Source organism: Natrix helvetica, assembly GCF_964273705.1.
Source record: "Natrix helvetica genome assembly, chromosome: 2".
Lineage (NCBI taxonomy): Eukaryota > Metazoa > Chordata > Lepidosauria > Squamata > Natricidae > Natrix > Natrix helvetica.
In genome coordinates, this window is record NC_138552.1 from 270,360,527 (window position 1) to 270,627,210 (window position 266,684).

At 40.8% G+C, this 266,684-nt stretch overlaps 2 protein-coding genes across 11 annotated transcripts; both read left to right on the forward strand.

Annotated features, from left to right (window-relative positions):
• The first annotated feature begins 12,483 nt into the window (after positions 1 to 12,483).
• Positions 12,484 to 94,065, forward strand: ASXL2 (ASXL transcriptional regulator 2). Of its 2 annotated transcripts, XM_081942361.1 has the most exons (12): positions 12,484 to 12,764; positions 54,075 to 54,157; positions 59,477 to 59,585; positions 60,873 to 61,026; positions 74,831 to 74,946; positions 77,422 to 77,536; positions 78,492 to 78,632; positions 79,959 to 80,122; positions 81,365 to 81,461; positions 81,739 to 81,844; positions 82,749 to 83,400; positions 84,142 to 94,065. In XM_081942361.1, exons 1-12 carry the CDS (start codon positions 12,708 to 12,710, stop codon positions 86,470 to 86,472), a joined length of 4,125 nt encoding a protein of 1,374 aa, XP_081798487.1. In that variant the 5' UTR covers positions 12,484 to 12,707; the 3' UTR covers positions 86,473 to 94,065. The 2 variants fall into 2 exon arrangements, with proteins under 2 accessions (XP_081798487.1, XP_081798488.1); XM_081942362.1 differs by lacking the exons at positions 12,484 to 12,764; positions 54,075 to 54,157; positions 59,477 to 59,585; positions 60,873 to 61,026 and adding an exon at positions 70,859 to 71,051.
• A 6,806-nt stretch (positions 94,066 to 100,871) lies between these two features.
• DTNB (dystrobrevin beta) lies at positions 100,872 to 231,632 on the forward strand. Of its 9 annotated transcripts, none has more exons than XM_081942365.1 (21): positions 100,886 to 101,037; positions 121,373 to 121,440; positions 122,019 to 122,099; positions 128,289 to 128,502; positions 131,957 to 132,042; positions 132,717 to 132,871; positions 133,336 to 133,441; positions 135,084 to 135,250; positions 141,287 to 141,411; positions 168,890 to 168,967; positions 182,809 to 182,898; positions 186,458 to 186,545; positions 190,989 to 191,074; positions 193,333 to 193,446; positions 193,566 to 193,662; positions 195,759 to 195,779; positions 218,284 to 218,443; positions 219,515 to 219,604; positions 228,942 to 229,004; positions 229,743 to 229,779; positions 231,486 to 231,632. In XM_081942365.1, the coding sequence occupies exons 2-20, from the start codon at positions 121,374 to 121,376 to the stop codon at positions 229,745 to 229,747; spliced, it is 1,893 nt and encodes a 630-aa protein (XP_081798491.1). In that variant the 5' UTR covers positions 100,886 to 101,037; position 121,373; the 3' UTR covers positions 229,748 to 229,779; positions 231,486 to 231,632. The 9 variants fall into 9 exon arrangements, 7 of the variants coding, with proteins under 7 accessions (XP_081798495.1, XP_081798493.1, XP_081798494.1 ...); XM_081942364.1 differs by having other exon boundaries at positions 100,888 to 101,116; positions 186,455 to 186,545; XM_081942363.1 differs by having other exon boundaries at positions 100,888 to 101,037; positions 186,455 to 186,545.
• The last annotated feature ends 35,052 nt before the right edge of the window (positions 231,633 to 266,684 follow it).

A 266,684-nucleotide genomic window follows, 5' to 3' on the forward strand; every position in this document is an offset into this window, starting at 1 on the left:
CCAAACTGCTTGGTTCAATAGCTCACTTTATAGTGCAGGAAAGTTTGGTGTGGTTAAGGCACTGTGCTAGAAATCTGGAGATATAAAACAAACTCAGAAAATTGATTCATTCAGTGACCAGGTGCAACAGTTATTAGCTTCCCCTCAACTTAGATTCTATATATCAAATCAAAGAGAAATATCATGTACCAGAAACATATTTAAAGGTCTTTCTGTATTGCAAATATGGTGCTGTGCAGATTAAAAAGTATAATTGGTGAAAATATATTTACTCCCCATAGAATTTATGAATTAGGTCAACTGAGAAAAAAAATAGCTATTGAATGAACTAGTTCAAAATGGAATTAAATAGAATTCCTCGTTTTTCATATCTTAAGCCCAAATGAAAGTTCTCACTTAACCTACAGGGTTGGTTTGTTTTGATACTTTTGTGGGATTCTGCTTTCATGCTCCTGTTACTTACCAGGCAGTCATTTGGAAATAGATAATAAGTTAGAATGTACCTAAAGCTAAAACAAAAACAAAAACAAATACATAATAAAAATGCATAAAAATAAAATTTGCAAAATAAAAAATTGAGAGTGACATATTGGCTGCATTCACAAAACATACTTAATCTTCTCAGTGAATTATGCCATTTTCCTGGCTTTGTGAAATACAGTTGCAAGTACAGCAATATTCTCCTCCTACCCTCTAAAATCTATCCTCACACAGGATCAGAACTATGACAAAGTCATGCCATCAACTCTAACATGGTTGATGGTATAAAAAGTCGCTTGTGCTACATTTAGTAGCACAAACAGGAACATTGTATTCCTTTCATAATTCCTTAGGAGATTGTCCACCAGGCAACTCATGCCACTTTTGTGCCACGACTTTGCCTGAAGCCAGAGTGAGAGGAGATGCAGAAAATCAGTTTCATCCAAGAACTGTTATCTCCTGTAATATGTAGGTCACCTTGGCTAGTAAAGGAAAATTTGACATACTAAAGCTATTTAGTATCAACTAAGAGAACTGAATATAAAGGAAGGACAATGGTAGAAGGACAAATAAGTGCTCTGGCCACATCTTCAAGGTGCATAAAACAAATGTATGCAATAACACAAAATGATGCAAGGCATTATTCTCAACTCACATCCAACCTCTGTAAGGTTACTCTCCACCCTTCTTTTCTTGCTCCACATTAAAGTAGCATTTTCTTGCTGTGCTAAGCAGTCTGTCTGCCATGCTTCATTCCATTGTCGGCAATGTTTCTGCTCCAATTAGCTCATGTGCTCTGTAGTGGGAATGCCCTTCCCCTCTAGTCCTTGCTCTGCATGGGCGGTTCATTCTGATAGTCTTATCTGTGGAGAAAAGCAGAAAGTTTGGGTTTTTTTCACACGTTCCCCTAGCTGCTAGGGCCTAGCATGTTTAATCTCCAATGTTTCCTCAGTAAATCAAGATTATTCATGCACTTGATGGACACCCAAAGACTGCTTAAGAGTCTTCTGGTCAAGAGCCAGATTATTCCAGTCCTCTATTAAGATTTCAGTAATAATGTCATTCAGGAACGTCCCTCCTAGCATATCCTGGGATTCCATCAGATCCAGAATACACCATGGATTGACCCTGAATCTTGCCTTGTGCCTCTGCAAGGAGGGTTGAAGCAAACCATCTCACCCTTCACGCTGGTGATCTATCATAACAAAAGGGCCACTTTTGGCTCCCAAAGCATGGATTATCATTATGGATGCAAAAAGATTGGTGGTTTACCTTAATGAGTGGCAGATATAATTTGAACTGGGCTAGGATAATTCTGAAATGGCAGCCATTTTGATCTAATCTAATCACAGGAAACTCTTGAGTTCAAAGTTGTGCCTTAAGGCAGGATTTTTTTTAAAAAAACCTGTAACTTCCACTCGCCACCTGAATTTTTCAAATAAATTGGCTTAAAATGTTGAAGTCTCTTATACCAAGAGCTTCAGAAATGTCAACATTACTACCAGGACCATATCCAGTAGCAAAACCCTTCCGCACTAGGAACATATGACCATCTGTCTTCTGTGGAGTTGGGATCAAAAAAATATTTTTCGGTTTTCTGACATCAAGTTAGTGCCTTAGAGAATAAATGGATGCTTGATGTTACCAATTTCACACCACAAATAGTGCTACTTATGATAGAGTTATGAGAGAAACAATTCTGTCTTAATTTTGTTAGGCATATTTTGATGTAAGGAAGATTTGAAGATTCTGATACAATACTTCTTATGGTATTAAAGTACTTTTCACACTCTTGGATTGTTTCCTGACCTTGCCTAAAAAAGAGACTGAGAATTGTTTTTATAACCAAACTCTTTCTATATATATCTATATATCATCACCATCATTTTAGTCATTGTCTATGCACTGAAAGGTCTCCTTCATGGATGTTTTTAGCAAGTGGGATCCATTTTATGATTGCCTTGGTCCACCCAGTTCTTCTTGCTATCTGAACAACCCATTTCCATTTCAATTCTTTTATTTCTTGATGATATCTTATGCTTTTTTCCCCCTAATCCATGTGCAGGTTTTTCTATCTTGTCTTGTAATGCCGAGCATGCATCTTTCCATAGCTGCGCCACTTGTAGCTTTTGTGTCAATTGTGAGGTTAGTGTCCATGTTTCACCTGCATGTTAGAGCAGAACACTGATCAAAAACTTTTCACGCATAGGGGGAGGTTGTTCTTGAAAATTACCATACTTTTCAGTCTATAGGATGCACCTCCCCCCCACAAATGCATGGAAATCTCTGTGTGTCTTATAGAGTGAATACTGCGGCAGGGGTGGGGAAGGGGGTTGGTGCCTGTCACCACTGCCACTGTTGTTCACTGCCAGCGGGGTATGCTGGCGCCTTCACCACCGAACAGCTGATTGGCGATTGGATCGACCTCCCAGAATACTGCTGATCAGCTGTTCTAGGCAATGGGGATTGCCGCTGCCGATCACTGTTGCATGGCGATGGGTGTGATAGGCAGTGGCAGTGATCAGCAGCAGCAATCCCCACTGCCTAGAACAGCTGATCAGCGGTATTCCAGGAGGCTGATCCAACTGCCAATCAGCTGCTCGGCAGCAAAGCTCCAGCAGTCCCCAGTGGCAGTGAATGGTGGCGGCGGTGACAGGCAGCGGGGCACCAACACCCCTCCCCCCTGCTGCAATATTTGATCTATAAGATGCTGAATGGCAACACAGAGATAGGCAGTGGCGGCGATAGGTGGCAGGGATCCCCGCTGCCTAAAACAGGTCATTGATGGTATTCTAGGAGGCTGATCCAATCGACAATCAGCTGCTCGGTAGCGAAGGCTCCAGCATTCCCGGCGGAGGCAGCAACACGGAGGAGGCAGCAGTGGCAGCGTTTTTGGTTGACCAGACCACTGATCAGCGGGGTTACAGGAGTCCGGGATCCAGCTGTCACTCAGCTGACCAGTGATGGGTGCAACACAGCAGAGTCTTGATGAGCCATGTGTTGGGGCTACAATAACCTGCTGAAGCTGAGCAGGCTCTTTGCTTCAAGGACGCTAGCCAGATGAATACCAGATGGATGCTGGAGACAGGCAGAATTTTTTTTCTTGTTTTCCTCCTCTAAAGCTAATGTGCGTCTTATGGTCCGGAGCATCTTATAGACTGAAAAATACGGTATGCTTAGCTTGCCAAATGTCTGCCAACCACGTTTAACACACCTTTCAATTTTTAAAATATTTAATTGTATACCGCCTGGAGTCCTTCTGAGGGACATGGGCGGTTCTTAACTATGATAAATAAAAATACACACGAACAAAGCATCAACTCAAACCAGTGATATACCTAATAGTCCTGCTTCCTATTTTCCCCACAACTTTTTTTGGAAAACTTTTTATTGTTTTAATTAAACAAAAACACAAAAAAAGAATCATCCTTCATTACATCTTGTAGAAAGTGTGTCGATTGGTTACAAATAAATTTCGTGTGTTTCTTCCACAATCATTACTTATACTTCATTCATATTGAATTGTACATTTTAAATCAACAATCTTTATGTATTTTACTATCAATGTACCACAATTCTCATTTAACTATAATTATTTAAACGTGCTTTTATCTGAAATCATTTGTATTTAAAGACACAACCACCTACTGGCATTCATTAGTAATTTCAATAAACCTCAGAGCTTGTATCCAATTTGCTTTTTACCAATACCAACACATGTGTATATCATTAAACATTATCCATTAACATTTCCTTGTTATTGTTGTAGTTAGTTAAAATTATTTACTGTTTATATCACATCTCCTTTCGTCAGACCCAAAAGAAATTACACATTTATAACAAGATCTAAACAAAAATTTGTTAATAAAATTTATAGATCTTTTTCCCAAGTCCCAATTTACAATTTATATCCAAGTTGTTTTTACTAGTTAAGATTTTCATTTCATTGTTGTTAACATAGTTAATTATTTGTTAACAAAAAAATATTTAATAACAATCTAAACCAATTTACAAAGTACTAAACTTCCCACTTATTAATCACCAAATTGGCTAAAAATTATTTATTATTTATATCACATCTCTCATCAGACCCAAAAGAAATTACACATTTATAACAAGATCTAAACAAAAATTTGTTCATAAAATTTATAAGTCTTTTTCCCAGGTCCCAATTTGCAATTTATATCCAAGTTGCTTTTACTAGTTAGGATTATCATTTCATTATTATTATTATTGTAGTTAATTATTGTTAACAAATAAACATTTTATAACAATCTGAAACAATCTATAAAATACTAAAATTTCTACCTATTAATCACCAAAAATTAACTAAATTTTTATCAACTTTCATTATCAACCTGTATCTTTCCAGTAACAAAACAGTCTTATCTCTTTTGCCAGTTGTGTCAATTCTCTTTTTAACACCTTTGTAAAGTTTTTATAAACTTCTCTCCGCACTTTGTGCTTAAAAGATTTCTCAGATAATCTCGTTGCCCTTGAACTAGTATTGAAATTAGCTTATCTTTGATTATCAGACATGTTTCTGAAAAGATTTCTCTTCTTAACTCCATCATCATCAGCCTTTTTTTCTCTCCTATATCTTGAAAAAAGGGATAGAGCTCCAGATTGTCAAATTCACTTTTCCATATTCCCTTCTTTCCACTTTCACCCATATTTGCTCCATTAATAAGTTCATCTGTTGTCTTATCTTTATCTTCTATATCTTCATTCTCTTTTTTAATTTTTGGGGCTCCAACCCCCTCATCTTTTGCTGTGAGAAACAATAGACTATCCAACTTCTTCTCAAATCTCCCAAATCCTTCCAATATATTTTGAATTCCAGCCAAGATATTTTGAAAACTTAAGGATTCCTCATCTGCATATTGATCCATGTTTCCAGGAAAAAAAGAGGAAAAGAAAAAGAAAAAAGAAGTCTAAAATCCACTGCCACTCTAGCCTTCCAAGCCTCTTTTGTGTATATAAATATTTTAAATTGACTTAAGCACAAGTTCTTTTATACTCTTCAAAAAAGAAGGGTTCTGTCTTTTTCTTTTCTTTTCCTTCCCTTGCCAAGTTATTTCACAAAAGGCACCTGCAACAATTCGTGCCCTTGGGTCTTTATCAGTTTCTGTAAGCAAGTTGCAAACCCTTCAGTTACAAAGTCAGTGAGATCAAAGAAGAGAGAATAAAAGATACATTGTTTCTAAAAAACCCAGACTCTGGCTTCTGAGTGGCAGATTTGACTTTCTCATACTTGTCTCAATCTTATGGAAAACAAAGGTCTTTAAATGTCTTTAATGGAATTTAATAACAAGTAGTAGGAAGAATTGTTAAAATAAAAAAAGAGTTTTAGTTCAAGCCGAAAATAAGGTAGCAAAGAATAGGAGGAAAAAAAGTCAATCCGTTCAGTTAAGAGGAGAAACAGGAAACGTTATGGTCACTTCAATCCACAAAAACATCGTTACAAAGAAAAAAACTTTCCAAGGCAGTCCAATAAAAATAAATCTCGCCGCTTTATTCTTTTACTTAAGGGACTAATTTATCTTTTAAAAAAAGTTTCTTTGGGCAATCTTTCTCAAAGAAAAAAACCTCACCAGATGGACTCACTTTTACTTCATTCTTTCCGGAGCCATCTCCGACTTCGTCTGCCTGGGGCTGTCTGTTTGCTGCCGGCTTGGAGTGCTTCCCTTGGGTCAATCAGGGACTTTGCAGTGTCCCTGAGACCAGCAAGGCTTTGTCTCCCTGTTCACCATCTCTACGGGACGGTTTAGGTCCGAATGGACCGTCCAGCAGGAAAAGTATCAACGGCGGTCTCGGACTGTTGAGACCGCATGTTGTTTCGTCGCGATGTGGCTCCTCCTTCAACCTATTTTCCCCACAACTCTTGTGAGATGGATTGGACTGACAATGACGGGGCCAAAGTCACCCAACTGGCTTTTATGAGCCAGCAGTGTGCTGCAGCTGCCAAAACAGCCAATACAGTTCTAGGCTGTATTAACAGAAGGATAGAATCAAGATCATGTCCCCTGCATGAGCAGGGGGTTGGACTAGATGACCTTCAATGTCCCTTTGAACTCTGTTACTATTTATGTGAAGTGTTAATACCAGTGGTCGGATTCAATTTTTTTTACTACTGGTTCTATGCGTGTGGCTTGGTGGGTTTGGCATGGGTTGGTGGGCATTGCAGGGGAAGATTACCACAAAATCCTCATTCTCTCTCCACCCTACTAATCTGCTTTCCAGCTCCGTTCCCCTGTTCAGGGCAACAAAAGATCAGGTGGGAGGCAGCGGGGGTGGGACCAGCCTATTTGCTGTTTCTCTGAACTACTCAAAATTTCCACTACTCGTTCTCCAGAACCTATTCAGAACTGAATACCACCTCTGGTTAATACCACTTTATAATACCCTGGGTAAGACCACACTTGGAATACAGCATTGAAGATGTTGAGCCTCTAGAACAAGGGTCAAACTGGCGGCCTGCGGGCCGGATGCATCATGCACAGGCCACACCCACCTCAGCTCCGTGAATGTGGAAAAACTCACAAAATGTCACATGACGGCAAAGTGATGCAGCTAGTTTGACCCACATGCTCTAGAACAGGCATGTCCAAAGTGCGGCCCGGGGGCCAAATGTGCCCCTTTTTCAAATTGCAAGCGGGCCCGCAGCCTCTTCTCCCCACCGGAGTTATTTGTTTAGTCTTTCATAAAATACCGTATTTTTCAAAGTATAAAGATGCATCTTTTTCTCCTCAAAAAAGAGGCTAAAAATCTGGGTGCATCTTATACACTGAATACAGCATTTTTTGCCTCCCAAAACTCTGCACCCTTCACCAAAATGGCTGTGCATAGCCTTTAGGAGGTTTTCAGAGTGATCCTGGGGGCTGTGGAGGGCATAAATGAGCAAAAAATGGGCCATTTTTTGCTCAACTTTGCCCCCCCTAGCCCCCAGGAGCACTCTAGAAGCCTCTTAAAGGCTATTCATGCCCTTTAAAAAAAAGGCCCATTTTCGTGAAAAATGGGCCATTTTTGGGAGAGTGCAAAAACTTTTTTTTTAATTTGCCTCTTCAAAATCTTGGTGCGTCTTATACTCTGAAAAATACGGTACTTAATTTGCATTTAATGTTAAGGGTTCAAAGAATGGGTTCAAAGGGTTCAAAGAAGTCGCTGGGTATGAAATATGGGGCCCAGGGAGGCAGTGGGGTCTGCTGATTGTATACTTGGCTCCTCGCTATACGTCAGCGGCCCTGCCCGAGCTCCTCGAGCTGGTCTCGGAGACGGCGGTTGAGATACCCAAACTTCTGGTTATGGGGGATTTCAACCTGCCGTCGACGGGAGCAGCGTCCGAGGTGGCTCGGGAGTTCATGGCTTCCATGACAGCCATGGGCCTGACCCAACTAATTCAGGGCCCCACACACGAAGGCGGCCACACACTGGACCTTGTCTTTGTATCTGAGCAGTGGACGAGTGATCTGGGAATAGGGGATTTAGAGACTACGCCCCTGTCATGGTCAGATCACTCATGTCTCCGGCTGGACTTCCCTGGCGCTACCCTCCACCGCGAGGAGGCGGAGCCAGTTTGTTCAAGCTGGTACCGCCCCAAGCACTTCATGGAACCGGATAGGTTCCAGACGGAGCTTGGGCCTTTACCTGTAGCCCTGAACCGCGCTCGGTCGGAGGACCTAGTCGACGCCTGGAATAGGGCGACGGCGGGGGCCTTGGATCGGGTTGCGCCTCTGCGACCTCTCCTACGGCAGCGACCCACCCGGGCTCCCTGGTACACCGAGGAGCTAAGGGTGATGAAGCGCCATAGGAGACGTCTAGAGAGCAGGTGAAGGTCCTCACGCTCCGAGTCTGACCGAACACAGGTAAGAGCCTATTTACGGACCTACCTTGTGGCATTGAGAGCGGCAAAACGTAGACATTGTGCCGCTCTCATTGCGTCTGCGGATAACCGCCCTGCCACCCTGTTTAGGGTGACCCGCTCTCTCCTGTCGCAGGAGACGCGGGGGACACCCTTGCAGGGAAGAGCAGAGGAGTTTGGGGAATATCTGCAGGACAAAGTCGCTCAGATCCGGAGCGGATGCCCCCCCCAGTGGACCGGACGAGCCGTCTTCAGTGAGTCTTGTGAGCCCACTCTGGGAGGAGTTTGACTCTGTTGCCCCCGAGGATTTAGACGGGTTGCGTGGACGGCTACGACCCACCACATGTTCAATGGACCCGTGCCCCTCCTGGTTGGTACTGGCATCCTGGGAGGTGACGCGAGGCTGGCTTCTGGGCCTGGTGAACGCCTCACTGAGCGAGGGTTTCTTACCGACTGCCTTGAAAGAGGCGGTGGTGAGGCCCCTGCTCAAGAGGCCTTCACTTGACCCAACGGAGCTAGCTAATTATCGTCCAGTCTCCAACCTCCCCTTTTTAGCGAAGGTTGTTGAGAATGTGGTGGCGCAGCAATTTCCACGTCGCCTCGACGAATCCGTGTATCTAGACCCACGCCAGTCCGGCTTCCGACCCGGGCACAGCACCGAGACAGCCTTGGTCGCGTTGGTTGATGATCTCTGGAGGGCCAAAGATAGAGGTTGCTCCTCTATCCTGGTCCTATTAGACCTCTCAGCGGCTTTTGATACCATCGACCATGGTATCCTACTACGCCGGCTGGAGGGGATGGGAGTCGGAGGTACCGTTTTACGGTGGTTCGGCTCCTACCTCTCCGGCCGAATGCAATGTGTGTTGACTGGGGGGCAGAGGTCGACCCCGAGGCCACTGTCAGGGGAAAAAATGCCTGATATCTGAGATCAATGGATCGGGCTGATTCCCTTCCGCATATCTTTTGAGATATTAAGAAAAATAAAAGTCTTTAAGAAGTATTCTAATTAATAAACAAACTTTAATAATAAAATAAAACAGAAAATAACCTAATTGTTACATTTTGATAATGAAAGCTCCGTCTGCCAGCTCTGCTTGGCAGCCGGACAAAGAAGAAAGGAATTTTGGAATGTGTAACGCATGCGCAATAAATCACTTTCAGATAAGAACTTTTATGACCTGCGCAATAACTCTTTCTTAGTTTAACTCTTGAGTGTCAATTCATTCAGTTCAGGCCTAGCAAACTTTTTAACATCGTGACAGCCACTCTCTTGTGGGGTGCCGCGGGGGTCGGTCCTCTCGCCCCTTTTGTTCAACGCATATGTGAAGCCGCTGGGTGAGATCATCTGTGGTTTTGGGGTTGAGTACCATCTGTACGCTGATGATACTCAGCTGTACATCTCAACCCCAAGCCACCCCAACGAGGCTGTCGAAGTGATGTCCCGGTGTTTGGAAGCCGTCGGGGTCTGGATGGGGGACAACAGACTCAAACTCAACCCCTCCAAGACCGAGTGGCTGTGGCTACCGGCATCTCGGTTCAGCCAGCTGATTCCATCACTGGCCATAGGGGGCGAACAATTGCCCCCTGTGGAACGGGCGCGCAATTTGGGCGTCCTCCTAGATGCCCGGCTGTCAATGGATGATCATGTGGCAGCCATGGCAAGGGGGGCGTTCTACCAGGTTCGCCTGGTGCGCCAATTGCGCCCCCTTCTGGACCGTGATGCCCTACGCACAGTCACTCATGCACTGGTGACGTCTCGCCTGGACTACTGTAACGCTCTCTACATGGGGCTTCCCTTGGGACGCGCCCGAAGACTGCAGCTAGTCCAGAACGCAGCCACGTGGGTAGTCATGGGGAGTACTAGGTACTCCCACGTAACACCTCTCCTGCGCGAACTGCACTGGCTGCCTGTAGTCTTTCGGGTGCGTTTCAAGGTTCTGATCACCATCTTTAAAGCGCTCCATGGCATAGGGCCTAGCTACCTGCGGGATCGCATCCTCCCACATACATCCCTGCGGCCAATTCGCTCTCACAGGGAGGGCCTTCTCCTGGTGCCGTCCACGAGGCAATGCCAACGGGCGACACCGAGGAGTAGGGCCTTCTCTGTGATGGGCCCAACCCTCTGGAATGACCTCCCCCCCGACATTAGAACCACTACTGACCTCCGCTCCTTCCGACAGAAACTGAAGACACACCTGTTCCGACTGGCTGGTCTGGCATAATTTATAACGTCTACCTCCTGGCATACACATTCTTACTGGTTTTTAGAGGGATATATTTTTTAAATTTAACCTGATATGACATTGGGATTTTAAATTTTGTACATTTCGATTTATTTATTTAGCTGTACAGTTTGGCATATTTTATCCTCCTCTCATATACGTATTTATGTAGTTATTACTATGTTTTAATTTGTTGTATTTTGATACGGACTGTACACCGCCCCGAGTCCCTTTCGGGAGAGGGGGCGGTATATAAACGCTAATAATAAATAAATAAATAAATGTCAGGCTGAATGATCGGCCCCACACATTTTCACCTCACCAAATCTGGCCCTCCTTGCAAAAAGTTTGAACACACCTGCTCTAGAAAGAGTGGAGAGAAGAGCCACAAAAATGATTATTCTCCAAAGCACCTGAAGGCAGAACAAGAAGCAGGTGGAAACTAATCAAGGAGAGAATTAACCTCGAACTAAGGAAAATTTTCCTGATAGTGAGAACAATTAACCAGTAGAACAACTTTCCTCCAAGTTTTTAAGAAGTGATTGGACAACCATTTGTCTGAAATGGTATAGGGTTTCCCGCCTGAGCAGTAGGTTGGACTAGAACAGTGGTCACCAACTGATGGTCCGTGGACCACTGGTGGTCCACAAGAAAAAAATGGTGGTCCGCAGAAAAATTATTTGCATTTTTATATTACACTAAATACTATTTATCTTTTATTAAAAATCATATTAGTGGTCCACGGGATTTAAAATTATGAATGTAGTGGTCCCTGAAGTCCGAAATGTTGGTGACCCCTGGACTAGACGACCTCCAATGTCTATTCTATTCTATTCCTAGTGTATTATTTCTTTTCTATATTTCTATTCTATTCTTTTTCCTATTCTATTATTTCTTTTACATATTTCTATTCCTATTCTATTATTTCTTTTATATATTTCTATTTCTATTCTATTCTTATTCCTATTCTATTTTTTTAATATATGTTTCTATTCTATTATTTTTTCTATATTTCTATTCTATTATTTTTCCTGTTCTATTATTTCTTTTATATATTTCTATTTCTATTCTATTATTTTTCCTATTCTATTATTTCTTTTATATATTTCTATTCTATTCTTTTTCCTATTCTATTATTTCTTTTATATATTTCTATTTCTATTCTTATTTCTATTCTTATTCCTATTCTATTATTTCTTTTATATATTTCTATTTCTATTCTATTCTTTTTCCTATTCTATTATTTCTTTTATATATTTCTATTCTTATTTCTATTCTTATTCCTATTCTATTATTTCTTTTATATATTTCTATTCTATTCTCCTTGTTCCTTTTAACCTGCCGTGCCAAATAAGCGTGGGTCGAATCAATCCTATAAACCAGGGCTCAGTGATGCCCTGAATAGTGTCTTATGCGGATGTAACTCCACGAGAAACTGCTGAATTGAGAGTCGAAACGGACAGCAAAGCAACCGGAGCGTAGCCAATATCGAAGCGCCTCATTTCTGCCACCAACAGGAGAAAGCCCGGGCACTGAAGAGACCCGACTAAAGAGCTTGCAATTAACACCCTGAAACTCCACACTCAGGTTCCCACTGGGAGTCCGTCTGTAGCGACGCCTCCCCAGGTGGTGAAACGCGTCCCAGGACGGTGCGCATGCGTAATATTAGAAAACTACCGTAGGCAATCCAAACCTACGACACTGGGTGGAAGGCCACGACTATGGCGTTTTCCTGTCACCCCAGCATGACGCATGCGCATCTGTCCCTCAACGCCTTCTTTCCCCCGCTGCAGGGCGGAGCCGCCTGTCACCAATTCCCTTTGGCTCCACCTCCGCTCCGTTTCTTACACTGGCAGTGGGCGGGATTAGGCGGTCAGTTGGCGGGCAGGCCGAGGAGGAGGGAGGGGGGGAGAGGTGGAGGCACTATCACGTGATCACTGTAGGTTTCCCAACATGGCGGCTGGGGTAGCTGCGGGCGTTGCGAGACTCAGGATTTAAGTAGCGGCCGAGGCCAACCCTTCCTTCTCTCCCCCCCCTCCCACGGCAGAGACCCCGCACCGGCCTCGGACACGCCCCCTCCCCTCGTGCCTTCATTCATTCATTCATTCCATCGATTCTTCGGCTCTTGCCAGTAGCCAGCTGCCATGAGGGAAAAGGGCCGCAAGAAGAAGGGCAGGACCTGGGCAGAGGCCGCCAGGACGGTACGCGGGGTTGGGCTGGGCGTGGGGAGACGGACGGACGGACGGGGGGGACGGACGGTACGGGTGGCACCAAGTTTACTTTGCTCTCTCTTTGAGCGCCTTCGTCACTGTTAGGCGGTCTCTCCTCCAGGCAGTGGCCTCTGGAGTTGTTAGGCTTCAATTCCCACCGTCCTCAGCCTCCATGTTTAGGTGCAGGTGATGGGAGTTGTAGTCCAGCATTCTGTATGATTGGGAAGACCCGCAGTAAGATACAAGGAACTCTTTCCTCCCCCCCCCCCCAAATCTCCTCGCGCCGCCCTCAAATCTTTGTACTAAAACGAGTTTTTGAAATGTAAATGATTAAAAACCCGCCTTTATTTCTGTGATCTGACAGTTGGGATGGGAAAACAGCTGTTGCTTGCCAAATATTCCATCTTCTCTGGAGAAACGGGTTAACTGTGGCTCACTGGATGAAGACCACTCTTTGTTGTTAGAAAAGTCACATTTGCTTTCAAGGCTAGAAAAGATTTCTTAGCATATGCTCAAATGGTTGGTCTTTTGTGTCAGATATATCCATATTTCTCATTGTTTTCCAGTAAACCAAAGGCTAGCTTAGTTGAAGTAGTTGCTGGAGAGACATTAATACCAAAGTTTTTCAACAAACACCCCCCACCCCCACCCCCCATTTTCTACTGCATCATGGTAATCATATTACCAGAATGATCTGGCAGGGTAGCTGATTACTTCCATGTCATTAAGACTACATCTGAAAGTTTGTATATGTGTCGTTATAAATTGTAAATATGGTAAAAGATGCTGTTTTGTGACTATATAAGAACGTTAGAAATTCAGATGACATGCCTTCTGAAATTCTAATTATTTCATTAATGAACCAAGCAAGTAAAGATTGTGTTCCCCATCTGAAATCACTGTGAATCAATTTGATTCCTGATTTTAAAAAAGTCATTTTATACCTTATTTCTGCAGTTGATGCAAATTTTGTTTTAAACCTTAATCCTTTTGGCATGTATACAATTTAATTTAATTATTAAATCTATATGCCTGCCATCCATCTCATCATCAAATGATTCTCGGCAGCAATTTGTAGTTAGTTCTGGGTAAAATATATTTCTGTGTTTCCAGTCTTGTTGATAACATGAAAAGTCACATAAACCTCATTTTAATAAATAACTCTTAAGCAGAAAGGTTACATATACAGTCAAGGAAAGAACTGTAGCTCATTGGCAGAAGATTTGCATTGGATCAGGAAAATCCCAGATTCTGTCTTCCATTGGCTGTCTTAACAAGGAGTTCTAGTCTTGAATAGCTACTGTCAGTGTAGATAGGGCTAATCTAGGTGGAGTAATTTTGACCAAGAAAGCTGTTTGTGCTAGTCTGCAAGCTATTTGGATTCATCATTTGTTCTTATTCAGCTGTTGTTCATCATTTGTTGTTATTCAGTTAATAATGAAACAATATTTTAGCAGCCTTGTATTATCAATAAACAATATCCACGCCCACATTAGTATTGAAAAGATAGGGAAACATTAACTTCCCAAAATGTCAATTTGTGTGTATAAATTAGTTGTTTGTTTGTTTATTTATTTATTTATTCAATCAATTTATATAGCCACTCATCTCGCAAACAAACAGCTCTGAGGGGCATACAACACAGCTAAAAAATTAATAGTTACATGTTTAAGATTTTGTGCAAATCATCATAAAAGTCCTAGCTCTTTGTTTCTGCTGAAAAATCTAAATTTTACACACACACACACACACACACACACCACACGGATATTGGAAGCTTTAATCTTTGATATCAAAATTAAAATGTGTTTTTTGTAATATGGAAACTTCCAGTAGATCTTTTCTTCTTTCCCAGATTCTAAATATTAATGCTTCTTTTAAATCACAGTTGAATTTAGGCTTCCTAATACCGAGTATTCAGAAGTTAGCCTTAAATCTGTTGATAGTTTATATGCTGTCTGTATAATGCCATTTTGTTATAAATGCATATAAATAAAGTTGTTGCATATATATCATCTTGTTTTTCTGTAAAAACAAAAATATCAGTGACTTTTAGGAATGGTGAAGCATGTTCCTAAATGAAAATATTTTAAATATCCTACAAGTTCAAACTTCAGTAAAATACTTTGCAGTCTATGTTATAAGAAACTGGCTATTTTTATTTGCTTCTTAGATTGATATTCTACCTTTTGCTCAGGAACTCAAAGCAGCTTTGAAATAAAATCCTCACATTGTTAAAATCTACTGATAAGGTGTACTGTATGAGTCTATATAAATGGCATAGAAGATCTGTAATTAATTTGAATGTTTCCATAGTTGCAGACTAGAAGTTTAAGATAATAATATCTATATAAAATTGGGTGAAATGTTGTATTGTAGGGCAACAACTTTTGAACCAAGAAATCCCACATGGGCTAAAAATTTGAGGCTCCAGAATGCATATAAATCCTGGATCCCATGACTCCAATGGAATTGTAATTTAACAAATTTTATAAAACAATTCATGTATAAAACAATACAAAATGTTACAAAATATTTCCTGTTGTCAGATAGACAGTTCAACATGGGCTATTTTCAAGGCAGATACATCTCTCAATATTTCCCTGACTTTTAAAAAACTTTTCAAATACATTAGAAGCTCTGCCATTGTTGAAGGCATTGAGGACTCTAGTAAGGAAATATCTCCTTAAGACAGTGATCTAACAGATTGTCTAGTTCTATATCAGGGGTGTCAAACTCGATCCCATTGCGGGCCATATCAGGATTTTCTTTGCCCTTGGGGGATCAGGAGGGCATGACCTGGTTGGCATGCCAGGGGGGCCAGGGTAGCATGGCCCCACGGGACAACTCAGCCTATCGCTGGCCTGATGTGGCCTGCTGGCCGCATGTTTGACATCTCTGTTCTATATAATTATATCACCCAGTTCTGAATCCCTAAAATATGTACAGAACACTTTGTCATTTATTTTATCTGGAAAACAAATTCCAGGTAAAATTCTGCAACTTAATTTTATTGATATAGGCCATACTAATAGAATCATAAAAACCTGATAGTTTTCCTTTCCCTCCCTCCTATGCCAAAGAGAGTTAAGACAGAGCCAATTTAAGTTCCTAATATTTTCTTCTTTTCCTGGGTTTAACTCCTCTTTGCTAACCGATGCATTTGATCTGCAAGGTTGTCTCTATGGTTCTCTAAAACTATGCAAAGAAATGAATTTTGGGGGCTCTTACGTATCTGTTGAAATGAATCCATTACTGTTATTTGCTAGGTTCAACTCTGTGACCAGCTTTAATGTAGGCAAAATCCACAAAAAGTGAGCTTATGTATTGCTTCCTTTGTGTGCTATGGGGATTTTTTTTTAAATCATTACCTTTGGCAATTTTACATAGGCTGGGCTATAAGACTACCTAATTTGGTAGCCCTTACAAAACTATGGGGTAAGTACCTTATCTCAAATTTCCATTGTTCCTTTGGCAGAACAGTCAAAATATTTTGAGTTTCATTCTTTCTAAATACTTGCTACATGAAATATGAAATGTTCTAATGGAACATTCTGAATAGGGAGGTTTTGTTCTGAGTTTGGAAGAAAGCATTTGTTTATTTTTTGTATATCCATGTAATGATGTTTTTTAGATGATTTGAATTGCTTGATAGAAGATTTTAAATGGTGTGTATACAATCATGATGGCGAACCTATGGCACGTGTGCCAAAGGTGGCACGCAGAGCATGGCATGTGGATTTGTGGCATGTGGATGTGTGCTGGCCAGCTGATCTTTGTGCTTGCCGGAGACCCGGAAACCTGAAGCTTGTGCACGTGCGTGCACCGGCCACCTGGTCTTCGGGTATCTGGTGCGCCCGCACCCGTTCTGTTTTGGGCATTCAGTGCCGAAAAGGTTCGCCATCACTGATATAGAAGGAGTAGCAGTACCTGGGGGTGGAGTTAAAAGAGCAATCAGTCTAAAATCCCTACATAGTTGCAAGTGAACTAAGTCCTCTCTTGAATTCTTTTAACTGTTATCAATCTATGCCAGGGGTATCAAACTCAAAGCCTGCAGGCCAGATCTAGCCCGCAGAGTGCTTAGATGTGGCCCATGGGGCCTCCCTGGAAACAGCAAAGGACCGGCCTATGGTGTCTCTGCCAGTGAAAACAGAGCATGCGGCCCTCCCCACTTCCGTTTTCGGCTGCAACAGCCTCTTGCAACCCTCTGCCAGTGAAAATGAAGCTTGGGAGGCCAAACTTCATTTTCACTGGCAGAACGCTTGGGCCGCCGCAAGCGCCCACAGCACAAGTGACGTTGAACTGGCCATGACCATCACACACCCAGCTCCCCAATGTCAAACGCAATCCTGATCTGGCCCTCAATGAAATCGAGTTTGACACCCCTGATCTATGCTAACCCTTAGTTGAGAAGATTCCACATTTAGCAATCGTGAAATTGACTTTATTTGTGGACCTATCTTTCTCACCTGATAGTGTGCTACCTTTACAATCCACCCTCTTTTCAGTGCTGCAACCTCTACAAATTCTCTGACAGATATGACTATCCTGTTTATGTTTTCAGACTTCCAGCAAATGGCCATTCACCACTTTATGTAACAATCCAGTTCACTGACTGACAGCTTGTTCGGTCAGGAAATTCCTCCTGACTAACCCTAAACTCAAAACTTTCTCGTTGTAGTTTTAATCCATTGGTTCTGGTCCTGTTCTTGGGGGTGGTAAAAAATATGCACATCTTTGGTAATCCTTTAAATATTTGAAGACTACTATCTTATCTCCCCACTGTTGAGTGGAGTAAAATAGATATATGTTTCTTCACAAAGCTTGATTCCAGACCGCTCACATCTTGGTAGCCCCCTTTGAACTCACTCCAATTTGTCACTGTTCTTTTTGAACAGTGGTACCCAGGATCCAGTATTCCCAATATAAAGAATTGGGTCAGAGCAGGTGTTCTACGTTTCCTGTAATTTGGACTTCAGCCTCCTGTGAATGCAATTCCAGATATAATGTCTATATTCACAGCTGATTGCATTGTTGATTCATGTTCATCTTATAGCCTTCTCAAATATCAAATTCTTTTCCAGTTTGTCATTTTTTAATCAGGTCACGAATAAAAATGTTGAATAATACAAGGAATAGGCAAGATGTTTTGTCATTCCACTCCATACTATTCTTCACACTGTTTGAAAGCCATTGTGAATATTCTCTGGGTGTGGTCATCTAGCCCAGTGTTTCTCAAACTTGGCGACTTTAAGTCGCCAAGTTTGAGAAACACTGATCTAGCCAATTATGAATCTATTTGCATTATACAGTAGAGGCCATGTTTTAGCATTTTGTTAATGTAGCTATCAAGAGACTTTCTCGAATGCTTTGCTAAGTTCAAGGTACGCTATCCACAGCATTCTCTGATCTATTAAACCTCTGATACTGTCAAAAAAGAAGTTCAGGTTAATTTGGCTAATCCATTGTATCTTTTCTTTTTGTATTCTTTTCTAAATGCGTATGCACATGTTGCTTTATGATCTGCTCAAGTAACTTGCCCAGTATAGATATCAAACTGACAAGTTTGTAATTTTTCTGGACCTCCCTTCTCTTATTTGAAAGATAAAAAAAACATTTATTGTTCACTAATGAATGAGTTTTCATGAGTTTCATGAGTTTTCAAACATTGTATTTAGAAGTTTTGTGATAATTTCCTCTAGTCCCTTCAATACTTTAGGAGTTAATTCAACTGATTGTGGAAAAATTAATTTACTTTATCTGAGTTTTTACCTTCTTCTCTCCTTTTTTTTTCCCAAAAAATTTATTGGTTTTTACACATATATGGGGAAAGGTAAAGGGATATACAAAAATTTTTGGCAGCTCCCACACTAGTGATTGAAACCCATCCAACACTCACAATTTTTACAATCTTAAAAACAAAAGATAAAAGATAAGCAGAAAACAAGGTCTTATTCTATATTGTCAACCATGTGTTCATTCATTTTCCTTTGTCACTTTCTAGAGTATCACCAATTGCTATTTATTTAAAATACTTTAATTTTTGTGATCTGAGCCTTTTCGATATTGCTCCTTCCTCCCTGTCCCCAGAGGAAGCCTCGCCCCCCCCTTCTTATCTTGCACCATACTGTCCCTTCCACTACCTTCGCTATGTTCGTCCTCTAGGAGGAGAAAATTCTTTTTAATGAAGGCTTCCGCCTCCTGCACTGTATTAATTCTAATCCTGTTTCCCTCCCAAAAGATCAACATTCCTTCTGGCAATAACCATCTAAACCAAATTCCTTTATTGTATAATTTCTTTGATAAGGAGGAATACTTCCTCCTTCTCTCTCTTATCTTTTTTGGAATCTGCTTAAGAATGGTAAGTTTTCAAACATTGTATTTAGAAGTTTTGTGATAATTTCCTCTAGTCCCTTCAATACTTTAGGAGTTAATTCAACTGATTGTGGAAAAATTAATTTATTTTATCTGAGTTTTTACCTTCTCTCCTGAACTGTAGCTACATTGCCACCAGTTGGAGCTTCATTTCCTATTTCAGAGAAGGCACACTAAACATCTCAAACTGACTTTAAGTTGTCCTTATGCCAACTTAGTTGTTATAGTTTCTTTTGTTTTATCCGCTGAGATAGTGGGGATGGCAGTGTGGAAGGGAAGGGAAAGAATATTAACATTGAGGAAATCCTTATTATGATTTGATTTGATTTGTTTGCCACCCATTTCACACACAAAAATGTATAAAATCACAATGAAAATACAGATTATCACTAAAACTAAAAGATGGGGAGGAAAGGCACAAAATTTAAAGTGGGGAGTGGGAACTGCTGTTAATTGATCAACCATTTCCAGTGTGATATTCTCCCACTGGAGCCCCAAGCCAATTGGCACAGCCAGGTCTACAGGCTCTTGTGGAAAGTGGGAGCCAATCTCACCTCAGCGGGAAGATGTTCCAAAGGGCCAGGGCCATAGCAAAGAAGATTTTTCTCCTGGACCTCACCAGCCAGAATTCCTTGACTGACGGGATCCGCAGCATGCCTCCTCTGCAGGTCTGGGTGGAGTGCGTCTGTCCCATAGGGGTAGGTCAGTTCCTGGACCCATGCCATGCAGAGCTTTATAAGTAATAACCAACAGCTTGAATTGCACTTGGGAGCAAACTGGCAGCCAATGCAGCTTGCAGCACAGCGGTATAACATTGGCCACTACCCTGCGCCTCTGTTCTCTGCACCAGTTGAAGCTTCCAAATGCTTCTCTCTAGTGGTGGAGGCAGCATCCAGGCTGGGTTAACCTTCATCCACTCATCTCGAGGACTGAGTCTGGTAAAGTTGTTAAGCCACGCCCCTGTTGCTAGGCAGACCCAGCTTTCGACTCAGTCCCTCGATGAGGGCGGCTGCGTCATCGCTTTCTCCGGTCTTAAAAGAGCGTTGGATGTGGATTGAAAAGCTTTGGAGTTTAAATTAAGGTGTTTTGTGAGTAAAAAATAGGGAGTGCCAGAGCCAGCAACCCCAGCATTAAAGCCCTCGTGGGACTGTGAATTTGAAGGGGTCTTAGCCTCTAAACCAGGGTGCGTAGGCTGTCGCTAGGGCTAGAGCGACTGAAACTGTGATAAACGTTTTCTGCGGCTTGAAACAGTGCGCTGACTGTCAACTTCGGCTTCCCTCTCTAGTTGCCTATCTTCGAAGCTAGATTACACTATTTGGCTCCCTGCTGAGAACACGCTCCGCCGCTCCTGTCAAACAGTTGAGCGGCGAACCGTGGCAGCCCAGTGACTACTCAAATTGCAAAATGCTGCCACGGAGTGAACCAGAGGGAGTTTCTGTGAGAAGAAAACATCAAAATAAGAAAAACTAAAAGTGTAACAGTTGGGTTGGAGCCGTTAGGGTGGCTGAGCAGCAGGGCGAATTTGACTTACTGTTCAACGCGCGCTCCGTGACAATTAGAAAAGGCGCAAATCGCCATTTTTAACGCCTGTCAGTTGGCAACATGGCAACCACGCTTAGTACAGAAAACTCCATACCGGCTCCTGAGCTGCCTGGGGAGGCTCAAATACCTAACACATCGGAAGGAGCTTCAGTTACTCATTCCTCCCCCCAGCCCTCTACTTCCGATGGCAGGGAGGCAGCCAGGGCTAGCAAAAAGTCAGCACAAACCTCAGTTAAGGAGAAAAAATCTAAAAAGGTTTCCAAGCCCAGTTCACGTTATGAGAAACAAAAGGACAAAGCTTTAGAGAGAATGCACAAGAAGGCAGCCAATAAAAAGTCATCTGTCCCATAGGGGTAAGAAAGTAAAAAGTCTTGTCATCTGAGCAAACACCTCCAGCTCAGAACCAACTCTCACTGATCCTCTCCCCAGGAGGCAGGCAAAATAGAGAGCCTCCTGCTAATCCAATATACCCCATTGATGTCTCAAATATCTGGGGTCTACCCCAGGGGCCCCAAGCCCCTATGCCTGTTAGGAATGACATGCTTCCACCAGCTGTCCAGAGAATGGATGCTCTACCATCCACCTCCAGCGCAGCTATTATGGAACAGGCACATCCTATGTATTTACCTAACTTTCAAGACATTATTGCCAATGCCAGTTCACAGGGCATCACAGCAGGGTTGCAGCAAAGGGATGCCCTGGCACAAAGCAGGTCACTGTTCCTGCAACAATGCTACCAGCTCCTGCTCCAATGGCGCCCTCTACAGGACAGGTGGCATTTTCAAGGGTAGCCTCATGTAGAGCACATTGCATTAGTCTAAGCATTAGAGGACCAGAACATAAATGACTGAGCACAGGGACTCCTGATCCAGGAAAGGCTGCAACTAGTGCACAAGCAGAAGTTGTGCAAAGGCTCTCTTAGCCGCGACTGCTATCTGCTCTTTGAACAGGGGTCGCAACTCCAAGAGAACCCACAAGCTGTGGACTGAATCTGTCTGGGGTAGTGCCACCCATCCAGAACTAAAGATGTCAGTGTCTTTAGTTCTGCTAAAGCTCCATGCAGCCAAAGACACTCAGGCTTACCAGTATTCAGCCAAAGCCTGTTGTCTCCCATTCAGACTCCCACAGCCTCCAGAAACTGTGTGAGGGAGCAACAGCATCGCTTGGGCACCTGGGGTGGAGATTTAAAGTACAGTATCATCGGCATATTGATGATACCTCAACTTGTGGACATGGATGATATCACCTAGCACCTTCATGTAGATGTTAAACAGGATTGGAAAGCGTACTGGGCCCTGCGGCCTGCCACAGAAGATATTGCACAGGATTAAACAGACTACTAAAGGCCACAGGTTTGAAAATGTAATTAAATATTTTTTTCTTTTAATTGTACATTAATACATTCATGATAGTAGACTGGATAATATGCACCAGGTACATAAGTAATGCTACATTTTGGGTAGGACTGCCACTTAAAGTCCTTTGCTGTTTTCTTTCTTGCATATATACTAAAAAGTTCTCAACGCAACTAAGAAAAATATTAAAATAAAGAATAAAATGCAAGTGAAATTAGAATCAATTTAGAAACTGGGAGAATTAGGAGGACATATAGGAAAACAAGTAACTAAAGCCTTAAAAGCCTTGAAAATGTCATATTACACCTGAAAGCTGAGACAATTGGAGCTAATTGAACCTTATTTATTTATTTATTTATTAATCCAATTTATATGCCGCACCCTCTCCACCAAGGGACTCGGGGCGGCGTACAATTTATTATGTAGGTAAGAATAAAGTAGGAGAAGAAACAACATTGGAGAGAGTCAACTTTCTAGTTATTTTTAATCTCTGGACAGGATCCTGTAAGAACAGGTAATATTTTAGGCATTTGTTCTTGTTTCCAGTTATAGCCACCAACTTAATTTACATAGGGATGTGATTTGGTATACTGATCTTTTAGAATTAACCAGGATGATAGTTGATTAATTTATTCCTGCCTCAGAGCTCCTTTGACTCCCAACTGTTCCGTTGGCAATTAGCTTTTTGTTATTTTGACAGTAAAATATACAAATAGTCTCTAGTTTTATCTAAGTAAAGCATCCACAAGAAATTATAGTTACATTTTTAAAAATGCCAGGTCCAGGAAATACGTAAAATGTTTTTCTTTTGGAGTAGCCAGGAGGCTTCTCAGCGCAAATTAGTTCTTGGAATTGAGAAACATCTTTTCCCAGGAGGTTTTGTTATAGAACTGCTAATAGATCAGGAGATCTGGCTGTGCACCTGAGTCATTCTGGAAATCAGTGGCAATAGAAAACAAACCCAAAATCTTTTCGTTAATATCTTTTATATATTTGGTTACATGTCTAAACTTATTTTCAGAAGAGCTAATGGTTTTCAGTAGAGCACCCGCACCATCTTTTTAATAAAAGAAATTATTAGAAACATTACTAGGCCATTCCTGTGAACTTAGGGTAAGTCATTGCTAATTTTTATGTAACTGCTGTCTAGAATTCTAATGTACAATTTCCCTCAGCGGTTTGTCACTGCATTTTCCCAGGAAGTTCTCCCCGCTCCCCCCACCAATTTCCCAGTCTACCATGCATTCCCAGGAGGTCTTCCATTCAAACACTAACAAGGCCCAGGCTTAGGTTTGCAGCCCAAGCATTGATGTGTTGCCATCTTCAAAGATGATCTTCAGTTGCTGTATTTGATATCTTTGTTGTAGGAGATTCAAATGATTTAATATGCTAAAGTTAAAACCATTGAATCTCAGTGTTGATCTTTTGTCTTTTCAGACTTCATGTACAGCAGTTGCTTCCTTCCTAGAATTTGTAGCATCAGACTACTGTACGCAGGAAATAACAGTATTATTGAAACTGTGAAAGTCTTTAATTTCCTCAATGCATCCAGAGAATATGTCAGTATAGTGCAAATATGGCAACGATATAATGGCTTGTAAGTAGTACTGTACAGTAGTAATCTTAGCTTGTATAAAATAGTGTGGATATCTTCGAGTAAAACTGGACCTAAGTCAAGCTTGTGACATACAGTCAAATTTGCTAGAAATTACTAGTACTTTCACCACAGTAAGAACAGAATGCTAAATGTGGTACAGGCTAAAACTGGTAAATATTGAGTTTCTCTGTCTTGCTTAAAATTGTGAAATGAAAGCTTTTTTTTTCTTTAACCAAAGCCATGATGGGCAACAGAAATTAGTACTTTGTGTTCGTTTGGTAATCTATATAATCAATAATAATGGTTTTATAGGAAATTGTGACTTAGAATGTAAAGAAATCAAACGAATAAAAAATAGGTATGATAAAGTACGTGTAATTTTTTGATCCAAAGTAGGCAAGGATGCTCAGATCCCATGTGGGCACCCTAATTCTACTTGTCAGCAATTTCTAAAGGAGCTGTGCCTTTTCCTGAGGTCACAAAGGGAGATGTCCAGCTTAGCGAAATACTCACTGAGTTTAGGAGACATTTCATGTTGGGGGACTGATAATATTGCATAGCTGCCAGCAGGTACATTGAAGTTGTTTGTTTGTTTGTTTGTTTGTTTGTTTGTTTGTTTTATTGGATTTATATGCCACCCTTCTCCCAAAGGACTCAGGGCGGCTTACAGCATTAAAAAACACATATTACAAAAGTTAAAAGGAAATTAGAAACAGTCCAAAAAACAAACCCAATTAATATAACACTAACATTTAAAAAATTAGATAAAATTAACAGGCCAGGCCGGCTTGCTGGAAAAGCCAACTTTTTAGGGCGCATGGGAAGGACCGGAGGTCGGGGATTATGCAAAGCTCCTGGGGCAGCTCATTCCAGAGGGAAGGCATTCCCACAGAGAAGGCTCTCCCCCTGGGAGTCGCTAGCTGACACTGTCTGACCGACGGCACCCTGAGAAGGCCAACTCTGTGGGATTGCACTGGACGGTGGGAGGCTACTGGTGGCAGTAGGTGGTCTCGCAGGTACCCTGGGCCTAAGCCATAGAACGCTTTAAAGGTGATAATTAGTACCTTGAATCGCACCCGGAAAACAACCGGCAACCGGTGCAGGTCGCCTAAAAGGGGTGTAACATGGGAGCACCTAGGTACCCCCATGATAACAAGCATGGCCGCATTCTGGACCAGCTGAAGCCTCTGGGTGCTCTTCAAGAGCAGCCCCATGTAGAGAGCGTTGCAGTAGTCCAGGCGAGAAAGGACGAGGGCATGAGTGACTGTGCATAGAGCATCCCGATCCAGGAAGGGGCGCAACTGACGTACCAGGCGAACCTGGTAAAAGGCCCCCCTGGTCACGGCCGTCAGGTGATCTTCTAAACTAAGCCGCATGTCCAGGAGGACTCCCAGATTGCGGGCCCTCTCTGAGGGGGCTAAAATTTCTCCCCCTATCATCAAAGATGGAACAAGATGCACAAATCGGGATTACGGAAACCACAGCCACTCAGTCTTGGAGGGATTGAGCTTGAGCCTGTTCCTCCCCATCCAGATCCGCACAGGCTCCAGGCATCGGGACATCACATCGAGGGCTTCGTTTGGGTGGTTTGGAGTAGAGATGAAAAGTTGGGTATCATCAGCATATTGATGATACCGTACCCCAAAACCATGGATGATCTCGCCCAGCAGTTTCATATATATGTTGAACAGGAGGGGTGAGAGAACCGACCCCTGGGGCACCCCACAAGTGACGCGCCTTGGGGTCGATCCCTGCCCTCCAGTCAACACGAACTGCGACTGATCCGACAGATGGGAGGAGAACCACCGTAAAACGGTGCCCCACACTCCCAAATCCCCAAGTCGTCGCAGTAGGATACCATGGTCGATGGTATCGAAAGCCGCCGAGAGGTCTAATAGGACCAGGACAGAGGAGCAGCCCCTGTCCTGTGCCCGCCAGAGATCATCGACCAACGTGACCAATGCCGTCTCTGTGCTGTACCTGGGCCTGAAACCCGACTGAAACGGATCCAGGTAGACAGCTTCATCCAGGTACTGGGGAAGCTGACATGCTACCACACTCTCAACAACCTTTGCTACAAAGCGAAGGTTGGAGACTGGACGATAGTTGGCTAAAGAAGCTGGGTCCAGGGAAGGCTTCTTAAGGAGGGGCCTCACCACCACTTCCTTCAAGGCGGTGGGAAAGAACCCCTCTCTCAATGAAGCGTTGGTAATCGCCTGGAGCCAGCCTTGTGTCACCTCCCGGGAAGCCAAAACTAACCAAGAGGGACACGGGTCCAGCACACAAGTGGCAGCACTGAGTCTCCCCATAACCCTGTCCATGTCCTCGGGGGTCACAGGGTCAAACTCATCCCAGATTGTCTCCACAAGATTCATCCCTGTTGACTCGCCCAAATCTACCCAGTCAGAGTCCAAGCCTGTCCGAATCTGAGCGATTTTATCCTGGAGATACTGAACAAATTCTTCAACCCTACCCTGCAAGGGGTCTTTCCCAGTTCCTTGGTTAAGTAACGAACGGGTCATCCTAAACAGGGCGGCTGGGCGGTTATCTGTGGACGCGATAAGAGCGGAAAAATGTTGCCGTTTTGCCGCTTTTATCGCCACTAAGTAGGATTTAATATGAATTCTTACTAGTGTTCGGTCAGATTCGGACCGGCTGGCCCTCCAACCACTCTCTAGGCATCTTTTTCGGCGTTTCATCTCCCGGAGCTCCTCGGTACTCGGTAAACCAGGGAGTCACCTGGGATCGACACCGGGTCAGAGGCCGCAAAGGCACAATGCGATCCAAGGCCCCAGTGGCTGCCCTATCCCAGAATTCCACTAGGGCTTCGGTCGAGTTACGAGCAAGGGATTCAGGAAAAGTCCCAAGCTCCATCAGGAACCTTTCAGGATCCATCAGGTGCCTGGGGCAGGACCATCTAGTTAGTTCCACCTCCCTGCGGCGAGGGGTAGCAGTATGGAAGTCAAGCCTGATGAGGAAATGATCAGATCATGACAAGGGTTGAATAGAAATATCCCCTAAATCTAGATCATTCATCCACTGCCCAGAGACAAAAATCAGGTCGAGCTTGTGTCCCCTATTATGGGTGGGGTCTTGAATTAACTGAGTTAGGTCCATAGCCGTCATGGAAGCCATGAACTCCAGAGCTGATTCGGATGTCTCGCCAATGGAAGGCAGATTGAAATCCCCCAGGATCATCAGCCTGGGGAAATCAACCGCCAATCCAGCTAAGACATCTAGCAGCTCCGGCAGGGCCGATGAAACGTAGCAGGGAGACAGGTATGTAACAAAAAGGCCCACGTGAACTCCAAGGCCCCATTTCACAAAAAGGGACTCACACCCACCTATCTGAGGCACAGTGACCTCCTGAGGTCCGAGACTTTCCCTAATAACCACCGGCACCCCCCCGCCCCTGCCCTGGGCTCTCGGCTGGTGAAACGCCCGGAAGCCTGATGGGCATAGTTCACTAAGGGGAACACCCCCCTCATGGCCCAACCAGGTCTCCGTAATGCTCGCCAGGTCCGCTCTACCCTCTTGTATGAGGTCATAAATGAGGGGAGCCTTATGCACCACGGACCTGGCGTTAAGTGACACAGCCAGAGACCAGGGTCCTGTAATCCCGAGCACCCGGGGGTGCGAGAAGAGCGATGAGGGTCGGAACGCGCGATCACTCTTAAACAGCGAACCCGTGTCCCCCGAACATAATTTGGCCCTTGGCCCCCACCATATCTGCCTCTCCCACAAACAGTAGAGATTATGAATCCCCCAATGGAATGGCTTAATGTTCCCTCGGAATCCCAACCCTTCCCAGCACTTGCCAAGTTGCCAAGTTGCCAATGTCAGATTGTAAACACTTTTGACCATTTCAGTTTACAATACTATCTCTGCATATCACATTTTTGCTCTTCTATAGGTCATTGAAAACTATGTGAATATGAGAAATAATTTATTGGATGATGATCAATTTATAAAAAGTGTGTCAAAGTGCTTGAATTATAGAATGTTTTGTACATGGAGTTGTGGAACATCTTGGGTTTCTCAATGCAATAAGAGTGTATGATTATATGTGTATTGTATTAGAATAAATAGAATGCTTAAATGAATGATTCAGGATTGAAGAGAGAGTTTTGAAAGATGTGTGACGTCCATTATTTTGTTTAATCAATTTGTGGATAAATATATATGGAATCTTACAGTGATGGTAGAGCTGAATTAGTTGTGAAAGATTATTCACAATATTCTGATACTTGAGTACTTAAAATGCCATTGTGAGAATTTGAGCAATCTGCAACAAATGTTTGATTGTTTGTCTGATGCAGCAAGAAATATGGATCTGAAAATCTATCAAAGATCAAAGTAATTATGTTTGATGGGGAAAATGGAGTGAACATTTGTCGATTAAACATAAATGGTGAAAACAAGTGCTTGCGTAGAATATTCGCATAGGAAAATGGATGGAGAAATGTTAAGACAATCAAATACTGGTGGAAAGTTAATAGGGAGTATATGATCTGTTATGAAGAAGAAATGTTTTCAAAGCAAAAATGCCTGAAAATAAAAGTATCCTTTTCCCATTTTGTTATGTGGAAAAAAGTGTTTACCTAAGGGGAAAAAACTAGAAATAAGTTGAATGCTATAGGAATGGAGTACTTAGCAAACTCTGGTAAAAGGAGAAATATTGTTCTGTACTGGATAAATGTGAATTGATTGCAAAATGAGTTAGGTGATTTGGTTGCATAGAGAGAATGAGAATCAAATTGCAAAACATATGTAAAACAACAAATAGGTTGAGGGTAAGGAGAAGGTTGAAAAAGGAAATAATTTATGCCTTATGATCACTTCTGCTGGGCCATTTTTTTAATAAGGGGAAAATAGAACAAATTGAATGTACTGTTAATTAATGTGCCTCTTCTGTGAGGAGCAAGAATTATGTTCTGGGCAATTAATCAGTAGTAGTCTGGACTGAACGTAGAGTAAATGGTAGGTAGAAAAATTCAAATAAAGTTATTAATTAAAGCAGGATTGGAGCAGCCTTCTCAATAAATGATGTAGAAAATATTTGGCCGTGAAGCATGGGTAGATAAAGTACAATTGACTTCAACTCAACTTTTGGTGGAGTGGTGTGGAAATTGTTTGTCTTTAGATTATTTTTGAATATCTTTCAGTTTTCTCAGTTAGCTTGTAAACCTAGATTATTTAGGAGGTCCACTATCAATTTATTAAGAACTAATTCTGCTTACCCTTTTAGATCTATCAAGACCACCCCAGTTCAGCTCTGCTGCTCATGTGCACACTCCTCCTGCCAGCCAGCTGATTGCCGGGTCTCTGCCGTGCACGTGGGGGGCAGGGCACGTGCGCGGGGCTGACTCGCAGGAACACTCTGCAGGCCTCCCAAACCCCCCAGGCATCCTATTTTTGCCCTCTCCAGATCCCAGGAGCACTCTACAGGCATCACAAATGCTCTGGACACCCATTTTTCTGAAAAACGGGCCCATTTTTGGCAAAACCGGGATGTGCGGGGCGGGGTTTCAAGAGCAAAAAATAGCCATATTTGATGTATAAGACGCACCGACATTTCCACCCTCTTTTAGGAGGGGGAAAGTGCATCTTATACTCCGAAAAGTACAGTATAGTTCTGCAAATTACAGAATTCATATTTGTCAATTAGTACTGTATAATACAACTATTAATTTATTTTGACTTTTCAGATCAGCATACCTTGGCTACTACAACATAGTCGTTGTCATCAAAAAAGAGTTTTACGCAGACTTTTCAGAAATCAGACTTCTGAAATTAGTCAGCAAACTGTAGATAACACATATCATAGTTGTTATTACATGTTTAACTCCTATGTTTGCTTTGTGTTTCTTCCTATAGCCATAGTTATAAACTAAATAAAATTTAATCATTTATTAAATTTATATGCTGCGTGTCTCACAATTAGGTGTCCCTGTGCAGTATTATTCTATTCCAGGAATCGAGCACATAACCAGTAAGGTAAGCAGAGTCGTACGGCTTAGCTGGAGGAGAAAAGATGAGAGTAGCCTATTTGCTCTTAAGAGACAGGACTAGTTTGGTTCCCTTGTCTTTGGCATTTCCTACATTCATGAAGGAAGTACTCATCTGAGGTGTCTTGTGACTTTAAGTATGCAAATGTAGATGGATGAACAATATGCAGTGCTTTTGAATCTTTGTAGCCCTTTGGCCAAGGCTGCTTAATAAATTTGGATTTAAAGAGCTGCTGCCTGATCCAGTCTATTGTTAGTTTCCATAATTTAAAGTGTATTTGAGTTCTTATTGTAAAAGACTGAAGGTAAGAGAATTTTTTGACTAATACAGATTTGCAGTGGCACTGAACTATTGAATTGGTTCCAGTTCCAGAGTTCAGTGCCATTGCAAATCATAACCTTGTGCTGTTTTTTCAGTGATATGTCTTTAATCTGAAATCAAAGACACATTACAGTAGCAAAATAGCATACCAATAAACACTTAGACCTATATTTATTCTTGCAACTATTGGAGGTCACTGTTTCCATTTTAGGGTGAAATGAGGCCATATGAGAAATTAGTAAAAGAAATGCCAACTAAATTCATCTGTTTTGATGTCAATGTCTCTGACTTGTGTAGGGAAGGGAAAGATGTGCAAAACAATTTGAGCGTAAAATATTTCAATCCCCGAAAGAAAAATGATAGAGATAGAAAGCTAAAATACAATCCCAAGTGTCCTATTTAAAGTTGGAATGTGCTATTCTAATCTTATTACAAATCATTCAACCTTGAAATACGATGTTTTAGATCTAGAACATTTGAATTTCATCATATTTTATATACTTCTATTTATTTGCTGACATTAAGAATGGGTTCCTATAACATATTGTATATGTTCTGCCTTCACGAGCCAGTCACTTTTGGAAATTTCTGATATTCCAAAATATAGCAGCAAAGATCCTTTGCCATCATTGCTTGCATAGATTTATGCAAAATTTTTCTAATTTTGTCCCTTTTCCTGACTGACTTTCTTTTTGGCTCTTTACATAGTTCAAAATATTGATGCTTTTAAAGTTCAAAAGTATTTAACCAAGTAGGCCTGAAAGACTACTACTTTTGATGTGAATCTATTCAAGCGCTTGTATTGTCTGGTCTCTAATTTTCTATCTGGTAGGAGAAGTGAACTGTGCCTGCAAGGTCTCCTGATAATGACCCCTTGGTTTCTTTCTTGTAAGTTTAAAAAACAACAACATTCTGTTCTATGGAATCCATTCATTAAAATGAATGTGACTGCTAAAGCAGCGGCATTTTATTTTCAGGCATACACAGAAACCTTAAAAAGCTTAATTTAATGAAAGACAGTGAGGTATTGCTATAGATTAGCACTTCTCCCAAAATATATTTTCAAGTATACATGGCCATATTATATATGCTAGAATAGTCATTTTTAATCAGCTGCTCTCCAGCATATAACATATATCATTCCCAGTCTCAGAAGGTTTGCTTTTGAAATTGTTGGTGACATAGAAAAGCAGACACAGACAGGAGTAGGATTGATGGGAAAAGGCACCCAGAGCATTGTTCGGGCTCCCTTTTATTGTAAAAGCTCTGAATAACTTGTACTGTTGGCAGAAGCTGATTGGATTACAAAGGCATGGTATCCTTGTGATATGCTCGTGGATAGCTCATGATATAGACCTGCTAGTTAATCTTCTGCTGCATGCAATGTGTAAATTCCATCGTACCTTCTTGTAAGCAAAGGATTAAGAGGAAGAAATGTGGACTTGATCCTAAGTGTGGTTTGCCAGCTACTGAGTAACCAATTAACTCCACAGAAATAGAGGCTGTTCCTGTTTCTGGGATGACTAGTCTAGCTGCAACTAAATTAGAGCTGAGAAGGTAGTTAAAAATGCACAATGTAGGGCATTCAAAAATGCTTTATTTAATATTTCCCATATTTTAACAGATTGAAGCAAATTTAATTGTTTGGCGTGGAATCCAAAGACCTAGCAAGTGGGACTCCAGTCATAAGCTCCTCTTACTCATGAGAAAAGTAGGAATAGTAGTGGGGAATCAATTCTTTAAAAAAATCTACGAAGAGTGCAGCGAAGAGTAACAAAGATGATTACTGCTCTGGAGGCTAAAATATATGACATGGTTGCAGGAACTGGGTATTTCTAGTCTAACGAAAAGAAGGATTAGGGATAACATGATATCAGTTTTCCAATATTTGATCTGCTGTCACAGAGAAAAGGGGAACAACCTATTCTCTGGTGCACTGCTTGGAGTGTCCAAGCAAGGGTTAAATTCTGTCCCACTGCTCAAGGAGTAGATTGAAATGCCCTCTGGCTCCTTCCATCCTCAGTTTTTCAATTCAGTCCAAAGCCCACCGGACGTATTTAACAGCCTTAGCTGACAAAAGTTCAATCACTATTTTCCTTAGCTTCGATTTTTATTGTTTTACCTTCCTTTTTTTTCCAGTTAGCTAGCCTTTCTTACTGTAGCTTCGTTTGCCTTGCCCTGAGAAGCCGGATTCACTCCGGACAGAGCGGTGTGCTTCTCAGTCTCCCAGGCGGCTCGTCACCTCCGTGGTGCCGCCGCCCAGCTGATCTTCACTGGCGGGACTATCCAAAGCTTCAGCGGCCCGTCCGGCATTCGGGAGGTATTTCCAGCATCTCCAGAGGCCGCGTGATGAAGGATCAACCAGGACTGGCCATTTCTCTGCTGGAGCCTGCCATGTGTTCTCACTGGGTGCGGCCATCTTGGGAAGTGGTGGTGGCCATTTTGGAGGTGGTTTTTTCTCACCGAAAAGCCGAATTGCCGCCCATTGTTGCCGGAGCTCCAGGACCCATCAGATCCACTCCTCCTCCCTGCAGCAGTTTCGGGCAAGTGCTTGGGCGTTTGGAGGCCTTGGCAGCTGCCATCCTCCATGGCCCTTTTCCCCTGCCAGTAGCAAGTTCTACCTGTGGCCCAACAGAACCCTGCCCCTTCTTCTGACCACAGTGCCTCAGTCTCTGCAAGTGCGTGGGCAGAATCACCAACTGCCTCCAGGCCCAAGATCTCCTCAGGCTCGGCTGTTGGTAGCTCGGGCAGCATGGACGCAGATTCCATTGTCGAAGCTCCTGAAGAAGGGCCCTCCACCGGGGTAGATAGGCCCTATAACAGAGGGCGGGCAGGGAAGCTATAAGGGGGATTGGCAGGCGTCCTTACTCCAGGAAGAAGTTGGCTGGACAGGATAAAGTGGATGCCAGGCGCCAAAAGGCCCTAGAGAGGCAATTTGAGAGGGTGCAGAGGCAAACCACCATAGTGGTTCATGTCCATCATGCGGATCCATCGCAGTCTCTGAGAGCCAGGGCCTTCCCCAACCTGCCCCTCCTCAGACCAATCATATGGAGGGTCCAGGACTCCTTCCCCTTCTATGGTGGGGGTGCAGATCTGTTTGACTGTGGGGTAGGAGATGAAGAGGAGGATTCTCCCCCTCCCCCTCCTGTGCCATGTAGGCCAGCCTCAAGTTCTACTTCTAGGGCAGGGACCTGCCCACTGGAGGATTAGGGACCATCTCTCTCAGCCGAAATGAAGGAGGTAATTGCTTCCGCGATATCCCAGGGCATTGCACAGGGCCTTAAGGAACGTGCTGAAAAATCAGCCCAGGGTCACAAGAGCAAGTCTAACACTCCCAGACCTTCCTCATCTCCACCCTCCGTGGTTAGTGCTGATCAGTCTCGGAGGGGGAGGATGTAGCTGAACCAGATCTATCTGAGGATGAGGGTCTAGTAACTGATAAGCCCGCCTTTACCAGCCTGTTCAAACCTTCCTTATTTAAGTCTATATTATACAAAGCAAAGGTCACCAGGAGGCGACCCCCACCGTTACTCAGGAGTCTACAGACCCTGCTGGCCCCAGTGGGGGGTTGTTTGACCATCCAAGCTCAGGACCTGGTGCCTGTGGCCAAGTTATTCAAGGACGTTGTGCATCATCAGTGAGTTCAGCCAGGGACCTGGGTGACCCTGGGGGGTAATGACAAGTGGCTTTATTCTGTAGAGTAAGGCATGGAAGATCTTCTCAAATTGCCGGAGGTCGATGCTCCGGTGGCGGCCCTGACCTCTAATTCTATTCTTCCCCCAGATCTCTTGGAAGGGCTCAAGGCGGAAGATAAGAGAATAGAAAGGGCCTGTCATAAGACCCACCAGGCTGCGGCGTGGGCCATTAGGGCCTCCACCTCGGCCTCCTTCTTTAGCAGGGCTTCCATTGCCTGGTTACGTCAACTGCTCACCCTATTCCCCAAGGGGATACCAGGCTCCGCCAAGATGTTAACAAAATAATGGCGGCAGCTGAATACACTGCAGACGCATCTCTTAACGCAGCAAAGTTCGCTTCCAGAGTCATGGCCGCTAACATCACCTCCCACCGGCTCTTATGGCTCCACCATTGGAATGCAGACATGAGATCTAAATGGAAGCTCGCGTCTGCTCCCTTCAAGGGTAGCAAGTTGTTTGGGGATGCCTTAGATTCTGTCCTTATTGAGACGTTTCGCGTAAACCGGACCGCAGAATCTCTTCCTTTCGGAAGCAGTCCTTTCGAGCCACTGATTCGCAACCCAATTCCTCTTCTAATTCCTCCTCCTTCCAATGCCCTTATGCCCAGGGCTCCAAACGTAACCAGGACAGGCTTTTAGGGACAGGACCCGTCACCAGTACTTCTCTAGACGCCCATTTTGAGGCAGATCGATTAACAAGCCATTCCGCCGCAACAAATGACCACCAGTCACACACTCCTATAAGGGGTCAGCTTCAACTGTTTGCAGACCATTGGGAAACAACCACGTCAGATGCGTGAGTACTGCAAACAGTGAGGCTCGGCCTCACCCTAAAGTTCATTTCTCTTCCCCCCTCCCATCATTTCACTCGTCCCACCCCCAGGTGTGCCATCATGGAGACAGAGATTTGTCATCTGACAGAAATAAGGGCCATAGAACCAGTTCCCCTGGGACAGGAGAGGAGGGGGTTCTACTCCATTCTCTTCCTGGTCCCCAAATGCTCAGGAGGGTGGAGGACCATCTTGGAATTGAAGAAGCTCAACTACCATCTTGCCTACAAAAAGTTCAAGATGCAGTCCCTCCAGTCAATCCTGGGCAGCCTTCGACCAGGGGATCTGATGACTTCCATCGACTTACAGGAAGCCTACCTCCACGTTCCGATAAGACTGACCCACAGGTCATTCCTGCAGTTTTATTATGCCGGCCGGCATTACCAGTATCGGGCCCTTCCCTTCGGCCTGTCATCGGCCCCGAGGGTCTTCACAAAGATACAGGCCGCAGTGGCAGCGGACCTCCAAAAGCGCCCCATTCATCTGCAATGTTATCTGGATGACATTTTGAACAAGTTGTTGTCCCACACGCAAGCGCTGCGGGACCTGTAAGTCACCATGGACTCCCTGCAGTACCACGGATTTTCCATCAATTGTAAGAAGAGTCATCTCACTCACTCCACAAGAGTGTTACCCTTGGGAGCGGTGATCGACACTTCATTATGCCTTGTGTCCCTGTCTCAGATCGGATTTGTAGCCTCCAAGGGCTGGTATGGCAGGTTCAATGGTCCCCCACCGTTCCTGTGGTCCTGCTGTCGCAATTGCTGGGTAAGATGATTTCCTGTCTGGCAATTGTTCCTTGGGCAAGGTTGCACGCAAGAGACTTGCAATGGTTCCTCCTTCCATCGCAAAGAGCCAATGCCAGCAACTCCAGGGCCGTGTTTGCCCATCACCGAAAGTTCTCCGCTCCTCAGGTGGTAGCGAACACCAGCATTGATGAAGGGCTCATTGTTCCGAGAACCCAAGCACGTAATTCTCACGTCAGATGCCAGCCTCTTTGGATGAGGAGCTCACCTCCGCAACAAGGTAGTGCAGGGCAGGTGGTCCGCCAGCGAGCTCGCCCACAACATCAACTGGCTGGAGTTGAGGGTGGTCTGCCTTGCTCTGCGCAAGCTCCAATCAGACCTGCAGGGGCGCCACGTGCTTGTTCGGACGGACAATGTGGCAGCGAAAGCACACATCAATCGCCAGGGCAGCACCAGATCCAGCGCGTTGATGGCGGACGTAGATGCGCTCGGACGGTGGGCAGAGCATCATGTAAGTTCCATAAGAGCAGAACACATATCGGAGATAAACAACATTGGGGTGGATTGGTTAAGCACGTCCACTCTGGACCAGTCGGAGTGGTGCCTGCACCCAAACCTGTTTCGTCAACTGTGTCTCAGGTTCGGCACTCTTCTAGTCGACCTCTTCGCCACCCTGGAGAATGCCCAACTTCCCCGCTTTTACACCAGGTACAGCTCGCCTCAGGCAGAAGGGGTAGACGCACTCAACTGCCCTTGGCCCAAAGGCCTGTGTTACACCTTCCTGCCATTACCTCTACTTACTCGGGTCATAAGGAAGATTCTGCTGGAACAAGCGGAAGTGCTACTGCTGGTCCCTTACTGGCCACAAAGAACTTAGTTTGCCGATGTCTCGGTTAGCCAGCCTTGGATAATTTCCCAGGAATTGGTCTCCCTCAGCCAGGGGGTCATACAATACCCAGAGCCCCAGTGGCTAAATCTAACCACCTGGCACTTGAGGGGAATCTCCTAGCTCAAGTCAACTTCTCGAGGCAGGTCATTCATACCATCCAGGTGGCCTGGTGCCCTTCCACCACCAAAATCTACGGGGCCACGTGGTCTGCCTTCTCCACCTGGTGTGGCTCACATCACTTAGAGCCACTGTCTGCGTCTCTCCCTCAAATATTGGACTTCCTCCAAGAGGGATTTGATAAAGGACTAGCTCCGAACACTTTACAACGCCAAGTCGCTGTACTGGCCACTGTAATATCTGTTGACTCTTCCCAACCGCTCAGCCATCACCCCAGCGTATGGCCCTTTTTTAAGGGCACATTGAACCTGCGGCTGCAGGTGATTCATCGATACCCCGTCCTGGGACCTTGCTGTTGTCCTCAGGGCTCTATCAGAACCTCCCTTTGAACCTCTTCGCTCTTCCATCAGGCACCTTTCCTTCAAGACGGCCTTCCTTGTCGCCATTACCTCGGTGAGGAAGGTGTCTTTCTCAGCCCTGTCAGTCAGGGAGGATTTGTGCCTCATCCACAGAGACAGGGTCATTCTCCAGCTGGACCCATAGTTTATCCCGAAGATCAATTCCTACTTTCACAGGGCCCAGGAGCTCGTTCTCCCAAATTTTTGCCCGAGGCCCTCGCATCCTAGAGAATGCCGTTGGCATATCCTCGATGTGCAGAAAGCATTGAAGCGGTACATCAAGCGTACATCTTTCCGACGCTTGGAGGCCTTATTTGTATCGTTTCAACCAGCGGCCATGGGCCGGAAGGTTTCATCTTCCACCATCAGTTGCTGGCTCAAGGCTTGTATTTCCCTTGCTTATGAACACCAGGATAGGTCTACACCTCCCAGACTGACATTGCACTTGATCCGAAGCACAGTGACTACCGCCCAGGCCTCAATTGAGGAGATCTGCAAAGCTGCGACCTGGGCGACACCATCCTTATTTGTTAGGCACTACACGCTGGACAAATATGCCTCTGCGGATGCTGCCTTCAGAAAATGTGTTTTGCAGAGCATGGTTTCTGCCGAATCTTGATGTGGACTGTGGACCTCATTGGATGCACCTGCCCTAGTGACATTTTTCTTGGGCATGTCCCTTGCTTGGACACTCCAAGCAGTGCACCGGAGAATGACCATTGGCTTACCTGAAGGGTCGTTCTTGGTGCACTGCAGAAGTGTCCAACCCCACCCTGTGGTATTATTTCCAGGATGTCCTGCTTTTCCGTGCGAGGATGATTTGCCTGACAGACATCCATCAGATGGACCATGCCTTCATTGTAAAACTGAGGATGGAAGGAGCCAGAGGGCGTGGCCAAAGATTTTCAATCCAGTCCTTGGGCAGTGGGACAGAATTTAACCCTTGCTTGGACACTCCTGTAGTGCACCGAGAACGACCCTTCAGGTAAGCCAATGGTCATTTTCCAAAGCATCTGAGGACAAGACAAAAAGTAACTCATGGAAACCTATGAAAGAGAGATCCAACCTAGAACCAAGTGGAACAATTAATCAGTAGATTGACTTCCTTAAGAAGTTGTGCATACTCCATCACTGGAGGTTTTAAGAAGAGATTGGACAGCCATTTCTCTGGAATGCTATAGGTCTCCTGCTTGTGCAGGGGTTTGGACTAGAAGACCTCCAAGGTCCCTTCCAACTCTGTTCTCTGTATTCTCTAAATAAAAATCTGGCTATTTCATTTCCTGAAAGACTCTGCTGAATCTTGGTCCCTTACGAACGTGAAAGGAATTCTTCAGTTTGCAGAGGATTAATATTTTGTATTGTATGATACTGACTCTTTTTTTTCTATATGTTGTCCTGAGACCGTGAAATGATGGAAGTATTTTTTAAAGGTTCTCTCTCCCTAAGTGATGGTAGAAGAGACAAACAGTACAAGTAGAAATGGAAATAGCAAAAATATTTTAGCATTTTCAAATCTAAATAAAATGTTCTCAACCACCCATATGCAGTCTTTCCCCCACCAACTTTTCCCTTCTTTATTTAGAATAAAGCAGGTGCCAGAGCTCCATAACTGGATTTTCCATGCATGACTGGTGTTAGTACATATTATCAAAATTTGAATGTTTGTGCTGTTATGGATTGTCATTAAATTCAATCTGCCTTGATGGAACTTGGAGTTCTGCCGTAGAAGCTCTGTATGCCTGATTCTGAGAGGGATCAAGCTGTCAGGCATGAGGACTAAAGACTTTTTGTTGATATCTTATACTTCTGGAACTGTTTTCCACTTGAAATACTGTACATCACACATTCTCATTGAAGGTGTTCACAAATGGGATTTAGAGGCCTTTCTTATTTCTGAATTATTAAATTTTAGGTTGCTATGTGTATATTTCCACTATGATTTCTACCTATGATTTTATTTTTCTGATTGTGTGAATATTGTGAATATAGATATGGAAAGCTGTGGCCGAAGTTGTTAAGAGGCTGTCTATACGTAATAAATAAAGCTGTGCCTCTTTGGAATAAGTTATCACCAGTGGTATGCAACTTTCATTCCCCGCATGTTCTCTGGACTCGCTTTTGTGGCCCACAGAGCTGCTGAAAATTGGTTGCATTAATTTTTCAGTGATAGAAATCACAGAAATAAATATCAAAATACACCTAGAGTTTTTTTTTCCTTTTTAAAGAGCAACCTTCTAAAAAAGCACACCACCTGTGACCTTTGAAAGTCCTCAGAATTGCATGCTCAGTTCTCACTATATTTGAACACTGCTACTCTTTTTTTTTAATTCCACCATTGCCTGTAAGATAAATAATTAGGATGAAGGAACACTTTCTTGAACTGTACGGAGACATTCACCGTCTGTAAGTACCTTAATCATCTTCCTTCTTTCATGATCTTGATTCTAATTAAAGCATTGAACAACATTGCCTAATCACAGTAATCTAGGTCAAGTCCTTTTGAAAGCTCTCTCTCCAGCTAGTTTACAGGTAAATATACTCCTTACTTGTTTCTGTTGCTACACTGAATTGTTTATATAAAAAGAAAGATTCACAAAGTATTTCACTTTACAAAATTGTTTCCATGTGCAAGAATCCCTTCCACTAAGGTCTATGCGATATAATATTGTTTCTGATCCATTCACGTTCCTTGTTCAAAACAGTGGAAGTCATGCACCCTGGGAAGAACCTTTGCATTGTTCAGTGACTTGCCACAGGTCTTTTAGAAGGTCATAATTACCAAACATATGTTACAGAGCCAGATGGAGCTTCTTTTTGTGTTTTCAGTAACCTAAAAACGCATGTGTATAAGAAAGAGAACGACTCTACACGTACTATTACCTTGGTTTTTGGCTTCTTACAGCATGTATGGAGAATATGGGAGCAACTGTATACTACTAATTAATTAGAAATTGTAATATTTAGTAGATGTAAAGGCTTGTAAGAAGGTAGGATAGTAGAAGTTTTGTTGAAGTTCACTTTTATAGTGATCCCACACTATTACAATATGCAGTATAATATGCCAATAATTTTACTCTGGCTTTATTAACACACTAATATGCTATCTTTCTGCTTGTGTAAGCAATGTACTACAATAATTATAACAAAATGGAAATAAAACATGATAAATGATTTTAGTACTTATTCAACCAGTAGTTTAATGCAATTAAAATTAATTAACAGATGCTAGGCGAAAAAATGCATTTTTGTCATATTTCCAAATACTGAAAGATTTGTTCGGGTGAGTGCGGGCTCAAACCAATTTTATAATGGATTATGTATCAGCAGATATATTTCACAGTACAGGTTTATAAGTTTGCCACGAGCAATATATGTGAAAAAAGAAATATATTCATGGATTACAATTTCTGAAATTCTAGTTATTACTGTTATTGCCAAGATTCAGTGCTAGTATTGCTAAGGGAATTTGAATCTTAAAACATTTAAAGGTTGCTCGAAAGGAAAAATATATGGCTATTGAATGGTTGTATACAAGGGTGGGATTGAAAAATTTTAGCAACTGGTTCTCTGCCTGGTTTTTGGGGGGCGTGGTCTACTTGGCCTCCTGCACCACAGTGGGGAGGGCACGTTTTCACCCTCCCCATGCTCCAGAGGGTTTTCTTGAGCCTCTGGAAGGGGGAAAACTGCCTCCACTGGGCTCCAGATTTCCAGACTTCTGGAACTTCCAGGAGGCCCATTTCTTGCCCTCCTAGAGCCTTCACGTGGGCCCTGCAATTAACTGGCATGATGAACTGGCCATGTGGAGACTCCTGGGAGGGGAGGGGCCAGCCAGTAATTCCCAGTACTGGTTCGGCCAATGTAAAATTAGCACCCAGTTTGCCCGAACTGGCTGAATCCCTTCCTTGGTTGTATAATGCTATGCATGTCGAGGTTTAACTTACCCATTCTTCCTTCTGGAGTCCTTTCCTTTTGAATGAGATTCTGTTATTTTGAACAAGATTCTAATATTCTGTTATTCCCCTAAATTGTTAGGCAATGTACTGATTTTCAAACCCATCGTTCTATTCTAGCTATTAAAGTCTGCTTGTACTAATGTTTCATCACTGTGATCAAGCAGGAGTTTATTTTAAAAATTACTGCGTTTTCTGAATGTATTCCTTTTAGCACCTGTTCATCCAATACGTCAAGGGAAAATGTGCCTGGAGTTGCAAGGTCTATATCCGTGATGGCGAACCTATGGCACGTGAGCCACAGGTGACACACGGAGCCATATTTGGTGGCACACCAGCTGTCAGCTCCAGCATACATGCACGCACCAGCAGCTGATTTTTTGCTCTCCCCAGGCTTCAGGAAAGCTTCCAGAGCCTGGGGAGGGCAAAAAATGGCCCCAACAGGCCAACCAAAAGTTAGTTCCCAAACTTCCAGTTGGGTCGTTGAGGCTGTTTTTCACCCTCCCCAGGCTTCAGGAAAGCCTCTGGAGGCTAGAGAGGGCGAAAAATGGCCCCAACAGCTCAATTGGAGGTTCAGGAACGAAGCTCCGGTTGGCCTGTTGGGGCTGTTTTTCACCTCCCCAAGCTTCTGGAAAGCCTCCAAAGCCGGGGAGGGTGAAAAACGGCCCGAATGGCCGAACCGGAAGTTCGGAAACAATCCTCCAAGGGGGTGGGGAAGGTCGTTTTCACCCTCCCCAGGCTTCAGGCAAGTATCCCGAGCCTGGGGAGGGGTCTTGCGTACATGCAAAGGGTGGGTGGGGAGATTGAGTGGGTATGTGTGCATGTGCGATAGGGCACACGTGCGGACAATTTTGGCACGCTGTAAGAAAAAAGTTCGCCATCACTGGTCTTATGCTTTGTCTCTGTTTCTGCTTACATTTATAATATTTCCTTAAATTTATAATATTTATGTATAGGTAGTCCTTGACTTAGAACCATATGAGCCATGTTAATGCAGTGGTTAGAGTGCAGTACTGCAGGCTGCTTCTGCTGCCTGCCGGCTGTCTGTAGTACGGTAGTTCAAATCTCACCAGGCTAAAGGTTGACTCAGCCTTCCCTCCTTCCGAGGTGGATAAAATGAGGACTCAGATTGTTGGATGCAATATGCTGACTCTAAACCGCTTAGAGAGGGCTGTAAAGCACTGTGAAGCGGTATATAAGTCGAAGTGCTATTGCTATTATTATTTGTTTAGTGATTGATTGAAGCTACAATGGCACTGAAAAAAGTGGTTTATGATTGGTTCTCACACTTACGACTGTTGCAGCATCCCAATGGTCCCATGATCAAAATTCAGGTGATTACCACTTGTAACCTTCCCAGCTGGCTTCCGACAAGCAAACTCAATGAGGAAAGTTGGATTCACTTAATGACAGTGTGATTCACTTAACAAATGCAGGGATTTATTTAACAACTGTGGCAAAAAAGATTACAAAACAGGGCAAAACTCACTTAACAACTGCCTTGCTTAACAATGGAAATTTTGGGCTCAATTGTGATCCTAAGTCAGGGGTGTCCAAACTTGGGAACTTTAAGACTTGTGGACTTCAACTCCCAAAATTCCCCAGGCTGGGGAATTCTGGGAGTTGAAGTCCACAAGTCTTAAACTTCCCAAGTTTGGACACCCCTGTCCTAAGTTGAGGCTACCTATGTGTTTCTTGAGCAGAAGTTCTCAGTTCAGTCTCTTCATATAGCATGAAGTGACTGTTGTCAAATGTTTACAATCTTGATTTGGTTTTTATATTAAGATCCTTGAAGAAACAGTAAGTACACGCATTCTGCAAGTGATATTTATTTGAATTAGAGCAATTCTTCCCTTGAAACTATCCGTCTCTCCCTTGTTTTCCAGAATAGATAATAAGGGTAGGCCTATTCTGCCACCTACTTACTCCCTCATACAGCTGACTTGTTGGTAATTGAAATCCTCAGAGGAATTGCTGCCCTACTTTGCTTTATATTAGAAGCGTTTTTAGCTGCCTTGGCTTTTGCAAAGCGCACCCTCCCCCCCCTCCAACGTAACTCTTTCCCCTGATTCCAAGTTCTCTTGTACAATGAGCAACTCTGAGGAATTTCTGTAAAATGTTAGCAGATTGCTAATATCTATGCCAAGCAGCTGCCCTTCTTTTTTTTCTTTAGTCTTAATGATGCTTCTAGTGCTACATGAAAGGTACTGATAGAATAGGTAATCACAGGAAAGAGACAAGCCGCCCAAAGTCAAAACAGAGTAGAAAATGGAAGGCCAAGAAAGGATATACTTCAAAAACATTTTTGCTCACCAGGTGTAGAAATTCAAAAACGTACAATCTAGTCCTTTTGCAAGTAGTAAATTGGAATATTCTTAGCTATTCTTTTGCAAGGCAGTATCAAGGATTTTAGTAAAGACGATTATGAAAATAAATGACTGATCTGCTACCTTTTAAAGATGGCGGTGGTGAATGCAGAAGATGGAATAGATGCATAGCGTATACTCTGGTAACTGGGAATAAGGAACACTTTAATCATTCTGGGTAGGGCAGATAATATAAAGTAACCCGATAGTAGGAATAAAAAGTGGGATTCGTTGATTTGCATAAATATACATATACATACATACATACATACATACATACATACATACATACATACATACATACATATATATATTTGTTTTCGTAGATTTTCACGGGTGTAGGTATGCTGGTTTTGTTGTATTCGGGTCTTTTCCCGTGTAAGGTTGAGATTGTCTTTGCAACGTTTCGCCAGGATCACACCTGCCATTTTAAGCCCACAGCTTGAAGATGGCAGGTGTGATCCTGCCGAAACGTTGCAAAGACAATCTCAACCTTACACGGGAAAAGACCCGAATACAACAAAACCAGCATATATATATATATATATATATGTTGTATTTGTGCTGATAAAATAAAGGGAGACTAGTATAGATCCATTTCGAGCTATTTAGCTCTCATCAGCTAGCCATGAGAGCTAAATAGCTCGAAATGGATCTATACTAGTCTCCCTTTATTTTATCAGCACAAATACAACACAAATATAAAAAGGCAACATTAAAAATAAAAATATGGGTTTCTGCCTGGATGGTTTTCTGTGATGAGCCGAAAGGACAGAAAGAGGGAGGAGTGAGCTCCCTCCCATATTAGGTCATACCAGGGGTTGTAACACAAACACACACACACACACACACACACACACACACACATATATATATATATATATATAAATGTTAATTCTGTTTTTCAAACCCAAATAAAAATGGAAACAAAAAACATTGCAGATTTTATTTTTTCATAATAAATTCCTCTTATAAATATTTTTTTCAATTGTAGAATGATTTCTGAATACTTTTATTGTTAAGGGGTTATTGGAGAATTCAGCACAGCTGTTGACTAGAGTTGACTCTCAAGATAAGCACATTTTTAGACTTGCCAATTCTATTTGGCTTCTTTGATTCATTCAGATATTCTTTATAATTGACAAAATTATTTTATAGGTACATTAATTCCGGAGAGAAGCATGGCAAATTATACTAGAAATCCAGTGTATTTGAAAATAATGTCTATTTTTAAAAGGGTAAATGTTTTTACCCATTCCCTTCTTCTTGTTTTCCTGTTTCATTCTGACTTTGTATGTCATCACTATTTTTGTATATAGTTGTGAGGGCTGGTGCCTACAAGTGGGTAGATGATGTGATAGACTACGGTGAAGCAGCAGTTTACTAGGAAGGAGGGAGCACATTCTAAATAGGTAAGACAAAAGGCAGCCCAGCCCAGAAAAAGGAGTGAGGATAGCCACTCTCTAGGATCTCTCAGGGTATTCTCATTAAGGTGAGAATAGTGAAGTTTAGTCTGGCAATAATTTGTCTATTGTGTGTAAGCAAATAAAGACGTGAACTCTGGCTGGGTTATTTTGTGTCATTCTTGGGCTAAATCTGACAATAGTTCATCACTTTTTTGATTATCAAATTTATATGGCTGCCCCTCTCATGGTAATTGACACTGGGCTGCATACAACAATTCAATAAAACAATAAATATAAAACAATTGATACCTAAAACCATTATAAATAATTACTAAAACATTAAAAACTATAAAAACAGAACTAAACAAGAAAAGAAAAATAATCTCACAACTTCACCCAGGCCAGTCTTGAGGTACCTTTGAAAGCTTAGAAGTGATGTGACTTATCACTTGGGAGAGAAGATTCCACAATGTGGGTACCACAGCAGAAAAGGCCTGCTTAAGTCAGTCCTGAAGGATACCAAGGTCAATGGTATCGAAAGCACCTAAGAGATCAAGTAAGGCACAGATAGATGCGCCATCACCATCCTGTCCACACCAGAGATCATCCAAAACCATGAGTAATCCTGTTTCTGTTCCATAGTTGAGGCCTGAAACTTGATGGAGGTTCCAGATAATCCACTTTATCCATGGTCCTCTGAAGCTGTTGGGAAATCACCTTCTTGATCAATCTCCCCCTCCCCAAAAAGGAAGGTGGATAGTGGGCATTAGTTGTCCAGTATCAAGAGGTCCAGTTATGGTTTCTTTAGGAGAGGGTGAACTATAGTCTCCTTCAGAGGTGAAAGAATACTCTGTCCCCCTACTCAAAGAAGAATTAAAGTATTGCTAGAATCCATTCAAACGACACCCTCTTTTCCCCAGGCTGCTTTCACAAGCCAAGAGGGACATGGATCTAAAGGACAGGTGGCTTGACTCAGTTCTAAGGATCCTATTTGCTTTTTCAGGTCCCATAGGTTCAAACCCTTCCTAGATAACCAGGTAAGACTCCACCCTAGGCATCTCCTTTGTACCTACAATTAGGCCAGCATCCAACCGTGAGCAAATCTAAGTGATTTTATTTTATTTGAGCAAATTCCTCTACATGTCCCTGCAGAAGATTCTCTGACTCCATTTACTCAAGAGGGCTGTGTCATCTGAAACAGGGGTGGAAGTTTGCAGTTTCAACGAGTGGAGAATTATTGCCGCTTTGTCACTCTTGTCACTACAAAGTTTAGGCTTAATAGCAGCTCTAAGGTGTGTTTGGTTAGGTTCATCTTTGGTTGAGTACCAGTGGCCCTCTAAATGTCTCTTCTTTCATGTCCCTCATTCCCTCTGTAAACTACAGAGTGTGATGAGATCCATGAGAAAGGAGATGTGTGATCCAATCCAATGCCTAAGCTGTCTTTAATTTCAACCAAGGTCTTAGAAGGACGGTGCAACAGACTAACAGGAACAAACCTCAGCTCCCTCTGAAATCCGTCACTGGGGGTGCCCCATCCTGGTAGGTCCTGCCTCACTGCAGTGGATTGCAGTGCCAGAAAATCGAGTTACCAGTGGTGTCCTTTCTCTTTAACATGCTGTACTTGACCCGCATATAATTCAAAAAGAATCATGAGGACAAGTAAGATAAAGACCCTGTCCATCATAGGCATTCAAAGAAATTTAGGAACTTTGTGTTAAGCTGCTGGTATTCCAGAATGTCAAAATCACAAAATTCTTTTAGTTGTTGGTTCTGATAATGCCAGCCCTTTGAAGTATAGTTGGCAAGTTCGATAAATAGAAGTGGTAGGAATTCCAGAATGGTTTGGAATGATGCAAGGTGGAATAACAGAATTGTAGTAGGGTCAAATACCGAATCTTGAAAGTCTGTTCAACTTTCTCTCTGTTCTTTATTGCCAAGGTTAGATCTATATTCCTTCACAGTACTTAGAAATGTTGATAACAGAATAGCCTGTATAGCAGTTTGCACTATATTGTGGACAGCATGGAATATGAAACCTATTTTATATTTCCTGCTCTTAGTTTACCATCAAAGTTAATATTTATGTTACCAGGATTAAATCTATCGTTGTTGTAAATTGTGCTTGCCAGTGACAATGCCTATTTCTTCCTTTGATATGGTAGATTTATCATCTAAAACAGAAATAAATTTCAAAATATTTACTTTAAATATTCCCTCACAATGAATAAACAAATTGCGGTGTTTATAAACTATTCATGTTTTTTACTGGAAGCATTCATGGAAATAGATATGTAATCAATATTGTCCATGTCTCTTTTCAGACCATCAAATACCTTAGTAACACAAGTTTTTGTTACTGTAGGTTACAGTAGAACTTTTTCATTTTTTTAGTTTTCTAATTAAAGCAGAAATGGGGGCCATTAACTAAATATTGTGCTTAAGAATTATAGTGTAGGGAGTATTTGTGTCTTTAGCCACTGTCTTTCAGTTACTTTAAATTAATTAACTCTTCTAGGAATTGCTTTCACAAATATATTTGCTATACTGCTACTTTCAGCTTCATTCCCTAATTTGTGTGATTGGGAGAGGAAGGAAGTTTTTACTCAACAGTGAGTAAAAGAAAAGTGTACTTTTGTATTGTCCATGCCTGGGTTACTCAAAAAAAGGGAGGGAGGGAGAGGAAGCCTGTCTGTAATTCTGTCAGAATTAACATATTTAGGAGACATCTTTAAGTAAATTGCTTTGATTAATAGTACTGTGGAGATTTTTGGTCATGAATGTATCCATTTCAATGTATTAGAGGATTTATAATTTAAAACCTGCTTTGCTCAGAACAGCATCCCAGAGGGTTTCTGCAGCTTTTAGATGTTTGTAAAAAACCCTGTTTACTACAGCTGTAAGAATATACCAGGAGCAAGTGCAAATGCAAATTATTACATTTCAATAAATATGTCTGTATACATTTCTTTGGCAGATTCTCTTGCTCAAGTCTACATGAAATGAATGGAAATCTCAGAGGAATCATATTTGTATCAATCCCATTCATTCCTATGAGGCTTCTACAGGAAAAGTTCTCCTGGTTCTCTTTTGATCATTGTTAGCTCTAGGCTCATCTGTAATTTGTAAAATTTGATAAATGTGGTTATATTAATTTGCATTCAATTGAATAATAGTAATGTGCATTTTATTTAACACTGGTAATAAAATCTGCACTGCTTCTTTCTTGATCCTCCTGCCCCCATTAGATGGCCATGGTCTCCCCCCCAAATAAAAGAAAGTACATCTAAGTTTATTTCTGCACCCTTTTTTTCAGAAAGATTGGAAGTTAATATTTGAAGGGCTTTTCAACATTATTATAGTTATTGCAAACACTTCTTGTTCTCTGCTGTCGTCTTACTTTGTGTGGAAAATGTTTCCACATCAGATCAACCTAGTAGATGACCAAAAAGCAATAGGCCCTGCTATCCAACAGGAAATTGAGAATGGAGTAGAGGAAAAAACAATACAGGAACTATAGTTAGTGATTACCAGATGTAAATTCTGCTGGGAATCTTTTCCCTGCTGCCACTGCCAATCATCCCAAAATGATAGTAAATATGGAAATGGTTTCCTGCACTATAGCTCATGCAAATCTTTTGCTGGAAAGATCCTGAAAATGGGATGCTTTCTTGGATTGTAAGGGCTACCTGATTCATCTTTTCCTAAACCAAGTCTTCCTAATTAAAAACAATCTGGTCATTGTAAGCGTCTGCATTTCAAGATGGGGTATAGAATGTCAGACGAATGAATCAAGGAAAATTTGAAATTAGCAAAGAAGAAATAAAGAATATTAAATTTGATGTGTTAGGAATAAGTAAATACAGGGCATAAGAGCTTACCAAAGAATCAAGTGGCAGGGGTACTCAGAAAGAATATCATTTAGTATAATAGCAGTATAAGTATATATTGGCTATGTCCACTTGTAATGGAGAAGACTCTACAGCAAATGGCAAGAATAGTGAATGTAATGTAAAAAGGACCTAATACTACTAGTTGGAAAAATGGAAGAACATGGAATCGCAATAAGATTTGGATTGGACAAATCCAACAATTCAGAAGATGGAATAGATTTTTTTGTAAAGGGAACTTTGAAGTTCTTCAGATTGTGAAATAAGCCATGACTTATTGAAAATATACAGGATAAGCTTAGAAAATTAAATAGAAAAGGAGCTTTAAACTAGTTTTGACATGGTGGCCATCCAATCAGAATATAAATTCTTTGTAAGGAGCAACATTAGTATACTTATGCAAAAGAGAACCAAAAACGCGATGGGAAAAGATAACAGACATAAACGTGAAAGATTACAGTCATGAACATCCCCCAAATTTCAAATTGGAGAAGATCAAAATGATTTCCAAAATAAGTTGTCATGATAGCCAAGAAAACATGTAAAGTGAGAGTGACAAAACATAAAACAAATGAATATAAATTTCCATTATGAAGCAAAAAAGGCTTAAGAAATGATCTTATTCAAGAATATTACAAACAAGAAAATAACAAGAAAAGAAAAATGAGAAATGTTTTAAGAATATCAGAGAAACCAGAAAAAATGCAGCTATGATAGCTTATTCAAAAGTAATCTGATAGAGACAGTTGAGATTTTTTTAAAAATGAAAAGACTATACTTGAGCCTTTTATAAAACTTTGCAGAGAAAAAATATGTTCTGAAAGAGACTCCACTAGAAAGTGAAATACAGTGGGTAATAAATCTATTGTCAAGTAGAAATCCACCAGGTATAGATGAAAAATCCATTGAACTATTTAAAGCTACCAAAGAAGAGGCAGTTAATCAGTTCTAGACAACATATTTAAATCATACCCTGTGACCTAAAGTTTTGAAAATATCAGTGCAAAAACCTATACTGTACTCAGAAAGGGAGATTGATTTAATTATTTATTTAGATTTAGGTGATTCTGGGTAGCTTTCCGTAAAATAGAACAAAAGCTAGTATGTACGAGGATGTGCAAATTAGAACAAAAAGCTTCAATTGCCCTTCTATCACATGGTTTCCACATAGTATCTAAAGTGAGGGTGCACGGGAAGGAACCACACCCAGTTTACAGGTGAAAATCAAAAAATTAGAATATCGTGCAAAAGTTCATTTATTTCTGTAATACAACTTAAAAGGTGAAACTAATATATGAGATAGCCTCATTACATGCAAAGCAAGATAGTTCAAGCTGTGATTTGTCACAATTGTGATGATTATGGTTTACAGCTCATGAAAACCCCAAATCCACAATCTCAGAAAATTAGAATATTGTGAAAATATTCTAGGCTCGAAGTGTGTCCCACTCTAATCAGCTAGTTAAGCCATTACACCTGCAAAGGATTCCTAAGCCTTTAAATGGTCTCTCAGTCTGGTTCAGTAGGAATCACAATCATGGGAAAGACTGCTGACCTGACAGTTGTGCAGAAAACCATCATTGACACCCTCCATAAGGAGGGAAAGCCTCAAAAGGTAATTGCAAAAGAAGTTGGATGTTCCCAAAGTGCTGTATCAAAGCACATTAATAGAAAGGTATGTGGAAGGGGAAAGTATGGAAGAAAAAGGTGCATAAGCAGCAGGGATGACCGCAGCCTGGAGAGGATTGTCAGGAAAAGGCCATTCAAAAGTGTTGGGGACTTTCACAAGGAGTGGACTGAGGCTGGAGTCAGTGCATCAAGAGCCACCACACACAGACGGATCCTGGACATGGGCTTCAAATGTCGTATTCCTCTTGTCAAGCCGCTCCTGAACAACAAACAATGTCAGAAGCGTCTTACCTGGGCTAAAGAAAAACAGACCTGGTCTTTTGCTCAGTGGTCCAAAGTCCTCTTTTCTGATGAGAGCAACTTTTGCATCTCATTTGGAAACCAAGGACCCAGAGTATGGAGGAAGAATGGAGAGACACATACTGCAAGATGCTTGAAGTCCAGTGTGAAGTTTCCACAGTCTGTGTGATTTGGGGAGCCACATCATCTGCTAGTGTTGGTCCACTGTGCTTCATTAAGTCCAGGGTCAACGCAGCCGTCTACCAGGAGATTTTGGAGTACTTCATGCTTCCTTCCACAGACGAGCTTTATGGGGCTGCTGACTTCATTTTCCAGCAGGATTTGACACCTGCCCACACTGCCAAAAGCACCAAAACCTGGTTCAATGACTGTGGGATTACTGTGCTTGATTGGCCAGCAAACTCACCTGACCTGAACCCCATGGAGAATCTATGGGGCATCGCCAAGAGAAAGATGAGAGACACGAGACCGTGGAAGACCTTGGTCTTCCATAACACCTCAGCAGTGCCACAGGCTGATAGCTTCCATGCCACGCCCACATTGAGGCAGTAATTGCTGCAAAAGGGGCCCAAACCAAGTACTGAGTACATATGCATGCTTATACTTTTCAGAGGTCTAATATTGTTCTTTGTACAATCCTTGTTTTATTGATTGCATGTAATATTCTAATTTTCTGAGATGGTGGATTTGGGGTTTTCATGAGCTGTAAGCCATAATCATCACAATTATGACAAATCACGGCTTGAAGTATCTTGCTTGGCATGTAATGAGTCTATCTCATATATTAGTTTCACCTTTTAAGTTGCATTACTGAAATAAATGAACTTTTGCATGATATTCTAATTTTTCGAGTTTCACCTGTATGTTATAAAAATGGAAACAAGAAGCTATCCATTAGAAGGTCGAAGACATTTAAACCTGGTGATAGGACAGAGAGAAGGCAGGCCCCTTTCTATACCTCAGTATGAACAAATGTCATCAATCCATGCCAAATTCTGGTTTGTTACACAATCAGGCAGATGTTTAGACTGGATTTGACATTTTTATCTACCTATCAAGTGGTTCCCAAGGACCTGGATAAGCAGCTGTTGTTTGATAATGTTAAAGATAGTGTTTCAAGCAGGGGTGGGTTCCAGCAGCCACTACTGCTGGTTCGCTCATGGTTGCACAGTGCGCCTGCGCCTGTGCAACACTAAAAAAATGCTGCTGCATATGCGCAGAAGCAAAAAACAAGATGGCGCTGCCTATGATGCTGCCGGGAGAACCGGTTTGCGGGCATGGCAGGCCTGGGTCGCTGCCGGTTCCAGTGACCCAGGCCGCTAAGTTATTACCGGTTAGGCTGAACCAATAGGAACCCACCTCTGGTTCCAAGTAAAGGTATTGTTTGTTCCAAGTAAAGCTGCCTTCTGCAATTGACTGATGGTGATTTTGTCAATGCCAATGGATGTTCAAATGGTGCTCCAGATCTAGGGCACCTATTACTAATTGGTACTCTGCTTTCTTTTACCACCACCATTTTATTTTATTTGTAGGTCTTCGTATTTTGTGATTTTCTCCAGTTCTTTTTCTTGTATTCTGCTGCTCCAGGTACTGCCGCGTCCATTATCCAGACTTTTGTGTCTTTTTTACTGGCAATTGTTAAGTCTGAGATGTTATGTGGCAGGTGCCTGTCTGCTTGAATTGTTATTATTATTAAGTTGATAGAACAGTCAGCCACATGTTCAGACTGACATGGCATCTTTATCCACCTACATTATTAATATGGTTCATTGCAGTCAGCCAGATGTTTAGATTGGGTTTGGCATTTTTTCCCACCTATCGAATCCTTCCCGAGGATCTCAGATAGGCAGATGTTGTTTAATAACATTAAAAGTACCATTGCAGGAGGTAAGCTACTCCTGTGATTGCCTCAACTTACATAGTTGCCCATCTCCTCAGGGCAATTCTGAGTGACTAACATTTAAAAATATAATGCAAATAACACAGAATTGCAATGCATTTAATGATAGCCTAGGTAAAAGCCAATCTACCATAAATCAAACAACTTCACAGGTTCCAACTAACGGTCTGATCACCAGGCGAGGAACACACCCATGTCTTCCAGGTTTCCAAAAAGCTGACAAAGTCAGGAGCAAGCTAATTTTATTCTCTGAAAGAAATTTGCCAATTACATTTCTCCAGTGTTAAAGCATGCTCCTTCCCCAGATTCTTTTTTGGCTTTCCAAAAAATAAAAGTGCTTAGCTTTTTACCATATTTTTAAATAATATGTGCTTTTAAAATGCTTTCAATCTGATCCCCCCAAAATGTGTTTTGATATTCAGCTTACTTTAATAACATGTCATATCATGCAATTCTTTAGTAAACAGCCTAAGGGAATTGGGAATTAGTCCAGGACTCCCCACTTAAACAAAACCAGAAATAAAATATTATATAGCTCTCATTATCAGACGTTACCTATCAGTCTTTTTCAGACACGCTATTTTTCTGGTCTCCTAATAAGCACTCTTCTATGCTGCCTCTTTCCGGCAGGTAGATATTTCCATGCATAGGACAGAAAAATCCCCCCCCCCCCCTTTTAGAAAATATCTCATTATTTGCCTTGTTGCTTTTTAAAGTGGGGGAAAAAAACCCAATAGCTTTTCAGTATCATTTCAGTTTTCATTTATCATTTTGGACAGTGTAACCTACCTAACTCTGCAAGGATCCTGAGGGCTGGAAGGCAGCTGTCTGATGCTCACAGGTGCTATGAATCCTGTGATACCACTAGATGGTGCCCACTGACTCCAAAATGATACATTGTTTTGTATTATATTTAATTTGTACTTATTTAATTTTAAAATGACCAATTTTATAATAAAAAAACTAGCTCATATTCCTGCATAAATCTTGTGCCATTTAATATTTATGTTTTGGAGGCTTTAGCATGCAGAAGATCATATAGCAATGTCTATCCTGACTCCTAATATGTCCCCAGCCAGAATACTCTTCTAGTCCTGAAGGTAACATCTAGAACTTTTTAACAAAATGGTTTTTCCCCTCCTAGTGATGGAACTTTGACTTTGGTTATAGAGTCTAGAGTACTGTATAATCTAGAGCAGGGGTTCCCACCTTTTGGCTTGCTTGAGCCACATTATGTGAAGAGGAATTGTATCGAGCTGCATATAAAATATATAATATAACCAAGGCATATAAATCACATAATGTTTAAAGTTTATGGTCTATTTGGGACCACATTATTAGCTATCCAGGCTGCATACAGCTTATGGGCCACAGGTTGGACACACCTGAACTCAAGTTACTTAGGAATTCATCTCAAAATGTAACAGCTATCTTCTTTTCTTCATTTCTTCATTCTTGTAAGTTTTCCATTAATGCGCGTCTTATATGAATAACTACTAGGATTTACATTTTAAAAGAAGAAGAAGTATTGCTTCCATTTTTGAGAATGCTTTGGGGCAATTACCCTTTTTTACATGAAGTACAAATTCCCCAAGTTGGTTAAAAAGATCTTAAATTGCAATCTTCTGACTGTTAATATATACCATAAGAATTCTGTCATGCCAAACTTTTTCATCCGCTTTTCCCTCCTTAATCCATAGAGATGCCAAGGGTCAGACATGACAGAATGGCTGATGACAATGAGGCTAATGATAAGAATGCAGTCTAGCTAATGATAAGAATGCAAAAATAAGATGAAGGTACCACCTGCCAAAATATTGTGCAATACCTGTTTACTAGCTCAAACTCTGAGATAAATGTTTGGAAGAATTGATTATAAGTCGCTGGGCAGGCAAGTACATATAGGATGTAGAAAAAAAGATTGAAGCCAGTTGTTGATTCTGAAATAAGGCAAGGCAAGTTGATTCAAAACTTTTTTTTTTCTTACAAGGTTCTGGAAAAAAATCCTAACAGACCAATGAGCCATAAAGAGATTCTTCAGGTTATCCAAAAAGAAGGGTTAAAAGAGATTAGGTGAGTATGAATTATTATGCTGTTTGCTTCTCCTAATAACATAAACAGAAATATTTTCCAATTGTAGATTTTGTAAGTATTGCAGTATAAATAGTTGACCAAGGCAGGATATGCATTTGTCTGATGTTCATGTTGTGTTGCCAAACTTACTTTCAGATATTTTGTTTCTAGATTGAAGTTCTTTTTTTGTGTATTTTTGAAAACATTGAATAGGGAACTAATGCTACTTGGTAATGGACAAAAAGGAGTTTTGTTCATGAACTGGAGGGCAACTTCCTGGTTGAAATAGTATTATCTTGATGTCACATGCCTTAAAATTTTTACTTTTCAGAGCTGCTTGGGGGTTTAGACTTAGTTGTCAATCAGTAAATCATTAGTTATTTCACTAAGCTTAGGACCTGGACTAAGTTAAGCTTTTCTGGGAATCACTATTATGCTATCTATTGCATGCTTGTTCCAATTTCCTCTGAGAACTCAAGGCAATTTTTGGAAAGATCTCCCTTAATTTTATCCTAAAAACAATTTTGTGTGGTTGGTTAGGCTGAGAGAGGATAAATCAACTCCATAGTTTGGATGAACGTGGTGTTGTCCATTCAAATCTGGCACTTTAAATACCATATTCAAGTATCAAGATGGCCATGCCCACTCAATTGGCCACCCCCCCGCCTACTCAACCACGCCCAGCCGGCCCCCTGGGGTCAACCACCCCTGGATCAACCACAGCCCTGATGCAGCACTCAATGAAATGGAGTTTGACACCCCCGGTTTAGACAGTTGAGGTGTTTTCTAATTTTATTTTTACAGTATTTTCTTTCCAAGTTGAATGACAGGGATTGGATGAGGCCTTTCATGATCAAAGGTGCACAATCATCTTATCTGTAAGAGAGTAATAATGACCTTCCCTGCAGTTCAGTTTAAAGAATTATTAGAAAAAGCAGCTGAAATTCTTTGAATGTTTTAATATGCTTTATAAAAATGTTAAATGTTTGTTGTCAACTATCTGCTTAATGGGAAACATTTCATAGTGGGAAGAAGTACGCAATTAAAAATGTGTTGGATTTTGTATGTCTGCTATGAAGTTGCCATGTGCATGCACTGTTTTTACTTGAAAGCAAACATGGATCGCATGCTTTGTAATCAAAATGGCTTTTATAGTATTAAAAAAACATTGCATAGAAAATCTAAATGTACTCCATTCAGATCAGATAATTTATATATTTATGCATTTGTTTTGTTTTTAAAAAAGCTTTGTAGTTTGGACTTTTCCTCAGTTTTACTAAATAGGGTACATTTTTGGGACTTGGATACAATAAAGAAATTCTTAGCGAGTGTTTAGCTTGGTTAGCTTGCCTGTGATGAAGGATTTACTGCTAAGGATTTCTAAAATGTGGCTTGTTCCATTTAAAAGTCATACAGTAATGATTTAATTTAGTTAATGTTTTGTAGATTGAAGATACATTTTTAATTTGGGATGGGATGAGGAAGGGATCACAGGATGTGGGATAGATATAATACTATCTCCAGAGGGGACAAGACTAGGATTTTCAGCCCAATGTTAAAAGCAAAAAATACTTCAAAATTTGTGGCAAGCTCTTGTGACTATGTATGACCCTGGCAACTTCCAGCACAAGAGGGCTTTATATGGTTTATTTCTTGCTTACACGGATGAATCTCAATTAAAATATTGTTTCCTTTACCCACAAGAGTTTGAGAGGGCGTTTTTTTTTCTCTTTGCATTCCCTCTTTTCTGATATTCTGCCACTGACTGGAGATGTTGCATTTTCCAGAGATTTGCCTTTTAAAATTGCCTAATTTTGATGATTATTCTTGCTTTACTGGGTCAAGAGATGGAATTTAGGTTAAAAATGTATTATCTATTTTGTTCAATTATTAATTGAATGAAGGCCAACTCAATGTTTCTATTTGATATGCAAAAGAATAAAGAAATATAGAACTTTTTAAGAAATTAGAAAAAGTAATAAGAGCATCATATTACAAGTACCTTTCAGAATTTAATTGAATGAATATGTTAGTACTTTAAAATATAAACTATTCCCTTTGTTCAATACTTAAGTTAAAAATAAGGTAGTCAGATAGGTTTTCCTTAAAGGCATGTTTTCCTTTTAAAGGAGATTTATTGAAAAATAAAATAATTTCCATCAGAAATTAGGTTCAACAAAGGGTCATGGAGTATTTTAAGCACATATATTTTTATTAAGTCATGCAACCAACCCACAAGAGATGTTCTTAATTACATCGGGAGGAATATGTTTGTAAAATGAATGTGGAACATGTAATTCTCAGGGGACATCTGTAATAATGGAGCATTTCAGCAGTATTATTTGCTTCTAGTTAAAGGTGGCATTGATTCTACAGCCTTTATGTCACTATTTTTACCTTCAGTGTAATTTGGACTTGAACGCCAAAGTAGTATCTTTTATTTATACTACCAAGACTCCCCCTTGAGATTTGCAAAGCCTGCTTGATGAATTTGTCCCATTCTTGTGCCCTTTATTCTCTATAATCTAAGGAAAATGTCTGGTATGAGTTGTGTGGGTGATTATTGGAAATATATGAAAATATTGTTTTACTGACATACTTAAATTTTTATCTTGTTTTTCCTCCCCTCTACCCATTCTCATTGTCTCTTTCACTTTGTTTTGGGGTTTCTTGGATTTCCATCTTTTCCAGAAGGTAAGATCCACAATGAATGAATACATTCCTTTGCACATAAGTCATGCTACATTTATTTACCTTGCTTTGCATAGAAGCTTAGCAATAATTTCATTGCTGTTTAGGTGGAAGAATCATTTCTCTGTGTACTTAAAGCTTGTTTGTGGGAGGCCATGGCTAGCCAGATGAGGTGGGAAGGGCTGACATTTTGCCAGGCGAGTCTTTGTTCTCTTTGACCTTGAATGAAAGAAGCTTAGCATTGGGCTCTTCTACTTGGATGCTTTCATCTCTGATTGACTTGGCAGGGTTTTCTGAACCATCTTGTTGTTCACTCTAGGAGCTTCTGAATGTTGAATTAAAATAAAGCAGAACTGGGGATCCTTTTTTGGCCCAAAGGCGGCAATCATTTAAACCCCTCCATGGTCATGCCAGGGAGCCGTACGGAGTAAAACCATTCTCTTCCTTCTTATGCTTCCTTTCTTCCATAGCTTTTCACGCAAACTGTTCCCTCCACAGCTCTGTTCCCCCCCCACACACACAGAGCCTCTTTTTATAGCAATTTAAACTTTTTAGATGCCTGAACTGTGGTAGGAAAGGAAGGAATTATTTTTCCTTCCAGAGCATGAGGCATGGAGGTTTAATCTGACCTCCATTTTATCGTTGTGCAGCAGGTAACACATTTGAAATATTCGTCATTGGCATCACTAAAAGCTTTTAAAACACTAATTGCTATATAGAACAGGAGTCCCCAAACTTGGCAACTTTAAGACTTGTGGACTTCAACTCCCAGAACTCTCCAGCCAGCAAAGCTGGCTGGAGAATTCTGGGATTTGAAGTCCACAAGTCTTAAAGTTGCCAAGTTTGAAGACCTCTGATATAGAGGGAGGGGCCAGATGAGAGGACAAGGGAAGTCCAGCAATATACCTGTGGCTAGTGGTTTCCTATTCAGACTACTGGCATATCTACATTGTGACTTAGCTACCACACACTTCTAGAAACATAAGATGCATCCCTGAGAAAGGTTGTGATTTCCACACAATGAGTTAATGAGCTTACTTACGCTGCAACCATTATAAAAACCATTATTGGTTTTGCAACTTCTCCCTCACTTATGAAGAGAAGTCACACTGAAACCACTATCAGAAGCAGATGCATTTCCTGAGTCCATTTAAATAAGCTGTGTGCATTTATTTACTGGTAATTCACTCTTTGCACAGTTTTTTGGCACAATCTTTCTCTATTCTAGCTTTAAAGTAGGGATGAGCCTGCCTACGGCTTTTTGGCACCTGGGACCCCTTTTTAACTAGAATCCCAGAAAAGTAGTGGTGTGGTTTTGTACTGTTTGAGACAAGAAGTACATGAAAAATATTGTTTGACTCTTCAAATGCTTTAAAACGAGAGAGGGAATGAAACATAGCTCAACGCAGCCCAAAATCCAAGGGAAAAATCAGTGCTATATCCATATTATGTACCATCACCTTCTCTTCAGCTCTCAGGTTCTTTCTAGATGTGAAACACGGTCTTATTTGACTAAATGTTCCCCACTTCTGTTATAAAAACAAAGGTTTCTGTTTGTGACAGACATAAGCAAAGGAAATGAACTGATCTTTCATGGGTATTACAGGCCAAAGAAAATTAAGTTAATTGTTTTATGGGAGTGAATGTTAGCCAGTGTTTTTCTTATGACTTTGGTTTCAGGCTACTCTTGTGCTTAATTTAAACCACACTTCTTGACATATTGTGGTTACAGTTTGTACATCTAGATTTCATGTTTGGCAAGCTTAATGTATTGTTCAAGTGATTGCTTTATGAGTGTATTAGTTGCTTTTTACTGAGTGTTGAACTGTAAACAAGCAAACATGGGAAGCAACTTTGAAGAGTAAAAAGACTGAACATATTAGCCCATTTTATTCTGTAATGTTGCTTCTTAGCTTTATTATGGATGCACAACACACACTGGAATTTGCAGTTGAATTAAAAGCAACTCAATTTTGGAAATATTGTGAAATTGATGTATTTTATTCTCAATCCAGCATATTTTAATGTCTTTTTTTTTAACCCCAGTATGTCTGAAGCAATGAAAACTCTTTAGTCATTCCCAGGAATGTTGAAACTTTTTTTTCTTAACATTTTGGTTGTCTGGGCTACAAAGTTCTAATATGTCTTGCTGCATTTTTTAACATATTGCCCTGCACTTATGTTTGGGAATGTGACAAACTCTGCATGAAACGACTGAAGAAATTTCTTTCCCTTCTGGGAATTCTCTGAATAGCAAGAGCAGTTTTCTCTTTGATAATTAAAGTGTGTATGCACATTTTGTGCTTTATTTTGCAGTATATACTCGCTTATAGAGAATTTACCTGTTAAATTATATTGTCCACTGTCTCTAAAATTTCCCTTAAGTCCCATGGACTGTAGCATCTGTGCCAACCCTTACTTCGCTTTTAAAAAATGATAATTTGCAAATACTGAAGAATTGTTGTAGAAGTTAGTCGGACTTGAGCTGCATTCAAAATAAATAAAGTTGGGCAAGGCGTTTCATGGATCATTTCTTGTACCCTCCTGTAATGCATAGTTCCAGCAGATACAAAGTGTGATAGTTGTGCTTTGTGTCACTGGTGTCTAATTCTGTATTTCTATTTCCAGTGGAACTTCTCCACTTGCATGCCTGAATGCTATGCTGCACACCAACTCCCGTGGAGATGAAGGAATATTCTATAAGGTTCCTGGAAGAATGGGGGTCTATACACTGAAAGTAAGTGAGTGCATCATCTTTTAACGTTAAATTATATTTCAAACCACAAACTGCCAGTTTTAAAAAATATATGATGCAGATGTTTTAAACAAATCTTCCCAATTGGGCATAAGATGTTGAAATGGTGAGTAGTGACAATATGTGGTGTATGGGTTTGGCAGTGTTCCTGCATTGACCCTTATGACTGTTGAGATCACAAACCAATTGTTACCTGTTAATTGAAAGTCTTAATTAACTTAACAGGAAGTTCACTGAATCAAATGCATACAACCCATAGTTAGGCGTTTGAGAAGCTGTTAGAAATAAAAGAAACCTTCTATTGAGTTACACCATGGATTAATTTAGTTCAATATTATTCATACTGGCAATAGCTCTCCAAGCTTTCAGACATGGGTCTATATTCTTGACTGAATCTAGAACTTCCGCATGCTCTGTCACTAAGCTAGGGTTTTTCTTTTCTGAGAACAGACTTTCCAGTAGGTTGAGAATTGTAGTGTCAAATGTATTGAGGAAGATAAAATATATTATGAAGATTGTTTTCCAAGAATTACATTTTTGCAAACTAAAGAAACTGTGAAGAAAATAGATGGAATGTTAACTATGATCTTACTAACAATTGGAGGTCTTTTGAGGTGCACAAAAGAACAGATGTGTGGTAGTTTCCATTCCTTGGAACTTTGGGAGGCATCTTTTGGGAATACTGAGAGATGTGGGTAGCCCTTTTGTGGACTAGGGTGGTATGAGATCCACTTTTCCTCTGGAGCTCTCAAGCTAACCTGCATCCATCCAGATTTTTTTTAAAAAAGAAATTCCTCTTGAATGTAATGCCTTGTGAAGTCAGAGACACATTTATTTAATTCTCTTGGGAGCTATGTCATATTGGTTTGCTATTGTCTTCTTTGATTTATTTATTTAGTTAAATTTTCCAGTCCCGTTTATAGTTCTGGGATTTTCTGGAAGTCTTCAAGTACTAATCAGATCCAAATGTGCTTAGTTTTCCTAGATCAACCAAAGTTAAATAGATGCGGCCACCTAAATGGTCCCATCCATATTAGTTATTTGCAGATAAAGTCTGTGCCATCTTTTATAATTGCCTTTAATTTTAATGGAGCTTACATGCATGATGTTCCTAGAAGAGCATGTTCCTTCATTTTTGAACTAGTGGCATTAATTTGTTTTAGAATTTAATTCTCCTTTATGTTAAACTGAAATATGAAACTACACATTGTACATTAGATTCCTCTGCCTGTGGGTTTGTATAATTTTTTCTCTGTTACACATTTGCAGAAAGATGTTCCTGATGGGCTGAAGGACTTGTCTGAATGCTCAGAAGAAAGCAGTGATATACAATCAGATTCCCCCACCTCAGAGAGCAGCAGTAGCAGTAGCAGTGACCAGAGTAGCAACAAGGAAGGAAGAAAAAGCAGGTGGCAAAGGAAAGGTAGATATTCCTAAAAAAAATCTCTTCCTCCACATCTCCATAACAAAGTATGTCCTTCCTCTCTTTCGGTTTTTACTGCAAAATCTATGAAGATGTTTTATTAACTGCAGTTGTTCATGAATTTTTGAGGCTGGTTATGCAGCATAGTAAAGCCTAGTAGCTGAACATTGTAGATGGACATTGAAGCTTTTATGGATTGTCCTAGTATTGCTCTAGACCACTATTTCTTAAACTTTTTCTCCCTTGAACCACTTCCCACCTTTAAAAATTATAGAAGCCTCAAAAGAACTTCGTTTGCATGGTTCGTATTTATTGATACTCAACTATATTTAAAATTAGAATACATGCATTTGCTGCCAAAACTGGTTCTTACAATTATTTGATGGGACTTTGATACAGTATTGTATTATATTTTTTAAACATAGGCAGGAAATTTTGACTTTTCAAACCTCTGGGAGGGACTTGCGGGAACACCAAGGATCCTACGACCAGTTTTTAAGAAACGTTACTCTAGACCAGGGGTGTCAAACTCAATTTCATTGAGGGCTGCATCAGGGTTGTGTTTGACCTTGGGGGGCCAGGTGGGCATGGCTAGCTTGAAGTCACTTGTGTCGGGGGGTCCCTGTGGTGGCCAGAGTGCTCTGCCAGCGAAAATGGGCTCTCGTGCTGCGACAGCTTCCTGCAACCCTTTGCCAGAGAAAGTGGAGCTCGGGAGGGCTGCCTACAGCCCTCCCGAGCTTCATTTTCTCTCGCAGAAGCACCGCTGGCTGGTCCTTTGCTATTTCCAGGGCGGCCCCACGGGCCAGATCTAAGCACTCTGTGGACTGGATTCGGCCCCCGGGCCTTGCATTTGACATTCCTGCTCTAGACAGAGCTTTGTAACGTTTCCCGGTCTGCTTCTTTTCTAAAATGCCAAAAGCTTATATGTTTTGAAAGCATCTTTTCACAGGTGGAAATGATACACACCGTCCTCAACTTACTGTGACAGTTGAGAACAGAATTTCTATCTCTTAACTAATGGGGTTGTAAAGTACACTTGTATTGTTTAGCAACATCAGTCCCTGCAGTCCTGGTGGCCATCATGAATTGAACCCACAGTCATTAGTTGAAGCAACTACCAGTTGGTTTCTCATAACCAAAGTCAGCGGGAATTTGCAAGTACCATAGTGGCAGGCAATTGGTTGTTACCAGATGGAGGAGGAGTGAGGGGTGGAGGGGACTGTCAGGGAGGTCATGAGGTGAGGGAGGGTCAACAGGAGTGTGAGGGTGTATGCCGTCCAGAATCACTTGGTTGAGTTGAATGGCTATAGAAAATGAATGAATGAATGAATAAATAGATAGATAAATAGATAAATAAGAGAAGTAGCATACAGATTGGGGAGGCTGTACAAGGGTGCAAGGAGATGTGTGCAAGGCCTGAGGTTCAGGAGGGATATATATATGGGCACGAGGGGATATGCAAGAGATTAGTGCAGGTTAGGAAGGGTGTGAGAGGATGCATGAAAGTCAGGGATGTGTGTGAGGGGTGTGTTATGGGTTTGGAAAGGTGTATGAGAGGTTGTGCAAGAGGCACAAGTCGGTGAAGGTGCACAGGTGAACAAAAGACACAAATTAGGGAAGGTGTGCAAGGCTGTCTGGGTGCATCAGTGGTGCAGGGCTGGTCAGGGAGAGGGTGAAGGGGGTGCACTAAAAGCAATAGGTTAGGAAGGCTACCGGGGGGGGGGGTGAGTAGCCACAGGTGGGGAGACTTACCCCAGTAACTTTTGACTTCCTGTAATGACCTTGAGGGATGAGGGGAAGAGATGCTCCTAGAAAATACTTGACAAGAGAGGGAGGAAACCCCAGTGGCTTAATTGTCAGGAGAAATTTAGGAAAGACCCGCCCTAATTGATCAGGTTAAAAGTGGCAGTGGGAGATTTGAATCTGTAGGCTTGCAAGATTCTTTTAATGTAGCCTTGCAATAAAAGTAGAATAAGCTCATCTAATCATATTTCCTGTCTGGTTTACCTGGGGGGGCTGACATCAATCTTGCAAATCTCAAGGTACAAACCACTACATAGATTCTCTTCTGTTGGAAAATATTAGTTTACTAGAAAAGATATTGTAAAAGGCTGTATGTAGACCAGACCTGTGAAAATTGAATGCAGTAATTTGGGGACTGGAGGCTATAAGTATAACATCTTTTGCAATAGCAAGGCAATAATGCAAAGCAAGGAGGTCTGTGTCATTCATTTGCCTTGGCTGTTTCCTAGATGGGAAGGGATTTGATTTTGATTTTAAAAAATCTATTTTGGAATTTACATTGCTCTTTGTGTTCCAAAATAATAGAAAACGAAAACATCAATTTTTAGCAGTTATGGTCAGAAGTGGCTCTAGCAGTTACTTTAAAGAATGGATCATTAAAAGGTAGTTAAAAAGCCTCAGGTGACTTACTTTTTCCTAACTCAAGTGAGAGACCAATTGATCCACATCAGAGTTGAAGCTTTCTTCATTCAGGAATTGTCCCCTTCTGTATCATTCCAACCTCTCTTTAAAATTAGAAAGAGGAATTCCCACCTATTGATCTCAGAGTAGAAACAACTGTAGTGAGGTTTGTTTGCTTATTTAACAAATTTACAGTATATAGTAGTGATGGTGTACCTATGGCACGCGTGCCACAGGTGGCACGCGGAGCCATTTGTCAGGGCACGCGAGGGGCTGCTGTGCCAGCTGGCCAGCGCGCATGCACGTTCTGGCCAGCTGAGTTCACCATTTTTAAAAGCCATTTTTCGCCCTCCCCAGGCTCCAGAGGCTTTATAGGAGCCTGGGGAGGGCGAAAAGAGCCTCCCCCGTTCCCCCGGAGGCTTCAGGGACCATTTGGAGGCTTCCCTGAAGCCTTCTGAACGCTTAAAACGACCCTCCAAGCAAACCGGAAATGACTTCTGGTTTGCTCGGAGGGTCTTTTTAAGCGCTCCGAAGCGCTCCCCCTACTTGTGGCATGCGAGCCAAAAAAGATTCGCCATCACTGGTATATAGCCTCCCATCTCAGAGGCCATCTCACATTAAACGATATTGATATTGGACAGATACAGAGTTGGTCCAGATCTCAAAGCATATTAGGCCTTTCTAGAATAAACCCCTCTCCTGCTGACATAACAGAATGTCACTTTATAGATTTAAAAAAAAATTAACCTGCCTTTCAGGAAATATCAACAAATAAGATTGACTCTTTTGTGTCAGAACGATGATAAGCAAAGGGAGAATTAGAGGCGGACTGTATACCAAGAATACTGAATATTGTACATTGTACTATGTTTTTACAGGCAGTCCTCAACTTACAACCACCATTGAGACTGGAATTGCTGCCCTGTCGTAAATAGTTGTAGTTGTATGTCAAGTCATACCCAATTTTACGATAATTTTTATTGTGATTGTCAAGCAAATTATCATGTGTCTGAAGTGAATTGTGGTTTTTAAGCAAATCAGGTGGTCATTAAGCAAATCCAGCTTCCCCCAATGGGCTTCCCCAACCATGGCAAGAAAGGTAGCATATTGCAATCTTGTGACCGCAAGATATTGCAATCAGTCATGAATGCAAACTGGTTGCCAAATGCCCCTGTTATGATCACATGACTCTGGGGGTGATGCGATTATCATAAGCGTGAGTACAGTTTGTGTCACTTTTTCCATTGCAATTTTGAACAAACAAGTCAAGGACTACCACCACATACAAAGAGCAGCTGCAAAGGAACTATTTGGTCCCTCAGTGGGTTCTGAATGCCAGTAGCTTTGCAAAAGCTTTGTTTCTTGTGTGTATCTTTAAATTGAGAAGTTAATCACAAAAACTAGGGGAAGGTTACAATACAAGATAAATAATTATTGTCCAACTTAGTGACAAAATGTTAATACATATTCTCAATGCTCTTCCATCAAGATTATCTCAAAAAATGGAGAAATATAAAGTAACATTTTGGGATGGAATATGTACTTGGAGAAGCAGTGGGGGAGAGTTTTGGCAACACAGAACTTTCTCAGAGAGAGGCCTAGATTAAGAGACTATGGTGTCACAAGATGGATGGGGGATGGGGGGGAAGGTTCAGGGTATCCACATCCTACAACCTTGATGGTGAACCTATGGCACGCATGCCACAGGAGGCACACAGAGCCCTCCCTGTGGGCATGCCAGCCATTGCCTCAGCCCAGCTCCACCATGTATGCGCACATGCCTCTTGCCGGCCAGCTTTGGTCCTCCAATGCTATTGTATTTCAGCATTAATTTGCAATCCAGACTAATTGTTCTTTTTTGCACTGATTTTTTTAAAAAACCTGTTGAAGACTAATGTTAATTTGCCTTAAACCACACCTTCTTTCTCTCAGTACAATAATAGACAATATATATTCCTCTAAGTGTTGCTGAATTTTAGCTTCTCTGGGTTGTAACCACGTGGCCAGTGGTGAGACAAAAGGGAAATGCATTGAAGTTCTAAAAAATTGTGCAAAAAGAATTGAGAAGCTTGGTTTTGCAGAATGTATAAAATCAAGTTACTGAAAGAGTCTGTCTTGTTTCATTAACTTTTGAACATAAAAGAATTATATAAAGAACCTATTGAGCAAATTTCTTTCTTTTATGCTGCTACACTGGAGTATTTAAAACACCGTGGTTTCATCTCAGTCCTGTTCTGATATTTTAACTGAAGATTGTTGAAAGTTCAAAGGGGATGTAATTAATACAGGAAGAAGTGTCAGCAGAGTACATGACTTTCAAGTTAGCATGTGACTCTGGAGAGGATTGCTTTATTTATCTTGCTTCAGTTACAGATTGCTAACTGTTTTGAGGCTTGGTAATAAAATTAATGTGCCAAGTGCTCTTTTATTAGAATGGGATCTCTTCCAGCTTGTGCCGAAAAGGTCTCGATATTATTTATTTTCTCAATAAGAGTATACTTGATAGTTTGTCTTCCCTGACCCAAAGAGCTTGCAGTTGTCAAGGAAACCATTTTACCATTCATAAGTTGGGAGGTAGATGGAAAGTACATGAAGGAATATGCTGGATCCAATATAATCACACCGATTGTGTTCAATATTCCAAACACTATAGCTTCAATTGCAGTATTGCTAAGCTATGCAGATCAATAATGGCAATTATTGTTTAGCTGGAATATCTTATAAAGTTTGGTGTAATTCTTTCAGTAGCACACACATGCAAGAAATATACTTATGGGTCATCATACAATCCAATAAAACATAATAACTCCAGGGCTTGGGAAATATTTTATTGATACATATTTAAAATGTTGTTGGATAGATTTGGACCTCCACTATATAGCCTCCACTTGAATGCATGGTGTGAAAAGAAGTTTACAATCACTCTTGATAACTGGTGTATTGAGATATTCATAATTGTCTTGATTTTTTTTTAATTGTTCAAATTTTTTATTAGTTTTAAAAATTTTACAAGGAAAGGGGGTTATAGGGTTATAAAACATTTTGACAGCTACATCGTGTGGGGTGGAGAAGCCCCCCCAGGTCTTGCAACTTTTACAATCGAAGATAGAAAAATATCAACATTTACATAGGTATTAGCAGTTTTAAGTTTAACACAAAATCATCAGTATGTTTCAATCATTTGTTTTGTATCACTTCCATAAAAGTACATTGTAACAACAATTGCAATCGTGTTTCAAATCACTTTTGTGATCTGAGTCTTCTAGTTGTTGCGTCCTCCCTCCCGTCTACCGGCTGAGCCTCAGCCCCTCCCTCCTTTGTTTCTTGTGTAACATCCCCCATTTCGCCTAAGCGAGCACTGTGTTTTTTAGTGAAAGCCTCTGCTTCCACTACTGTGTTAATTCTAATTCTGCTGCCCTCCCAAAAAATCAACATGCCTTCTGGAAACAGCCACCTGAACCAAACCCCATTATTGTATAATGTTTTTGCTAAGAAGGAATATTTCCTTCTGTTATCTCTTACTTTCTTTGGGATAATTGTCTTGATTTTTTAGATGTAGTCACACTTCAGTGTTCTTTTAGGGATATTGTATGGAATTTTACATCTGGCCTTCCTCATGCAATACAAGAGTATCTAGAAAGCAGTTAAAGTCATGGCTCACAACCTTTCTACTATATTGGATTTTTACATGAAGAATTAATAGATGAATAGAGAGGAGAGAAAAGTAAGATACTTCATTCCTTGATTCTATGGAATCTCCAATATATTCACTAAAGACAATATGATATGGTGAAAATTCTTGTATGGAGATTCAGTCATATACAGTTCTTTTAGTTAAGCTGAAGTGGAGGACCTTTAAGTTCCTGAGAGTCACATTCCATTCCAGGAGCAAACGTCTATGGCAAGTTACTGCTTGTGTTTGAGACGATAGCTTATAACTGCATATCAGCATTTTCAAAATGATAGCAGTCTAATCCTGTCAGTTCATAACCCTGAACAGCAATGCTGCTATTAAATATGCCTTCTAGCCAAAAATGTTGAGTGTGCTGCCCTATTTGTAGTAGCAGAAGGGTAGAGGTGGAATGGGGGTTAATTGTAGAGTTTTAACTATATTTTTAATCCTATATGCTGCCCAGAGTAATTGTGTATATGCTGGGCAGTTATATAAAATTGCTTAATGGATACGTTTACTATTTGAACACAGGCTAAGTGAGCCTCAAGAACAGTAGTCTGAAGTAGCTACAAGTAGTTTGAATAAAAAGTCAGATCCCTTATTTTGCCCATGATAAAAGGTCTTTACTCTCTTGGGTTGTTTAGAGTGATGCGGTGGCCTAGAGGTGAAGATGCTTGCCTCCCACTCATAAGCTTGAGAGTTCAATACTAGGAAGCAACAGGTATTTCTCTATAAAGAGAAAAGATCTGTTGTGAACTCCGCATAGGCGTCAGGAAGGGCATTTAGCCAGTAAACACTCAGTTCCATTCAGTCGCCCCTACTCCACTCTGATAAAAGGGATTACAGGGTCATAAAAATAAACAAAATTCTCTTAAGTTGTTTCAATTATGAATTCCTGATGATCAGTGTAATATTGATATGGCAAATAATACTGACCACTGTGATACATTTTCACAACATTTTCCTAATGAAACTACTCAAGTTTGCTAAAGTTTTGACTTCCCAGGCAGAGTGTGAAAGGATAACTGGAACAACATAATGTTATCTGGGATTTGTTTCAGTTTGTATATTTCTAATGAAATGGGTAGGATGCCTTTTATTATGAGCTCCAACACTTATGGTTTATTATCTATACTTTCCTTCGCTCCTTCAACTGGATCTAAGTAGTCAGTGCTTTCTTAGGGGAAGATGTACTAGATGCCTTCAAGGAGGAATTAATGTGTCTTTCTTGTGAAGACGCCTTCCTTGGATTTTCCCTTCTTAGGGATAGCTGTGGAGAAAGTGGTGTGGCTTCAATTATAAGTGCACTAGATGAAGCGTATTATCTGGGCCATTTTCGGGCCCTAAATAGAACAGAAATGGATAGATGACTTTGGTGGACTATCTCATAGCATGGATAGAGAGACTGTCCTATCCTTATTGTCATCTTAAGTGGCATTTTGTAGCATTAACTATGATATGCTTTTGGATGAGTTGTGAGAGTTGGACACATGTTTTACAGTGGTTCTTCCTTCCTAAATAGACACTACTGGAAGCAGTAGTGCAAGGAGTTGAACTGGTGTGCTCTGTCTAATTCCTAATGTTTAACATGTATACAAAAAGATGCAGGATAAGTATGGCATTGATACCAAATTGTGTCTTCTTGGACAAAGCCAAAGGTGCAAAATAATTCTTGACCCAGTGCTGGGAGGTTCTGATAACCTGAATGGAAGAAACAAGCTGGATGAACTATTTATCTAAAAATAATCTGGCACTCTGTTTGCTCAGGTTTTAACCATGAATGGTGTTCCATCCTCAGTGAAAGAGTTGTTTTGTGAGTTGTATGTCTTCTTGTCAAATTTGCAGATAGAAGCCGTGACCTTTGCACAACTTCAACTGATAGGCCAGCTGCAGCCATATCTGGAGCAGGAGCCCTGGCAATAGTAATCCATGTTTTCCTCATCACAGGATGCACTGCTGGAGCACGGTGTACATGGGGCTTCCTTTGAAGACTAACCAGAAACTGCAGCTAGTACAGATGCAAGTATCTACATGCTGGCAAGTGAGACCTGCTGCAGCTGTATAATGTTACGCATTGGCTTTCAATAGAATTACAAATACTATTCAAAGTAGTGGCTGCAAGAGAAGATACTTGTGGGGTCACCTTCTCCAGAAAGATCTATTATCTCTTCAGTATGTTCATTCCAGTTGGGGATGCTAAATGTTCCCCATATAGGAAAGATCACCCTGGATATTTCTGTGTGGCACAGAGTAGTCCAGTTTGTACCAATTCTGATACATTTTCCTAAAACTGCCAAGACCGACCTTTTCTGCAGTGCATTTGATGGGCTGGCACCAGCACATTCAAAGCTATTTATTACCAATTTTAAATACTGAATTGCACTTTCGGTGTTTTAATTGCATTTTTAAATTTTTAATGCTACTTTCAATTGCCATGAGTTGCGAGATTCAATAGTGTATAAACAAATAAAGTCAATATGAATAATTTCAAACAAAGTATTAGGTAAGGACTTGCATGACAATATAATATTATTTAAAGGGGAGTCTACAAAAACATAATAGTAAAATTTCCTTTGAGTCAAATTTGCCTCTGGTGGCTTCATGGATATATCCATATAGCTTTCTTTGCAATAAAAAAGAAGTGGTCTCTTATAACCTTATGGGGGGGATTTTGAAATCTCCTAGAAGCAGTTACTGTATCTTTGAACAGACATATTATGGTTTTGGCAGGCTACAATGGAAACTAAATTTCCAAAAGCATATCTCATTGGTTGCAAATATTCATGAGAAGATGTTGCAAAGACCTGAAGAAAACTGGCTGCTCTTTTGAGTTTCTTTAGAAGTTGGCTCTTTCAGTCCAGTGGCAAGTTGACAAGAAGTCCTGTTAAATGGCAAGTTCTAGAAAAAATTTAAAAAAGGCAGATTTGTTTCCCTTATTCCCTTCATTATTGACCTAGGTCTTTAAAAGTAGTAAAAATAATGTCATGTGAGCTTCATAGAATTATGCTCATAGTAGCTGTTACTCACAAGTTGTCCTTATTGTTAGAAAAATTACACAAAACGTCTGAAGAAGCTCAAAGTACATCTCCTCATGTATCCTCTGAATATCTGCATTTGGTGCAAAACCAGTGGAAGTCACTGAGATTTCTCAAATATTGGTTTGATAATTCAAAAACTTGTAGTAAAATTGGTTTCACCTAGTAAAAAAATACAGAGACGGACAAAAGAATGGTTGCATTTGTCCTTTTATTCCGTTCAAAAACTCAAAAGAAGAATACTCTGACTTCATTGCTTGAGTTGCTGCAAACATAATCTTGAAAGTTTTTTTGCTCCTTTGGAACTCCTATCACAACTATTACATCCCCTTCTTGTTCTTTTGTAACACAGCTCTTAAATGTGTGGATGTCTGTGGTTGGATGCAATTAAAATCTTGCATTATTGTAAGTGCTTGAGCAGAGCTCAAGAAGCAAATCTAAAAGGCCAAGGCCTGACAAACTTGGACTCTTTTTCAAATACTTTAGTTTTTGACTGGGAAGAAGTGGAACTAGAGTATCTACACTTTAAATTTTGTATCCTTTGAGGGAAGCGGACTGGCTTTGTTGAGCTTTGCAATTTAGCTTAATGCATCATCATCGTTATGTATATATGTACAAAACAGGAAGTCCTTTCAGATCATATCGGCAATCTACTTCCTTATATGTACAAAAATAAAGTTGACTGAAACAGCAAAGGCAAAAATTGATACAACATAGGCAAGCCCCGTATTTTTAGGCCTATCCAATCGTGGGGCAGAAGGGGTTTAATACCTAAGATTGCAATTTTTTTTTCTGTATGTGTTCCTGCAAGACCCCAAGGCAGGTACCAATCCAGGTTATAATTTTTTTTCTGGGTGCTGTAACCATGTCCACAAATGAGATTCCTTTGCAAGGTAAGACTACATTTCCCTATCTTGAAGTGAATTTAGATAATTTTCCCCACAATATTTTGCAGTGAATGTTGTTCGTATTGGAAGAAGCAGGAGGTTCTTTATGATTCCAGGCAATAGTTGTTGAATTAAAGAGCTGGCCTTTATTAGAGCTAGCAACTCTCTGTATAACTAGGCTAACTGAACATTAGAGAAGAGGGAGAATGCAAATGTGGATTATTTTTCTGAGTCGGTTACTGATGGGGACTGTGGTTAGTCTACAGTTGATCAATTCAAGTTTTCCAAATTTCAGAAATCTAGTAGAAAGGCTTTTGATCACCACGATTGCTATTTGTTTTGATGATGCTACAACTCTGAATCTGAGCAGCCAAGTGCTTTGCAGCCAGAAAATCCTGGGTAACGGAAAGCCTTTGAACTGTTCACAAAGGGGTTGGTTTCTAGTCATGTATCCATATACAGCTGGAAGGTTGGAAGAATAGTGTAATCCAAACCAGAAAATATGAACAGTTAATTGTTGAATAGATCAACTGGAATATGATCAACTGCAATGTATTTGAACTGGGTACCCAAATGATGAGTCTGGTCTATACTCTGAGATCTGTATCGGTGTTTCAGACGAGTCCCTAGAGTATTCTGTGCTAAGAGCCAAGGACAATATAGAAACTTTCAGTAATTGATTCTCATCCATTTATAAAATGCTTAAAAGGTGGGAGCGCTATAGAAAATAAGATACTTTGGAAAGATAGTCTAGGTTTGTGGAGGTCAGTCATCTGGTTGAAATAACAAATATCTGTGGACACAGTGCATTTATAGCTTTCAATAGAATGGTACTAATCTCTGAAATAAAAGAAAGGACTGCCTTTTAAGGAAAGTACCGAATGTTTTTACACCAATTGATCATTTGTTTTAATAGGATGTATAGGTTGTGCTTTTACAAACATACAAAATTGATGTAATGATTCCACAGGCAAAATCTGATAGCAGTTTTACATATTCCACAACTGTTCTGTTCTAGGAGACTGTTTAATCTTGATTGAGTCTTCATTTGTTAGACTTCCTTCATGTACTAGTTTGGAAGGTCATCAGCAAAGTCCTTGGTGCTCTCTGAGTTTGGTTGTTTGCTTGTAGATGTTTCATTACCCTACTGGGTGACATCCCCAGTCGAATAGTTTCCCTAGCAGTAGATGGCACTTACTGTCTATCAGTAATTGCTTCTTTAAGTGTCTGCACACTTTTGTTTGTATCAGTGATAACAAGCAGATTTAAAGCTTTACATAGACCTAATGTCCATCACGGAGTTTTTCAGTTGCCTACATGAACATTTCCAGTAATCAGTGAATGTTACATTTGTTTCTGATATGCAAATACTGAAAAACCAGAGGTGGTTGTTTACCTTAACCATGTATCTGGAACAGAAATGATGGGAGCTGGAATTGTTGCCAGGTGACTTCCAGAATAAAAGCCAAGGTCACCTTTGATATGTGATAATTATCTTTTCCATGTGGAATCTGCCCATCCAATGAGATCCAAGGAGATGGGGATGGGTCTTCTTGGGAATGCCTCTTGTTCTTTGGAGCAGCTCACCCCTAGAGCTGAATTCTTCTATTACTATCCTGGATAATTATTTGATTATTGTTCTAAAAATCTTGCTCTTTAAAGGGGCTTATGGAGAGGGAAAGGAAGACGGAATGTTCTCCCAAAGAAATGATCAAGGAATTAGTGGAGGTGTGTGATTGAAATTATTGGGGTTCTTTGTTTGTTTTGACGTTTGTGTGTGTGTGTGTGTGTGTGTGTCTGTGTACATGCTATGTGATATACTTGTAATAAGCTTACAAAAAATATTCTTTGTAAGTAGCCAGTCAACAGATTGCAATGGCATAGACACCTTTGTAATAAATAACTAATTTAGTGTAATGGGGAAAAACTAAAGCCAAGTGGCTCTGTGACTGGATAGTCTACTGTCCAAATTCCAGTAACTAATAGACAACTTCAGAACATTAGTACTGCCTTCTTATAGTCTTATGGATAATAAAGGACTATGATTCTACTGAACCTCTTAGACTTATGGAAGTTAGATATAAAATTATTTAAAACCATGGATCGTATAATATCTTATTCTCAAATAATTCTTAGTTTCTTCTTTCTCTTGGTTCATTGGATTCATTTACAATAATAGGCCAATTATTTGTCATAAAGAAAATATGTACTTCTTTATTGCCTTTCTTAGTTAGTTAGTTTATTTAATTATGAATGATATTTATAGCTTTCAGAACTCTAGGCTGGATACAAATAAGGCATACACGTAAAGGAAACAAAGAAGGGCACAGCAGTTACTGTATTTTTGGAGTATAAGATGCATCTTTTTCCCTTAAAAAAAAGGCTGAAAATCTGGGTGCGTCTTATACACTAAATACAGCATTTTTTGCCTCTCGAAACCCCGCCCCCTTTAACAAAATGGCCGTGCATAGCTTTTAGAAGGCTTTCAGAGGACTCCTGGGGGCTGGGGAGGGCAGAAATGAGTGAAAAACGGGCCATTTTTTGCTCAATTTTGCCCCCCCCCCCCCAACCTCCAGGAACGCTCTATAAGCCTCCTAAAGGCTAGGCATGCCCTTTTTTGGACAAAAAATGGGCCCGTTTTCGTGAAAAACGGGCTGTTTTTTATTTGTTTTTTTCCCCCCTACCCCCCAAGAGCACTCTACAAGCCTCCTAAAGGCTATTCATGCCTTTTTTTTAAGAAAAAAAATGGGTCCGTTTTGGTGAAAAATGGGTCGTTTTTGGGAGGTCTGCAGAGTGCAAAAACTTTTTTTTTTTATTTGCCTCTTCAAAATCTTGTTGCATCTTATGCTCCGGTGCTTCTTATACTCCGAAAAATACGGTACATTGTTAAAATCCCTAATACCCTAAGGGAAAATCTCATAGGTGCTCCATGACTGAAATTGCTTTGAGGACCAGCCTGGTGAATCATCACCGCTTTATGGTAGGGGTCATCCATACCTCTAGTGACAGAGTTTCAAAGAAGAGAGACTGCTATTGAATAGACCTATTTCTTGTCCATGATGCCCCATGTAACTCTCAAGGGACCCGCCACAGAAATTTTTTTGAATACTGAATGGGCAGATTCAATTCTTTGCGGCACCCTGAGATCAAATTACAATGGTCAGATTTTAGGGATGAGGTTGGGGAGATTTGGAGGGCAGGGATGGAAGTGGTTTGACTCGGGAAGCTGTTTTTTCTGTCCTAAAATGTCTAATAAATGCCCTCCAAAATTTTGATATTTATGAGATACATTTTACTGAATCTGCAGAGCATATTGTGGCTCCCAGTCCTTCAAATATTGTTCACTTTTGCCTAAATATAATTCCTAAAATAAGATTAAGATAAGTTTAAAAGACAAACCCAGTAAAAAGCACAAATATTTCCATTTGGTAAGTGTCCTTAGCATGGCCCTGCCCCTCTTATCCCTCTTCCTCAAACTGTTAAGCCCTTGAGCACCTTTTGCCATTCTTGATGAAATTGGTCCTGTGGCATTTCCCATTAAACGATGCCCTTTTAAGAGGACATTCTTTCCAATTACAGAAAGGGTCTCCTCAGGGTCCTTATGAATGATTTTTTAAACAGTTGAGAAGTATGATATATGACTCTCGAATACTCAGAGTTTATTCCAGAGCTCCAGAATCCAGCATTATATTTCCAGATGTCTGTTTTTCCATGCTTACAATAAATGGTTTTATTTGTGGCATGCTTGTTTATCATCTTGTCATCTTCTGTTCTTGCTTCTTCAGTATCAGCCAGACTTTCACAAGTGTCCTCCCCACAGCCAGGCTGCCCATCTCCTTCTATCCCACCTGGTAAAATCATCTCTTCATCTCAGAAGCACAGCAAAAAGGCACTTAAACAAGTAAGTGGGTGAGCATACTGATTGGTTTATCTGACCACTAATTTGTGCTTTTCTGCATGTTACTTGGCACTAAAAACCTAACCTAATCTTATGTTACATTTGCTCTGCACCTTGCTCCAATTTACATTTTGCTAAAATTCTACATAACTGAGCATATGGATACAAGGATAAAAGTGAACTAAAATATTTGTAATAAAATAAAGCTTCTATTTAAACTGTCCCCATGGAAGAATGGGCAATTTTTCTTAGGATTTTTTTCATAAAAATTTAACTCACTTTTCTGTAGAAATGACAACTACTAAGATGCTAGATTTCTTTGCATGACAGTCTTTATATATGGCAGAAAAGAACTCAGAAGGCTCTAGCTATTAGCCAGTTAGCTTGAGCGTACTGAGCTAGCTAATTGATGTTTCATTCAGTTGCAAAACTGCTGTAAAATAATAATTATTGCTGTTCTGACCTAGGCTTCCCCAAAAAGCACAAGGCAGAGTCCTGGTCCCGACAAAACCCCTTTTATTAAACGAATGTGACTTCCTCTCATTCACATTCAGCAAGGCCTGGCAAACACTCAAAGGAATATTTATGACTATAGACCTTCTCTATCTTGGAAAGCTGCCATGTAATATTTTCCAAATGAGGTGCTGTGCAAGGAAAGCCTGGGCACAGAGTCTCTGAGATTCACGGACAGATCTTCACACTCCTGAAACGAATCTAAGGACCGAAATGGTTTCCTGCAAAAGCCCATTCCCCTTTCGATCCTCTTTTATTTCCTATGGGAGGGGCCAATCACCTTCCACCTGTGACTTTACTCCCAAGTCTACCCTGATTTCTGAGTTGTTCTGTTCTTCTGGCAGCTCTGCAATTGCACACACTGGGAAGAGTCTCTAGCTGTTCCTCTGCCTCACTGCTGTCTAGCTCCGTAGACACCTGATCATTGCCAGATGGCCTCGGCCCCGTCACTGCCTCCGACGCAGACCCCTCGTCTGAGCCTTCCCCAGCCTCCAGGACTAGCCCATGCTCCTCCCTAACCTCCTCACTGTCAGACTGCTGCCAGCTCTGCGGCTGCTGGCAGGCCTTAACAATTGTTTTATCCTTGGCTGTCATGTTTTTCCCAAATAAAAATAAATTATAATTGTTCTTGGTTTATTTATTGCTTAATTTCAGTTCCTGTTTACTTTTTGTCTCATGCATCAGCTTGGTATGTTTTTCCTTTCAGACAGGTGGTATAACTCTGGCAACTGTGTTTGTTCTGGCTCAAAGTGCCCTAGCATTTTCTTCAAAGTGATCTGTTCCCCACACTCCCCATTCTTGTATTTCTTTCATAGTGATTATCTCCGTAAGATAATCACATTTCCAATATAATTTGCTCAATGTTTTTCTTAGCCTTTGAAATTTGCTTGAATTTTTCTCTAGAGGATATTTTCCTCTCTTGACTGTGATTTCTCCTAGATTTTCTTTCCCTTCCTTTACTTCAGTGTTTCTCAACTTTGGCGACTTTAAGTCCTGTGGACTTCAACTCCCAGAATCCAGCAGCCAGCTGTGCCTTTCTGGGGAATTGAAGTCCACAGGACTTAAAGTTGCCAAGGTTGAGAAACACTGCTTTACTTGATGCTTTGCAGAAATATGCAAGCAGTTATTTTTCTTTTAGGAGGATATCTCAATGCAATACTTTCCTTTTAGCTACCAGGCTATATTTTCTTTTCATATCTCTAACTACACAATACAGAGTAACAGAGTGGGAGGGGCCTTGGAGCAGACACTATGCCATTTCAGACAAATGGCTGCCCAATCTCTTCTTAAAAACCTCTAGCGATGGAGCATTTTCAAAACTGTTTTTGTCATAATTATGAATTAATTGTATTTGTTGCGGGGCCTATATAATATAATGTAATTATATTATTTCCTTACATGCCCATGGAGCAACTGCTCTGTGTCTATATGGGTCAGATTTGTTCATACTTTCTCAAAATCTATGCTTTGAGAAAGGTCTTTATAATTATGATGATGCCTTGGGTATTATCTGGATACTGGGAAATTATTTTGATAGTGCTCATTAATCATTAATGAAATCAGTTTATCCTTTAATCTTGAAACACTGTAAGATAAAATATTTTGCCAAGTATCAAAGGAGGAAAATTTCCCCACTTCTAAATATTTAACATAAGCATTAATTTGAAAATATCTTTGATAGCAAGATAAAATCTGTTGTCCACAAATCTGATAACAGGAAATTTATCTCAAAATTATTTTGCAGTCTTCTATTTCATTTGTTATATGAAAATAAATCAGTAGGAGACAGAAAACCCATCTTCAGTAAAGTGCAATATGTAATCATTGGTAATAGAACAGTAGCCCTGTCAGCCACCTATTTCTACATCTCTGCAGGCTTTCCTGAACAAGGAATTCTGCACTACTGTGTAGACTTTTCAGCTTAAGAAACTCCCGTGTAATGAATCGCTTTCACTTTCTTATTAGGCCTTGAAGCAAAAGCAAAGGAAGCAGCATCATTGCCGAACCAGTGTGCCTGTATCAACTAATCACCACCTCCTACAGCAGCATGTGAAGATTGCTAACCATCCTGCAAAAGCTGGTATGGGCCCTTTTCAGACACACCCTTATCCACCCAATACTGCTAATGATTTTCCTCAACTCATCACCCTTGACCTCTGATGACAGCAAGAGGAAGGGCCCAAGATTGTTTTATATTCAATTAGCCTACTGTAACCAGAAGACCAGTGGTGGGATTCAATTTTTTTTACTACCAGTTCTGTGGGTGTGGCTTGGTGGGCATAGCAGGGGTCGGATACCATAAAATCTCAATTTCCTCCCCACTCCAGGAGAAGGTTACTGCAAAATCCCCATTTCCTCCCCATCAGCTGGGACTCGGGAGGCAGAGAATAGATGAGGGCGTGGCCAGTCAGAGGTGGTATTTACCAGTTTTCCGAATTACTTAAAATTTCCGTTACCAGTTCTCCAGAACTGGTCAGAATCTGCTGATTGCCACCTCTGCAGAAGACTCGAGAAATAAGGCAGTGGTTAATTCTATTCGAATGAAACACTCCTTCCTTTCTTCTTCCATCTAGTTCAATATTAAGTTTCCACAATGGCTAATGTATATTTATAATTGATAATATTACATTTTAATATTGATAATAATACATTTTTAAAGCTAATATCTTTATAGGCGGCGGCAGCACATTGTAAGTTCTCTTGTTTAACTATGTGCTGTATATAGAATCCGGTGCAGAATAGCTAACTGAACAACTTCTAAGACTGATAGACTTCTTGTCAAGCAGTTACTTAAAGGAAACTTCCAATTCAATCTTGCACTCAGGAACCGCAAATAATTTGTTATCTACCTCTGATCCTTTTTATTTGTTGTGGCTTTGCATAGTGCTATAATCCATATTTCACAAAGATCAGCAGCAGAAATCTAAGGTTTCCAAAAAGCCGAAAGACAACATTAAATGAGATGCTGAACAAGTAAAGCTAGGTAGTGTTTCATTCAATTAAAACAATTAAGTCAATTATTATTTTCCTTGCAGCTTGGGAAGGAAAACAGTCAGATGGACATTCAAGCAGCCCACACAATTCTACTTCTAGTTCTTCTCCCTCTGTTAAAACTGAGCCTTCCTTGCCAATCCTTGGGAAGAAACCATTTCAGAGATCTGAGAGGCTCCACGCAAGTAAGACAACAGTTTTCTTTATTTAAAAAAAACTGTCTGATACTTTATCAGGATATGAAACTTAGAAATATTTTATTTATTACTTTGAATAAAATAAAATAAAAACATTTGAAAATGTATTTCATAATTCATTTTTAAATTTTAATGCTCCGGTTATTCAAGAAAAATCAAAAATGGATTGGACAAGTTTAGAAAAAAGTCCTTTCTGTCTGTTTATGTGGGTGTTCTTTTAGTTTTCTATTTCCTGCTAGAAGAGCAGTTGCTAAATGAACAGCCAGATTTTTCACTTCATTGGGTTTACCTCACATGGGTCTCCGTTTGAGATATCATTGCTGTATAGCTTGTCTAAAACCAGTGAATTTTACTGTATATTCTGGATGAAGCTAGAAACAGTCAGCATTTTTTAAATATGTGTCATATAAGAAGTATTTAATGAAGTTAGATTAGATTAATATTTATTTACATGTCAGCTTTCTTTCTAGTAAGAAGTATTCAAGGCATCTAAGTACAAATGGAATAGTAAAAATTAAATATTAAAATTTACCAATAACTGTAAGAAAGTAAAATAATTGAGATTTCAGCATATTCCAAGTGAAGGCAGTCCCAGAATAAGGTTGTAGGATCTAATCTGGGTCAATCACTGGGACCAGAGGTTTAGTCTTCCGGGGGAACTTCTCTCTAATGGACGATCTTAGATGAGAAGCAAAATGTCTTCAAGGAAAAAGCCAAGGACGTCCATCTGCCTTTGGGAAGCAAAACATCTTCAATGAAAAAACCAAGGTAGTCCAGCTACCTTTTGCAAAAGCACTTTTAGGATTGGTTGTGCATAATGATGGAAAAGTTAAACGCTTTGTGTTCGAAGTTCTCCTTTTTCTATTTTGTGCTCAGGATGAGATTTCCCAGCATCGCAGAAAGTATTCCAAGCTCAAATATTTTGTAGTCAGATTCCTGATACCTTTCCTTGTCTCTGGTGAAAGATTTATGATGTAGTATATTTGAAATGCGCTGGGCAGAAGCAGTTTTTAGAAGTTACACATAAGTAGCATTTTAATAAGCTAGAGTTCTAGCATCCCTTGAGATTTCACTGACTTCGTTTTGGACTTTGAGAGGTGCCACCCATCTTATTTCCTTTAACATTCTTTCTGTGTAGTAGAAAGAAAGCTGTCCTGTAACATTAACATATTTAAGAAGATTTGTCAAATAGAATAGATTTCTAGATTCAAGTATCAGTCTTGGAAAGGGACTTCCCCATTTCTTGTGAGAAGCAAAAGTAAAATGGGTAGACCTCTTCTTCCTAGTAAATATCTTTGGTTTCTTTTTTCTTAGGGCAACTGAAGAGGACAAAATGTGCTGAAATTGATGTAGAAACCCCAGAATCCATCTTGGTGAACACCAATCTGCGAGCTCTAATCAACAAGCATACATTCATGGGTTTACCAGTTGAATGTCAGCAGAAGCTGCTCCTGCTCCTGCCAGAGGTGGACAGGCAGGTGTGTGTCCATGGAGGGAGGGGAGGAAACAGGTCAGGGGGTCAACTTTTCCCCATAGTTTTATATAACAGGGCTATTGTGCAGAACTTGGGCTGTGCAACAGTAAGGACCCAAGGTTCCCAATACTCAATAAATTAGTCTTCTGTGTTAGCAAAATTTGTGAAACTATCTTGTTTTCTGCTTCCTCGGCTCAAAATTAAAATTACATCAACTTTTTCTTACTGTTGATATATCAGCAAGAATTGAGTCTCTATTGGCTCCCTGTGATAGTTTAGAGCCTTGTAAAAGGAAACTGTCTTTTTTTAGACCCCCGGTGCTCTAACATTGGCATTTTTAATGAGAATAAAAGTCTTAACCTTCAATGCTTTTACTGTGGTTTGATTGTGGCATTTAGTGCAAAGAGAAGTGCAAGGCTACATTTGAGAGGCTTGCCATTAAGCTATTCCCATGGGCATCCATCTCCAAATGTTTTAATAGGACATCCAGGCCTTCATGGGGAACACCTGGTTCTCTTAGGACAGATGGGGGCAAGCGTTCATATATATTGTATTTTTTTTCTTCAATTTTATTAACAAACATATAAAATACACACACAAAACTTAGACGTACAGCACATTTACACAATGCAATACAAACAGGAGCTTCCTGTTCTTTCTAATAGCAATTATCAATCGATAGCGCTCACCTTATATTATTTCCCATTCAATTGTATATATTGTATTTTCTTACATGTATGCAATATGCAAACGCATCAGAGCTGGTTCGGCCAAATAGGTAGTAACTCCGAAGGACATGTGACCATACCGGTTCTATCCTCGGCAGCGCCGTCTTGATTTTCTGTTCTGCACATGCGCAGAACAATCTTCACTGGAAAAATGTAACATTTATTCCTTTTTTAATGTTGTGCGCATGCACAGATCATTTTAAGTGCAAATGTGCACGCATTTTTGGGCGCCGAATCAGTAGTAATGAAACACACTGTTGTTCTATGCTGTTACACCCATTTCCCAAAGTCTCTACACAAATGAACAATCATTTTCAAATCATTTGTAAGGCAGAAGAGGCTAACACCGATGTGTCAGAGACCATCGTACCCTAGAAAGATGAAATGCAAGGAGTTCCTTCTTTAAGGCCTCTCTAGGATTAATCCATTGCTTTATCTGCCTAGTTTCATGAATTCCTGAAGAAAGTCGAGTACTTGGCAGCATATTTTTTATTCATCCTACCCCACCTGTCTTTCAGATTGGAATGGATGGCTTGATGAAGCTTAGCAGTTCTGCCCTCAACAACGAATTCTTTAATTCTGCTGCACAAGGATGGAAGGAGCGACTGTCGGAAGGTAAGGACCTCCAGAGACAGGTCTCTAGGTTTCTGAGAATGTTTCAGAGGGGTTGTTGAGAATGAACAGATTTTTACTGAAAGATTTACTCGTGCAAAGAAGTACGAGACAAGAGCTATAAATGAAATAAAAATTATCTCCTTTGCCATTTCTCAGGTATGAATATTGGTGACTTTTGAAAATATTTATGACATGTTCAGGGAAGTCAGTGCAGCAAAGAAAGGGCAGACATTTCTGTATCTTACTAACTTCTTTCCTTCCGCTCTGTGTGTGGCAGGGGAGTTCACCCCAGAGATGCAGCTGAGACTACGGCAGGAATTAGAAAAGGAGAAGAAAGTGGAACTTTGGAAAGAGCGCTTCTTTGAGAGCTATTATGGTCAGAGGTAAGGATTTAACCTGCTTTGCCTGATCAACATGCCCGTTTCTTTTCTTTCTGAGACTTTTGAGCTGCTGGTATGTGGTCCTGGACTCTGAACTATACCACTGCCCCGAAGGCTGCTTTGGAGGGGTGCTTTATTTTGTATTGCACCATTCAGGAACGAATTATCCAAATAGTCAAAGCACTTTAAATATTTGATTCCAGAAATATTTTAAATGATTTTGGAAAAGGGCCTAATATTTCAGTTGAGGGTTTGAAAAAGCAGACTCTTGAGCAGAATGTCCGTAGCTGAGAATATACTAAAACTGGAACTTCTACAGAATGGTCGATTGGCTAGGGCAGTGCAGGACTCTGCTGTATTGGTTTTTACAAGGGACATGGTTCCCAGGATTGGAGCTCCTCCTGTCATTTCAGCTTCAGAGGGAAGGAAGAAGGAACTTGCAGCCATTTTAAAGGAAGAGGTCTCCACTGCTTGCCTTAAGGCCGCAATTAGTTTCTTCTCCTTTAATCTACTATGTCAGCTTTGGTGGTCCTCAGTTACTGCTTTTTCATAATGAAGAAAAACATCCCTTCCCTTGACAGTCAGTTGAGATTTTCCATTATGCTGATTCATTCTCTCCTTCTGTCACTCTGTAGCTATTCATTCCTAACCTAGCTATTGCTTTTAACCATTCCCTGGGTTTCATAAGTCATCCCAACAACTTATTAATCCACAACACAAAAACTAGCCAAGATTAACATAAATCATTCCTATTCTGACAGGCTTCAAGAGTTGAATACTAGTTGCTTTCCAGTGAAAAGTTGGCACTTTCAAAATATTTCCTTATTGAATGACACCCTGCTTGTTGAGAAGGGAAGAATTGCCCTGTATCTTACCAATGTCTCTGCTTTCTCTTTCTGTCTTCTAGTTCTGGGCTAAGCCTTGAAGAGTCCAAACAACTGACATCTTGTATTCCTACTGTTCAGAATCAAGCACAGACTGGGAATCTAGCACCTCAGTTACAGAAATGCATAGTAGTCCATAAAGCAATACCTGACAAAGAACAGACCAATCCTGTGGTGGGTCCAAAGATACAGGTTCTCCCAGCCGTAATAGCAGCCACTAAAGGAGAGGAGATTGAGCAGCCCAAGGTCTTTAAGCCAGAAGAGCTTGCACATTCTTCTGGCAACAGTGCCTCCTTCCACAGTAGCAGCCAGATTCCTCAGAAGATTTCCAAGAGAGTTGAGGAGCTAGAAGAGGTGACACCACCGCCTGCTTGCCTGGAGTCTGTGGTGAGACAAAATCCAAGCAAACCAAAGAATGCAGCCATTGCTGGCATTAAACCAAGCCCAGAAGTAGAATCTCGGGAGATTTCTGCAAAAGAGGCTCCTGCCACTTGCACAGAACAAATGGACACTGGAAGCCGGGCTTTCAAGAGAAAATCAGAGATTCCTGAAGAGGCACTGATGACACCTGAAAAACAGCTTCATGTGGCAGAAAAGTGCCCCACCAGGCCGCCTTTTCAGGCCCCACAGCAGTGCTTTCCCATCGCGCCTACACCAAAAGTCCCTCCGCTCAGGGTAAAGGAACCATATGTGTTAAGCTCATTCTGTTATGACTTCTGTAGGTGGTTAAGGTCCTTTGTCGCAATCCCTGCATTATTCTACATTTCTATTTTGAAAGTGAAAGAACACCTGTCACTGCAGTTTGCTAGCTGGCTGAATGTTTGCAAGCAAGTGAGAGTGAGTTGAGCTCAGTTTGGGCAGTTCTGATCAGGGAGATTCAGCCCAAGAGTGTTGGAATGACACCTTAACTTTCACCACTGATAATCTCACTTTAAGAGGGATCCTGTGGATGAAGAGGAAGGCTTCTAGATCTTGTTCTTAAGCCAAGCCATTTGAGTTGCTTCATTTATTTCAGGCATTCTCTGTGTAATTTCTTTCATACACAATGAAGTGAGTGAGTGAGTGAGTGAGTGAGTGAGTGAGTGAGTGAGTAAGTGAACAAACAATACTGGGAAGTTATCAGCAGTAAGGATGATGAATTAGTAATCTAAATTTTTGGCTACTGCACCTCCTTTTTTCAGAAGGAGGCACTTACTATTCGGTTTAGCAGCCTCTTGAAAGAATAGGTGGGCATAAGAGAGTTCAATGTATTCAACTTGATGTGTCTGCCAACAAGATGGTGAGTGTTTTCCTTGGAATTCATCAGGCCCATTTTGCCTTGAGTCCATTTTGCCTTGCTTTGTTCCAAGAGAATAAGAAGCATGAATGAGAGGTGCTTTACCTTCCAGTCTATTGATACACTTTCCTCTTTTCCAGATCCACATCTCCAGAATCCAAGGATCTCCAGCGTTACTGTCTGCTAGCCAGGTCTCTCCCAGGCCCCCCTTCCCAATCATCAGGAGAACAGGGGCCAGGACTTTGGCCGACGTCAAAGCCAGGGCTAGAATGGCCAGGGCCCAGCGAGCAGCTGCTGCAGCCGAAGCCGCCGCCGCCGCCGCCATTGCTGCTACTTCTGCCTCCATTGTGGAAGCCATCCCAGGCCCGGGGCCAGGAGGGGGGAAAGGAGAGGACAAGAGCAGTCCACTCTCAGGGAGGCCTCATGGAGCTACATTGGACATGGCAGACTCTGGAAGCAGGACAAGTCCAAAAAGGCTTTCCCCCTCTTGCCCAGCCCCTTTCTCCCCAGCAGACTCCCCGGCTCCAGAACCAGCAGCTACAAGCAGTGCTGCTAGAGCACAACTACAGCCGGCTCCCCCAGCACAATCCAGAACTGCAAGCAGCAACCCAGAGGCAGCGAGGGCGTCGATCTCGCACCCAGCAATAGGGAGTGTCAACTGTACAAATCCCAGGATTTTGACTGGGCCTGCCACTCAGGATGTCACAGCTTCTTTGGGCTCAACAGCTGATCTTGCTTCCATGATGGAGAAACTTAGAAATAACCCTCTTTCTCTGAACCAGGTTACAAGAACATCCTGTGGCTTTGAGCCTGCAGTAAACTGCAAAAGTGTATCGAAAACAGCTTCTACTGCCAGCACAGGTGTTCCAGAAGACAAAGTCAAGGCCTCGCTTTCTGTATCTCCTGTGTTGGCTGGACCCTTCAAGGCACCCCCTCCCCTTTCTTCTCCATGTGGCACTCTGCCCACGTCCACTTTACCTTCTCCTTCCCATAATACTTTGTTGGTAGCCCATAGCCCGAAAGCCCCCCCAAGCTCCTCAGGTTCAAGTGGAAGTACCTCTGCAGTAAAGGCCAGCTCCAATATACCTGCTAATAATCCTCTGGTGACTCAGCTGCTGCAAGGTAAAGAAGTCCCAATGGAGCAGATCCTCCCAAGGCCTCTGACAAGAGTTGAGATTAAGACTGTTGCACTGCCTGTGAAGGAAGGCAAAGCAACCACAATTCTTTCCAGGCCTGGCCCTCCAAGGGAAGGGGAAGGACAGCTGCACATCACTTTCTCAGCAGGTGGGAAGCCAAACCTTAGTCGCTGTGGACAATCCCAAGATCCCCCACCCTTATCCTCTTTATCAGGGCAGGACTTGTGGAGCAAGCCTACAGACGTCCACAGTAGCCAGGAAACTTTAGGCAAAAGTGCCCAAGATCATATTCCCCAGACTGTCATGCAGAAAGTCCCTGCGCAGAGCCTCCCTGCTGCTCCTTCTCCCCCTCCACGTCTCCCCCTCCTCCCCCCACATATCCCAGTAGAGAACAGCTCCACCAGCCAAAGTTTCACACTGGGATTCATAGGGAGAAGGACATTCAAGCCTGCCATGTCTGGCCATTACCTCCTGAATGTTTCTACCTATGGGCGCTGCCCAGAGAACCTAAGAAGAAACCTTGCCCAGCCCCCAGAGAGCCACCTACGCTCAGATGAGCCCCCAAAGAAATTAGAGGAACAGAAGCATCCATCTAGAGATGGCAATAACATTAGCGGTGGCGAAGATGAAGGGGACACAGATGGCAATGTGACTCAACAGGCAACAGCACATCTCAAGGTTAAAGAGGAACCTCTGGCTCCAGGAAGAGGAGGAGGAAGGCAGGCAGCTTCGAAGGTAAAACTGGAGCAGGCAGCAATAAGCCACAAGGGTGGAAACATTTGCTTATTCCCAGTAGGTCAAGACTCTGCTGAAAGCAACTCAGCAAAAGATTTTATTCAGGCTGCCCAAGTGGCTCAGGCAACTAGAGGAGAAAGGAGATCTTGCAGTGGGGAACTTCAGACTTGTGCTCCAGGAAATGTCACCCCACAGCGGCCCCTGCTGCTCTCGCCCTCACCCTCTCAGCTCTTTGGAAACCCTACTCCTGCGCAACTTATTGGACCCGGCTACAGTGGCACGATTAACGTTTCCACTTCTCCAGACATGCATCAGGATGCTCTCCTGACTGGACTGTCGGACCCCAGCCACATGGGGGATGTAGTGTCCTTCTCTGTAACTGTAACAGCGATCCCTGCTAGCCACTCAGCAAATACTGGTAGCCATGGGCAATCTCTGCGTGGCCAGGCTTTTGCAGAAGATGGTGGCTTGAAGGACTTGCCCTCAAAGTGCTACTGTCGCTTGAAAGCCATGATTGTGTGCAAGGGCTGCGGGGCCTTTTGCCATGATGACTGTATTGGCCCCTCCAAGCTCTGTGTCTCCTGTCTCATCGTGCGGTAGCAGGGTTTTTCTAGATGGCATCTCATCTAGGGAGCAGGAAGGGCATGCTGCTGAGTCAAGAGTCCCTGTCCTTATCCCACTCTACACCTCCCTTGGTTTCCTTGAGAATGAAGAAAGCACCTTGGATGAATGGCTGAACCCAGTGGGACAAGTGTGTGCACTTAAGGAATCATGTAAATATGTTGCATTGTTTTGTCTAAAAGATTATTTTTTCCCCAACCTTGAGATAAATCTGTGGATGTGAACCTCATGCTCATTTTGCCTCTTGTCCTATAGTAGCAGAATTCTGGCTGAGTAAGTCCCTCTTCACTTCCAGTGCCCCTGTTTCCCATAGGGCCTGATCTGTCTCCACCTTGCTACCATCATGGCCTCCTTGTTTTTCTTTCAATGGACTTGCCAAATGCCCTAGTGAAACACAGTGGTTGAGACTATTACATCATCAGCCGTAAGCAACAGGAGCATACACAAGGTGGGCAGACCGCCTACTGCCCAGTTGAATTTTGTTGCATTGGTGTCTATAGTAAACAATTCTTCTTTACTATATAAAATCACCTTGAGGAGAGGCAGAGGCCGCGTACTGCAAATCTTCAGAATTTGCAGGGCAGAATGGGGCTTCATGGGGATGATCAGTTTATAGCCCTGGATTAACCAATGGCAGCAATGATGATTTCTGTTTTCTTATATGAAATGGGTATGCTTAGCCTTTGGATTTCAATCAAGATACAGCAGCACAAACTCATTTGGTCCCAGGCTCTAGATTCCCATTTTTTCAAGAAGAAAAATGTCTCGGTGAGGTAAATGCTGTAGAATAGAGTGGATGAAACGGTTCAGATTTTTTTTTTAACATCAAGCCATAATTTTGGGTCAGCTTCTCAGCTTCTGGAATCAGCTCTGACTCAAATAATTGAAGATTTCAAGCTGAAAAAGATAGTGGGGCCTTGTTATTCCCTTGTGTATATTCTTCAATTGCACACTAAATGTGTGGAGCATTTATGTTTAGAAGCAGAATTGAGCCTGCTCAGAATCAGCATATTTAAAAGAAAACGGAGTTTCTGGACATGGATTTCACTTATAGAAGGAAGGGCATTTCCTTGGAACTAATTTGTAAGATGCTATGTCAATGATGGATGGAACTTAAGCTTTTAGGATGGAACCTGAGGCATACAAAATTTGTTCTACTCTTTCTGACACTTTTTTTTTTTGCCCTCCCCTACCCCTATTCATTTCTATTGCCAGAGACTCAAACTAATTGCTTATAAAGAGCTTTCAAGATTAGGCAGTAATGAGGTTCCATACTCTTGATTTGTAGAAAGTACAAAGCTGTCTTTTGCTTTTTATTGCCTTTGTCAGGGTTGTGCCAAGATACTCTCAAAGTATGGCAGAATTTCCAGTATCTCCTTCACTTTTGAGACTACTAGGGGAAAAAAATAAATTATGGAAAGTTTGATGAAGTCAGCATAATTTATTCCAGCTTCAGATTCTACATTTTGTGAGGCTGATTTACACTGAGTTAGAGATACTTAGAGCCTCTGCAGCTCTGTTCTAGATTTCTGCTGTAGTTTGGTAGCACATAACTCCAGAATTGTACTTGGCCATTTGGGCTCCAGTCCCCAGTTAATGTGCAGGTTTTTAGATGAAGTACTACCCATTGAGTGATAGGAAAAGCTGTCAAGTCAGAAATAAATGAAGAGGACAAGCTTTAGAAAGGTTAACTTTCATAGAATATTCTCCTTTTGAGAGATAAGAGTAGGAAAAGATAGTTTAGCCATGGTACACACTCTCCATGCAAGTTGAACTATATCATTTCCAGTTTCCATCCTTCATTCTAGATAAAAGCCAATACTGATGTTTATGAATTGAGATAGTTTCACCATTAACCTTTTGGAAAAGGTGTTAAGGCGCCAGACTAGAAATCAGGAAAACAGTGCTAGTCCCACCGTAGACATGAAAGCCACAGGAGGCCCATGGGCCAGTCATGCACACTTGGCCCAACCTCAGAGGGTTGTTGTGGGGAAAATAGGAGGGGGGAGTTTTAAATACCTTCCCTGGCTTGAGTTGTTTACAGAAATAATAAAGGTGGGATTAAAAAAAAGAGTATTGCTTGGAAGAAAGCCAAGGACTTCATTATCCATTTCAGCAAGCATTGCCCATTTCTATTACTCATCATGGGAACACCACATTACAGTGACTGCTATGGGAATTGGATCACTTTTTCTCATGATTTTAAGTTGTCATCTGACCTTCTGTTTTTAATAATGGTCTGCCAGATATTTCCCAGCAGCTTATAGACAGAGTATATAAATCACCTGTCTTTCAAGTTGCATGTGCCCCCAAAACAGCAACTCTTGGGTAGGCCTATTCCCTGAATTTGTATTATACCTTGAAGAAGGTATGGAAGGCAGTATCACATTTTGTATTGGTCAGTCCTACAAGTTAGCCATTTTTTTGCATGTTCTACATCTACAGTATTTATACAGCAGTATCAGCGTGTATTGTTCTTTTACACATAGGTAAAAACACATCAGTGTGTCTTGTGCTTTACATAGGTAAAAGAGTGGTCAACATACAGGAAACAGAATTTTTAATAAAGTCAATAAGAACCAGAAAGAGAACAAAATTTAGGTACATTCAATTAAACAAGACACATCTTTATAGTAAGTATTGAAGTAAATAAGTTAGATGGCATGAATTTCTAGTGCTTATACTTTACCCCTTTTACTCATGCAATTCATAAATGTGTAACTGGTATCAGAATCCCCTCATTCTTTAGCTGCTGCTGCTGCTTCTAAGCAAACAATCCATGTTTTTAAGATTTCCCTGGCAAGACGAAAATTGTAGCCTTTTGATACTTTGGTCTATTTGGCATCTTTTCCTGGTACCCAAAACATCCGGATGAGGGCACACTAAATTATCATGGACCTACCCTTCATTTCAGACCTTTTCCTAATATTTAATTAGCTTCTCTTCATAATTGATGTACAGCTTTTGCATTTTCATTAAGCTATCAGGATGAGGATAATATTTCCACTTAGATCTTATCAGATTCTGTAACTCTGTTAACAAAAGGGTATTTGTAATCATTTTTGCCTTATGCCCCCTAGCCATTTTTTTCTCTCTTGAATGTTTTGGTATTACCTAAAAACTCAAGCAATTTACTCTTCAGTCATAACTAATCAGAGAAACAAATGCAGATTATATAAGGACATATTAAAAAGTGCAAACTCTGGGGAATTGCTTTATTCACATTCCTCAAATTTGTTTATACTTACTGTCTTCTGCTTCCTGCTCTTTTACCAAATATTAATCCACTAACAAGATCTTACTTGTGATTATTGACTTTTTCATCTCCTTCATTTTTATATACAGAAGATCTCTGCTAACCAGATGCTGATGCTTTTCCATACTCCAAATATTAGTAGAATGAACTTTTCCTCAGCAATTTTCCTCTTCAGAAACCATGCTTATTTTTCCTCAGCAATTTTTTATTAGGGTATGTAGTAGTTCAAGTTTTCATAATTGACTGGAGGAAATGTTAGACGAATATATTTATTTTATTTTCCGGTCTTTTTTTAAAAAATACAATGATGTTACTTTGACTACCTTTTCATATTCGACTAAAGAGACTAAGTTCAATAATGGTTCGTTGTGTCACTAAAATTTTATTGTGATGGATCAGCAGAATAATAGCCCCTGCCTTCCAATCGCAATAGCATCCACTCCCTTCTGACTTCAATTTCTGTTGAAGCCTTGACTTCACTGCAACTGAATTATTCATTCCATCATCATTCTATCTTTCAAGTAATGAATATTCATTTTCTGTGATTGTCCTCTTAGCAGCATCTCAAATTTATACTATCACATTAAAGCAGGAATTCAATAACTAGAATGGGTTTACTGGTTCCCATTGAGTTTTACAGAACACAAGTGAGGGGTCAAAACATGATTTTTTTTCTCATATATTAAAATAATTAATAGCAGTTTTGTCTCCTCCCTTTCACAATAGTGCCTCAGAATTGTTTCCCCTTTCTCTTAGGGGAATTATGATTATAGTAATATTCATGTGCCTGAATTCTCCAGAATCCTTTAGCAGGGACATTTTACCATAAAACATGCAGAAGCACATTTCATACTTGCAGACGTAGATTCCAACATCGTAGTTAACTTATTTTTAAATTATTAACATAATTTATGTACCATGGTAAAAACTTTGAATTGTGTTCCCAAAAAAATCTGATATAAAAGTTACTTTCTATAGTACACTGCCGCCCCGAGTCCCTTGGTGGAGAGGGTGCGGCATATAAATTAGATTAATAAATAAATAACAATGATGATCTTTTATTAAGCAGGAAGAACATCAATGACCCAATTAAAAAGGAAGAGCTTTGGAGATTCCCTAAACATCAAGAGTGAGAAAGTCAAGCATATCTCCAGGGGTAGCCCATTCAACAGGATGGGGCCTGCCTTCTGACCCATACCTATCTGCCTTCATATGTGTTGTGATCTTAAGTAGGAGCTCCTTTAATCTGGTGAACAAAGAAAAGAATTTTGGATAAGGAGATCCTGAGACAGCCCACTGATCCCCTGGATTAAGAGCCTCTTACTAATAACAAATTACAAACATGGCGCTGATTAGAAAATTGGTAGAAAATTTGTCAAAGGTCAGATTAGCGGTTAAGCATAATTGTACATAAGGCTGTGTAAAAAGTTAAGAACTTTTTTCTAGGCTCCAAAATTCTGAAGGAGTACTATAATTTTTGGCCAATGGTTTCCCATTGTTAAATCCACATAACTGCAATATAAAAGGGTTTTAAGCATATTCTATACGCTTATCATATGTCTAATGATTGTTTAGCAGAAAGGGGCATGGAAAAGCAGATTGTATAACTACCTTCCCCTTAGTTTAGCAGAGCTACATCAATGGAATATAGCAATGTTGACAAAAAAACTGATTCAGCCACCTCACTCAAGCTAAGCAATATTCATCTGATGGGAGGAGAAAACCTTCCCTTTTGGCTAACATAAGAGTTAAAGTAGATGTTACTGCATCTACTTTTATTTTTCATCCATGCAGTTGCTAGTGCAAGATGGATCTACCTATCTGATATAAAATAAGCCAGTCTGGGTGGTTTTTTTTTTTGGCTCAACTCATAACATGACATGACATAACATAATTGTTAAATTTATCTTAGCCGAAACACCATGTGTGTTTGGTTGCATCCTTTGAGTGCAACTGATAGGGCCTGAGATCCAAAAACACTTAAGTGTTCAACAATTAAATGGGACATTTATATCCTTGACCTTGTTGGTAGGCTCATATTTTTGGAAATGCTACATTGGGTAAATCTGGAAAGTTCTGCATAATCCTTTCTAAACTGAACAGCAAGATCAGTGAGTAGAATTTTCTGGGCTATATTTGACATCTATAGCAGCATCTGAAATTTTATTTTTGTGAAAGCCCTTTTTCTTTCCTTTCCCTTTTCCCTTTCTGATATTTGTGGTGATGATTCTGGAATATTGGTAAGTATTTTCTTAAGTAAGAGCCATGGTGCCGCAGTGGTTAGAATTCAGTACTGCAAGCTACTTCTGCTGACCACCGGCTGCCAGCAGTTTGGCAGATCGAATCTCACCAGGCTCAAGGTTGACTCAGCCTTCCATCCTTCCGAGGTGGGTAAAATGAGGACCCAGATTGTTGGGGGCAATAGGCTGACTCTGTAAACCACTTTGAGGGGGCTGTAAAACCACTGTGAAGCGGTATATAAGTCTAGTGCTATTGCTAAGTAGAACTACAGAAGAATTTATACATGACTACTCATGTGGAAGTTCAAGTAGGAAGCCAAACTGAGCACTTTCTGTCAACAGAAAGCTCACGCAAAGCAAATTTGCACTGAAGTGTGCTTTTTTGAAAGGGTGCTTGGGTGAAGTGCAAGGAATATGAACAACACTTCTAACAGTTGAAAGGATGGGACTTGGCTGTAAACCCCATTAATACACGGAAGATTAAAATAGGTGGGAACATCCTTGGTTTTGAAAGAAGTTGAGGTGGGATTTCTGAGTGGGTGATTATTATAAGCTTAGCAGGCCATGCTCTCTAGCTGGTCCATTAAATTGCACTACAGGTAGCTTTTGACTATGTTACTGGTTCTTTTATCTCATCCTCAGATTATAAATCCTAGGACTCGGAGACATCTTTTTTTTATTGAATTAAGATGATTTATTGATAGGCTCATGCTGGAATTGTGGGAGTGAATCAGCTGTCACTCAACATACCGTCACCCCAAACATTGAGGTGTACAGCTTCATTTCAGAAAAGAAAGACGTGCCTGTGTAACACAACGTACATTATTCATCTCTATCTTCTGATGTCAGGTACTGCAGCTTTTAGAAGCCATGAAAAATGCCCAGGCAGTTTGCATTTTTTGTCAGTTGTACTTGGGTACAAACCATAGGACCATTTTTCATATTGCCTCAGTAGGCCATTTTGCTTGCTTGCAGTATTACTTTAACAGGCCAATGATGTGTGTTTATTTTGAGCCTGGTGGAGCTGAAATCTTTTGTAAGATTGTAAAGAATGAAATTGAAGCATTTAGTCTGTCTTGACTGTGATTTCAGTGCTTTTTCACCAATGTGAAAAACAGAAGGTAGGACAATGTTTTCCGCAGTGAAGGCAGGCTCCATTACTGTGCAATTTATCTGGTACCCAAATTTCACAGTCTATGCTGATCTCACCTTTGAGGCATGGTCCCCGGGAGGGGTAAGATTGGCAGTACGCGTGAGTTGCAGGAGACATGGCCATGAAGTACCTTCATCTCTGTCGAGGTTCATTTTTAGTGTTTAAGCTAAAGTGATATATGTTTGTTTCTCTGTGTGTATGTGTAAGAGAGACATAGATTGTTTGCCAAGGTAAAAGGCACTACATCTTTCTGTTAGAATGACTGAAAGACAATTCTCTGACTTCCACATTGTATCCTGCAGGAATGAAACAACACACAGCCATTGACTTAGGTAAATTAAGAGATTTTGGCAGGGAGAATATTTTTTTTTTCCTTCTTTCTTCCCTCCCCCCCCCCATGCAATACATTTGATATGATTGAAAAACAATTTTAAGAGCTTATAAGTAATATATTTTAATTAATATATATTTTAATACCTCTATTTCAAGAATGATAAAAGATTTGTGAAATTGGTGTACGTATGTGTATGTATGCAATTTTGAACGTGTTTTTTCCCCATTAGGGGACCTGGTAAGCACCCCAGCTTGCAATAAAAATTGAAGAACTGTTAAAAAAACAAGGTTTCCCAGGAACGGTTTCATTTTTATAAGCCAAGAAGTGAGTAAAGATACCTTAGAGTGTACTAAACTTTAATTGTTGCCTTTTAAAAAGAAACTTAAATTGGAATTGAGAATATAGAGAGTCAGGTTGAGACCATTTAAAAAGTCATATTTTTTCACAAATGATATAGAAAAATATTTTACTTAAAAAATTTAAGTATTTGAAATAAATATAGGTATGTAAATATACTGTATGTACTTCATATATTCTTTTATTTTACAGTTTATTGTAAACAGATGGATATTAAAATTCTTTGAACTGGTTTGGTTGTAGATTTCAACTTTTGCTAAAGTAATGGTGAATTCTGTTGATCATGGCAACATCACAGTTGTTTTCATCCGTAAGTTTTTCCAATATGCTCCCTATTTCCCATTTCTCTTTTGCGCCTTGCAGAATAGATGGAAAGAACTCAGAATCTTAAATGACCCTGTGGAGATGAACTTTAAGAAATATAATCAAAGGTACACCAGAAAGCTTCAAAATTGAATGAACTTCTCTTGGATTAATGATAGCATCAGTAATGGATAAGTTCGGCGAATGCTTAGAGTGTGCTAAGTAACTTAACCATAATCTTTTTGCTGGCTGCAATTTCTGGATAATTATTAAAGGGAGCCACCATTGGTTCATTTTACAATAATCTAATCTTGACGTTATGAATACATGGGGTACTAAAGCAAGACTATCTCTGTTCAAAACAAATCGTAGCTGCCATGCTAGTCCAAAGTTTGCTTTAAGAGATTTTCTAACCTCAGCACCACTACACTTTCTTCTCCAGATCAGGTATGACTCACCTGTCCACAAGACTTCAGTCTTAGAAGGATTCAGTGACGTGCGGTGAGGTTTATGACTGGTGAGGCACTGACACAGTGCTGGGTTTCAAATATTTTTAGACTTGTGGACTTCAACTCCCAGAATTCCACAGCCAGGCATGCTCAGTTCCAATTTAAAGCGACAGCATTTGTTTTTCTCCTTTGCTCCTTCTTTCTTTTTCTTTTTCTTCTCATTCCCCTCCTTCCTCCCTCTCTCCCTTCCTCCCCCTCTCTCAAACACACACACACACACACACACACACACACACAGAGAAGTTGGATTGGACTATCTCTCCTACCCCTTCCCTCTCTCACTCACTCTCAAACAAACCCCCCCCACACACACAAAAGTTGGATTGGATATCTTTTCCAGTGGCTTGAAAGCAGCTCCTCTGCCATCCCCCCCCCCCATTCCCCTGCTGCCTTTCCCAAACACCTCCACCATTGCCTGCTGTCTGGGTGGGAAATGCCTGGAACACAATAAAGCCCACCCACCACCTCCTGCTGGCAGGCTGGGGTGAGAGGAGAAGCAGAGAAGCCGGAGGGGAGCCAGCCGAGCCTTCCAAAAGAAAGAGGCTGGGGGGAAGTGTGTGTACTACAGCATGGCTCTTTGCCTGGCTTCCTGCCTCCTCCTGTGGTCTCCTCAGTGCTCGCTTGTGCTCTCCCTCCCCAAGTGTAGTTTGATTGCAGGTGGAGCCACGTTGCCTTTTCAAACTTGTAATCAGTGAAGCTGGGCTAGATTTTTATATAGTTTTATCCAGCTGTGTGTGTGAGAGAGAGAAATGATTGGGGGGCTGGGGAGGAAGTCACTACACTTGGGGAGGGAGAGCACCAATGAGGTTAAGCAGAGTCATCCACGGTGAAGCAGCAACTAGCTCAGCTTTGTCCTTTTACTTTTTTTTTTCATGATGAGAGCGGTGAGGCTGTGCCTCACCTGCCTCACCTGACTGCACGTCACTGGAAGGATTCATCTTTACTATGTTTGCCATCATGCAGCCCACCACTGTATCAGCATATAAGTCTCAGCTGTGCACAACCACATCTGGCTCAAATGTAACAAATGGGTGTAATATCGATTTTTTTAATACGTGAGGGAGAAAATGGTGCCTTGTAGAATCCTGCAGCATAACTCTCAAAAGAGTAAAGCACAGTCTCTCAATGTCTTTGCCATCTTGCAGCTGTATTATTATAACATGTTCTAAATTGAAGATCATTCAGAAGCTTCAGCTGGTGCAGCATGTATCAGTCTAAGTAATAATGGGGTGTCAAAGTTTGTTCATATAACACCACTATTACTGGAACTGCATGGTTTCCAATTAGCTTTTGGAATTGGTTATAACCTATAATGCTTGAAATGTGTCAGAGCTTAAATTGTTCAGTGACCACCAACCTTGAACTGAATCTGCTCATCCAGCAAGGGGAATGCCATAAAAATATGGCTGTTCAGAAGGCAACTGGGGACAAGTGAAAGCATTCTACTCTCATGATGGCATCTCAAAATGATAAGTAAATAAGACTTGGTTTCTTGATGTAATTCTCAACAGTCACTCCAGCTTAGAGGAAGAGAGCCATTTCAACCCAAGGGTCATGGAGCTAACACTGAAATGTACCATGATTGTTAACATGAACATTTTCAGAGAGATGACTTGAGGGTTGCACATTACTTGTCCTTTTCTTAGCAATAATTAGCCATGAAAATGAACAAGTTTACTTTGTAACTTGGCCTCAGTCCCTTTGAAACTAGAATCTGTATCCTCCAATTTAATCTAACTATTAATCTTTATTTCTCATGTAAAGTAATGATACACAACCCTATATTTCTACATATTGCCTTAAAATGTGCATTGTCTTTGGTTTGGGAACGCATTACATTTATTTACATTATTTCTTATGGGAAAAATTTGTTTGGTACTTGGCGTTTTAGGTTTCTTTTTGTGCCTCCTCGAGCCAGTTAATGAATACTGAGGTACCATTATACTTTGTCTATCAGAAAGAAAATACTAGCATTTCCCAAAATACTCTACTGCCATTCTGCTAATAAAAAAGATATTTCAAAAATACTTTTTCTTGTTTTGCCACCATTTATGTTAAGGGGAAAAAAGAACTGCACTTTTTCCTTGATCCTCTATTCTTTTGAACTATATGGAAGGAAAGGAATTAGGTAAAAGGGGTCAGGACTCATTGTCTGTATATCAGCACAATTACTCAAAAACTAAAGGACTGAATGAGGTATAGAAGAGAGAAGCTGAGATTGAAAATGTGCTGTATCAAACTGGAGGTTATGAAAGGATGGGGGGAACCCAATTTCCACTGCGTATGTCCCTACTCAGTGTTTCCCAGTGCACGCATGCATATGAATATACACAGACACAACATGAAGAGAGAGCAGGCACATCAATATACACTTTACTTTGATGCACAGAAAAAAAGAAAGGTGGTAAAGATGTCATTGTAGAAAGAACTCCAAAAGCCACGTGTCAACTCCCATGCAACTGGGCAAAGTAAAAAACCAAGAATTAGGTATATTTCAATAGAGCATATTTAATGGTAGTCTCTAGGTGGAAGAGCAGGCTGCTTAGAAAAATTGCAGGTAACTGCTGCCTTTCACCCCTCCCATTTGAACCTTTTCAACAGCATGGCAGAATTGATAAAAAAGTTGCAACCTTGAAGTAACTATGGGAGAAGAGGAACATTTTGGAAAGTCTGCAGATACCAGCAAAAAGAAAAATGCAGAAAAGAAGGTAGTTTTCATGGCAGAATAGATGGGAACTGGTTCAGGGGCGTGGGAGGCCTAGGTCGCTGCCGCCATACCACTACCAGTTGGGCCAAACCGGTCTGAACTGGTAGGAACCCACCACTACTTTTTTCAAATACTGTATTGCTGTTTGATTGTCCAGTTCACCAGTTTAAAGGGAAATAATTTTTCTCAATAAAATGATTGCCAGCAAATGTACAAAATAGTCCAGATGTGCTTGTTAAGATGTGTATGTGAATTTTAAGTAAAGTTTGTTATTCAGGTGCATCTGATTTTGAAATTAAACCAAACCTGAGATTGCACTCTATACATTCACAAAAGCTAGCTTCCAGTCCAGGTAGATGTAGGCATCTGCTTTTCTTTCCCTCCAACCCAGCCTATAAACCCTGGATTTTCTAGGTGTACTTGCCTTCATTAATATTCTATTTCCAGTTGCCCCATTAAATTAAGTGCAGCAAAAGAGAAACAAAACAGCTCTTGTGAGGCTTTCTGTATTTTTGCTAGCTGTTGCCTGTGCCTCACTGATTGGTGAAATTGTCTGCAGGGAGTTCTATATATTGCTTACTTCCTATGTTGCTTTATCATCCTGCTGCTTGTGATTATAGCTTACAACCATTGAGACTTTTTTTTGGCTCTAAACCATTAAGTTCTTGCAATAGATCAACAATCTTATATTCCTGCCATAGTTAATGACTCTTTCTTATCCTCTTTATAACTTTGTCTTGATTAGTCTAATTTTTCCTCCCTCTCAAAACTGCTTTTACTGACTCTTTTTCATTTTTCATTTTGTCAATTGGGATTTCAGTTATACAGTACTAAATGGCCATAATAAATATATATAAAGCCACAGTGATAAACCTCTCTTCTTGCCTGACCTCTTCTCTACATTTATCACTTTTCCCTCTCCATAGCCCTCTCCCGATATTTATATTTATGATATATGTCCCAACTTTCTACTACAGAGTTTTCAATGTAAAATATAAATGGTGCATCTAAAAATAGGTATCACGGAATGGATTTTTCAGCCCTGTAATCAAGTGTAGTAACATACACTATAATGAATCTAATGCTTCAGCACAAGAAGATGCTTTCAACAATACTTTAAAAGTACAAGTATAACTATGTTGGATCAAACAATACTTATATCAGTACTTCTATTCTTCTAGGGGCCAAACTGATATTTGTGGATGAAGGCATATATACATGTCCCAGGATAATGTTGCAGGATTCAATATGAGTCAAGCCAAGCTTTTGGGCTCATGCTGGAGCCCATCGTCAGGGAACTTCTCTCTCTCATTCTAGAATATATACACTGGACTGTTCCCATACTTTTTCTATATGGTATCTGATTATGCCTAGCTTTTAGTTGTTAATTAGGGTGTTGATGGATGGCTATTAAGTCATTGATTGTTGTTTCCTTGTGTTGCTGTGCCCTGATGTTCTGATGTGTTATGATGTTCTGTTCCTTCAGATATTCCATTGGTGTACCCACAGCCACTGCAATTGATCCATCTATCTGACTGCTGGTATTAACTCTTTCCTTTAATCTTTCTCAGCATCTGAATCTTCTCCAGAAAGCTAGGTCTTCACAAAATGTATCCATTATTTGCCTGGTCATTTGTGCCTTGAATTAGAATTGTAGGTTGATTTGATCAATGATCCATTTGTTTCTTTGGCTGCCCCTGGTAATCTTGGGAGTCTTCTCCAACATCAACCTTCAAAAATATCAGGTTTACTGATGGCAGTAAATTACTCCTGGGCATAAAAAAAAGATCTCCAAAGGAATTTACTGTTAAAAAAAGTGGATAGCATGTTAGAACAAATAAGAAAGAGTATTGAAAGTAGAAAAAGAAGAGATGCTAATTTCATGATGGTCTTATAAATATTAATTGTGCAACTGCATCTGGAATATTGAATGCGGTTATGGTTACTACACCTCAAAAAAAGTATGAATAGTGGGATCTCTTTACCAAGAAAACCACATGGACAGAAACCATGTGGGCTGGCAGGTGTCTAGGTTTTTGAACTGAATGCTAGAAAATGCTTACATTAAATCAACAATAGAACCAGGGATGGTAATCTCATCTTCAGTCCATGTCTTCAAGGGAAGGCTAGATCACTATCTGCCAGGAATAACTTGGGTTACTGCAAAATAACCAAAAGGTCAAAATGATCTTTTCCAGCTCTGTAATTCTATGAATAAAGTCATACCTAAACCATTAGACTGTGGTCTTCTGATATTAATTTAGAATATTCCCTTAGTTGTTCCATAACCCTTCAACTCTAATGCTTTCTGGACAAATGAATCCTTAAATTAATAAAAGCATAATAATGCAAATGTTTCAATAGAAATGCAAACTTGCATTTGCTGCATGCAAACAACTGACATTGAGTAATTTGTCTAAAATGGCTGGTTCAACTCTATCACAACTTAGCCCAGCATGTGCTTAAGCACAAGCCCTGACACCTGTTCTCCAGGATGTCAGCTGGCTTCTTAACAAAATTTCAGTTCAGTACCCTGTTTTCCTGAAAATAAGACCTCCCCGGATAATAAGCCCAATTGGGCTTTTGAGCGCAGGCACTAAAATAAGCCCTCCCCTGAAAATATTGCAACACAGCAGCAGCCATGAGGTGACCACGCTCGCCTCCTCCTGCACCTCAAAAATAATAAGACCTCCCTGAAAATAAGGCCAAGCGCTTATTTCGGGGGTCAAAAGAAAATACGACCCTGTCTTATTTTCGGGGTAGTGAAACCAAATGGCTTCTGCAACTTCCTAATTATAAAGGGGGGGGGTGAGATAAGATTTCAACTGACATTTGAACAAAGGGATTACTGAAGTTTATCATTCAAATTTATTGAGGGGACAAAATCAGGATGCGACACGCATCAGAGACCTCCGGCTTCTGGACTTTATCACCCATCTCTCTGGATTCTGAATAGCTTTGTTAGTTGCAGGGAATTAGTCATATATGGCTACAGAGATAAAGCCGGCTCAACACTGCGGCGTTTATTTTGACAGAACAAACAGGAAAATGACGACTAATTTCAGGAGAGGACTAAATTAAATAAGCCACTCGGACAAGAGAGGAAGCTCAGAAGGCCGCAGGCGCAAGCTTCTTCGTCACCATAGCAACGCACGGAGATTGCGTACGCCCGGGCGAAAAAAAAAGAGGACCGGGTAGCGCACGAGCAATAGTTGACGCGCGCGACTGAAAAGTCGTGATGCGCGCAAGAATAAAATAGGCTATTGGGTAGATGCACGTACGCATGCGCCAATTCCTGCCCGTGGGACATTGTGCGGCTGAAAGGGGGGGGGGATTGAACGCGTTTTCCTTCTCTGGCTTCGGATTGGTTTAGCTATCAAGTGGTCAATGCTGGGAGGGCGGGACTTTTGAGGCTGCTTCTCTTTTTTTTCTTATTGGTGAAACTCTTGGCTAAGTTCCAGAAGGCTGAGATGTTCCCTCGGGTTGGTTGCTCACTTACCCTCCCCTTTTGTCATTCCCCTCCCTACGGCAATCGCTGTCGGGATTGGACAGGTTGAAAAGAGGCAGGTCCTCCGCATCGAGAGCTGAATTGGGTTGGCTTAGATTGTCGGCGGCTGCGAACGGAGCTCCTGTTGGGACGGAGAAGAGCGGCGGGGTTGAGGCGCGCGCGCGGAGGCGGAGGAAGGTAGGCAGGATAGGTTGGTTGGTTGGCTCGGTCAGCCGTTCCCTCCGCCCTCCCGCGGAGAAGAGGGCCCGGTGGAAAAGTAAGTGCCCGGGATCGGCGCGGGAGGGGCCCCGGGAGATCCGGCCGGGGAGGGAAAGGGCCGGTTTATTCGCCTCTTCGCAGGGGATCCTCCGAAGCTCGATCTGAAATTTGAGGGCTGGGTGAGGGGGTCTTGCGCCCCTGGGTGGCTTTAGCGAATTCCCCGGAGCGGGTGGTCGCCTGCAGCGTCAACCCCGCGTATGTTTGCGGGGGCCAAGCCATGCTCTATGGGCGCGCATATGCTCAGTTTGGCCATAGTGCAGGTATTCTCGCTGCAGCAGTAGCAGCAGCTCTCCAACCCGGTCTGCAAAAGAAAAGGACCGGAATAATTCCTTGGGCTGGAGTTCCTTTCTCCTGGAGAAATCAACTTCTGAACGCAAGAATATATGTGGATTCCGTATGTGTGCTGTATATTTTTATGCTCGTGATCTTATTCAAGCTTACAACAGCCTTTTGAGGTCCGTCTTCAAGTGACCATTAGCACTTCTTTAAAAATCCGTGTAGTGGAGCTCTGCGTTTTAACAGAAATAACAAGAGTTGGAAGGGATCATGTAGGTCATCTAGTCCATTTTAAGCCCTGCTTTCATTCAATAACTTTTTGGGAGCCATTTCACATCATTTTTAAATCTGTTAGAGATGTGTTTGGCCTCTCTTGGCCATACCCATGGTAGTTGTAATGTCCAAATGGGAGAGGGAATCTTCTATGGAATTGTAGTGTTGAGATTATAGGCCTGTATGGGTTAACACATTTTGTTAAGTAGTGATTTCTTTAATAATGGTTTACTGATTAAACCATATTATGATGGGCTTATTTAACTTGTTAAATGATAAATCATGGTTAAAAAGCACAGGAGTGCATTTCACAGAACACACACAATTAGAACAAAAGAAACCATCCCATAATTTAACATCCTGCAATGTGTAGCTTAGCCTGTATATGACAGTTAAAACTTGTCAAACTAAAAATGTCTCTAATGCTGCTTTTTATTATTCCTAAGCCTTGAGGGATAATTACTAGATTGAAACAGAAATAATGTAAACAGTACATCTCTCCTGTTCATTCTCTGGGGTAACAATCCAAGAAAGGCAAGATGTTTCTTTATTACAAGGTAACTAATAAAATAACTTTTAATTAGATGGCTATTGGAAAAACAACGAATCTCAAGAGGCGCAAGGCAAGTGCATAAGATATTAAAATGCCTGGGTTTCATTTGGCACAGCCGAAATGCCATGGCCTGGTCTGTGAGGAAAAAAGAAGGTTGATCATCATACCTTTGCTGAGAGGGAATTTATCACATGAAGAAGCTCTGCTGGGGATTATATTATCTAAAAGACATCCATCTTGCATGATTATTTTTTGTTGGCAGGAACTCCAGTTTGAGCTGCAAAATGGAAGTCAACTGTAGGGCAAAACTGTGCCTGAGCCATACTCCTTGGTTATTACTTGGGTAAATCAGCACCAGTTGCTGATGGACAGCACAATACATGGCTTATTACTTTTGCCTTTAGGAAAAGCTTTCCATTTAGGAATAAAGTGGACAGTATCTGTAAATAAGGGAGTTTTTATTTTCATCTTTTTGTAATTGGAGCATGGCCTTGAAAAGCATAACTTGAAAGGACAATTATTTGAAACACTGCTTATACGTATACTAAATGGCCTAGGTCCCTAGGCCTAAGGGCCACAATGAAGATCTTACTTACATATCTGCTAAATAGACCAATGAAGTTGGCAAGAACAATTAAGATCACCATTTTGCTAATATAGTAGCTACAAAATGGAAATGGCCACATGCAATATTGCATGTGCCCAGTTTTCTTATTATTTCTTATTTTAAATAGTTCTTACTATCAACACTTTGTTTTGGGTTAATGAATTTAGTTCTTATTTGAGTATATATATTTGAATGTGTTGTGCTATTTTCAATTTTTAAATAATTTTTAAAACCTAATTGTAAGATAGCTGTATAATATTTGAATTGCTCTAAAAACCAAAATATTGATAGAAAATTCAAGAAATAGAATCAAAAGATGAGAACTGATTTTACCACTTCTTAATTGTGAAAAATAAGATCTAGATTCACTGAACTAAGCAGTTAGTAAAGCTATCTGAAGGACTTACAGATTACACAATAGCTATGTGTTGTGTGTTGTGCTATTGAAGCTTTTCATACATATGCTGCAATTTGTCTAGAATATTGAATTGCTCGGGGGGCAGGATAGTTTATAGCCAAGACTTTTTTTTAAAGAAAAGACTGATTATCTCTGGACAAGGAAAGACCAGTTGATTAAGGTGAGATTCTGAGACTTTAAAAAGAGGAGATCTGATAACAAGAAGAAGAAAGGAAAGATGTGGAGTCAGCAGTAGACTGAAAGAGAGGAATTGAAGGGGAACTAAGGTGAAGGCCAGAAAAGAGCAAGAGTGGGAGGACTTTATGAAACTCCTAAGAGGTATGCTAGGAAGGATGGACAAGAAGATGTTCATTTTTTTAAAAAAGGGAATGGAACAAAGAAAGTGATGGCTTAATGATAGATGGAGAATCAAAGACGTTTGGTCAAAAAACATTTTGATTGCTGCCCTGTATGATAAGTGGGAGTAGAAGGCTGGTAGTGTTGAGTCAAAAACCTAAAATGGCATAAGATTTCTAGAGTTTTACTGGTTAAGGTTCTACTTGTTGGAACTAGGTGTTCAATGCATTTATCTAATATCATGTAGAGCAGTGATAGCAAACCTTTTCAACACCGAGTAACCAAACCAGAACACATGCTTGTGCAAAACCAGCTGGACAGTGCGCATGCGAGTGCCGGCCAACTGGTCTTTGGGTTTCCAGCGCTTCAGCACGCACGAAGACCAACTGACCAGTGCATATGTGTGCGCCAGAAGAGCAGCTAGTGATGGCACACGTGCCCACAGAGAGGGCTCTGTGTACCACCTCTGGCACATGTGCCATAGGTTCTCCATCACGGATGTAGAGGTTATAATTCTGAATAACTACTTACTTGAGGATCGTTTTCTTGGCTAGAAAAATGACCTTTGTTTTACCTATGTTCAGAGCTGTTTTGGGATATTTTATTGTTATTTTTGTTTGTATTAATATCTTTTTTGCATGTTTTTTCCCCCTTTTAGTGAAAGCACAAGGCAGCTTACACAAGGGGATATCAACATCATAAAATATCAACATCATATAAGCCTAAAAGATAGATTGATCTAAAGAGACTGACTGCCTGAAAGTCATGAAAACAAACTTTGTGAATGAGTGGGCGTTTTAGCATGGGTCTTTCTAGCACAGGCATCCACAGCAAACCAAAATTAGATATCTGCATAGTAACATCACGATGCAAATCCCACTTTTATGCACTTGTGTCCTGACACATCTTCCTTTTACATAACGTGTTATTTACTATTTGCTAGAAAGTTTTAAGAAATGCCTGTAACCTGTATTTATACACACACACGTACACAAATAACTGTCATTCATAGGGATATTTGTGTGAAATGTTTTATTTTATATACAAAACAACAATCTTTAATAGGAATGTGTAATGTTTGAAATAGTCCTTGTTTTGCATTAGTTCTGAATAATCTATACGGTTTTTCTTAAGCGTTCACCTTATTATTCAAACTTATTATTTCACCGATACAGGTAATTTTGTAATCTAGAGGAAAATTGTAGTACAGTAGTCCAAAAAGGCACAGATAATATGTTTGTAAATTACATGGTATGAGAAGGAGCATGCATCTCCTGTCAGTGATAGGCAAGACTTGCTTTTAAGGGTAGTATTGATCAGACTCTTGGAAGTTTGAACTTATTATTGAAATTGAAATCTTTTATATCTTTACACGTCTTTTTTATTTGACTGTTTTTAAAAAATGCGTCCGTATCTATACTAACTAGGGGAAATTATTTGAAAGACGGTGTTGGAAGTTGTATTGAAATACATCTTGTGAACTTTTGGTTGCCTTTGTTCATGTCCTTGAAAAATGATGAACCATTCTAAAAGTTATTTAGAATGCAGAGGAAAAGGTGGAATGTTGGGAAAAGTTGAATATGTATGTATGTATGTATGTATGTATGTATGTATGTGTGTTACAACGCCTGGTATACCCAAAGGTTCGAATCCCAGTAAGGGTATGGCTAGCTGATGAGAGCTAAATAGCTTGAAATGGATCTATACTAGTCTCCCTTTATTTATTTATCAGCACAAATACAACACACACACATGTATGTATGTATGTATGTATGTATGTATGTATGTATGTTCTGTTAATTTTTTCATTGTTAACATTGTTTTGTTTTAATTATTTTTTACATCACTGCAGATATGCATACATGCATAAGAGCACATATAGTATAGAATATTAAATACAGTTATTAAATAAAATAGTAAATGTGGTTCCAACTTTGACTAACATTAGATTCAGTCACATTCCTGTGAGCGATGGGCCCACCCAATATAATGCAATACAATATAGTACAATAGATACTGTAGAGGTTTGTTATTTATATGCATTAACTATATTATATATTCATATTCAGCCCAAGACAATTCCTTTATGGCCTTTCTTTATGGCCCAGGCAAGCAAAACATTGAACACCCATGAATTAACTGCTTTCCTACTTCAGATAATAAAAAATTATCCTGAAGTGACTGACTGAGTTGCCTGCGTCCTTATTTCAACCACAGTTGATAGTTACATACAGAGAGGCTGTTTTTTTTTAATACACACACACACACCACGGGATTGTGGTGGTTTTTTTATAAGCTTGAGGAAATGTATGGCACTTTCTACCCCTTGAGTTCAGAAACAATGTTGGAACTGGTAACTCTTAACGGTTTTGGTATTCTACTTAGTATGCTGACCCTCCTGTTTTGCAATATAAACTTCAGAAGCACTGAAGCTTCTAAAGAGGATACTGACTGCAAATACTGTAGAAGTGGGGCAGGTGTGAATATCTAAGACAGGATACCCACTTCTAAAGAAATGTTTGAATTCTACGGAGGATAAGTTCAGTAAGTCAAATGAGAAATATTGCTTGCAGCTTTAGAATGGTTTGGATTACAAAGAGTGGGAAGAATGGTGCCTTTTATGTTGAAAGGTCAAGAGTAGAATTGCCCATGGCTGTCTCCCACGCAATAGCAACCCATAGGAAAGAACTTTTAAGTTATTTGTTTGCAGCATATCTTCGGACCCCTATAAATTCCCACTGCTTTCGTTTGCTGAGAACAAGAATCACAATTTTAGACACTTTTTACTTTACTTACTTTACTTTTATTTAGATTTTTATACCGCCCCCTCTCCCCAAAGGGACTATATACTTGAATATATCACTGTTTACTTTGCCCTATGTTTTATACTTTTAAATCCAACACCCACTCACAACCAAGAAGGCTTATAAAAGAGTAGGAAATGTGACTTTCCAAGATTTACTGAATTTTGCATCCTTTACTATTGATTTGACTTTGATATGATTGAGCTTGTGCTTGCTAGAAACATAAGCATCCATTGGGAGCAAGATGGGTAAGTGACAAAAGGCGCATCACAATGTCGTGGTGCAAACCCAGAGTTTGTACTTGTTCCTAATTCCACAATGCAAATAATATTGGCCAGAGTTTGCCTTGTGATGTCCCAATGCCTGTTTCATCAGCTTTTCCTCATTGCAGTTTATAGCCAATGCCTATATGAGTTGTGGTTCAGCAGTGTCTGCTTACCACAAATTCTCACAGAGAATAAGAGCAACTGAGATCTGAAGTTGTAGATGAATGGGACTCTTGGAGAAGCTGTAATTAGCCTAATTTAGATTCAGAGTCTTAAACATATGAAATGTGGAATGAAAACTAATTGCTTAAGTTCTGACATCATGCAGAAATGTTAGATATTCCGTGTATACTTTCTGCAATTTACTGCAGAAGTAGTCATTCAATTTACTGCAGTAGCAGCCAACAAGAAAGAAAAGCAAAGAACTAACTACTACTCCTGATTTAAATTTGCAAAGCCTACTCTGAGCATCACAACTGAATCATAAAAATAACTGAAGCAGTGTTTATCTAGTGCAGTGTCCTTTTTTCCATAGTGGCTAGCCAGTTATTGTTAAGAGTCCTCCAAATTAGATATGAGAGCAATATGTCTCATCCACTGCATTCTAACTGTTGAGGAGATACAAGAGTCATGAATTCTTAAAAATCAGTGAAGCTTTAATCTACTATGAGTAAGCCTTGTTTACTGAAGGCTGTTTGTACTAAGTTTTGTCAGTGTACATCAAGCTCACAAATACTCCAGAAAGTAGGTAATAAAGAAGTTGAATGCAGAGTAAATATGTAATTTTATTGATCTCATTAATCAGAAATACAGCCTGTCTTGTTACTATGTTGTTATTTCACTCTTGGTCCTGAAGAGAAATGGATGAAACATGTCTATAATTTTCATCAGTAGTGCATCATGCCAGCTTCCATATTAATTATTAACTAATATTACTTTAATAACCTAATATAACTTTAATGTACTATACTGTAATAATCATAATAAATAGTAATCTAATTAAGAGAGCCAGTTTAGTCTAGTGATTAAGATAGTGGACTGAGAGTGTGACATGGGCAGAAACAACTAGATCCATACATGTAGAGTTCAAATTTGCTACTTTATTGTTTTGTGCCTATTCCACAGGAATCTCCCCAGATTGGCAGCTTTTACCTGGGAAAGACTAGATTAGGCTCACAGGCATGGAAATGAGGACAGGAGTGAGACCTTGCTCTTTTGTGTTTACACAACCAGACTAATTCCCTGCTTGAGTCCTCCTCAGGTCTGGGATGGTTGATCTCCAACATAATGTGGAAATTTGAGATTTAGAATAGAATAGCGTAGCATAACATAGCATAGCAGAGTTGGTAAGGAGCCTTGGAGGTCTTCTAGTCCAACCCCCTGCCTAGGCAGGAAATTTAGTCCTTAGAAACCTTAGGCATGAAATCCAACTGGGTAACCTTGGGTCAGTTAATCTCAGCTGTAGGAAGAAGGAAATGGCAAACTACTTCTGAAAACTTGATCTAGATAACTGCTTGGACTCGTCCAGTGTGACCATGACAATCAAATGCAATCTCACCCTAAATGGAATAAAGCATGCCTTCTTGTGACATAACCTATTACTGATTGTGGCTCAATTACTAGCAAATGTCTTAAATAAATGGAAGTTTATTGCTATGGAGTTCAGTTTATGTAAATGATAGGAATAGAAATTCATAAATATCGATTTCTAAAATCAGTAAAAATGCTTCTTCAGGAATTTGTGGAAATGTACATTTAAGGAATAATACATGTAGTCCTCCACGGTTTGTTTAGTGACCATTCGAAGCTACAATTGCATCGGAAAAAGTGATTTATGATTGTTTTTCACACTTACAGCCATTAAAATATCCCGATGGTCATGTGATCAATATTCAGATGCTTGGCAACCGATTCATATTCATGATGGTTGCAGTGTCCCAGGGTCATGTGACCATCTTCTGCAAACCTGACAAGCAAAATCAATGGCGAAGCCAGTTTCATTTAACAATGTGTTACTAACCTAAAAAATTGCAATGATTGTTGCAATTAACAACTGTGCCAAGAAAAGTCATAAAATTGGGCAAAACTCACTTAACAAATGTCTCACTTAACAACAAAAATGTTGGACTCAGTTGTAGTTGTAAGTTGAAGACTACCTGTAATCCCATGTACTTTTTCTAGCAGGGTTGGCAAATACAAAATATTGAACTATAATTTAAAAGGGCGGCTGAATATCATTGTGTAACCGTAGCTTTCAGTTTCGCAACAACTTCGATATCACATCAACATTTTGCCTGCAAAGCTGATTGATTTTTTTTTCCGCTTGCACTATAACCCTATTAGGAATCGAGAGAGAAAGACATCAGAAGAATTACTAGCCTGTTAGTCTAAACGAAAAATAGATCATTGCAAGAGTCAGGAACCCTAAGGGATATTTTAAAAGACACAAAGACCCGTAGTTCATTTTTTTCAGACATTTTATTCTAAATCTAAACTGCACAATAATGGCTTACTACCTCAAGGGTAGGAAACAATAAACTGCTTGGTTCATAATTTACAAATGTGAGGTTTTCCCAAGAGTAAAGAAGAGTATTTTTAGCCAATGCTAATACTCTTGATAGAATCTAAAGAAAATGAAAACAAGACTTCAAGGCCAGATGGATATAAAATAGTATGGTACTAGACAATCAAAGATGATTGCTTCTTATATTCATTCGAATAAGCTTGGAAGCAAGTATAAGCAAGTAAAATATATAATCAATTTGTAATACTTATATAATAGTTTATAGGTATCTATAAACTGATATCACCTATCACTATTATTTAAAAAGGATCATTATGATTTTTATTCAGTAAATGTCTCTTTAATATTACTCAGGCAACATATTTAAGTGTAATAGTGACTGCAATTGAAAGGCAGTTCAAATTGCAATGCCTAAGAAGTGAAGGAGACCTTTAGTTAGGTCCTTTACTCTTAGTTGGTCACAGCACACAAACTAACCCACCCACCCCTCATCATTTTTTGATGGGATCCAGACTATAAATTATTTGTAATTATTCCAGCAAATTTTGTTCAGTAACCAATTCTAAAATGTCTACATCAAGTTTATCCAATTTTTTTTCATGCAAAAGGAGTTTTGGAAAAGCTGGGATATGTTATTAGATTAGGATATATGCACTCTCCACATATTTAGCATTACAGTATTTATAATAAACAGATATCATTATTCCAAAATTATTAATTGTTTGGAATTGGGAAGCAGGGGCTCCTGCTTCCTAAAAAAGTACAATTTACGTATCTTCATAACAGTAATAAAAAATGCAGAAAACGTTTGCTGAATTCCGCTAGCATCTAGTGTCTCTCACAACTGTTCATTAAAAAAAGTGTGCTAAAGTAGACTATTATAAAATAAATGAACCCGACCCAGTACCAGGTTTTTCTGTGGCATAGATTTTTGATGCCCTTGTTTTAGAGTTCTCAGTGGAATGCAAAATCTTTTCTTGGAACAACAGTCATGAAATTTGTAAAGAATGCAGTATATCTTGGGCTATGCATCTCATAGGAAGAACAATACTGGAGGTGAAGCATGTAGCTGACTGCCAGTGATATTTGCCTCTCCTCATTCAACAATATTGTTGAATCTTCAGTATACAAAATAATCCTCAGCCTTTTTGTGTTCATATATTACATGAAACCATAAAGCAGATTATTTGCCCTAGAGTCAATATAATGTGTGAATGTGACTGTTGTGTTTATAAAGCATGATTTATGCCTTGCAATAATCCAAATATAGCTTATTCAACAAATCTTGTTTAATTAAACCATAACTTTTAATGCAATATAAGCCCTAGTCTCTGGAGGGTTGAACTCTTTAAGAATTTTACTGGTTCTGAAAAACAATATTCAAGAGGTCTTTTTAAATTGTGTACCCCTCCCCACCAGTTTTTCCATTTACATATATTGTATGTAAAGAGCAGGTGGAGGTCCTCACGCTCTGAATCTGATCGAGCACAGGTAAGAGCCTACTTGCGGACTTACCTTGTGGCATTAAGGGCGGCCAAATGTAGACATTGTGCCGCCCTTATTGCGTCCGCCGATAACCGCCCTGCCGCCCTGTTTCGGGTGACCCGCTCCCTCCTATCACAGAGGACGCGGGGGGCACCCCTGCAGGGAAGAGCAGAGGAGTTTGGGGAATATCTGCAGGACAAAGTCGCTCAGATCCGGAGCGGATGGGCCCCCTTCAGTGGACCGGACAAGCCGTCAACAGCGAGTCTTGTGAGACCACTCTGGGAGGAGTTTGACTCTGTTGCCCCCGAGGATTTGGACAGGTTACGTGGACGGCTGCGACCCACCACATGTTCAATGGACCCGTGTCCCTCCTGGCTGGTACTGGCATCCTGGGAGACGACACGAGGCTGGCTTCTGGGCCTGGTGAACGCTTCGTTGGGTGAGGGATCCTTGCCAACCGCCTTGAAAGAGGCGGTGGTGAGGCCCCTGCTCAAGAAGCCTTCACTGGACCCAACGGAACTAGCTAATTACCGTCCAGTCTCCAACCTTCCCTTTTTGGCGAAGGTTGTTGAGAATGTGGTGGCGCAGCAATTTCCGCGACACCTCGACGAATCCGAATATCTAGACTCACGCCAGTCCAGTTTCCGACCCGGGCACAGCACGGAGACAGCCTTGGTCGCGTTGGTTGATGATCTCTGGAGGGCCAGAGATAGAGGTTGTTCCTCTATCCTGGTCCTATTAGACCTCTCAGCGGCTTTTGATACCATCGACCATGGTATCCTATTGCGCCAGCTGGGGGGGATGGGAGTCGGAGACACCGTTCTACGGTGGTTCGGCTCCTACCTCTCTGACCGGACGCAATGTGTGTTGACAGGGGGGCAGAGGTCGACCCTGAGGCCACTCTCTTGTGGGGTGCCGCAGGGGTCGGTCCTCTCGCCCCTCCTGTTCAACGCATATGTGAAGCCGCTGGGGGAGATCATCCGTGGTTTTGGGGTTGAATACCATCTGTACGCTGATGATACGCAGCTGTACATCTCAACCCCAAACCACCCCAACGAGGCTGTCAACGTGATGTCCCGGTGTTTGGAAGCCGTCGGGGTCTGGATGGGGGACAACAGACTCAAACTCAACCCCTCCAAGACTGAGTGGCTGTGGCTACCGGCACCCCGGTTCAGCCAGCTAACTCCATCGCTGGCCATAGGGGGTGAACAACTCCCCCCTGTGGAGCGGGCGCGCAATTTGGGCGTCCTCCTAGATGCCCGGCTGTCTATGGATGACCATGTGGCAGCCGTGGCAAGGGGGGCGTTCCACCAGGTTCGCCTGGTGCGTCAATTGTGCCCCCTACTGGACCGGGATGCCCTACGCACGGTCACTCATGCGCTGGTGACGTCTCGCCTGGACTACTGCAATGCCCTCTACATGGGGCTTCCCTTGGGACGCATCCGAAGACTACAGCTAGTCCAGAACGCAGCCGCGCGGGTGATTATGGGGAGCTCAAGATACTCCCATGTGACACCTCTCCTGCGCGAGCTGCACTGGCTACCTGTGGTTTTTCGGGTGCGTTTCAAGGTATTGATTACCATCTTTAAAGCGCTCCATGGCACAGGACCCAGTTACCTGCGGGATCGTATCCTCCCGCACACATCCCTACGACCAATCCGCTCTCACAGGGAGGGACTACTACTGGTGCCGTCCACTAGGCAGTGCCAGCGGGTGACGCCTAGGGGTAGGACCTTCTCTGTGATGGGCCCAACCCTCTGGAATGACCTCCCCCCCGACATTAGAACTACCACTGACTTCCGTTCCTTCCGTCAAAAATTAAAGACCCACCTGTTTCGATTAGCTGGCCTGGCACATTCTTAGTTTTTACCTCCCGGTGGATATATTTTAATGGGTAATTTTGGGTAATATTTTAACTCCTGGGTTATTAGAGTTTTTAATGTACTATATTTATTATTCTATATACAGTCTTGCAACCTCCTCCACCTACGTATTCAATTATTTAACTGTTTTATGTATGTATTTTATAACGCATTTTAGTGACTGTACACCGCCCCGAGTCCCTTTCGGGAGAGGGGGCGGTCTATAAATACGAATAATAAATAAATAAATAAATAAATATATCTTGGGAACAAAATTTCATGTTTCCCTAACAGATTTAGTACACAATGACCATATTAACAACTAAATGTATTCTTCAGAATTACAAAGAAATTAATATGCACAATTGAAACCAGGAGCTCTTTAAATTCAGACATGCATGAAAAGGTTTATTACAAAGCAAACTTGATTGATTGGTTATTTAGGTGCCATCAAGTTGATGTTGGGTCTTAATGATTACGTAGACTTTCTCCAGAACCTTTCTGGCCCTTCAGGTCATCCAATGTATCCATTACTACTGTAGTTGACCCCATCCACCTTGCTCGTCAAACTCGTCTTCTCTTTCCATCCTTCTCAGGATTAAGGACTTCTCAAGGGAGCTGGATTTTTGCATAATGTATCCAAAATATGGTAATTTTGAGTCTTTCCATTTGTACCTTGAGTATGGATTGATTTGTTCTATTATTAATTTGTTTTCTTAGCTATCTGTGGTATTCTCAGGAATCTTTTAAGACAAATATTCCAAAGCATCAATACTCTTCTATCCTTGTTTGAAGTCCAGCTTTCACTTCCATGGCATGTCTCAGGAAAAACCACTACTTACACAATTCTGAGCTCCACAGATACAGACACATCATTGAATCATAATATCTTTTTCAAAGCCTTCACTGCTACCATACCAAATAGTAGTATGTGGCATATTCCTTAGTTCCTTTGTTGTGTACTAAACTACTAGTCGTTCTAAGGGTGGTTCCAACCACAAACATATTACCTTGCTTGCATATTTTGTGATTTCAGGTCACCAGCTTCATCTTTTTCTGCATCAATGACCGGCACAGTGGGGAACCATTACATTACCTTGTATCCTTGACTTAAAACCTGAATTGAATCTAGAATTATAGAACTAAGTCGTGCCAGTTTTTAAGTAGGTCGCCTCATGACCACACCTGATTTCATGACCTTTTTGCATCAGTTCACTAAGTGAATCAGCACAATAGTTAAGCAAATAGTTTACTTGGACTTCAGTAAGGCTTTTGATAAGGTAGACCATAACCTACTACTAGATAAAGTAGAAGAATGTGGGTTAGACAGCATCACCACCAGATGGATTGGTAACTGGCTGACCAACCGCACTCAACGTGTAGTTCTCAATGGAACTGCATCTACATGGAGGGAAGTATGCAGTGGAGTACCCCAAGGCTCTGTTTTAGGCCCAGTACTCTTCAACATCTTCATCAATGATTTGGATGAGGGAATAAATGGGGAACTCATCAAATTTGCAGATGATACCAAGCTGGCAGGAATAGCCAACACTCCAGAAGATAGGCTTAAGATACAGAAGGATCTTGACAAACTTGAACATTGGGCACTATCTAATAAAATGAAATTCAATGGTGAAAAGAGTAAGGTTCTACATTTAGGCAACAAAAACGGAATGCACAGGTACAGTATAGGTGATACCTTACTCAGTAGTAGTAACTGTGAAAGGGATCTTGGAGTCCTAGTGGACAACCATTTAAATATGAGCCAGCAGTGTGCAGCAGCTGCCAAAAAAGCCAACACAGTTCTAGGCTGCATCAACAGAGGGATAGAATCAAGATCACGTGAAGTGTTAATACCACTTTATAATGCCTTGGTAAGGCCACACTTGGAATACTGCATTCAGTTCTGGTCGCCACGATGTAAAAAAGATGTGGAGACTCTAGAAAGAGTGCAGAGAAGAGCAACAAAGATGATTAGGGGACTGGAGACTAAAACATATGAAGAACGGTTGCAGGAACTGGGTATGTTTAGCTTAAGAGAAAGAAGGACTAGGGGAGACATGATAGCATTATTCCAATATCTCAGAGGTTGCCACAAAGAAGAGGGAGTCAAACTATTCTCCAAAGCACCTGAGGGTAGAACAAGAAGCAATGGGTGGAAACTAATCAAGGAGAGAAGCAACTTAGAACTGAGGAGAAATTTCCTGACAGTGAGAACAATTAATCAGTGGAACAGCTTGCCTCCAGAAGTTGTGAATGCCCCAACACTGGAAGTCTTTAAGAAGATGTTGGATAGCTATTTGTCTGAAACGGTATAGGGTTTCCTGCCTAGGCAGGGGGTTGGACTAGAAGACCTCCAAGGTCCCTTCCAACTCTACTATTGTATTGTATTATTGTAAATGCTCTGGTTGTTAAGCAAATCCATTCTCTGCAATGAGCATAATTTTTGGAACCCAGAAGTAATGCCGTGGTAAGACCACATTTGGAATATTGCATCCAGTTTTGCTCACCATGATATAAAACAAGAGGTTGAGACTCTAGAAAGAGTGCAAAGAGCAACCAGGATGATTAGGGGACTGGAGGCTAAAACATACAAAGCACCATTGCAGCAATTGGGTATGTCTAGTTTAATGAAAAGAAGGACTAGGGGAGAGATGATAGCAGTGTTCCAATATCTCAGGGGTTGCCACAAAGAAGAGGGAGTCAAACTATTCTCCAAGGCACCTGAGGGTAGGACAAGAAGCAATGGTTGGAGACTAATCAAGGACAAAACTAACCTTTAACTACGGAGAAATTTTTCTGACAACAATTAATCAGTGGAATGACTTGCTCTAGAAGTTGTGAGTGCTGCAATACTGGAGGTTTTTAAGAAGCGATTGGTCTGAAATGGTATAGGGTTTCCTGCTTGAGAGAGGTTGGATTAGAAGACCTCCAAGGTTCCTTCTGACTTTGTTATTCTGTAAACATCACTTTCTAGCAAAATAAGGTAAATTGTGTTTTCAACCATGGGATGCTGCAAATGGTTGTAAAGGGGGCTGCTTGCTGAGTGTCCAAATGTGATTGTATGACTGCAGGCCATTTGAACTTCAAATCCAGATTATAAGTAGCTTTGAGAGAACTCTTGTAATTTTGTTTGCTAAGCAATTGGTCATAAGTTGGGGGCTGCCTGTAAATGCTTGCTTACAATGTCTTATTGATACACAGTTATTGACAGAAGTATGTCCAAGGACTGTCTCTGCCTTCTTCCTAACTCTCAAACACAAAACCACTTCTTTGTTTTCATGTTCCTAATTAATAACTAGGAGAAAAACCCTGTCCAATTCCAGTTTATTTCAATGTTTGTTAATGTGTGGTTGATGAATTTTATCTTTAACTAGCGGACCAAACATAATTTCGAATGTTGAATTTCCCCCTAACCAGACGGAGCCCCCTTGTGGAGTTCTGTGAAGCTGTTACCATGACAACTGCACTGCGCTGTACAGTAGAAGCCATTTTATGGCAGAACAGTACAAGTCATTTTAAGGCACAACAGGCTGTATCTTAACAGGGGTGTCTTACCCCCATAGTATTTGTTTCCAGAGAGTAAGTCATCTGTGTAACAAGTTTGGTTGAAATTGCTTGAGGCGTTCCAGAATTATGCTGGAACACACACACACACACACACACACACACACACACACACACACACACAGTTTTTATATATATAGATAGTGTGGAGTTTTCCTGTGTTTATGTTTCTTATGTCTTTTCTTGCCACTCTACTTCAGTTTTGTAGTTTCAGATTTTATTTTTCCGCATGGCAACATCAGCAACTAGATTTCTTTAATATAGCTGTGACATAAATGCTATTGGTACTTTGAAGGATCTTTCTTAGTAATAAGTCACATTGCTCAATTAAGATTCTTGTCGGTGGCATTTACTTTTTAAATATGATGCAGTTGAAAATGGAACAAGAACACGTAGGAGGGATGTCTAAGAACATGATTTTAGGAAGAGTAGAGTTCCGTTTCTATTGTAAGGTAGAATATCATCTCCAGGCCAATAATTTAAGTAACTGATTAAAAAAAAAGACAATAAAATTCAAAGAAGTGCAAATGATAAGATTATTCCTTGCATGTCCAAATGAAAGATGATTTTTAATGAGTTTTTGAATGTCTGACAGAAATTGGAAATTTGATTATTTCAGCTGCAGTTTATTACAATTTCCTCTTGCACTAAAACACATGTGTACTTTTCTGAAGGAAGATAATTGTTTCCAGATTTTGGATGTCGTGTTGTGGTTTCAGTCAGTCAGAGGAAAATAAGATAAATACGTTGCATTTAAGACCATTGAGGGCATTTTTATTGCTTTTGACTTCTGAACAATTCAGAATCATGCTTTGACATAAATTGAAATAGTCTTTTAAAGTATTCTTCAATTCTGAAGATTATACTTTAGTTCCTTTCCAGTTTTCTATGGTAAAACAGAAGTACTATAATCTGACAGGCAGTTTTGGCCTGGTCAGTTTTAAAATAACATTTTCAGCAGGCTGTGTGAATAAGCTCAGAAGTTGTTTCTTTCTGATCTCTTTCAAAATGAATACTTTCTGAGCTGAGGCAGAATTGGGGTGGGGAATCTGTAGCTCTTGAATTTTTCGCCCAATTGTTGTGGGTGTTACTTTGGCAAAGTGCATGACCACACGTACATAGACAGTATTGAAATAACTTTGAGCTGTCGACTGATGTGATAAAAAGCAGGATTAATTTCTGCATGAATAGATTTAGAATTAAATACAGGCACTGTGCACACTTGAATACAGATGTTTTCAGCAAATTCCCTTGCCAAGGCATTGAAAATCTAACTGCTGATTGTGTGATTTGTTAATTTGATATGGCTTGCCATATCCAAAGAACGTGATGTGTTTGGTTGCTGTATTTTCTGAATTTGAAGAAGATAGTAGCTGTGCTTTTACAACACCAAAAAAGGAAGAAATTCTCTTTGAAAACAAATTGTCTAGCTCTTTCGTTGTTGCAGATCAGAGCAGTGTCAGAAATTAGTTCGGTTAGACAATGGTAATGGAAATACTTTATTTGGAAAAACCCTGCAGTAGAATAAGTTAAGAACAATTAGTTCATATTCTTATACAAGAACAAAAAACAAAGTAATAGTTGTGTTCCAGCTTTACATTCAGTTACTGTACTTGTCTAAGAAGGACTTATAAGATCTCAAGAGTAACTGCATTTTCCCCTTCTGTTCAATCATGCCCTATTTTCAGAGGCTGCTTGGGCAAGTCCCTGCAATATGCTTTCCATTGCCTCTTCTGAGGGCTGGGGGAAAGCGACTGGCCTAAAGTCACCCAATTGGCTTCATGCCCAAGGCAGGAATAGAACTCACAGTCTCCTGGTTTCTAGCCTTAACCGTTATACCAAACTGTCTCTCAAGAGAAGATACATAGGTGAATATCATCTGAAAGTAAACTATCAGCTTCCATCACTGTTAATTAGTTTGAAATAGGAGTAATTTGGTCTTTTTTATATACTTGTGGGAAGAAAATTGAACAGTAGCAGTTTTATAACAGTGAATAGTTATGAAGTCAACTAATGTGTAATTCTCAACCTACAGGTTGTGTAGGAGAATAAATGGCAAACTGTACTTAAGAGTATTGTAAAATATATTTTAAAAAAGCAATTTAATCATGCAGTAGCTAGGGTTCTATAAACTCAGAAGGTGTAATTAAGATTATACATCCTACACGGACTAAATCATTTGCTGTTTTAAACAAATAAACAACCTAAAAAAAATCAAATGCATTTGTATTTATCTGGGACAAGAAAACAGAAGTGCAGTTTTAATAGTATCAAAGCTCCAAAGTTTGTCCAAACCAGGATCTGTTGCTACTTTTTCTTATTGTAAATCAAAATTTGAAGCCAAGGTTTGAGTTCTCTTAAAGATTAAATTTGTCTTATAAATGTTAGTTTACAAAATGCATATTCTGCTATTCAGTTCAAAATTTACTGGGTGATTTGCAGATAGAGCTGCAAGCTGTTAAAGCCGTGATAGCGAATCGATGGCACAGGTGGCACGCGGAGCCATTTGTTAGGGCACCCAAGGCGTTGCCCTGTCAGCTCCAGCGCGCATGCGCCCACTGGCCAGCTGACTTCGGCTTTCATTTTCAGCCGTTTTTCACCCTCTGGGTCCTCATACTTACAACTATCATATTATCCCAGCAGTCATATGATTGTGATTTGTGATTGTCTCAGCTGATTTCCAACAAGCAAAGTCAATGGGGGAAGCTAGAGTTGCTTAATGACTGCAACAAAAAAAGTAAAATAAGGCACATTTATGTCATGACTCACTTAACGACCATATCACTTAGCAACAGACTTTTCAGTCCCAATTATGGCAGTAACTTGAGAACTACCTGAATTTACGAAAAAATAAATAAGTCCTTTTTTTTAAAGCTTCTGTGTGAATAGGAAGGTGAGCTGTTTTAGGGAACCAATTAAAGTTAAAGTGAATTTTAAAGCAGGCACAATTTTTTCAGGCTCACATGCAATTTTTTCTTGGGAACTGTTAAGACAATTGTTAGCTTAAATCCTGAAAACATGCTTGTCTCACATTGCAATATGATTTGGTATTGGAACACATGGATTTAGATTTTTGGGATTAAATCAGTGTCTTTGAATTTCTTTTCAAAAAATATTGCGAAATAGGCCGTTACCTACAGCTGATGAGCTCCAAAAAGAGCGAAACCTGTTAAAATAGGTCCTGTAGTATTGGCCTTAATAAGTAGCTCTTTGTATGGTCATATCTACACCTGCCTTTTTAAATTCTTTACAAATGAGCAAACCAGAAAAATTCTAAATGCAGCCTGGAATCAACTATTACTCAGTGCTGGAGTTTATTAGGACTTTACCTGACATTCCTGTTTATAAGTAATAATAATAATAATCTGGTTTTCTGAGCATTTTTCTATTTTTCTTCATCATAGCATCTACTTTTCTGCATCATGCTTTCCTGTTTTAATGTACAACATACTTTTCCTGATTTAATCTCACAAGAGAAATGAGACGAAGAATGTTAAATGGTATTTTTAAAATTTAACACTCCAAAAACATAATTGGCACATCTATGAAGAACTTGGACAGATATTGCTGGTTTGGCATAATTGTTCAGGTAGTCCTTAAGTTGCAGCCATTTATTTGAACCATAGCGTTCAAAGTTACAACAGCGTTGAAAAAAGTGACTTACAACTTTTTATATTGTATATTTATGTAGTATATATTGGAGGTGGAGACCCTTTGAGAGCTGTACGCAATGAAATTTCATTTTACTGCATGTGACAATAAAGTTAGTCTAAGTCTAAACTCCTTTCACCTACAATCATTGTGGCATCTGTGATCAAAATTTGGGTGCTTGGCAACCAGCATACATTTACAACTGTTGCAGCCTCTTTTGGTTGTGTGACTTTTCCAGACAGCTTCTGACAAGCAAAGTCAAGGAGGAACTCGGATTCTGTTAACGACTTCATGATTCACTTAACTGGCAAAAAAGGTCATAAAATAGTGCATGATTCATTTAACTGCCTTGCTTAGCAATATAAATTCTGTTCCCAATTGTGATTGCAAGTTGATTGTTACCGGTGATCTTGAATTCCTGGATTTTTTTAAAAATAAAAATCAATGTGATAGTAAAAAAAAGTTACCTTATTTTTCAGTGTATAAGATGCATTTCCTCCCGCCCCAAGTGGGTGGAAATGTCTGTGCGTCTTATACAGCAAATGTTGATGAAACCCCGCCCACCCGCTGGCTCCCAGCCTTCGGCCTCTGCCTCCCAGCAATTTGCCTCCTTGCAGCAAACAGCCTGGCCAGCTTCAGCACAGCCTGATTTAGCACGAGCAGCTGATTGGCTGTTGGATCTGCCTCCTGGAATAACACCTACCAGCTGTTCCAGACTGCGGGGATCGCCATCGCAATCTGTGGGCCCCATTTTTGGCCTCCGCACATCCCGTTTTCAGCACAAAAATGGGGTGTGCGGAGGCGGCGATAGGCGGCAGCAGCAACGGGGGCGGTGGTGATCCCCGCAGCCTGGAACAGCTGATAGGCAGTATTCCGGGAGGCAGATCCAACCGCCAATCAGCTGCTCATGCTAAATCAGGCTGTGCTGAGGCTGACCAGGCTGCTTGCTGTTTGCTGCAAGGAGGCAAATTGCTGAGAGGCAGATTTTTTTCTCGTTTTCCTCTCCAAAAACTAGGTGCATCTTATAGTCCGGAGCATTTTATAGTCCGAAAAATACAGTAGTTCTTAACTATACTAAAGGGATCTCATATAACTCCATCTTGATACTCTCATTTCTTAAACTGATTTAATAATGAAGCCAACAGGAAAGGACCAACCATCTGTTCATAGCTGCAAGATTTTTTTTTTTTTTTAGAATATCCTCACCATGAAAATTATAATTGCACCATTAGGGGCTATATTTAACCGAACAGTTCATAATAGAAAGAAGAGCTTGTGCTTAGTGTAGTTTAGGAAGAAGCACATATTTCCCCTTTTGAATCTCCCAACCCAACAGTAAATTAACTGTTCTTCAAGCTTATTTGCTGGTGGTTGCAGTGGCAAGTTAATTATTATGGATCTTTATTGAAACAGAGGTGTGGAAGTGTCTTTGAACTTCTGGTATTTGCTTCCTGCTCTGCATAGTTTAACTTAGTGAATATATAGTAGTTTATATTTCCCAAGTGGCTTCTTCTGGTTGGTTGGTTGGCTGTTTTCTGCCATAACAGATGAATAATGAAAGAATTTTTGATTTTCTTCTTGGTATCTAAATTTTCTCCGAACAGCCTACTCAAATTCTAAATTTGTTTTTAGGATGATTGAAGAAAGTGGAAAGAGGAGGAGGACGATGGCAGAGAAAAGACAGCTCTTCATGGAAATGAGTAAGTAGAAGTCTTAAAAGTTTGAAACTTCATTTAAAAATGTGTTGCAGCCTCTTCAAAGAATGTAATCAGGTCCTGTTTCTTCTAAATTATTACATTGAAATAACAGGGTGTTGTTTGTTGAGAGTTTGTGCCCTAGCATCAGTCTTTAAATAAGATTTAGTGGTGACCTTATATTACCTTTTCCCATTCCACCATCTCACTGTGATGGTAAATTTGAATGATAGAACGTATTATTTCATACTCCTTATGCAATGTATAAATAAGCTAAATGTTTGCCACATAAATGCAAAAAAATGTATGCAAAGTGCAAAAATGCCATAGATAAATATTCTTTTTAATATGATAGCTAACCATACATTGGTTACTTTTTATGTGGTGGAATAATTGAACACACACGAGAGAGGGTGGAGTATGATACAGAATTAGTTCAATCTAGATAAAAGTTTACAACTCCTTAAGGATTAAGTTTCTAATGTAGTTGCAGTTGTAGTTGGACATCATAATGTAATAAAAGTCCTCTTTTTCATTTTAAAATTGAAATACATGTGGGGAAAGCTCTTTGCTTTAATTTGTAGGGGCTCAGAATTTTGATGTCATCCGGCTGTCAACATATCGGACTGCCTGCAAACTCAGATTTGTGCAAAAAAGATGTAATTGTAAGTAAAAAATATGACTTTGGAGGAGAGTAAAGATAAAAAGCTTGACAATGCTTCAAATCAACAGCTCAAACAATTTTTCAGTCATGATGGAAAATGTGAACATTTTGAAGTGATAATAGACAATGGAAAAAATCCTACTCTTTCTGTTTAGTGGAAGAATTGCTGTTACGATGCTTTTCAAGTTGGTGTAGAATTTCCACAAAAACTAATATTATTCAAAATATTTTGTTGATACATATAACTGGTTTTATACAATATACTAAATACTAAGCCTGAGTTAACAAAACACAATATTTATTTTATATAAATGTGTGTTTATATAACATGTGATGTTCAAGATACAAGGTATGCTTTTTATTTGTTTATGTATGTACAGGTATACCTATATTACCGACCACTTTAATGACTGTTTGAAGTTGTGATGGCACTGAACAAGTGTACTTATGACTAGCCCTTGAAGTTCTGGCCATTGCAGTGCTCCTGCAGTCACCTGATCACACTTCAGGTGCTCATGCTTCCAACAGTGCAGCACCTTTCCTGCTAGCTTCCTATAAGCAAAATCAATGGGGAAGATTGTGGGGAAGGTTGCAAGTTGTTTTGGTAAGGTCCCCGTCCTTCCTTACACATCTAATTACATCCCCCCATCTTGGGCCCTCCTGCACTCACACATACAATACAATACAATAGCAGAGTTGGAAGGGACCTTGGAGGTCTTCTAGTCCAACCCCCTGCCTAGGCAGGCAACCCTATACCGTTTCAGATAAATGGCTATCCAACATCTTCTTAAAAACTTCCAGTGTTGGGACATTCACAACTTCTGGAGGCAAGCTGTTTCACTGATTAATTGTTCTGTCAGGAAATTTATCCTCAGTTCTAAGTTGCTTCTCTCCTTGATTAGTTTCCACCCATTGCTTCTTGTTCTACCCTCAGGTGCCTTGGAGAATAGTTTGGCTCCCTCTACCAGCGATCTTCTTCCCAGCCTCCCTGTGTTCACATGCATCCTGCTCCCTCCTTCCTAGATTTTCCTATGTTGTACACAACCCGCACCTTCCTTCCCTGACTTTCCTGTACTCGCACGCATCCCGCACCCTCCTTCTCAAGCTTCTCTAAGCTTGCATACACCCCACATCCTTCTTCCTGGGCTTCACTGCTTTTGCGGACACCCCTGCACCCTCCTTTCCTGACACTTATGGACTTGCACATATCCGTCATCCTCCTCTTTTTTGGGGTCTCCCTGATTTTGGATATATTCCCCCTACCCCTACCAGGCCTCCCTTTGCTTGCAGGCACCCTACAGCCTCCTTCCTGGGCTTTCCTATACTTGCAAGCACCATATGTCATTATAAACACCCTTCCCTCAAATCCTCAATGAGTGCAATAAATATATAATAGCTTAACCTGATAGATTGGTTCATCCAATGAACTTAAAGAGGCTGAATTTCTACAATATGATGGGCCTGGACCCTAAACTACTGATTTCCCTTTCTGTGGCATGTTGTAAACACTCAGTACTTCAAAAATGCATTCTTAACCTATTCTATTCTTTCATAAATAAAGGTTGTAAATAAGAATCTCTGGGATGAAATCTCCCTTGAAATCCTACCATATTGGCATTCTACAAGGCTGTGATGACCTGCTTGTTCTCTTAGGCCAGTGATGGCTAACCTTTCCGGACCTAGTGCCGAAATTGCGTGTGTGAGAATGCGCATGCCCAAACCGCCAAAATGCAATGCATGCGTACCCCCGTGCATGCACCCTGCCCCCATGCACATACCCCCCCACATGTGCCCCCTGGTCCCATTACACATGCACCCTGCGCATGCATGGCAGAGACCCAAAGACCAGCTGGCTGGTGGGAGGTGCGCGTGCATACGCGGCGAAGCTGAACTGGGACAACAGCTCATGTGCCATCAAAGAGAGTGTTGCGTGCCACCTCTGGCACACGTGTCATAGGTTCGCCATCACGGTCCTAGGCCCTGGGTTAAACTGGATGGAGGATGCGTTTTTTTACGTATGAGTGTGTGTGTGTTTTGTATACAGTGACCAGTTACCATCTTGTTTTGTTTTTCTATTGTGTTTTAAAAATTTATTATGTTGGGAGCCATGCCAAGTGAGTTTGGCGTACCTAAATTAAATTATACAAACAAATAATTAATGCAGGAATGGGCCACAAGGTGAATTCATTTTGGCTGAGGATGACAGAAAATAAATGGGAACTCCCTCACATGTAGGCAGGTATACATTTTTGGAGTAGTTAAAGGGGTGGTTAATGAATGTACCCATTTTAGGACTTACGTGTTGCTTAGGAGTTCCATTTCAGAATGCTAAGAAATTATGCCTTTGGTTTTCAGCAGTCATGATCTCTAGGAGGCTGAGAAATGAGAACTGGAGCCATATGCAGCCCTGGGAATGGGTTGTGGTACAGACAGTCCTTGGCTTGTGTTCATTTGTTCAGCAATTGTTCAAATTTACTGCTATGCTGAAATAAATGGGCGTATGGCTGGTCCCCAGAGTTCTGGCCCTGGCAGCGCCCCTGCAGCCATCTGATTGCAATCTGGGTGCTCAGGTTGCCACTTGGTGATTACAACATTGCAGAGACCATGGTCATGTGGTCACCATTTGATAAGGAAGATCAATGGGAAAGCTGGCAGGGACGGTCGTAAGTTGCTCCAGTATGTCGGCCTCACCCGTAGCAGCCTCCATCCACAGGTAGCCTCCATTGACCTCATCCAGGCCCTCTTCTATCTCATGACCTGCATCAGGCCTCCCAAGTCCTTCCCAACCTCCTTCTAATCATACATGGCCTGCACTGGCCCTCCCAAGTGTTTCTCCCCCTCTCTTGACTCGTGTGCGGCTTGCACCGGCCGTCCCAGGGCCTATACTGGCTCTATCCCCCCCACAGCACTCACTCACTCCTTTCTCTGGACCCCCAACACTTTCTGCTTAACAGTCTGTGCATCTTGTGATTTTGATGACAACCAAGAGAGCTGGGATTGCTATCCTTAAGCAATGTGATCATGTGGCATTGCACTTTATGGCCATAGCACTTATCCCAATGCCATTATAACCCAAACAATAGCAATAGTACTTATATACTGATTCACAGTGCTTTACCGCCCTCTCTAAGTATTTTACAGAGTCAGCATATTGCCCCCAACAATCTGGGTCCTCATTTTACTGACTTCGGAAGGCTGGAAGGCTGAGTCAACTTTGAACCGGTCAGGATCGAACTGCTGAATTCAGCAGTCAGCAGAATTACCCAGCAATACTACTGTGCCACCATGGCTCATACCTTTACAATTTTCTTTTCTTTTTTTCAAAAAATTAAATGTCAACTCTAGCTGCTGGATCTAGATACGTGAAAGTGAAAAGAAAGAATATGAGGAGTGGATTCATTTGTGCTATTTACAGAATTTGACAAAAAGTTATGGGGTTCGTTTCTTTTACATGCTGTTCATAGCAATCAGAACTTAGAAATATTTGTCCTAACTTCTCACTTGCTTCTATTCACCTCATCTTGACTTGATTATTAGACATTGACAAATGCAAGTGTAACAAAGAGGGGAAAAAGCTACTTTCATCTTGGTCAGTGTAGATATCGTGGGTCTTTTTAATGCAATCCAAAGGACTCTTTATATCTTCCACACTGACCGCTATCAAATGAAGGTGATGTGGAAGTTAGAGAAAATCCTCAATACAGTGTTGAAAACAAAGGTGCCTGAATAAATCAAATCCTGTGGCAGTCGATAAAATTTTACCTTTCATGAAATAGAAGATAGTATTCAATGAGGATTGTATAGTCCAAAGGTAAATGTAAAGGTTCCCCTTGCACATATGTGCTAGTCATTCTCGACTCTAGGGGGCGGTGCTCATCTCTATTTCTAAGACGAAGAGCCAGCGCTGTCTGAAGACGTCTCCGTGGTCATGTGGCCAGCATGACTATATGCCGAAGAGGCACGGAACACTGTTGCCTTCCCACCAAAGGTGGTTCCTATTTTTCTACTTGCATTTTTACGTGCTTTCAAACTGCTAGGTTGGCAGAAGCTGGGACAAGTAACGGGAGCTCACTCCGTTACACGGTGTTAGGGATTCGAACTGGCGACCTTTCTGATCAACAAGCTCAGTGTCCTAGCCACTGAGCCACCGCATCCCTTATGTAGTCTAGTACTTCTTAAAAGACCTAAAGCTGAGAGTATAATGTACAATTTTGAAGATATGCCGAAAGGCAGGGCAGGAAAAAATGTGTTAGGAGGAAGTATGTGTTAATTATAATAGCATTATGTGGTACAGAGCAAATTCCTGTTACTTGTTAAAAAAATAATGACACAAGAAGAGGGTGTATTAATGAATACATAATAATATAGCATCAAGAAATTGAAGATGATGGAGAGCTCATGTTGGCATAGTGTTCACTGGAACAAAACAAACTATTCCCTTCAGTTAATTAGTAACTTTTAGAGCACAGCCTGTTTCATTCATGGAATCACAAAATTCTAAGGATCATGGCACTCTGAATTTTGGAGTACTTATTTTAACCTACATTCGTAGGTAAATATAAGTTATTTTTATGAAGGAAATCTCGCAATTTTTATTATGACACGATTCTTTCATAGAAGAATTTCCTTTTTTAAAATATATAGCTAGGATTGCAACAAAGGGTATATTAGTAGCTATAAAATCATAGAAATGAAAGAGGCTGTTTAGCCCTGGAGTCCAAGTCCTGGCTTACTGTGCAGGAGTTAATTATTAAAGCATCTTTAACAGATGGTTTTTCTGGCCTCTGCTTCAACATGTCAAAAGGAACCCATCACCGCCCTGGATAATTGGCACCACAGCCAAGCTGTTTTTACAGTTAGCATGCTTTTTCCTAACATTCAGCCAGCTATTGTCTTCTTGTAATTTAAGCCCAGGAATGTGCAAAATTTACTGATTTGATTAGTGGAATATTCTGGAGAACTTTCTCCTGGACCACTTCAAATTGCCTTCTGATTTGTAGGATTTGCTCCTGGAAATCGCTGAATTATTTAGTACAGTAGATCAGAGTGGGAACAGAATGTTCTGTAGTTGGGGTTAATTTAATTGCTCCAATTCAAACAGCTTACTATCTCTAGTTTATTATTTATTACTCCATGAAATAATGTTTGGGGTGACAGAGGACAGACCTTGACTATATGTATGACCCTCCTGTAGTCTTCCCCCACACACCAAGGCTAAACATTTCCAGTTCTTTCCATTTCTTGTAAGTTTCCATGCTATGATTCTCCTATTCTATCCAATTTCTTTGCATCTTCCTGAAATAGTGGTACTCAGAAGTGGATAAATACATAAGGTAGCCTCAGACCAATGCAGAATATAGTAGTAATATTACTTTCTGTGATTTAGAAACTATACTTCTATTGAGGCATTAAAAAGCCTCTATTTGTTTTTTTTAATACAGTAGTTAAGTCACACTGGTAACTCTTTCAGCTATAATTCTGAGGTCCCTTTCACACATTTTATTACCAAGGCAGGTATTCCCCACCCTGTATCTTCCTCCCTCCCACCCCCTTCCTTCCTTCCTTCCTTCCTTCCTTCCTTCCTTCCTTCCTTCCTTCCTTCCTTCCTTCCTTCCTTTCTTCCTTCCTTCCTTTCTTTCACCTGATTTTATTTATAACACCTTACATCACTTGTTGCCTATTCTGGGTAGAATTTGCTTGCCTAGTGCAAGTAAACAGCAAATGTTCCACTTATTGTAAGGTGTGGCAGCAAAACTACATGGAGCTGAACATTTTCAGTGAGCTCCCCCTCGGGTGAAAATAATCCCCATGCTCAAGGTTATTCTGAAACTTTTAAGATGCAGCTTTTCTAGATGACTTTTGGAATTTGATTTTGCTCTGACACATGGCACCAGAAATTCTGCTCATTGTTGTTATTCTTACTTTTGATGGTTGTACATACTGTATAATCCAGGGGTGTCCAAACTTGGCAACTTTAAAACTTGTGGACTTCAACTCCCAGAATTCCCCAGCCAGCAGAGCTGGCTGGGGAATTCTGGGAGTTGAAGTCCACAAGTCTTAAAGTTGCCAAGTTTGGACACCCCTGATATAATCCCTTAATTGCATACTACTTAGGAGTTCATATATTGACGCAATATAGAAACCTTACAATTATTTTTGTATAATATTTGTAATGTTTTTGTTTTTCCAGTACATCTTGTGGATATCTGGAATATGATTGAAGCCTTCAGAGATAATGGCCTTAACACATTGGACCATAATACAGAGATCAATGTATCTCGACTAGAAACTATCATTTCTTCCATTTACTATCAGCTGAATAAACGCCTTCCATCTACTCACCAGATCAGTGTGGAGCAATCCATCAGCCTTCTCCTCAACTTCATGATAGCAGCATATGATAGGCAAGTGGTTTTGTTCTTGAAGCAATCTATGTTTCTTCTGACCAAAAACTAGGTGGGCTGGAGTAAGCCTGAGATCTATAGAACCCAAGTTGGAGCCTATACCGTATTTTTTGGAGTATAAGACGCACCTTTTTTCCTCAAAAAAGAGGCTGGAAATCTGAGTGCATCTTATACACCGAATGCAGCATTTTTTGCCTCCTGAAGCCCCGCCCCTTCACCAAAATGGCCGTGCATACCCTTATGGAGGCTTATAGAGAGCTCCTGGGGACTGGGGAAGGCAGAAATGAGCAAAACATGGGCCATTTTTTGCCCGCTCCCAGCCCCCAGCAGCACTCTATAAGCCTCCATAAGGCTATGCATGCAATTTTTTTGTCAAAAAACGGGCCCGTTTTCATGAAAAATGGGCCGTTTTATGCTCATTTCTGCCCCCCCCGGAACACTCTGCAAGCCCCCCCCCCCCCAAGGCTATTCATGCCTTTAAAAAAAAAACCAGGCCCCTTTTTTGGGAGATTTGCAGAGTGCAAAAACTTTTTTCCCCTTTTGGAAAGCTCTTTAACTTGATTGATGAAAATTACATTGATCAAGTGCTGTGCCAGCAGAAACAAAGTCTTAGGTGCTGCAGATTGTCAGTGATTTCCTTCTCCAGTACATGGATAAATACACCTGGAAACATCTACCTACCTACCTACTCTCTCTCCCTCCCTATCTATTGTATTTCTCTCTTTCTCTCTCTCCCCCTCTACCTACCTACCTATTCTCTCTCTCTCCCTACCTACCTACCTTCTGTATTGCTCTCTATATCCCTCTACCTACCAATCTACCTACTCTCTCTCTCCCTATCTATCTACTGTGTTTCTCTCTCTCTCTATCCCTCTACCTACCTACCTACCTATCTACCTAACTATTCTCTCTCTCTCTCTCCCTATCTACCTACTATATTTCTCTCTCTTTCTCTCCCTCTCTATCCCTCTATCTACCTACCTACTTTTTAAAAAATTTGTCTCTTCAGAACCATGCATCTTAAACTCCGGTGCGTCTTATACTCCGAAAAATACGGTAGGTAGTCCTTGGTTAACAACAGTAGTTGAGACAGAATTTCTGCTGCTAAGTGATATAGTCACATAACTGTGTTGCTTAGTTATGGCAGTTGCAGCACTTCCTAGTAGCTGTCATTAAGCAGCAACTGAGCCATCATTAAGAGAGTGTCATATGGTCACTATTTGTGAACTTCTGGCTTCCCCATTGATTTTGCTTGTAAGAAGCTGGCAAAGAAGGTTGCAGATGGTGACCAAGTGACCTCAGAGATGCTGCAATGGCCAGAATTTCAAAAACTGGTCATAAGTACTACTCGGTCAACCCCATTATAAGTATGGTCACTGTACAAATGGTCATTAAGCAAGGATCGCCTGTATTTTTCCTTATTCTTTTCCCTCTTGTGTCTTTTAGATTGTAATACAGGGAGTGGCAACTGCTTTACTTTTCCTTGACTACAAACTACTATAGTAGATACTGTGCTTTCTTGATTGAGAAACAGAGGTGGTATTCAGCAGGTTCTGACCAGTTCTGGAGAACCGGTAGCAGAAATTTTGAGTAGTTCGGAGAACCGGTAAATACCACTTCTGACTGGCCCCATCCCCATCTATTCTCCTCCTCCTGAGTCCCAGTTGATCAGGAGGAAATGGGGATTTTGCAGTATCCTTCCCCTGGAGTGGGATAGGAATGGAGATTTTACAGTATCCTTCCCCTACCATGCCCACCAAGCCACACACTCCAAGCAATGCCACGCCCATCAAGCCACGCCCATAGAACTGGTAGTAAATTTTTTTGAATCCCAACACTGTTCAGAAGCCTTCTATTTAAAACATTAAATTATGTATGTAGTTCAGTGTTTCTCAAACTTGGCAACTTTAAGTCCTGTGGACTTCAACTCCCAGAATCCCCCAGCCAGCATAGCTGGCTGGGGAATTCTGGGAGTTGAAGTCCACAGAACTTAAAGTCGCCAAGTTTGAGAAACACTGATGTAGTTGGTAGCCAACACATTTTTCCTATTAGTCGTTGCCTGATGAGGGTGCTTTTCCTTTTTCACTGAGCAACTGGCAATCTTTCCTCCCACATTAAGGGAAAAGACTAACTAGAGCAAACGGCATTGTTCTGTAGAAGTTTAAGTCATTTATATGGGTTTTTTTAAAGAGGAAAATTAAACATCCTTGCTTCCCTAAGAAACATTATTGTGAGCATCTGTTTTGAAACCTGGGTTAAAATGCCAGGAAATTATACATTTTTTCTTGATCTTTGTTTCTAGTCTGCAAATGCCAGTTTGCAGACAGACTTTTGACTTTTAACTTGTTTCTCTAGCTTCCAGATGATAAAAGAGAACAGATCTGTGCCAAGCTTTGGTTTGGTTTTTTTGGATTTTTTTTTAAATTTTGTTGTGGAGGTGGAAGTTGAAAGAAAGAAAATGTTTCAGTTCCTGCAGAGGGAAGGAAGCAGGCTGTGAACAACTGAAGGAAGTAAAAAACAGTCTATTTACAAAGAAAACTTGCTTAAAATAAATATGTAGTTAGTTTAAAGCAGAATAGGAATATATTGACTGGGAATAATTTGGAAGGATTCATTTGCAGGGTGAGGAGTAGAGGCTAAGACTTCAAAATTTATTTAGCAGCTATATTTAATTTAAGAAAGAAGAGAGAAGCAAAAGAGATTGGTTGGATTGAGTCATCACATCTGGTCAGTTTTCTTTTAGCCATAAATAACTGCTGAATAAGAATATTTCAGAATATGAAAACAGACTTGTCCAAAAACTTCTTACGAGCTTTTTTATCACTGTGATGTATAGCAACCTGAACATAACTCTTACGACTCTTACATACTAAGCTCTCATATATAGTCTCTTGGTTTGGCAAAGGTGTAAGAAGTACCATGCATATAATATTTAAATTGCCACTGATTGTGCTCTTTTGATAGAGATATTGATATAGAAAATGACAATATTGGCAAGGCAATTGATAGCTTCCCAAATCTACACACATCCAGCTAAGTGAAACTGTCTTTGTAAATAGTTTGGAACACTGAGGCAATTGAGAACTACAAACAGAATCTACCACAGAATTAACACAAATAACTCCCATAGAATTAAAATCCCATAAACAATTAGTGTATAAGCAGAATTCTTTTTTCAGATAGAAGATATGTGCATTTTAGGTATCTGATCTTGATTTAACACTCCCAGAAACTGCTTGTGTTGTATAATAGATGAGCTGGATTCCTCTTCAATTCAGTTAGCTCTCTTTCCCTATAGTATTTTTTTTTCCTAGCAGAAAAGTAGCTTTTTGGACAAATATTGTTGCATGTTGTCCTGTTGAATAAAATGGTAGGTGTCCATAAACCAGGTGCTTTCTTGCTCCGGCAGTAATTGAAAATTTCTTATGTAATGAGTATGGCTTATCTTTTACAGTGAAGGTCATGGAAAATTGACAGTGTTTTCCATAAAAGCAATGTTGGCAACTATGTGTGGTGGAAAAATTCTGGACAAGTTAAGATGTGAGTCTTTTGAATATTTTGAGCTAATAATTTGTTATTAAAATTTTATGGTCAAACACCAACTTTGTGGCATTTAAACTGCTTATTTTCATCATTGCTTTTTTTGCTGTGAGATAAAATGAGATTATATAACATTATAGCAATAGCAATAGCACTTAGACTTATATAGCACTTATTTACTTACACTTATATACGGCTTCAAGGGTGCTTTACAGCCCTCTCTAAGCAGTTTACAGAGTCAGCATATTGCCCCCAATAATCTGGATCCTCATTTTACCCACCTCAGAAGGTTGAGCCAACCTTGAGCCTGGTGAGATTTGAACAGCTAAATTGCAAGCAGCCAGCAGTCAGCAGAAGTAGCCTGCAGTACTGCACTCTAACCACTCCGCCACCACAGCTCATGTTGCTTTACAGCCTTATCTAAGCAATTTATAGAGTCAGCATATTGCCCCCAACAACCTCATTTTACCTCAGAAGGATGGAATACTGAGTTAACCTTGAGCCAGTGAGAATCGAACAACTGACAGTCGTCAGAATTAGCCTGCAATTCCACCTTGGTTCCTATTACTATTCACGTTACTGAACTGTCTGCTCAATGCTAGGGTTTAAATATTAAATATCCTATAACATATTGCGAGCTACATTTTCATATCTGCCTTTGATCTACATTTTAGATAGTTTCTCTCAAATGTCAGATTCCAATGGACTGATGATATTTTCAAAATTTGACCAGTTTCTAAGAGAAGTTCTGAAACTTCCTACAGCTGTTTTTGAAGGGCCTTCTTTTGGATACACAGAAAACTCTGTGCGAACATGTTTTCCTCAGCAGGTAAGCTTCATGTGAGATGATACACAGGGCTTTAAATGCTGACTTATATTCAGTGTCTTCCAAATTAATCACAAAAGATGACTCTATGAAAGACCAGTTCCCTTTCTAGTTTTCTAGAAAAACACAGCTCCCTGATGTGTAGGGTAGGTATATTCATTCGTTTGTTCATTCATCCTAAAATAAACAGACATTTCTAAAATCTATTTTAAAGAAAAGCATAGAGGATAACAATGCTGCTTAGCCTTCTAATTAAATTCTAATGCAAATAACCTATTTTATAGATTTATTGTAACTGTAATAGGAAAATATATTGAGTGTATTGAGACCAAAACCCTATCTAGTAAAAAAAACCACAATTGAATCAGAATTTGTTTTATATTTAAGATTAGTGGATTTTGGAGAGAGAAGGATGCATTTAGCAATATGTCTTAACAATGTGTGTTTAACTTTTGTTTATTTTGCAGAAAAAGGTAACATTAAACATGTTTTTAGACACCTTAATGGCTGACCCTCCACCCCAGTGCCTTGTGTGGCTACCTCTGATGCATAGACTTGCCCATGTTGAAAATGGTATGTGGCATATGCTCCTGAATTGTTCTTTACATGTATGAGCTTTGTGCTTCCAAGTTCACTGAATTATCTATTGAAACCTGGGTGCTCTTTAAGTCAAACTTGTGGGACTTAATGTGCAATGCAGTGGTGGGTTCCTGCCGGTTTGCACCGGTTCGGGCGAATCTGTTGGTCAATGAACCCGGAAGTAAGTTCCTGCCCCGCCCCTATCACTCACCCGCTCACCCCTGCCCGTCCAGAAGCCACTCCATTGCTCGCTCACCCCCCTTTCCTCCTTTCAGTGATCTTTCGGGAAGGGAAAGAGCTGAGAGGGGGAAAAGCCTCCCATTGAAAACAGCACTGAGTGGGGTGGGGAATCCTCCCGTTCCTCCTCTCAGCGATCTTTTGGGAAGGGAAAGAGCTGAGAGGGGGAAAAGCCTCCCATTGAAAACAGCGCTGAGTGGGGTGGGGGATCTTCCCTTTCCTCCTCTCAGCGATTTTTTGGGAAGGAAAAGAGCTGAGAGGGGGGAAAAGCCTCCCATCGAAAACAGCGCTGAGTGGGGTGGGGAATCCTCCCGTTCCTCCTCTCAGCGATCTTTTGCTAAGGGAGGCTTCTCAAAATGGGACGCCCCCATCTCTTTGCACCCTTCAATCCGTCTCTCTCTCCCTCTGACCTCCCCCAATGGCTCAGCGTGAAAAACGGGGGGGGGGAACCGTGCAGAAGAAACCCGACTGAAACGGATCCAGGTAGACAGCTTCATCCAGGTACTGGGGAAGCTGACGTGCTACCACACTCTCGACAACCTTTGCTACAAAGCGAAGGTTGGAGACCGGACGATAGTTGGCTAAAGAAGCTGGGTCCAGGGAAGGCTTCTTGAGGAGGGGCCTCACCACCGCCTCCTTCAAGGCGGTGGGAAAGAACCCCTCTCTCAATGAAGCGTTGGTAATCGCCTGGAGCCAGTCTCGTGTCACCTCCCAGGAAGCCGAAACTAACCAACAGGGACACGGGTCCAGCACACAAGTGGCAGCACTGAGTCTCCCCATAATCCTGTCCATGCCTTCGGGGGTCACAGGGTCAAACCCATCCCAGATTGTCTCCTCAAGATTCATCCCCGTCGGCTCGCCCGAATCTACCCAGTCAGAGTCCAAGCCTGTCCGGATCTGAGCGATTTTATCCTGCAGATACTGAACAAATTCTTCAGCCCTACCCTGCAAGTGGTCTTCCCCAGTTCCTTGGTTGAGTAAGGAGTGCTTTACAGTCCTCTCTAAGCAGTTTACAGAGCCAGCATATTGTCTGCAACAGTCTGGGTCCTCATTTTACACCTGGGAAGGATGGAAGACTGAGTGAATCTTGAGCTTGGTGAGATTCGATCTGCCAAACTGCTGGCAGCCGGTGATCAGCAGAAATAGCCTGCAGTACTACACTCTAACCACTGCGCCACTGCAGCTCAGTTATGGTTTCACTTATTATCTAAATCCAGAAAAAAGAAGGGTAGAACTAGAAGTTTATAGACAATATATGACTCCTATTTAAAGTACAATATGTAGAATTTTCAGAGCACTAGACTCACCGAGGACCTTTTATGCAGCTTAGGACAAAGAGGCCTGTTTTTTCAGATGCAGTTCTTACTAATTCTTTTTTTTCCCTTTTATCTCCTTCAAGTCTTCCATCCTGTGGAATGTTCTTACTGCCGGTGTGAGAGCATGATGGGCTTCCGATACCGATGCCAGCAGTGCCACAACTATCAGCTCTGTCAAAACTGTTTTTGGCGTGGCCATGCAAATGGCCCTCACAGCAACCAGCATCAAATGAAAGAGCATTCCTCTTGGGTAATCACTCTCTAATGTATTCTTCCCTCTAGGGGCAGGCCTTTCTAGAATGTGAGCGCTAAGCAAGGAACATTCCACAGTCTGCAGCCATAATAGGGAAAATGATGGACAGGCCAAACAACATACTTTTTAGTCTCATTGGTCCTTTGATTAAAACAGAAAGCCCCACAGCATTCTGAGGGCTTGAACAATGCAATAATAAATATGTGAGGAGTTACAATTCTGATGCACTCTGAACAGTTGCCTTTATGGTCTGTTTAGAGGCCACAATGAGTTGTTTCCATAACATAGATAAGGATGGGTTTGTTAAATTAGTATACTATAATACTTGTGATCAGAGATGGCTTCTAAAGGTAACAAGTATGTTAGTTTTGGCTGTAGGAACAAGCTGATTACCTTTTGGTTGCTTTGCTATTCAGATGGATGCATCTATGATTCATAGATCCGTTCTCTGGGCTGGTGTTGAAGTCTCCTTGCCTTATTATGCTGGGTGATTTCAGCCTCCATGCCTTGGGACTTGGTCAGGGAAAATTTAAGAATTCATGGCTGTCACAACAAGTATAGTCACATGTAATCTGTAACCCATCACACTCTGTTATCATACATCAGACCTTGTGTTTGCCTTGGAGCAATTCACTTATAATCGTAATATAGAGAGTATTACTGCATTAATGAAGGAAATATTTCAAAAAGTTTTATAATAGGAAGCTAATTTAACGTTGGCATAATTCATATTGTGCAGCAGGATAATTTTTATGCCCAATCGTTAATTTAATTTAGGGAATTTATGGAGTGGCGCAGTGACCTAGAGGTGAAGACGCTCACTTGCCACCTAGGCCCTTTCAGTTACCCCAACTCCACCCTGAAAAAGGATTACAGGGTCATGAAAAGAAAAGAAAAAGTTAATTTAAGGAATTTATAAATAGCTAATTTAGGGAGTAAAGTCTGCATTTTATAAATGTAACATTGAATATAATGTTCAATAGTTAATTTAGGAAATTTATAAAATACTACTGGTATATTTTATAAATACTATATTTTTAGGATTCTCTATTGTAGATAGCACACTCTGTGCAGTATCTTTGTCTGGCCAGGGGTATGTTTGCAATGAGATGCTCAGCCACTTTCTCCAAATCCCAATCTATCCCTTCACTGTTTCCATCCTAATTTATTTCTAAAGTTTGCTCAGTTGTGCAGAAGTTGCATTGGAAGATATGACTGATGATTTATTACTCCTTAATGACAGCCTTCTCACTCCAATGCATGCTCCGTGGATTTGTCTAGTAAAATTAATTAGTATTGTAAAAGAGAAAGGGTTTTCTTTGGCATCAATGACTTGAAGCTGGCAGGGAATGCTTGGGAAGTTGTAAAAGAGACTGAATTATCTGTTTATTTAATTAAAAAATACTTACTGGCAGGTGAGATACCTTGCTCATAAAACTATTAGTAAAAATAGCTTAGCCTGGATCTGGAAAAAAAATGAGTTCAACAATATGCTGATGGTCAGTATTCTTTTTCTTGGCAAAGGATTTGAGAGAATGCCAGGTGATGAATTCAGTTATTCATAGTAAAAGCTGAGTTTTTTGATCCATTTCATGTAGGCTTCAGATCTATATTTAATTATAGAAACTGTTATATGATTTTTGCAGAGAGATGACAGGTAACCAAGAAACATGCTGCTAAATTATTATTATTTTTATTTTTTGATTGCTCAATGGCTTTTGCTATTAAACATTACATTGTTTTCTGGCTAAGCTGTTTGAGTCATGTCTGGAAGCATCAATTGATAGCTGTGCTAATTCTATTTTATTAACCTTCCTGATTATATTATCAGAATCTTAATTTTTAGGGGACATTTCCCTTGTAGGATTAACTGAATTATGTGGAAGGGATGTAACATGTGAGGAAATACCTAATAGGGAGGGTAGCAAGACAAGACAGTTAAGGGAGAAAACATGGCCGGCACAGAAGAAAGAAGTTCCTGAATCCAGAGGGAGGAGAATGTAGAAGAAAAAGACTCAAAGTAACTCTGCCTTAATTACATTAGGTTATATAAAAGAATTACTTTAATAGGATTTCTGTATTCTGTTGTATTACTCTGCTAGCAATCCATTAATGGACTTGTCAGAAATCTAAGCAGTTCTTGTTACTGGAGTTTGTCAGCTTTGACAGATATTGTTATATGTGTGTTCGCATGTGGATTTATCCATAGTACAGATTATGTGCATTGATAATTATAGCCATGAGCAATGATTGCTGTATTGCATAAGCAAATCAGGTTATTGGATATGAAAAGCAATTTCCTTCTTATAATGACTTCTTGTATATGGGTTGGCTTGACAATTACTTGTTGTTTAGTTTAAAGTTACAGTGGACTTTATTTCATTTCAGTGCACTTACTGGCATAAGTAGAATTACAACATAATGCCTGTCAAGAAATTACTTATTTTCCCTGTATGTTCTAAACATTTCACCACATAATAAATAACTACTTGGGCTATGATCCAGAATGTCCACTTCCCTTTGTGATTAGGTGAGACAAAGCCTTCTATACTCACACAATGGCAGAACTCTGGTCATTAATAGTTTAAGCTTTCTTGTGCTTAATATGAAACGTTTTAGACTGCATTTGTGTACGCAAGAAAAAAGCAAAGTGTTTTCAGCATTATTTCTATAGCCATTTATAGTTTAAAGTTGTTGATAGGTGATGCAACATTGGAATATTCCAACTAATGCTTACTCTTCAGATATCTGATTTATCATATGTGAGTAGTGCACTCCTCTTTTTAATATCTATTTTTATTTAAAATAAAATGACATATACCTTTTGTATTATTTTAAATAAAAATTGACATTAAAAGAGGAGTGTATTACTCACATATGATAAATTGTTTTCACCTTAGTTACAACTGTAATATGGCATACTTACTGTAAGCCACTGTAAGCCATTCTGTTAGATGACCCGAATATCTTTATTTTATGATAAGATATGAGGTCATGATATGAAAGTAGCGTGAAGAACTTGCTTTTTTCTTTCTTTCCATTCTGTTGGAGATCCTAAGAGCACTAAATAGTGGAATAAAATACTTTCCATAAATAAGTAAATAAATGGTAAGAATCTGACTGTGTAGTTCACTAGTTCAAATGTAACACTGGAGTTGAATCTAATTTCAAAATGAATGTTACATGAAAATTCTGAAGACAAGTGTGAATACAACTAATGTGAAATCCAAGTATAAAAGTCAGTAAGTGACAAATATCTTTTCAAACAAAAAATAAGGGGATTAACTTGATTTCTGTAGTTCACATAGGAAATCCTATTTTAACAAGTGGTATGAACAATTACCACAAGTTATTGTTATAACATTAGAGTCTCAAACTCTTATTTTTTAAAAAGGTTTTGAGTAGAAGAAATTCATATTTCTTTTCAAAATAATGTCAGCAAAATTAACACATTGTGATATCCACACTAAAGCTGATTTATTGAAAATCTTAAGTAAATATAATATTAACATACCACAAAAACCTTCAAATTGGCTTTAAAAGGTTTGTAGAGAAATTGACCAGAATATGATTATGTGTATTTTTTTAATCAAAGTGCTTTTCAGACTCATATACACAGATTAATTACAGATCTCTGCTGGTTATCCAGGGTAAAACATCTTTATGCTACAAGTAGTAAGATTTCTGCATTCTGTTAATGGTTTAAACCAGTTTTTTTAAAGCATTTTTTTGGCAAGTTTAAGATATGTGGACTACAACTGCTGGAATTCCCCAGTCAACATCTCCCCATTTCCCCACTTATAAAAAGAGTTTATGCTGATATACCACCTCTAGCTGGGTTATATTCATTCAAGTATATATCTTTTCTCTTTTAATTGTTGCTGGGTACTTCACAATGTTGTTTTTGAAAATAGTCTAGAAACTGGCAAATCCAGTGGACCTGGAAACAGAATTGGTAGCAATGACATAGTATCAGCCAGTTCATGTTGCCATACTTTATACAGCATGTTGAAAGGGTTTACTCTGCACCCATTCCATGAATATCAAAGCTGTTTTGTGTGATGTATTTATGCCAACAGTTTGAAGAAACATTGAAGAAGCTATATAAATGCTTAAAGGTTTGCTTCTCTCTTTTAAAGGAATGAGTGGAAATCCACCAATTTGTTTCAATGAAGAAAGAAATATGCAAATCTGTTTAAAGCCATTTTTTACATTATAGCATATCTTGCTGTGATTTTTTAAGCTCCATCTTCCTCTCTTATCCTTGCCAAATATTCACATGTTCTTAAATCCTAAACATTGTCTTAGAATTGAGTATAGTACTGTAGATTAGGAAGGGATGCGGTGGCTCAGTGACTAAGATGATGAGCTTGTCGATCAGAAAGGTCGCCAGTTTGGCGGTTCGAATCCCCTATCCTGCGTAATGGAGTGAGATCCCGTTACTTGTCCCAGCTTCTGCCAACCTAGCAGTTAAAAAGCACGTAAAAATGCAAGTAGGAAAATAGGAACCACCTTCGGTGGGAAGGTAACAGCGTTCTATGCACCTTTGCCGTTTAGTCATGCTGGCCACATGACCACGGAGACGTCTTTGGACAGTGCTGGCTTTTCAGCTTTGAAACGGAGATGAGCACTGCCCCCTAGAGTCGGGAAAAAATAGCACATATGTGCAAGGGGAACGTTTACCTTTACCTTACTATAGATTTATACTTGGTGAACTCAATGAACTTTCACACTGTGACAACAATAACTCTATTTTTTTAAAGATGGTTTAACACACATCTTGTACAATGAGTCCATGTGTCATTGCATGCATTTGTGGTTTTTCCCAGAAAGTACTTTTTCAGTCGGGGGGGGGGGGGGGGGAAACTGACTTCTTAATTACGTTGCTAAAAAGAATCTGTGGAAACAAAATATTGGCTTTCCCGATTATGTTCCACTCTTCAAAGTTAAAAGAGCTCACTACTTCTCCATATTAGCCCTTGAAAAAGATTTATCTTGTTTGCAAAATAGAGGGGCTGAATATCCTGAATGGCAGAAGATCAGACAGAAAGGCAGACTGGTTTCTGTCCATTAGCAGAAGAGAATCTGCCAGCGTTATTAACCTTGCTGGAAATACTACACTACCACCTGCTGTCCAAAATAATCATCCTCTTTCGTGACTTCTGGAAAACCAGACCCCTGAGATCTGGAAGTCTTTAAAAATATCTCTGTTTTCCGAGATGTGGGTGTCAGGAGATTAATGAGGCACAATTAATCACAATTGTGATTAACAACACAAGTGCTGTTGTTGTGACTACTATTGTCCTCAGCTGCCAATATATGCATATTTGTTGTTACTGTTTTTCTAATAAGTATGTTTGCTGCACAGAGTTGCCAAAGTTGTGAGATGGGCAGCCATGTAAACCAATTAAAATAAATAATATGTAAATCCCTCCCAACCATGTTCTAATGTCCCATTTCTCAAGAAAGACTCTAGAGCAGGGGTGTCAATCTCAATCCCACTGTGGGCTGTATCAGGATTTTCTTTGCCCTCAGGGGTGGGGATGTGGGGGAGGGTGTGTGGCCTGGTCATCACGGCTGATTGGGTAGGCGTGGCTGGGATGGTCCCTCGCCATCTCCGGGGCAGCCCCGCAGGACAACTCTGGGCCTACCGCAAGACGAATTCAGATTTGTGTGTTTCACACATCTGCTCTAGAGCAAGGTATTGGTAAGCAAGTTTGGATATGATAAATAAGAGAGGAGAGAGGAAGAGTAATCTTCTGTTCATCCTGCAAAGTAATCACCGGAATACAAATTCTCCTTCTATATGCAGTACAGTATTCACAAGGCAATGAAATGTTGAGGAGAGAGCATGAGCCATGGACCTCTTCTAGGGAACCCAGGTGGGTCTCCAAGGCTGTGGCTGTGGTTTGAGCACTGAGAGTTGTTTCTTTTGAGGTTCAATTGCAGCTCTTATCTAGTGTGCTGCACAGATTGATCTGCTGTGTTAATACTAGTCTCTATGTTTAATTCTTTCTAAAAAAAAAAAAACAGAAATCGCCTGCCAAGAAGCTGAGCCATGCCATTAGTAAATCTCTTGGTTGTGTACCCACTAGAGATCCTCCTCACCCTGTATATCCGGAACAGCCAGAGAAGCCCCTTGACCTTGCCCATATAGTGTGAGTATATATCTTCATTTAAATATGATTTGTTCTGTTCAGTTTGATTGCTTTCTTGTTAGTCAAGTGGTGTTCCCTGAATCCTTTCCCCCTCCCCCTTGATATACATGGTGCTTGTGTTCAGGAGAGGTCTAAAAAAAAACTTTAGGCCTTTTAGGGGGGACGGACGTATAATTAAGATTTGGGTATATTGGAGCATCGACAGATGGTTTAGTGCTCTTTCAAATACTGATTATCAATTTGAGTCAGTTCTGTTTCAAATATTCATATTATCTTAGGACTTGACTCTTAACTTATTACAGGTACTCCTCGACCACAATTGGGCCAAAAATTTCTGTTGCTAAGCAAGGCAGTTGTTAAGTGAGTCATGTCCCAATTTATGATCATTTTGCCACGGGTGTTAAGAAAATCACTGCAGTTATTTAGTGAATCATACGGTCATTAAGCAAATCCAGCCTCCCTCATTCACTTTGCTTGTCAGAAGCTGGCTGGGAAGATCGCAAAGGGTAATCACATGACCCTGGGATGTTGCAGCCATCGTAAATTTATGCTGGTTGCCAAATGCCTGAATTCTGATCACGTGACTGTCGGGATGCAGCAAAGGTTGTAAATGTCAGGACTGACCATAAGTCTTTTTTTTTTCCAGTGTCATTGTAACTTTGAATGGACACTAAATGAATGGTAGTTCATTGTGGACTGCCTGTAGTTGGTTACATTTGAATTTTAATTACATATTTGTTTTTCTATAGCTAGCATTTGCGAGATTCTGTCTTTGGAGATTCTCAGCCATGGTTGTCCCAAAGGTGCTTTTTCAAGAAGTAACTGGACTTTCTGGTTTTTCTTTGAAGATGTTTCACTCCTTATCCAAGAAGCTTCTTCAGCCCACAACTCTCAGAGCTGGAGAAGCTTCTTGGATGAGAAGCGAAACGTCTTCAAAAAAAACCACCAGTTACCTCTTGAAAAAGCACCTTTGGGACAAGATTCTGTCTTCCAAAACCACCCCCTAGATCAGTGTTTCTCAACCTTGGCAACTTGAAGATGTCCGGACTTCAACTTCCAGAATTCCCCAGCCAGCATTCGCTGGCTGGGGAATTCTGGGAGTTGAAGTCCGGACATCTTCAAGTTGCCAAGGTTGAGAAACACTGTCCTAGGTACTAGAAGAGTGAGAAAGTTATGGTGTCTCTTTTAATGACATCTTTTTTTCCAATGGTCAGTGTGTGAACAAAATAAGAACCATGGACCCATTGCTAAGGGCATTCCATAATTGTACATTATTTAATGTTCACATGTGCCTGAGGGAGAACAAATACAGAATTAGAATCCAAAACAACCATCTAAATCAGGCCAAAAGTCCAGTTCAAAGTCTTGTTCATAAGTAAACAAGCACATGCCAATGAGAATTCCATAAGGAAGACACAGATGCAGTAGCATTTTGCTGTTTATTCTCCCCAACATAAGACATTGAGGGGCATTCTGCCTCAGGCACTGTAAGTAATGCATATATACTGAATATGTAACCATTATGACAAGTATTGATAGTTTTATTCTACATGAAGTTTCCTTAATCCCTTCAATGCTGTTCGGATTAGTGAAGCTCGCTATACTTTGTGATAAATTTTATACTTAAAAAATCAGTTTGACAAACTTTTTTCTATCTATACTGAACCCTTAACTTCATAATCAGTTTAATATCTGCTTACAATATAACCATACTTAATTATACACTTAATTATATTTTTCTTTCACATCAAGCAGTCCACTAAATATCATGATCTTTTTTATATTAGCCATTACTTAGTGGTGGAATTTGGATTAATGAAACTGGCCCCAAATTTCAGCTTGGTTTACTGATTTGCCATTTTAATGTCCCTTATCCAGCATGGTGAGATATTTTTGTACTTCCTTAACTTTTTGTTTTAATCATCTTAAATAATTTGGTGCTATCACCGAATGTACTTTCTTCTTGCTCGCCCCTTTGCAATAGTTATATTCCAAGGTCAATTTTTAAAATTGTATTTATTTATAAATCATATCCATATGCCGGCCGTCTCAGTCTGGGCAGTGTACAATAAAATAATATTAAAAGAGAATGCCATTAAAAGCTTGTTATTGTTTAAAAGGCTACGGTAAGAGTGTTAGATATTAAGAACAAGGAAGCTACTTCAGGAGACCAACCTTCTCTTCAGACCCTGAGACCTGTTAACACAGCCACGTTTTGAGGGACTTCCAAAAAAACAGCAGGAAACGGGCCACCTTGGGAGGGAAGATGATCTGTAGAGCGAGTGTCACAACAGAAAAGGTCCCTTTTCTGGATTCGGCCAGATATAGCTGCTTCATAGCATGCCTCTTCTGCCAGATCTGATGAGATGGACATTTGTAACTGGGAAAAGGTGGTCCCTCAAATAACCTGTCCCCATGCCATGAAGGGTCAAAAGTCAAAACCAGCCCCATGAGTTGGACATGGAAGCCACGTGACAGCCAATGCAAGTTGAGGAGCAGAAGTGTATAATGTGTGCCACTTCAAGGTGCTGCAGCATTCTACACCAGTTGAAGGTTCCAGATACTTTTGAAGGGAAGCTCCACGTAGAGTGTATTATAGCAGCGTAACCAAATACTGACCAGGTTATGACTTACCAGGAACAGAGCCACAAAATTGAGGAAGGGGGAATAATTGGCACATAACACAAAGCTGTGAAAAAGTCTTAAGATGACCACCTGCACGAGTCTAGGAGAACTTCCAAGATGTGCACTGGGTCTATCTAGGGCAGTGCAACCCCATCTCATACCATAGCAGCATAGAAACAGAACCGACAGTAGAAAAAGACCTAATGGTCCAGCAAGTTTTCCCTTCGAGTTTTTTATTGTTTTCTTTTTAATTAATTAATTACTTTTTTGATTGTTATTTATTGTTTTAAATTTTTGCTGGATGATGGACATGTGTTTATCCCAAGCATGCCTAGACTCAGTTACTGATGATTGACCCACTACCTCCACTGGAACTTGTTTCCAAGCTTCCTCTACTCTTTCCGTGAAGTAATACTTTCTAACATCACTTTGAGTTTCCCTCCTCTCAGTTTGAGGTTATGCTCCTATGTTCTTGATTTTTGCTTAATATTGAAAATACTGCCTTCCTTATTTAGACCCATAATATGTTTAAAAGTTTCAATCGTAATACCAATGATGGTATTGTCCACAAATCAGCAGGCTCCAGAAATCCATAGGCATTCAATCTTGACAGGGTTCAGCTAAAGCTTGTTATTCCCCATCCAGACCCCCATAGCCTCCAGCCACAAGATAAATCATCCGCATAACTCTCCAGGAGAAAAGATGTATAATTGAGTATCAGTAAGTGTACCTTGTCCCATGGCAACAGAGGAGCTCACCTAGCAACTTCATGTAGATGCTAAACAGGAGAGGAGAGAGTACCAAACCCTGTGACACCCTCATAGCAGGTGCTGAGGATGGGATCTTTCTATCCCCCATCACCACTGACTGGACTCAACCCCAGGGAAAGGAAGAAAACCAGCCCAGCTCAATGCCACCCACTCCCTATTCACTGAATTGGTCCAGAAGGATCCCTAGTCAGTGGTATTGAAGGCTACTGAGAGATCAAACAGAGTGAGGATAAGTGAGCCACCCCATCCCACTCTCACTAGAGATCATGTTAAAAGAGCAATCAATGTTGCTTTTGCCCCACACTCAGGCCTGAAACCAGATTGAAAAGTCTCTAGGTCATCCATTTCATCCAGGATTCTGTGAAGTTGTTGTGCAGTCTTCTTCTCAACAGCAGGTCTCTTAAAAACCTAACTAAACAATGATAAACCCTATCTATATTGGTATTTACAAAGAACTACAAAATATTGCTAAGATGTGACTTGCCTTATAGAACCCAGGTTAATTTTTTTCCAACATGATTCCTCTGTTGCCTGGTAAATTTGTTTCTAATAACATTGTATACCATCTTATTAATTTTGTCTGGAACAGACGTTGAGCTAATCACTCTACAGCTTTCTAGATCAGTGTTTTTCAACCTTGGCAACTTGAAGATGTCTGGACTTCAACTCCCAGAATTCCCCAGCCAGCGAATGCTGGCTGGGGAATTCTGGGAGTTGAAGTCCAGACATCTTCAAGTTGCCAAGGTTGAAAAACACTGTTCTAGATTACTTCTACATTTTTTTAAAAAATGGCATTTTCTGTTTTTGACTCTGGATGAGGTAAGAGTCTCCCAGACAGTAAATTCTGGATGCTATTTAAGGTACAGCACTAGTAACCTATAAAACCTTATATGGCACAGGGCCACTCTGTTTGCAGACTTGCTCTAGGTCTCTTCTCTAAAGCAGTGCCATCTAGTGGAACCCAGGAATCATGCCTTCTCGGTTGTAACACCTGGCCTATGGAATAGCATTCCTCTGGAATCTGGACAGTCTCAACCGTGCTAAACTTCCAAAAAAAAAACTGATTTTTCTTAGGCTTTGTGGAGTTAAATAGGTGTCTTTTAATTGCGTTATAATTCTATTGTTATGCAGCCAGACTATAGTGCTTTGGTGTAATGTTGTTTAATTATTTCTTAATTATTATATTTTGTATCATGCGTCACCCAGAGAGACCAGATTGAGACGAGGCACTATATAAATTCTATAAACAAGGAAATAAATCATATCAACTTTCCAGTTGTTTGATGGAGAGCCTAGTGTTAAGGAAATCTAACTTCTATCTCGAGAAATTCAGCATTTCCCCATCTCAGCTTTTAAGAACATTGGATGATATCTCCATGGAAATGATTTAATGTTCTCTTTTATTTATCAGTAATATCTACATCTATTGTCACTCTTTGCCTCAGATTGTCTGTTCCTAAAGAACACAGGCATTTCCCCTAGGTTATCTGTACAGCGAAGGCAGACACTAATAATTTCTCACTGTCTTCTATGAATAGTTTAAATGTGTTGTCTTTTGATCTGGGGTGCATTTTTTTCTATTTAGCAAAAAAAAAAAAATCCAGTTCCAAAAGGAAGGTTTTCTGCAGTAGTTTCCCTTTCAGTGATTAACTGATGATTCTTGGAATTGATAGAACTTTTTCTGACTTGCAATATACTCATTTATAATGATTTTCCCATTCAACTCCCTTCCCCATTTTTTTTTTACAAATCTCTTCAATTTAATAATGAATTAGTTTGCAACCTTCATTAGATAAAGTATCTGAAATGCCTGACACTATATTGTTTAACATACAAGGTAATCACTCAGGACTTGGACAGAAGTAGGGATGTTTGGAAGAGAAACTATGTATGTACCGTTTCCCAGAAAATAAGACCTCCCCGGATAATAAGCCCAATCGGGCTTTTGAGCGCATGTGCTAAAATAAGCCTTCCGCTGAGAATAAGCCCTCCCCTAATATATTCAAACACATGCACAGCTGGTCCCCCCATTTCCTGGGGGGGGGAAGAGGGGAACATGCCCCACACACCCCACATGCACCTGCCATCCACGCGGAACAGCCTCGCAAAGGCTGTTCTCGCAAACCCTATCTACCGCGCGCCTTCTCCTAGTGGCGGCCACAAAAAGTGCGGCCGGCCCAGTGACGCTATGGCTGGCAAGAGTGTGCCAGAAACAGAGACAGAACTTCCAGCCTTCTCTGGATCAGCTGATCCCAGGGCTGAGGTTAAGGGGCCTCCTGCAACTCAAAAATAATAAGATCTCTCTGAAAATAAGAGGGGTCAAAAGAAAATAAGACCCTTCTTTTCTCTAATATCGGGGAAACATGGTGTTATGGTAGAAACTAAACAGCATTGCTGTTTTCTCAGGCTGAACTTGATGATGGGATGGATGAACTCTCTGCTGAAGTTTCTTACTTAGATTTGCCCTCCGTAAAGGGAAGCGTAAAATATACAGCATATCAAGCAGCATGTTTGTGAGCACTTGGATAATTATCCAATTAACTAAGTCAGCAGGGGCTTGGCCAAAACAAATCATGCCAGATTAACGGTGTCTCTTTAACAGTAGTTTAATAGATTAGGGAAATACCAATATGTCTGGAACTACACAGTGGCTTATGAAAGTTTCAATAAAATGGTAAAATATGAGCTAAATAATACTTCATTAAATAGACTCATACTTGGTTGAATAAATGTGCCCAATGCAAGGTTCATTAATGGCTTTACTTCAGCCTGAAGGGAAATATCAAATGTGATGCTATGGGACTCTTTCCTGAGCCCCTGTTTAACATTTTTATCAATGACTTGAATGAATGTTCTGACCTAGGCTTCCTGAGACAGTAAAAAGCACAGGCCTAGTCCCCCAAATCCTCCTTTTATTTTAACGGCTGTGAATTGTGTTCATTCACAGCCCATAATGAGTCACAAATAGTTTGTAAAGAGTCCGACAGAAGTCTGCCAAAGTCTTTTGGGATAAGGCTGATAAGCACCCACCTTTATTTCCCTTGAAACGCTGCAAAAGACCTAATTGCCAATTAGCTTTGCAAGTCCACATGGAGCACAGAGTCAAAACAGAGCTTCAGAATTTAAACCGACCAGAACAAACAAAGTTGCTTTTTGCAAAGGCTCACGTGCCTTTGCTCCTCCTTTATGTCTTATGGGAGAGGCCAATCATCTCCAAGCCTTACTCCCAAGTTGCCCCTTTTGTCTTAACTGTTCTTGCCTTCTGGCAGCTCTGTGCATATGCACACTGGGAACAGGCTCTCCCAGTTCCTCTGCCTCACTGATGTCCGGAGGCAGCACGTAACTCTCTGCCTCCGATGCAGAGCCCTCATCTGAGCCTTCCCCAGACTCCAGGACTGACCCATGTTCCTCCATAACTTCCTCACTGTCAGACTCTGCTGCCAGCTCCGCAGGCTGCTGGCGGACCACAACAACGAAGGAGTTGAGAAGACAGTTTCAAATTTGCAGATGACATAAAACTACAAGGGACATCTAATACTGCAGATGAACGAGAGAGGGATTGGGATTTTTTTAGAGAACCTTGAACAATAGACTGAAATTAATATAATGGAAATAAATGTAAAGTTCTGCATCTGGGTAGCAGAAAAGAAAGTCGCAAACCTAGAATAGGAAGGACCAGGCTTGGCAGCAATACATGTGGATGGTATCTGAGTGTCCTTCTTGGACAAAAGCTAATCATGAGCCAGCAATACAATGAAACTTTTAAAAGCACTCTTGGAAATACATTAGCAGGAGAATAGAGTCCTCATCATGAGAAGAATTGTTCCACCAATGTTCTTCTGACCCATTTGGAATTTAGTGTCCAGCTTTGGCTACTCCTGTCCAAAAAGGACAATGAAATATTGGAGCAAATTGGTGATAGATATGGAAACTAACATCTGTGAGGAAGCATTAAAGAATATTGGCATGCTTAGCCTCCAGAAAAGGATGACTCAGGGGAGATAGCAGTCTTCAGATACCTGAAGTGCTGTTACCCAGGGGAAAGGGCAGGATTAGTCTCAGTTACACAGTTACAGGTACCTTGCTCAACAGTAGTAACTGTGAGAAGGATCTTGGAGTCCTAGTGGACAACCATTTAAATATGAGCCAGCAGTGTGCAGCTGCCAAAAAAGCCAACACAGTTCTAGGCTGCATCAACAGAGGGATAGAATCAAGATCACGTGAAGTGTTAATACCACTTTATAATGCCTTGGTAAGGCCACACTTGGAATACTGCATTCAATTCTGGTCACCACGATGTAGAAAAGATGTGGAGACTCTAGAAAGAGTGCAGAGAAGAGCAACAAAGATGGTTAGGGGACTGGAGACTAAAACATATGAAGAACGGTTGCAGGAACTGGGTATGTCTAGTTTAATAGAAAGAAGGACTAGGGGAGACATGATAGCAGTGTTCCAATATCTCAGGGGTTGCCACAAAGAAGAGGGAGTCAAACTATTTTCCAAGGCACCTGAGGGTTGAACAAGAAGCAATGGGTGGAAACTAATCAAGGAGAGAAGCAACTTAGAACTGAGGAGAAACTTTCTGACAGTTAGAACAATTAATCAGTGGAACAGCTTGCCTCCAGAAGTTGTGAGTGCCCCAACACTGGAAGTCTTTAAGAAGATGTTGGATAGCCATTTGTCTGAAACGGTATAGGGCTTCCTGCCTAGGAAGAGAGTTGGACTAGAAGACCTCCAAGGTCCCTTCCAATTCTGCTATTGTATTGTAATGTAACTTCTGAAAGCAGGACTGGAATCAGTGGGTTAAAATTACAATGAAGGAGATTCATGCTAGATGTCAGGAAATTAATAGATCAGACACCTGACTATATGAACCATTAACTAATGGAACTACAGGTAGTCCTCAACTTACAACTGCAATTGAGCCCAAAATTTATGTTTCGAAGCGAAACAGTTGCTAAGTGAATTTTGCCCCATTTTATGACCTTTCTTGCCTTAACAGTTGTTAAGTGAATCACTGCGTAAAACGATTGTAAAGTGAACTTGGCTTCCTCATTGACTTTGCTTGTCAGAAAGTCACAAAAGGTGATCACATGACCCTGGGGCCCTGCAGCTGTCATAAAAATGAGTCAGTTGCCAAGTATCTGAATTTTGATAACGTGGCCATGGGGATGCTACAATGACCATAAGTCACTTTTTCAGTGCTGTTGTAACTTGGAGCAGTCACTAAATGAACTGTTGTAAGTCGAGGACTACCTGTTGATAGCTAATGGAACAAGCAAAGGCCTTCAAATAGGACGGGTGGTTTTATTGTAGAGATGTGCTAATACCTGCACTGCTTATGATTCTGTGGAAATGAGCAGAGTTGGCACTGAAGTCACTTAGCAATTATTATAGGTTTCTGTAGTTGTAGAGGGCAGGGGGGAATGGCCTTGGAGGTCAGCAGAATCTTTATTAATTTTTAATGTTTATATATTTAATAGGGCTGCCCAACTCCATCATGACTCTGGGCCGCACACAATTATAAAATCATAAATACAAATGCAAATAAAACCAGAGGCATAAAGGAAAAATCCTAATCAATCATTCTAAAAATAATGCAGCCGGCAAGAGTGGCAGCCCAATCTTAACCCAAAGCTGGCAGAAAGGCCACTTTTAAGATTTGTTTTGAACACAGGCAGCGTTGAGGCCAGATAAATCTCGGGGGAATATTGTTCCCAAGGGCAAGTGCTTTGACAGGAAAGATCTGTTTTCTAGTTTCATGAGATGACCTTATTTAATAGATGGGGCCTGGAGCACGCTGCCCAATTGTACAGGATGGGCAGAAATCACAGAAATCAAAGTTAGGCTATAAAACCTAACAAATACAATTACAGCTTTTTATTTATCTATTTTAAGGGACATGGTGACTCAGTGGCTAAGATGCTGACCTTATCCATCAGAAAGGTCGACAGTTTGGCGATTCGAATCCCTCACGCTGTGTAATGGAGTAAGCTCCTGTTACTTGTCCCAGCTTCTGCCAACCTAGCAGTTCAAAAGCATGTAAAAATGCAAGTAGAAAAAATAGGGACCATCTTCGGTGGGAAAGTAACAGCGTTCCATTCACCTTCGGCATTTAGCCATGCCAGCCACATGACCGCGGAGACATCTTCGGACAGCGCTGGCTCTTCAGCTTTGAAACGGAGCTGAGCACCACCCACTAAAGTCAGGAACGACTAGCACATATGTGCAAGGGGAACCTTTACCTTTATTTATCTATTTTAGAAAATTTATATAGCCACCCACTCACTCTCAGTGCCTCAAGGTGACTTACAAAAATAATATCTCTGTATACCAACAATAAAAACCCCACCCCCATAAGCCCCTACCCCCCTTTTATTCTCACCCCCCCCCCACACTTTTTATTCTCCTTTATTAAACCCTAAAGGGAGCTCATAATTCTGGGCCAATAGAATCACATAGCAATAATAATTACTCCATTTCTCCTAAGTAAAATACAATGCTAGGACTTGGCATACCTGTTCATACCCAGAAGAGTTCTATAATTCTGACATATGAAATACAGTATTAAAGCTCCAAATGGCTTGTTGCCTTTGTCCCTTATCTGCGTTACAGGTAGTCCTCAATTAACAACAATGATTGGGACTTGGAACTGTGTTGCTAAGCGAAGCAGTCATAAAGCACAGTGTCATGTAACTGCTGACTCCATGATCTTTGCTTGTCAGCAGTTGGCAGTGAAGGTCGCAGATGGTGTCCACATGACCAGGGGAATTGTGAGTCAGTTGCAAAGCACCCAATCACAAACACCTGATCATGATGAGGACACTGCAATGGCCGCTAGACCAGCCTTGGAGTCTCCTCATTCAACACTGTCATGACTTGTTGCTGAATGAATGGTTGTTACTCAAGAGCTATCTGCAATTTATGTTACGTTTCTCTGAAGTAGCATTTTTAACATTTTCCCAGCCTTCGAAAAAGCATTTTTAAGGAGAGTAAAGTGATATACAGTAATAATTCCCATCCGAGCCTTAGGACCTACCATAGGCATAATAGCAGATTAATTTATTTGCATTGAACTGTTTGAACTACTGCACACCATAACAACTAGACAAAAGGAGTTTCTCCCCGAACGCCATCACTCTGCTAAACAAATAATTCCCTCAACACTGTCAAACTATTTACTAAGTCTGCATTACCATTACTATTAGTCTTCTCATCATTCCTATCACCCATCTCCTCCCACTTACGACTCTATGACTGTAACTTTGTTGCTTGTATCCTTGCAATTTATATTGATTGCTTCCTAGTATGATTTGATTGCTTATTTGTACCCTATCATTAAGTATTGTACCTTATGATCCATGACGAATGTATCTTTTCTTTTATGTACACTGAGAGCACATGCACCAAAGACAAATTCCATGCGTGTCCAACCATACTTGGCCAATAAAGAATTCTATTCTTTGGTAATAGAGAACTGGAAGGAACGGCCAGAGTAGGTGAAATCTTTTGGTTGGCTATCTATAGTTGTAATTCAACATAAAGAAGAGTGCCTCGTAATTAAAGTTATTATTTGAAATACAATTATTAGTTGTTGTAATTCAGTACAACATTATAGGTAGTCCTCTACTTACAACAGTTCATTTAAAGACTGCTCAAAGTTACAGCACTGAAAGAAGTGACTTTGACCATTTTTCACACTTACGACTGTTGCAGCATCCCCATGGTCACATTATTTGCATTCAGATGCTTGACAACTAGTTCATATTTATGACGGTTGCATTGTCCCAGAGTCATGTGATCATGTTTTGCAAACTTCTGACAAGCAAAGTCAATGGGGAAGCCAGATTCACTTAACAACCAGGTTACTAACTTAACAACTTCAGTGATTCACTTAACAAATGCGGCAAGAAAAGTAGTAAAATAGGGTAAAACTCACTTAACAAATTTCTCACTTACCAACATAAATTCTGGGCTCAATTGTGGTTGTAAGTTGAGAACTACCTATACTCAGATGTTTTTGACAGTCACCAGAGTAATCCTTAAGTAGGTAACTCTTCTTTTCCTCTGGATTGCAGCTCTGCTAGAATGCTTCAAATGTGAATTGTGAGAAGAGAAAAATAAAATAAAAAGCAGGGCTTATTTAAAATTCAGAATAAAAGTTATGCTGTAAATTATTCAATTCCTAATTCTGTATGGGTACTAGAAAAAATACTATTTCTGTTTTTAGACTGTTGTTAAATTGCCATGATTCTCCAGCTTAACTACTGTTTAAAATAAATTGGGCACAAATACTTTCCTGATGTAGCTCTTCATTATCGCTAAAGAGTAGAATTCATAATGATAATAATAAAACAAAAATTTGGACTGATGGCTATAGGTAAACTCAGAGTCTCCCATTTAAAAATCGCTTAATATGCCAGCCTGGTCCTACCAGGAAATAAAATGGCATCTTGATACACCACAAGCAAGAAAGGAGGTCTGACAGCTTTGACTGGCTGGAGAAATTAAAAATATTGCAGGAAATTAACATTGGAAATTAGAGGTTCTGCTGTCTGCCTTACCCAAGCACTGTAGATCATATGTGCAATCAAGAATGCTATATAAGAGCCGTGGTGATGCAGTGGTTAGAATGTAGTATTGCAAGCTAATTCTGCTGACTGCCAGCAGTTCAGCAGTTCGAGTCTCACCGGCTCAAGGTTGAGACACTTTCCTTCCTTCCGAGGTGGGTAAAATGAGGACCCAGATTGTTGGGGACAATATGCTGATTTTGTAAACTGCTTAGAGAGGGCTGTAAAGCACTGTGAAGCGGTATATAAGTCTAAGTGCTATTGCTATATAGTACTATGCATCGGTTAACTGGCTGATTCATTCTTTCTTTCTGTCATTCCTATTCTATTTATAAGATGCCAAGGCAACTAATAATAAATTCAACCCACTAGCTCCTATAAAACATAAAAACATGCACATTATTTTTAGCATTGAAGCATGCCCAGCAAAATATGCAGAAAATAAACAGCAAAATTATTCAAAACAATGAGTAAGAGCAGATTGGAAATGTGCATTCTCTGTTGTAGCACTTCTAGCACAGTATCCGCTCAGACACACATTCTACTCCTACCCTTCAAATGTTCTGGCAGTCTCTTAAGAACAGGCTCTGTTCCCGGACTGGTGTTCAGGATTGCCCCTGGCAATTACAATTGCCCACAGCCATTTTTCTCTGCATGTTATTTATGTTGTTTTGTCCAGATAATCATGTTTCTTTGTAAAATTATGTATCCTTTTAAATATTGGAGCCACCTAGTCTTTTTGAAGTTGCTTGAACATCAGAGTCCAATAAATAAGTAGATGTTCAACAGACACGGCAGTGGCAAGCTGTAACATGCTTGATTTTCTACTACAGATAGTCCTCAAGTTGTGAAGGAAAGTGGGACCAGAATTTCTGTTGCTAAGCAATGCAGTCATAAAGTGCAATGCCAGGTGACCACATTGCTTAGTGACAGCAATCCCTGCAGTTGCCATTGCTGTTACTAAGTAATGATCATCCTTAATTAAGTGAGCACTTCTTTCCAACTTCCTGCCGGCTTCCAACAAGCAAAATCAGTGGGGAAGCCAGCAGGAAGTTGCAGGTCCAAGGTAGATTGCAAGCAGGCATGCAGGCTGGTAAGTAGCTGCTACTGGGTGAGAGAGGATGCACATGGGTGCACAAGTGGTGGGGAAATTCAGTTGTTTGGGTGTCCATTGCCAGATAGTGTGGGAGTGGTGTGGGAGGTGTGGCTTGAGTACAGTGGGGCTTTGGATGGCTGCTGCAAGAGGCGGGGGAGGATACAGGAGTGTAATGGAATGTGTGAATGTCCTTGGGGGATGAGAAGAAGACATGCTGCCTAGGAAACTATCAGACAAGAGGGAGAGGACCCCCCAATGGTCCTAGGAAGAAAATGAGGAAGGATCTGCCCTATTTGATCAGTCTGAAATAAGGCAGGGGAGGTTGTACTTTCAAGATTGATGTCAGCCCTGCTGGGTAAACCAGAGAGGAAACACAACAAGATGAGCTAATTCTGATTTATTGAAAGGCTAAATTAACAGAATTTTGAACGTCCAAAGGTACAAACTTCCCACTGCCACTTTTAACTACCAGATCAATGGCGGAGGAGACATGGTGGAGTTTTGGGTTGCAGCTGTTGGGTGGGAGGGGGTGTGTGAATAGCTGGATGGGCTGTGCAAGTGGGAGAGACCTGACCAATGTGCAACCTTCCCTACTGGCTTCCCCATTGATTTATACTTGTGGTAAACCAGCAGGGAGAATTGCAAATCATGATCACATGACTGCACACATTGCATGAGCCAGTTACAAAATGCTTAGATTGTAATCACGTGACTCTGAAGTTGCTAGGATGGCTGGATCTTCAAGGGCTGGCCCTAATCACCTGTTTAGCACTATTGTAACTCCAAAAAGTCATTGAATGAGTTATTATTAATGTCAGCGTTCCAAATATCATGCAGGATTAAATCATTGTCCAAAGCAAAGTTATCCTTAAAACTCCAATTTAATAAGACAGACATGTTGGCATTATGCTGTGAAATTTCAACTCTAATGTACATCCTGTGGGTTCACCCAGTTGAAAGTTCATCATCTATCCCCACACCCCATAATTCATCACATGGTCCAATCTTCATCTTCCACGCTGGCATGTACACCCCTCTGCTTCCGGCCAGGTGTCGAGGTGCGGAGACAAAAGACGACCTTGAGCTTCTAAGAAAATCCATAACAATACATTCCACAATCCTACTCCTTTCTATTCCCCCCTCCCAACTACTACACTAATGAAATTTAATAAAAAGTGTGGCAGGCCAAAGATCCTAAAAGGAACAGAACTAAAGGCCTGACAATTAACCAGACTGCCTTCAAAACATCGGCTTTCAGGGTTGCCTATAGAAGAGCCATGGGGGCTCAGTGGTTAGAATGCAGTACTGCAGGCTACTTATGCTGACTGCCAGCAGTTTGAGTCTCACAGGCTCAAGATTGACTCATCCTTTCATCCTTCCAAGGTCGTTAAAATGAGGACCCAGATTGTTGGGGGCAATATACTGCAGGGGTGTCCAAACTTGGGAACTTTAAGACTTGTGGACTTCAACTCCCAGAATTCCCCAGCCAGCCATGTCTTAAAGTTCCCAAGTTTGGACACCCCTGACATACTGGCTCTGTAAACCCCTTAGAGAGGGCCGTAAAGCACCGTGAAGCAGTATATAAGTCTAAGTGCTATTGCGATAGGCAATTGCTGACAAAGCCTGTTGCAATCTTGCACATCCCACCTCAGAAAATTCCAAAGTGATTCTAATGTTCACACACAACTATAAAATGAATCAATAAAATCCTGATTTCTAACATCAAAGGTGGCATCTGTATAATGTAGGGGGTGATGGGTTTTTTTTGGACATTCATGTAAGAAATCATATAAGTATTTCTTTTAAAGAAGAAAGGGTTTAAAATGTGAATCCCAAAGGGATTCCTGGATGATTCCTGCTGCTCTTCAAAGAGACTGATGAAGAGATAAAGGTGTCATTGTATTTGCATACGAATAATCAAGCCATTTCCTCCTTGGATAACTGCATACTATTGAAATTCTCTAAACTGCCACAAAGGAGGTTTTCACTATTCTGCTTTTCATTCTCTGAATATTTAAAAGCTCGTGATGATTTGCTGGATCGTTTTGGGACAGTTACTCTCTCTCAGTTCAACCTACCTCACAGAGTTGTTGTTGTGGGGAAAATGGGAGGAGGAAGGTTCACTGCCTTGAGTTATTTATAAAAACAGTAAGGTAGTGTTGAAAGAATTGTCCATCTGGGTTCAGTTCCAAGTAGGGAAAAAAGACACTGGAAACATGGAGGCTGCTTGGAAAGATGGTTTAATGGCGGACAGGATCACATGGTTTGAGGTCCTGGGCAAAAAAGGAAGAGATGCTGGGAGTGCCTCAGTTTTATGCCCACTCTGGGCTTTTGAATTTGAGTTTGTATTCTGATTGGTCGTCAGACTCTCATGGGGTCATGTAGGGGTAACTTTGTAGGTTGTGTTTTGAGTCCCAAGTTTGGTTGAGCCTTGCTGGGTGATGATGTAATGAAAAGGCTTTGGGCAATTCCTACTATGGTTCTGCTTGAAGGAGGTAGATCTTTGTTATGTAGACTGGCCCAGGCCTTAATGGCCCATTAACAAAGGTGGGGGCTGAGATTCTGCCTCCCTTTTAGGGGAAATATTCTGCCCTTTTACTATTTCCTAAAATAGTTCATTTTTCTAGGAGAGGGGGGGTGACTGACTTCCTACAGTAGAATGCAAATAAATACAGCAAAATGTTTATGTTTGATCTCCAAGTTTGATTTAACCTTCATTCTTCTCAAGATTCTATGCAAAACTTTGCTTGTTTTCATACAGTGAATCAGTAATTTACACATTCTCTTAAATCCACCTTATTAGGTACAGATTTTTTTTTCAGTTTTGTAGTTTATGTGGTCTTGTCCCAAATTGATTGACACAGAACTAATGACACTTTCTGTTGGGAAATTCCCAGCCAGGCCAGGAGGAGAATTCAAGCAGGGAGTTAGCTTTGAGTCATCCTGCAGCTGCAAGAGACCTAGGACTGATCCCCCCCCACACCCTAAGGTTCCATGGTATCTTATCTGTTTGTTGGCAAGGGAAGGCAAAGGAGTCTGGAGACATTCTGTTGTCAGTGTGACCCTTCACATGTGGTTGCTTGCACTTTCATTGCTTTGTTTCATGCTGCTTTGAAGTTCAGTAATTGGTTTATGTTTCTTGAAGTGGGAGATAGCAAGAAAAATAATGATCTTTGTTAGGGATGTAACCCTAGGCTTGGCTTGGCAATGTACATAAGCTATGATTACTTTACTGTTACTTTAAATCAGTGGTAGTCAACCTGGTCCCTACCGCCCACTAGTGGGTGTTCCAGCTTTCATGGTGGACGGTAGGGGTTTGCTGTAACTCTGCTTTATAAATTTTATAAAGTAAAGTTACTTCCCTACTTTATAAATCACCATTACTGTGGAACCGGTGGGTGGTTGGAAAATTTTACTACTAACAGAGATACAAAAGTGGGCGGTAGGTATAAAAAGGTTGACTACCCCTGCTTTAAATGATTCAGAGATGTAATTGGCTTGTTACCTCAAGCAGCCATAAGAGGGAGCCAGAATGGTTCTTAGATCTCTCTCTCTGTTTTGGTAGACACTGGTCGGTGTATTTTTGAGGTATTGTGGTTTGCTACTGTTTAGCTATACTTTGTGTGTTAGACTGAATATTTTGATAACTGAATTACTGAATCGTGTATGACTTGGACTGTTAACCGGACTCTGAATACCTCTATATTTATACATAGTAAACTACTATATTTTTATACTATGCAGTGTCTCTGTATGCTGGTTTGTGTGTGTTATTCCATATCACTCTCATTACGCTTCTCTGCATACTCGCTCTTCTAACGGGGAGCTTAATTACTTAACAATCTTCACAAAAGTCTATACGCCTATCTCTTGCGCTATGCTGTTTCCCAGGCTATTTCTTCCTATAATTCCAAGTTCTTTCAGGGGACGACTCTGAATTTCCCTTGTTTCATCTCATCACTGTCTTGGACATATCTGATTTGTGTAATATGATTTAAGTATTTGGCTTAGAGAAAGAACGTACTGTGAAAAACTAGATTTCTCCCTCGCTAAGTTTTTTATATATATTTTTTTGACGGATGATACTGATAACATCCAGACATAATGCTAACCCACTCTTTGATTTTATGAATTCAAGCCTTAGGCTATTAACTGACTTATTTCTTCTTTCATTTCTAAAACACAACTGCTCTTCTTCACCTGGTTTTGGAATTAATTAAAAAAGGATCATAGCAACGGAAGGAATTTGAATTTAAAGCAATGAATATTTAAGCTTTGCTTAAAAAAAAAAGTCCAGTGAAGTGGACCTAATTTTTTCCCTATTTATATTTTTCTAGCAAACTGTGGTTTGAATGGCTATCATTTAAATGAAAAGTGTTCCCAGCCTTTGTTTATGGACACATGTGCTTTCTGTAAAGATTAGAAAGGAATTTTGTAGTAACTGAATGCTATAAAGGAGAAGGAAGAAGGAAGATTCAAGGTTAAAAACTCTAGTCTCGAAATGCCAAACCAATTTTCAGCGTTCTGCCTGAATTGGTCGGTTGTGTATCAGTACCTTTAAAAAACTAATCATGTAATTTGTTAAATGAAATGAATGAAACAAGCAGCCACATCTGAGGGTAATGTTCTAATGATGTGATTTCTACATTTTACTGATGAACACGCACTAATTTAATAATCTTAGATTATGCTAACCCTCAATTGTTACAAGATTCTTTCTTTCTGTTGACATTGGGGAAAGCCTTAACGTGTATATGATAGCATAACGTCTGTTAAATGTCAATTTTATGATGGCTGTGACATTTGGAAATCATTCTTTGCTCCCCAAGGATGAGGTGGAATAATAGGTTCATAGGTGAAAGATAGAACTGATCTGAATCTCAGTGAATCTCTGATGCAATGTGTCATTTTGATAAACTATATGAAATTTAGCCAGAAAACATCTTTAAATCCTTTAAAATATTTAGATATTTATTTGTAGCTTAATGAAGTACTGATGCCCCATTCCCACCCTGTCGATAGCATATTTTCATTGCAGGACCTTAATGGGTCTTGTAAATGCCAGTTAATGTGAGCACTTTCCAAAACATGCTGAAATCTCAGATGGCTATAAAACAGTATAATTGAGCTGGAGAAGGCCGCCTCATTTTCATCTGGTAACTACCAGCCAGGGTTGGTGGAGTTATCATTGTGCTGTGGCTATGTAACAACTCCAGACTGAATGTCTTGAATAAATAAATTTATCCTCTGGTACCAAATCCATTCCAGCACTGCCTACTTTGTCTGGCAGCAGCTCTCCAAGGCTGTTTTTGAACTGAGATTTTTTTTTTTTTTTTGCTCCCAGGAATTAACCAACATTATAAAATTTGCACAACATTGACCCTCTAAACCTAGGTTAATAAAATACAATTACCATGTACAAACAATAGCATGGTATCATAGTGTGGCCAAATTACCACAATATGATAAATCAATTAAGTTGCCATGCCAAATCACAAAACTACCCGACACCATTTTAGACTAATCAGGTATGTGGTATGAATTCAGCCTGCATAAAAAACAGGTGATCTCTCATTGAATTGTGGTTGTCCCTTTAATCTTGCACGAGAGGCAAAAGGTGCCCCTGGGCCATATGCTGTTTTAAGCCAATTGGATGTGACTCTTATAGTCCTTTGGAAAAAATTATGTTTATTTTTTCAATGCGACAGTAATTATTTTTAAGCATTATTTGATCAACCCATAAATTAAACCAAATGCAGTTTTTGTCCTACCCTCACCTCATTTTTACTTTTGGAAAGGCAACCTTTGGCACAGTGCTGTCCTTTGGCCCCAATGATTTTTAGAGATGGAGTAGGTTTATGACAGATCCATGAAACTACAACTGAAGAGAAAATACAAATATTTGGCTAGAACTTTAGAATAGAATAACAGGGTTGGAAGGGACCTTGGAGGTCTTCTAGTCCAACCCCCTGCTTAGACTGGAAACCCCACACCACTTCAGACAAATGGTTATCCAACATCTTCTTAAAAACTTCCAGTGTTGGAGCATTCACAACTTCTGGAAGCAAGTTGTTCCACTGATTAATTGTTCTAACTATCAGGAAAGTTCTCCTAAGTTGCTTCTCTCCATGATTAGTTTCTACCCATTGCTTCTGCTTTCAGGTGCTTTGGAGAATAACTTGACTCCCTCTTCTTTGTGGCAGCTCCTGAGACATTGGAACACTGCTATCATGTCTCCCCTAGTCCTTTTTTACATTAAACAAGACATACCCAGTTTCTGCAACCGTTCTTCGTGTTTTAGCCTCCAGTCCCCTAATCATCTTTGTTGCTCTTCTCTGCACTCTTTCTAGAGTCTCCACATCTTTTTTACATTGTGGCAACCAAAACTGAATGCAGCATTCCAAGTCTGGCCTTACCAAGGCATTATAAAGTGGTATTAACACTTCACGTGATCTTGATTCTATCCCTCTGTTTATGCAGCCTAGAAATGTGTTGGCTTTTTTGGCAGCTGCTGCACACTGCGGCTCATATTTAAATAGTTGTCCACTAGGACTCCAAGATCTCTATTACAGTTACTACTATTGAGCAGGGTACCACCTATACTGTACCTGTGCATTTTGTTTTTCTTGCCTAAATGTAGAACCTTACTCTTTTCACCATTGAATTTCATTTTATTAGATAGTACCCAATGTTCAAATATATCAAGATCCTTCTGTATCTTAAGCCTATCTTCTGGAGTGTTGGCTATTCCTGCCAGGTTGGTGTCATCTGAAAATTTGATGAGTTCCACATCTATCCCCTCATCCAAGTTATTGATGCAGATGTTGAAGAGTACTGGGCCTAAAACAGAGCCTTGGCGTACTCCACTGCATACTTCCCTCCATGTAGATGCAGTTCCATTGAGGACTACACGTTGAGTGGGGTTGGTCAGCCAGTTATGAATCCATCTGGTGGTGATGCTGTCTAACCAACATTTTTCTATTTTATCTAGTAGTAGGTTATGGTCTACTTTATCAAATGCCTTACTGAAGTCCAAGTAAATTATATCAACAGTATTCCTCTGGTCCACTAATTTTGTCACTTTGTCAAAAAATGCAATAAGATTGGCTTTTGGTTATTACTTTGTTTATTTCTAGGTGTTCGCTGATTTGTTGCTTGATTTTCTTTTCCAGAATCTTCCTGGTATTGTGGTCAGGCTGATAGGTCTGTAGTTTCCTGGATCTATTTTTCCCCTTTTTTGAAATGGGAACTACCTCAGCTCTTTTCCAGTCCTCTGGTAGTTCCCCAGTGTTCCAGGATCTCTGAAAGATATAGTTCAGTGGTTCTGAGATCTCGTCTGCCAGTTCCTTCAGAACCCTGGGGTGTAATCTATCCGGTCCTGGTTATTTAAACTTGTCTAGGGTAGACAGGTGCTCACTTACCATTTTCTTCCCTATTTTAACTTGTGTTCCTAATCTGTTTTTTGTGGTGCTGTTTTTTATAGGTTGGACTGTTTTTTCCCTTTGTTTAAAGACAGATGTAAAAAACGAGTTAAGTAGTTCTGCTTTCTCTCTGTTTCTTGTCACCTTCTTGCCACTTTCTCCCAGCAATGGACCAATTGTGTCCTTGATTTTTTTTTCTTGTATTTAACATGTTAGGATTTAGGCTTAGGCTCCTGCATCATAGAAGCAAAAACTGAGCTGCACACATGAATAAGTGACCGCCAGTTTTCTTTTCTGCCAAAACTTTGTTCACATTCTTACTTCTGGTTCTTAATGGTATGCTGGCTTTGGCACCTTCTCTGGGACTAGCCTGGTAATAATTTGTGAAGCCTGAATTTGAATTTGCTCCCATAAATGTAAGGTGACTTTCTTTTTAAATTTTTTTTTAATTTTTCATCTTCTACATTCTCTATTCTGCTTTCAAAAAGATTTTGGGCTGTCAGAGAAATTGAATTTTAAATTGATGTAGATGAACTTCTGGCTGATGTCAGAACTCTTTATTGTTTCATTGCCTGGGAGGGACTTAAATTCTGTGTTAATCTTGTGGTTACAAGGCTCAGTGAAAACCTGTAATTATTCAGTAGGATAATAACTATGGTTTATATATTCATGAGTAGCTTTACTAAGAATCAGTGGAAATAGAACTAACCAGGAGCTGTCCGTGCTTTTTGTTTAAGGGTTTATCGACATAGCCTTTTATGTTATTTAAAGGGGAACTGTAGAAATGAATTATTCCATGAAAAAAACAGTTGAAGCAGAAGCTGCCTCTGGCTGTCTCTGTCTCTGTCCCTCTCTCTGTCTCTTTCTCTCTCTCTCTCTCTCTCTTTGTTTCCCCGTGTTTGTTGTTGAGGGCTTCTCTTCCTCTCCATTCACCTTGACTGTGCAGAGGGACGCTAGCTAGGGAATGAAGAGGGAATTGCTTTGCCACTGAACCGTTGTGATGGTACCTGCTTCCTCTCCCCTGAAAGCCAGCCTTTTGCATGTATAAGTTCCTCCATCACGTGCCAGTTCTGTTTCCTTGGAGACAACCGTGGAGGAGTGTCTTTGGATGCCTCTTCGGGAAAGGGAAAGCAGAGGCTTTTGCATTGAGCACAGAAGGTTTGCTGTATTTACTTGCTTCTGTTTTTTTTTTATTGTGCCGCTTTAAGGCAGGAAGGCTTTTGCATGCACTTTTAGGGACTCTTCCTCAAGAGCCAAGCAAATAATCTTTGAATGCTATTGATAAATTCTTACCTTTTCCAGTAATTCTTAGTAGCTCATGGTTATAGAGATGGATATGAAGGATGAAGCTGTAGTAAAAGTTGCGGGAGCGGGGGCTTCCTTCCCCTCTAGCTATACATAGATTACAACAATGGCAGGAGAGATGGGGATTCACTCAAGGGTAGTTTATGGAACAGCTGCACAAAGCAGTAACTTCCTGCATATCTAAGTAACTCTAATTTTGGAGCCAGGTTTGAAGTGCTTCAGGAATGAAGTCTTTGTGAAGTAGCAGTTCACAGTCTCTTAAGCAGGCTTGGAGCAGGTGGGAAAGCAATCAGCAAAATGCAAGGTCAATTGTTTATATTTCCTGTCAGCAAAAGGGGGGAAACTAATTCTTGGAAGAGAAATGAACGAAGATAGATATTAATATTTGACATGGGTTAAGGAAAAATAATTCAAAAGATTAAATACAAATGGCAATTTAGTGATCTCTGATTTTTTCCCTCTATATCTATTCTACATCAATAGTTTTCTTTCCACTCTCTCCTACCCACACCTTTTTTAAAAAAAAAAACTTTTGGGGCATTTTGTAAAGTTGATGAAAAATTTAGCCCACACTTGGTCCTTGTCTTTGGGGTAAACTGACTTAATTAGGTTACATTGTTTGTTAGCTGTAACTATAATCTGATTATTTTTATTACTAAAAATAATCTAACAATGCATTCAGGTGAGATATATCATTATCATCTTTTTGAAATCGTGGAAATCTGGATGCACTCTCCTTCAGTGGAATTGAGCTTGATGTGTTTGGTTGGGTTACTGACATGTGTGGCTGTTAAAACCTTTTAGCTCTGCTATCCAATGATCGATAGGACCATCAAGTTAGTCTTAAGTGCAGAAAGCTGCCGTCTCTCTATTTCAGTGAATAAAATACTGCTCTGTTCATAGATAGCTCTGATAAGCTCATGTTAGAGTAATGTCAGACTTTCTTGTTTAATGGGTAACTTTCTCAGCCATACATCTCTCCTTTTTTATATTGCTTAGTTCCCTTTTCTGGACAGTTCACCAACTGTGATAACAAAAGTTTTGATGTGAAGGATTCCAGAAGATAGACATTAAGCTATTGTCGTATGCTGTAAGTACATGATAAGGTTAGGATTTTAATCATGCCGTGAAGCCCACTTCTTTTTTTTTTTAACATCTTCCTCAAGTATCCCCAGAGGAGGCTTTGCATAAGAATTGTTATGAACTGGGCATCTCTATCCACGTCTAGATGTCTCTCCATATGCCTAATTCTCAGTAATACTTCAGGATTCTATTTGTACTTCCCTTATATTCTATATGTCTAAAATACAATTTTTGCTTTGACAATCCCTGTGCTTTCTGCAGCTGGTAGGAAATACTGCATGGCCCAGAATAATTCGTACCTTGACCAATGTCAAAAGCAAATGTAATAACCTATAATGAGACCAAGAATTAATTTGGTGGAATAATTAAAGGAACTAGGGTAGAAACCAGAACCTGTGAGTTCTATGAGTTTGCGCCTTAGGCACAAAGCCAGCTGGGTGACCTTGGGCCAGTCATTTTCTCTCTCAGCCTTAGGAAGAAAGCAATTTCAAACTACTCTTAACAATCTTGCCAAGAAAACTGCATGGACTTGTTATGACTAATTGATAGTACATAACTAATTGACAGTAGGGTTTAGCTTGACTTGAAGGCACAAAAATATCGAGACCACAGCACTTGCAAACACAAAGCCTTGTTATCTTCTTGCCACTTTCTAGTGGAAAGCCAGGACCTTCTCTGGCTTGGCTTAAGATAAGTAGGCCATTGATAGCCCATTTGTAAGTCTTCGTTTCATGAAGAAGAATACAAATTGTGTAAAATGAAAAGTGCCTGCTTTCAGTTTGAGGGGTTATTTTCATTCAGTTCTGAGATAAGCGAAAGTGCTCTATGCAAAAGTATAGTAACAAAAACTGAAATTTGGAAGTAGGAGTGGATTTCTTTTTTTTTCAGAAACGTTGGCTCTATAAAACTTTCTTCATGTTGAACTCAACTCCTAGTTATGTTTTAAAGTTGTGATTTTTACACAGAGAATGGTTGTGTAAAAATAATGGCCCTACATTCCAACCTAAATCTTTTGATGCCAGTTATAGTACAAAGTGACTTTTCTTCTGCTGGCTCTGAAAAGCTCTTAGGACTCTCTGCAGGCTGCATGATAGAGTCCATTCCAGGTCACACGTAAACAACAAACATTAACTTTCAGTGTTTGGGTCATCTTTTCACTTTCATTCCAACATTGTTGATGAAAATAGCTCTTGAGCTGAAGGAGAAATTCGATTTCTCTTGCTGTAAAAAAGCTAAAAGGCAACATAATCTTAAACATTTCTTTCTGTGTACATAGCCTTCATATATTAACATCTTTCTTTTCAGGCTTGTTTAATAAGAAATGGAATATATTTGACTCTTGCATTATCTTTTAAACAAAACTATTTCAACCTTTTCCTGCAAGCCTACACATGTAAATGTATTTTTAGGATGGAATCTTCCTGAGGTGGCAAACCTAATGTAAAAAAAATAGTACATAAAGCAGTAGAGCAACCAGCAAGGTCAACAATCATGAATAACAGTGTCCAAAATGTAATTCAAGAAGAAGCCTATAAAAACACCACTCAGTTTTTTTTTTCTGAAGCCTACAGAAATGGGCCTGATTAACTGCCAGCAGAATTTCATAGAGGGAGAACTTTCCAATTCAGTGATCTAAAATGATCTTGGTGACGGGCAGTTTGAATGGGGCCTCTGCTGAACATCTCAGAATACCTGAGATTGGGTGAAGATGATGGTATTTTGGGGTTCTGCTTTATACCCATTGTGAGCCAGTTTAGTGTAGTTGTCCACCTGCTAGAATCCAGGAGACTGTCAGTTCTTGGTATAGGCACAAGGCCAGTTGGTTGACCTTGGTCTAGTCAGTCTCAACTCTAGGAAGTAAGCTGTGTGTGTGGGTGTGTTTGTTCTTACAGAAATGGTGTTCTATAGATAGAAGTGTGTAAGTTTGTGTATGCAAGAGCAACAACAAGTTTATGAATGGTTGGCTTTATAATAACATACATGTTTCCAGACTGCTTTGTTTGCTTTTCTTGTGCAATTAGAGCAATATCAACTTTTGTACTAGGTTGGCATTATTTATGAGTTAGAATTAAAATCTTGTAGGATGGCAATTCTGCCTTATCTGCTTGGGGTTTCTGAATGGGGTTCTTATTGCTATTAAGTGGAGACTCACCACAGGTGGGTTAACAGGAGACTTCCAGGAGATTGCTTATGTTGCTGACCCTTTGTCTTCAAAGGATAAATTCATTTACCCCTCTCAATAGTGCTGAATAGTGCTGTAACTAGATGCTGATTGTGCAAATACCATTGTTTTTAGTTTTTTGTTAGACAACAGTGATTGGCCACACTTTTACAACAGAATGGGATCAATTCATTAATCAACTAAATTAACTAACAAAGAAAAAGTTTAGTGAGGCAGTAAGAGGCTAATTGTCTAGTATGCTGTTGGCAATGAAATCCCTTTCTTTTTTAAACTTTATCCCTGCTTATCAAGAGTTAGCAGGGATCAAAAGTCTGAAAGCCATAGAGATGTAGGGATCTGGAATGGCTGGGAGATGATTCACTGTCGAATATTATAAATCAGGTGCCTAAGATAACAAGAGCAATACAAATTAGCATTTGAAGGAAACAAAAAAAGCAGTATTGGTTTTTCTCACTATTGTTCTTTCATGCCTACAGGAAACCAAACTTTCTATATGAAAAGATCTTAATTCTATAGTAGAATAACGCATAAAGCAGCTAGAAGACACGTGATCTAAGGGGTAGATTATTTTCTCATGTACATTTTTTTTATTAGAAGCATGCAGGCTATACTTTTAATTCTTTTATTGTTTCAAATAATTCATTTGTAGAAATATTTCAGTGTATAGCGGGATCTATTCAACTTGGTAACCTTTGCCTTCCTTTGCAAGATATGTTCAAGAAGAGGCTGAACTATCAGAGATATTTTAATTTCTATACCTGTGCTGAGCAGAAGGTTGAACTCAGTTGCCTAAATGGCCCTTCAAAGTCTATAATTCTATCTAATCAGCAGGAAATATTTATGTGGAAGTGCTTGAAAACTCAGGTCAGCTGATGATTTTGCAACAAACTTCTGTTTGTTTGTTTTTAAATTCATTTTGGAATTCTTAATTCTAGCCGAAAACAAAATACATTTCCACAAGACAGAAAATCTTTCCTCAATAATTCCTAATGCTCTCATTTACAATGACATTGTTCTTGTTTCTTAATTAAAATCTGCTATAGTGAAGGTAGACGGTATACAGTTTATAAGTGGTCGAACTGATTGTAGCTTCATAGATTTTAGATTGGTGAAGAGGCAATAACACTGTATTTTACATCTTGGACAAGGCATGCTTGTCTTAGAGGCAACTGAGGCTTCTAAATCTGACCTCTAATTTGGGGTGCCCTTTGCTTTACTGCAAACAATTTGACACAAGCCTTTAATAGATAGAATAGATTTGAGAAATAATTACTTTTTAAAAGAGCAGCCTAGTGCTTGAACTTCACTTCTTCGTGCATTCCTTGCATTCTTGATTGAAATGTGGAAGGAAGAGAGATTAATCGTTGACCTACTGCAAAGAAAACACATTCTTTGGTTCTATAATTGGAAGACTCTTCCAAACGCCACATAACTGTCTTCAGACATGTTCCAAGATCTTTATTGAAAAAGAGAGTGATGCATCTGTCAATTACTCTCGTGAATAAGATTAGAAAGACTAAAGGGCTCATTTTTTTCTGCAGAACTTGGTATGTCGAACAACAATCGTGATTTTACTTGTAAGGAGACCTGGAGTAGTGGTGGTGGTAGTGTTGTTGGGGTTTTTGGGGGGGGGGTTCATGAACATTTTTGCAATTGCATAACTATTCTGAGACCTCACCAGGGTGATTCCTTCCATACTTTCATGGCCTTGATTTCTGAGAGCAGAAGTTCCTTATAATAACCTACGAGGGCCTGTAAAATCCCATAAGCAAATAGTGACTTCTCTAGTAGATTTTTTAGTTTGCCTGTTCCTGAGGTGCAAAGGTGAGGTGTTTTATATATTTTAAATTATTTACATTTCACTCTCCGCCAAGAGTTCTATGCAGAAGTGGGTTCCTATCTATTCGGTCTAGTTCGGCCGAATAGGTAGTAACTCTGGTGGACCCGTGATCGTACTGGTTCTATCCTTGGTGGTGCCATCTTGATTTTCTGTTCTGCACACGCGCAGAACAATCTTCATTGAAAAAAATGTAATTTTAATTCTTTTTTTAATGTTGTGTGCATGTGCAGATTGTTTTAAGTGCAAGTGCTCATGCACGCGGAGCACAGCATTTTTGGGGCGCCAAACCAGTAGTAATGGTGGCTGGAACCCATCCCTGGTTCTACGTCACTTATAGCAAGTTCTGTAATGCCTGTGACATTAACGCCTTTCTTTGTTTGGAAATGGTTCTGATGAAATTGATGAAAAAGCATGGCAACAGCCAGGCAGGGTTTCCTGGATCAGGAGTTCTTGCTTTTGCAGCAAAATAGGTAAAGAAGCCATGTAGGGGTTAAAGGGAGATAGCATTTCAGTAACCAATAGTAAGCATTTCCCCTTTATTCTGTCTTTCTGGAGCTTAACGTCCAACAAACATTTTCTATTTCAGCCCTTCTCGGCCTCTCGTTAACATGAATGATGCCATGGTTACCCATGTGTCCTCCGGAGCCCCCACACCAACAAAAAGGTAGGAGTACTTGGAGATGGGTGAATGCGGTAGGTCTTCTCTTTGAGATGTTTGCATTTTGGGGAATTGTTGTACTCAGCTCAGGTATTTGCTTCTGGACAACAAAAAAGTATTTAAGTTTTTGGAAACATTCTAAAGCCAGTTTTGAAACACTAAGTCTCTTCCTTGGAGTTTACTACTGCCTGTGGAAATGCTGACTGTGGAATAAAGCTTTGTTTTGACATTTGATGGTTTCCCTCCCCCAATATACATAAGTAAGGTTTTTTTTAAATATATAAATCAATGAGGCCTTGATGGAATAAAAAGTGGAGTTTCCTGCAAGTAGAAAGTTCTCTTTACTCCTCTTCTCCCTCACTCTATTTGCAAGGCCTTTATTAATATTACCACATTGCCTTTAGAGTTCTGAAACTGAACCTAAAACATGTTCAGAAAAAGAACCGAAGACACAACAGACCATGGACACTTCTTCAGCAAGAGAGTATGGGGAGGGGAGGGTACTTTTTCTCATCTATGCTGAAAATATGTTACTTACTTACCAGCTATGCATGCTCTCATAATTGGAAAATCAAATTTTTATCTACTGGATTTAAGAAAGCCACCATAATTGAATATTAACCTGCTGCTGATTGAAAGGGCTTCCAACTGAAGAGGATAATTTTTGACACTGCATCTATTGTATATTAGAGACCTTTCCTTCTTCTTGTGAGCAAAGTTCAGTTGTACTTTCTTTTTAAATTCCATTTATTATTTACTGTTAAAATTTATTGGCCGCTCATCTTACCATAGGGCAACTATGGGCAGGTTTTTATTTATATTTAATAATTACTATGAAGAGTTCCCCCCCCCCCTTTGTGTAAATAATGTATTTCTTTTTTATTTTCTCTTACATAAATTTAATCTTAAAAGTTTATACTGTATAGGGTAAATATCACTTGTTTCTCAACTTGCCCGGGCAGAGTGGCTACTGTAATTAGAAATAAAGGATTATAGCAATTCCTGTATATTAGAGTTAGATAGCACGAGCTGTATTATTTTCTGCCACTTCCTAGGAGTTGAAGGGATAAACACTGTCATTTTCAATTCTGTCCTGCTTAAGGAATACCTACTAAGAAGCTACACCAACAGGATAATGCAGTTTCCTGAAGCAGCTCCCCACTTCTGAAAGAGCTTGCTCCTTGCAGCATGGATGGCCCCTATTCTCATGGCTTTCTAGATGCACATGAAAAACACATTAATCTCCCAAGGAATCTCCTTTCAAGAAGGCCTTGGGAGATTAATAGTATTAGCACCATCACTATTTCAGTGGTGGGATCCGGATTCCGTTCTAACCGGTATGGTTGGCGGCCCGGCATCACCCACATGGACGTGTGCAGTGCGCGCATGCATCGTACTTGCCTGCGACACTTCCGCAAGCCTCCGCGACACTCCAGCTGCTCGGCGGAGCGTCGCGCAGGTGCCGTATGCACCATGTGCGTGCACAGAAGCGTCAAAGGCTTAAAGGACAGGTAAGGAGCTTGGGCAGGTGGGTGAGCCCTCCGGAGCACTGTACTGGAATGGTACCCGGTGCTCCAGGCAGGCTCCCATACCGCCTGCAACCCATCACTGCACTATTGACAACTTTATAATTTCTTAGCTTAGTATTTCTAGTTCCTTTTATTTTGATATACAGTATGTCCTGTTTCTAACAGAGTGCAGCTGGTTTAAGGTAGTTAGATTTTGTATTGATTGATTTGGTTTTTAGGATAAAATAAATAAGTGGGCAAAATTCCAGGAGGAAAGTAAAGGGGCTGAGAGAAATGCTGTGTAGCTTCATCTGGTCACAAGGAAGTCAAACAGGATTTTGGTGAATTTTCAGGTCACTTCAGTCATTTGATTGTGGGGCTTACAGGCAAGAACACACAAACAACACAGAGATAAAAAAATTATCAAAATGTCCAGCAAACATAATTCTCTAATCATAAAACAATATTGCCATATAGAATCAAAATCAAAAAGTCAACATACTCTAGTATCTTTGACCACCCTCAGTTTAGTATCCAAAAGTCATGGTTTTTAAAGCTTCCTGAATGTGAGAGAGTGAGAACATGGTTCTTCTGTCTGCTGGAAGGGCATTCAATAGGAGGAGCCCTTCCACCAAGAATGCTGGTCTCTAAGTTCCCTCTCCTCACAACTCCTAAAGAGAGAAACTGTCAGCAACTCCACAGGCAAACCTTCGGCAAGCAGATCTTGTTTGGCGTAAGCTATTTCAAAGGTATCAGGTGGCTCAGTGGCGAAGATGCTGAGCTTGTCAATTAGAAATAGCAGTTCGATGGTTCGAAATCCTAGCGCCGCATAAGAGAGTGAGCTCCCGTTATTTGTCCCAGCTTCTGCCAACCTAGCAGTTCGAAAGCATGTAAAAATGCAAGTAGAAAAATAGGAACTACCTTTGGTGGGAAGGGAACAGTGCTCTGTGCACCTTCGACATTTAATCATGCTGGCCACATGACCACGGAGACATCTTTGGACAATGCTAGCTCTTCTGCTTTGAAACGGAGATGAGCACTGCTCTCTGGAGTCAGGAACGACTAGCACTTATGTGTGAGGGGAACCTTTACCTTTTAAAGTTCCCTCTCCTCACAACTCCTGAAGAGAGAAACTATCAGCAACTCACAGGCATGCCTTGGGCAAGGAGATCTTGTTTGGCCTAAGCTCTTTCAAAGGTAGACAGGACTCAGTCCATGTAGGCTTTGAAAGGAGATCACTGGTTTCTTGAATTATACCTAGAAGTAAAATTCCACAATGTTCCCAGGTGGACTTCTGGAGGCTGCATCTGGGATTTGTTTGGCACACACAATATTGAACATTTCAGAACAAAATCTCAGCATTGATTATGATACCCAGCGCTTGGGTGCTCTTATACGTAGACAGTCCATTGTGGAAAAAACTGCATTTACTAAAGGTACACGATTTGATCTAAGCACCAAAACACATCACAGAAGACTACCGCAATTAGTCAACCTGGACTGGTCTTGAAAAGCTTAAGCAGGGTTGGACCAGATTTAGTTTTTTTATGCTGCCCATCTCCCCTACGAGGGGACTCTGGGCAGCTTATAAAAAAGTAAAACATAATTAAAATATTAAAACATTAAAATGATACAGATTAAAATATTATTAAAAACTGTACTAAAACCGAAACTAAGAGAGCTGCTAAGAGACTGACCGGATTGCTGTTTGAACAAAAGAATATCAAGCAATCCTAGGTTTTCTACTAGACTAGGAAGTTGGGAAAAAAATCAAGAATAAATGCAATGGCAAAGTATTTCTGAACTGTTGCCAAGAAGACTATTTGTCTGGGTCAAATTTGACTTGAAAGAACTCTTGCTTTACCAAAAGGCAGCTATGGTGTTAGCATATCTAGCACTACTGGAGAGTTGGGCTTGCTTGCCTTAGGCTGAAAGCTTGTGATGAGCTTTGTTTCAGAAATCTAGCTAGGAAGAATTTGATAACTGCTTGCATTCAGGAATCATATGGTTAGTATGGATTCAGAATGTAAATTTCCATGCCAAAGAAAACAGTGGCTCTTTTTACACACAATTCTAAACCAGAAAGTTTTTTTATATATTTTTTAAAGTAAGCCATAGGGAACTATCTTGTACATAATGCTGTACCATAATGTAATATGTCCATAATAAGCAAAATGCAAACCAATTATATTACTGTATAGTACATGTTAATATACAAAGTCAACACATGAAAGTGTTAAGGCTTGAGAGCCTGTTGAGTTAATTTGTTAGAGACTTGTAACTGTAAAAATAAAAATTTGAGGTTTAAAGAAATCCTGCATAAATAGAAAACAGAATAGAAATATCCCTGCATACAAATATTTTTTTAATCTTACTTTTCCCTCTAATAGCTTTCAAATTTCTCTATTGTGTTAAAAGCAGAAATACATTTGATAACCTGAAGCTTTAGCAGTGCTTCCAATAGCTGAATCAATCAAAGCTTCCCATGATTTCTAATATGAATCTTCTTGAATTTGTCGTATTTTCTCTCTTCTCTTAGCCTAATATGCCTGGACTTGGTTGTGAATCAAGAATGCAGCTAAATCGTGTGTGATTTGAAGATATTGTGAGTTTAGCTGACTTATGAAAATGTTTGTCATTTAGAATGACAAATGTTTCTTAATAATTGAAAATCTCTTTCCAACCCTTCTACTATTAGTAAAGAAGAAAAGAAAAGCGATCTTTTTTTTTAAAGTCAGAGGCAAAAAAAAAAAAGATTCTACTGATAATTCTAGCTAGAATAGGAGATTTGGAGGACCTTCAGTTTTTGTAGGAATCAAATGTAGTTTCAGTGATTTTGCTGACTAACGCGGGAGTTTGCTTGCAATATAGTCTGCTTGAGTCAGTGTAAATAAAACAGAAATTACAGTCTTGAGCAAGCTCTCCTCCAAAGGAACCAAAACTTTATATTTCTGCTTCTGGATTTGTTACTGCATGAGGAAGTAGGGACCATTTGATAGTGATCTTATGATTTGTGAAAAAAAGAGAAGAACCAGGACAATGCACAATATGTCCACCTTTCATATGATATACTGCACAAAGAATTCATTGTACAGTGTGCTGTATAGACATATCTGTATTTTACACTGAGAAAGACAATGGAATTACAGAGATTTAAAATACATAATGCACCATTTGATTCAAATATGCAAAACAAAATAGCATATTTGTTCTGCAAAAAACTTTTTAGGATCTTTAATGCCAATGTTCACCAGAGAAATATATCCAATGAACTAAAAATTTCATTCCCTCCTCTCCCCCCACCCCCCCCCCCACCCCATGTAAATTCTGTACTGGATTGGTACAAATGTTTTATCCATTCCAGCTTCTTGTTCCAATGGTTGTTTACTGGACCTCTACAGGAAATCTAAAATCAGTTTTAAAGTTTAGGTGTCTGATTCCATTTCAGGACTATCAAACCTACCTGTTAACTCTTGATTTCAAATATATATATATATGTCTTGTATTTGTACTGATAAATAAATAAAGGGAGACTAGTATAGATCTATTTCGAGCTAATTAGCTCTCAACAGCTAGCCATACCCTTACTGGGATTACTACAAGACAAATATAAAAAGGCAACATTAAAAATAAAAATATGGTTTTCTGCCTGCATGGTCTTCTGTGATAAGCCAAAGGACAGAAATGAGGGAGTAGTGACCTTCCTCCCATATTTAGGCATACCAGGGGTTGTAACATACATACATACATACATACATACATACATACATACATACATACATATTGAAAATATTTGAATTGCTAACAGAAACCACATTATTATCATGTTTCCTTATTATTAAAAATAATCAGATTATGCATTACAGCATTATGCTAACACATGTGTTTTAAGATTCCAGAATAAATACATACATTCCAGAATAAATACATACATTCATACAACAGCGAAAGTGAAATGTTTTAAATATATATTTAAAGATTTATTTTAGGTATATGTTTAACCTATAGTTGGCATTCCAGTTCAGGTTTTGTTGTGCTTTTCTAAAGTGTTTGGAATGTACAATATTTGTCCCTACTCTTCCTATAATTCTCTTTTTCCGAGCCCACTCATTTCTAGGAGGCTTCCTCTTGAAGTCAAATAGGATTGTATTTTAAATGATTATACTATACTTTGGCAGCCCTATAACCATGTTTGCAATTAGTTAAACAACTATCATATTTCTAGTTCCATGAACTTCCTGGTTGGCTTGTTGTAGTCATTTAGAATAGTCAGAAATGTTCCTTGTTTGATTCAGTTAAATATTAGTTTAACTAAAATTTTGTCACAAGCATGCCCTTCCATGTAGCTAAAACCTGAGTTGCTGATATATATTTAGGGAAGAGCTTTGTAGTTCAAAATGGCTCAAGATTTTTATAGACCCTACAAGCCTGAGAAATGAATGTAGATTAAACTCTGTAAACTGAATTTGGTTATTTATCTCAGATACTTGCAATAGCCATTCTTATTTCTTAACTGAGTATTTGTTTAAAAAACTGAAAACTAATTATGTAGATGAAGTAGCTGACAGTTGTGCAAGCTGTAGGCAGCATTGTTTATTTTATTTTTTATTTCATTAACTTTTCACAAAGAGTGTTAGCTAAAGTGATGTGGAAAATGTTGGCTTTGCCCATCTTGTAAAGAAATTTCACTGATGGAAGATGGCATCTGTGACCAGTCTAAGAGCAGTAAGTTCAAACGCCTTTCCCAGAAGAAATTTACATTGTGGAACTTATGGAATCATTGTTGAACAGATATACCTGGAGATCACCATGTAGGGATCAATTTCCATAGCATCCCTAGAAGATAGTTATGCAGCCTCTACTTGCATATCTCCAACAAAGTCCACCACCTAAAGGCAGACTGTTCCTGATTGGATCTTATTGTTAGGAATTGTTTTCCTGATGTTCAATCAAAATCTATTTCCTTCAAATTTTGAGTCTATTATTTCTTGACATAGCCAAAACAGTCTTTTTTGTTACTTCTAATTTCCTTTACAAGTCTCACTTTCTTTTGTGTTTTAATCTTTGTAATTTACTGTATTTTTTGGACTGCAAGACGCACCCCCCCCCCCCAAAGTGGGTGGAGATGTCTGTGTGTTTTATAGAGGAAATGTTGCCAAAGCCCTGCCCACCTTCCAGCCCCAACCCTTCGGCTTCTGCCTCCCAGCAATTTGCCTCCTTATAGCAAACAACAAACACCCTGGTCAGCTTCAGCACAGCCTGATTTAGCACGAGAAGGTGATTGGCAGTTGGATCTTCCTCCTGGAATATCACCGATCAGCTGTTCCAGGCTCCGGGGATCGTTGCAGCCCATCGGCGCTGTCGCTGCCCATCGCGGCTGCCACCTATTGCCGACTCCGTGTGCCCCATTTTTGGCCTCTGTGCATCCCATTTTCGGCCTCCGCGTGCCCCTTTTTTGGCCCCTTCCAGGCAGCGGGTATAGGCAGTGGTAATCCCTGCCCTCTGGAACAGGCCGAAAACAGGACATGTGAAGGCCGAACGTGGGGCGTGCGGAGGCAACGATAGTGGCAGCCGTGATGGGCGGCAACAGCACCGATGGGCGGTGGCAATCCCTGGAGCCTGGAACAGCTGATTGGTGGTATTCTGGGAGGCTGATCCAACCCCCAATCAGGTGCCTGTGCTAAATCAGGCTGTGCTGAAGCTGACCAGGCTGTTTACTGTTTGCTGCAAGAAGGCAAATTGCTGGGAGGCAGAGGCAGATTTTTTTTCTTGTTTTCCTCCCCTAAAGCTAGGTGCATCATATAATCTGGAGCATGTTATAGTTCAAAAAATATGGTACATTCTATAGATATCAGCCTCTTATTAGTACATCTCCTTCGGGATTACACTCAACTTTCATTTTTTATACATATATCTTTTAACATTTCCTTTAGCTGAAAACTTCCTGTGGATATTTTTTCCCCCAAACTTTCCTACTTATACTTAATGCTGAAACTATTTAAACTCCATATGGTATTGTAATATGACTTTGCATCAAGCAAATTGGAATTAGATATGAAAGGCCTAGATTAGAGAGTCATCACTGAATCACTCAGTTGTTAACCATTTAGCTAAGAAAATGTAAAAACATTATGCTTCCCATATGAAGTTGCTAGTCTTTTAAGTTCTACTATCAAGGTTCTTTTTATTGCTTTCAACACTGATGTGAACAAAGACAATGGAGCTTTGTCCATGTTAGAAATAGTTAAGGAATACCTTTCTTAGAGCGGCCTGTCTGAACCAGTTTAATTGAATATTAAATGCTTTTATCTGTCCAGTTGTTCAGTGAACCAGAATTTAATTTTCAGTGAACAAGAAAGGTACACTGTGTATCTACTTTGGGAGGCAGGGGTTGCCGATATTCTCATTCTCCCTCACTGTAATCTTAGCTTTATACTTATTGCACATTTTTCAGTGGAAAATTGAAAGTTTCTGAATAGAAAGGTGGAATATTTAAATTCATTCTTGTTTTGCAAATCATCTGAAAGATTAAGCTGACTTCTGAAAATGTGATTTGTGTCTGCTAAAACCTATTGTCGGCTGTGAAATGTTCTGTCAGAATAAATTGTCAATCTTTAAAAAGCAGCCACAAGACTTTCTTTTGTGTTTCTTGTCCAAATGATACACATTGTCAGCTTAATCTACCTCATGGGATTGATATGAAAATAACTGAACCTAAGAACATCTTTGAACTCCTTGAAGCAAAATTAGAATGTGAATATGATTAAGTATCTAACTTTTTTTTATTACTTTAGCAATGTCTGTAGTGCATCTCACATTTAAAAACACTTTCAGGAGCAATGCAGAAATTGAAACATTAATATAAATGACAACTTCAGTAGATCAGGGCTGCAGATTACTTTTACCCTCAAGATGACTGACCATTTTGTATTATTATGGGCTATAATCTTTAATTCAAAGATGTGGGATTTATGTTTAAAAGGTGAGGCAAATAATGTTCCAGTTTGAGGCATTGACGTGAAATGGCTCCTATGTTTATCAGTGTAAATCATGCTAACATACACACTTCCAATAGTTTTATAAACATTTATGTTCTGCTCTCCAGCCTAACGTCTGTTAGAGCAGGTAGGAATAGCACACAAATGTTTTAAGAATTAAAAACAGCAGTACCAAAATTATGTTAGAAAATAATAAATCAAATCACCCTTTACCAGTAAAAAGTTCTCAGATTTTGCCTAATGGAAAACTCCTTCAAGAAAGTTGGATTTCTATGCAGAAGGACTCTTGCCTTAGCTTCTCACCTCAAGTGAAGCGTAACTACTTTGACTGAAAAAGGAGAATCTTCTCTTCACCTCCAAAGAGACAAAGAGCCACATTACTTTGAAAATATTGCCAGGCATTCATTCAGGGTGTCTGCCTCTTTTGCATTATCCAAGAGGGAAGCTTAATTCCTTGCCTTCCGATAGGATGCTATCTGGATCTTTTGGAGGGCCTCTTAGTTTATTGCTCAGAGTGGCTTTCATTGCCACTAAGCTCAACTTTATGGCGAGCTCATAAAACTGCATAAGCAAGCCAGCTGGAAATTGTAATGACATTAAAGCAAGGTGTGAGGTCAAAGGGGAGCATTGTAAATATTCTTAGGCCATAAATGTTATTCCAAAAGGTCAGTTGCTCCAAATTGGAAAAAAATATTTGATTTTCAGCTGGGGCCATGAGCTGCACAGCCCATGATGGTGAATGCACAGCAATTAATATTTTCTTTAGCCAATTACATTACATCACAGATTATTAGGAGAAGGAGAACAGCTGTAAAACTAGGAGATTAATAGATAATAGCCAAGGAAGCAGTACTGCAGATATCTGTCTACCTGTTTAAGAGAAAAATCCAGTGTTTCATAAGCTTTCCTGAATAAGGAAGTTGCTCTAAATGTTCCTGTTCCAGTTAATTGCCTCTGTTATTGCAGACGATATAAGTCCCTTCTTCTGTTGCTAGCAGCACTTTTCTTACCAAAGAATGAATTTGTGACAATGAATACTTTTTCACAATCTGGACAAGAAGAAATCAATTAAGAAAAAGATGTATTGAACAACAGTATGGAGCACAATAAAGTAATCCAGCAAAATGTCATGAAGCCAATCAGCCCTTTTCAAATTAATGAAATAGAGCAACTTGAATTGTTCAGGAACATTATTAAGTGTTCCCAATTAACCACTAAACGTTATTTCTGTAGAAACTGCCTAATCTTGGTGCATAAAATGAGTTCTGACTCCTTCAGGACAATTTACTCAGCTGTGAGCAAGCTGGCTCCTGGGCACAGTAAGATGAAAAACAAATGCCTATATAGATATAATTCATAAGTCTTAGAGAAAGTAAAGCAGCCTCCTTTTTTTTTTTTTTTTTTTTTGGTAATAAGTATTAGATTTTTTTTTAAAGTTCAAAACGTCCCTAAAAAAGAAATAACTTTATGCACTTTTAAAGATTTAGCTTGAATATCTAAGATGATACTACATTCATATACATCGGGTGTCAAATTTGCAGCCTGTAGGCCGGATGTGTCATGCGCTGGCCATACCTACCACTGGTTTAGTGAAGGGGAAAAATGTTGTGATACGCCATGTGACAATGTGTCATGAGTTTAACACTCCTTATATACATCAACCAGTGGTGGGATTGGACTTCCAGTTCCGGCGGCTACGGCGACGGGCAAGGACTTTGCCCGCTCCTGCTCTTCGGTGGGCTTCCCCTGCCTTCGGGGGGGCACAGGACGCCCCGAAGAGGCGCCCTGCCGAAGGAGCGGCTCGCGGAAGGCTCTGGCACCGGCGGCGGCTGGTAGGGGCTTTTCCGCTTTGCTCCAGGCACCGGGGAGCAGTTTTGGAGGACACGCCTGCGTCTCGCCCCATGCCGATCGGAGAACGCAAAACTGAAGGAAGCAGCGGCGGTGCGGTGAGATGCTTCCTCTCTTCATCCCCTTACTTTTGAACTGATAGACTTTTCAGTAATTTTAAAAGTTAACCTTTCGGATTTACTCTTGGAGGAGCGGCTAGAGGGGAGGGGGATTCCCCCCCCCCTTGGACAAGCAGCTTGTTAAAATTCTGCTCTCGCCCCCAGGGGAAGGAGGAGGGGGGAGAGCCAACTAATGATGCCTCACCCCAGCAAAAGTGTTTTTCATGGGACTTAGTTCCAGAACTTATTGATGACCTGAGAACTTTTTGAACTTTTAAAATTTTTCTTATGCCTCAGCCCAAAGCTGGCAGGGCAAGATGGCACACTTCCGTTGTCTTCATGAACTGTAAAACCTGACTCCACCTTTAAAATTCAGGCTTCCGGTCTTTGTCTCCGTGTCACCCAGAGGAATCTCTTGTGGATTGTTATTTTCTGAACTCTTTGGAGAAAAAAAACTTTCATCTATTGCTAGAGTGACTAAAGAAACTCCCACCTGTTTGGATCCTCTGCCTTCTGGACTCATCTGCCTGCTCTACTTCTCCAGCTGCCCAGTTTCTACACTGACTGATCTCTTTGTTTTATAAACCATGTCTCCAAAAAGACCACCCCCGGGAAAACCTGGCTTTGCTACTTCTGCACCGACATCTGCAACATCCAGTCCTGCCACACAGTCAAAGATTACAGAACTGATGCAACCTAAGAGTACAGAGATGGATTTGCAACAAATGCTCCAGCAACTCATACAGGGCCAGGAAGAAATTAAGAAACAATTAAAAGAAATGAAGGAAGAAATTAAAGAGAATCAAGCCCAAATTTATAAGAATTCACAGAGACTGGACCTTGTGGAGGGTGGGGTGGCGGAGGCGAGAGGGGGGGTAGAGGCTTTACAGAAGGGAAACAAAGAACTTGATATCCAACAAATGAAAACAGAGTTTGAGAGAATGTCCTTTTATCTTAGATTTCAAAATGTAATAGAAGCAGATGGGGAAAATATAAGGGACATTATGACTAATATTCTAGCTGAATACATACACAAAGATAAACAGCAGATGGAATGGGAGATAGATCTGGTCTATAGAGTGAATTCAGCATATGCCAGAACACACAATGTACCCAGGGAGGTTCATATTAAATTCCTTAGGAAAAGCACAAGAGATGAAATTCTGGATGTACAAAGGGGGCAAACACTGACATATCATGACAGGGAGATAACCATCCTGAAGCAGATCCCCAAAAAAATTAGGGAGAAAAGGAAAAACTATTCACAATTGGCGAATAAACTATACCAGAAGGGGGTGTGGTTTAGATGGTTGATGCCTGAAGGTATGCTGATATTCTGGGAGGAGACAAGAATCAGAATCAAGCACAGGCCTTTATGGAAAAAAATAAAGCGAACCTAGAAAAAACAGAAGACACCACAATGGTTACACAGGACACGGGAGGGGCTGGAGCTCTGCCAGCGGGGGGTGAAGGGGCAACACCAAGAAAGCTCACATCACAAAAATGAATAAGAAAACCACAATGTTATAAACAGACCGAAAGTAATAATGAAATTATATCTAGACTATATATCATAACTATATAAATTGATTGAAAACTATTTTTTCTAGAATTAATGTGCTGATTTTTTATGATTATGTATTAATGTTTTATATTTAGATGTATCCTATGAGTTTGGAGGGAGGGGGCGTCTGCCATACTTGCAACTGCCAAAATTTGTAACCATTCCACTTACCCTTTTCCTTATAAAAGTTTTTAAAAAACCAATAAAACTTTTTGGAAAAAAAAAAAAACCAGTGGTGGGATTCAAATAATTTAACAACCGGTTCTCTGCCTAATGATTTCTTCCAACAACCAGTTCACCAAACTGCTCAGAAAGTTAACAACAGGTTCTCCTGAAATGGTGCGAACTGGCTGAATCCCACCACTGACATCAACCCCTTAAAAGGATGGCACAGCAAAGTAGAATATCTATAATATGCATTAATCATCTTACATTTACAAACTAATGAAAAGTAAAATATCCACAATAATTTTCCACGCCTTGCATTTCTTGTTTCTTTTCCCTCTGCGTTTGTGTTTGCTTTGTGCTTTGGTTTTTGGGATATCCAAAAAAAGTATTTACCCCATGTCTAATCAGTTTTCCAAGGACTCAACTGAACTGAACTGTTTTCCTCTGCTCATTCTGAGACTACAAATTAGCTATCTCTGTTCCTCTTTTATCCCTTATGTTAAGCCTTCTTTTATATTGTATGAAAGGGAATATATGGGAAGCAGGCCCTTTCTGTCAAAAGCACCCTTTGTCTAACTAGGCAACTACTTACATTAATGAACATCCTGTCTATTCCACTTTCTGGTTATGTTATGCCCTGTTTCAGAGGTCAGAGAGAGATAGTGAATAGAGTTTATTTTCTATCTTACCCTTGAAATGGGAACTTTTTTTCAGGAATTTGTCTAAAGCAGGGGTGTCAAACTGGATTTCTTCAAGGGCCGCATCAGAATTGTAGTTCTCCGTGGGCTGAGGGGGAGACGGGACAGATGCCTCCTGCTGGCCAAAACGGGTGGGGGGGTGCGGCCCCCCGTGCCCCATTTTCGGCCTGGATGGTGCCCTGTTTTGGCCGGCAAAGTACTGCAGGAGGCTGTCCAGGCCAAAAACAGAGCACGGGGGCAGCATGCAGGCCTCCCCATGTCCCATTTTTGCTGCCACAGGCCCCCTGGGCGAGTCCATTGCCATTTTGAGGCCGGCCCGGAGGCCAGATTTAAGCACCCCGTGGGCCTTGAGTTTGACACCCCTGATCTAGAGGATCTAAGGGAAGGGATTGTTGAAAGGACAAGAATTTGGGGCAGAGTGTGGAAGCCAATCTGATGCCCCCAGCCTAATGACATAATCCTCTGAATACACCAAAATAGGGATTTGAATATGTAGGATTGTCAAAAGAAGACTGTTTTGACTTGGTATATCATTTAATTGTATGTCCATTAGAACAAGGCATCTGCTAATACATACAAACAAAGCACAGGAGAGTGGTTGCAGTTGGGGTTTGCCAAGTAATAAACACCCTTGCTCCTCCATGAATTACAACCCAGTCGTACTTTGTTTTCTAGAAATGATGCTGTTAGTTGCTTGTCGGAATTGCAGGCTCCGGAGTAATAGTGCAGTTTCCGAAGTGGAAAGAAAAGGAATATAATGACAGGCCTACCTCATTCTTCATGTCTTGTTGATCCTTTGCTTCTAACAGGAGAACTCCTGCCTATCTCCACTGCCGCCTTCTAATGTTTACATGTGTTAACTATTATTTTTTAACCATGTTATAGTCCTCAAATAATTTACATTATTTCATTGCCTCATCTTCATTTCTGTTGAGTTTTGCTTCCTTTGCTTTCAATGTCCCTAGGTTGCAGCAAAGCCTCGCCCCCTCCGATGGGCTCAGTGATGAGCATGTGCTGATAGCAGCCTATGTGAGCCAGCTACAAAGCAGCACACGGTTAGTGCTAGGCAAGCAGATTGTGCGTGGAAAGGGGTACGGGGTACGCAGGGTGATTCTTCTTTTCCCTTTCAGAACTTGGTTGGATGCCCTATATAGGCAGCTGGGTTGGCCCAGCCCATCCACTAACTAAAACAAGTGTAAGGAAGGTCTGTGGTTATTCGTTTTTATTTTATCTATGTTTGCTTGAAAATGGATTACTGTTTTTTTTTAAAAAACTTTTTTTTATTTAAAAAAAGGGAGGTCTGTGACTAAATGTTATGAAGAAAAAAAGGCAATTTTAAAGATGAGAGATTTGTGGATCCACTTGTTGGATTTCCAACAAGATTGGTTTAAAAGAGATTCTGTTTTATAACAATCTGGTGGAAATTTGGAACAAATATCAAAATGAGTTTTAACAGGGCTTCTTGCTATGGTTCAAGCAAATAAATGGTGTTGGGCATGAAAGGTAACAACACTGAAATATTTTAATTTCTTAAAGACCCCTTAATTTGGGGAAGTGTGAGTAATGTTTTCCTCTACACTTTAAATGATGAACTACTGAATTGTTATAGGAAGAATCAAGATTTATATAGTTTGAACTGAGTCATTGATGGGAATATATTCTAATGGATAGCTCTAGCAGTTTTGCCTACTGTAGAGGTAACACCAGTTATTTTCCAAATTCCTGAATTTCATAAATTAATCTTGATTTCTTTAAAGATAGCCCTGGGATGAATATACCAGAGATAACCTAGATTGGTATATTGTGCCATACTGATTTTGCCCATTCCTGCTAGATGCCTGATGCTTTGATATGAAAAATGGAGTTGGATTACCTTATGCTGCCAAACAGCATTTTAAAAAGAATAGTGTAAGGAAAAAGAATTCCTTCCCACAAACAAAGCCAGCAAGTCCTTGCTGAAATCAGCAATGCAATATCTCTCAGCACCTTTTGACCCTCTAGGATCATTTCTAGAAGGACCCCTATTTACGTTGTCCTGTAAAGTCATATATAAAGCTATAGGGACACAGTGGCTCAGTGGCTAAGACGCTGAGTTTGTCTATCAGAAAGGTCAGCAGTTCAGCGGTTCGAATCCCTACCGCCGCCTAATGGAATGAGCTCCTGTTACTTGTCCCAGCTTCTGCCAACCTAGGAGTTCGAAAACATGTAAAAATGCAAGTAGAAAAATAGGGACCACCTTTGGTGGGAAGGTAACATTGTTCTGTGTACCTTCGGCATTTAGTCATGCCGGCCACATGACCACAGAGATGTCTTTGGACAGTGCTGGCTCTTCGGCTTTGAAACAGAGATGAACACCACCCCCTAGAGTCAGGAATGACTAGCACATATATGTGAGGGGAACCTTTACCTTTACTATAAAACCATGCTTTGCAAAGTGGTGTCCAATCTTCCTTCCAAAATAGGTCCTGTTGTTTGTATTGTATTAGAAAAAATATTTAAAGAATGGGCAATTGCCAATTTGGAAATCAGTTGGCCAATTTCTAACATATTTATAAATACTGTATGTGTCTGGCCTCCATAGTCATTCATAAAAGTAGAGAATCCAGGAGGCTAATAGAGGAGATTGTGAAGGGCAATTCCAATATTTGATTTTTGGTGAATATAAATGCCTTGTAACTTGTACTTTCCTGATAGCTTACATTTTAGGAAGTTTACACCCAACATTTCAAATGTGCCCACAAGACCCAGGCATTGCATGTATTTCCCATGAAATGTGGAAGCACCATAAACAGGTTTCCTTTAAAATGAAAAAGAACCCCAGTATAAAACAACATAAATCCAATAAATAACTTGTGACTTCATCTTAAAAGAATCTGGGTTTACTTTTAGCTCATTGAAACATTAAAAAGTTTTCATTTTAATGACAAACTTTTTTTTTGATACATGGCGTTGTTCTGGTATAAGCAAATCTATCGGTCAACGTATCACTTGTTATGTGATCAAGTCTGTCACAGCCTGTTCATATTGCAGCCTGTACATATTACAGCCTGTTCATATTACAAGAACCAATTAGGGTCTAGCGAATAAGGCACCAAGTAAAAACCAGGAGACTGTGAATTCTAGTTCCTCATTAGGCATGAACGCCACCTGGGTGACTTGGTAGGCAGTCTCTCTCAACCCACAATGTTAGGCTAGTGACTAGCCGCTAGTCCAGGGGTGTCCAAACTTGGGAACTTTAAGATTTGTGGACTTCAACTCCCAGAATTCCCCAGCCAGCCATGCTGGCTGGGGAATTCTGGGAGTTGAAGTCCACAAGTCTTAAAGTTCCCAAGTTTGGACACCCCTGCGCTAGTCCAACCAAGCTGGTTGGTTAATTCCTGTCACAATCAAGGGATCAATATTTGGTTTATCCACCCACTTCCTGCCCACCTAAAAAAATCCCCAGATTCTGCACTTGGGGGAAAATGCTAGGAAGGAGGGGGGGAGGGGAAGCCTGTTCATATTGCAGCTTTTAATCAGATTTCTGATTTAATTCCTCTTAAAAGTTGGTGTTTTCTCAGCAGTCCTGGCAATTATTAGCAAGCCTTCAATAGAGAAAAGAATTGTCTTGCTTTGGGACCTATCCGAGGAAGAATACTGCTGGAAATTTTTTGCTTTGGCACCTGATGTGATAAATAGTTGCCCTCTTACTACCAATCCATTGACAACCTGCAGTAATTCTGTCTTTCTTGCCTTAATGGCTTGAAGGATGCAATGATGAATTGCACAATGAAAACTAACTGGAAGGCCTAGTTGTTTTTAATGTTCTTCAGCCATAAAAATCCCTTTCTCATTGACTGGATTTTAGGATACCCCAAAGTATTTGACATTGTTTACTGCATTTGTCCTTGAAAAGCAATGTAAAAAATGTTTCTTCCTATTAAAATACAAGGATGCTATGATTTTTTCTTATTTTGTTTTTGCAAGCCATTCATATGACTTTGTCATCATATTTAATTTTCTTTTATTTCCCCTCCTCCCATATTTCTTTTTTAGGGGACATAATGGGTTCACAGCAGAAATTCTACACATGACATTTATGCTAATGTTATTCTACTACCTTTTTGAAGAAATATGGTTTTGATATGTGCATTCATGTTTTGAGCCTATGAGCCAATCGCCCAGTCTTTATGCTGTGACACAAAGTCAGTGCAATTTTATTTTTTTGTACTGTTATCTACTAAAGCATCTTTTGTCCATTTTTTTTTAAAAAAAGCACACTTAAATTTCAAAAATTGATATTGGCAAGAGTGATGCCGGTAAGTGACAAGTGTTGTGATCTTGCCTACATAAATGCAGTACTCCCCAGAAATACTATATGTAAAATATGTTGCAGTTCTACATACACTTTTCAAGAAAATGCCGTTAAAAGCCATGATTCTAGAATGATTACTTTTTTATGCAGAAATGAAATTGGGCATGATTGGCTCATGAGTGAAGCTTGAGAATGCACTCCCAAGATACACCGCTTAAATTCTGTGTCATTTTGGACAATCACTTGTCTTCCTAGTGTGATTTGATATTCCGGAGTTGCAAATACCAATTGGTAAATGTGAGATCTCTTTCCTTTAGCAGTGTTCTGGACAGTCCTAGCAGACTGGATGAAGAGCATCGGTTAATTGCTCGGTATGCTGCCAGGTTAGCTGCTGAAGCTGGAAATGTGGTGAGCAATTGAATTTGTTTCTTGGCATCTGAGCTTTTATCTTCTTTTCTTTGATAATCAAGGTACAAATGTGAGGTGACTACCTAAGTTCCCAAATCCTTAGCAAACTAAATTAGCAGAAGGGCACTAAATTAGGATATCCTGAAATCACCAGTCTTGTGTAACATTCTACGAGCACAGCAGCGGCTCATGCTAATATTGTACAGTGTTTGTTAAAATGAATTGATATATTTTTTAAAAAAGTAACATTCATGCAGTAGGATCCTTGCAGTCTGTTTGTGGTAATGTACCACAGAGCAAATGCATAGGATAGATCCCAAAGAAGAACTTGGGGATCACCACTTAAGTATAAGTCAGTAGTGTGCAGCAGCTGCCCAAAAAGCAAACACAGTTCTAGGCGGCATCAACAGAGGGATAGCATCAAGATCACAGGAAGTAATGGTACCACTCTATACTACACTAGTGAGACCACATTTGAAATGCTGCATCCAGGTCTGGTCACTCCAATACAAAAAGATCTGAGGTCCTAGAAAGAGTGCAGAGAAGAGCAACAACAATGATAAGGGGTTTGCATCATGCAAGCTGTGGTGGTGCAATATTGCAGGTTAATTCTGCCAACTGCCAGTAGTTCGATTCTCAGCAGCTGACTCAGCCATCCATCTTTCCGAGGTTGGTAAAATGAGGACCCAGATTGTTGGGGCCAATATGCTGACTCTGTAAACTGCTTAGAGAGGGTTGTAAAGCAGTGGGAAGCAGTACATGTCTAAATTCTATTGTTATTTCTATACAATGAACTACTAAGGAAACTAGGTATGAGGAAGACATGATAGCAGTCTTCCAGTACTTGAAGAGTTGTCATAGGGAAGAAGGGGTCAATTTATTCTCCATAGTATCTGAGGGCAGGACAGGAAGCAAAGGTGGAAGGTTATAGGAAGGAAATTTAATCTGGAAATAAGGATGAATTTACTGATAGTGAGAATGATTAATCAACAGAACAGCTTGCCTCCTGGACATGTGGGTGCTCCATTGTTGAAGGCTTTCAAGAAAAAAATGGACAACCATTTGTGTGGGGTGGTATAAGGACTCCTGCCTCGAGCAGGGAATTGAACTAGAAGACCACCAAGGTCCCTTCCAGCCCTATGATTCTATGAATTCAAATGAACAGTGTTGTGATGCACTGTTAGTCTGGGGGAGGGGGGACCAGATTAGCTGAAATATCAGGGTGAGATACGTATGTAGCATAGCTTTTTAGCATGGTACTTCCATTGTTCTATCAGATCATGAAGACCAAATTTTTGTCTCCTCATCACAACCCAATGCTAAGTCTTGAGCATGCAGAATTCTCCATGGATAAAGCGCATAGACGCATGCACACATGCATGCATACACAAGCATACACTTTCAAAAAGGGAAAAGTCCACATAATTTAAAGAATGAAAAATAAACAGAAATGTTACTACTAAAAATCACAGTATTTCAGAGTCCTGATACATAAAAAAAGATGCTGGGACTCTAGAAAAAGTACAGAGAAGAGCAATAAGATAATTAGGGGATTGATAACTAAAACATATGAAGAACAATTCAGGAATTGGGTATGTCTAGTTTAATGACAAGAAGGACTGGGGTGACATAATAGCAGTGTTCTGACATCTAAGGGGCTGCCACCAAGAAGAGAGGATCAGCCTATTCACACCTGAAGGCAGGATAAGAAGCAATGGATGGAAACCAATCAAGGAGAGAACCAACCTAAAATGAAAGAGAAATTTCCTGACCATACAATTAATCTGTGGAATAATTTGCCTCCAGAAGTTGTGGGTGCTTTTATCACCAGAGATTGTTAAGAAGAGATTGAGAAAACGATTTGCGTAAAAGTATAGGGTTTCCTACTTGAGCAGACAGTTGGACTAGAAGACCTCCAAGGTCACTTCCAACTCTGTTATTTTGTTATTAATATCCTGTTACATTCTCTTGCTGGCAAGTTTAGAAATTGTAGCATCCAAAGTCATTTTCCAACTGATTTATGTTTTTGGTTGCCTTGAGTGTCACTGAGCAATGTGTGTCCTGAGATGGGAGGTGTTTACATGTGACTCTGTATGCTCTTGAATATGAGTGCCACTTCTCACCTCTTGAGGATCGGGGTCCTTCAGTGAGTCAAGAAGATTGATGCTTTCTATTTTTATCAGCTCCTCAATTCTTCCTGAGCAGATTGCAACAACTGCCTGTGTAAACTAGAGGTATAAATGAAATATGCCATGACGCATATCTCTGAATTAAGATTTAAGAGAAGGATGGGTGTTTCCACAAAATCACATTTTAATTGATTATTAGTAAATTTTTAATTGCTAACAATGCACAACATTTTTTCCTCAAAAGTTTTGTTTCCTGAAAAACCTTTGGTGATTAGGACATGCCACTTCAAACTGAACACAAATATAATTTCAGATTGACTGTAACATATAGGAATCATGAGAAATATGACATTACTTTTTAATGACTATTAATCCTATGTTTGCAACATAATTGCACATTGCACATTGCACATTTCATGAGTTCAACAGGGCTAAAAGTGTTTTACTTGCTGATTCTTTATTGTACTCAATGTCTGGTGCAGCTTACTGCATTGTCCAATAGTCAGACAGCATTGATGGGTTCTAGTTGTCCTCATACCATTTTTCTATTATGACAATATTTTGCTGAAACCTTTCGCCATGTTTGTTACTGACTGCATGTAGATCTTTGGGAAAGAAGTCCAAGTGTGAATGCAGAAAATGAATCTTTGGTGATACGTTGCATTTCATGGTCTTGTATGCTGTAAGAAATTTGTGAACCTGCTGAATGTAGTTTAGTGCTCTGTAGTTGCCAAGAAAACTCTCAACAACATCCTTGAATGCTTTCCAACCAATTTTCCCTGACCCTATTAACAGATCTTTGAACTGTTTGTCATTGATGATGTATCTGATCTATGGACCAACAAAAATGCCTTTCTTGATCTTGACATCCATTATTTTTAGAAACATCTGCCTCACATAACAAAAACCTTCACCTTCCTTGTTCATTTTCACAAACTTTTTCATCAGTACAAGTTTTTATGTGAGGTGGAGGCAGAGATATCTTTGTTGGGTCAATAAATAGTTCATGTGCCATGTTTTTCTGTCCTATCTTTCGGAGTGGCCATTTCTTGTTAATGTAATGTGGCTCTCTTGCATGGCTGTTCCATTCTGATACGTATTCATAACAGAACTCTGTATATCCTAATTGCATTCCAAGGAGCAGAACCACTACTTTTAGATTTCCACAGTTGCAATTGGTGTACTGAATGTGCTTCCAACAACAGTTCCATGTTTTCATATGTTTCTTTCATATGTGCAGCATAGCCAACAGGTACTGAAAGGTGTACATTGCCATTGTGTAACAAATCAAGCTTGAGACTTAATACTTATGGATCAATAGAGATCAAGGAAGATGATAATTATTGCTTGAGGTGATCTGGAGGAGAATGCTGTAAAAATGTTTTGTTACATGAGGGAAGAGGAACAATCATCTTGTTTAATTCTCGGCTATAGTTAGCTGGCTAAAGTTGGGACTTAGAACATGGCTGGGCAGATGTGATAACACTTCATTGTTTTGAGGTTTTTACAGTATCAGGTAGAATATTTCATGCTGGGAGTGCCTCTGCTTAAAATCATCAGATTGCATCAGATACAGCCCTGTTCACCCTTTATGGAATTGGGAGTTGCATAGTTGAAGGCCAAGATGGAATATTTGGTCCAAGTATACTCAAAGGTTTTATTCCCCTAAAGATTATCTAGGCCAAAAAAGAGAACCTTTTCAAAAGAAGGTAAAATACTTTGTGATTGAAAGAATCTTTAATTTTTGGTTCTTTTTTACCTGTATGGAGCACAATTTGTCCTCCCTTCTTTTTCCTATATAGACGTTGAGGGGTAATAGGGACCATTCTTCAAACATGACTGTAATAAGCAGAAAATTTAAAAATCCATTCCCCTATTAATGCTCACATTTATGACTGAGTTAATTGGTTTGATGTTGCCTTAGGAGACATCCTGTAGGAAAAAGCTTCATCCCAATTCAGAACAGTAAAAACAAAAGAATTGAAGAGTGCATTGAAAGTTTATTGAATTCAGGAATCATGGGGTGTCCTCAATAGGAGAAAATTTTAGGATCCAGAAGGCCAACTATCCCATGTTCTCCCACCATGTCAATTTCTTCATTGAGTTTCTCTCTGTGTACATTTTTTCCTGCCATTCTTGCCAGATGTTGAGAAACTGCTCACCAAAACAATGTGAGCATGGAACTAAGCAACATTTCCTGAAGTGTTTTATTAGCTTTTTTATGAGTTTTCCATGGAAGCATAACTCTGTGTGTCTCTGTATACTCTAGGCAGAGTTGAGTTGGCATATTTAAATGTTGCCTGTTTTTCACCAGACACGGCCACCAATAGATCTGGGGTTCAATTTTGATGCCAACAAACAGCAAAGGCAACTGATAGCAGAACTGGAAAACAAGAACAGGTAAGATATTGGGAGGGAGAGGAAGAGAATGACAGCTTTTATGAGCTCTTAAGGAAACAAACTTTCTTCATCCCTACTTAATTGGCTGAGCTGCTCATTTACTGCTATAGTCCTGATTTTCCTCCCTCCATAAATCTTTCCTCCCTCCCTCCCTCCCTCCCTCCCTCCCTCCCTCCCTCCCTTCCTTCCTCCCTTCCTTCCTTCCTTCCTTTCCCCCTTCCCTGCTCATCTTAAGTTCAAGGTGACTATATTTTAGGGAGGTAGAGCTGGTTTGATGGTTTTTTATGGGGTCAAAGCTGCAAACTGAGTTTGCTGGATACTGATACTGATTGTAATCAGTGAAGCAAGTTTCTCATGTTTCCTCATAAGCCATGTGCAAAATCCATCACTTTGACGATATGATTTCAGCTATTTATATTTATTTCTTTAAATGTTTTGTATGACCACCCATCTTAGAGCACAACTCTGGGCAGCACCATTTCTTAGATGGAAAACATAAAACAAATATATGTTTTATATTTTAAATATCCCTTATAATATACTAAGTTTATTAAAAACAATAGTAAAACTATGCCTCCAAAGCTGGAGAGGGGGGAGGGAAAACCTAGATCATTCCACTTGCATGATGGCAAGACAGCCTCACCTAGTATTTTCATCTCCCTTCTCATTGTGCCTTGTTCTTTTCCTCCCTAAAACATTAAGTGCAACTCTCAGCCGTCAATTTATCATTTTCAATGCAACCTTGGAATCATAAACAGTTTTACAAAGTAGCAAATATTTAGAGAATAAAACCCCACAAGCTTGTAATGCTTATATATCTAATTTTCCTTCTCTTTTTCTTGTATTAAGGAATAATTTTCCTAGAGCATTATAGACTCTTATGCTTAATGGGGTGTCTATGCTGTAAAAAGTGATCAATTTCCTTTAAACTTTCTTAGATAAATATGGTGTTGCTTGGGATGTTTGAGTCCCTAAAATAATAAGAGAGATACATATAGCATAAAAAGAGTCCTGCCGGATCAGACTGTCGGCCCATCTAATCTAACATTCTGTGTGTCACCCAAAGATCTACTGGTTGTATTTGGGAAGCTCACAAGTCTGGAATAAATCAAAATACTTCTTATATTGGTTGTTTGAGAACAACCTGTCAGAATATTCATGACTGGCAGAGACATGGTAACAAGGTAAGCCAATGGGAGCTGAAAGAGCTTGGAGCTAAACCAACTGGGCCTGGTTTAGCCCTGCAGCTCTGAGTGCTGAAATTAGTTTGTCTGCTCTGAACTGAAACAATTTCTCCTCTCTACCATGTTGGAAGAATCTGCTGTTGGTATTGTACATTTATTCATGTGTTGTTATGTATATAAAGAAGTTAATGAATCCTGCTGAATCAGTCATCTTTTTGTGCTTTCTGGATGTGATTTCTACTGCAAACTCTGGCATAACCAGTATATAATGTCACCTTATATGGGAGAGATGGGCAGCATAATTTTTTTTTAAAAATAAACAAATTCTGCTGCCTCTTCAGGGAGCAGGAAACAGTGGTCAATATTAATGTTTTTTGATAAACCGATATTCAGTTCCCTTTAAAAAGTTATTCAGTTTCGAGTTACTACTTCCAACGACTGCCCTTGGTTTTTGAATTTAATTGTGTGCTATGGAGAAAATATTACCTTCTTTTTGTCTTGCAGTTAGTTTCAATACATGACCTTGAGTTTTAACACTGTAACAAGAAAATCTCTTCCATGTTATCTAAACCATGCAAGATTATATGTATCTTTGGATACGTCCCTTTATTCACTTTTCCAATCTAAAGACCCCCAGGTTTTGTAATCGCCCCCTATAGGGAGCCATTCCCCTAATAATTAGTTGTCCCTTTTTTGCACATTTTATAACACTATAATACTCTTTGTAAGGTGCAGTGATCAGAACTGAGCACAATACAGCAAATGAGTTCTCAGCCCATAAATTTCTATAATAACATTATTATGTAGACATTTCTGTTTCCAGTTCCCTTCCTAATGGTTTCAACCAGGGGGTTTGTCTTTTTTCGTAGCAGCTGCACATAAGAGTGACTTTTCATTAAGCTGTCAATCATGCATCCAACACCCTTTTCCTTGTCAGCCCCTACCAGTTTAGACTCTATTAATGTATATCTTCGGAGTAGCAACCGGCCCTTTCAAACTGCAAAAAAGCACATCCAGGGCATTTGAGTAAAAAAGAAGAATTGTGTTTAACTAATTTCACATTTGTTTTTCTAGAGAAATACTGCAAGAAATTCAACGCCTCAGACTGGAACACGAACAGGCTTCCCAGCCAACACCAGAAAAAGCCCAGCAGAATCCAACTTTACTGGCTGAATTAAGGCTATTGCGGTAATCAACCAACCTCTCCCAAATTAATTTAGGGTTGTGATTACAGAAGCGGTGATAATCAGAACAGAAAGGGCAAGATAACAAACGAATGAAATTATCCTTTTATTAATCTTGAACAGGCAAAGGAAAGATGAATTGGAACAACGAATGTCTGCTCTTCAGGAAAGCCGAAGGGAACTGATGGTACAACTGGAAGGACTCATGAAGCTGCTCAAGGTACATCATGTCTGCACTCATCCTATTGGCAATGCCCCTGCAATGCTAATTGGCCATTTGTATTGCGAACTTCTATTTCAGTCCTTGCAGCATGCTTTGTCAGCTGATCTCTTTTTATGTGATATTTGAAGGGATTGGATTTGGGATTTGCTGCATACAAAACTTGTGCTCTTTCACCAAAGGCGTTGGCCAGTGTTCTGAGATGAACTAGTTTAGTTGCTGAAGCATATAGGAATAGCATAGATCTGAGGTGGCTCTTTTGCTAGATTCTCTCTTTGGTTAGTGGGAGTGAAACTGCTTGTTCCAGCTTTTGTTATATTTCCATCCCCGCCACCATTTTTAATTGCTTCTTTCTGACCAAAAAAAAGTCCAGGTTTCTACTTGATGCGGGAACTCTAAAGCTAGATCATCTCAACGAAGGATTACCCAGCATCTGCTAAAAAGGCTCTTATGAGGAAGAACTCGCCCTACTTTTCTAACTTAAGGGAGATTTTTTTTTTGTCTCCAAGGCTCTTGGTGTAATCTATTGAGGGTTACATGCTAGGAGTGGCTGTGATCAGAGCCAAACGTGTGTGGGACAATCTTTTCTCTCCATTCCTCTTCCAGTGGGACTGCTTGGGGAGGGATAGATTGATTTGCAAGAGACCTGAACTAATTGCTTGCAGAGGGCTTTCGAAACTAGGTTGAGAGCTGCATGCAACTCTAGGGACAGAGCTTTTCTACCCTACTGTACATAATTGATTTTATTGATGGTTTGCTGTTACTGACAGAAAATCCTATTGAAATCTGAAATCTCCCCTTATAATTTAAGTTCTTAAATAGAGCCATTCCCTCTGGGACAGCAGGGAGAAAGTCATCTTCTTTTTCTACCAAATCTTTGAAGACTCCTGTCCTGACCCTTCTTCTTCTTGTACCATATCCGTCATCGGACATTGGCGATCATGTTGGCAATCCTATTTTTGTTAACAGCCACATGAAAAAGTGCTGCTGAGTTTGGTCCAAACCAGTCCTTAGGTTTTGAAGCCGTGATGTTGTTCTTCTACCTGGACCTCATTTGCCTTCAATCTTTCCCTGGAGGATTAAGTGAAGGATGCCGTATTTTTCTCGGTGTCGCATCACATATCCAAAAAATTCTAACTTTCGCTTTTTAATGGCTTTCATGATTTCCCTTGGCTTTCCCAAGCGGCTTATCACCTCATTTGTGATTTTGTCAACCCAGTCCTGTCCCTACACCATCTTTTTTTCCATGTTCTGTCAGCATTTCCTCACAGGTTTTGTCTTCCATACCCATGGACATTTTAGTTCCTAACACCTGAATCTGATCCACTGTATCTATAAAAATACTTATTTAATTTAGTACTTAAATTATAGTCCTCAAATGGATTAGAATATGGATTCTTTTGTGTGAAGGTCTTGGAGTATTACAATACATTTCTTTTTATGCTTCTTTTCACCATATGGACTGAGAATGTTTAATTATTTGAGTGGTTTGCCTTTGACCAATGAATTAATAACATAAATGTTTTCACAGAATTTGGGGATGTTCTACTGAACCAACACGATTTTCTCTTTATCATTTATTCAGATCAAGGTTCAGGGCCATTAGAATTAGGATTGGAAAGGAATTTTAAAATGAATTACTTCATCAGATTAATAAATTTGCCCGTGATAAGCGGTCAATGTCAACTTGTTATATATTATACTATATATTATCTCGGCTATCACACCAAGTTGTCTTGAATAACAATTGCTAGGGAGAAGGTATAAAACAAACCAACTGTGTTTGAGATTTGTTTTGTGAACTTCCCTTTATAAACATCTGTTTGATCATTGGGGGAGCAAAAAGTTTGATTCAAATGGATCTTTGTTGTACCTGGAAAACTCTTTGTGTTTTCATGTGACCATGAATCCTCTAGGTGTGAGACACTGACAAGAAAAAACACTGGCAGTGTTTTATTCTTATTCCTTGTGTCTTTATGTGTTAGGTCACATTGGTGTTCCCTCTAATACTCAACTGTGTTTGCATTTTCAAGATAACAATTGTCCTTTCTTTTTTTTTCCTTTTTCTCTCATGTTCCAATTACAATTCTCTATAGGAAGAAGAACAAAAACAGGCAGTAAGTTAACAGCCTTGACACTAATTTTTCTTTGATTCTGCATGAAACGTTTGGGTGTTGCGTTGGTCATGATGGGGTTGGGTGCAAATAAATTGAGCAGCGTAGAGTCGCATTTTGCTATCATCTTTATTCCTGAGCAACCTTTTTTGTTCTCTATGAAGCATGAGCTTATTACCGTACTTTTCGGAGTATAAGATGCACCTTTTTCCTTCAAAAAAGAGGCTGAAAATCTGGGTGTGTCTTATACAATGCAATGCAATGCAATACAATACAATACAATACAATACAATACAATAGCAGAGTTGGAACGGACCTTGGGGGTCTTCTAGTCCAACCCCCTGCCTAGACAGGAAACCCTATACCGTTTCAGACAAATGGCTATCCAACATCTTCTTAATACACTGAATACAGATTTTTGGGCCCCCTTCACCAAAATGGCCACACATAGCCTTTAGGAGACTTTCAGAGTGCTCCTGGGGGCTGGGGAGGGTAGAAATGAGTGAAAAACAGGGCATTTTTTTGCTCAATTCCCCCCCACAGCCCCCAGGAGCACTCTATAAGCCTCCTAAAGGCTATGCATGTTCTTTTTTTGACTAGAAAACGGGCCCTTTTTGCTTGTTTTTGCCCCCACCCCCAGGAGCACTCTACATGCCTTCTAAAGGCTATTCATGCCCTTTTAAAAAAAACGCGCCCGTTTCATGAAAAATGGGCCGTTTTGAGGAGATCTGCAGAGTGCAGAAACTTTTTTTTTAATTTGCCTCTTCAAAATCTTGGTGCGTCTTATACTTTGGTGTGTCTTATACTTTGAAAAATACGGGTAACTCTTGACACAACTACTTCCCATCTCAAATGAAATGTGTTGCCTGACAGTATAACTATCCTTCTTCCAGGTTTTTAAATGTATATATCTGACAAGGATTAGAGGTTCAATCCCTGTTGTATATTCTGGTGGCTTTCTTTGGCCTGAGGTCTCTGATAACAACTTTTTCCCTTTGTGAATCTTGCATTTGCCTGATGGCCATGAGTACATGCATAAAAATGATTGGTCTGGGCTTCAGAGGCTCTGAGCCTTGCAACCTTGACAAGAGCTCAGCAAACCTCCAACTTTCAATGGCTCGGAAGGAGGAGCAAATGCCTGCCTTTCTCAAGATGTCCTTCAACCCAGCTCAGTATTAACTCTGAATACACTCCAGAGGGAGCCCTTTTTCTTTCCTTAGCAAGCAGCCATTACTGCAGCAGCTCTGTTTTTATGGCAGAATTGATTTTTAAACTTCAAGGTGTACAAGACACTAGAAACTGATGTTGGGGAAATTAGACACACTTGCTATATCTGGGAATAAATCTTATGATAGATCCATCACTGAAGCAAATGTACTTCCAGAAACCCCACATTAAAAGTTTACTCTGCTGACTTAAAGCTAAGATAACTTCCATCTGTACTATTGGTGCAAATCTAGTGCATTCTAATGCCTGATAGTTTCTCATTCTGCCCATTTGTTCTTATGGTCTGTCAACACAGAGCCAAATGGAAGGTGGTACTTGTAGTCTGCTAAATATATTTGAAGGTAAAGATCAAAGAGATTTGTTTGCTACAGCTGTCCTTTGTTTGCTACAAATTTCCTTTGCCCCCACAATACCATTGGCCCATTTGCTCTTGCCTGCTCTCTGGATAGAGTAAATACCTATCAAGCAAGCAAAGAAAATAGGCTTTGAATGTTTATTTTAATTAATTTAAAATACCTATATGGCCACCCATGTTACATATGACTAACAACAATTAACATATTAACCATAAAACAAAGAAAAGTGAAAACAATCAACATATGATGATGATATCAAAGTCTCAGTAAAATAAAAGCAAAAACATGCAAATCATATAAACTAGGTTCATTTAACATCCTGGCTCAAAGCTGTCAGGTCTTTAAGGCTTATAGATGGCCAACAAAGCCCAGACTATTTGTATTCTGTGTGGAATGGTGTTCCATATGTCAGTCAAAGAGAAGGCATATATCCTGGATTTCATCATTTATAGTTTTTTTTCCTAACCAGAAGCTCCCAAATATTCTTCAAGGGCAGGCCTGTGATGTATATGATAGTAGTCCAGACAGAAGGTGACTAAAGAATGAGTAACCATAAGTCGATTTCCCAGTCTAAAAGTGGGTGGAGTTGCCGCACAAGATATCTTGTTTCCCCCCGAAATAAGACATCCCGAAGATAAGCACTGCCATGTGTTTTTACATGTATGCTTAAGCCCTACCCCCCCCCCAATAAGCCCTACTTAAGAGCCTACATAGCCGCTCGTCCAGCCTTTCTGTCAGATTGCTTGTGGTGCAGCCACAAGGTGAGGTGGAAGTGGTGGAGCTGCCCCACGCGCCCTGCACCGGCTTACCTCAGGGCCCAAACTGCCAGGCAATCCATGTCCTGATACCTGCCTCGCAGCGGCAGCACCAACAGCCATGTGCAGGAGGAGCCCACTTCTGCTTGCTCACGGCTGCAACAGAGGCTGGGTGGTGTATTGGTGCTGTGGCTGCAAGGCAAGGCAGATGCCAGGGCATGGATGGCCTGGCTGCAGGGGCCCTGAGGTAAAGTGGTGTGGGGCAATTCCACACACACCCCGCCTCATGGCAGTGGCACTAACATGCTACGTAGCCTGCCCCACCACAAACAAGCAGAAGAATTGGGCATCCTGTACATGGAAAAAAATAAGACACACCCTGAAAATAAGCCCTAGCACTTATTTTGGGGTCCAAAAGAAAATAAGAAAATAAGTCTTATTATTACCTGGTCTTATTTTGGGGGAAACACGGGTAGATTTGTGCAAAGGCCCTCTTTGGCTACAGTTACCACCTCTTCTTTGAATAGGAGCTACAAGTCCAGGAGGAACAGATACACACCCAAGTTGCATATCAATTGTGGTTGGGAGAGGGCATCCTCATTAAGAGTTGGATGGAGCAGGTGAAAATACTCCAGCTGCAGAAGGCCTCAAGGGCCAGAGGAACCCCTCTCTCCTTCCTTCGGAGAAGTATTCACAATTACACAGGCCCAACCATATATCACCTCCCAGGTGGTGGTAAATAACCAGAGAAGGGACATTGATTTAAAGCAAATGTGACTGAACAAATGTGACCTTGATGGCCTTGTTCACTTCACAGGACAAATCAGCTAAAATAATGAGGCAAGACTGCCTTTTGCACAATTACATAAATTAATCCAAGCAACTTTATTCTACAGATGTTGAATAGAGACCTCGCAAGGGCTTTGCAGAGGTTCCTTCGGTCCCTCCTTAAGTACAACACACCAAGTCATCTTAACCAGGACTACTGTTTACCTGTCCTCTTCACTGAATCACTGAGGACTATGCTATGTGTCTCCTTGGGAGAGAAAATATGCATAAAGATTTGCTGTTCAGGCAATCACCCATGTGGATTGGCTATTCCACATGTGATATTAACAAATCCAGAGGTGAATTAATGTGGTGCCAGTGTTACCAATGCTCATTCAACCTTATGAAAAGATCTGTCTTTCCGAGCACATCTGAGAAGTTTTGACATAATTTATTTCCAAAACATGAAAGATAGGACTGTCCTTCTGAATTGCTATCTTCCCCAGCTTTCTCTTTTTCCCCTTGATTCCCACCTCATTCATTCACTAGCAGGCATTTAAGTCTCAAATTCTATACCCAACGAAATATGAGACATCTTGGCTACACTTCCTAAAATAGAAGTCCCAATAACAAAAGGACAGGGATACTTGATTTGATTACGAGAGAGATTTATGGAAAATAGTATGTCATATATTTCCAAACTGGGTTAGAATAAAAGGGCTCACTCAAATCAGTTGGGGCTGGAAGGGGAGGGGTTTTCAAGACTTCACTATTTTACTTCTTATGTCTGCTAGTATATCTGATGTGGATTACTATTTGTCATGTCTTTAAAACCTGAAAGTATGCTTTGAACCCAATGCTAAGTGGTGAATGACAATGAAGGCTGATTCATCACACTACAGTTTGCAGAAAGGTTACCTTCCAGGTTAACTTGGCTGCAAAGAATTGGTCCTGGGAATTGGCTAAAACAAATCAGGCATTAGCCGCTTCGACTGAGGATTACGGTCCACTTGCTACAGCAGAGAAAGGATAATTGTTTGTACTTTTAGCTAGACAATGAAGTTAATCTGCAATGATACTACTAAAAAACATCCTGATAAAACATTAGTTGACATCTTAAAAAGTGGCTTTAGACTGCAGCAATCAAAGTCTGGGGAGGTTTCATTTAGAACTGAACCTCCATGAGATCTAGAGAGATCTTCTTGAATCCTGGAAACAGTGGTGGGTTCCAACAGTTCAGACCGGTTCAGCTGAACCGGTAGTAGCTTGACGGCCTGCGTCAATGGAACCGGCAGCGACCCAGGCCTGCCACGCCCCCAAACCGGTCCTCCCGGCGGCGCCATCTTGTTTTTTGCTTCTGCACATGGACAGAGCAATTTTAGTTGTACTGCACATGTGCACACTCGTGGCTCGTCCCTGAGCGAACCGGCAGTTGTCTCTGCCGGAATTCAACCCTGCCTGGAAAGTACAGTCTTGTAGTTTTAAACTCTTCAAAGATACTCCCCGTAAGCTTTTAATAAATGTGTCAGTCTGTAAGATGCTAGAAGAGTACTGTTTTTGCCCTAAGGTTTTTTTCCCCCTGAGTTTGTGCTAGTTCTGCTGGGCAAACCGAAAGTCACATAATAGGAAATATTTTATTATTCTTTTAAGAGGAGATTGGACAGCCATTTGTCCAGAATGGTGTAAGATCTCCTGCTTGAACAGAGGTGGGTGGGCTTTGGAATAGAGGACCTACCTCTAAGATCCCTTCCAACTCTGTAATTGTGTAAAACTCCTGGGATGCTTGCTTTTGGTTGCTAGTTCTTTCTCCGAGTATGGTGCTACACTTAGCCCTCCCCCCTAAAAAAGCTAAATTTAAGCTTTCTTTAAAAAACAAAAACAAAAAACTGCTTTTCACATTCTTACGGAACATTGAGCTATCAATCAGACAAGGGTGCTGGATTCCCCCCCCCCTCCCCAATGTGAGAGATGTCTATGCAGTGCCCCGAGTCCCTTTTGGGAGAGGGGGCGGTATAAAAGTCCAAAATAAAGTAAAGTAAAGTATGCCTGGGATCATTTGATTTTCCAGGTGTTAAATGTGTCACGAAGGCAGGTTAGGAGCTGCTTCAGTGAGATAGCTGGTTGCTATTTTTTCTAAGGCATTATAGATGACTATATCCAGACCCTGGGCCTTGGCTTACATAAATTTGGTGGTTTCAAGAATCTCTCTTCCTTTGCAAAAGATGACCATCATTTCTTCTTGAACTGACATCCATATTTTTATTCAGGAGGATGACTTTTTACATTTGTTTTCTTTATAGTTTCAAGTGAATTACTAGTAGGTAGACATAGGCAGAGTGTTGCCTTCCCTGTTAGATAAAGGTAGGACTATTGCAGGGGTGTCCAAACTTGGGAACTTTAAGACTTGTGGACTTCAACTTCCAGAATTCCCCAGCCAGCCATGCTGGCTGGGGAATTCTGGGAGTTGAAGTCCACAAGTCTTAAAGTTCCCAAGTTTGGACACCCCTGGACTATTGGCTTGAACAGGTGTCTGCTTTCTGTTTGCCTGAAAGAGTCCTGCCTTATTTACGGGGAAACAGATGCAGCCTGGCTCTGGATAATTCTGGAGAGCACTGATGAGTGGAACAAGGACTAGGCTGGTATAGCTCTGTGGTTCTTCCCAGGCTGGATGAAGTGATTCTTTTGGCTCTTCGGGATGAAGAGTTATGCCCTCCATACTGTTGCAAAATGAGCTCTGTAGAAAGGGGGGATGCTGGTTTCTCTGAGGATTCCCCCCTCCCCACTTTCTGTTCCTAGCCAGTCAGCAGTTCCCCCTTCACAGAAGTTAATCATTATGGTAGAGTTTGTGTTAGCTTTGCCGCAGAGTCCCACTCCCTCTCTTCAAGGGAGGAGTTGTGCTAAAGGAACGCTGCCTCAGTCATTTATTCTGGTCTGGAACTTAGCGTGCAGCCTCAGGGGGCGTGGGGGGAGGTAGGCTGAGGAGGGGGTCTGGAGGCACTTTTTTCTTTTTTGCTTTTAAACAGCCCAAATAGCTGCTTTGAATTAATGTTGGGACTGTGTCAGGCATGTGCGTGCAAGCCCTTCTGCTACGTCTTCGACACGCTCCGCCATCTTAGCTACTCCTGACTCCCTCGTTCTGCATTCAGGGGAGGCTGCTGCATCAGCAGCCCCTACTCTAGGCTCCCCGACCACAGCTGCAACAAGGAACTGAATGCGTGTCGGTGCACTTAATTAAATTATGCAATTCTCAACAATTAAACCGAATCTTCTGCCTCGTAATCTTGTCGATCCTGCCTGCTCTTTTTTCCCCCAGCCTTTGATTAGACAGCTGTGCTTTTTTTGGGGGGGTGGGGAGGATAGAGAAGCCAGTGCCAAGAGAGGCCTAAAATAGAACATATGAAATGGACGGTGCACGTCTCTCTCCCTCTACTGTACATTGCTGTCAGAGTGCCAGGAGTGCATGCTGCGGCCCCCTCTCCTGGCTGCACACAAGCACCTTTGCCTGCTGTGTTTCTGTGCAGCTCTTCTGGAGCCAGTAACCAAGAGGAGGATGACGTTTGTTTTGTTTAAACATGCAGCAGCGGCGGTAGAAAGCAGGGGATAGTCCACACCAGCCATCTGCTACCTGGCTGCCTTCCATGCGCTCGGAAGACAGCAGTGCGCCGATGAAGTGCCTCTTTCATTCTGTTGCCATGATAACAGTCTTTCAGATTTTAGCTGGGGAGGGTGGGTTTAATGCGGGGAAGCTTTGAAAAGGTTATTAAGCTGCTAAAGTAACAAGCTTTTTATGGGCCCCTTTATGGAGATCGTTCTTAGAATTTTTGGGAGGGATGCACAAAGGGACAAGGAAGAGCAACATTTCAAGATAAGGACAGTGACCAGTTTCTACACAAGAGTAAAGAGGGCCCAGCCAATTAAGACAGGTTTCAGGCTGATCTCATCCAGGTATAAAGTTTTATGACCACATGTATATATTTACAGATCAAAGCCTTGGCTGGTGAACAGTATAGAGGTCTCTGTGTGCTCAGAAAAGCTTTGCAGAATAGAACCAAGAAAAAAGTGCAATTAGCTAGTGTATGTGCCACTGGTCAGCAGCAAATTTGCAGTGAAGACCCTTCATTGCTATTGTGAAACATTTTGCTGGTTACGCTTAGCCCTTTAACAAATGTGCTTGCGTGAAAGAAGATTATTCCACCTCAACTTAGAGCCAATTGATGTTGCCCTAATGGAGGAAGTGGGCTGACTTTAAACTTTTGGGGGATGGGAGAATGCAGTGGGAAAGGGATCATAATTCAGTGATAAAGTGTGAACATGCCTGTAAAATTTCATCTTGGGCCTCCATTAGATTTTCAGAAATGCGAGGAGAGAGGCTTCCTCTTGGAACTGGGCTCTTCCAGGTGAAACTTCAGCTATCAATTTTCTAGCTGCTCAATTGGGGAGAAACATGTTTCTCTTAAGATTATCCTAAGAAGCAATTTGGATTCTTGTGGCGATTTTTTCCCCCCTATCCATAATCACACCAGTGCTCTTTCATAGCACCCATTCATTTGAGTGGACTTTTGACACATAGTCAGGTTTTGTCAAACATTGTAGTACAGGGGTCTCAAACTTTATTTTATTGAGGGCCACATCAGGCTTGTGTTTGACCTCAGAGGGCCTGGGTGGGCATGAGCAGGGTGAGCATGGGCAGATCGATGTCACTTGTGTCGGGAGCGCCTGTGGTAGCCCGAGTGCTCTGCCAGTAAAAACGGGCTCCTGAGCTCCGTTTCCGGCTGCGATGCCCTCCTGCAACCCTCTGCCAGTGAAAAGGAAGTGCAGGAGGGCCACATGTGGCCCTCCTGAGCTCTGTTTTTGCTGGCAGAGGCATGGTGGGCTGGTCCTTCGTTGTCTCCATGGCGGCCCTATAGGTCAGTTTTAAGCACCCGTGGGCTGGATCCGGCCCACAGGTCTTGAATTTGACATTCCTGTTGTAGTAGATTGATTCTACTTTTAGTTTCATGTGCAAATGTGTGTGTGTTATTCATGAATGGCTTTGAATGTGATGAGCAAGAGCCAACCTATCCTCCAAACACATTTGATTTCTTGATCATTCAGCCCCTATGAATAGAAGGATTTATTTGAATCTTACAGGGGAGAATGTCTGTAGAATTATAGTATCATGGGGTTTTATTTCTTCAGCCAGTTCTCTTGCTGAAGCTGTGACAGAATCAACATCCATCAATCAGTGACTATTAGCCTTGAAGATCAGTGACCGAAAGCCATATGCTGGAGTCTACTAGGTTTCCTTGTGCAGTTGATTAGCCACTGAGAACAGACTGCTGTACTAGATGGATAGGGACCTGATCCAGCAGGGCACTGCCTAGGTTAGTGTTCTCAACCTCAGCAACTTTAAGATGAGTGGTCTTCAGATTTTAGGACTTGGCCTTCGCTCATGTTAAAGCTCTGCTGAGTTTGAGAAACACTGGCTTGGATTCGTAGCTTCTGCCTTTCACAACGGATTCTGAGTAACTACAATCCCTCCGGTGTTTTTATATGTTAAGTACTCTTCACTTCCTTGCTGGAGCCCTCCAGAAGTGGTGATGGTTTCATAGCCGGTATATTTTTTTATATTCCTGAATGTGTTATGGCACAGTTTTTATTTCTTGCTTAGCTCCTTTGAATATAGAAACAGATATAAATTGAGTTTTTTTTTTAAGGAGTAAATTTGTTCTTGGGCCTACAAGCAGAAGCTTCACCTTGTCCTGCTTTAGTTTGAGGAGTAAGAAGTCAGTTTTGAGATGTCCTGGATGTAAAACAAGTCGCTAGTCAAATGGCAGGTAATTGTAGTTTAGCTAATTCTGCAGTGGTGGGATGCTGCCGGTTTAACAACTGGTTTGGTGAGTGTGTGCTTTGTGCGCGCACATGCCTAAAAAACTTGCATGCAGCACTGAAAATGGAGCATTTAGAAGCTCAGCTGCTTACCTTCCAAGTCAGCAACGGTAAATAAAACAGTGAGGAGGGGGAAATCAGCAATTGAGATGAACAGAAAGCAGGAAATAAAGGACAGGATAGGGCAGGGGCTGATGGGCGGGACCAGCTGATCGTCGGAGCTACCGGTTCGCCCGACCAGTACAAACCAGCTGAATACCACCTCTGTAACTCTGGAGTGAAAACATGGTTTCTATCTTCTCTCATGAATTTGCATGCCAGGAGTTTTGGCCAATGTTTATCATTCTGAGGAAATCTCACAATGCAGGTGTAGAAAGACATTTCAAGGTTTATGAAAGTTATAAAACCAAATATAAAACAAGAGCATTCCTATATTACATAAAAACATTGTTTTGATTCTTGTAAAGCAGCATACAAACCCAGGATCTCAGGGGAATCCTTCCTGTTGTAATCTGCACATGTAATAAACGCTTGAGCAGTTTTATAGAGGGATTCATTCTTTGTGATTATTTGTCTGCCCCTCCCTCTGCAAACAAAAATGGATTTAACATTGATACCCATTGCAATATTCATTTTTCAGAATGGAAAACGAATTAGGATCTTGCATTGTCTCAATCCCTGCAGGGCAGGGATGAGGTGCCATTGAGTGAGACCCTAACAGAAAAGTCCCTGGAGTTTTCTTGGCCAAGGTAGTTCAGAAGTGGTTTGCTATTGTCTGCTTCCTAGGGCTGAGATATAGTGATTGGCCCAAAATCACACCGCTGGCTTTGTGCTTAAGGCACAACTATGCTTTAATCACTGATGCCTTAACCACTTACACTAAGCCTGCATCTAACCATTGGACAATATTGCTCTGGCAATACAGTACTGATTTTCCTTCTTGTTCCTGTGACACTAGTTTTATCTCATTCCAGCCTATGACTGAGAACTTAGTTCTCCTTACCTATATTGGTGTTAAAAGAGTTTTTCTCCTTGTTTGAACCCTATCCAAAGTCAGTCTTAAAGATTTAGTTACTTCTAGAGACAAGTCGGTGGCCAGCAGTGAGTAGGAATAGTAGTATAGCATAGACAATGGAGAAAGCTCATTTGATGTCAATATACTTTTCTGCCATCTCAACGATGATTGGAAAGAATTCCAGCTATAGGAATTCAGTGTGCCCTAAAATTATGGTCTCTTTTTTCTTAAGGATAAAAATGAAATTCAATGGTGAAAAGAGTAAGGTTTCTACATTTAGGCAACAAAAATGAAATGCACAGGTACAGTATAGGTGGTACCTTGCTCAACAGTAGTAACTGTGAAAGGGATCTTGGAGTCCTAGTGGACAACCATTTAAATATGAGCCAGCAGTGTGCAGCAGCTGCCAAAAAAGCCAACACAGTTCTAGGTTGCATAAATAGAGGGATAGAATCAAGATCACGTGAAGTGTTGATACCACTTTATAATGCCTTGGTAAGGCCACACTTGGAATACTGCATTCAGTTCTGGTCACCACGATGTAGAAAAGATGTGGAGACTCTAGAAAGAGTGCAGAGAAGAGCAACAAAGATGATTAGGGGACTGGAGACTAAAACATATGAAGAACGGTTGCAGGAACTGGGTATGTCTAGTTTAATAGAAAGAAGGACTAGGGGAGACATGATAGCAGTATTCCAATATCTCAGGGGGTTCCACAAAGAAGAGGGAGTCAAACTATTTTCCAAGGCACCTGAGGGTAGAACAAGAAGCAATGGGTGGAAACTAATCAAGGAGAGAAGCAACTTAGAACTGAGGAGAAACTTCCTGACAGTTAGAACAATTAATCAGTGGAACAGCTTGCCTCCAGAAGTTGTGAATGCCCTAACACTGAAAGTCTTTAAGAAGATGTTGGATAGCCATTTGTCTGAAATGGTATAGGGTTTCCTGCCTAGGCAGGGAGTTGGACTAGAAGACCTCCAAGGTCCCTTCCAACTCTGCTATTGTAATGTAATAAGGAGAAATCCCATATGAACTTATTGCAGGTGTTAGCGGAGAAGGCATTTGAAGTACCTTCAGAGAGAAAGAGAGATAGAGAAAAAAATGTTTAGCCTTAGGCTTTTTCTTATACACTGTTCATTGTTCACCTCTTCCTAACATCTGAATTAAAGATGGTTGCTCTTTCAGATCTCTATTAAATTCTAATTCAAACTTGATGACATTGTTCCTCAGAAAGTCATCCTGCTTAAAGTCAAAATAAACAGTAGAAACAAAGGTGGCAGAGTGTTAGACAGGTAGATTAACCTGGTGTTCATATGCTTGGAAGTAAGTCTCTTAAAATGTACAAGACAACTGCTGTACTGTATTTTGTGTGTATGAATATAAGAGGTCCTTCTTTGCTTTTGTATTGTGACCTTGGGGCTCTTTTTAAAACCAAGAACAATCCCAGCATCCAAAGTCATGATTTTCTTAAGTGAATAGCTTACTATGACTTAAAATTGCTTTTAAATTGCCTGATTGCTTTTCCTACAGGGGGTTAAAAAGTTTTGTGGCTGGAAAATAATTCTTTCTGACAAGGATTGAGACAACTCCATTACTGATTTCCAATTTCTAACCATCGTGTTACTCCATTTTGGACAAAAGCTCCAAACATTTTCTTCTTAATTTTTTCTCCAGATGGGGTTGGAACTTATAGAAATTTTTGGCAAAACAATTGCTGGTAGTGTTTCATTTTCAAATTTACAGTGTAAATCACATCCTTCTGAAAAATGGACTTCTAGATAGCTTATTGCTCTTCCTAAAAATCAAATACAGCCATACTGTTTTATCATGAACAAATAAAGCAAAAACATTAGGTAGTGCCAATTCAAGAGGTTCACCTATGCATCAGGAAAACTCTGTGTCTGCCTCCAAAGATATCCCTGTATTTTTATGGTGCCACCATTAATCCAGTGGTGGTTCATCAGAACTAAGCAGATCCAGCTGTTCAGCAAATATCACAAAAGAGATTGTTCTGCAACATGCTTCTGATTTATGAAGAATGCATACCAATCTCCTACTCTTTGCTTTTTGATTTGAGAGGGTGACATTCTTGGGCCTGCCATATCCTCTGCCTCCTAGTCTGTCAATTACCTGTAGCAAATTTGATAGGCGCAAAGGAAGACCAGCCTAATTTCTTTTTGATTCGGAACATATTTTAAATGAATGACTATGATTAAACAGAGCTCAAAACTATAAAAAAAATAGGAACGCTTTTGCATTTTTCAGCATATATCATTAGAATATTTGTAAAAAAGAAATCAGCCCAGAGATGACATATATGAAGTCTAAAGTTTAAATCTGATCTCAGTATGGGGCTTGTAAATTGCGTGCATTAGTTATTTCACCTGGCTTCTGAGGACAAAAACGTGATACTTTCCCTTAACTCAAAGTCACACAACACAAAGTCACAGTTTTTGCTTATTCTTATATATTTCTTATATAGCCTTACATATAATATAGCTTTATTTTTTTTTTCAAAACTGGGGGAGCTACATTTGAAATTTTGAGAGCAGATTATAGATACTTTGATAAATAGGCTGGTATTTATTAATTAAATTTATATGCTGCCTGTCTGCCTAGAGCAGGGGTGTCCAAACTTGGGAACTTTAAGACTTGTGGACTTCAACTCCCAGAATTCCCCAGCCAGCCATTCCCCATGCTGGCTGGGGAATTCTGGGAGTTGAAGTCCACAAGTCTTAAAGTTCCCAAGTTTGGACACCCCTGGCAGCTTACAAACAGAGTAAAAACAAGGTTTTTTAAATATTATGAAATATTATGATCATAAATATTCACATTAATAAATACCAGTAGCAATAAGACGTATACTGCTTCATAGTGTTTTACAGCCCTCTCTAAGCGGTTTACAGAGCCAGCATATTGCTCCCAACAATCTGGGTCCTCGTTTTATTGGACTTGGAAGGATAGAAGGCTGAGTCAACCTTGAGCCGGTCAAGATTAAGCTCCTGGCCATGGGGAGAATTAACCTGCAATACTGCATTCTAACTACTGCGTCACCCAGCTCACCACAAAGTTGACAAGGAAGGGAACAAGGCACAAACAGGGCAGAATTTTCCCTCAATCCATTAACTACTGGAACCTATCATTAGCAACATGCTCCCATCAAGACCCCAGGCCCTGTGGAAGGCCAAGAGGGTGAGCGTGCAGTGTGTAGCATGAGACTTGTGGCCATTCATAAAACCTCCCGAAGACAAAACAGATGTGAGGTTCCCCACATTCATTCTAGCATTACTCATGTTTTCTGTCCCTGGAATTTTGTTTTGGGTTTTTTCCGTGCAAGTGAACCAATTTTACCTAATTTGCAGACTTTTTTGCATCTTAGAATATAGAATAAAGTTTTAATGCATATAATAAATTGATTTTCTTTAGTCAATAAATTTAGTTTTGCAATATATATTCTATATATATTGGGGAAGCCATAGACAATCCCTTAGTGGACCTGTTGTGATCAGGTTGTATCCAAATCCATCTTGGAATTCAGATTCATCTATTCTGGCTTTCTCTAATCTGGTGATTTCCATATGTACAGAAAACTGCTCCAACAATCCCTAATTGGCTACAGAAACCTGTCTGGGAGTAATCCTTAAAACACTTAATTTTATCTATAGTTTTGCTTCTGCTTTTCTTTGGCTCCAAGACAGCATCACCAACATACAGGAACAACAAAGCCCTTTATCAAGCATCTGAAGACTATGAGAAATTACTGGAGGACTTGATTGGGGCATGACAGCTAAACTGTCCTTCTTTTGAAGGTGAGAACATGCAGGGACTTGACTCTTCCCATGTACACATCAGTCATCTGCAAGACAGCAGGTTCCTGTCTGTTGTAGCCATAGTTTGCACGGGAAAGAGCTGTAAAATGGAATAGAAATCTTTCCACCTGGTTTGAAACTTTTGATATTATTGTCCAAGAACAAAATCACAACCAATATGAGTGGAGCAAGAGCAGAACAAAGAAAATTTCAAACCCATTAAGATACAGTTGATAAAAAAAATCTACACACCCTTTTAAAAATGTCAGTTTTTTGAGATGTGAAAAAATCAGACCAAGATAAATCACTTCATTTCCCCCCACTTTTAATAAAACACATAAGCTGTACAATTCAATTAAAAACAAACTGAAATCTCTTAGGAGAAAAAAGAAGAATAAAAAACTTAGAACGAAGTAGTTTCATAAAGATGCACATCCTAAAATTAACACTTGGCTGAAACATCTCTTAAATTTATGACAGCGTTCAATCTTTTGGGGTAGGGGCCTACCAGCATGGCACATCTTGCCTCGGAATCTTTGCCCACTCTTCCTTGCAAAAGTGTTCCAAATCTATCAGATTGTGAGAGCATGTCTTGTACACAACCCTCTCCAAGTCACCCCACAGATTTTCAATTGGATTCAGGTCCAAGCTCTGGCTGGGCCATTCCAAAACATTGATCATCTTCTGGTGAAACCATTCTTTTATAGGCATACTTTGGGTTGTTGTCATATTGAAAGGTGAAATTCCTCTTCAACTTCAGCATTTTACCAAAGGCCTGAAGTTGCTTTTTTTTTGCCAGAATTGGCTGTTATTTGAAACTGTTTATAATTTCCTCCACCGTTATTAAAATTTCAGTTCCAGCTAAAGAAAAGCCATCCCAAAACAAAATGCTACTAACACCATGTTTCACTGTGGGTATGGTATACTTTTGGTGATGTGCAGCGTGGTTTCTGTGTCAAACATACTTTATGGAATTATGGCTCAACCTTAGTCTTATCAGACCATAATGCATGTTCCCACATGCTTTTGACAGATTTGATGTCGGCTTCTGCAACATGTGTCCAGGCTTAGATGCTTTTCTTTGTAAGAAAAGTCTTGCCACCCTACGCCACAGCCCAGACATATGAAGAATACAGGAGATTGTTGGCACATGTAGTACATACACAATCAGCAGTTGTCAGAAATTCCTGTAGCTCCTTTAATGTTGCTGTAGACCTCTTGGCAGCCTCTTGAACCAGTTTTCTTCTTGTTTTTTCATCAATTTTGGAGGGACATCCAGTTCTTGGCAATGTCATCCTTGTGCTGTGCTTTCTCTACTTGTGAAAGACTGTCTTCACTGTGTTCCATGGTATATCCAATGCATTGGAAATATTTTTGTACCCTTCTCCTGACTGATACCTTCCAACAAAGAGATCTCTTTGGTGCTTTTTAAGCTCTTTGCAGACCATGTCTTTTGTTGTCAGAAACAACTGAATCAGAACAAACTTACCAGACCAGCTGAACTTTATCAGGGTCACTTTAGTTGATGGTGTGCACCAACCACTATGTACCTCAGTTTGAATGTGATTGATTAATTCTGAACACAGCCAAATCCCTATTATAAGAGGGTGTGAACACTTATGCAGCCACATTATTCTAGGGTTGGTTTTTTTGGGGGGGGTATTTTTCCCTCCTAAAATTTTTAGTTTGCTTTTCAATTGAATTGTACAGCTTACATGTTATATTAAAGGTGCATTTTGGGGGGGGGAGTGATTCATCTTGGTCTGATTTTTTTACATCTCAAAACCTGGCCTTTTAACAGGGGTGTGTAGGCTTTCTATAACCACACTATGTCCTGTGTTGCTATCAGGAAAGGCCTAGAGTAGAAAAGGAAAGTTTCACTTCTGCTCACGAACATCAAGCTGTACATAGGCTAAAAATTGTTCAGGAAGGATAACAGCTTAGTCCTTTTAACAAGATGCATATCCTTTGTCACCTAACATAGAACGTGAAGCAGCCAATGAGAACCTGAACAAACTGGCCATAAAATCCCTGCCGTTCTTTGATTTCCCCCCTAGAATTACCCTTGGTGTAAAAGGGTGCTAAAATCTTTCCAAGCCTGAGAATGTTAAATGTGGAAAAGTGCTCATTTCCTGCTCCCAAGTCCATCCTGTTGGCTTTGACACGAAGAGCCCACGAAGGTAAAAGGCAAAAGCTGTCTAAGATCTGAAGAGAAATATAATAATGTACATACAGGTAGTTCTCAACTTACAACAATTTATTTAATGATGGTCCAACATTATAATGGCACTGAAAAAAAGTGACTTATGACTGTTTTTCACACTTACGACTGTGGCAACATCCCCACAGTCATGTGGTCAAAATTCAGATGCTTGGCAACTGGTATGTATTTATGACGGTTGCAGTGTCCCAGGGTCATGTGATCACCTTTTGCCACCTTCTGATAAGCAAAGTCAATGGGAAGGTCAGCGTCACTTACCAACTGTGTTACTAACTCAGTGTTTCTCAACCTTGGCGACTTTTAAGTCCTGTGGACTTCAACTCCCAGAATCCCCCAGCCAGGTAGCTGGGGAATTCTGGGAGTTGAGGTCCACAGGACGTAAAGTCACCAAGGTTGAGAAACACTGTGCTAACTTAACAACTGCAGTGATTCCCTTAACAAGCGTGGCAAGAAAGTTCGCAAAATGGGGTAAAATTCACTTAACAAACGTCTTGCTTAGCAACAGAAAATTTGGGCTCAGAATAGCAGACTAACAGTCGAGGATTACCTGTATTGCATATTATATGTATACGTATAAATAGCTGGGGGGAAAAGTCATGGAACTTTGTTTCTGTAAATCAGGGGTGTCCAAACTTGGCAACTTTAAGACTTGTGGACTTCAACTCCCAGAATTCCCCAGCCAGCTGGCTGGGGAATTCTGGGAGTTGAAGTCCACAAGTCTTAAAGTTGCCAAGTTTGGACACCCCTGCTGTAAATGATAACTGTAGCAAGATTATTATATGCTCAAAGCGGAAAGCTTCAGCACTATCCTCAGTGAAGGAAAGGTTGGTAAAGATGATGGAATCTGCAGAGAGGACTAAATTGAGACTTCTTTGATTAGAGAAAGACAACATCTACATTTTAAAGCTTTTTTTAAAATGCCACTTTTATTATTTTTATAAAAACTCAAGGTGGAAAACATGCCTTAAGTTGTTCTGCCTCCTATTTTCACACAACAATAACCCTGTGAGATACTAAGTTAGGCTGAGAGAGAGCGAGAGACTGACTGACCCAAAGCCACCTAGCTGGCTTTTGTGCCTAAGACTGGACTAGAATTTCTAGTTTCCTAGTTTCTAATTTAGTGACTTAGCCACCAGACCCACTGGCTGTATTATTGCTGACTAAAAAACCCTTATAGAATTTTGCATCAAACAGAAACAAATACCTTTTTATTTATGGTTTTGATGATTATAAAATATTAGATAACAGAAAAGAGAGCTTTCTTGTAACAATAAATGATAATTATGCCATCGTATTTCTACGATTTGCTGCAGAAGAAATTGGAAGCTTCTTTCTATTTCTTCTTGTTGTTTCTTTTTGCCTCTTGGTTCTTTTCTTCCTTCCTCTTTTTTCCTTTATTCATTTTTGTTTTTATCTTCTGGTCAAAATCTTTACAATATTTGTACACAAAAAGCCCATGAAAGGATGGAATCCAGTTATTATGTGTTGTATTATTAGCTGATGGTTGTATCTAGTTTGTTTGAAGGTCAGCTTAAACTTTAGAAAAGCAGCAACATCCCCCATTCTGTGACTGCCCTTTGCCTTTACTCTGAGAGAAATAGTTGCAAAGAAGTCCAGCAACTGCAGTGTCAGTGGGAGATTTTGTGCAAAACCTACCTGAGTTTATTCTAGTGAAGACCTGCATCAAGAGCAGTGGTGAGATTCAGCCAGTTCACACCTGTTCGGGAGAACCGGTTGTTAACTTTCTAAGCAGTTCAGAGAACCAGTTGTTTGAAGAAATCTCATTTTGTTTTTTCCCACTTTACAAGGCTAATCCTGTAAGGAAGGCAGGAAGGAAACATTCTGGTGTTGCTTCTAGCCTAATCTTTATTGCCCTGCTTACAGAAATTGCCTCTCTGGTTATCGCTTATTGCATTTTAACCGCTAAGGCGAAGCTCCCATCAACGTGAGTGATGTTGAGTTGGCCACGACCACCCAATCACATGACCACCGAGACGCGCCTAACCGCTGGTCATTAGGGCAAGAGAACTGGTGGTTAAATTATTTGAATCCCACCACGGCACTCCTCAAATTTAGCTGTGTAAAAACTGACTTCGTTTCACCTCCAAGGGCATCAGATCCCTTTCCAGACTCTGTGACAGGAAGGTTTCCATAGTAGCAAATGTGATTCAAAGGTTGGAGCTGCTTCTGGTAAAAAAAACAAAAAAAACCCAGAGGAATAAAAACCAGATGAAACGAAACAAACTGAATATGGGAAGATGTGCAGATGTTATGCGTGTTAATAGGTAATTACAGTATTACTCACAAATGCTCAGTCCGAAACAGCTATGAGTGTGCCTCACCATTTGTGTGCACATCAAAGACAAGACTTGCAAAGCTTACTTTACACATGAGTTAATAAAATAACAGACAGTTGGAAAGGAAGTAACAGGTAAAAAAAAACTTTATGAGCAAAAGAAATGTGATTAACTTTCAGTTCAAGTTTAGCAAAAGCTGAGTTTGGTATAAAAAGGGGCTTAAATTAAGGGTGTTAAACTCGCGGGCCAGATGCGTCACGTGTTAGCCATGCCCACCCTCGTTTCAGCGAAGGGGGAAAAGTCGTGATACGTCACGTGATGAGAATGTGACACTGCAGGTTTGACACCCCTGCCTTAAATTATTATCTACCTGGACAAAGCAGCAGGAAAGGTCAGTGCTTGCTTCTAGTTGAGATTTGGAGATGGCAGCCTCCCAAGAGTTGAATTATTTGGTTCTATATTCCTTCATATCCCTTTGGTCAGCTACCAGCAGGTATTCATTGCATAGCTTGATTTTTTTTTCCCCATCTGGAAAATCAGAAATATTTTCATTCTCATTCACAAGAAGTGATTCATAACAAAGTACGAATATCACCAATTTAATTTTGATGGTGAGTACAACTGTGGTTTCTGTCCAATCATGGCATCAGTGCTATGTTATTCAAATCATTCCTGACCAAAATAGTACATATTCATACAGCAACATAGACTCTGTAATGCAAATCAGGTCTCAACAGTCTCTTACATCTCCCAGCCAGGGCAATGATTCAATTAATCTCCAAACTTTCTCCCCTGTGGTGTTTCACTATTATACCACCATAACTGAAGAGCTAATTCTCCAGAATCCATTCATATGTGGACACTGAATACAACACATACAGCCCTCTTGAGAACACATTCCCAGCTCTGTTTATGCATCATTTAATGCCAGTTGTGTGTATGCTGAATGTTTACGCCTTTGGGACAAAGTACAAACTTCAGCTGAGGAACTCAAATTCATTCTTCTTCACATGATATTTAGATAATATGTCAAAGTAGAATTCAGTTTATACAACTGTAGTAATTTATTGGATATACAATATGTTACCTTATAACAAATGAACAATATTTGATACATTAAGTACAAAATATTGCAATAAAACAGTTAAAGCATTCTGGATTTAAAAATTAAAGATAGGTATAGTGACACATAAAAAGCTTATTTCTGGGTGCTTTTGGAATATATAAATGTTAATTCTAGCAGTGCTAGTTTCCGGTTTTCCATTTTTATTCACTAGTCCAGGTAGAAGTCATACTCTGTAATGCTAGTTATCTGAGTAAATTGATTGTAATATTTATTGTCAGCTTTCTGTCATTCTTACTCAATGTGATGTCTCTGAACTTGGTTGTTTACTTGCAGATGCATAATCGGTGTTAGTGGATTGTATGCCATAGCTTGTCCTGCCAGTGTTGTTGGGGATGTGGTTTTCTCCTTGGTAGTTCCTTAGTTAGGATATTGTTTTCTGATTGCTCGTTTGTCTGTTATTAATCCCTGCTTATCTCACTGTTTGTTGTTGGAAAGGATGTGTTCTGATCTTTCCTTTTCCTTTTTAGCTTTTTTATTATCTCTTTTGAAAGATCTGTAAATGTGCTTTGTCTCTTTGTGTCTATTGATGACTGATTTGTCTGAATGCCAAATTTTCAGAAATTCCCTTGCATTTTGGACTTAGCTTGGTCTAGGATGTTCACAAATTTCCAGTTACATCTATGATTGAATCTGACCATGTGTTGTGATATTAAGAAGTTTTCATTGTGACTTCTGACTTCTAGTTGGATGCACTCTGCTAGTTTTCTCCATGTCTATCCTACAAAGTAGCTGTTGCATTACTGTATGTTGTAAGTGACTCTTGTTTTCCTTCTTGGGCTACTAGATCTTCTGAGTGTTTCAGAGGGTTGTGGTTGGTTTATTTGCTATGGTGATGTCATGTCATTATACATAATTGCCTGTTGGTTGTTTTGAGATGTTTTTGACGTATGGCAGTATTATACTTTTCATAGTTTGTGTTAGTTGTAGTGGGTTGAGTAGTCAAGCACTTTTTGATAAAAGAGTGTAGATCTTCAGTTTTTTGGAAGATGTGGTATTGGCAGTCTGTTTACTTTTTCTAGTGTTCTGGGTTGTTGTAGTGCAAGGGTGTCAAACTCGCGTCATCACAGTGACATCACATGGTGTATCGGGACTTTTTTTTCCTTTGCTAAACCGGGCGGGGCGGGGCAGGGCCAGCACGAGATGCATCCAGACTCCGGGCTGCGAGTTTGACACCCCTGTTGTAGTGCATTTATACTCATCTGAATAATGTACTTATGTAGCTCCTTATGGGAGGCTACGTTGTTACTTTGGTAATGGAGCCCTTAGTTAATGTGGATTGTTTTCAATCCTTGCATTTCTAATTGCCATTGTATTCTCTGTTGATGAGGATATTGAGGAAGGATAATGTTTTCTTCTTTTGTGAATTTTATTCCACTGAAGCTGTTGGTTTTTTCGCGTGTCTTCTCTCTAATTGCTCTCCTTGTGTTATGATGAAAGTGATATCTACATCCATACTTTTAGTTGAATACTGCATGTCGAGTACTGTAGTTTCTAAATCCTGCATTACAGTCTCTGAGTCCTGAGAGTGGTGATCCCATGGGTGTTCCTCTGATGTGCTGGTATATTTGTCCATCAAACTAAATGTAAGTAGTGAGGCAGAGATTGATGAGATCCACGATTCTGGGCATTACAATCTTAGTATTGGCTAGGCCAGGTGTGGTATAATACTGCTGCTTCTGGAATTTCAGATAAGCATCTCTTACCAGCTGGGTTCGCACAACTTGCAAGCTTTGGCTAAATGGGATTGAGTGGTTTGCAGTTTAGCTTATTGTAGAAACACAGCTGTTGTCTTTGCATATAGTGGGAACCAGGCCACCCATTAAGCCATACTAATGTGGCATAGTGTTTAATGTGATTGCAATTGTGTTTAGCTAATGTGGCTTTAGTATGCTGGATGATCCCTGCCTTAGAACAGAGAATAAGTACACATTGACCAATCCTCTACCACAGCATGAGGTTTATTTATAATTAGGAAGGATCCTTTCCTTAGTGATAGCATATTTACTTGCAGGTAAAAGGATCCAGGTTTCACTTCCTGTTCAGAGTGAAATGGCTTTTAGGTAGTAGAATTATTTCTTTTCTTTTTTCCTGGTACCTTGGTGAGCTGTGGCTGCTAGATTAAATAAACCTTCCGTAACTTCGTGGACTTCATATCCCAGAATTTATCAGCCAGCATGGCCAATTATGAGAAGCCTGGGAGCTACCATTTCCCATATCTGGAAGGCTTCAGGAAAGCTGAAGTAGATCAGATTGCCCAACTAGACATGAGACAGTTGCCCAAGAAATTCTGGATGGTCTTAATGCAGTCTTGTCCAATCTATGCTTCCAGATGGACCATGTTATCTCGAGTTGATATGACACCAGGTTAGAAAGAATGCCTTAATCTATATATATATAAAAGGCAAATACCACTCACTCATCATGAAATCTCCAGAGCCGTAAAGCCTACAAACTTGAAATTTGGCATGTATGTTCCTCTTGGCTTCTAGGTGCTCGCTAAGAAAGGATTTTTCGAAATGACCATCAGATCATTAGTATTTCTTATACAGTAATAAACACGCTCTGATGCTAAAGTGTTCTACTCCCCCTCACCACCTGAAAAGAACTCTGTTCCAACTGCCAGTTGCCTCACATTCCGTTACCTCAGTTCAAACTGGCAGACATTCCACTCCTTCACTCAGGAGCGGTCTGGGGCTCCTTACAGTATTAAACATCGGTACCTCACCAAAATATCTATGCCTTCCACTTACGGAACTACTTTCGGACTCAAGGCAGTGGGGGCGATATTCCCTTATGTGTTTCAATCACCGACCACCACTGAGCCAATTGATTGTGAACCGAATTTATCCTGCACGGCCCAATCATATAGTTTCATCGCGAAGCACGGGTATCCGGCTAGTGGTTTATAAACTGCATGTACCAGTAGTAGTTTGCATGCTGTAGGAGACAGAGAATGTTTGTCTGAGGATTTGTCACTCATCTTTGCCACATATGCTGCTGGAGTTTTATTTTGGAAGAGCTATTCAACAAGGAAATGTAATAACTGGGCTTCCCATTTATTTTAGGCTCAGGCAGCTGGTTCTCCACATACTTCCCCCACCCATGGGGCTGGCCGCTCTATGCCAATGCCAGTCAGGTCCACATCTGCTGGTTCTACCCCAACTCATGTACCCCAAGATTCACTTACTGGTGTTGGTGGAGACGTCCAGGAGGCATTTGCACAAGGTGAGCCATAATACACATACCCTTTTGTGCATGTATACATAAATGTATGGGGGAGAAGTAGGGAGGGGAGAAGATAAAAGCTCTAAAGTGCACAATTTATTTTTAGAAAGTATTTTAAAATACACTTCTGCAGAAGAACACCCAAAGCATCCACTGTGTCCTATAAGTGCTCTGCTATTATTCCACTGATTTCTCTGTGTTTCACATATGCAGGGTTATTATCTAGCCAATTTTGTGTGATTCATGCAAACTGCTTGTTAATTTTCTCTTAAGCATGTCAGGCGGTGGGAGATGGAACATGCTCAGATCCACTGCACTGCCTGCACCTGATTGCCCAAGTAGTTCTGGGAGATCATCCCCATAGCCTGTTAAAAACAGCAAGTGTTGACATTGCCTGAGGTCTACACAAAGTCCCCACTGGGACTGCTGCTATGGCAGTCATTTCTGATGCTGACAACCTCATTCCTTCTTTGCGTGACTTCTCCAGCAACTGCAATTGGAAGAGTTGGCAGGAACTCTTCTGCAGCAGGCAACGGAAACAGCTGTGGCTGATGTTCTCTTGCTACCACATTTTTTTTCTAATACTGTCCCTCTTCCCATTACTACAGTAGCTACCACCTCCGTCTCAAGTCACAGCTGTCTCTTGTCCCAAGGAAAGCCAAACGTTCGCTTATGAAAGGCACAGAGGCTATTGTTGCTGCTGCCATGATCACCACCTTCCAAGGAATTGCCACATCAACCATACTTCATCTCTTGCTCAGCTTGGTCACTTTGAGATGATGAGCCAGGAGTCAAGTCATCCATTGACTGATCTACATAGTCAATGAAAGCATAAGTGGGGAAACACCCTTAGGATCAGTCTTTACATCTACGATAGGTGCAGATTCTCACCAATATTTTCTGAAACACAGGCCATCCTAGCAAAGACAGAACTTATCTTTGGATTGGGGAATAAGAATAACTTTGACTTTAGTTATTGAAGTCCACAATATAAAAGTGTTATAGTAGTGTTACAGCCGCTAACTTTCTTAGAACAATGAGTTTGCCTATTACTTCATCACCCTTTCTCAGGAACTCGGCGGAACCTCCGTAACGATTTGCTGGTAGCAGCTGATTCAATTACCAATACAATGTCATATTTGGTGAAGGAGCTTCATTCAGGTACGCAAGAAATTTCTATATTGATCTAAGCAAAAGACTCAAGGAATCTGAATTTTGGGTGCAGGTGATGTTTCCTGTAGTGAGGCTTTCAACTGAGAATTAATCCAAATGTTAATACAATTTTCCTCAACAAAATAAGTTGAAAGAAATGCGTTGTTCTAGGGCAGTTTTTCTCAATCTCAGAGCATTTAAGATGTTGGATTTCAACTACATCTGAAATCCACACATCTAAAAGGTGCTAAGATTGAGAAATACTAGTCTAGGATGGTAGATTAAATAAGTAATTTATTTCCTTTATTTACTTGATGCAGTATTTCATACTTTATGGAAAATAAACTTAATAAACTAAATAATGAAGTAGGAAAATTTAGGAAGTAAATTAAAAGTTGTATTTATTTTATTTATATTTTATCTTCGTGCTAATGAGAATCATTTTGTTTCGTGCTTATCTGAGCACATTTATTTTATAAATAAAATAAACTTTATGCTTTGGTTCAAGGCATAAATATTCCATAATCCAACACTTGCTATCAAAACATAGAACAATTTTTGGGCAGAATGGAAGGCCAGCTAGAAGAATTAACTAATTTCAAGGATAGAGGTGAAAATATTGTAATTCCCCAAAAGGGCTGATGGAGAATGTGAAATACATTTTTCCTGAAAAAATTTAGATAGTTGTAGGTAATGATATACAGTTCGCTAAATATTTAGATTCTTGATTTCCCTCTAGATGTGTTGCCTAATTCCCAAAGGCCCAAGGCCCATTCCACACTTGGGTTGCTTGGAGCGTTAGTCAAACAAATCTGGAAGACAGCCATAGTTTGGAGAACAGAGGCCCCAAAACTACATGCATATATCAAGAGAGGTTAGCTTTAAAGGACAACCTAGACCAGGGGTGTCCAAACTTGGCAACTTTAAGACTTGTGGACTTCAACTCCCAGAATTCCCCAGCCAGCTCTGCTGGCTGGGGAATTCTAGGAGTTGAAGTCCACAAGTCTTAAAGTTACCAAGTTTGGACACCCCTGACCTAGACATAATTCATAGACAAATTGAAATGTATCCTCCAGCATAAGGAGAAAAAGACTGGATGCCTCAGGGTAATATATTTTAGAGGCAGTTTTCCAGCTGTCCTTTCTTTTTTAATGACTAATCATTCATAATCTACAGCTAAATAAGTGAGAATCTAGACCAGTGTTTTTCAAACTTGGCAGCGTCAAGGCAAGTGGACTTCAACTCCCTGGATTCTGTAGCCAGCATGTTTACAGCATTTGAAAAACATTGATATAGGCCAGGGGTGGTCTTCAAAAATTTCAGCTACTTGGTTGCTGGGTGGGTGTGGCCATGGTGGGCGTGGCCTGGCCTCCTGCATCACGGTGGGGTGGGGTGGGGGTCCTTTTTCACCTTAGCCAAGGCTCCGGAGGCTTTCCTCGAGCCTCTGGGAGGGCAAAACCTGCCTCCCCTGGACTCGGGAGGCCTTCCTGGAGGCCTGTTTTTTTCCCCCTTCCCGAGCCTCTGCGTGGGCCCTGCACTTACCTCGCATCCAAAACGGGCCGCATGGAGACTCCTGGGAGGGGAGGGCTGGGCAGGGCCAGCCAGGGGTGCGATTTGGAGGTTCTTCGAACCCGGGCGAATCCGTAGGAACCCATCCCTGGTATAGGCCTAACAGTTGCAACTTAGACAAGATTAGAGCCCTATTCCTTGGTTCCTCTTTAACTACCCAAACAAACGAACAGGTTTGGCTCACAAATCTGGCACATGGATAAATCTACTTTCTAGGTAGACAAAAAGGCTAATCATCGGTTTCCACTAGAATATTTAAAAGGCTAGAATCAGAAATGCTCAATTTGTTTTTGAAATCAAGCCACACTTAGATTTAGTTAACTAAGCTTAGGAAGAATCTGAATTTTTGAAAATACTTTACAATCTCATGTTACAGGGCAAATTCCCGGAGCTTTACAAAATCAAGATATTTTCATTTACCAGCTGGTTGAAAACAAAATAATTATATTTATCTTACTTTTTTTGGAGTAACTTCTTAAAGAGGGAAATAATTTGTTCCTTGGATGACCTGGCCACTAGGCAGTTCCTTCTGCAGCTATAGCTCTGTAGTTTGTCATACAAGAAATCATCTGGGGTATATATGCATGTGGATTTTGATCTAGTTCTCTTTGAGTCATGACCAAGCAAGGGAATAAGTCAGGCTAAACAGGTCATAAAAAGGTCACAAAAATGCACTGGAGAAACCAGATGCTAGAGCTGATCAGAACGCAAACTCCATAGGGAGGCCAGGAAAGACATAGAGAGTGCTGTCAACTCTGTACAAAAGGCTCAGATTCCATAATAGAATTCCAGTGGGTAATCATAGCAGGCCCCCAAATAATTTAGTACTGGTGACATCCAGTCTTCTCCTAGCCAAAATGGCCACGTGACTTACATGTGATGAATACAACTAGGGAAGGTTCCTGAAGAAGAAACTAGGTTTGCTGTCACTTGGATGCTTGCTTTTGACTAAATAGTTTCTGTGATATCAATCTCAGAAGGGTCCCAAGAATCTACTCAGGCCCTCTAATATTTCATGCTAGTCATATATCCATGGTCTTGTGGTATAGGTAATAGAATGTGATACAATTACAGCAGCTTATAGGGTGTTCTGATTTATTCATAGAAAGCAGCCTTGGGCACTCCAGTGCTCTTTCGTACAGTAACTAAAACAAGGATTGCAAGAAGCCAACAACTGCTCCTCGCACTTGCAAATACATGGCCTTTGGAGATCACATGCTAATATTTTCATGATATTCTTCAGGTCTTTTTGTTTAGTTGGGAAATTGCTGAATTTTTTTGCAGAACCAATTCAGGTACATTTAGCCTCTGTGGACTCCAGAACTACAGCCATTGGCTCCAACAGTATAGAATCCTGAGGCTCTGAACTGAATTGGCCAGACTGTTTTTCTCTATTTTGGAAATGAAAAGATAATAATAATAATAATAAATTTGAATTTATTAGCCGCTCCCTCTCCACACAGGACTCGGGGCGGCGTACAATAAAGTATAAAACATAAAACATATGTGCAAACACATAAACATCCAAATACACACATATACAAAGACATACATGCACGGAGGAGGTAACAAATTACATCACATTAGGAATGTTAAAAATCAGCCATTAAAATACCCCATTAATAATAACACAATTTAAAATTCAAAAGGACTGTCAGGAGGAATAAGAAAAAATTACGATTGAGCCAGGCCAGATAATTGAAAGAGGTGGGTCTTCAGCTGTACACGGAAGGAGCGGAGATCGGAAGTAATCCTGATGTCACGGGGGAGGTCATTCCACAGGGCTGGGCCCATCACAGAGAAGGCTCTGCTCCTGGGTGTCGCCCCCCGACACTGTTTAGTGGACGGCACCCGAAGAAGTCCCTCTCTGTGTGAGCCGATTGGTCGTAGGGATGTATGGGGCAGGATGCGATCCCGCATGTAACTAGGTCCTGTGCCATGAAGCGCTTTAAAGATCGTAATCAAAACCTTGAAACGCACTCGGTAGACTACAGTAAGCCAGTGCAGCTCGCGCAGGAGAGGTGTTACAGGGGAGTATCTAGTCCTCCCCATAATCACCCGCGCGGCCGCATTCTGGACCAACTGCAGTCTCCGAGTGCATCTCAAGGGAAGCCCCATGTAGAGAGCATTGCAGTAGTCCAGGCGAGACGTCACCAGCGCATGGGTGACTGTGCGTAGGGCATCCCGGTCCAATAAGGGGCGCAATTGGCGCATCAGGCGAACCTGATGGAACGCCCCCCTTGCCATGGCTGTTACATGGTCATCCATGGACAGCCGGGCATCCAGGAGGACGCCCAAATTGCGCACCCGTTCCACGGGGGCCAGTTGCTCGCCCCCAATGGCCAGAGATGGAAGCAACTGGTTGAACCGGGGGGCCGGAAGCCACAGCCACTCCGTCTTGGAAGGGTTGAGTTTTAGTCGGTTGCCATCCATCCAGACCCGTACGGCCTCCAAACACCGGGACATCATTTCAACGGCCTCGTTGGGGTGGTTCGGGGTGGAAATGTATAGCTGGGTATCATCAGCATACAGATGATATCCCACCCCAAAACCACGGATGATCTCGCCCAGCGGTTTCATGTATGTGTTGAACAGGAGAGGCGAGAGCACCAACCCCTGTGGCACCCCACATGTGAGGGGGCTCAGGGTCGATCTCTGCTCCCCTGCCAACACACGTTGCGTCCGGCCAGAGAGGTAGGAGCCAAACCACCGTAAAACGGTGCCCCTGACTCCCAGCCCCTCTAGCCGGTGCAACAGGATACCATGGTCGATGGTATCGAACGCCGCCGAGAGATCTAATAGGACCAGGATAGAGGAACAACCCCTATCTCTGCCCCTCCAGAGATCATCAACCAACGCGACCAAGGCCGTCTCCGTGCTGTGCCCGGGTCGGAAGCCGGACTGGCGCGGGTCTAGATAATCATTTTCCTCCAGGTGACGTGGAAACTGTTGTGCCACCACACTCTCTACAACCTTCGCTAAAAAGGGAAGGTTGGAGACTGGACGATAATTGACTAGCTCCGTTGGGTCCAGGGAAGGCTTCTTGAGCAGGGGCCTCACAACCGCCTCTTTCAAGGCGGCCGGCAGAAACCCCTCGCCCAACGAAGCGTTCACTAGGCCCAGGAGCCAGTCGCGTGTAACCTCCCAGGATGCCAGTACAAGCCAGGAGGGACACGGGTCCAATAAACATGTGGTAGGTCGCAGACGTCCACGCAACCTGTCCAAATCCTCGATGGCAACCGAGTCAAACTCCTCCCAGAATGGTCCCTCAAGACTCGCCTCGGGCGCCTCCACTGGACCACTGAAAGGGGCCCATCCCATCCGGATTTGAGCGACTTTGTCCTGTAGATATTTCCCAAACTCCTCTGCTCTGCCCTGTAAAGGGGCTTCCCGCAGCCTCTCAAACAAGAGGGAGCGTGTCACCAGAAACAGGGCGGCAGGGCGGTTATCTGCGGACGCAATAAGAGCGGCACAATATTGACGTTTGGCCGCTCTTAATGCCACAAGGTACGTCCTCAAATAGGCTCGTGCCTGTGCTCGGTCAAATTCGGAACGGGAGGATCTCCAACGACTCTCTAGGCGTCTCTTGTGGCGTTTCATCACCCTTAGCTCCTCGGTGAACCAAGGGGCCAGGGTGGTTCGTCGCCGCAGGAGAGGCCGCAAAGGCGCCACTCGGTCTAGGGCCCCGGCAGCCGCACTATTCCATGCGTCTACCAGGTCCTCCACCCGGGGGCGGGTCAGGTCTACAGGAGGTGGCCCAAGCTCCGTCTGGAACTTCTCTGGTTCCATCAGGCGCTTGGGGCGGAACCATCTAATACCTTCCGGTTCCGCCTCCCCGCAGCGGGGGGTAGCACCAGGGAAGTCAAGTCGGAGAAGTGAGTGATCTGACCATGTCAGGGGAATAATAGTTGAATCCCCTATTCCCAGATCACTCGTCCACTGGCCAGAGACAAAGACAAGGTCCAGCGTGTGGCCTCCCTCATGAGTAGGGCCCTGAATTAATTGGGTCAGGTCCATGGCTGTCATGGAAGCCATGAACTCCCGAACCCCCTCAGACGCTTCTCCCATCGACGGCAGGTTAAAATCCCCCATCACTAAAAGTTTGGGGGTCTCAACCGCCACCGATGAGATCAGCTCGAGGAGTTCAGGCAGGGCCGCTGATGTATAGCAAGGAGCCAGGTATACTATCAGCAGGCCCAACTGCCTCCCTGGGCCCCATCTCACGACAAGGGACTCACACCCGGATGTCTGCGGCACAGTGAACTCTCTCGGCTCCAAGTCTTCCCGGATAATCACTGCTACCCCACCGCCCCTTCCCTGGGCCCGAGGCTGGTGAAATGCTCGATAACCTGGCGGGCACATTTCCACGAGGGGTAGGCCTCCCTCGTGGCCCAACCAGGTCTCAGTTATTCCTGCGAGGTCCGGCTCCCCCTTCAAAATTAGATCGTGGATGAGGGGGGCCTTATTGACAACGGACCTCGCATTGCATAACAGCAGTCTCAGGCCTTGGGTCTGTAGATCCTGACCACCTAGTATGCAGGGGTTGGTACAAACGACCGGGTATGACCAAAAACCCCGGTCTCCCAACTGACTACGCGCTCTTGATCTGTCCTCGCACTTGCCCCTCCCCACGACCGTTGGTATCAAAGAGCCCTGCACTGGAATGCTATCTTCCCTCTCCTCCCCCACTCCGCTCCCTCCTCCTTCGACCACACCTAGATGCCTGGCTCTACCATCACTCCTGACCTGGTCCCCCCCCCCATCCCTGGAACCCCTTACAATTTTTAAAAGACAATTAATTAAAAAACCCCTCAGTGTGCGCTTCCTCCACCTCTCTGGGTTAATAAACCCGTCCTCAAGGTGGGCCCTTGAAAGGGCAGGAGGCCATAACTGCGAGAGGGGGGACTCTCGTAGCTGTAGCAGGTCTAGCCTCGTATATAACATATTGGACAGGGCCAAGTTCATCAAGTGGGAGCTGTCGATGTTAATATGCGTTAGCAGCCGCAATTCCCACTAAGGGGATAATCCTGGCAAGGGGATAGTCCTGGCAAGGGGATAGGCAGATGGAGATAGTCCACATCTAGATGGAAATGATGGGCTGATGGAAATAAAATAGCCAGCTGGTGAATAAAAGGCTGCAGCTAAGGGGTAGTTCGTAATGGGCGGTAGGGCGGGTAGTCCATAATAAGTAGGTGGTAAATGAGTGGGGGGTGGGTGGGTAGTAGTGAGCACAGCAAAGTACAGGGTCAGACCTTCTGCATGGGCCTCTGATGTTCCAACGCCTCCGTTCCATGGCCTGCCTTTATTATAAATAGTCCTCCGTCCATTTGGCCACCCACAGTCGTTGTTATTGGGCCCAGGGGGGCTGCATCGGCCTCCCTGCGGCCTCCCTGCAGCCCTTCTGCCGATCTTTCCACTTTCCACTTCCTCCGGCGCCTCAGGCCTCACTCTCCTTCCCTTCTTCCCTCCGGCGCCTCGGGTCTCTCGGGCCTCCCTCGGGCCTCGCTCTCCTTCCCGCGGCCCTCTCGCCGGTCTAGACTCACAATCGCCAGCCAGTTTGGAGCTCAGCGTCCCCTGGATCGCAATTCAGGCCGCTCGGCTCTCCTGGGTCGCCACCATCTCTCTGAATGCTTTCAGTCAAACAGACCACCGCCGCCGTCCTCCAACCTCCTCCAGCCTCCTCCGCCCCCTCCGCTCAGGCCATTACCGCGTCGCCGCTCCACTGGCGCTCTGCCGCTCCGCCGCTCCGGCTCAAAAACACCAGCCGCCATGCCGGCTCAAAAACGCCAGCCACCATGCCGCGCCAATCGGCGCACTATCCTCCTCCTGCCCGGCTGCCCGACCGACCTGACGGGCCAGCCTGGAACCGGGCAGGGGCCAGTATGCTCGGCGCCAGAAATCCCGACCCTCGAGCTGGAAATGAGGGTCGGCAGCATCCCGCCCGTCAAAGAGCCCTCCGCATTAAGCGGAGCTCAGAGGCAGTCCTCCATTCCCTCCTCCTCCTCCTCCTCCTCTTCATTTCTATACGATGCATAGAAATCGTAAAAAGTGGGATTTGTTCAGCATCCAAGTTCTCTGTGTTGTGCTGAGTTCTTTGCAGTTCAGGCAAATGATAGATGAAACAAACTGCAGGCACCCACTTTGATAAGAGGCAGACAAGGAGTTCCTGGAAAGTATCTAACCCCTTCTCATTTTTGTAAATTAAGAGAAACAGTTGGAATTAGGACTCCTCAACAGCTAATGCTGAGCTGGGCATTTTATGACTGATACAACAGCATGCTTCCCAACTCTCTCTAACTTTGTTGAGCCTGGTTTCCAAACCTTACATCTGTATAATCTGTTTTTTTCTGATCTACAGCATCCTGAGTGACTGTTAAAAGAATCAGAACGTGATTTCATTAGACTCAGCCAGGGAAGCCAAAAAGAGACATGACTTAAATCCAGCCCTTCTATCACTACAAAATAAAAAAGCAGATTAGTTACAGTCTTGCCGCAAGGATTTTGCATAAAGGCGGCCATAGATCTTTTTATTTTAATAGGTCATTTTAAATACCATTTTCCATGCTCCTAAGCAAACATAGCTGATTGGCCTCGAAAGCAAGTCATCTACATCTCTATAACATGCTCATCCATGCTCACTTTCGAAAGCCAGATAATTGTGAGCTCCATTGTCCTATGCTGGACATACAGCAGTGGTGCAAAAAAGGTAATTCCAGCATCTCTTTTTATGATGCCCGCAGTGCCCCTAAGAATAGGTGGAGCTGAAATACAGCCCCATTTTTAAAAGTTATAGACAATTCAAGTTACAAAGTCAGCTCTTTAAAACTTACATAGGTTTAAGGAACCTCTTAAAATGCTGAAGCCTAAAATTGCCCTCCTCATTTTTGGAATATACTCCACAATTTAAGCCAATATTGCACTTGTACATTCCGCTTATTACTCTGAAAAAACAGCCTCCCTTTTTTATAACAGTCTTATTCCTCTTCTCTTGTGAGACATTTCTTCTTTCTTGCTCTTTCCAACTTTATGTCCACCATATTCTATGTGTACTCCAGTTCACCACCCAGCTCCTTTCTGTCCTTTACTTAGGAAAGTGTCTACATAATTTTACATTATAACTTGAAACCAAGGTATATGGGTTATGAGGGTTTTTTCCCCCATACTGGATGAACACACTCACTCTTTAGAATCTTGTTTAATTTATTTTGATGCAACCTCTGCTCAGGAAGGTTAAGAGGGATTGTAATATATCCTTTGTAGAATGTACCATTCAGTTCTTTTAATTTCACAGTTCTGTTTTCTGTTAAAGGGATGTTTGATTGTCCCTATCTGGTAGAAGGTTTTTGCTTCTGGGCTCCAGATAGAGTCTGAGATCCAGACCAAAGCTTCCCTCTCTGTCTTTGTTGGTCATGCCATCTTGAAGAAGGAATCACACCTTGAGTCACCTATGAGCCATGGTGCTACAGTGGTTAGAGTGCAGTACTGCAGGCTACTTCTGCTGACTGCCAGCTGCCTGCTATTTGGCAGTTCATATCTCACCAGGCTCAATTTTGACTCAGCCTTCCATCCTTCCTAGGTTGGTAAAATGAGGACCCAGATTGTTGGGGGAAATATGCTGACTCTGTAAACAGCTTAGAGATGGCATTTAAAGTACTGTAAAGTGGTATATAAGTGTTATTGCTATAGAAAGAGTAGCAGAGCTTCTACCATTACTGCTCCCTGCTCCCCAGCTGGCCCCTCACTTTTTCTCATTGCTGCTGGCTTTTTTCTGTCTTAGGGGGAGAGGAAGGAGGTGAGGAGGAGGAAGAGGAGGACAAGATGCAGAATGGGAAGGACCGAGGTAAAAGCAAAGCTGTCATGACTTTTTTAAACAAGTATATGGCAAGTTTTGGAATGTGCTTAAAAAAACTTAACACACTTCAAATTTAAAAGATGTCAATGATTAATCAGAATACTGAATCTAAGCGTGCATGGCACGCTTCACCTTGTTCCCAACATTGCCATGGGTATGAGTTGGCCTGGCCCCTGGTCCTAGGGGATGTATATTTGCCAGCTGCAGCAGAGGGCTCCACAAAAGACTCTTTTAGCATCTAGTTTGTAATGATCAGCTAGGTGGCTTGCCATTTTAACTTCTTACATTTTGGTTAATCAACCTTAATAGATGTTAGGTACAAAAAATAGCTCCACAAAGCCTAATATGGATGGAGACCAAATGGCATGGAAAAGAAGCATTTTACAATGTTAGTTCAAGATCTTTCCAAGACAATTATCTGTGATACTGAGGATGTCACAGATGTGGTTGACTTTCATATGTTTGTGCACACATATTTGCTCACCTATTGGCGTATTTCTTCCACTAGACATTTCATAGTTCCTTATTATTCATGGAGTTCACTGAACGGTGCACTACTAATTTTACTTGCATGATTTGCCTTTGGATTACTAATTATTTTTAAGTTTGTTTAAAAAATTGACTAAAAGCTAATAATGCTTCTTTCACTGACCACAACGTTCACATTTTAAACATGAAAATAAAAATGATCTTTGGCTTTACCAAACTTTCTTTTCTTTCTTGCAGGTTAAATTAAAAAAATCTGGACCAGCAAGAGGTTTAAGTAAGTGTATGGCTATTCTGTTCCAAACAAGCAGAATCCATTGTAATTCTAATAGTTCAATCAAAAACATTGTCCACCATTTTCTCTGCATAGACAGAAGAGAATAAGATAATAGCAGAGTAGTTAATATAGATGAGGTGGGGCAAATATCCTGCTACAGCGTATTTATGTGCCTTCCTATTGGTTGATGGGTGTATTGATGGCTGGCGATTGGTTGTTGTTTCCTTGTGCTGCCAAGCCCATGGGCAGATTTACCACCAGCTTATCAGGTACTTAGGCACCAAGGGCTTGGCAGCACAAGGAATCAACAACCAATCGCCAGCCATCCACACACCAATTAACCAATAAGAATACACTACATAAATACAACTCACAGAATAGCCCAAAGCACATATTCCACTTCAGAGAAGTTTCCTGAAGATGGGCCCCCAGCACAAGTCGGAAAGCTCGGAAGAATAAACCTGTGGTCCTGGTGTCCGCCCCAGATTGAATCTTGCAATGTTTATTGCCCATTTCATGTGAACATTTTAGTGGAAGTCACTTCTGAGTCTTTTTAGCCCATCTAGACCAAAAAGAAAGTTGAGTCACTTTTTTTCATGGCAGAGTGAATTATAAATATAAATTACACATACCACCCCAGGTTTACACTGTTCTCAGCCTAGCTAAGAATCATACCCAGCAATGTTCATAACTTATGATCTTTCCTGGCTGATGATCTAAAATATTTGTTTCCAGTGAGTATTGCTTACTAGGTTTCATATTTTAAATATTGTTTAGGAAGATAGAATTCTATCAATGCAGAGGCATATTTGGGGGATGTGTACTTTACTGACAGTAGCAAGTTTGTGTTGACTTTAGAAGAACTATTTTCCTTTTCCTATATGTATATCCCAAAGTTTACATCTAGCACCTTTGGCACATTAAACGTATGTTCTGCACCAGAGCTATATAACGACTGCCGACAATCGTAGTGATAACTGTCCCACATAGTACGGGTGACATGTAGTTTAAATTGTGACCTTTTGTAGCAAGCTTTTGGATTTCACACAACCCAGAAATATCTTTCTTCTGCCAAGAAAGCTGGTGTGGTTTAGGCGTATCCTGACAGCATTCATTCAGAGGAACTAGATTTCATCATTTCATTTTTATAGCCAGACAGAAATTCTGTTTGGTAGCTACCTCAAAGGGGATGGGATGGGAGAGGGATTGGGAATGTAAAAAATCCTAACGTTGGAGACCTCACTGTGATGAGTTGTGCACTCTCAGTATTACAGGTCTACTAGCGCTTAGTGGAATTATGCCATCTTGCTTAAAATGCTTTGTGCTCTTGCAGTCAGCTAAGAGATCCCACTGCGTTTCCAGTGAAGTGCTGATTCAAAAGGATTTTTTTCTTTCATGTGGGCCTTGGAGCCCTCAAGGAATCACCTACTGGGACTATGATCTGGAAACAATTTGAAATGCCTGTAGCTTTTTAAGGAGATGCACATGGCATGTGTATGCAGCAAACAGAAAATTGTTTGAAGCCTCATTTAATGTTTTTGGCTCTCTACAAAAGAACCTTGACAGTAGGAGAGAGAGAGATACAGAAAAGAGCGAGTTAGCTAAACTGACCATTGGCTAAACTGATTTTTTAAGACAGATTTAAAATTATGTGTGTATCTCTTATAGGACTGGTCTTCTATGAGATTCTCTCTGTCTTGATACAGGTAACAAGGTGTGAGCTCCTATTCTAAAGATGTCTCCACATCCTTCAGAAGAGGCATGATCCAACCGACACATCCACAATTGTGAAGCTGTGACTAACACAACAATTGCAGGGGAGCAGTCTTCTTCCAACAGACACAATGGCTTTTTCTGGGGGGGGAGGGCAGGGCAGGGGGCATCTCCTTAAATTTGCATGTCCTATTTCTGTAAGTGTTCAGTGCTAACTGGACAGAGCCTCATCTCTGTTTCAATGAGAAAGCTTTTTGAATAATGGCTTCTGAAAATGCAAGCCGCCTTCCTGTGAATTCTCTACCTGGGCTTCATTGTTCACACCTTATCATGCTCTGGCAGTTAACATTTGTGATCTTCAAGTCCCCCATGAGCAGACTTGCAACCAGCTGAATTTCTTCACCAAGTAACGGAGATGAATGCTGGCTGTGGATTCTGATGTGGCGGCCGCCCCTCTTGCCTTTTCAGAATGTGTTTTTTGTCTGTGAATGGCAGGTTGCTTGGGTTGTTTGTGAATGCATGTCACACAACAGTGTCGGTGAGACAGATGGTGGTGCTGCCAGGAGGCAACTGACTTGGGTACCGTTAAAGATAGTTTAGTGGTAAACGGATAGTTCTGACCCACAAGGTCAGTCCAGCTGGAGATTTCTCTCCGTCAGCCCTATCAAAATGAATGAGAGCACCACTAGAGCATTATCACTACCATGCCCTGTGCAGCTGGCTTGTTTCAGTCAGGATGGTATAGCGTTTTTGACTTGGTAGATTGTGCCCTTGGTTTCATTTTGTGAAATGGGCATTAATGAGGATTTTCACTGTGAGCAGTCTAGTGGATCTTATACCAGTCCTGATGTCAGGAGAAGGATGGGGGAAAGGTCCTGCATCTGGCAGCTACCTATAGAAATTCTCAGAACGGGTGGCTTTGTGGTTGTTGCCTTACATGATGGCTTAGTGCAGGGGTGTCAAACTCAATTTCATTGAGGGCTGCATCAGGGTTATGTTTGACTTGGGGGGGGGCAGGGTAGGCATGGGCAGGGTCGGTGTGGCCAGCTCGACGTCACTCGTGTCGGGGGCGCCTGTGGAGGCCCAGCGCTCTGCCAGTGAAAACAGGCTCCCGAGCTCCATTTTCAGCTGCAATGGCTTCCTGCAACCCTCTGCCAGAGAAAACGGAGCTCGGGAGGGCCGCCTGCAGCCCTCCCGAGCTCCGTTTTCACTGGCAGAGACACCACGGGCTGGTCCTTTGCTGTTTCCAGGCTACCCTGTGGGCCAGATCTAAGCATCCTGCAAGCCAGATCTGGGCCCCGGGCCTTGAGTTTGACATCCCTGGCTTAGTGGAAGAAAACTGTTTTAAGCAAGTACTGCTATCACCTAATGCCCTTTCCAACATCTAATGCCAGTCAGTCTGTTACTCTGGTGGCTGAGAAACCTCTCCTCCCCTTCTATCCATAAGTGATTCCCCTTTTCTTTCAGAAGCTTGTTCTGAAGGAAATGTGGAGTAGCCTTGGAGTGAACTCCGACTGAGCTGGCTGGGTGTACTGGTTCTCCAGGGAGCACTTAAAATTTCCATATTGCCTTTTAGGGGTAAGAGAAAGTCATGCACAAATATTCAACTGATTGTTTTTGAAGATCTGAAACTCCAGTTGTAGGACCAAGAGCTTCACTTTTCTAAAACCCGAATCTGTACAGTCATATAGGATGTTCTACATCTGTCCTATTTTGTTGGTTCGTATTAGGTAAATGAAGTGCTGCTTAGCCTTTGTATTATAAATAGTTACCTGTAGCTATAAAAGAATACACACAGACAAATATCCAAAGCTGGGATTATTGTGGCCACAGTAAAACCTACAATCAGAAATTGGAGGATTTTTAACCATTTTGTTTAACCATTTTACCCAGGCAAGGCATACCTGATTGGAACAGATCAGAGGTTCTCCAATTCAGCGATCATATTTAGGTTTCTCTGTCATGACTTGCCTCCATCATTTATAGTAGATGATCAGAAAAATTTAGCTAAACCTAGTAGATGCCAATAGTGAACCATTTACGTGGAGTTGCAAGGAAAACTATTTTAGTCACCAAGAATGAGTCAATTCCACAGGCTGTTTATCTTGTTGAAAGTACAAAATCATTATCATTATCAATGCATTGGTCTACTTCTCAAAATCAAAAATCTGCCTGTAGATCCTGTTCTGTCTTCTGCCCAACCCTGACGTACATGACAGCATATAATCTTTGCTTAAAACATTATTTCCATCTCCTGCCATACTAGAAATCATGAGGTCATGCTGGGTGAGATGGTTTGCTAGATTTCATAGTAGGTCCTCTATGTGCGAAGGTGACAACTTCAGGAGTCAGGAACAGCAGCTTTCAACCAACCTCAAATTGACCTGCCTGTCTTTTGCCGCTGAAAAGACCCGGCATTTTAAAGCTTCTCTTCCTGCTGTCAGCTACCTCCAGAGACCAACTTTCATTACAGTTGTATCTCTGCCCTTTCTTGCAATCCAGTCCAGGAGGAGATTATGACACAAAAGCTCATTTCTGCATGAAATTCCAGGATCGGCGGTTCAGGCTGTGATAAGAGGTCCCTACCCTGCGCTTGTGTCATTGCCATGTGTCTGGATCACTTCATCCGCAACACCATGTATATTTTTTAGCCTACAAAGTAATTAACATACACTTCATATTACTGGAATTGAAGGGCTTCTGTGTATACTTTAAGGCAGTTTCTAAACTGTCCTGACAGGCTGAGGTTCAGAGAGAAGCTAATAAGGCATCCTTCCATCTGTTATTCCCCAAGAGCTGAGGAAGTACGTCCTTTCTCCAAACTGCCCTTCACCTGTAACCCTTGGGTTTGGGAGACAGGTATATCACTAAGGTGTTGGCCAAAGTTCAAAGTCCTGAGGGAAGCAGTGTCAAATTGAACTGGTTCCCTCTCTTGTACAATGAAGAATACCTCTGAACACATATAAAGTTTATCTGAGGATCCTGCATGACTCTGAATTGCATCTCAGACATGGTTGAAAAGAGAAATCAAGGGGGAAAAAACATTATTTGGCAAGAAAGAGACAAAATAAGGGGTCAAGCTCTTTCTCTGCCATCCATTGCTAAGGAACATCTGGGCAATTATATTACTGAAGTGGAAGATGTGCCCAAGACTACTGGTTTAGCTAGCTGGTCCCCAGAGAATTTGGTGTTGCTGCTCCAGCTGCCCCATGCATGCTTACCAAACTTTTTGGCTCACTCTCTTCTCTAGGTGTCACACCTAGAGAAGAGAGTGAGCCAAAAAGTTTGGTAAGCATGCATGGGGCAGCTGGAGCAGCAACACCAAATTCTCTGGGGACCAGCTAGCTAAACCAGTAGTCTTGGGCACATCTTCCACTTCAGTAATATAATTGCCCAGATGTTCCTTAGCAATGGATGGCGCTTCAATTCAGGCAAAAACATTTTTGGCTGCTGGGATTTGGTAAGGAGAGGAATCTGTTCCAAAGCATTTTTCCATATGCTTTTCAATATGGTGAATGTGCCTTTGAAAGCCAGGAGACGGAACAATCTCCCAACTGCAGTTGAAAAAGATCTGCGTTCAGGCCTTGGTGCTGTCTAATATTTTTGGCTGGAAGACAAAACCCAGTCATCTGTTTTTCAAAATGCATTCAGTTGCTGTTTTCACAGAGAGCCAATGAAGTTGAGAAATTAGCTATACTTAGACTATGTTCACATGACATACTAATGACAAACAAGCTAATCCAGGCTTTGTGGTTAATTGTGTGAGCTCGGAAAAATGGGTAATTGAGTAAACTATGTTTCAGCTAACCATGGATGAGTATTCTGTAGCCAAAGTGTGTTACTGTAAGGGTGGAATTTTTTCACTGTATCAAAAGAGATTTCTTTGGAATCTACCTTGTGGTTTTGAAGTATGTGGCCAAGAAAAACCTACAATATATGGCTATTGGTTTATGAGTAGGCAAGATTGTGGGGCTGGAGTCAGATCCAAAGATGGCTTGTGAATGGGAAGGAACAGGGAGGCATCCATCTTTTGTCTATTTGGCGCAGTATGGTGCTGGAAGCAGGAACAATGGAGGCACTGAGTCACACGTTAGGAAGATGTAATTGTAATTAGGGTGCTCTGAGGTTTCAGCTAGGGTGGCTAACGTTTGGAACAGAATTTAGTTTGATCCCAATAGAGAAAGAACAGGAGCAGAAGACATGAGGTTTTCAGGAGTCCCTGCTTTCCAGAATGCCTTCTGCTTATGTTAATTGGTGTTAGTATTGGAGTATTACAGTAATGGGAGAAGGGGAAAACAGCACTGAATGAAGCAAAAGATAACCAAGAAGAGGGAGATTTGACCTAAGGGACTAGAGCAGGGGTGTCCAAACTTGGGAACTTTAAGACTTGTGGACTTCAACTCCCAGAATTCCCCAGCCAGCCATGCTGGCTGGGGAATTCTGGGAGTTGAAGTCCACAAGTCTTAAAGTTCCCAAGTTTGGACACCCCTGGACTAGAGCATTCCAAGACAGATGCCTGTCCCCACATAAGACTTTGCATAAAGACGTTAAACATGGAAATGGATTATTAACATAGATTAATTGAACTTTCCTCAAAATAGATGTGTATTTAAAATATTTTGGCAACAAAATGGACCAGTGTGTCTGCTCTTGTTCACCTTCTCCCTCATCTCCCCCACCTCTGTCCGTCTCTCACATTCACACACATACACAAATGGCAAAGTTTTATTACTTTGATTGGTCCACAATTAGTCCCTCAAAACCAGCTGCTTGGAGAAGGCAACTGAGAAGAGAATTTGGTTTTGTTTATCAGAATCACAGAACAGCCAGGTTTGAGTTCTTGATAGGTTGTCCATCATCCTCATTCCACTATATCCAAGTAATTTGGTTTGTAGGTAGAGGGCATTTTGGTAGGTATGAACAAATGCGAATGACCAGAAAAAGTTAGCAAACGCAGCAGGATTCTGGAGGTGATGGCTTTAATAGAGCTCTGGGACAGCATGGGGGCCCAACAGAAGGGTTTGCTGTTCCTATTTTCTGGGTGACTTGACTTGCAGCTATGGGAGAGGGCAGTGGATATGCCAACCCAGATTAAAATGAAACAGACTTCTGGCCTGCCACATAGACTCATAGTTCAGAAAGATTTTGCTCTGCATACAGAAGTTAAGTTTGTTTGGGAAAGCTGCTGCTCCTCTTTAGTGTTCTTCAAAAGAACCAATTCTCTCCCTCAAGACATTCTGAAGGAACGGAATGAACCTGCAGCTGTTGGCCCATGTCTGGGAATCAGCATCAGCAGACAGGGATTAAAGATTTTCTGTGATCATACCACTCACTTAGTTTGATTACTGAATCTTTGATAGTTCACCCAGTCCCATTTTCTAACTTCATTCAATATGTTGACCCCAGACTAACGCCATGCTAAACCACGTAAACAAAACTAAAACAATGTGGCTTCACATGTGCAAATGCAGCTGCTGGGTGTTTGATCTGGTGTGTGTATATATCCATGATGTGTCCAGCCGTCTAAGAGTAGCTGTGATTGAGATAAGACATGGTAGCAGCTAGACCAAACAGGAGGCAGAACAGATCCATTCTTCTGTTGGAAGAAATGTCCATCTGGGTTCAGTTCCAAGTGGGGAGAAAGACACTGGAAACAATGGTGGCTGTTTGGAAAGATGGTTTAATGGTGGACAGGACCACATGGTTTGAGGTCCTGGGCATAAAAGGCACATGGGTGTGTGTGAGAGAGAAAGATTTATACCCTCTGTTGGGTTTTGAATTTGAGCTTGTATTCTGATTGATTGTCAGACTCCCATGGGGCCATGCAGGGGCAACTCTGTAGGCTGTCCTGAGTCCCAAGCTTGGTTGAGCCTTGCTGGGTGATGATGTAACGAAGGGACTTTGGGCAATTCTTTCTATGGCTCTGCCTGAAGGAGGTGGATCTTTGTTATGTAGAACAGACTGGCTCAGGCCTTAATGGTCCATTGAAAAAGGGGGTGGGTTTGAAGTTCTGCCTCCCTTTTGGGGAAAATATTGTGTCCTTTTAATATTTCCTGAAATATCTCATTTTCCTAGGAGAGGGATGGGTGCTAATTTCTTACACTTCCACATGGAAACCAAAGCCAAGTCAGCCAATATTCTCCCTGGGATGCAAAGAAGGTACTGGAGCAAAGCTTCCCTCCTACCGTTATTCCTGAATGCTTTCAATTGGTTTGGCCCATGCCGATTATGGCTGGCCAGTGCTACACTTTGACCACATTATGACTGGGGATAAAGGTATGGAAGGCAAGCCGACTATGCTTATTGTTACCAAGAGGCAGTGGAGGATTATGTTTTCCTGTTGAGAGAGAAAAGGGGAAGTAGAATTTCTCTAGAAATTATGATGTGGAGAGCAAGGAAATTGTGCACTGTGCATGTGTGAATGTATGCATTTTCTTTTTGATACATCCTGGATCTCAAACAATACTAGCTCTACAACTGGCAATTAATACTTTTTTGTCTACTACGCAGCCCACCAAAAGCTAAGCTTGGTACAATGAGAACCAATGTGAGGATGAATGTAATAATTCCAGTTTACAACTGTTTTCCCACTCGTGCATGGGTGAATGTGTATATGTGTGAGAGAATTCCTGAATGTGTGAATGCAAATGTTTCCACTAAAGTTTGTTTAAAAAATATATGGGAGATCCTGTACATGTTGGGAACAAGTCTAATAGAAAGCTGTAAACTAGAAGCCATGTTTTCTCATCTGCCAAATATTTAATAAATGAGTCCTATCCATCTCTTCTTGTATGTGCTTAAATATCTGATGAAATTCAGGATTAATATAGACATTGGCTCAACTCAAGTACCAAGAAACAAAATCCTCCAAAGAGATGATGGGTTCCAAAATTAAATTGATATTATTTTCAAAACTGTGAACTCTCGGACAAGAGATTGACATTTATTTAAGACACGATTTTACCATTTACTTTAATATCTATTTTTTTATATCTATCTTATAAAATCAGAATAGGTTCAATCAGACAGCTACCATGTTCTTTTCATCACAATGGCTCCTGATGTGCCAATCAGCTGCAGAAAAATGTGAAGATGAAGGAAGTCCCTTAACTTGAGAAGGCAAATGAAATCTCAGGACTGGGGAGAAGAGATGCAGAGTGCCATGGCTGGCATAGGGGAGCTAAAACTTCCCTAATTTGATTTGCTAACAGTATTTCCAAACTACTTTCAATTGCAAAGAATCTCCTTTCTCCCTGCCCCCATCCTAATAATATTTCACAATGAAAATTAAAGGAAAACCTTTCTATTCAAAGAAAAGAGAGATAATAGCTGAAGAAGGTCTAACTTAATAAAACTGCTTTTCAATTATTTAAAGCTCATTGCTGTGGCAGCCTGGCATACTGCAGAGTAGAGGTTATTCAGCAATGTAAGCGTCGCTACAGGAAAGTTACTGCCATATTTCCTTCAAGGAGCAAACTGAGCAGAGCAGAGTGAACACAACCTCCTCTTGAGTAGCAGAGGTTCTGAGAAAGTGATCCAACTAAAGTTTCAGGTAACTTTGTCCCTATGCTTTGGACCTTTAAATGCTACACCAACAACTTGGCTCTATGTAGGCAGACTGGCAACCAATGCAAATTCTTCAGCACAGTTGTAATGTATGTGTGTGTGATGATACTACACATCTGTCAGAAATCTAGTTGTGGCATTGTGCACCACTTTTAGCTTCAGGATCAATCTTGAAGGTAGTCATGCACAGCATATTGCGATAATTTGCCAAAAGTCTGGACTAATCCATATTGTGGAGTGGATTCTACTGAAACTCGCAAATATATTGTACAGAGAAGCATTAGAAGCAAGATTACCCTGTTTTCTTCAATTCATGCTGCCATGATGGCCACATAACACCAAAGACTAAAGAATGTGCTTATATTTCCTCTGCCAGTACAATAAACAATCCCTTTGCCTTGCACAACAAAAGGCAAAAAAATAAAACCGCCTTCAGCACTGGACAAACAAAAAGAACAGCAGAATCTCTACATGTCCAGTGTATGCACTCACCATGGCTCAAGATTGCACCATCTAAAGGTCAAACTCCACAGGTTCCCTATGGGTTGGGGAAGAACACAAAAGGGGCCGGGACAGAAGAAGAGCACGAAACAACCCTTCAAATGCAGAGAATGGCAGGTGTGTGAAGTGTCCCGGATGTAGAGCAGCTGTTTGGAGCAGCATAGCCATAAATCACCTCTCCCATCCCCATAGAGTTCCTTCTGGAATGTGTGGGAATTTCCACGTGCGAAAGACTTTGTCTGGAAGTGATGGAGGAGGTGGTTTGGAATGGGAAAGAGGTGGCTGCTCTCTGCCCAGACTACAGCCTAAATATGAGTATACCAGCCATGACAACACGTGGCAGTTTTTCAAAGGAGAAGAATCCGAGGTAAGACCAAACTTGCCAAGTACAAAATGCTTTTCAAAATTCTCCATCAAATTCATGAGAAAGATGTTGAGTAGATGATTTCTCTTAATTCTCTCATATATTCCCAGGGGGGCTGCAGACCGCTGGAAAGATTAATATCTAATGGAAAACAGACTATTTACATATTATTTGACCATTTTGTATCTCAATGGGCAAGGGAACCATAGTCCACCAACAAGAATGTTGACATATTTCTCCTTGAACAACATATATTTCATTAAATTGAATGAGAAGCAGTAGGAGGAAGATCCACACTTACTTTGTCCACAGCAAAGTAGAGAACTGATGTAGGATTTCCTGTGTTGGCCATTATTTTAATGATGAGTTTTAATTAAGAAATATTAGGCATTCTTTTATGTATCCTATTTGCATAGCCACCCATCACACACAAAAGTGACTCTGAGCAGAATTGTGCTGTTACCTTTTGCCCAAAGGGTAGGGGCACCATTTCCTCCATTGTAGAGAGAGAGAAAGGAGAATTGAAGCTGGAAGTGGATTACATTTCCAGCTTCTTACTTTGCAGGCCTCAGTAACTAAGTTAATAATTCACAGGGCCCTAGTGGTGTGTAATACTAAATAGCCCCCATGGACGATGAAAATGTTATATTTCCCAGGTTAATTACATTTGCAAACAAAAGGTGAATTCTTTGACATTGTGCTCTTAAATAATTATCAGAAACAGCTGCAACCAGAGAGTAAAAATGATGTTCCTTACTCTCACCGGCTGCTGACTGCAACAGGAGGAAAAGCAAAGGGTGCTGGGAGCCCAGAATTTCTCTCCTGTATAAGAGGAGAGCTCAGATGTGTCCGTTTGAAAAACCAATATTACTTTTTCTTTCTCAAGCTTGCCCACTCAAGCAGAAATCTTCGTGATGGAGCAAGAGCTACAAGCGGAGTATTATCCCCAAATGCCAAACTAGCTCTAAGTACAAGCCAACCTACTTTTCCAGACTTCTCCTAAGAAACCACTTAAAGTAGGGAAGAATTTTTTTTCCCTGCTCCCCTCGGTCTTCTGCAGGCAGTTGTGACTCTTTAGTTGCAGCAGCCACAGGGGAGGAGATGATTTGGTAGCAAGGCCTTGGGATGGAGACCAGGCTCAAATGCCATGCAAGACTATCTGGGAGATTATCTGAGTTACGGATGTTACATGCTCTCGTTGTTTCTCCAGGGCAACCTGTGGAGCTTTGCTGGCTGGAGACCTGACTGCTCTGTTCCTCTCTGGTTGCAGGAAGTATTGCCTGGCTTGGCTCCTGAGCCTTTATTGTCCTTGCTGGATAATTAGGGAACTCCACAAAGGGCTCCTGCAGTGTCATTGAACGCGTGTCCCTGCCTAATGAGAGACGGGCACAGAGCAGTCAGGAAGCACCATCCAGTCTGGACAGTGGGGAGGTCAGCGGTGGCCAGGAAAGGTGAAGGGTCATGCTGCTGCTCAAGTCATGTGTGTGTGTGTGTACGCGCGCATACGGGTGTGTGTGTGTGTGTTGCAGTTAATTCCCGGAGCCCTGTTTGGGAGGGAGAGGAACAAAGAGAAAAAGTCAGGGTGTCTTTTCCTCTTGCTGTGTGTTTGCATTGGCTTCAGCAACAGCAGCAGCCTGCCCAGAATGTTTTGTCTGCTTCCCGGGGTTGGCAGGGTGTGTGACTGCAGAGGCCATTCCAAGCCTTTTCTGCTGCTTCTTCCCTCAAATTCCCTAAACGAGTCCCTTTGGGGAGAGGGGGCGGTCTATAAATTTAATAAAATTAAATTTAATAATTTAATAAACAGAAGAACACTGGTGTCAGGCGGGGCAGGGATCTAGACCTTTGTCTAGATATATCATATTTTTCAGAGTATAAGACACATTGGAGTATAAGACGCACCAAGATTTTGAAGAGGCAAATTAAAAAAAAAAGATTTTACACTTTACAGACTCCCCCAAACAGCCCGTTTTTTGTCAAAAATGGCCATGCATAGCCTTTAGGAGGCTTCCAGAGTGCTCCTGGGGGCTGGGGAGGGGCAAAAACAAGCAAAAACTGCCCCGTTTTCGCTCATTTCTGCCCTCCCCAGCCCCCAGGAGCACTCTGGAAGCCTCCTAAAGGCTATGTGCGGCCATTTTGATGAAGGGGGCGGGGTTTCAGGAGGTCAAAAATGCTGTATTCAGTGTATAAGATGCACCCAGATTTTCACCCTCTTTTCTGAGGAAAAATGTGTGTCTTATACTCTGAAAAATACGGTAGTTAGTTCCTTCCTACTAGAGGGAAATTTCTTCTCAGGGCACCGTGGTGCTCTTCACCGCTGCCCAGCCCATTTCTACACAACTCACCTGTCTTTGCCTTTACAAGGGAAGATAATTTGATTCTCCCTGGAAATGGCTTAGTCACGCAGGGGATGAGGACAGGGGAGGGGGTATGTACCCCATTTCCCTGAAAATAAGACTCTCTGGATAATAAGTCCAATCGGGCTTTTGAGCGCATGTGCTAAAATAAGCCCTCCCCGAAAATATTGCAACACAGCAGTAGCCATGAGGTGACCACGCTCACCACTTTATGCCCTCAAAAATAATAAGACACCCCCCCCCCCGAAAATAAGGCCAAGCGCTTATTTCGGGGGTCAAAAGAAAATGAGACCCTGTCTTATTTTGGGGGGAAACATGGTAGGGGTGGAGGTGGAAATAACCTGACGCCCAGAAGCTCACAGACTGAGCACAGACTGTTGAGTGGTATGGGCACAGAGGTTTACTTGTGATGAAGCTGCAATCCTGAATGCAGCCAATGGATTTTGAAGCATTCGAAGTAGGAAAATAAGGTTCTTTTCTTAACCAGGCCTATGGTACAAATGTGTGCTTTGCCTTAGTATTTTATGGATATTCCCTGCACCTTTGAAAGATTTGTATCTCCAAGTTCAAGTGTCTCGCGTGTAGGCCCCAAAGAAGCTGAGACAACCGGTTATGGGCCTAGTATTAACTAGATTTGACACATTGTCCAATTTTGTGCAATCTTTGGGGTCCGTTGAACAAACTATGGAGCCCTGGTTCGCACAACACAGTAAACAACACAGTAAACTGCAGATGGTGGTGACAAACCACAATGTTTGATTTCATACAACTTCCTAAATCAGAGGCAAGAAAACCACATGATAGTTAACACATAATGTAAATCAGAATCCCTATTTGCTGTTGGAGTCATTTTAGAACAGGATTGGAAGTGATGGTGCTATGCCTGTAAAAGCTGAGTTGGCTTTCAGTCCATTCCCCACTACAGGTAGTCCTCAATTAGCAACCACAATTAGTACCAGCAACTTCATCATTAAGCACATGATTGATTGTTAAGTGAAAGATCACATGACTGCAACTTAGGATTTTACTTCTGTCTTCTCCATTAGCTTGGCATGCCACAAAGTGAAGCATCCAAATAGCAATCATGTAATCGCAGATGCTTTAATGGTGATCATTGGTGACAAAGCTATTTTTACACAGTTGTAACTTCAACTGGTCACTAAACGACGCAATCAGTAAGCGAGGACTCCCCACAATGTCCTGGGAAAGCAGTCAAAAGTCATGTCTATGGAGATTCTCAGTCATTCAGGTCATGGTTGTCCCAAAGGTGCTTTTTCAAGAGGCAGCTGGACTTTCTGGTTTTTCTTTGAAAACATTTTGCTTCTCATCCAAGAAGCTTCTTCAACTCTCGGGTGAGCTTCTTGGATGAGAAGTGGAATGTCTTCAAAGAAAAAAAAAAGCAGAAAGTCCAGTTGCCTCTTGAAAAAGCACCTTTGGGGACAGTCAAAAGTCATCCTTAGGAAACGATGTACCTCTGTGGATGCAGATAAGGAGGCTGTGGACTAGCTTCATTCTGCAAAGTCTGTCTGGACCGAAGAGGCCTGCCAATGCAGCTGAGAGCAAAGGCTGTTTAATTGCCACTAACAATCCTGGGAAACAGGTTACATTCCTGTCTCTGCCTGGACGGTGGGGCTACACACCGCAGGCATTCTGTACAGCAGCAAATGAGAGGTCAAAGGGGAGTATGGTGCTAATCTGAGAAGATTTTGCTGCTGCTTTGGGGTCACAGTGCTGCCGAAGCTGCTCTGCAGGGTGCCAGCCACGCAGGTAAAAGAAGCAACGCTGAGCCACGTATCGGTCCATATTCCTACCATTTGGTGGAAAGCTTGAGCAGCTTAAAAAAAATAATGGTATGATATACTCTACACCACCACTTGGGAATACTTTGCATTTAACCATTTCCTGGTCGCTTCCTTGAGGACTGCAGGTAGTCCTCGGCTTACGACAGTTCATTTAGTGACCGTTAGAAGTTACAACGGCACTAAAAAGTGACCTATGACCGTTTTTCATACTTACAACAGTTGCGATGTCCTGGGGTCATGTGATCCCCTTTTGCGACCTTCTGAGAAGCAAAGTCAATGGGGAAGCCAGATTCCCTTTTACAACAGGGGTGTCCAAACTTGGGAACTTTAAGACTTGTGGACTTCAACTCCCAGAATTCCCCAGCCAGCATGGCTGGCTGGGGAATTCTGGGAGTTGAAGTCCACAAGTCTTAAAGTTCCCAAGTTTGGACACCCCTGCTTTACAACCATGTTGCTAATTTAACAACCGCAGTGATTCACTTAACAAAAGTGGCAAGAAAAGTCATAAAATGGGGCAAAACTCAATAAATTTCTCCCTTAGCAACATAAATTCTGGGCTTAATTACGATCGTAAGCGGAGGACTACCTATATCAGGTGGTCCAAATGGTGCATCCCTCCTACATGTTGAACCCCTGCTTGTGTTGCTATAGCTACAAGGTGCACCCCAAAAGTTCACTGAGCAGTAGTCTGCCATCCAGAAAGGATGCCCTACAGCATTCCCTTGACTCTGTGACAGGCAAGAAGTGGCATAAAAAGTGCATTAGGGCTCAATGGAAATTGGATGGGTGAGCTTTTGATATAAACAGGCTGTTTTGTAAAGTTGACTTTTGATTTTTTTTAAAAAAAAGTGTCTGAGGTGGTCACGTTATTTCTGGACTTCTAGCCAGTGGTGCGTTCCTACCGGTTCAATACAATAGCAGAGTTGGAAGGGACCTTGGAGGTCTTCTAGTCCAACCCCCTGCCTAGGCAGGAAACCGTTTCAGACAGATGGCTATCCAACATCTTCTTAAAGACTTCCAGTGTTGGGGCATTCACAACTTCTGGAGGCAAGCTGTTCCACTGATTAATTGTTCTAACGGTCAGGAAATTTCTTCTCAGTTCTAAGTTGCTTCTCTCCTTAATTAGTTTCCACCCATTGCTTCTTGTTCTGCTCTCAGGTGCCTTGGAGAATAGTTTGACTCCCTCTTCTTTGTGGCAACCCCTGAGATATTGGAACACTGCTATCATGTCTCCCCATGTCCTTCTTTTCATTAAACTAGACATACCCAGTTCCTGCAACTGTTCTTCATATGTTTTAGTCTCCAGTCCCCTAATCATCTTTCTTGCTCTTCTCTGCACTCTTTCTACAGTCTCCACCTCTTTTTTACATCGTGGCGACCAAAACTGAATGCAGTCTTCCAAGTGTGGCCTTACCAAGGCATTATAAAGTGGTATCAAAACTTCACGTGATCTTGATTCTATCCCTCTGTTTATGCAGCCTAGAACTGTGTTGGCTTTTTTTGGTAGCTGCTGCACACTGCTGGCTCATATTTATACAATACAATACAATAGCAGAGTTGGAAGGGACCTTGGAGGTCTTCTAGTCCAACCCCCTGCCTAGGCAGGAAACCCTATACTGTTCGAACCGGTTCAGCCGACGCAGACCTGCCACACCCCCGAACTATTTTGTCGGACGGTGCCATAGTGCCACTTGTTTTTTTGCTTTTGCGCATGTGCGGATCAATTTTTATTGCACCACACATGCGCACACAGCATTGCCACGACTGAACCGGCAGTAGTGACTACTGGAACCCACCCCTGTTTCTAACCTGCTAAAGAAGCTGGTATCTAAGGTGATGTAATGATATGTGGGAATGACCTTGGGAGCAGTGGGGGGCGGAAGATGCTACCTAGGTAACAATCAGATAAGAGATGGCAAGGCCCAAAGTGGCATAATGAGCAACGAAAGTGATTCAGAAAGGAATCCTCCTAACTTCTCAGTAAAAGGGAAGATGGAAGACTTAATACTACCAGACTTGCAAGATACTGTTAATGTAGACTTAGAAGAAAGTAGAATTACCTCATCTAGTCGTGTTTCTTATCCAGTCTATCTGGGAAGGCTGGCAGGCTTTGTAAACTACCCACTCAGGTACTGTAGTAAGCTGGTATATCCTAAATCATGATGAGATATTTTTTTTAAAAAAACCTTAACTGGCATAATGGGAGGCAATTTGCACTTTCTCAATCTATATGCTGTTATCCCAGCTCCCTCCTCCCTATGACATATGATGTTAACATGCAATGAGAGCTGCATTGAATCAAAGGGCCACATGATGCAGCTTCCTTCTCCCTTGTGATCCTACACCTGCTTGAGAAATGCCCTCTTCTGATGTTAACCAATTTTGTTGTTTAAATGATGTACAATGACAATAAAGGCTATACTACACTACATTACTCTCTAGCTATTGGTGATTCAAAGGTTCATTGTCTGTAAAGAAAAAAAAAACCTTGCCTCTAATGACTAATTATCCAAGCTAGTTGCCATCATCCTCTCCAAAATTTGTGAGCCCCATCATTGAATTACTTGGGCAACCTTATGCCTTGTTTGGCTTGGTAGCCTAAATCCTCTGATCATCAATTTTATCTGGCTTCTGGTGTCTTGAGAGAAGTAACCATCCTCCTTCTACCTCCTTTCTTCGCCCCCTGCATGATGCCCTCGGCCCTCATCAAAGTCATTCTTTTTTTAGGTGAGAGAACAATGGAAGCGTCCTGCAGGGCAGAACTCAAATGTGGTCAGAAACACATCTGCAGGTTATGAAGGCAATACGTCCTGCTGCTTCTGTGCAATGTCTCTGGCTAATGTCTGCTGAGATGAGGTGGGCAAGGGCTGAAGAGGTCTGGCTGGCAAAGGCCTTTTCCCTTCCCTTCTCTACAATTACAGATGACTCCCTGAAAGGTTGCAGCAGAGGTTGTTTTCGGCCGGTTCGGACTGGTTTGCCCAGACCAGTAGCAGAAATTGTGGATGGGCCCTGGCTCTATGCCGTCCTATTTGGGCACATTTTTGAAACTCGGCGCATGCACGGAAGGGGTGCATGAGAGTAAAGCACATGTGTGGAAGGCCTGGCGCATGAGTGGAAGGGGGGGCATGCGATGAACCAGTGGTAACAAAATGTGAAACCCACCACTGGGTTGCAGGAATAAACTTAAAGAGACAAATCATAGAACAACCTGAGCAGACCCAATAACTTAAGGAGATGACCTTATTCCACATCTACAGTGGAAACAAGAGGCTGTCAAAAGGCAGCATCCTTAACCTGAACATGGTTATGGTGGTTCTTCCTTGCCTGCCTGATTTAGGCAGAATTCTGTGACACCAAACATCTATTTAATTTGACGCAAAAAGTAAAAAAAAAAAAAACCACTGCTTTATCATCTGTCTGTTTGCTTTAAAGCAGTGTTTCTCAATCTTGGCAACTTTAAGACCTGTGGACTTCAACTTCCAGAATTCCCCAGCCAGCATGGGCAGTGGCAACTCTGAAGGATTTTTCTATTTTGACCAGTGGTTAATAAATATGAAATTCGGAAGGCATTTGAGTGTCTTGTGTAGGGGTGTCAAACTCAAGGCCCATAGGGCCGCCCTGGATACAGCAAAGGACTGGCCTGTGGTGCCTCTGCCAATGAAAACACATTGCCCTCCTGAGCTCCGTTTTCACTGGCAGAGTGTTGCAGGAGGCTGTCGCAGCCAAAAACGGAGCTCGGGAACCTGTTTTCATTGGCAGTGTACTCGGGCCACACAGATGCCCCAACACAAGTAACAGCGATCTGGTAATGGCCACCCTGGCAATGGCCACCCCAGCCACTCGAGGTCAAACAAAAAGCTGATGTGGCCCTCAATGAAATCAAGTTTGACACCCTGGTCTAGTGGGAAGATAGATTGCAGCCTCCTCAAAAGCTGGCCAGGACCCAGCTAAATGACACCTTCCCCAATGTCCTATTACCTATAGATCCCCTATGGACTTACCCCTTTGCTTTTCACTTCAGCTTCATGATCTACTACAGTATTATACCTAAATCTGATAAAGCTACTGTTTTTCCTTGAATCTTTCCATGATATCTGGAATCCCGTTTGTAATTTATCCTCAGTTTGTTCATATTACTTTTCAGTATTTTAGATACTATTGTCCCAAAGAACATTCTTGCACTCTGTATGTACATAAGGCCCAAACAAAATATGTGATAGTTCAAAAAGTACTTATATAAGATACTGCTTTTCAAATACAGATCTTGAGTTCATGACTAGATTTTATAGGATTGCCCTAAGTTTTTAAGTTGATTGGAGCTGGAGAAAGTGTGAGCACAGATATCTTTCTGTCAGAAAGCTAGTCAACTAAAAATAAAGAAGCTGAAAACTTTGTTACATGATTCACACATCACATTATGATTTGCATGGTTTGTTGACTAAACTGCAATTAGATGAGTTTGAAATTGATTGATTGGTTGATTAAGCCTTCAAGTCAGTGTTGAATTCTGACAACTGCCTAGACAAAACCATGCAGTTTTTGCAAGATTTTGGAACTGGTTTCCCATTTCCTCCTTCCTAGGATTGAGGGAGAGTGATTGACTCAAAGTCAGCGGTGTCACCCAGCTGGCATTGTGCCAAAGACAGGACTAGAATTCACAATCTATCCTAGTTTCTTGCCTACTGCCTTAACCACAACTGAGAATAAACAATGGTTTATAAAAGCACAATGGGTGGGTTTGCATAATGTGGAATACTAAGACCACCAAATCACAGATTGGCTTAGTACAGGTATGAGCCCACTATGTCAGACAAGTATAATCCCATGGTGTCTGTTTATATATATATACCTACCTACCTACCTTCTCTCTCTCTCCCTACCTATCTACTGTATTTCTCTCTCTCTCTATCCCTCTATCTACCTACCTACCTACACACTCTCTCTCCCTACCTAACTACTGTATTTCTCTCTCTCTATCCCTCTACCTACCTACCTACTACTCTCTCTCTCTCCCTACCTAACTACTGTATTTCTCTCTCTCTCTATCCCTCTACCTACCTACCTACTACTCTCTCTCTCTCCCTACCTAACTACTGTATTTCTCTCTCTCTCTATCCCTCTACCTACCTACCTACCTACACTCTCTCTTTCCCTACTTACCTACTGTATTTCTCTCTCTCTCTATCCCTCTACCTACCTACCTACTACACTCTCTCCCTACCTAACTACTGTATTTCTCTCTCTCTCTCTATCCCTCTACCTACCTACCTACCTACACTCTCTCTTTCCCTACTTACCTACTGTATTTCTCTCTCTCTCTCTCTTTCTCCCGCTATCTACCTACCAGTACTTCTGATGTGCTTGATGAGTTTCAATCAATCAGAATATCCCTGTGTATGGAGAAAATAAATTTCTTCTAAATTATTGATCCACAGACACCATGTTAGAACTTCACTAATGTATGTATCTGGTTGTTCTATGCGAAATTTCTAGACAGCCTCTGTTTCTTAACTTCCTGCAAATATTTTGAAAATGTGGGGAACCATCTCTCATATTTATGTTTCTAAGAACATGACTGTTCATGTCTGTTAGTGAACAAGAGAAGGATTATAGATGCTTTTATGCATACCTTCCCATATTCTCCATTTTAAAGACCTTTTAAAGTTAAAAATTTGAACAAAAGTTCTGCAAAGAGGGTATTTACCATTTCAGTTATTTTATATACCAAATGCCATAATACTATTAACAGAATCTTGCTAGTCAACATTATTCTTTGATAAAACTTGGCAGAAGGCTAGGGGTAAGGGGATCTCCAACCCAATTAAATCCTACTTTTAAATATTACTTCTTGTACTTCCTATTTGCTTTGCTTGTGTAATACCATGGTTCCATTTTGGACTCACAATAAGTGACTGACCTCAAGAGCAGTTCACTGTTGTCATTTCACTGTTTCTGATTTTTAATGCATTGCTGCACACTTCAATGAATCCGTTTGAGAGTGAAGTCAATGCTTCCTGCTTCAGATCTATAACCATCTATCACTTCAGCCATGCTCCAGTGCTGCTTTCCAAAGTGACAATGTGAAGTTATCTTAGAGGTGTGGGGTTTGGAGCTCAGGCTCTGTTTATAACAGCTGGACATTTGGGGCATGGTGGAAATTCTTTGAAAACCTAGGAATCTAAGTTGGACCTGACTGGACAATCTTCTGATGTAGCCTTCTCCTGTTCAATTTGCCTGCTCCCCTCCCTACGAGGCTCCCTCAGCTGTTTATTTTCTGTGCTAACCTTTTCACACCTCATTAGTTTAGTGTTTAAACCCAATTACCCCCACCCCAAAGGAGCAGAGATGAGCCAGCATTGAGCACACAAAGGCAGATGGCCTCAACCCCAGAGTGAAAGTAATGAGCCCACAATGCCTCCTGGGGCTTATTGTCTTGGCCTACCAAGAAATGGAAGGGTTGGATGGGGATGCTTCCCCTTGCCGGCTCATTAACTCTTCAAAGGCACCTGAAAAATGGCAATGGGAAGACAAGATTCTCTTCAGTGGTTGTAGATTCTTAAGGCAAGTCAGCTCTGACACCTGTGCAGATCCTCTTTCAGAGTCATTAGGATAATGTAGTCACCTGGTTGCATAGGGTGACAACATAATGGATTCTTCTCTAGTACTGCTACCACCACATTTGGAAAAACCAGTGCCAGGTATGGCACATGAACAATGTGATATGTCTTGCCCAAGGCTGTGGTTGGGCATTAACTCTGCCTACTAACATGCATTCAATCAAGACTTGAGTCTTCTCTTGGGTTTTTTCCTCACCTTGAGATCAAAGTGGATCTTAAAGGAGCAGCATTATGAGATGGGAAAGCAGGGGTGAGTGGGTGAGATTTCTCCTATGAATAGATTTATTGTCATGCTAATTTGCATTAATGTATGCAAATGACCTTTGGCCTTCTTCAGTTATAAGAAGTATAGGATTTATCCTACCCTCTTTGCAGTTCGCTATCTCCTTCCTTCCTTCCTTCCTTCCTTCCTTCCTTCCTTCCTTCCTTCCTTCCTTCCTTCCTTCCTTCCTTCCTTCCTTCCTTCCTCACATTAAAAGGTACCTGGAAAGTTTCCTATCTTTAGAAGTTCCAGAAAAGTTCACCTGTTGCCTTCTTCTTCAGGCTTTCCAAAGGTAGGGTCAATATGGCTGATGGAAATCAGGACACCATGAAGTGGGAAGGGAGTGAAGCATCTTAGGAAAGGAAATGACAAATGGCAACCTGACTGCTATTCTCCACCCCACCATGTACCTGGGAGACTTACTGATTTATTGAACAAAATTCTCAGTGGAGGTCAACAGAAAGCAATCAGGAAAGGGGATCCAGAAAGTAGAAAAGTGTTAGAAAGCAATAGAGAAAAAGAAGCCTTTTGAGTTTTGAGTTGTGCTGTATCAGGATATTTCTTCATCTTGTTATGGTTTTAAAATGATTTTTTTAATGTAAAAAAATGCTTTTATCTTTTGGTTGGCTTAGAGAGCAAGATCTGCAATCAAGGGCTTCTCTTGATGTTGTCAAGAGCTGTGACATGACCTTGTCTTGTCACTTGATATGGGAAATGGGATCAACTTATAGTCCTAAGGCTGTGGAAGAGCACCATCAGTCATAGACTGGTGGTGCCATAGTTTGTTCCACTCATCACTTTGTGGCACTTAGAATCCAGTCAGTCTTCCCAAATTGGACACAAGACCTCAGATTTGTAAACTCCCAGCAATAGCTATTATGGTCAGGCAGTTCTGGAATTCAATGTGCACATACCTAGATGGTGTTCAGGCTGGGGAAGTCTGAACTTATATGCACACTACTGGTTCCCTTTCCTCACTGTGTGGATGCTATAAAGCCTCAGAGAAGAACTTGAACATTTCAGCTGATGCAAAAGGCATTTCATTCTGTCGGCCTGTCACTCTGCCTTAGGCATTGCCCACATTTGTCCGAGATCATCCTGCCATACGTTAAGGAGCACAAGTAGTATTTTCCCCCTTTGGTTGCTGATACAAGTGAAAGAAAAACAATACCAGGGGAATTTTACTGGTTCTCCCCCTCCGGGGAGAGGGGGCAGTCTAGAAATGTAATAAATTATTAATTATTATTATTAATTGTCTTGCAGTAAAGTCATAAGGACAGGTCCATTTGAAAGCCTGACAGATTGGACATCAGCAGTTGGAGCAGCACAAACTGGGCCAACTCATTTTTTTCCAACTAAAGGACTGGAGGAATGCACATTAACGACTGGAAGTAAATGCGCACAATCTTTTGTCTAGGGCTATTAGTGCCGCCCTGCAAAATTCTGAACGATCACTAGACAGAAATATCTCTTTGCTGTCTTCTAGTGGGTCTCCAGAGTTCTGAAGCAAATGTACTGGTATGAGAATTCTGGCACTGCCTCAACAGGACCACGGAAATAATGGGACCCAAGAATTTATTTTAAAAATGTAATTTTCCCCTTAGTGCATTTAATGCAAATCTGCAAACTTCCCAAGATGTTTCAATATAAAACACAGAATTAAATAACAATATCATATAACAATAAAATCATATAGTCACTTGAAACAAATTTAAGTGTATGAAACAGCTAAAACATGTCAAAGCTACAACTTGAAAAAGATATATATGTTTTCGTAGATTTTCATGGGTGTAGGTATGCTGGTTTTGTTGTATTCGGGTCTTTTCCCGTGTAAGATTGAGATTGTCTTGGCAACGTTTCAGCGAGATCTCTCTCGCCATCTTCAGGCCAAAGACAACAGCCTGAAGATGGCGAGTGAGATCTCGCTGAAACGTTGCCAAGACAATCTCAATCTTACATGGGAAAAGACCCGAATACAACAAAACCAGCATATATATAGGTTCAAATCCCAGTAAGGGTATGGCTAGCTGATGAGAGCTAAATAGTTTGAAATAGATCTATACTAGTCTCCCTTTATTTATTTATCAGCACAAATACAACACACACACACACACACACATATATATGAGATGCTAATAAAAATGACTCCAACACAGAAGCAAGCTCATAAGGATGTAGGCGGCCCCTGCAATAACCAGGATCCAAATGGTATAGCGCAGGGGTGTCCAACTCAATTTCATTGAGGGCCGCATCAGGGTTGTGTTTGACGGGGGGGTCAGGGTAGGTGTGGCCAGGGTGAGCGTGGCCAGTTCAACTGTTACTCGTGTCAGGGGCACTTGTGGTGGTGAAAACGGAGCTCTGTGACAGCCTCATGCAATCCTCTTCCAGCAAAAAAGGAGCTTGTAAGGGCTGCACACGGCCCTCCCGAACTCAGTTTTCGCTGGCCAAGGCACCACGGGCTGGTCCTTTGCTGTTTCCAGGGCAGCCCCTTGGGCCAGATCTAAACACCTTGTGGGCCGCATCTGGCCCATGGGCCTTGAGTTTGACATCCCTGGTATAGAGCTTTAAAGATTCTAAACTGCATCCTGTGCTGAGCCCCAAGCTCACCAGCAACCTGCTCTAACAGGACTCAATCAAGTCATTGACCCACAGGTATGTTATAGCATGTGGGGCCAAACAAGATTTTTGTCATCAAAAGGTCTGGTTTTTAACCACTCTTTCTCTCCAGCTCTTGTTCCTGGAGGACTAAGTATGCAAAACAGGTCAGGTGACTAGTTTTAGGCATTCCCATTACGTGACTGGGTGTCATTAGTTTAAGACAGAGCATTAATTGTTTTCTTTGGGGTTAAATTTAATTCTGTGAGTCAATTAATCCTCTTTTTTTACATCATAGTAACCCCTCCACTGAAATACTTTAGTGTGCAGTAAGAACTCATTTCTCTCTATGAGCAACTGAAGTTCAAAGTATATTTTCTTTTCTTATACTTGATAAACTTTTATTTTTTTTTTGAATAAACACAGACAAAACACAAGGAAAAAAAAACACAAAACCATCTTCCATTACAAATTGTAGAAAGTGTGTTGATTGATTACAAAAACTTCCGTGCATCCCTACAATTCATATCAAATCATATATTTTAAATCAAATATATTTATATATATTACTATCATCATATCTCAACCTTCATTTGACTATAATTATTTTGACGTCCTTTTATATAAAATATTCCAGATTTAAACCAAAACCACATAACGGCATTCCATTAGCTCTTCCCAATATCATCCAGTAACATTACATCTTTATAACATGTTCTAAATAAAAATTGATTATATTTAATAATAGAGTTTCTAAACCTCCTTTCATAATCACCATTTGCAATTTATATCAAATTTCCTCTTATCAAACCAATACATATATATGCATTATTATCATTATCAATCAATTATTTAACTGTATCCATTATCACTTCATTTTATACATAATACTCTAAATTTAACTAAATTTGACTTAATTTTTATTATAAGCTTTCATTACATCAACCTGTCTCTTGCCATTTGTGGCATTAGTATTCTGGTTATTTCCTTAGTAAGTTTTGTATGGACTTCTCTTCGCAACTTATTGCTTATTGCATATCTTGTATAAGCTCGAAACCCTCCGTCTGCTTCTTCGATCGGCTTATCTTTGGTTATCACTGGTGCTTCTGACAAAATTTCTCTCCTTAGTTCCATGGATTCTTCTCTCTTTTCTTCTTCTATACTTTGAAATCTGGGGTACAGCTCCAGTCCATCTATCTCCCCTTTCCACATTCCACTCTTTCCATTTCCAACCATGCTCAGTTCATTGTCAGTATCAACAATTTTCTTGTCTCTTTGTTTATTTTTTCCTTCAGCTTTTAGAACTCTGACCTCCAATTTTTTCATTTGATGAATATCCTCAATTTTTCCATAATAATTTACTATTCTATGATCTATGTTCTCCAATCTCTTCTCAATTTTCTCTGTTACTTCTAATAATTTTTGAATTTCAAACATAATCTTTTGCAATGTTAAGGTTTCTTTTTCATGTTGCACCATTCTTCCAACTTGTAAACACTGCCACTCTGGCATTCAAAACTTTTTATTAAATTTAAAGCAAGTACATTTATAATCTTTCAACACAAGGCTTTGTTTTCACTCCACTCCAGCTGCCAATAAAGCTCCCGAAAAGCACCTGTATAAACAACCCATGCTCTTCTTACTATTGCTCTCTGTAAACAAGCTGAGGAATCTTGAAATGCAAAGTCAAATGATCAAAGAGAAAAAAGAATAGACAATATTTCCAAGACTTCCAAGCCTCCAGCCTCCACGCCGCCCCGAGTCCTTCGGGAGAGGGTGCGGCTAAGAAATAAATATTTATTATTATTATTATAAGTGGTAATGTTACTTCCTTTCCCTCTGTTATTACAGCCCTCTTTGTCTTCCTTTTATATCTTCTTTATATTCCAGGCTTAAAGAAAACAAAATTCTTAAATGGAGCAAAAAAACAACAACAACCCATGCAATCCAGCACTATAAAAATAAGGAAAAAGATTTTAATCCATAGGTATATTTAAAAAAAGAATATAAAAAGTAGTAGAAGAAAAACTAATCCATTCAATTTAAAGAATAGGAAACATTTGCAAAAGTTCCATCCGTAAAAGAAAATTTTAAAAAAGGATAACACACTGTAGCTTAATTTTGCCGCTTGTTCTCTTCTGTTTTCAAATTTAATTTAGCTTTATTTGGGGGGGGGGTAGTCTCTTTTATAATAAGATTTCCTCACCAGATGGACACACTTTTTCTTTCCGTTTTCCTCCCGTTCCGGAGCTGTCCCAACTTCAGCAGCTTCAATGGCTGCGCTTCTGTCGCTGGCAAAAAGAGATTCTCCTGGATCAATCAGGGACTTTGTGGTGTCCCTGAGATCAGCAGGACGTACTCTTCCCTGTCATCATCTCTTCGGGACGGTCTAGGTCCAAAAGGACCGTCCAGCAGCAAAAGTATCGACTGCGATCTTGGAGCTCCAAGATCGCACATCGTGTCATTGCGACGTCAGCTCCTCCTCCCTATAGTTGATAAACTTTTGACCTTCCAACACTTCTCAACTATCACCACTTTTCTTGTATCCTATCTTAAACTTCTTATTCTGTAAAGATCATTCTCCTGATGGCCTTTGGCTGGACTCATACAATGTCAGGTCAAGACCTATTAGTTGCATTCATGTTACGTAGTAAACATTATTATTAACTTTGGTAAGGTTTTTTTTTCTGTGTGTGCATATGTGTATTGTGCAAACAATCCATTTGGTATCCAGAAGATGGTTAGTTCATTAATCAGTGGGTTGTGCGAAAATAGCCTCTATATGTAAACATTCTGCACTACAGAGATAATCTTGGTCAGCTGTGCTTTTCTTCTTCAGGACAAAGTTTAACCAGCCTTGATTATTATTATTTTTAATTAAGGAAGGCAGTTTTGGTATCTTTCTCAGAATCAACATTCATGTTTAATTACCCTATAATCATATCTTTTAATATTGATTTTCTTTCCAAAATGAATGCAATGGTCTTCAACTACTAAGTACTAAGATCTCACCTTGAAGGTTTGGAATTGGATAAGCCTGTTCATGAATATTCTCAATAAGGATGATCAAAGAAATATAGAAACAGTGATTTCTCTCCAGCCTCCGATTCCCTTTTAATTTTACCTCCTCTTCCCAAACTGCAGATGTTCTGGAATTTCTCTCTTCCCCACCCACTGTTTGACTTAGTCTAAGTTTTGGCAGATGAAGTAATTGCTAAGGACATCAAAGTCATACCCCCATCTGATCACAGCTAGCCCTTTGCTAATAAATCTAGATTCAGCCATAAATGGCATTGCAATGTATAGAAGCTCATGAATCTCATAAATAATTGTATACAGCTTTACTGCTTCATGTATACAAGCACTTAGAAGGTAGAGCTCTCTCCCTGACTGCCTGAGTTTCCATACTGCATTGAAAGAAAAACTAGCCAACCACAATTTGGCCTAAAATGCTATGCAGAGCCAATTTAGGTTTTTAACTTGTGGCTTACTTGTGTTATGCAATTTACACAATTAACTTAATTGAGTAAATCATTGTTCATTTAATCAGGAGTCTCCCAACATAGCCATTCTGATACTGATGAAATAAAGTCAGTCTGGGATATTTATAGTGAAATGTGAATTTATTCTGTGAACAAAACAAGAAGGGATTAATAGCTTAAGGAAGAACCAACCAAGAACAGATGAATAGCTGGGGCAATAAGTATTTTTCCCCCCTATTTTTTACAAACTCCAAGCCTGAAGAAAAAGTATGCATTTAGTTACTGTGGAGAAATTATTTAACTGAAAGTCTTGAGCCATTTTATGAAAGACAATATCTAAACAAAGGGAAGCCAATACTACTATCTGTTCTACCATCTTGAAGAGAAACATGCAGTTGTTCTATCTGCCATAGAATGATTTCTCCATAGCCTGAGCATGAGTCCCCTTAAGGAAGCTCAGCAGTGGCCACCAAGGGCCCTTTCTGTGACCACCATTATCTGAGCTGGGAATTTTCATGAACTAATGACCCAGGGCAGAGCTAATGGGCTTCTGTCTTGTCTATCCCATTTAATGGCCTGAGGTGGCTGAATCTATTCCTTAGCGCCCATCCATCATCATAAAATGAATTCTTCCTTCAATTCCAAGTTGTGAAGATGAGCTGCCCACTTCCCTTTTCCACTCAGGGACCTTCCTCTCTGCCCTGTGCATTAATGATTGATGACCTAGGAATGCAGTGGTGTTATCCAGGCAAAATCAGCAGGTAATCCCAGAGCCTCTGGGAAACAGCGGCTGAAAAGTTGTTCTGGGGAAGAGCAGGAAAGGTTGCTACAATCCCGAAGATAGGCTTAAGATACAGAAGAATCTTGACAAATGTGAACATTGGGCACTATCTAATAAAATGAAATTCAATGGTGAAAAGTGTAAGGTTCTACATTTAGGCAAGAAAAACGAAATGCACAGGTACAGTAAAGGTGGTACCTTGCTCAATAGTAGTAACTGTGAGAGGGATCTTAGAGTCCTAGTGGACAACCATTTAAATATGAGCCAGCCGTGTGCAGCAGCTGCCAAAAAAGCCAACACAGTTCTAGGCTGCATCAACAGAGGGATAGAATCAAGATCACATGAAGTGTTAATACCACTTTATAATGCCTTGGTAAGGCCACACTTGGAATACTGCATTCAGTTCTGGTCGCCATGATGTAAAAAAGATGTGAAGACTCTAGAAAGAGTGCAGAGAAGAGCAACAAAGATGATTAGGGGACTGGAGACTAAAACATATGAAGAACGGTTGCAGGAACTGGGTATGTCTAGTTTAATGAAAAGAAGGACTAGGGGAGACATGATAGCTGTGTTCCAATATCTCGGGGGTTACCACAAAGAAGAGGGAGTCAAACTATTCTCCAAGGCACCTGAGGGTAGAACAAGAAGCAATGGGTGAAAACTAATCAAGGAGAGAAGCAACTTAGAACTGAGGAGAAATTTCCTGGCAGTGAGAATAATTAATCAGTGGAACAGCTTGCCTCCAGAAGTTGTGAATGCCCCAACACTGGAAGTCTTTAAGAAGTTGGATAGCCATCTGTCTGAAATGGTATAGGGTTTCCTGCCTAGGCAGGGGGTTGGACTAGAAGACCTCCAAGGTCCCTCCCAACTCTGCTATTGTATTTGTATTAACCTGTTGCTGAATGAATGGTTGTTACTCAAGAACTACCTGTAATTTATGTTATGTTTCTCTGAATTAGCATTTTTAACATTTCCCCAGCCTTCCTGCGTAGGCAGGGGGTTGGACTAGAAGACCTCCAAGGTCCCTTCCAACTCTGCTATTGTATTTGGATTAACCTGTTGCTGAATGAATGGTTGTTACTCAAGAACTACCTGTAATGTATGTTATGTTTCTCTGAATTAGCATTTTTAACATTTTCTCAGCCTTCCTGCCTAGGTAGGGGGCTGGACTAGAAGACCTCCAAGGTCCCTTCCAACTCTACTATTGTATTGTATTGTATTGTATTGTATTGTATTGTATTGTATTGTATTGTATTGTATTGTATTGTATTGTAAAATCAAATAACTTATATACAATTTATTCATATGGCCATGTCTTCCACATGGATACAAGTTCCAGTTGACTTTTCAGGAAAGGAACAAAGAAGCCTATCTATGGCATTTGAAGTAGGGAGACTGAGTTCACATTTTATCCTCAAACAATAAGACAAAGTTGGGTTCCCTTAACTTGATCTATGCAAACTCATTTCAGCTTAATAAGTGCATGTAGATATCCCAGCCAATGAGTCTAGGAATGCTTCCTTCTGGATCCTGAAAAAGATGTGTGCCGTTATGTGAATTGAGTGGGGATGTTGCTTATTATCTCTGGATTGCCCAGATTCTGAGCAAGAAGCTGCCAGCCTGAGTCCATCTGCAATAACAATTATAGTCAAAGGCCAGTATTTAATTTATCAGGAAGAGGCAGGGAGTCTCTTTGCTGCTCAGGAGATCTTCCTTCCCCATCACTGGGGACTTTTGGCAGATTCTTAAAGATGTGCAATGCATTATGGGATAGCATGTGTCATAAAGTCTCCTACATCTTGTTTATGCAAGAAAAGAAACTTGGAGAGTTCTTCTCTTTTCTTCTCTGCCTGGATTCCAAGCTTCACCTCTTCTAGAAACTGCTTTTCTAAAAAGAATACTAGCTACTTTAGATAACAATGTTTAGCTTTTGTACTTTGGACCTCATAAACATGTTGCCTCTATTTGTTATGTTCCTGAGCACTGCCACACACGGCATAACACTATAATATTGTTTATTATGATTTAGTTTAGTATATTGGGTGAACTCAGCTAATGTGGTTTGTAAGCCAGAATTTATGGCTCTGTATGTTTAATTCAGCCAACCCTGGCTTAGTCAATCAAGCATTCTTAATGTACAATAATCATGGCTTGGAACAATATACAAACACCATTATAGAAAAGATACACTGAGCATTAGATAAATTAAAAATTGGTGCCTAAAGAGAGTCACCCCACTCCCAAACTGCGACAAATTCATTTCAAGAACAATTCAGCAGAATGTTGAACTATACATGTATGATGAATGTGCAAAAGTGACTTGATTAATTGTGGATGAGATAAATTATTTGGTTTCCTGTTCTAGTTTTATCCAAGAAACCCCACTGTAAATTTCCAAAAACTTTTGGAAGTGCTTGCCCTGTTCATATGATACATTTAATTTGGTTAACATGATAGGTTAGTATGTCACGTTAAATACTCTAAGCTGGCCAACTGATTCAATCAAGTAAATCTCAGAAGGTTAATTTTAGGTCTAGACAGTCTTCTTCTTATTTTTAAATTAAAGGAATTTCACCTGGTCAGTTGTGTTTTCCAAATAATTGGCCAGGGAAGTTTTATGATGATGTTGATAGTGGGCAATTAACCAGTTCCCTAATCTTTCATGATAATGGAATAATTTCAGCTTCCATCCTTCTTGCACCTATTAATTTCAAGCTATTGTAGTTTCTATCCTTTTCACACCTACAGGGTTTTAGTTTGCACCTTTCTAAGAGGTAGAATATAGGTCTTAATTCATCATGTAGCACAAAACCAGCTTTGCTGTTTCCCAAAGTTGATTCAACTTATTTTGCTGCCTGAGGCATAGAACCAAGCAGACACTTTCCCCATCACCTTCAACTACCTAAAGCTCAGTGTCCAAGGTCAGCCAAATGATTTTGGCACCCTAGAGAGAAAATTCTCAGATATTTCTTCCATCCCGAGAAATGCACAATAAACAACAAATTAAATAAGTGAGAAAACAATTAGACACACTTTCAAGAAAACCAAAATGAACCTGACTGCCAAATGGTAAGTCCAACACTAGTATAACTCATTCCTGGAAGTAAAGAACAATTCATTATATCTTCTGAAAAGATGTTGGAGAGACTGCCTGAGGGAAAAAGGTTTCCAAATCTGACGACAGGTTTGTATGCTGCAGTAGATCTTCTCGTGGTTTGCTTTTGAGCTGGTTAAACTTGGGCCACCATTTTCATCTCTCTCTCTCTCTACATCTTGAACTCTGTGTAGTAAGTGATGTAGAGGCAGACAGCCTGGTAGATGTCAAACAATGTTCAGCTGGTCAATTAGTCTTTCCAGGCATAACATTGGGGATGTAAAATAGAATTTTGAAATTCCAACCTGTAGCAAGTCCCTCAAGCAGGATCCCAACAATGTTCTCCTAGACCACTCAGTTCTGCTGTCTAAGATGGGAACTATAATATCAAAATGAGTAAGATATATTTGTACAGTGTCAAAAGCAGATATGAGATCTCTGATGGAGAACGTTGCAACCACCATGCATTATGTCCCAAAGGTGCTTTTCAAAAGGCAACTGGACTTCCTGGTTTTTTTCTTGAAGAAGTTTGGCTTGTCATCCAAGAACTGGAGAAATTTCTTGGATAAGAAGCAAAATGTCTTCAAGAAAAAAAAGAAGTCCAGTTGCCTTTTGAAATATACCCTTGGAGTTGGGACATGAAGTACATTATAGTTGCACAAGGCAAGCATAGGATGTTCACCCTCAAGGTCACCTTCTAAAGCAGGTACTGGGCAGCATACTTTTTAGACATTTGCTTTGAATAAAGACCAATTTCCCCTCCAAAAGATATCAACAAGCTATAAAATAGGGTCAGATTAGCGGAAGGGCAGAGAGGCTCTAATAGAGTCTGGTTTTGGGCAGTGGTTCCAGTCTTAATAAAACCAGAAGCAAAAGTCCATTAGATACTGTAACATAAGACATGTCTGCTGGAAAGAAGAATAATGTCTTGTTCAGCCTATCATGCTGATTGCTGGAATGACAAAGGGATATTTATGTGCAATGTACTCTTGCAACTTCTGCTGCTTTCTAGGGCAATTTGGACAGCCTCAAGTTGACAGAAGATGATCTGCAGAATATTAGCAATGCTGATCTGTAGCATTAAGCAAGTGAATCAAGTCACCAACTGTAAAAAAAAGGCCAACCCCATTCCTTAACCTGCCTTCATCAGAACAACCCTTCATGTATCTTTATGGTAAAAGCTGTCATCAACCAAACCACCTCAAATCCCGGATCCTACCAAAAAGGCACCTATTTGCTGCCAACTCTTCTGGCCTTCACTTCCCTTGGAAGCCTTAAAGGAAGATAACTACAGCCACAAGAGACACAGTAGTTGTTGCTGCTGGTGGGTACTTCCAAAAGTCAATGACTCAACAGGATGGAGTGGGGGGCGGAGGAGGTGTGTGTCAGCAAATAATTGGGTTATTTAGTTAGCAAATGATAAGTGTTATCTAAGTGGGGTCATTATTAGTCATTGAATTGAGCATGTGGGGATCTCAAAGCAAAGCAGCAAGGAACAAGCAGCCCACAAACAGATATTTGCAAACTTTGGTGGCGAGTCATCGGAAGAATTATGTAGGCAGAAGAAAATTTGACACTAGCAACAGAGCAGGCAGGAATAAATCATCTGAGAAATGTGTTGGAGAAAACCAACTTTGAGAAGTCAACCTTAATTTAGATATGTCATTTTTTTTCTTTCTCATCTTACCGGCTAAGCTCATACTACAGGCTATTCTAACTGGATTAACAACCTTCCCAAAAGAAGAGAAGTTTGATATCAGGATTCAGATATCTTCCCTCTTCCCAGATCCTGTTGGGAGTCCAAAAATCTCTAGAACATAGTTATTTCCTTAGGCATTGTGCTGGGTTTAAGGTGAAACCAGTTGTATAGCTGTATTATTGTATAGTTGAAGGATATAATTTTTTCCATGACTTTAGCTGCATTGAATTAATGTGAATGTTGTGGGTTTTTATATCTAATTCAGGGAATTTGATCACTGTGGGTTTAATTATTGTTAATCACCCAGAATAGCAGAAGTTAGAAAGCCCTGTAAATCATATAAACAAATAAACAAATTAGGCAGGGGGTGGGTGGGCTCCACTCTGAATTGGATGTGTTCAAGGAGCTAATTCAACCAAGGGAAACCACTCACAAGCCCAACCAGCTTGCCCAGTGCTTCTCACAACCTTTTTGAGGCTATATGTGGGTCTTCAGACAGCTTGCTGAGAGCTGCAGCCCAGAGAGGAGGTAGGCAATGCAAAGAAACTAGTAAGCAAAGAAACCTCCCCAAATCAATTTCAATATTAACGATGTGTGAATTAGTGTATAAGAGCATTTCCCATGAACCTAATGGAGATGTGGTCACTTTAGAAAAGATACAAATTCAGCTGGAATTTTGGAAGGGGCTCTGAGAGCCTCTACTCTCAGCCCTTCAAGGTAGACCAGAGTAAGAAACCAAAGTTATGTAGGCCAATACTACTTTTATTGTTTAGTCGCAGTAACAAAATCTTGCAAGTCTGAATGTGCTTCCTCCCTCTCTCTTCATCTGCAGTAGGGAGGGGTCTGTCTGAGACTTTTACTTATGTTAATTCTTGCCCTGGATCTTGGCAGCAGTTCTTCCTCTATCCCTGAAGGCCATTCTCTCTATATCCATGCCAGGAATGAAGGAGGTGGAAGCGACTCCTTCCTATCCTGAAAAGTGATTCCTCCTGCCAACTTCCACTGAATAGAGGTTTGGGGATAAATTCATAGATGCCGAACCAGAAGTGGTATTCAGCCGGTTTGGACCGGTTCACCCGAACCGGTAACGGAAATCTCGGGTGCACCTGCCCCCCCAGACTCTATGCCATCCTATTTAGGCACGTTTTTGAAGCCGGGTGCATGCGTGGAAGGCTCATGTGTGAGCAAAGTGCATGTGTGGAAGGCCAGGCACATGTGAAGAAGGGGTCCGTGCGCCCATGAAGTGAGAGGGCGGGTGCATGGCGAACGGGGGGTTACAAAATGTGAAACCCACCGCTGCTCCGAACCCTTCTGGGGACTTCACAAGATCAGAGAAGCTGAATATCATGGAGAACAACACAGAGGCACCCACTGCACTGTAACCTCACCTCACTCCCCCCACCCCCACTTTTGTTGGTGGGGATGCTCTTGAACCTACACACAGGTCATTCCTGTTTAGCAACTGCCTCACATAGCGACTGTTCACAGTTATGACAATGATGAAAAAGTAACTCTGGGACCAACCCTTGCAATTACGACCTTTGCAGGATCATAAACCAAAGGAAAGCTCATCAACATTAAGTGGTTTCACTAGCGGCCACTTTGCTTAGCAACCAAGCTGCTGGTACTAATTGGGGTCCACTAAATGAAGACTACCTGTATCTCCTTGGAAACGTGCTTCCGAAATACCCTCTCCCCTAAGGATCCACAGAATACTTTTTTTTTTATTCTTGGAGAAACATTTCTAGAAAGTCAGGATGATGTACCTTAGTTGGTTAAAAATCATAGGCTGATCAGGTGATCCCACATTTAAATCTTTCTTCAGCTTCGGAAACTCAATGAGTAATTTTGGGCTATTTATTATTTTCTCTCTGTTTCTCACATTCAAATATAGTTGTAGGGGGAAATAGGAGTGCTATACATACCACCCAAACTCTGAGGAGAAAGGTTGAAGTTAACCCAACAAATTGATTGATTGAATGATTATTTGCCATTGGATCAGCATTGACTCTTAGTGGCCATGTAGATAGCTAACATCAGTACTTGGAACTGGGCCAGGAAATGTGCTCTTAAACAGCAGCCAAGACCGGTGCATGCTGCTATGCTTGATATACTGCTCAATTTATTTATGCTGGTTACCAGCTGGGCTGCTGCAGTTTGGACCAACTGCAGTTTCCAAACCAAACTCACAGACTGTGCTGCAGTAGGTTGGCAATATGTTGACAGAAAAACCTGCATTTTGAGGTAGGAGAGAAGGGGCCAGGGTATTTGAGGAACCACCTTATTCCTGTGGTTTCTGTTTATATTAGCCAAGAGGGCCCCATCCTTTAGGGAAAGTCATCAAATGCAAAGGTCCCCAACCCCTGGACCATGGCCAACTACTGGACCATGGCCTGTTTGGAAGCCACACGAGTGGTGGGTGAGCATGGGCACATGTGCAAAGCTCCCCTTGTGCAAGCAGTGCTCACTTGCACTGGCGCGCAAAGCTTCCTTTGCATGAGCAGCTGCTGCTTGCGCTGGTGCACAAAGCTCCCTTCACAGGAGTGGCAGACATCAGCCACTTGTGCACGCTTGCCTGCCACTCACAGGGAACTATCCTATCTCCCCCCCTCCCTGCCGGGCTGCCAAGCCTGAAAGGTTGGGGACCACTGATCTAATGGGACTCAGGAAATGTACCTTTTCCAGAGCTGTGCCTGCTTTCTGGGACACCACATTGCTCATGGTTTGGTTGGTCCCAACTCAGCTCACCTTCTGGAAAACTTTAAAAACTTGGCTGTTTTCCCAGTTGGGGAGAGGGGGCAAGAGAGTAATTGAGCCCACAGTACATTTAGGAGCTATTTTGTGTTAGTTGATTGGAAAGTATTTGTTTTTAAATATACAAGTATTTATGCTGAAGGGAGATTGTCCCAGTCAGAAGGAGAGGTCAAGCAGGGGATTAATCTGGAATCATTATGTAGGCACAAGTGGGCATGGTTCAACCTCCTCCCTTTGAATGATATTGAGCCTTATATAGTCTTTACCAGAAACAAACTGCCAGTTTGAGAAAAGTCCAGTGAAATAGAAAATAGAAAAAACAAATATGCTCTTCATGTGTGGATCTGATTCTTCACGCCGGACACGTTTATATTGTATTGGAATTCTTGTTAGCTGTCCAGTTGCATACACAAGATGGATAAACTGATATAATTAAAAATATCAATAAATGAATGAAGCACAGACTCTCAGGTCTAACAATCTAGGTGAGTTCAATTCATTAGCTTTTGTGTAGAGATTTTATCACGAGTAACTGAAGGGGGTGACACTTTTGTGATGAGCAAGAGTAGGAAATTGCCTCTTGGTAGGGCCATCCATGGAAGATTCTCTTCACCTCTTCCACCTTCTAGATCCCTTGGAACTGTGAATGCTTAAATGATGTGATCACCTCACATTTAGGGTGAGTATGATGAAAGAGGAGACATCCAGATACTATGTTTACATGTCCTGCCGAGCTATGATGATTTGCTGCAACATAACATCCAATAAATACCATTGACTGGATTCAAGAAGTTATCAACCCAGAGGGTATACCTCAAACGCATGATAGCTAGGGTTGCATTGTAGGGGCTGCAAACCAACTAACCACAATACTGGGTTGCTCAAATGGGCAGCATTGTAAAATTCTTCCTCTTCAGGCCTAAATCCCTGGTTTGTGGCAACAAATTATGTTCATGCTGTGCAGGAGTGTGGAAGAGGCACTCTCAACTATTTGTGTAACATCCTGCTTTTTTTTTCCCTAGCAGCAAAAATAGTGAATACATTGCTCTTTTCCACAACAGTTCTGTGAGGTAGGTTGGGCTGAAAATGCTTGGGCCAAGGTTACCCAGTGAGGGTGCAATTGATCCTAAATCTGCCCAATCCTTTATTGCATTAACAGAGGGATTCAATCAAGATCAAGTGAGGTACTAATGCAACTCTATAAAGCCTTAGTAAGGACACACCTAGAGTACTGCATCCAGTTTTGGTCATCATATTATAAAAAAGATGTTGAGACTCTGGAAAGAGTGCAGAGGAGATTTAGGAACTGGAGACTAAAACA

Bases quoted from the DNA above. Each gene is read 5' to 3' on its own strand.
- ASXL2 (XM_081942361.1), top strand. From the start codon at position 12,708: ATGAGGGAAAAGGGCCGCAAGAAGAAGGGCAGGACCTGGGCAGAGGCC. The intron at 54,158-59,476 runs GTGAGTATGAAT...TTCTATTTCCAG, and splicing joins GAAGGGTTAAAAGAGATTAG to TGGAACTTCTCCACTTGCAT. The intron at 80,123-81,364 runs GTGTGTGTCCAT...CCTGTCTTTCAG, and splicing joins TGCCAGAGGTGGACAGGCAG to ATTGGAATGGATGGCTTGAT.
- DTNB (XM_081942364.1), top strand. From the start codon at position 121,374: ATGATTGAAGAAAGTGGAAAGAGGAGGAGGACGATGGCAGAGAAAAGA. The intron at 182,899-186,454 runs GTTAGTGCTAGG...TCTTTCCTTTAG, and splicing joins CAGCTACAAAGCAGCACACG to CAGTGTTCTGGACAGTCCTA. The intron at 195,780-218,283 runs GTAAGTTAACAG...CATTTATTTTAG, and splicing joins AAGAAGAACAAAAACAGGCA to GCTCAGGCAGCTGGTTCTCC.